This window comes from Giraffa tippelskirchi, chromosome 11 (genome assembly GCF_054371585.1).
Source record: "Giraffa tippelskirchi isolate mGirTip1 chromosome 11, T2T-mGirTip1v1.2.pri, whole genome shotgun sequence".
Taxonomy (NCBI): Eukaryota; Metazoa; Chordata; class Mammalia; order Artiodactyla; family Giraffidae; genus Giraffa; species Giraffa tippelskirchi.
Genome location: NC_137285.1, coordinates 26,888,393 through 27,152,104, shown reverse-complemented (window position 1 = coordinate 27,152,104; position 263,712 = coordinate 26,888,393). Strand labels below are relative to the sequence as shown.

Genomic DNA, 263,712 nt, shown 5'->3' with positions numbered 1-263,712 from the left:
AGGCGTGCCTGCACGTGGGAGGTGTAGGGAGCTGAAGTGCTGCCTTGGCTTTCTGTTTGCATGTTTTGGGAAGGGCGGGGGGTGCGTCACTGCGCCTCCCCAGCTGCGGCCTCATTCCGATAGAATCTATCAATGGGAGCTCATAAGCAGAAAAGTGGGGGCCTCTCCAGCCAAGCGAGACATATGCGCCGAGGGGGCATGCTCACCGTCCCCGCCCTCCCCTGTCCCCGCAGCTGGGGGAGGGTGAACAGAGTTGGGGAGTCCAGGTTCCCATCCGCGACGGGAGGCCCAAGGGTGGGTAGTCCTCGCCGCCCTTTCAGATACAAGGGCGGGTAAGGGTTTTACTCGATTCGCAGAGGGGAACAGCCCACCTCAGCCCAGAGTAGGGACGTGTGAAAGATGAGGGATTTTCATCCCCTCACTATCCTGCACCCAGTCTAGGACTTCTTCACGTGTCTCCTGCCTCTCGTTAAGGGGTCTTCCTGCACGCTGGTCTTGTCCTTCCGTGGTTCCTCGTGCTCTCCACCGGCCCCTGCCCAGGCACCCGACCTCTGGGTTCTATTATGGGGAGGGGAAGTTCTGCACGAAGTGCATTCCCTCTATCTTTTCCTGGGTCAAGTTCCCCACCTCACCTCTCTGGGTGGGAGGCCCCCGGGGATGCCTCGTTTGCATAGAGACAGCAATTTGGGCTGCGGGGACTGCTCCCCTTCCAGGGCAGCATGGTGGCAGGAACTGATGAGAGGGGGCAGCTGGAGAGTTGAAAGATATAAGGAGGAACTTCCTCTTTCACTCATGGGAGATTGCAGTTAAGGACCCACTGCAGGTGGGGAGGGACCGCTGTCTTCCTCAAATCTTAATGTCATTAATTCATTTAACACCTATTTACCAAATGCCCTACAACCAGCACTGTTTGTGTTGCAGTTGTGGATGAGACAGATGGCCCTTTTAGAAGTGAGAGAGAACCTGAACACAGAGCCAAGTAACATAATGTCGAAGGGTAACCTGAAGATTACTGAAGAGGGAGTTGCCATAGGAAGTGGGCATGGGGTGGTCCCGGAAGCCTCTCTGAGGAGTGGTAATTTGAGCTGAGACCTGTGAGAAGCCAGCCAGCCCCAGGGCCCCAGTGTGTGCAGGGCAGGAAGGTGTGTGGTCTGGGTTGTCACAGGCTGTTGACAGAGTTGTCCCTGGGGACAGCAGGGAAGGCAGTACTCCAAACATCCTGATACAGGGGGTGGGGAGCCCAAGCCCCCAAAGCTGCCAGCCTCCAGTTCACCCAGGCCCATCCTGTCCAGCTCTCTCTGCTCTGGGCCCTCCTTCCACCCTCTCCTAGTCTCCTTGGGGGTGGGAGCAGAGTCCCCCTCTCCCTTTCCCATTCCAGATTTTGTTATCACTCTGACTTCCCCAGCAGCATCCCCTTTGATTTTTTTTTCTTTTTATTTCATTTATTTCTTTTATTTTTATTTTTTAATAAATTTATTTATTTTAATTGGATTAATAGCCTTGTTAGAAAGATGGAAAGCTTCCTCGGCATTCCTCCTACCTTAATTCTCCTCTGAGGACGGAAGGCCTGAAAATTTGTGTTTGCAGGGGCAGGAGGTGGGGGTGGTCCCAGGGGTAATACTTAAGGATTTCGTTTGGGAAACAGGCCCTTGGTCCTGCCTGCCCATCCCCAGTGGGGCTTCCAGGCCCCACACTTGCTCCGGAGGCCCGGAGTCCTCAGAGACCTGCAGCCTGGGCTGCTGAGCTGATCTTGGGGACTGCAGGGGGCTTCCTTTCTTGTCACCCCTTCCCTACCCTCTAGCACAATGCTTGGGAAGGCCCAGGTTCTGGTGTTGAGGTTTTCAAGTGTAGGAATGGCTGTCTGTTCATCTCCCCTTGAAGACACTTGGATGTGTTCAGGGTGAAGGATGGGATCACTGTAGACCCTCTGTGGGGACTCCTCTCTGGGTTTCTTAGCTCTCCCAGGGAGAAGCCCCCCAAGGATTTTCCCTCCTTCAATTCATTTCCAGGTGGCTGGCCAGTGCCTGAGGGACCAGCTACCATCTCCTCAGGATCCTGGGCACAGGAAACCTCCCTTCAGGGGAGAGGCAGAGTGGGGTGGGAGGAGGCCGAAGCCTGCTTGCCTGCCTTGTGCTCATCCCCCTCGCCCCCACCTATGCACATCATAGGGGCTCAAGAACCTGCCTGCAATGTGAAACACCTGGGTTCAATCCCTGAGTTGGGAAGATCCCCTGGAAAAGGGCATGGCGACCCACGCCAGTATTCTTGCCAGGAGAATTCCATGGACAGAGGAGCCTGGTGGACTAGTAGAGTCCATGGGGTACCTTTCCCAGGGCTCCAAACCTGCTTCTCAGGGTTTGCAGGAGCCCGCAGAGCTAAGCACTGATGCCTCCACTCCCTGTTGGTATAAGGGGTGGCAAGGCTGCTGTTCTGCTCACTTTCCATGTGTGCTTGAACACACATTTGCTCTCTTCTTCTTGGAGGGGGGTGGGGGGGCTTTGGAGTGCAGACACCAACAGTGGCTAAGGGATAGCTTCAAGACCACACTAATGGTATTTTCTAGATCTATGCCATCCAGCCCAGAAACCACCAGCTTGAGATGTGGCTCATGCAACTAGAAAACGCAACTGTGCATTTTATTTATTAACTTCAATCTGAAATGAAATAGCCAGAGCAGTTAAAGAACCAAGGCTCTAACATCAGTTCCTCTCTTTGAACTGTGAGCAGATGGTCTAACTTTTCTGCCTCAGCTGTCCCTTCCATAACCCCGGAGTGGGGTGGGGTGGGGTGGTGATGACATGCTTCCTGTGGTGGGTGGTCTGAACATTCACCTAGAATCACACAGGGGCCGGAGGCTTGTTAACATACCAGAGACTCTTCCCATCCTGGTCCTACTTGGGGCTTGAGATTTGCATTTCCAACAAGCTGGGGCTGCGAGTCTGGAGACCACAGGTTGTGAGCCCCTCTAGTCCGTGTGTGGACACCAGTGTCCCTGAGAACGGGCTCCTTCCCCTCTTGCTCCACCTCTCTGAAGAGGTACTTGCCTTCTGTACCTGGATCTTGATGAACTAGGTTTCCTCCCGCCTCTCTGCCTTCCCACTAGCCCCCTCGGGGTCCTTGGGGCTCAGCTGCCACCAGCCCAGGTCTTTCCTTTCATCTCATCCCATCCCTGAGGACTCATCCTTCCTCCAGTACAAAAGGGAAAATGGGTCCTTCCCACAGGCTAGACACTGCCAAAGAGAAGCCTTGCCCCACCCCCAGCCTGCTGGCCCATTGCTGTGTGATTTCAGTCCCAGCCTTTACCAGGTCCCAACCCCCAGAGCCAAGTCCTCACCTGGTCACCACAGGCAGCAGAGCACCCTCCCCAAGCAGAATTCTGAGAGGCATTGATGAAAATTATCTGCTTCCAGGGTGGCCTGGAGCTCAACCCCATCAGTCTTTGCTGTTTGGCTTTGCTTTAGAGTCACTGCTTTTCTGTTGGGCTCTGGGCAATGTTAATTGACATGGAATTGTATTCAAAATTCAATTTGCCCTCACCGATCCATTCAGGCCCTATAAATCATCCGAGTCAGCTTCTCCTTTGGGGTTCAAACAAACTTTCTTCTTGTCATGTGACAGCCAGAAAATGAGTTCTGGCTCACAGGCCAGCCCCTGGTATCATGTCTGTGAACAGCTGTTTGCTCTACCATGGTGAGAAATATTGTTGGTTTCAACCTTTCCAGTACCCATGCCACCTCCTTCTGGCAACAGCGCTTCAATGTACTTTGGCCTATTTCCGTGGATGTGGTCTGGGAGGGACAGACAGCTCACTGCAAGCTTCTCCCTCTCCTAACCAAAGAAGAGGCAGGTGTCCTAGTTTCCACAACAATGCCGTGTGACAAACAGCCCCTAGAATGTCTGTGACTTAGAACATGAACTATTTCTTTTTTGCTTATGAGGCTGCAGGTTCCTGGAGGGACTCTGCTTCAGACTGTGGGTCAGGTTCACATCTGTTCCAGATCTGTTCCAAGGGTCTCTCTCTGGGACCCAGGCTGCAAGAGGTGAGCTACTTAAGGCATTCTCTTTGCAAAACTCACAGGGGCCAAGCCATACTTAAAGGCACATTGGAAGCCTATGCTTTAAGCCTATCTTGTCTGCTTGCATCCTGTCCAAAGTAAGTCATTCGGCCAAGACTGTCACCCATGGGGAAGGAATTTGATGCCTTCCAGGCCATTATGGGGAAGGGGGGAAGGTGGCATTGTAGTCACATGACAAGGGATGGATGTGGAGCCTTGCTACAGAGAGGAGGTAAAGATTTGGGGACTGTATTCACATTTGTCACAGTAGGGGGCCCACATACCAATTCAATGGCCTGTGCTGAAATTAGAATCTATTTTTTTTGGCCACGCTGCTCAGCTTGTGTGATCTTGGTTTCCCCCACCAGGTATTGAACCTGTGCCCCCTGCAGTGGAAGTGTGGAGTCCTAACCATTGGACTGCCAGGAGATTCCCTAGAATCTGTCTTAAGCTGGGTATCCAAGGAATTGAAATTTGGGGTATCCTCATCCCAAGGGTGCCCCCCCTAATTCTTGCACCTCAGGATCTCCTCTGTGCTGGAGCTTTGAGCCCCCTGCTGCTCCAGGGGCTGACCCCCTCCTGCCCTGCTCTGTCCACCTCCTCCCTCTTCATCAGCCCTAACTCAGATGTCTCTTCTCCCCAAAGTCCAGTTGGCGGCTCCATGTTGGGTTGACTCAGCTGAGTGGGAACATTTCTCAGAATTCCCCTCGTTGTGTGGCCAGTCAGGATGGCCCACGTGAGAATTCGTGCACTCTGGCAGGCAGAAGTGACAGCGAGAGTGCTCAGTTCTCCTCTGGGGCCCCTAAAGGTGCCCGGCCTGCCACTGTCGTGTCCCTCATGCATGGATCGGAATCCACCATTCCCCATCTCCAGAGGCTCAGACATCTCCTCCTGCAGCCCCTGGGGCTTCCTGCTTCTCCTGCCACCCCCTAGAGTCCTGAGGAAGGGCTTGGCTCTGTGAGAGGTCCCTCTGGAGCTCAGATTTTTCCAGGCTTTGCATCTTTACAGCTGCCTCCTGACCACCCTAGAGACACACAGAACACACCCCCTCCAGGTAGGGCTGTCTCTGCCAACCCATCTGCCCATCGTGGAAGGCCCGGCTTTGGTGCCCAACACCAGTTGGGGACAGTGCATCTCCCTGGGCCAGAGGCCTTTCCAGGCACAGGTACCCTCCTGCCATCTTGGTCTTCTCTCCTTCATGGGCACATCAGCTTCAGAAGAGCAGCTGTGGGCCTGACTCTGTGATGGCATGCAGTGGATCCCTGAGTGTCCTTTGTCTGAGGCGCCCAGGAGTCCTGGCTTCCTGACTCTCCTTAGAGGTCTTCCAACAGGTCCAGCCTTCGAGGAGGAGTGGGAGGCTTGTGCAAGAAAGGGATGTTTGCAAGGCAGTGAGGTACTGTCTGCATGGTCCCTGTGTCCCCAACCTGGCCCTGAGCGGTGTGCACAGCAGGTGAGGGGACAGCCTGTGGGAGAGAGGACAGGGCCACAGGGGCCACTGGACTTTTCCACTTGAAGGGAACAGAAACCCAAACCCAGACTGGTTTCCTCTGCTGTGGAGATTCAGATGTGCTCCTGGGCCTCAGATCAGACTGGACTCAGGCTGGCTTCACTTAGGGAAGAGAGGGGTGTAGCAGCCTCCTGCTGCTAAGTTCAGGTCAACAGCAAAGAGGCAATATTTTCAGAGCCTTCAGAGGGAGCTGTTCAGCCAACTTCCAAATACATGAACAACAAATACTTATTGTCCAAAGAAGCTGGGATCTTGGGACCGTGTGTTACTCAGCACTAGCTGACTGATTCAGATAAGGATGAGGAGAGTGGAATCTGCAGCCAGGCTCAGAAAAGACCTCACATAGCTCCTCAGCCACAGCTGGGTGCTGCAGACATTAATTGTGATGAACCCAGTCAGGGAAGTCAGGGAAATGTTTCTGCTCTGCCAGCCTGTGGGGACCAGCTGTTGGTTCTGCAGTGACTGTCAGGACAACTACAGTTGTGCAGCAGAGGTGTGGTGACTTTGAAAGACACAGCCCTTGTCTGCTGGAGCCTGCAGTCAGCAGTGGAGGTGGGAGTTAGCAAGTCATTACACCTCAAGTTACCAGATTCTGCCATAGCTAGTTGGCTGTGGGTGTGGGGTTAGGAAGCATAGGCACCTCTTTCAATAAGTGTGGCAGTGAAGGAGGACATGGAGTAGGACTGTATCTAGAGAGGAAGGTGGGGCCAAGAGAAGTTCCCCATGGAGGAAGCAACATGCAGTGGTACAGCAGTAGTGATGGTGATGAGGACACTAACAGCCATCGCTTTTAGAAAACTTATCTATCAGATGTAGTTCCAAATACTTTTCCTGTGTTAACTTATTTAATCTCTTAGCTGAGCTAACACAAGACTCTTAGTTGGTAGGTGTTCTTATTACAGGTTTCCAGTTCTTAATTGCAATTCTTAATTGTCCCCAGCCAGAAAAACACAGGGAATTCTTACAAAATGTTTTGTGTTCCACGTTACTTGTGTAACAGTCAAGAAATAGAATATTATTCATAGCATTAGCTTTTATTTCTCTTACTTGATGTTTTATTGATACAATATGGTTGCTGCAGCTCCAGCCATCATGCCCTCACTCCAGTACTCCATGAGGAGAGGGAAACAACCGTGGTATCAATCCCTGGAGTTCTCATTATCAGAATAGTGTTTCATAGTCATTAATTGTTATAAAGGAGGATGGGAAAGTGAAAATCTGGAAAAGGGGGTGGATTTACTAATAACTTAATGTGAACAAATATGATTCATTATAAGGTTGGGTTAGGGGGTTGACTTTCCTGTGGTCCCAGGGTTTCTGCTTCTTATGGAACAAAGTGGGCTCTGTGAGTTGGAAAAAGGAACATGGATGGCTATTTGGTGGACAGTGAGCACAGTCCATCATACATTGTCCATCATGTCTTTGGTAATAGCACCCTGATTTTCCTCTGGGAAATCCTTTCTCTTCTGTATTCAGTCCATGAAACTAAGGAGGTGTTAACTCCATCTCTGACTCCAGATGTGAGTGTATCACTCAAGTTTGGCAGTTGGAACAACCCATTTCTGTCCTTAGTGATTGGTCCAGGAGTGGGCATATGACCCAGTGCCTTGGTGGTAACCATGGAAGGGAGGTTCCCTCGTTCCCTCAGGTCTCGGGGCAGGCAGGTGTCAGCTGGAGTCTCTCCATCCAAGGGGAGTGGCTGCCAGAGAATGGATCCCACATGGAGGACAGATAAGCAAGGAGACTGAGGGGAGTATGACTTAATGATATTTTTAACTTCACATCCAGCTGTACCTGAAGCAGGTTCTATGCATGGACTTCACATACACGATTCAATATATTCCCTTTTTCCTTAATCCAGTTGTGGTTCTGCCACAACCACATCTTACTGAAAGCGCCCATCTGAAATCACCTCGTTACCTGTCAAAAGCCCATGGATGGACTTGCCTAGTGGTCCAGCATTTAAGAATATGCCTGCCAATGTAGGGGACACAGGTTCGATCCTTGGTCCAGGAAGATTCCACACACTTTGGGGCAACTAAAGGCCACGCGCCACCACTACTGAGCCCACACACCCCTCAGTCAGGGCTGATGCCACCCCCCACCTCCTCAGGCAGGAAGTGGCCCCTGAGGTGTCTCTTCTCAGCAGCTCTCAGACACCATGCTGCCCTTGGCTTCTTTGTTTATCCAGCAAACATTTCCCGAGCCCCTTGGAACTCCAGAGTTTATCTTTAGTTATGGAGAAACTGCTTCACAGGTGGTACTAGTGGTAAAGAACCCACGTACTAGTGCAGGAGACGTAAGAGACGTGGGTACAATCATTGGGTTGGGGAGATCTCTTGGAGGAGGAAATAGCAAAACCCTCTCTAGTATTCCTGCCTGGAGAATCCCACGGACAGAGGAGACTGGTGGGCTACAGTCCATGAGGTTGCAAAGAGTTGGACACGACTGAAGCAACTTAGCACACATGCCTGGAGAACCCAGAGATGAGCAGGACAGCGTTGGATTTGTCAGATTTTCATTGGCTGTTGTTGCAAGTGGCAGACACTCAAGTTCAGCTTCCACTAACTTGGGCAGGAGGAGTGTATGGAGGACATGGGGGGTGGGGTGGGGTATTCAGGAACCTCTGGAATGAGGAATCAGGTGCACGTCCATGCTCCAAGGGGTGGTGGCTGCTCTCAGAGCTGCTTCCCTCTCTACTACCTCATGCTCTTTGTAAACACTAGACCTTAGTCATGACAGGCTAGGTTACACTGTAAGATGAACTCTGAAAGTGCAGTGCTTACCACCATACCTTTTTTTAAAAAATTATTTATTTATTTATTTTTGGCTGCGATGGGTCTTTGTTGCTGTGTGTGGGCTTTCTCTAGTTGCAGCGAGTGGAGGCTACTCTTTGTTGCAATGCACGGGTGAAGTACGGGCTCTAGGCACGCAGGCTCAGTAGTTGTGGCACACTGGCTCAGTTGCCCTGCAGCATGTGGGATCTTCCCGGACCAGGGGTTGAACCCGTGTCGCCTGCATTTGCTGGTGGGTTCTTAACCACTGGACCAGCAGGGATGTCCACACTGTATTGTTGTATTCCTGTTCCACATGATCATTCAGGGACCAAGGCCGGTGGAGGGTCTGCTGCCCAGAACACTGTTGGTTGCCCCAGTCATGTAAGAGAGCTGAGAGGGAATGCCAATTCGTCATGTGGTGGCCCTGAAGTCACACAGGGCAGACAGACACTTGGGCCCCCAAAACACAAGAGGTGAGAGGGTCTCACAGGTATTTATAAGCAGTAGATATTTCTCCAACAGTGTTTACAAGCACTGGAGTATAGACAGGAGTCACTACACACCAGCTGTTATAACTCTCTGGACTCACATGCAGAAGCCCTATTTTCTGGTCCTTCATAGATCACATGAGGTCTGGAGTCTCAGGTTAACCCAGGTCAGCATTATTACTGAGCACCCACTCCGCGCCAGGCTCTCTGTGGGAGACATAAGACACCATGCCTGCTTGAGGCAACAGCGTTTCCATTTCAAAGATTCCGAACTTGATCTGAACTCTGTTGTGGGCTCACTTTTTTGGCAGGTGGAAGGTCGAGGCATTTGAACACCTTTAGGCAGAGTCCAAGCTTCCCCTGCTACAATCCCCACCATTCCCTATTCCCTTCTACCCACATGCTTCACCCATCTGGTTCCTGCCTGTCACCACAGATATTTGTTGCCCTGGATTTCCTTATCTGCTTGTTCAGGTTACTCTTTAAGTCTAGTGTCAGACAGTTCCAGAGAATTGATGACTTGGCCTGATTTTGGCTGACCTTCAGAAATTCAGGTTGAAAAATTTCACTCCAAATACAGACCGGAAAGCCTGAGTGCTGAAGGTTGGCATCTCTGGGAGTTATGCAGTGTACAATCTGTGTGGATGTACACGAGGACCCTGGTCTGTGGGATGGGGAACAGAGTGAGATAGGCCAGTTCTGGAACTTGGCCACCATGCTGTGAGGAAGCTCAAGCCACTGCCCATGGCCAGGTCTTCTTTTCCCTCCTTCTCTCACTCTTCGGACCTTGCAGGGCTCATCCTTCACTTGCCACTGCCTTTGGGGCTCTGCAGAGCCTCACAGAATCCCTTAGAGCTCTTTCTGTTGTGAAGGACCTAAACCCAACCCAACTGGCATACATAGAAAGAAAGGACTTTATTCCTCTAGCTGAAAAGGACAGATACAGCTTGACCTAGGGTTTCAGATAATCTGCCAGGACTCCACCTCCCACCATCACCTCTGCTGTCCCCTGTGTTGGTCCTGTTCTTGGCCAGGCTCACATCCTAGGGGGCAGGATGGGGAACAAAATGGCTTGAAATGGAAGCTCCCTGATCACACTCTACCAGGGCAGTGACCCCAGTGAGACGGTCCTAGTAAAATCCTAGGGTTCACTTTGATCGGACTCACTTGGGTTATTTGCCCATCCTTGATCAAACACTGTGACTAGGGGGATGGTGACAATGACAATAATAGTTAGCAGTTACTGAGTGCTCATCAACAGCCAGAGTGAAAGTGAAAGTTGCTCAGTCATGTCCAACTCTTTGCAACCCCATGGACTATACAGCCCATGGAATTCTCCAGGCCAGATTACTAGAATGGGTAGCCTTTCCCTTCTCCAGGGGATCTTCCCAAATCAAGGATTGAAACCAGATCTTCCACATTGCAGGCGGATTCTTTACCAGCTGAGCCACAGGGAAGCCCAAGAATACTGGAGTGGGTAGCCTACCCCTTCTCCAGCAAATCTTCCCAACCAAGGAATTGAACCAGGGTCTCCTGCATTGCAGGCAGATTCTTTACCAACTCAGCTATGAAGGAAGCCCCAAACCAGGTATTATCGACCCCAGATCACCACCATCACCTTCATCATCACCATCGTCATCACCTTCACCTTTTTTATCACCTATTTCACCATCTTCCTCCTCCTCTTCCTCATCATCACTGTCACCATCACCATCATCAACACCCTAATACTGAAAGTGGAGATGAAGGTGGTGACAGTGGTGAGGGATGCAGGGAAGAGTTCTCCAGCCACTAGGGTCTCCAGCCCGGATGTCAGGCAAGAGTGGGGAGTGCCTGCCTGGGGAGAGTCAGGAGAGCACGTTGGAAACATCAGAACCAGGACCAGCCTTTACTAAAGGATCAATATGTTGGCTTCAGACTCACCTTCTCTGCAGGGTCACTTCTCACAGATGCAGTGTGCTGGGGGAACATAAGGACTTGCCTATGGTTGGGGTAAGTTGAAATTTTCCTACAAGAAGGCAGAGTTGTATGTGGGGGTGACCCCTTCCCAGTTCCTCAAGCCCCTCTTGGAACACCCACACCAGGCCTTGCAGGAACTTCTGAAGGCCATGAATTTCTCTCCAGGACAACGGATACGCAGTCTGCCACCCAAGGCTCACTCTGGCTGAGCCCAGGCAGAAGCCAGCCTAGGAGGCTCCCCCTGCAGGGTCAGAATTGGGCAAAGAAAGAGTCCCGGGGCAAACACCTGGGCACAAGTTGGAACGCAAGAGTGTACATAAGAAAAAGCTTCTTGGCTGGCTATACACAGATAAGGCTCTTCTTGCCCAGCAATGCAGGAGGCTTCAGTTCAGTTCAGTTCAATCATTCAGTCGTGTCTGACTCTTTGCGACCCCATGAACCGCAGCACGCCAGGCCTCCCTGTCCATCACCAACTCCCGGAGTCCACCCAAACCCATGTCCGTTGAGTCAGTGATGCCATCCAACGATCTCATCCTACTTCCATTAAAAAGATGACACTCAGCCCTTCCTGGTTCTCTGTGTGCCCTGACACTTTTCTGAAAATGGAGAAATGCTGACATCACACATAAATTCTTTTGGGGTTCCCCCTTATGGCACAGAAATGGGGGATGCTCAGAGCGAGGGGCCATTGTGAGCACCAGTTCCCAAGACACAGAGACCAAAGCTCCTGGGTGGTGATTTGTTCAAAGTCACACAGTGGGGGTTAAGGTGGAGCCCAGACACAGCCCACTTGCAGGAATCTTTTTAGGAGCCAAAGAGTGTTAGGGAGGGCTCTCGTCAAAAGTGACAAAAACCCAACCCAATGAGGCATGAATAAAAATGAAACTGTGCTACCACAGGTGATTGGATATGACAGGGACACTGGTTTCAGGTATGGCTTGATCAAGAGGTCAACCCAGGCCAACACATCTGGGTATCCCTGACTCTATGCTCAGCCATTCGCCTTTGCTGAGTGTTGGCACAGATCCAGGAGTATCAATGGTTTGACTAAGATTACCTGCCCAGACCTGGATCAATCTTTGACATGGGCAGAGGGAGGGGGAGTGACACCTGCTGACAGATCAGATCTGGGTTTGACCAAGGTGAGGGTGGGTCCCCTGAGGCTGCTCCTCAAAGTAGGCTGAGGTGCCTTTAGCGAAAAGTGGGGGAAAGTATGTGGGCAGGCAGAAAGAGCCCTGCCCCCACAGTGGGGTTCCCCTAGCTCTCACAGATGCAGTTGGGCCTGGCATCGTCAGCCCCTCCCAGGGAAGGCCCCGGTTGTTCTCACTGAGGCCCACTGGGAGCAGGTCCCCTTCACGTGTGTGCTCTGAGTGCTGGGCCAGCAGCCTGGCTGCAGGGTCCCAGGGGAGTGGGTGTCAGGCTGCCAGGAGGCCCACGCACTCTGGGCTTTTCCATGGCAACAGCTGGGCCAGCTGGCGGCTCGGCAGGCACTTCACGAGCCTCTCAGAGGCTGTGAGGCCGTGTCCTGCATGCTGATGAGGGAGGGAGCCAGGCTTGAGGGCACGTTCCATGGCGTGCATTAGTGACACAGCTGCCAGCAGGCAGGAGGAGGCCTGGGACTCCAAGGAGGGCCAGGCAGGGCTGGAACCAGCTCGCCTTCTCTGACCCTGCAGGGTCTCCTGGACTCAGGTGCAGTGGCTCAGAGCCTGGCTTTGAAGTCAGCATGACATCGTGTGGGTAAATGACTGCAAACATTGTGCACTCAGCAGTCTGGGCCTCAGTTTCCTCATCTATAGGACATGATGAAGGTGAGAGGGGAGAGTGAAAAAGCTGGCTTAAAACTCAACATTCAAAAAACTAAGATCATGGCATCCAATCCCATCACTTCATGCCAAATAGATGGGGAAACAGTGGAAACAGTGACATACTTTATTTTCTTGGGCTTCAAAATCACTGCGGACAGTGACTGCAGCCATGAAATTCAAAGATGCTTGCTCCTTGGAAGAAAATCTATAACAAACCTAGACAGTGTATTAACAATCAGAAACATCACTTTACCAACAAAGGACTGCATAGTCAAAGCTATGGTTTTTCCAGTAGTCATGTATGGATATGAGAGTTGGCCCATACAGAAGGCTGAGCACTGAAGAATTAATGCTTTTGAATTGTGGTGCGGGAGAAGACTCTTGAGAGTTCCTTGGATAGGAAGGAGATCAAACCAGTCAATCCTAAAGGAAATCAGTCCTGAATATTCATTGGAAGGACTGATACTGAAGCTCCAATACGTTGGCCACCTGATGCGAAAAACTGACTCATTGGAAAAGACCCTGATGCTGGGCAAGATCGAAGGCAGGAAAAGGGGGTGACAGGATGAGATGGTTGGATGGTATCATCGACTCAATGGACATGAGTTTGTGCAAACTCCAGGAGATAGTGAAGGACAGGGATGCCTGGTGTGCTTCAGTCCATGGGGTCGCAGAGTCAGACATGGCTGAGAGACTGAACAACAATGTCATCGAGTTGTTGAAAATTGTAGGTATAAATGAAATAAAATCAGTCAGGCACTCTCTACTTGGGCCCTTTGAGGAAGGTGTAGAAAGAGACAGGTGCCAGGAACTGGCCTCAAAAGAAATGCTGGACGATGGCCTTCAGGCAGACAAAGAATAATTTAGGTCAGAACTCAGGTCTGCAGAAGGAGGAGGGTTGGAGAAGGAACAAATGAAGGCAGAATAAAATTTTTGCTTTTTCTTATTCTAATTGTCCTACAGTTAACAGTTTCTTCAAAATTATACCAGCACAATGTGTTGGGTGATTATAGCTCATGGGGACATGAACAAGGTCATGGGGACATGAACAAGGTCATGGGGACATGAATGAGGCAGTGTTCCCTGGAGAGGAGGCAGAAACCAGCCAGTGTTATTGAAAAGATGCTGCTTGCTGTGTCATTGAAAACGGATTTGGACTGGTTGTGAATGTACATTGCAAACTCTAGGGCAACTGCTAAACTTTTTTATTTTTTTTTTACAAGAAGTGTAGTTGCTGTGTTGCAAAGGGACACAGGTGTGTTTGGGGCACGGGTGTCCCCGGGGAGGGGGCAGGAAGGAGGGTCCCATCTGAGACTGAAGGGCAGAGGGGAGGGGACAGATGCAGGAGCAGAGACAGCGGGACAGACACACGAGAGGGAGAAAGGAGGGGACCCCACTGGGCAGGGCACCTGCTGGAGCTGTGGTCCAGGTAGGTGGAGGGCCACAGTCAGGGGCCCTCTTTCTCTGGCCCCTGGCCCTGCTCTCCTCCGACGCTCCCTTGGCTGGACTCAGTGGTGGTCAGAGGGCAGGGAGCCCCTGACTTGTCCTTTCCAGGCCCAGAGCAGGATGGTGAAGGCTGGGGCAGGGAAATTCCAGGAAAAGCACAGATGGATGACCTGCTGCCCCCTACTTCCTCCCCCCTCCCCCCCACCCCAGCTGCTAGGATGCTTGTTTCTATTCCTGGGCTTTAATTCCCCGCCTGCCCCCCCCTTGGGGGTCTGGAACCTAAGTGATGGGCGGGGACTTTGTCCTTGGAGGCTGCGCTCCCGCATTGCTGAATCTAGTCTTCAGGATGTTTCAATTACCGTCTTTTTAACGACCTCAAACAGATTCTCGGCCCACCAGGGAGAGACGGCGGCAGTGTGCCAACAGCCAGCCCAGCAAATTTAATCAGCGACGATACTCATCTGACAAATCCAATCCTTCTCCACCCCACAGCCTCCAGCGACCACAGGCGGGGAGCAGCCGGGAGGCACTGGGGCCAGCAGGGTGGGGACAGCCCCGGGCCTTTCAGGGGCTGTGGGGTGGGGGGAAGCAGGGAGGCTCCTGGCACCCACCAGCTGTTGGTGACAGCCGCTTCCGTCTGCTTCACCCCCCAGCCCCTTCACAGCCCCTCTAGGGCTCTGTCGGAGGGTGAATTCGAGTTGTTGTTCAAACAAGACTGATTTTGGCAAAGCCCGTGGGGTGGATGTACTCTCACAACTGTCGCCCAGTGTGTGGTTTCCTGGCTGCTGTAACCGAGGGCCACCCCACAGGCACTCCTCAGTCTGGAGGCCAGGAACCCGGGGTCTCATGGGGGTCGGTGGCTGGCAGGGTGCCCCAGGAGGGCGTCTGCCCCACGGACTCAGTCAGGCACCCAGCTGGACCCCGCTATTGAGGGCCGCCTGCAGTCAGGCCACAGCCCCCACCCCAATGAGACACAGTAAGTGAGTCGATGGCTGACAGTCGATGGTGAGGGCTGGCAAAGACAGAGTCCAGAAGCTTAGGAGGCCGGGGGCGGGGAGGCTTCAAGCAGAAACTTGGGTAAAGCCGAGGAGTGGCCCCGCTGTGCCAGTGGAAACAGCACGTGCACATGCAGTCACCACTAGGCTGGGGGCAGAGGCTGAGAGTACAAGTGGACGGTCCAGCACCCTGTGGGCCTGGCATACGTCCCCTATCTCCCTTGGGTGTGATCTGTGGCCTGGGTCAAGGTCAGACCCGTGCACTGAGGGACCCTTGGCTCATCAAAGGCACACCCAGGCCTGGGACGGAGCTCTCAGAGCAGGAGCGGGAAGCCACAGCAGCCTAGGAAAGACCCGCCGCCCACACGGAAGCGATAGAAGGTCACCTTCAGCTCCCACAGGGCCAGGACTTTCCCAGGGAGGCAGCAAGGGGCCAGGTGCCAGCAGAGGGGGTCAGCCCACCTCATGGCCCAGTATCCAGCTCCTTAGGCCCAGACAGCACCCCTGGAATCTGGAAGGTGCCCCCGTTTCTCCTCTAAACTCACATCCTACCAGGCAATTCACTGATTCCAAGTGATATTGATGAAGCACCTGCTCTGTGCTGGGTGCTGTTCTCATCATCGGAGTGCAGTGAGGCCAAGCAGAGAAGGTTCCCCCACAGGAGTTTGGATAGCAGTTGTGATGCTTATTCTATGAGAGTTGTTGTTGTTTAGTTGCTAAGTCATGTCCGATTCTTTTGCGACCCCATGGACTGTAGCCCACCAGGCTCCTCTATCTATGGGATTTCCCAGGCAAGAATACTGGACTATTGGCATTTCCTTCTCCAGAGGGTCTTCCTCACCCAGAGATCGAACCTGCGTCTCCTGCATTGGCAGGCAGGTTCTTTACCACTGAGCCACCAGGGAAGCCCTCTGTGAGAGTTAGCCAATCTCAAAGTTAGGGGGAGCCCAGTGCACACAAGTCCTCCAGTTCTGACACCACCTGTAAGTCCAAGGTCCCCGAGATCCCCTTGAGTTGGACAACCCCCTGGGAGGCCTCCACAACCCCTCAGGGCTCTGTTCTCACTGTCCCGGTTAGCTGTAGGCAAGGGGCATGAATTAGCATCAGCCAAGGGACTGGCTCGGGACAGATCCAGGAGACCCCCAAACATGAGCCCCTGTTGTCCTCCCCATGGGGCTGTGGACAGAGCTGACTCCTTGGCCCCCAACGTGTGACAGCACACAGGGGGTGCTGCCAGCCAGGGGCTCCTCACCTTGGCGTCCAGTCTATACCGGGGCTGCAGGGCTCATGTGGTTGCCCTCAGTGTCCAACCTCTCTGGAGAGGGAGCAGAACCCCGCTGTGAACCCCATCAGAGGCTCTGATGGGCCCTGGCCCCATAAACAGTCCTCCCAGTAGAAAGGACACTGGAGCCTGGGGTCCCTCCTGGAGCCTGACACAGGCTAGCCCTCAGTTTGAGGTGGAGGGGTTAATTCCGCACCCTTTGCGGAGCTGGCTTGCTTTTTTGGGCATCTCTCAGGGTCTGAGGCTGGAGCAGACTGAGGAGCCCCACGGCAGGGGTCAGAAAGCAGTCCCTGCCTCACAACGTCCTTCCACAAGGCAGAGACTCACAGTTATAACTGCCAACAGTGCCATCTGGGGCCCATCACCATGCTCTGGGCCAGGTGGGGGCAGGGAACACACCCAGTGACCACATGGTGTGGGGCTGCTACAGGCTCCGGCTCTCAGTCACTCAGGTGACACGCCTCGGGGACATGCCATGTGCTGGTGTTCTGGGCCTGGGGTGCAGCTACATGCAGCTGCCTGCTATGTGTCTTGTCTGGCACAGACAGAGAAATAAGGCAGGAAGAGGGTAGGGAACAAAGGTGCTGAAAGGGCAGGGCGGGGCTGGCTGAAAAGGTGCCTTACCTGCCGGGGGTGAGAGAGTGACCCACGCGATGCCCGGGGAAGGTCACTGAGGGCGAGCGGGCTGCCTAGGGCCAGCGGTGGGGGGAGAGGCTGCAGGGGAAGCGCTGGGGCATGTGTGCGGGGACTGTCACCTGTCACTGCTGTGACTCCACCTTCCAGGGAGGACGTGAGACCCGGGAGGCAGGAGAGGCGGGGACAGAACCAGTCGTGGCTACCACTCCTGTCAGCTTGCCTGGCCATCAGCTCCCACAAGCAACACTGCTCCAGGTCAGTGAGGGCATTTCCGGGCAAGATTGGCATCTGAGTGGCCGCCTCTGCTGCACACGCCTCTCTGGTGTGGGGGCCTCTCTAACCCAGTGGGGCCTGAATAGAGCCCAAAGTGCAGGGAGGAGAATGCACCTCTTTTTTCTGCTTCGCTAGTGACTGGGGACATCAAGTCGCCACTCCTTCTGCCCTTGGACTGGGGTTCACACCATCAGCTGCTCTGGTTTTCAGGGCTTAGAACTCAGACCGATTTACCCTATCTGCTGACCTGGGCTGCTGGGTGGCAGATGGCAGGTTGTGGGTTCCCAGCCTTCAGAAGTACATGAGTCAATTTCTGTAATGAATGAATGAATGCGTGAGTACAAGCAGGAGGCCAGCTGAGGCCACTGCAAACCTGGGCAGCAGAGGTAGGGGCTGCAGAGTTGCGTCTGGCTGAGTCCTCTTCCTGGTCAAATGCACTTGTCCTGAGATGCCAGCGCATGCTGATGAACTGGATGTGGATGGGGGGACAAGAACATGGGAAGGTGAGAAGATTCTCCTATTGGCCTAAGCAACCAGGAAAGAGCAGTCATTTCTCAAGTGGGGGATGCTGTGGGAGGGGCATGTTTGGGGTGTTGTACTTGTTTCCTGGGCCTGCTGTGACAAAGCACTACAGACTGGAAACAGCAGGAATGCATTCTTTTACCATTCCGGAAGCTGGAAGTCTGAAGTCAAAGTGTGGGCTGGGCCACACTCCTTCATTCTGGAGGCTCCAGGGAAGAAACCTTCTTGCCTCTTCCAGCTGCTGGTGGCCCCAGGTGTCCCCGGCTTGTGGTCACATCGCTCCTGTGTCTGAGCTGTACTCCCCTGGACTTCCTCCTCTGCCCAGCCCTCCTCCCACCCTCTTTCTCTCCTGGATGCAGGCCCTTCCCAGCATCTTGCTCACTTACTCAGGGCCTGGAAGTAGGACCTGGGTCTGTCTCTGTGGGCGTGGCCTGAGGCTTTCAAACTGTGGTGTTAGTAAATGAAAGTTAGTAAATCTCCTTGGACTGCAAGGAGATTAAACCAGTCTGTCCTAAAGGAAATCAGTCCTGAATATTCATTGGAAGGACTGATGTTGAGGCTGAAGCTCCAATACTTTGGCCACCTGATGCGAAGAGCCAACTCATTGGAAAAGACTCTGATGCTGGGAAAGTTGAAGGCAGGAGGAGAAGGGGATGATAGGGGGTGAGATGGTTGGATGGTATCACTGATTCAATGGACATGAATTTGAGCAAATTCCAGGAGATGGTGAAGACAAGGAAGCCTGGCGAGCTGTAGTCCATGGGGTTGCAAGGAGTTGGACTCGACATAGAGACTGATCAACAACCCCCCACGTGGACTTTGTTCCAGGAGAAAACATCTAATGCCAGGTGGCCATCTCAATAACAATAGCAGCAACATCGCTTGACTAACTGCAGGTGCTCTATGGCACTTCATCCACACGACACCCCGGCTCTTTCAATGCCCCCATGGCTGGTGGCACTGCACCCACCTCACGCTGAAGATGGAAGCCAGATAGGCAAAGCGGCTGGCTCGAGATAGCTCAGCAGGAGGTTGTGGTGCTGAAGTCCAAACAGAGGCCTGTGTCCTCTTTCCAGGCCGTATCGCAAAGGGGAGGGGACAGGAGCCAGGGCCACCCTTGGCAGAGGCCCAGTGGTTCCACGGAGCAGCGGGCAGGAGGCCAGCCTCCAGCTGGTGTTCGGTCATATTTATTCTGGTTGAATAACACCAGTACTGACATGAAAAAAGTGAAGAGATATTGTGTCTGCCTGAGACAGGGACTCACCTAAATGGCTGTGAGAGGCCACGTGTCCACCACGTGGACACCCGGGACAGAGGAAACTGTGGGGGTGGTGGCTGATGCTGTTGTTCACTTGTCCACTTGAATGGGCAGGTGCTGACTGTAGTGTGTGTGTCAGGCCCTGTTCTGGGCACCGACAGCAGGCGGAGTCCAGACATGGGGAGGTTCTGCTCCCTTGGAGTTGTCCTGCTCCAGGGCTCTCGGGGTGGCTGCTGCGGGTTGTCCGGCTCTCCATCTCTACGAATGTCCAGCCTCACTTTTGGAGGGCAATAAGATGCTCCTGCTGAGGCCTCACAAGGACGGGTGACCCAGTGGGGGTCAGGCAGGGCTGGGGGCAGGAGAGGGAGGCAGAGGTGAGGTGGAGCCGGGGACAGGGAGGGGGGACACCTGGTTGGCAGGATTCCCCGCACAGAGTTTTGCTGTTCTTTGACTTGCTAACCTTTAAATATTTGTTCAAATTTAAGTGGGAAGAGGCAGATTTTTATTTTTCTCACATTTCATTTTTTTCCCTAACATTTTGTGATGAAAACTTTTTGAACCCACGGAGAAGCTGTAAGAATGTTCCAGGGCAGACCCCGCAGCCCATCACCCAGACCTGGCTGCACCTGCTTTCCGCCCAGCTCCCCCCACCTCTATCCAGCTAGGCTGGTCACCTAGGGCGGCTGAAACACATGACCACAAACTAGGGGCTGAACACAGCAGAGTTTATCCTCTCACGGCCTGGAGGCTGGAATTCCAGGCTCAGAGGTCGCAGGGCAGGTTCCTCCTGGGGACTCAGGCAAATCTGGTCCAGGCTTCCTCCCACTCGTGGAGTTGCCGGCATCTTTGATGCCCTGCACTTGTGGCTGCATCAGCCACAAGTCACATCACCTCACCTCTCTGTGTGTCTCCTCCCCTTCTTGTCTGATCGACACATCTTTGGGGACCACCAAATGGAAAGTGAGAAAGCTGGGATTCAGGAGAACACAAGTCCCTCAGCCCAGGAATAAATGAATTCATAAAAGAAGAGTGATATATGTAGCGCTAGATGGATGCTGTTTTCACTGTACATCAGGAGTCTGCTCTGTCAGGACCTCTCAGGGGTGCGATGGGCTAGGGTTGCTGGAGGCTGGGCTTGTTGTGTTGTGTTAGTTGCTCAGTCATGTCCGACTCTTTGCGACCCTGTGGACTGTAGCCTGCCAGGCTCTTCTGTCCATGGAATTTTCCAGGCAAGAATACTGGAGTGGGTAGCCCCTTCCTTCTCCAGAGGATCTTTCTGACCCATGGATTGAACCTGGTTCTCCCGCACTGCAGGCGGATTCTTTACTGTCTGAGCCATCAAGGAAGACCCTGGAGGTCGGGGGGATGACCTCAATTTTCATCTCCTTCCATCTTAGACTTCATTTCTGAGCATATAATACCTTGACAATGATGGTAATTAAATGCAGATTAGAATTTAAATTCCAAGTGTGACCTACAAATAGGAGAGAAAGTTGCAAACACTAGCACCTCAATGTCCCTGCAAAAGCCAGGCTTGTTTGGGAGGCCGGTGGGGGACAGCTGTCAGCTGGCCTGGCTGTAGGCACAGGAGGCAATTGACCTGGGAGAGCTGGGTCATGGGTGAAAGGAACAGACCTGATGGTCCTCTCTCCTAAAGAGAGGAAGTCCTCACAGGGGTCCCCAGGATTTGCTGTTTTGGGCCCTGGCCCTGAGGAGGACTGGCTCCCTGCTCTGCCTCCCAGCTTACGCCCACCCACCCAGCCTATGAGCATCAGACCATGGAATGCGAGCCCGGCCCCCCACCTCCCAGCAAACATTGGACTGATGTGGTTTGATGGCCAGAGCCACCCACTGCTCCATGAAGCCCTCCTGGAGTCACCTCCAGTCTGGTGGTGTTCACCGTGTCCCACCCAGAAGCTAAAGAAGAGTGCTCACAGCCAGGAGACGAAGTTGGGGACCAAACAAAGTGAGATTTCAGTTTCCAAAAGGCTGCAAGTGATGGGGCCGAGCCCTCGGACCTCTGAGATGGACATGACTTTGGCCTCAGAGAAGAGGGGCAGTCACTGGGCGGCAGGCTCCCTGTGGGCACAACAAATCACACAAACTCGTGGCTCAAAACCACACACCTTCCCCTCCCCCCTCAATTCCCATTTCTAGGGGTCAGGTCTGGGCAAGTTGTTCCTTCCGGAGGCTCCAGGGAGAACCCTCTTCTTGCCTTTTTCAGTTTCTAGCAGTGCCTCTCTCCACTCCTCCCACTTCAAAGCCAGTCCCCCCAGCTTCTGCTTCCACCGTCACGTCTGACTGACCCTGCCCCCTACAAGGACCCTTGTGATGACACTAGGCCCACTGTCAGCACCCAGGACAATCTCCCCATTCGAGAACCTTTATCTACGGTATTTTCAAAGGCCCTTTTGCCTTGTAAGGTAACATATGCTCAGGTCCCAGGGATTAGAACCTGGTATCTCAGGGGACTGTGGGGGGTGGCTGCCAGCCCTGTGTCAGGCCAGTGAGGTGTAATGTGTCAGGTGAAACGTGTGAGTTTTAGCAGGACGTTTGGTCAGACTTTCAACCTCTTCTGTGGCAAACGGCAAGCATGGCTGGATGCTGAGGGAGGCAGTAACCGCTGGACCACAGATCACTGTCCATCTGCTGATGGACAGTGAGAGCTGACCTAGGCCCACCCCTTTGCTGATCCAGGAGGTGTATGGGGATCTCGAGGGGATGCCCATCCACCTCATGGCTGTCATAGTGCTGGATGATGAGGTCATCGTCCAGACGATTCCAATCAGCTGTAGCATGGGAATGTCCACTCCCTGGGGATGGATGGTCCAGGGGTCATCCCAGCGCCATTGTCACTGTGCGTGGTTTTGGGCAAGTTACTGACCACTCTGCATCCCCGTTTCTTTACCAGGAACACATATCTGCCTCAGATGGGCTGGGGGTGGGGAGGATTACAGGGAGACGATGCACGTGTGGCTGGGGAGTCTCTAAAGATGCTGGTGTAACATCACCCCCTGCATGCTCTCCTCCAGTCCCGTTCCCTGCCCTGGAGCCAGGTGGGCCTTCGTGGGTGCCTTGGCCCACACAGCATGGTGCATGTGGCACTGTGTGCTGTGCGATGCTGGATGTTGGCACTTGGAACCAGCCACCATGCTGTGAGGAAGCCCCAGCAGCTCACGTGGGGAGAGGCCACGTGGGGAGGAACCAAGGCCCTCGGCCCCCAGTCATGTGAAGGCGCTTTCTTAGAAGTGCGTCTTTCTGCCCAGCTGAGGTGCCCATGCGTGGAGCTGAGGTGAGTGTGGTCACTGAGCCCTGCCCACCTGGCGGGTGCATGAGCAAAAGAAATGAGTGCCATTTGTCTAGGCTGGGCCACCCAGTTTGGATGACTTGTCAGACAGTGACAGAGAACCGAGGCCCCACGTGGAGCACTTAGCACAGTGAGAACACATGGTTAGTGCTCAGTAAGTGCACAGGCTGCAGTGGTGGCCCCAGGGTGCCTCGCCTGCACCTGCTCTGTGTTCTGGCCCTCCCCAACCGCCAGCAGAAAGCACCACGTGGTGTGGGGCATGTGGACAGCGAGGAACCCCAGCTGACATATCAGGCCAGGCCAGGAGCTTCACTGGGGTGACTTTGCCCCCCAAAGAATGTCTGGAGACATTTTTGACTTTCACACCGGGGCAGGCGACACCCGCTCTGCAGCCTCCACCCTGCCTCCCTCTCCCATGTATGGAGGGCACTGTGATGGCGCTGGGCCCGCCCAGGTCACCCAGGATCATTTTATTTTGAGGTCAGATGATTACAACCTTCCTCCCCCAGCCTCGTAACGCAGTACATTCACTGGTCCTGGGGATTAGTGCGGCCCTGAGACCTCATTTTAACTTGATCACATCAGAAAGATTTTTTCCAGATGAGGTCGCATTCGTAGGTGCTGGAGGTTAGGGCTTGGGCACGTCGTTTGGGGAGGCATTTCAACTCGTGACAAGTCTTTAAATGAGTGTTGACGCCCTCCAGTGTTGAGCTGTGTTGGCTGCAAGGTCACACTGAGTCCATCATCCTCACCGGGTTGCCCCCCTTCCCCCTCTCCCCCAGAACCTTCTCTGTCGCTCAGCAGTGCTGGGAAGGAAGCCCTGCCCACGTGGTGCTCCAGGTCTGTTCAGGGCTCTGGATGTGTGTGTGGGGGTTGGGGGCGGGGGGTGTGGTGTGGCCTCTGGTCCTCGGCTGGCCAGCCCAGATCTTCTGTCTTCCTGCGAAGCCTCCCTAGGGGCCCCTCGGGAGCTGGAGCCTCCAGAGATCTGGGTCCAGGGCTGGAGCAATGACACTCCCTGATCCTGACAGTCTGGGAGGGGACATGGGCCAGCCCTGATCCCAGGGGACGGGAAGAATACCTCCCATCCCCCACCACCTTGATGAGAAGACAGTCCCATGTTGTGGGGTGTGGCTGCTGGGGTCTTTGTCGCTGTCTCCGGGTACACAGGCAGCCTCGCCCCGCAGCCAAGTGGGGCGTTTGACTTCGCTCAGAACTTCACGGAGGGTGGTCACCTTAACTAGTCCCAGTCAGGCTGCACACTGACACCCTACACCCACCATTCACATGTTCACACACTCATTCACACATCCACGCACGTATACTCACACCTTCGTACTCAGTCACACATGCACGTGTGCACATACATTCATACAGGCTCATACCCAGACCCCAGAATTTTCCTTATAAACACTATAACCCATAAAACCCCAAACACCTGTATTTATTCCAGATTAATGGCTCCTTTCTCCTGTTTCGCTTCTCAGAGTGCCAGAGCAATGCCCAGTGAGGCAAGCCCCCCTGGTGCCTCCTGGTGCCCCCGCTGTTCCTGGGCTGAACCCCCAGGCACATCCTTGCCCCCTGCCCTGGGCCTCTGAGCAGAGAAAAGGCCAGACCCTGTACTGGTTAGCACCTCTCCTTCTTCTCCGAGCAGTTACCACCTGCTTCAATGAGGAGAAAGCAGAGACCTGAAGGAGTGTGGATCACTGGGCCTGGAAAAGTTGGGGGGCTCAGACAAGTAGGCCTGCAGGAGACCCCGGTTCTATTTCTGGGTCGGGAAGGTCCACTGGAGAAGGGATAGGCTGCCCACTCCAGTATTCTTGGGCTTCCCTTGTGGCTCAGCTGGTAAAGAATCTGCCTGCAATGCGAGAGACCTGGGTTTGATCCCTGGGTTGGGAAGATCCCCTGGAGAAGGGAAAGGCTACCTACTCCAGTATTCTGGCCTGGAGAATTCCATTAACTACAGTCCATGGGGTCGCAAAGAGTCGAACATGACTGAGCGACTTTCGCTTCCACTTTCATACAGCTCAGGGACCCTATTGACCCAGCATGCCCTTTGCCAGAGTAAAAGCCAGTCTTCACAGATGACCTAGGAGGCCCTGCTCTCTCTCGGCCTCCTTGTCCCCGCCTCCCTGTGCTCCGGCCACGTGGCCTCCTTTTCGTTTTGCGCAGGTGGTTCCCTCTGCCAGGCACTCTTCCCTGGGTGGTGGGAGACTGCGTCTGGTCCTTCTGGGCCCAGGAGCTGGGAGAGAAACTTCTGAAGGCGGGATGCGGCCTCACAGCTGCCTGGACCCTGACTTGGGGCTCTGACACGTCTGCCTGGGGACGCCGGTTACTCTGCAGACTGAGCCCTGTGCCAGCTCTGCCCTGCCAACTGGCAAGCGTGTCCCTCGCTCAGTCCCTTGGATGAACTTGGGACAACCGAGTAGCAGAACAGATGTTTCTGTAACCCCTTCTCATACAGGACAAGGAGTAGGCCTGAGAGAACGGCCCACACTGGCTGGGTACTTGCCCTCACCCCCACCCCCACCCGAGGCCTGCTGGGCGGGGGCAGGGCAGGGCAGACTAGGCGCCCCTGGACCTGCAGTCTGGCCACCCAGGGCGAACTGGTTGGCTGGAGCTGAGCCGGGCTGCAGTGCCTTTGGGCCCAATAAATCCTCCCATTGGATGTGTAACAAGGCCTGAGGCGTCTGCCTGCTCAGCTCAGCCGCACAAATTGCAGGTATAAATTTCCTGGCTTATTGCAGGGATTCTGGAATTCAATTAAGTCAGCCATCATCCTGCTGTGGGGCGTGTGGAGTGACTCGCTCTGGGCTGGGTGATCAGGAGCCAAGCCGCTGCGGCTGCCCTCGGGGACCTGCCAGCTGCTGGCTTTGCCTGGGGCCCTCCCCGCCTCCCCCCAGGCATGTGCCAGCTGCTACTCAGAGGCTTGGGGTGAGTAGAGATGGAGCCCTTCCCTGGGGGTGCCGTCCAGTCAGAGGGCAGTCGGTCAGAAGGACTCCTGCCTTCCTGAAGCCACGTTGTGTGTCATGTGGAGGTTGGTGCCTGAAGATGGGCGGAGAAGCCCTAGGACAGCTGGTGTCCTTGTTTCCTGGATGACTGGGAAGGTGATGTTAGAATCTGGTGAGGAGCAAGCTCCGGGAACTTGGGGGTAGAGGGCAAAGGGAACGGACTGTGCAAAGGTCCATGGACACAAAGTCAGAGTGTTGGCCACAGCCCAAGGGGACACGTGGCCGGAGCACATGGTGGGGAGTCGGGGAGCTGAGGGAGCAGGCTTCCAAGGCCATTTATAGGGATTTTGTTTTTCATAATGTGCTGGGTCCGAGAGTATCCCCCCAAATTCACGTCTCCCAGGACCTCAGAAGGTGGCCTCATTCGGAAATGGGGTCTTTGCAGATGTAACTAAGTCAAGATGTGGTCGTAAGGGATTAGGGTGGGCCCTGAACTCCATAACTGGGGTCTTTATAAGAGGAGAGAGAGAGATGGAGACACAGAGAGGAGAAGCCTCATGAAGACAAAGGCAGAGACTGCAGGAGCCGCCAGAAGCTGGAGGAGGGGGAGGAAGTTCTTCCCTGGAGCCTCTAGAGGATGAATAAACACACTCATAAACATACAAATAAGTAGCGAGTGCCGGCCCTAGAGGGACATGAGGGCGGTGACTGGAGAAATAGGGCTGCTCTGATGGGCGGTAGGTTTGGGTTTCCGACTCTTAGCTCAGGAACTCAGTACAGAAGTCAGCAGACAAATTACACACCCCTGGCTCTTCCTGGGAGCAAGCTCTTAGTGGCTCAGACCCTTCTGACCTGGTGGTTTCACTTTTAGAAGTTATCTTTGTGAAATAGCCATAGCTATTTCCTGGTGGATAGGTGTCCATATTCTAGAATTTTCTGGAAATGGGAGAGCTTGTGAAGGTTCTGTGGCTGAGAAGGGTGAGCCAGCAGCCCAGATAGAGAGGGTGCAGGAGCTAGGCTGCCCTGACAGCAAGAGCTGCCTGGAGGTCTGGGGTCAGCCTGGTCGGGGTGGGGGAGTGGTCCAGGATGGGGGCTGTCACACACTCATGCATACCCTCACACACCTGCATGGGCCCCAGGCACCCTGACGGTCCCCAGCACACACCTGTCCTAACCCGAGAAGTCACAGCAGCTTGCGGTGGGGGCAGCTTGGGGTGACACCGGGCCTGGCCCTTCTCCCTCCCTCCACACTCCACACCTGCCCCAGGACATCTCATTTAGCTGAGGATCTATCTGCAGCCCTGGACACCTTCCCCAGTAACCCGAAGGCTGTGAGGAGGGGGCCCGAGGGGCCAGCAGGGGAGCGCAGCCTCTCTGCGGGTTCTGGAATGGCTCCTTCCAGACCTGGCAGCTCCTCGCCAGCTGTGGTCGCCCTGCCGTGTGACCCGCGGGCCTGACCTTCAGGGCCATCGTCCATCTGGTCTCCATGCACTTCAGGCTGCAGGGGTCCTGACCTGGCCTCTGAGCCTGCCCTTGGGGTCCTCAGGGGGCCCAGAGTCACCTACGAGACCCTGATCCAGCTGGTCCCTTCAGGTTGCTGCTCATCCACCAGAAGGAAGGGTGCGTGTGCTGTGCCCCCACTGCCCCCACCCCAGGACAGCATCCTCTCTGATCCCTCCTCCTGCCGCTGGTCAGAAGTGTCTGAATAAAGACTTCCCGGTGCTCGGTCTCTGGGGGTTTCACTGAGGGTTTCGTTGTCTTTCTGCAGCATTAGGAGGAAGCTGAACACTCTCTTAAACAGGAGAGGTTGGGAAGGCAACAGGACCTGGAGGTTTCGGGGGAGGGATGCTGTTTCAGGTGGTCCTGACCTGGCGGCCCTCAAGGCCTCCTGCCATCCTGAGCCAGTCAGTCTCACCCTCCTCCCGTTGGTCTCTTGCGTGAGGACACCTCAGCCCTGCCTGGCCTCCTGGGGTCCCTCCGTTCCATCCGGGGAGGACTGCTCAGCAGGCCTGTGCTCCTCTCTAACTGGGCTTTGTGTGACCTCTTCTCGCAGGCCCAGAGGCATCTCTGAGGGGCAATCAGGCCTGGCCCTTGGCTCCCAGTGGGGCTCCCCACGGGAGCACTTGGGATGTCCATGGTATCTGCAGGGCCTGCCTTGAATATACTCCCTTCCAGGATGTGTCCAGACAGTGGGGGTGGGGAAGTCTGACCCCCAAGACCCATACATCCCGCACCCCTTACATCAACCCAGGGATCCCTGGGACAAGCCTCCCATTCAAGCAGCCCTGCTGGTAGATCCAGCTTCCTGGGCGGTGAGCTTCGAGGCGGTCACTTATCACTTCCTGGAGATCTCCAAGCTGAGTAGAAGCAAGATGCCCTTGAACTTGAACTTTGGAGGATTTGCCAGGAGTTTGACTCTGGGCCATACCCCCTCCCCACCCAGCCCCATTCAACTTGGCCGTGCTCAGCACTTGTGGCTCCTGCTGGAATAGCATCACTCCCCCAGGAGCCTCCAGGTCCCACCCCCACCAGAAGACCGCATCCTCTTTGGTCCCTCCTCCTTCTGCCACTGGTCAGAAGTGTTTGAATAAAGAACCGGAGGCTCTGCTGCCTTCTCAGTCATGTGCAGCAGGTATTAGGAAGCAGCTGGAAACTTGCCTGGGCAGATGGAGCACCTGCTTCCGCCTCCAGCAGGCGCTCCTGCAGGTGACCAGCAGGTTAACCCCGTGTGCTCACTGAGGAGCTGGTGGAGTAGCCTTTCCCCTGGGGGCTTAGGACTGAGCCATCCTCTGAAGAGCTCTCAAGGGTTGTGTTCCCAGGACCTGAGGGGTTGGCCCTCATGCTGGGTGGAAGGGGGCTGGCTGCACAGAGATGGAGGTGTGGTGACCTTGAGCTCAAGGGCAGGCCTTGGAACTCCTCGTGGGGGCTGCGTCTGGAATCTGTCAGTCAGGGACCTCTGTAGGGGGAAGGCCACACAGTGGAGCGGGATGCAGGGGGCTGCCATCAGAGTGCTGGGAGGGCTGAGGGCTGCAGAGGGGAGGGGGAGGAGCCCTGGTAATTGACAGTGGCATGAGGGAGGGACAGGAGGCATTGGCCCTGACAGCTTGGAGCATGCTTCTAGAAGAGGAAGCCCTCATGCCAGCCGTCTCCCAAGTCCTGCGGTTCACTCATCACACCAGCTCCGATAGTGCCTATTCCAGGACAGTCACGCAGCCAAGGAGAGCCATGCACTAACACCTTAGGGTTGGTCTAGTGCCTGAAATGCCCCACCCACGCAACCTGGCTGACGGGGAAATCTGGGGGGTCCTTCTCCCAGGGTGTGGTGATGCTGGGTAGCACCGTTTACCAAGTTGGCTATGTAGGCCCAGCCCCACCCCACGCCTGCAGGTCAGAAGGGCCTTCAATGAGCCCCTGGTGCTGGTGTGCACCTTCCAGGCTGTTTCTCTGGCCGGGCCCTGGGACTGTCACCCCTGGTGAGTCCTTCCTATGAGGAAGGACTGATGCTTCCTAGCAAGAAGCATCCTGCTTCCACTCAGCTTGGAGCTGGAGTAGGGAGCTTCTCAGCCATGGGAACTTGGCCTCCCCGCCCCACCTTCTCCAAGTCCTCGTCAGGCACTCAGGACCCAGCAGTGTGTAACTCAGAGGGATCCCAACCTGTAGTGGCTGCTCCTGCGCAGAAAACAGACAATAAGTAAACGAGGGCACATTATATATAATTGTTGGAAAAAATCAGGGTCAGGATGAGGGGATCCTGGGGAACCCCAAGTTGCAGATGACAGGGAAGGAATCAGATAAAATAGGTGAACTGACCTTGAATGAAGCCTCAGTGCTGAGCCCTCATCCAAGTGCTTCCCTCTGTCATGGGCTGGAAGGCACCCAGTGTCTCAGTGAGAAGTCCATTCTGTTGCTGGTTTTTTGTTTTGTTTTGTTTTTTTTCACTTTTTGACCATACCACATGGCATGTGGGATCCTAGATCCCCAATCAGAGATCAAGCACACGTCCCTGTCCCTGGAAGCAGGGAGCCTTAACCACTGGACCACCAGGCAAGTCCTGAGAAAGCCCATCCTGGACGTCACATCTGTTCTTCCTTCCCCCTCAGAGAACAAGACCAGCTGTCTCACCTGCGGCTGATCACCCAGGTGGCACACCTGTCCCACTCATGGCTGTACACCTGCTCCTTCCTGGTCTCCAGGTGGAGTCACCATTGGCACAATGACCTTCCTCAGCCGTCCCTTCTGGGGTCACAGCCAGTCAGCATTCTGGGTTTGGAGCAGTAGAAATAGACTCTGGATGATCTACACAGAGGATGAGTTTAGTCCAGAGGATGTTGGTTAGTTCACAGGTGCGGAACACACACTGGGAAGTCAGAGACCAGAGCGTGACCAGTTCCCTGAGCTAGAGGACAGGCTGGTGAGGAGTGACCTTTGAAGGCAGAGCCCTCGACTGCCTGCCTGCTGACTCGGGGTGCTACACACCTGGAAACCCTTGCACATATCCCACTTGTGTGGAGTCCCTAAGACAAGCTCATGTCTGATATCCACTGAAAGTTTGGAGTTCCCCAAGGCCACCCTTAGGTTTGATGATTTGCTGGGACTCCCAGGACTCAGAAAAGCTGCTATGCTCGAGGTTACAATTTATTACAGCAAATGGTACAGGATGGAATCCACAAAGGGAAGAAATGCCTAAGACCAAGTCCCAGCGAAGCCACGTGTGGGCTCCCAGTCCTGCCCTCCCTGGGGCAGCGCTGGATTCTCACAGCTGTGGCGAGTGACAGCTCATCAGAGTTACAGTGTTGCCAACCAGGGAGGGTCACTGAGACTTGGGGCCCAGGGTTCTCACTGGGTTTGGTCATGTAGACATAGCTGGCTGCCCACATGGTTGACCTTAACATCCTGCCCCTCTAGAGGTCAGGCTGATGCTGTGTGGCCAAAGTCCAGACCGTAAATCACATAGAAGTAGAGACTGATCCCAGGTAAACAAAGACACTCTTATCAGACAGGACCTCCCCAGGGCTCAGAGGTCACCTCCCTGAAGCTGGCAAGGGCCAGTCCTTAGGACCTTGGGAGCTTTTGGAGTGGGGACAAGTGGGACTTTCTGAGTTAACACTTTCTGGCCCATGACTGCTCTAAACACGGCTTCTGCTCTGCATCAAAACCCGGCACAAGTGCGTCTGGGTGGCCAGAGCTGGGTCTTGTGCTGCAGGGACTGAGAGGCAACATCTGGACTTAGCGTAGACAGTGAGACGGGGGCTGCCCCTCACCCTACTCAAGTTTCTGCTCCCCCACATCGAACGTTCCTTCCACTGTTAAATGATGGATCCAGAATCTCACACGTGAAGGTTCGAGGTCCTGGTCTTTCGTGCGTGAGATCCGCCTCCATCTTGTTCTCATTCCAGAGTACCAGGCTTGGGGGACGTGCCTATTTCCCGCTGCTTCTCTGCAGTCCACATGGGTAGCAGCGATCTCAGATTCTTCCGGGCCTGGAGACCTGAGCCCATTGGAGCCTGGAGTCTTTGCCATGTGGGCTCTGGCGCTCTTCAGGTGCCCACCTGCTGCTCTTGGCATCGTGGGGCTTCCTGGTAGGAGCAGGATGGCATCTTGTGTCCCAGGCAACACGACATAATCAGATCGACTGGGGTCTGGGCTGCCCACTGCCTGGGTGTCCCCTCACTCCCTGAGGTGTTCAGCTTGTGGCTCCCCCACACCCGTTCACCCATCCACTGTGCTTGAGTCACCCCTTTTGGTCCACAGAGGTGACCCTTCCAGCACGTGCGTGCCCGGGTCCCCTGACCTCACCCCATGCTCCACCTCGTCCTGCAGCAGGGTATTCTTCTGCATCTCAGTTTCAAGCCCCACCTCCAGAACCTCGTCCAGTCATCCACCCTCCTTCTTCTGCTGCACCAGTTACAACCTCCAGCCCCACGACCACTGCCTTCTCACTTTCCGCTTCTCTCCCGCCCACTTCTCCTCGGCAGGTAAACCTCAGGGTCACTTCTGCTCAGATACACTGACTCCCTCATGCTCTCCCTTCATCGCGCTTTGCTGAGAATCTATCACTCTGGTTAAATGCAACCCTCTGCCTGCTCTCTGCACCGTTCAGCTGAAGTTGGCTGCAGGGAAGTTGAGAACGAAGTGCCGATGGTTCTCACTTTAAATTCATGACTGCTGATCCCCTGGGAGGGATGTCCAGAAACTGTCAGTCTTGGGTTGCCTGGGCGCATTCTCTCTGACTCTGTCCTGGCCACCGCAGCACCAGTTTCCTCTCTTCTCCAACATCAGGCACCTCCTCCCTAAGACTCACTCTTGCCCCACCACCCCCTCTCCTATTTCAGCAGTTGAAAGAGGGTTTTCCCAGTCCCACACATGGTATCCGCCTGCTTCTTGATCTGCCGTGAGCCCGCCTGCTCACAAGGGGCCAGCTGTCAGACTCCTCTGGCTTCCTGGTCTGAAGCTGAGTATCCCTCACACCTGTCCCTCGATGTCCCAGCAACCATCTTTCTCCTGCATCATCCACGATCTCTCTCTAGGGGATCTTCTTTTTTATTTTATTTTATTATTTTTTTATGAGGCCCCGCTCTCAGGGTCTGTATTTGTACTGAAAATCAAGATCAAGCGAGCTTTTGCCCTTTTGCTCCACGGGAGGTTTCTGTCCTCCCTGAGCTCGCCTTAGTCTAGGGGAGCTTCTATCTACACACATGACTCTCTGTCAGCCCCACCCCTCATCCGCCCAGCTTCTGTTTTTCTTTCTCTAACCTCCTGGCTGACTCTACTCCTCCCCTGCATTCTCTCTGGGTTCATCCTCTATCCTGTTCATCTCTTGGGACCACACCAGCCTCCCCATCTCCCAGGATGCCCACCACGCTCCCTCCCTGGGCCTCAGCAGGAAACCACCTTCCTCCTAGGACTGAACAGCACAGCTCTCTCCCTGGACTTCTTTGATCAGAACTCTCTCCAAGCCTAGGGCTGACCTCACAGAGGTCAGTGCCTGGGCCCCCAGCCCAAGGGACCACACTTAAGTTTAATGCTCTGTGGTCTCTGTCTTGAAACTTCTCATGATTTCATCTTTGAACTTGCTTTGTGAGTGGAGTTGGATGGGATGGAGATTCCTTCCCTCACCCCAGGGTCCCAGGTCCTGGCTCCCCGCCCTCCACGGGGCCTGGTGTGAGCAGAGGGGCAGGTTGGCCTGGGAGCCCACCCTGCAGTGACTCAGTGGGGGGTGGGGGTGGCTATCCTGTCCAGATGGCAGCTTGGCAGCAGGTCAGTGCAAGCCTCCTGGGACCATGATGGGGAACCACATGGTCCCAGTGAAGAAATGTAAATTCCCCGGGGGTGACTCATCTGCTGTGGTCTGTGGGGTGCTGGCCTGAGGGAAGAGGAGACACCTGGTCCACCTCCCCGAGACCATCCCAGCTGGAGGAGAATCGTCAGGTGTTAGGTCCCAGTGCACATCCGTGTGGCAGGAACAGGCCCCACCATCATCCCCGTGCCCAGGACTCCTCCGAGTACCAACCACACCCTCCATCTTCTGTAATTATGAGCACTTGGGGCCTCATCGACCTGGAGGGACTGCCTCTCCCAGGTTCCCAATTCCAGGAGGCTGTAAACTGCTCACCTGAGCGCCTGTCACGTGCAAACCAACTAGCCCGAGCCCCACCCCAACCCTTTCTGTGGGCTCTCACACTGAGGGCAGAGCCAGTCCCACGTCCCAGAGCCCTGGAGTGACTCAACCAGCCACCGCTGGGCTCCCTGGCCTCCCCCATCCTTCCCTGGGAACCCCATTAAAGGCCCTGACTCCGGCCCACCCCACCCTCTGCCTCCTGATCTCCCGGTGGCCCCTCCTCCTGGGAGTAACCCCCTCCTGTCAGCAGCTGTCATCTCCTGATCCGCAGGACTGATGGTGCCTCACATTTCCCATCACAACTGTGCTTTACAACATTGCTCAGACAGGCTCTAAGATTTGAGGGTCCCCTCGTCCTCCTCTGACTTCCTTTGGTCTGGGTTGTATTTTCTCTTGGGTCCACTGAGGGACGAGCCACATACGTCATGTGTGTACGGTGATGCTGTACATGGAGTATATGCTCTGGCATGTGCATTACATGATGTAAAAATGAAAATTTTTACAAAATTCATGCTAATAGTTCAATTTTTTATTTAGTTAGAATGATGTTAAATAGCAAGTGAAAAATGACATAGAGAAACAGAGAGAAAGAAAAACTCTTGTTCAGTGCCTACAACAACACTTTTTCTGTGTGTGTTTTTTTTTAAAGAGTTTCTTTTTCTTTTTTTAAACTTGTATTTATTTATTTAGTTTTGGCTGTGCTAGGTCTCCATCGCTGCGTGTGGGCTTTCTCTAGTTGTGGTGAGCAGAGGCGGAGTGTGGGGTTCTCATTGTGGTGGCTTCTCTTGTTGCGGGCTTCCGTGGTGGCTCAGATGGTAAAGAATCTGCCTGCAAACCAGGAGACCTGGGTTTGATCCCTGGGTCGGGAAGATCCCCGGATGGGTGTGGCAACCCACTCCAGCCTGGAGAATCCCAAGAACAGAGGAGCCTGGCGGGCTACACCCCATGGGGTTGCAAAGAGTTGGACACAACTAAGCATGCACGCATGCTCTTGTTGCAGAGCCCTTGGCGGGCTCTAGGCACGCAGGCTCAGTAGTTGCGGCGCTCTGGCTTAGTTACTCCGCAGCATGTGGGATCTTCCCAGACCAGGGATCGAACCTGTGTCCCCTGCAATGGCAGGCAGATTCTCAATTGCTGGACCACCAGGGAAGTCCTCCCCCCATGTTTTGAACCAGGGGCTTTGCTGTTTCATTTTTACCCTGCGCCCCACAGATTTGGTAGCCAGCCTACGAGGGCCGTGTATCTGCATGGACAGTTGTTCACCATCTGCTCCACATTGCTGGAATGGAAGCTACCCAAGGGTGGGAACTTTCTGAAGCCCCAGACAGCAGATGGGTGCTTCATTTGTGGGGGCTGTTTTTGTGGGGTACCAGTGTTTTGGGTGTTGGCAATAGTGGCGCTGCCGTATTTGGGGTGGGGTGGATAATAGTGTGGGTGTTGGTGACAGTCATAGTGGCGAGGGTGTGGGGATGTCTGCTTGGTTTTGAGGAAAAGGACACACAGGAACATCCCTCATCTCTGGCTCTTGTGCGTCTAGGCTCAGGGCTCTTTCCAGGCAGTGGTGGAGCCCTGCTGGGTCTCTGCCTGTATCATTCAGGCTACCAGCTGGAAACAGAATTTAAACAAAGAAAACTTGTAAATAGACGATTTACAGATGTGCAGGCAAGGCAGAGCGATGCTGAGGAGCCGGGAACTGGCAGGAATGGGAGTCTTCACCTCCAAAGTAACAGGGCAGTGAGCACCGGGGACCGGGAGGGGACGCCCTCCTGGCTGGCTGGCCGGCCGGCCAGTGCAGAAGCCAGTGGACGGGAAGCCTGGCAGGTGCAGCTGTCAAGGCGTCTCCCACTTGGCAAGGCGGCCGAGGACGGAGGATGGGCTGGGGTAGGGTGGGTCCCTCGCTGACTGGTCACACAGCAACCCAGCCCAGGAAGGACCATTCCCACATCCCTGCACCTTTGTGGGGAAAACCTGGAGCGAATTTGGGGACGGTGCTCTCAGCAAGTGCTCTTGAGCCCCAATCACAGCGTTGGGTTCCCAGCCACCTTTGAGGGCACTGGGGTCATGCTGTGGAAAGAAAGCAGGTAGAGGTGTCCCCATGGTCTCAAACTTGTCTTCTGGAAGCCCCCCAGCTGATGCCCTACTGTTCTGGAGCTGGGGCCCCACCTCAGACCTCAGGGAAGGTCTGTCCGGCCCACCTGGTTTGTTTCACAGCAGCCTCCTGACTCAGCCCACCAGGCCTGCAGGCACTGCTCTGTCCCACCTCCTTAGCTCTAGGCTAGCCCCATTTCAATTGTGACAAATTCCTCTTACTGGTGACCTAACCCCATCCTGAAGTGGCAGCATTAAGACCTCAGGTTCCTCCAAGGGAAGCTTGTAATGCGGAATGCTCGGGCAGTGAATGGGGCTGCTGTTCCCTGCATCCCGGGGGCTAGGGCGGGACTCCGGCTCGGAGGAGGAAACAGGCTGGACCAGCAGGGATTCAGCTGCTGGCAGAGCAGGAAGCCCTTCCAAAGTTGCTCTCAGGTGCACGTGCTCCATTTCTCCAGAGGATTTTCGGTTTCCTCTTTCTCTGTACCTCGCTTCTCCTCTAGCCTGGGCCTGGGCTAGAGAGACAGATGCCGGGAGCTTGGGGGACCTCTGCAGGGAGACCAGTGAGCTCTGGCCTGGTGCTGGCCTCTGGGGCCACCTCCCCACCCCTATCTATGCACCCACTGGAGAAACACCCGTCCTGGGAGGGCAGCACAGGAGAGGAGAGGCTGTGTCCAGGTCACTCCCAACACCAGCCTTCCAATGGCAACACAGGACAGACTCCCCACCTCGGAAGACCCGCACCTGGCAGCTGCAGCTTCTTCTGCCCACCCCCACCTCCAGTAATGCTGTTCCATCCTGCACACGCCACGAGCACACACATGGATATGGCGAGGAGGACACACGCGGATCCACATGTGTACTTCAAATGTAGAAACTCTGCCAAGGTAAACATGTGCACACCTCACACACATACTCGCAAGACTCTCACATATACACACACACTCAAACACACATTCTCACACAAGCACACATGGATATACACACTTTCACACACACACTGAAGCACATGCAAATACCCCCTCAAACACACATACCCCCACACACTCACGCCTATCCGGGCTCAGCTGCAACTCAGACATAGAAGTCCACACATATTTCCAGATGCTCACAAATACATGGGTGCCCAGACTCAGACTCACATGCCTGACTCCAGCCCCGCATGCGCAAATAGTATCAAATGCACGTGCCTCATGGGCCTCTGTGTCCGGCAGAGGCAGACATGTATGAACCTGCAGACACACCTGTGTCTCCCTGTGCACGTGTTCTTGTGTGGTCCCATGTGCTGTGTCCACATGTGCGTCCACGCGACATGCACACGTGCTCACAGACAGACAGGCCAGAGTACACAGTCTGGGCACATAGCAGGGCCTAGCTCCAAGGTTCTGGGGGGCCTTTGTCTCCCCTTGGATTGAACAACCCTGCTTCTGTTCTGGAAGGTGGGGGTGGGGCGAGGGGCTGGCTCCTCGCTTAAACGCCTTTGGCAAAACTCCCCAAGGCAGGGAGGAAGCAAAGTCTTGAAGGCCACGCTTTGGGGGAGACGCCCCGGAACAGCTGCAGCCCAGCCCTGCCCCGGGCCCCACTTGGCAACGTCTCCCTGCAGTGGCGAGCAGCCTCAGAGCTGCCGGCTCTGGAAAGGCAGGTGGTGGCTGCTGGGCTGCAAATGCTAAGTCCCCTCCCTCCACCAGGCAACACAGGAAGCAGAGCCTGGGGGCTGATATGGGGTCTCAGGGCCGTGTCCACGCCTTGATTGAGCTTTCCAGCTGGGGACCTGGGCTCAGCACAGGGCGGCTAGGGAGGGTAGCCGGCAGCACTGTGTGCCTGGGCCAGGCAGGGGCTGGTCTTCTCCCCCATCTGCCCCTATGCCCGTGGTGCCCACACTCGATGCCAGCTGTTGCAAGAACAGCCCTATGCGCCAAGGAGCAGGTGCTCGCTAGAAGATTCCATCCCGGGAATCCCGTTAGGAGCCAGTAGGCCCGCAGGAAGTGGGATTTCATTTTATTATTACTTTAAAGTGAACATTTTCACTCCAGCTTGAATCCAGAGGCAGATCCGGGTGCTTGGTGAGTACCAGCAAAGACTTTCAGCCTTTGTCCAAGGAGAGGGGGACTGTCTGCTGTGATGTCACCACAAACCAGGCCACTGGAAACAAGGGCAGTTTACCCTCTCGCACTCTGCCCGCCAATGCAAGAGATGTAAGAGAGGTGGGTTTGATCCCTGGGTCAGGAAGATCGCCTGGAGGTGGGCATGGCAACTGACCCCAGTATTCTTGCCTGGAGAATCACATGGACAGAGGAGCCTGGCTGGCTCAGGTCCATAGGGTTGCAGAGTTGGACACAACTGAAGTGACTTAGCATGCACACATGCACAGATGTGGAAACGTACACAGAGGCACTAAGCAACTTGTCCAAGGTCCCTGAGGGAGCAGACACTTTCCAGCTCCCTGCTGTTGAGTATCAAACCACTCTAAACTTAGCGGCATACAACTACAACAGCACTGATTTGTGTGTGTGTGTGTGTGTGTGTATGTGAATCTGCAGTTTGGGCAGGGCTTGGGGGGCATGGCTGGTTGCTGCTCGCTTGGCAGGAACTGGGGCTGAGGTCATCTCCCAGGTCTGGCCTTGCCATGTCTCCTGGGCTTCCTCATAGTGTGGTGCCCAGTTCCAGGTAGAAGCATCCAGAGCACAGAGAATCAGGTGGAGACACTGGCTATTGATGACCAAGTCTCAGAAGGCTGCAGCATCCTTTCTGAACGCTCTCCTCACCAAGGCAGCCACAGGGGCCCATCCAGTTTCAAAGGGAGGGGACGAGGCTCCATCCATGGTGGTGTGTTGGGTTGCAAGTTTCTGGAAGTATATGGGGGATAGAAAATATTGGGTTGGCCATTTTAAAAATAATTTTACTTATTTATTTATTTTTGGCTGTGCTGAGTCTTCATTGCTATTGGGCTTTTCTCTAGCTGCAACGAGCGGGGCTACTCTCTAGTTGCGGTGCACGGGCTTCTCGCTGCAGTGGCTTCTCTTGTTGCGGAGCACAGACTCTAGGACTCTGGTGCTCAGTAGTTGTGACTCCTGGGATTTAGAGCACAGGCTCAGTAGTTGTGGCACATGACTTAGTTGTTCCGCGGTGTGTGGGCTCTTCCTGGATCAGGGAGCAAACCTGTGTCTCCTGCACTGGCAGGCAGATCTCTACCACAGAGCCACCAGAGGCTTCTCAGTCGGCCATTTTTGATACAATCTACCTATAATCTGGGTATAAACCCAGGCTTTCTAGATCCAGAGCCTATGCTCTCAAACATGAAATGGTTTATTGAGCACTGACTGTGTGCCAGGCCCTAGGACAGGCGCAGGCCTTTATCTGCACCATTATTGTCTTCCAGTAAGCTGCCTGGTCAGGGGATGACGTTGCCTGGCCCTCCGCTCAGGATGTGGTCAGTGCAAACATGGAACCTGCACGCCACCTGAAACAGACGTCACACTTCAGGGCTCATCAGGCCACATCCAGCTCACAGATACATTTTGCCTGGCTGGCAGGATGTTTCTAAAATTGGTATCTTCACCCCCAGGGCCAGGCTTGCAGCTTCTCTTGGAGGATCAGATGTGTCATGCTGGTCATTTCTGCAGGGTGACAGTCAGCTGGTGCTGTGTGGAATGGTCGCCCCCTACATGTGGGCTCCTGGTCTGACTTGGCGCAGTCCCTACCACCCCCCACTGGGGTCACACCAGGCTCTTCCCTTGCCTTGCAACTCCTTTCGAAACCTGCCTCTTCGCTTTCTCCTGTGACCTCAGCTTTGGTGGCCTGTCTAGAAAGATGCCACAGCCAAATGAGAAGAGCATGGGGGTGCGCAGGTGTGCACAGATGTGCTCAGATATGTGTGCAGGTGTGAGCTCAGGTGAGTGCAGATGTGGGGGTGCCAGGCTCAGGAATCCAGGCACTTCAGCATGTCTTACCTTAGACTCCTGCAGCCTGAGGTCTAGGGTGGGAGGTCTGCTAGCGTCCTGTGAACACTTGCCCAGGAAGCGGACAGGGGTTTTCCCCAACTCTCTGCCACACCACAGTCTCTTCTGGCACAGCGGGGCCCAGGCGGGATGTCCTCACACTGCCACCTGGTGGTCTCTTCCGGGAGTGCAGGGGCATGCTGGCCCACCCAGGATGGCCCCAGCACACCTGTGACTGTAACAGGCCGGGCTGGAATGCAGACTCAGTGGGGGTCCCTGTCCAGAGCCCTGCCCTCAGGTGCATGTCTCAGTGTCTCACAGGGCACAAGAACTGGCCTGGCCCAGATGCCTCATCTCCCAGCCTCCCTTACCTTCTGCTTCATCCTCTTCTGGGCACTATTATCCAGGAGATGTTGGGAAGAAGTTGGAGACTGAAGGATAGCAGGCACCTCTGGGCTAGAAGCACCCACTATGTGTGTGCTCAGTCACTCAGTTGTGTCTGACTGCGTCCCCATGGACAGTAGCCTGGCAGGCTCCTCTGCCCATGGAATTTTCCAGGCACGAGTAATGGAGCAGTTGCCATTTCCTTCTCCAGGTGATCTTCTTGACCCAGGATCGAACCTGTATTTCTTGTGCCTCCTGCACTGGCAGGTGTATTCTTTACCCAGACCTTGTCCTTAAAACACAGAAAAAGTTCCGCTGATGGGAGGATGCTTCCAGGAAGCCAATGTCTTGGAAGCTGCCCCATTAAAGCTGTCATAGCCCAGGAGGACCCCCTGACTCTCCAAGCAGCCCTCTCCCTCCCTGGTGGGCACCTGGGCCAACTACTCATCCTGGGTGCAGGGGTCACCTAGCCAGTGTGGGGTAGGGGCCCGGCAAGACAAACTGAGATGGCGACTCGTCTTGTGTCCTTGAAGAGGTGTGAGAGGCTTCAACTGCCCCTGAAGTCAGTGCTGTTTGCCTGGGCTGCCTTTCTTGGTCTGCTAAGGCGATGCCCAGCGTGCTGGCCTCTGATCCGTGCTGGCACCACACCACTTCTGCCTCTCCACCTGCTCCAGTCCTGACCCCACATGTCCTCCCAATTCTTTCACTCATTCACCCACTCATTCATCCAGTACCCACCCTACCTCCCTGGATCAGAAAAAACGCACACCCAAGGCCAGTAACCTGGGACTTCCACCCTGGGGAAGGAGTTGGTCACTGGGTAAGGAGATTCATTACAAGTTAATTTCAGGAAGTGATGAGTGCCCTGAGATGGGCTATAGAGTGATGGGGGTGTGATGCTTCAGATGGGGTTCCAGGAGGAGGTGCTGAGTGAGCTGAGACCTGCGGAGGGGCACCCAGACATGCGAAAGGGGGAGACAAGGAGGGCCTGGCAAATGCAAAGGCCCCGAGGCAGAGGCAAGCATGGTTAATGCAGAGGACAAAAGGCCACCTGGTCAGGGAAGTGGGGAGATGGCCTTGCAAGCTGTCCTGAGAGCTGCGGAAGCCCATGGGGGTGTGTGCAGTCTCCTTCCCTGGGAAAGCCTTCAGAGAATGAGCACTGGTGGAGGGTGATTTTCTCTGGTCTCTGGAGGCCTGCCTTAAACTGCTTCCCCAGAGAACAGAGACTGATGTCTTGGATCCGTTTCCTGTGGAATCTAGTCTCCCCTGGGGAGGTGCTGAGCATCTCCTCTGCTAGTTGGATCCTCGTCAGGGACAATCGGTTCAGGGAATATTTTAAACCAAAAGGTAAACAAGGAAGCTGAGACTAGCTGAGATGAATTCCTGACGTCGGTCTGCGTTTTTTCCCACATAAATCCTTCTTTGCGTTCATGACACAGCCACAAATCCCTTCTCGGCTTCAGGCAGAGCAGGATAAAGTGTATGGATGAATCCACAGCGTGAGTAATCCAATCCCAGGCCTGGTGCTCAGCCTTGCACTGTTGCCCCGGGCAACCGCTGGAGTGGGGATGTTGTCTGTAACCTTAAAAACTGATTACTGGCTCTCCCCCTGCGCCTTCAGTCTTAAAGCGGATTAAGTAGGAGGGCTAGCTGGCTTAGGGACTCAGTCAAGGCATCTGCGCTCCCCTTTTACGCAGCGATTAACTCACTTAGTACCTGGAAAATGTGACAGATGGGGCAGAGGCTGCTTGTGTAAAGGGTGTGGGTGATTGGAGCTGGTGTGTGGGTGCGTATCTGCTCTCAGGGGGCTTTGGGACTTGGGATTTCCCATGCAATCTCCTCCCTTCCTCTGCTGGTACAAGGGTCCCAGAGTGTGGGAGGGACCCTTGTCCAGCGGGGGTCTGGGATAGTCCCATCTTAGGTCAGGACAACATCATCTTCAAGCTGAAAGGCAATCAGACCAAGATACCTCGCAGTCTCACAGCCCAAAGATCACTTTCAGCATCTTCAAAAAGTGGCCTAATCTGGCCACTTCTTACCACCTCCGCTCTGCTCCATGCCGCTGCCATCCTGACCTGGACTGAGCAGTAGGCAGCAGTTGCTCTCCCATCTCTACTCCTACCCTCTGTGTGGGCTTCCAGCTGATTCATGAGCTTTCTCTGCTGGTGGTCACACCCCATGTGATCCCTGTCCCTGGAGTGTGGGTGGACCTGTGACTTGCCTCCAGCCAATAGAAAACGGCAAAGGTGATGAGAGGTCCCCTTCTAAGTAGGGTTGTAGAAAGACTCGGGCTTCCATCTCCTCCCCTTCTCTTGGTCTTGCTGATGAAGCCAGCAATTGCCACATTGAGAGCAGCCTCGTGGAGAGGCTCATGTCACAAGGGACCAAGGATGGCCCCTCCCTGCTGAAAGCCAGCCAGGAGCTGAGCCCTCAGAGGGAGGGTCCTGCCAGGAAGCCGTGAGTGAACCAGAAAGTAGACCCTTCCCCAGTGAAGCCTTCAGATGAGACCTCAGCCCACGGACTCCCACTGCAGCCTACAAGGGACCCTGAGCGGGTGAGCCCTCTAAGCCACACCATGTTTGTGACCTGAGGAAATATGAGGTAGTGAACTCAAGTTTTAAGCTGCTGATTTTGGGGTCATGTGTTATGCAGCCACAAATAACTAGTACATGCCCCACATGCTGTTCTCTGCCGGCAGTCAGACTGCTCACATCACTTGTTTGCACACAGTCCCCAGGGTCACCATCACACTCTGAGCAAAGACTCGAGCCCTCGCAGCAGCCCAATGGCCCTTCCTCACTCGTCGCCCCTTGATCTGGACTCTCGAGTGCCACCCGTTAGCCCCCTCTCCTCTGGTCTCATGAGTGTTGTACGGTTCTTTGAACATTCCAAACTGCATCTGCCTCAGGGCCTTTGCACTGGCTGTTTCCTCTGCCTGGGATGCTTTTCCCTGAGCTGCATGACTAGGTCACCCTCTCACTTTTCACGTGGCCCCTGCTTAACCTTACCCCCTCCCATTGTCCTGTCCTTTCTTGTCAGCATTCAGCACTGTTTCCTGTCTCCCCTCTCTTGCTGCTAGGATGTGTGGGCCAAGAGAACAGCGATTTCTCTGTGTGCGCCTGTTTTTTTCTCCCTGCTGAGTCCCCATGGCCTGAATCAGTGTATGACATACAGCAGATCCTCAATAAGCATTTGTTGAATGAATTGATGAATGAATAAGGGAGCAGAGGATGAATCCAGTCAGCCCAGCAGCAATTGCCCTCTCAAGCTTGAAAATATAGGTGCTCCGCACGTCCTTACTGAGTGGATCTGTCTCATGGAATACAAGTGAGGATGTGAAACTCTGACCCTCTCAGAAGAAACATAGCTCTGTTCCGATGAAGAAAGTTGGGTAGAAGGGTGCCAGCATGCAGTGTCGGGTGGGCCAGGCGTCTGGTACCCCCAGAGCCAACTGGCCACGGTGCCGGCCGTGGATGACTGAGCTGTGTTGGCGCTTCCTTTGCCATGTTGGACAAATGTCTGTTTTGCAGCAACACTCCAATTCCAATTCTTTTCTCCTGATTTTATTCTTTAAAAAAAATCACAAGAAACATTTTTTAACTGCACAAGTTTAAGGCTGAATCCATTCTCAAAAACAATTCTGTAACAGCAAGTAACTCCCCTCCCCCGCCCCAGTGATGTGTGTCAGGAAACCGCAGGCGTCAGGAGACAGAGCTGTGGGCGGGGGCGGCAGGGACCTCCAGCGGTGCACATGCTGCCCTGTCATCATGTCCCCCTTTCCTGCCCACAGCCATGACCGGATGGGTGGACAGAGTGCCCATTGGCCTGAGCCCTGAGTGAGTTCAAGGCACAGGTGCCTGAGGACCCGGGAAGGCAGTGTCTCGAAAGAGAAGAAGGCCTTCAGCACTTTTGTTCCATGAAGACCGAGGATGGTTGGTCAGGTGCAGCGGAACCTAACCAGCCCTGACTACTACTGAAACAGACACCCAGAAGCCATGCTGCCATAACAAGAAATAAACAATGGAAAGCACGTGTCGCTGGCTTAGGAACAGGATGGAGAGAAAGCTCTGAGCTCCACAGAGGGAAGTGTCTGGTCAGATGTGACTGCAGGGCTCCGACCTCAGATGGTGAACTTAGTGAAGCCGTAGCTCCAGGGAAGAGGCTGTTAGCAGGAGCTGGTGGCAGCTGTCCACTGCCAAACTCAGACAAGAATTGGCCAGCTTGAAGCAGGAGTGAAAGTGAGGAAAGGGCTCCCACCAAGTTGAAAACTGACTAAATTTAAGACCCCTTCCCCAAGTGAAGGAAGGGAAGTCGCTCAGTCGTGTCCAACTCTTTGCGACCCCGTGGACTGTAGCCTACCAGGCTCCTCCGTCCATGGGATTCTCCAGGCAAGAATACTGGAGTGGTTTGCCATTTCCTTCTCCAGAGGATCTTCCCGACCCAGGGATCGAACCCAGGTCTCTCGCATTGGAGGCAGACGCTTTAACCTCTGAGCCACCAGGAAGCTGATTTGATAAGAGTCGAGTTAAGGGATTGGCATCATGGCTAAAGGCGTGTCCGAGTGCAGAGGTGAGGAGGCTGTGGGGCTTGGACGTGGCAGTGGAAACGGAGAACATGGGCACTCACTGACAAAGGAGAACAGGGAACCTGGCCTTACAAACCTGAAGGCATTGGCACCAGGACTAAGGGTGCTGTTGGCATGAAACTGACCAGGATCAGAAATAAGACACTCGATAAGGTTCTGAGGGAGCTTCCTATGTAGTGCAGTGGTAAATAATCCTCCTTCCAGTGAAGGAGACACAAGAGATGTGGGTTTGATCCCTGGGTTGGGAAGATCCCCTGGAGTAGGAAATTGCAACCCACTCCAGTATTCTTTCTTGAATAATCCCATGGACAGAGGAGACTGGAGGACTACAATCCAAGGGTCACAAAGAATTGTACATGACTCAGCAACTGAGCATGTGCTCCAACACACACACACACACACACAAGGTTCCAAGACAGTTTTGATGACAAAACAAGACCTGTTTAGAAGAAGAGAGGAATGGGCACATTTGGGAAAGCTTGCACTAACTGCCTGTGACCGGAGGACAGGCTGAGAAACTGCCATCCCTGGGGGGTGTCTGCCCCAACCCCACGTCACACGGGCAGAGAAGATGTAGGAGAGCCCCAAGTTCCCAGGGGGCTGAGCCAGGGCCTCGGAGGATGAGCGCATGGGGACTGTCTCCAAGCTGGACCCAAACCGTGCGGCCGGGAGAAACACACACTGCAGGGGCTCCGAGTGTCCAGCTGGAGGGCTCCCTTTTCTGTGCCAGCTGGGCCTGTTTATGGTCATTTTCCTGTCTCTGTTCCATGCAGCATTGAGTGTGTGCAAGGAAATGATTTATCTTTCTAGTTTCAGGGTCATCAGATGCAGAGATGCCCCTTGTGGACAGGGTACAATGGTATGAACCCCCCAGGCTTTGCCCAGAAGCCCTGGCTGTATGTGGCTGGAATTTTGGGGTCATCTTGCTTGGCAAGATGAGAGACAGAGAGTAGAATTAGCTGTCCTGGAGTCATCCAGACTGTTCACAAATTATTTGGTCTCCTTTTTCAGACATCCGAGAGGATTCCCCTTCCCTGCTCCCTTGAAGTTTGGCCTGGCCGTGTGACCTGCTTTGGACAATGAAACACGAGCCTTTAAAGGTCAGTTTATGGTGTTTCCTACTTCCTGCTTTGGTGATTGTGGAAGTGTGGGTCACCCTGGGTTCCTGGCCCCATGTGATTACCCAGAGCTGAGGGGCCTGCGGCCCATGCTGGACACACAGTGTGAGCAAGAGATGTACCTTTGATGTGTTTGGCTGTTGGTGTGGTGGGGGGGGGGTGTTTGTTACACAGCAGACCCTGTTCTAGCCTGACTGATACACTCTGTTGAACACAAATACAGGGCTGTCACTCTGCTCTTGGTTCGGGGGGAGTGGGCACAGGACTGTTTCCCAGTGAGGTTTAAAATACCTTACTTCAAGGTTGTCAGAGACAATGGAAAGAAAGTCTCCAGGCGTGCTCTGTGGTGAGGCACAGCCCTGGCTGTGAGAGCAAGGAGTCTGGAAAAATGGGATAATGAGGTTCCCAGGGCTCTGTCATGAGGGAACAGCAGGCCTGAGTTCTCTCCTGAGCATGTTCTGGATTGGGGCTGATGAATGAGCCGTGAATCCTGTCCTTCCCACCATCATCTGGGGGACCCCCAATCCACCCACTTCCCGGGGCGATGGACCTTCCTCAGCAGCCCCCAGAGTTCCCGAGGGATCACACTCTTACAGAAGTCACCAGGAGCCTCAGCTTTGCGCATGCTTTGAGATGCTTTGATTAAATCCCACCCATAGCGCATCGTGTTTACCAGGTTGTTAATAATCATGATGCCGGGTATGTACCTCCCCATGGAAGAAGGCCGCTCCCCGGATGGATTATGGATCTGTTCACACACGATTTCCATACATCTTTAAAGATCACCACTTTAACAGCTCTTGGTATAGACACCAGGAGGCAGTTACATTTAACAGCGCATAAATCTAATTCCCTCTGCACTCAATTTTTTCAGGCTGCAGAATCAATTTGAGTCTGTCAGGATTTTATTCCAAAGTCTATTAACACCCGGCTTGTTCCCTCCATTTCCCAGCTCTCTCTCTCAGCAGTCTCCCCCCCTTTTCAGGGACTCAATCCTAAAGAAAAAGATGCTTGCTGATACACAGTAACAGCCTTTATCTCTTTACAACAGGATCTAATTAAGCATGAAGGAGACGCAAAGCTTCAACAATTAGGCCTGGGCCTTGGAGGTCACGTCTTGGGATGCAGCCTGCCTGAGTCCATCTCACCTCTCAGGGTCAGCCTTGGATGCTTTCTCCCTGCACTGCAGTGGCGGGGGCAGGAGGGGTGGGGTTGGTTAGCAGGAGCTCTTTCCAGAGTCTTTTCTGGGGGGTCAGGGGCGTCTGAGGGTGTTCAAGTTAGCCCCATCTACTTCCAGGTGAATTTTTATCCAGGGTGGGATGAAGCATCTGCTGTCTTAACGATAACCTAGAGGCACACAGCCATGTCTGAGCATCTACACGCAGTCATCATTCAATGCACTCACATCCGTCCCTGAGATGTAGGTATATTGTTATTCCCATTTTATGGATGGGAAACAGACACAGAGAGAGTAACTCATCCAGGGTCACACAGCTAGCAAGAACCAGAGCAATTCAGACTCTTTCCCGCTAGTCTTGGTCCAAGTCCCCTCCCGTCCTGGGGGCACCACACCATCTTGTGTGTGCATCTGTCCCCTCTTCTGCTAACAGTCTCACTGTCTCCATTCAGAACTGTCACATCCTCTATCCAGCTCTGCTGACTGGCTCCCGCCCCAGGCCTGGCGGCAGGACTCCTCTCCCTGAGGCTGAGATAGGTAGGTGCAGGATAAGCTGGCGATCTGAGCTGGAGCAACCAAAGTTGGGCCTGGAGTTCTGGGTGGCACTGATGGAGGAGAGGCCTGGGGGCAGCAAGCAGGTGGCATTGCATCAGGAGACCTGCTGGAAGTCACCTGGAGGAGGTCCTGGCTGAGAAGGGAGCCATGGGACAAACAGGGCTGCAAGGGAGAGAAGAGGGGAAGGGGTATGGGGAGGAAGTGGGGAAAGGAGAAAGGGAGGAGAGAGGCAGAAAGAGAGAGGATTTGCTTAGATAATATTATTTGAACACTTCTCATTTACCCCATCCATTGGCCAAATGAGGCTCAGTCAGCCTGGGGTCACTGCTGCTTCTTCCGGCCCAGGAAGACCCAGGAAAAAAATGATATTGTGATCTTGATTGTTGTTGTTCGGTCACTCAGCTGTGTTTGACTCTTTGTAATCCTATGTACTGCAGCACACTAGGCTACCCTGTCCCTCACCATCTCTTGGAATTTGCTCAAACTCACGTCCATTGAGTCAGTGATGCCATCCAACCATCTCATCCTCTGTCATCCCCTTGTGATCTTTAGATTAATGTAATCTCTTTATCCTGTGGGGATCACTTGGTTCCCTGTGACTTGGCTTCCTTGGCTGTGAAATAGGGATGATGTTGGTGGTAGTGCTACTGCTGATTGTGATGGTGATAATGACAGTGATGTTGATGATGTTGATGATGATGGTAGTGATGGTGAAGATGGTGATGATGATGGTGATGTTATTGATGATGATGGTGAAGATGGTGGTGATGGTGATGATGATGGTGATGGTGATGGTTTGGTGAGGATGTGGATGGTGGTGATGACAGTGATGATGATGTTGATGATAATGACGGTGATGATGATGGTGGTCATGGTGAAGATGCTGATGATGATAAGACTGCATGATCTTAAGCTAGTGTAACAGGATGCTGAGGTGAATTTTTTCCTGTTGTCCTAGAGAAGTAACTAAGACCCAAGGATTAGAACAAAGGAGTCAAATTCCCCCTATTTGAAAGCACCAATGAGCTATCAAGAGTTGAGACTGGCCCAAGAGGGGTGCATCCTGTCCTACCATCACCATTCCCCTGCCCACTGAGTCCATGTAAAAGGGTCAGGGTCAGGGACCTCTGGGACTGTGCAGATCCCTTCCTCCAAGTAACGTCAGGGCCTCTGAGAGAGCATCTTGTGAGCAGCTGTTACCAGAAGAGAAGGCTGCCACACATTCTGTGGCTGAATGCTTTCAGAGTAAAGATGCCTACAAGCCACTCAGAGTGTGACTACAGCACAATGTGGTAAAAACGTTCTCGCCATGTACCGTGTAAAGTTTGGGGACGTGAATGAATAGACTGGATTAAAGATGGCTGCAAAGCCCCTGTACTCCAGTGAAGAGGTGGGGTCTGCTTCTCCTCCCCTTGAATTTGGGCTGGCCCTATGGAGTCTAACCAACAAAATGTGGTGTATAATTCACTGTCCAAGGCTAGGTCTTAAGAGATCCAAGCTTCCACCTTCTCTACTTGGAATGCTCTCTCTTGGATGTTGGCTGCCATGTAAAAAATCCGACCTACTGAAGAGAAAGACCCTATAGAGAGGACTCTGAGCCCCCATGGACTTTCCAGCCCCATTCGAGCTCCCAGCTGATTGCAGCACCATTGAGTGACTCCAATCAATGTCCATGGAGCAAACGAACTGTCTAGTCGAGACTTGACCAGTTCTCAATTCGTAGGATTGTGAAATAAAATGATTCTTTTAAGTCATCAAGTTTTAGGGTGTTTCTTTGTTTAATATAATTTTGTTTATGGGCTGTGCTGGCTCTTTGATGATGCATGTGGGCCTTCTCTAGTTGCCGCGAGCAGGGTCTACGCTCTGATTGTGGTGTGTAGCCTTCTCATTGCAATGCCTTCTTTTGTTTTTGAGCACAGGCTCTAGGCACTCAGGCTTCAATTGTGGTGGCTCCTGAGCTCTAGAGCACAGGCTCAACAGTTGCACACAGGCTCAGTTGCTTTGCTGTACGTGGGATCTTTCCAGACAGGGATCGAACAGGGATCGAACCCATGTCCTTGCATTGGCAGGCAGATTCTTTACCATTGAGCCACCAGGGGGAAACCCCTAGGCTGTTTATTATAGAGCAAGAATCATTGCAGCGGTAGACAGAGACCAGAGCTCTTTTCTGATCTGGAGATGCCTGAAGGAGAGCCTGGTGCCATCAGAGCTTGGAGGAGCCGTGACACACGTGTCCAGGAGGAGATGGGGTAATGCCTACCCTGTCCCAGGCCTTGGGAGCTGGAGGTGGTGAGTCCCTTTGACACCTAAGAAGGAGTCTCCTCAGGTGAGAGAGGGTGCAGGGGCCAAGAGGCTGCTGTCCTGTGGTAGACTGGGCTGTTCCAGAACATTCTCTGCCCCTTCCCGCGAAAGGATGCCCCTCCCCATCACGGACACCGGGCCTGGCTGTTGGACTTGCTTTGGCTAATGAAAACTGAGGAGGAAGTGATGGACCACCTACAAGTAGAGGTTTGAGAGCCTGGCTCCACTTCTGCTCTTTGCCATGACAGTGAACCTCCCGCCTGGCTGTTTTCCCTGCCTGAGTTCTGGAATGAAGAACAAATGGGAGTGAAACTGCAGCCAACCTTCAACCAACATAGAACAAAAGTGAGAGATAAAGCTATGCACGTGAGTTACCGCAGTACAACCTAGTGTGAGCTGATCAACACACATCCAAAGAGATGGACAAAGCTGCCCTGTAAGGAACTGGGAGGATGCGCCACTGGGGTCCAGTGGTGCTCTGGGTGCTCAGTGGTGGAGGGGTCAGGCATGGAGTTGATCGCCACTTCTGGCAAACGCACCCTCCCCCTCGGCAGGGCCACCCTAGCAAGGCTCCTTCTATCCAGTCTCACTGAAACATTCATCCTTGTGGAGTTCTTGCTTCTCTCACTTTCCAGGAAACATTGTCCCTTCCTTGGTAATTAAGACCCAAGGCCCTTCTCTGATGGGATTTCTGAGGCTCTGGTGTCTGCTGAATCAGTGGAGGTCCCTGCCCCCATTTCTTTGGCCGAAGAGAGGAGAGGACTGAGATGGGGGCTGTGGTGAGGAAGGTCAGGAGAGACAGGGGCGGGGGAGACTGGAGGAGGCCTGACTCTGCCCCTCCAGGCCGTGGGTTTTTACATCCTCAGCACTTGTTCATGAAGTGAGCACGTTCCAGGCTATAGGAATCAGTTTCCTTAGAAAACCTTCGTTTTGTCAGAGCAGAACTTCCTGTTACTGCAGTCACCAGGGTCTGATGCCACTGTGCCAGGGGAGCGTTAGCCCCTTCTCCCTTTCAGGTTCTCTCCCACCACCCTGACACAGAGGGCAGGTGACGTTTTTAATGTCTGTGGAATTGCCCACCTGTTCTGGGAACAGGGTCGCCCCTCCATCTCTTTCTTATGTGGATTCATCCCATCGTTTTCAGGTGGGTTCACCTCCAGGGTGGTGAATGAGAGCTCCCCTTCTTCTTGACTGACTGAAGAAGGACCAATGAGGGGATAACCTGATATTAGATCAAAGATACCCAGGTCTCTTTACCTGGAATTAAAGGCTATAAGAAAGAGGTCAGTTGCCCTTTATAGCCATCTCTTAACAGCACATAGGGCTTCCCTGGTGGCTCAGATGGTAAAGAATCTGCCTGCAATGAGGGAGACATGGGTTTGATTCCTGGGTCAGGACAATCCCCTGGAGGAGGGCATGGTTACCCACTCCAGTATCTTGCCTGGAGAGTTCCATGGGCAGAAGAGCCTGGCAGGCTACAGTAGATGTTGATTTTTTTAAAGATTTTTTTGATGTGGACCATTTGTAAAGTCTTTATTGAATTTGTTACAACATTACTTCTGTTTTATGCTTTGATTTTTTGTCCACAAGGCTTGTGGGATCTCAGCTGCCCTGTACTTGTGGGTGCTCAGATGCCAAGTTGTGTCTGACTCTTTGCAACCCCATGGACTGTAGCCGACCAGGCTCCTCTGTCCATGGGATTCTCCAGGCAAGATTACTGGAGTGGGTTGCCATTTCCTCCTGAAGAGGATCTACCCAAACCAGGGATCGAGTCATATCTCCTGCTTGGACAAGTGGATTCTTTACCACTGAGCCACAAGGAAAGTCCCTCAGCTCCCCAACTAGGGATCTAAACCCACACCCCTTGCATTGAAAGGTGAAGTCTTAACCACTGGACCACCAGGGAAGTCCCTAGATGTTGGTTTCCAAAGAGAAAAATGATATAAAGAGAAGCAGAGACAGAGGCCCAGCTGTTTTTGCCCCTCATACATGATGTGAATGATCTCTTCCTTGGCTTTCATTTATTTGTTTGTTGAAGCAATTTGAGTTGAGTTTCTGTCACTTATAACCAATCCTATTCAATGGCCAAATTCCTATTATTGACCGCCAAGTGACAGTGGTGTGGGTGGGGCTGTAACTAACAGTCTGGGCCCTCTGTTAGTTACAACATTAGTTACAATGTTAAAGGCAGACATGCAGGTGGCCAGGCATGGGCTGAGTGCATCTCACACATGCCCCCATCCAGCCCTTTCAGTGGCCCCAGGCAGTGGGCACCGTGGCTCATCCTCTGTATTTAGATGAACAAACAAGTACAGGGCTAGAGAGGGAGTGAATCCAAGCCTTCTGTCCCAGCCTGCTTCCCTCCCCTTCCCACCCTCCCCAGCAGCTGGGTTTATGGGGAGGGAGGCGACCAGTTCATCTGACAGCAAGAGCGATGAAGGGACTAAACCAGACATGCTCAGGTTAAGGATGGGTTTCAGAGCTCTGGATGGAAACCAGATAGAGTTTGGTTTCCAGATCCCAGCCCCCTTGGTAGCAGGGAAGGTTTTCCACCTCTTTCCAAGAGAAGTTCCAGTTCATCTCCCCTGTTCTGGAGAACAGAACATTGGAGAAGGAAATGGCAACCCACTCCAGTGTTCTTGCCTGGAGAATCCCAGGGACGGCAGAGCCTGGTGGGCTGCCGTCTGTGGGGTCGCACAGAGTCGGACACGACTGAAGCGACTTAGCAGCAGTAGCAGTTCTGGGGAAACTCTTGTTTTCAGAATGTTAACAATGTGGTTTCTGCTTGCAGTGCCCCTCCCGTGGCTCACTGGGTGCTGAAGCTACAGGTGGAGGAAAGATTTGCAGCAGATGAGCACTGACTCTGTTAGCAACCACCAAGTTTCTTTTTAAGTGTCGATTCTATCTCGCAGCAAATTAGTTTTCCTCCAAGATGCCAGCCTCTCATTTTCCTCTTGTCTTTTGGATACACTTAGGTTCCTCTGTTCCTTTTCATAAGCTGATACAAGGGTTTTGTTGCCTGCTGTCAGTGCACTTCACTTGGTAGGTATCTGTTTGACATACCACGTAGATTCTACTTAATGTAACTTCTTGTTTGCCTAAGCATTTGCATGGCTGTTAGTGCTTTGAGGTCAACATCTGCTCCTCTGTGTGTGTGAGTGCACACATGTGTGCACGTGTGCATGCACACATACGTCACATGTGTACACATGTGCGTGCACACATATGTGCACGTGTGTGCATGTGTGTGCGGGTGTGCGAGTGGGGCTAGGTAGGAGACTCCTGGGGGGACTTGCACACACAGTCACCAAGTCTGTTCACAGAGCCTGGAGAACAAGGTGGGCTTGTCAAGCATTCCACCTTCTCTCTCTTTATTTATTTATTTTTGGCTGTGCTGGGTCCTTGTTGCTGAGTGAGGGCTTTCTCTAGTTGTGGTGAGCAGGAGCCACTCTCTAGTTGCTGATCTTGGGTTTCTCATTGCAGTTGGTTCTCTTGTTTTGGAGCACAGGCTCTAAGGCCCATGGGCTTCAGCAGTTGCGGTTCCCGGCTCTAAAGAACAGGCTCAGTAGTTGTGGTGAACGGGCTTAGTTGCTCTGTGACCTGGGGTATCTTCCTGGACCAGGGATTGAACTGCATTGGCTGGTGGATTCTTTACCACTGAATCACCAGGGAAGCCCCCGCCTTCTCTTAATTAGCACCTGCCAGAGAGGCTCGGGTAGGCAGACCAGCACAACCATTTAGTTGCAACACCCTGATTACCCGGCCTGAGCTCCTGGGTAATGAGTCTAATGAATCTCACCACTTAGGATTTGACCAGAGCCAAGCAGATGGGTGGTTGCTTAGGAGATCTGGTTTCGCTCGCCTCACTGGGCCTGTTCATTTCCTCTTCCATGTGTGTTTAGAGAAAAGCTGAGCCCTGGAGGACCTCCCTGGTGAAGGCAAGTGTCTGGGTGTGCTCCACCCAGAACAAAGTCCAGCCCATGCTGCAGCCATGTCCTGGGTGTGTTTGGAAAATCTATGAATCTGGGAGAGAGGGGGACCGGGAGCCATTGAGGTGGGTCTAGGGGCCCCGAGTCCTGGAACATTCAGCCTCTCATGACAAAGGCTGTTCATCAGTGGGCCTGTTACAGAATCGAACTTGGGTCTGCTCACCCACGAGCAGTAAAGCCAGTCTATAGATACTGCATCGTGGTGAAGGAAAGAGCTGTGTTTATTGCAGGTGCCAAGCAAGGAAAAGTGGCAGCTAGTGCTCAAAAGACGGGAACTCTCTGACGGGTTTCCAGAAGTCTTTTTATTTTTTTTTGCCGTGTGACATGTGGGATCTTAGTTTTGCAACTAGGGATGGAACCGGCACCCCTTGCAGTGAAGCTGTAGAGTCTTAACCACTGGATTACCAAGGATGTCCTCACGGGGGGCATTTAAAAATTATTTATTTATTTATTTTTGGCTGCACTGGGTGGGTCTCCATTGCTGTGCATGGGCTTTCTCTAACTGCAGTGGGCAAGGGTTATTCTCTAGTTGTGGTGTGCGGGCTTCTCATTGCAGTGTCTTCTCTTGTTGTAGAGCACAGGCTCTAGGGCATGCAGGCATCAGGAGTTGCAGCACAAGGCTTAGTTGTCCTGTGGCATGTAGAATCTTCCCAAACCAGGGATCAAACCCATGTCTCCCGCATTGGCAGGCAGATTCTTAACCCCTGTAGCACCAAGGAAGTCACTGGGAGGCATTTTAAAAGGCCAGATCAGGGGGTGTCACAGGATTTGTGATCAGCTCATGCACAGTTCTCTGGCTGGTTGATGGTGATGTCATGGGGGTTCACACTACTAATCCTCAGGTATCAGTAGGTTTGGGGGATATGTGCTCATGGTCATCGAGTAGTTAACTTCTTCCACTGGGTGGTGGTTTTAGCATCTGTAAAACAACTCAGGAAGTGTGCATCAGATATTGGCCCCATTAAGTCCTGCTCAGAGACAGGCCCTCCTTTAAGCAAAAGAAGGCAGAGAGTTACGAAGCTTTGGCAGCTTCCACACATGCACTTTTGGGAGCCCTGAATTGCCATGTAAGAAACTTAGCTACCCAGACCACGTGGAAAGACCATACAATGAGACCACATGGAGAAGCTGAAGCCAAGTCCTCCTAAAACCCACAGTTCCTCTGTTGAGCGTACAGTTAACCTCTCCAATCAAAACTATCCCCATTTTTGTCCTGCACTTGTTCCCCACTCAAGACTGAAAGTGTGAAAGTGTTGTCACTCAGTCATGTCTGACTCTTTGCGATCCTATAGACTGTAGCCTGCCAGTCTCCTCTGTTGGTGGAATTCTCTAGGCAAGCATACTGGAGTGGATTGCCATTCCCTTCTCCACGGGATCTTCCCAACCCAGAAAGGGGGTGTTGTAACTGGGTCATGCTGGTGGTGGGGAGGTGGATACCTGGACCACCTGCGTATTCTCACTTGGGACAGTCAGAAATGGCCTGAGCATTTGCAGTCAGGAACATGAAAGCCTGCCCACGGGGGGCTGGGAATAGCATCTCCCCAAATTTGTTGGGAACATTTCATCATGGCTCTATCCTGGCAGGACAGGAACCCAGGCTGGATGGAGGGCCTTACCCCTGCTTTCCTGCCAGCCAAGTCCCGATCCCACATGGGGCCTTACCCTGCAGGCTTTGGGGGCACCCCTCCACCCCAGGAACTGGTGGGCCTGCCAGGTTTTACCCCAGCCACGACTCTAAAGCCCCAGCAAAATGTCAATAGCTCCTCCTCCAGGATGTGGTGACCCAGTCTGTGGAGCCATCTTCTCCCTCCTGATTTGTTTGGGACCCTACTTTATTTTCCTGCCAACTGAGAGCAGAAGATCAGCCAGAGAGTGGGGAGCTTGGTAGAACAGAGAAAGTGTATCGAGAACTGGAGTCCAAGACACTCTTGTCTTGGGCAGAGCTCGGAGCTCGATCTACCTGGTGGTGGGGGGAGATACGGAGGGTTTGCAGATGAGGTATGTATGGGTGCCACAGACTCTGGGAGGGAAGCTGGAGTGAGAGTCCTGCTTAGGTGGGCTGCAGGGGGTTCACTCCACCTGTGCCCCTGGGGAGATGCTATTCCCAGCCCCCCAGCCCCCTCTCATTTCACATGTGGGAGGCTGAGGCTGGGGCAGGCAGTGCACTGGGGCTGGACACTGGGTGGGACTATGCCTCACTCTGACCCTGGCCTGCCGGGGTCCATGCATGCATCATGACAGTCAGAAAACAAGCTTCAGGCTTCCAGTCCTTGCTCTGCACTTACTAACCACACAGATTTAAAAGTGTTATTGACCTTTTGGGCCTCAGTTTCCTCATCTGTAAAATGGAGAGACTAATTGTACCCACCTCCTAAGGTTACTATGAAGGATTCAATGAAATAATCCAGAGGTCCCCGACCTCTGGAATCTAACACCTGGTGATCTGAGGTGGAGCTGATGCAATAATAGAAATACAGTGCACAATAATTGCAGTACACTTGAATCATCCCCAAACTATCCCCTCCACCCACCAGGTCTGTAGAAAATTGTCTTCCACAAAACTGGTCCCTGGTGCCACTGAGATAACCCACCAAAAGGACTTTAAATAATGGCAGGCACGGAGGAAAAATCCAGCGAGTGTTAGCTATTACTATTAATCTGAAACAGCTATAGTTGAAGTCAAGGATGGTGATAATTTGACTTAGAAGCAGGGCAGGGGAAGCCTTCTTGTAATTAGCGGTCATTAGTTTTGTAGAATACGTGTTGTTTTCATTCATTCCTGGGTTCACACACAGGGTATGAGCTCCTGGGAGATGGGTGGCCTTCCTGAGGACGGCTCCACCTGAGAGCCCACAGTGTCCTGGGGTAGGGAGTGGCCTTCCCTGTGTGAGGATGTACCCCCAGGTGCTAAGGGCATGGCTGGGGGTCCGACCAAGCCGGGCTCCCACATCCTTTCCCTGGAGGGGCCTGGGTGGGTCTCTGCTTCTTTCACCCTCTGAATGAGCTTGTTAGGATATCGGCAAGGGCCCATGGGTCACGCTGCTTCATTAGTTTTCCATCTGGACTCAGCTGCTAGTGGGAGCCCTCCCCATGATGCAGAGAGGATTTTTGGTGCAGGCTTCATGCGCAGCCTCACAAAAGCCCCCCCTTGAGATGCTGTCCTCATCACTTCCCATCACAGCAGCCTTGCCAGCCTAATCAGGGCTCTCCAAACCCTTCAGACCACAGTGTTGCCACGGTGACAAAATGGCCCATAATAGTCCCTGCCTACTTCAATAAAGGAAGGATGGGATGGAGGTTTCCAAGGATAATGAGCACTTTAGAGGAAGTGGGAGAAGGGGTGTTGGTGAGATGATGGGGGTGCTGAGAGCCCCCCACTCTCAGTGGGCACCTCCCCACTGACCATCTTGGGGCTGGGACTGTGCTGCTGGTACCCGTTCAAAAGCCAGCTCTCCGGAGAATGCCGACATAAACGTGCACTTGTGTTGCGGTCCTGATGGGGGTGTGGTAGCACGCAGCTCACGAATCAGATCCACATACCTTGTCCTCCTGACTGCACAGCCAGCAGGTCCCCACACAAAGCTCTTTTGGGTCTTCCCGACTCACCGCGGTCCACCCGTGTTCTTGTCTGCCCCAAGTGTGGCTGGAAGGTGCACATTGACACCTGCTCAAGTTCAGGAGCGAGAGGGAAGCACAGCCACGAATGCTGAAGGCAGCACGTCCCCAAGTCCCCTGTCAGGACACATGTGGCTTCTTTGCTGAACTGAGTACGAATTGTAGACTTTGGACAAATATTGCGAGGCTTCTGGGTGCTACTCACAATGTAATGGCTACAAACCTTTCCCGGTTTGATCTGCATGGTTCACCTTTTAAAGTCTAGACAATCGACAGGGTCCTCTGGCCTGGCTGGTGGTAGATGCTAACGGCCCTGGTGTGAACATCCCCCAGATGGCCCGTTTCCAGCTTCCCTGTGAGGGGGGAAAGTGAAAGTATTAGTTGCTTCAGTCATGTCTGATTTTTTGTGACCCCATGGACTGTAGCCCTCCAGGCTCCATGCACCATGCAAATCTCCTGGACGGAGCAGCTTTGTGGAGGCAGAGTCCCTAATGGATCAGCAGGCCTTGGACTTTAAGCTGCTGCTCAGCTTTGCTGAATGCCTTTTGGTTAAGTGAATAATTCACCGTGACATGGTCCCAGCCGACTGTTGGAGCAGTGCACTCAGGCTTCCAGGGGCCCCGGGTGGGCCAGGCTCCATGGCCCATTAAGGTTCTGCCCTCTCCCTATATCATCCCTCCGGTCCTCCCTGGAGTGAGCGCCAGGCCCCAGGGGACAGGAGCCTGCTGCCTGGTCTCCTGAGGCTAGGAGGCTGTGCTCTGTAGGTTCATCCTCAGAAACCCGGAGCCAAGACTTCCCTGGTGGTTAGGGATCTGCCTGCCAATCCAGGGGACATGGGTTTGATCTTTGGTCTGGAAAGATTCCACCTGCCTCGAGGCAACAAAGCCGGTGCGCCACCACTACTGAGCGTGTGCTCTGCAACAAGAGAAGCCGCCACAGTGAGAAGCCTGTGCCCCACAACTAGAGAGTAGACCCCACTCACCACACCTAGAGAAAGCTCTTGTGTGGCAATGAAGATCCAGTGCAGCCAAAATAAATAAATAAAAACCTAAGACTTAAAGAAATGTGGAGCCAATGAATTCTTGACCCAAGCATTTGTTAAGCCTCTCCTGTGTGTTGGGCACTGTCGTAGGAGCTGGAAAGTGGCTGGAAACCAGAGGACAAGTCTCTGCTTCGTGGATGCCAGGCAGGAGGCAGAGGAGCACCAGGAACAAACGCGTGACTAGGATGGAGGTGGGTTGTGTGCATCGCCCAGGACCGGCCAGACATCCGGAGGCAGCTCCTTTGCTGTTGGCTGGGAGCTCCACTGGGCCTGCTGCTGGGAGGTATCTTTGATCATAAGGGGCGTCCCAGCTACCCTGCGTTGCCCTGAGATGACAGCACTGGTTTGATGCCTTGTTAGAAGACAGCTCTGCCAAAACTGCCAAGCCGTTGGCAGGTTCTAGAATGTAGAGGGCACTGGCTGGTGCCATTTCCTCCCCTGCAAACCCTAGGCCAACTCTGTCACTAATTTGAACAAGTAATATAGACTTGGTTAAAAAATGTAAGCAGTACAAACAGAAAACTGAAATGTAGCATGTTTTCTCCCACTGATGCACCTGACCCCCTGCCTGGAGATGACCACTGTTTCCAGAGTCTTAAGGTCACATGGACAGGGCACAGCCAACACCCCATATGGGTCCACAGGAACATCCATCCCTTCCTCCACCAGCCCTGCTCTGGGAGCCCTCATGGGCAGATGGGACACGGCTGATGCTTCCAGATGCTCCTTTCCTTCCACTCACTCCTCCCAGCAGACACTCATGTATCCCCCTCGGCCAGCCAGGCAAGCTTCTGGGTCCTGAGAGTGTTCCCCGGCCTGTCCCCTCAGGGGCCCTGTGGTCTAGGAACCGCAGCTCCCCACCTACTGGTGAGGACATCCAGCACAGAGAGGCTGAGCCAGCGCTGTGGCCGCCCAGCCCCCAGGAGGCAGGGCTGGGATTCTGAGCAGCTGTCCACACTCACCCCCTGGGAACACAGCACCAGCACCCTGGGGACTTTCTCTTGGTGGAGACGGGCGAGGGTGCTAAGGGGTCCTTGACTCTCAAGGTGGACACAGGCAAGGCATCCTACCCATGGCCCCCTGCAGCGTTGCCCCCTAGGTCCCCTCCCCTCAAAGAAGAGTGATTTTAGGCAACTTTGTGAACTGACCGGGTGAGCCAGGTTCAGGACATCAGAGCTCTGGAGTCTTCACAGGGGTGGGCTGCCTCCTCTTTTCTGAGAGCAAGTATTCCCTGGAGCAGGGGCTGAGTTCTCACACCTGGTCCCAGATGGATTAACGGGGGCACAGGGAATTGCAGGGTTCCAGCTCCTAATTCCTACCTGAATTAGGAATTCAGGAGAATTCCTGCCCCCCACCCCAGACCAGGAGAATCAAGGTCCTTCTCAGGTCACTGCGTCCACACGAGGAGGGGTCAGGACTGTGGCTCTGCATAGCAGTCCCCTCCACCAGCAGTCAGGGCTGCTCCAGGGTTCCCGGGGCAACAGCAGCAGCAGAATCACCTGGAAGCCTGTTAGGACTGTAGCCCGTCCCCTCTCCCCACCCTGAGTAGTTGAGATCTGAAGAGGGGATGGGGAGACACTTGCCTACGTATGCATGAAGGAGTTGGGGGTGTCCATGGGCTCCAGTCTGAACTGCTCTCTATGATCAGCAGGCAGACCCCCAGCGATAAGGGCTTGCTGGTGGGGTGAAGCTCTGGCCACTAGGGTCCTTTCTGCTCCAGGTGGCTTGGTACATGGCATGGCCAAGCACAATGCCTAGTGGACAGAGGGGACATTGCTCCTAGGGCTCCCTCACCCTGGGTAGACCCCTCAGCCTGCCCAGCCCCAGTGGCTCTGGCCTTTCCCAGGGCCTTCCTTCTCTGTGTGTGTGTGGGGGCGGGGGTGGGGTGCGGGTGAGGAAAGGGCGGGAGCAGGCACTAGAAGGCGACCACCGCAGGACTCAGGACTCTCCTCTTTCCCCAGAGAGACAGCACAGAAGCCTGGCCATCTGGAGACCAAGTCCTGGCTCCGGGCACAAGGGGCTTGGCTGGGCTTTTGCCCAAAGTTGTGCATGCCTGGCCCCAGGAGATGGAGAGTTGGGACCCTCGACCATGCTTGGTATGGGGGGTGTCCCGTGGCCTCAGCTGGGTGGGGGCGGGTCTCACGGCGGTGAGGCGGGGGGAGGGAGTCCCCAGGCTGGGATGCTTCACCTCCTTCCTGGCTCCTGGCAGCTGTCCGGGACCTCGCCCAGGTGGGTCTTGCCCAGGCCCTCCCCAGACACCAGCCACCAGCTCTTCCCGCTCCCACCTGGTCTGTTCCTGTGCCCAGCTGGGTCTTCAGCCCCGCCTGTGCTTTCCCCAGGTGGTGAACCTGCTGGTGAGGACAGCCACATTCTCACCACCTCTCTGAGACCCAGCAAACCAGGCAACTTCTCCGAGGCCCAGCAGGAGTGATGAGACAGGCCTGTGAAGGCCCTGGGGTCACAGCCCATAGCCCCCCTCCCTTGAGGGTGGGCTGACTGAGTGACCTGCTTCTGGACAGAGGAGAAGCCTGGCTGACACCTTAGCCCAGGGGTCAAGGTCAGTGGCAGCGAGTCACACTGACAGTGAGCACTCCAATGCTACATGCTGGGAAGGCACCTCTCCTCTGTGCAGTTAAACCCACCACCCCAGAGAGTCATGAGAAAGCATCAGAGCATGTGGATGGAGGGATGGTCTGGGAAGTGCCTGGCCCCTGTTCCCCAGAGCTGTCAAGGTTGGACAAACCATGGGAAGACAGCTAGATGGCAGTGTGCCATGGTCCCCCTTCCTTTTGACTGTGAACCATGGGAGAGGATGTGAACCGTGGGAGTGGGTGTGAACCTACCCATAGGCATGGGCCCACCTTGGACAGAGAGGTAGGACATTCAGGTGAGCTGGGCTGCTGCTAAGTCGCTTCAGTCATGTCCAACTCTGTGCGACCCCATAGATGGCAGCCCACCAGGCTCCCCTGTCCCTGGGATTCTCCAGGCAAGAACACTGGAGTGGGTTGCCATTTCCTTCTCCAATTCATGAAAGTGAAAAGTGAAGGTGAAGTCGCTCAGTCGTGTCTGACTCTTCGCAACCCCATAGACTGCAGCCTACCAGGCTCCTCCGTCCACGGGATTTTCCAGGCAAGAGTACTGGAGTGGGTTGCCAGAGCTGGGCTGAGACACCTGCTGAGGACTAGGGGCAGAAGGCTCCCAGGGCACACAGGACCCCATGTGACCACTAGATGGCAGCAGCGCCCTGCAGCCTGGCTACCCTCCCCAGACCCTGGAGAAGGGTGGGGTGGTCAGGCGAGTGGGTGGGTGGCCTTCTTTCCCTTTCAGGCAGGACTTGTGGGGTTGAGCAGCTAAGAAGGACAGAGTCTTGATTTGGAGAGCAGTGGGGTAGGGAGAGGATTGGGCGTGGGGGGTGGGGAGGACGGACAGCTTCCTCTCCGAGACCTGCATTTTCCAGGAGGTTTGGCACTGAGTGACTGTTGTCTGTCTTTCTGATTCTAAGTTTCTCTGTCTGTTGTTCTCATTCTCTGTCTCTGTGTCTCCGTCTGTCTCTCTCCTGACATCCCGGCCCCTGTACCAGACCTTGAATAGACCATCGGGGCAGAATCCCAGGTTCCCACTTTCTGTGCCTGGTCTCCTCATCTCCCCGGGGCTGAGAGCCGTCCTACTGGGCAGAGCTGTTGTAGGGACTGCGGGAGGTGCTGGGTGACAGTGCTCGGACCCTGGGCTGAGGACAGGAGCTGACCACATGTGTGTCCAGTAGTTAAGGGACACTCAAGCCCTCCTTCCCTCCCCTGGGCACTGGGTCCCGTGTCCAAGCCCAGCCATGGGACTTGTCCAGCCACAGCCCCCTGCACTTCTGGAATCACACTCTCCTCAGACGGATGAGAAACCAAGGCCAAGCAGGTGGGGCCCTGCCCCAGGCAGAGTCTGGTTGCAGACCCGGCAGCCGGCCCGGGTCCTCATTTTACCACCTTGACCTCCAGTGTCTATTGCTTCATGGAGTTCAGCTGAAAGCTCCACAGGCTGAAGGCCCTGCTGTGTTCCAGCTCCGGCCCTGGCCCAGGCCATGGTCTCTGGGTTGGACCCCAGGCCCTGGTACTTGTGCCTTTGCGACACTTCTGACTTGTCCCTGAGACATGCTGAGTAGGCTTGCCCAGAAGCCCACGTGTGATTGGTTCACCATCTCCAGACCCACGACTGTTGTCCCTGACCCCTGTCTGATGCCCCTGGACTCCTGACCCCTAATCTGGCTGACGAAGCCTCAGGACAAAGTCTGGTTCCTGGGTGGATGGTGTTCCAGCCCGGCTGAGTGATTCATCCACACTGCCTTCCATAAGCCAGGACACCTGCCTGGGGCAGAGCTGGGCAGTCTGGCAACACTCTAGTTTTGTTTGTAATTAAAGGAAGCTGCCGTCTGAAAATTGCTGGCTGCTTTGCCACATAGGCAGCAAATTATCTTCGAGTGGATTTTCTTTGTTCTGGGAAGTCACTTGATCTGCTGCACTGTGTGGGGTGTGTGTGTGTGTGTGTGTGTGTGTTTAGGGTGATCAGAGGTTAGGGAGAGCCTGAGGTGTCCTCCACCCCTTCTAGCCCCATACCCTTCCCCACTACTGGTCTTGCTTGTATCAGGGGTGCCCCAGTGCTCTGCAGAGTGCCCTCAGCCTTGGCCCCCAGGGCATGGGGGGACGAGGCTGGTTCACCACATGTCCCCGCTCCTCCTCAGCACCTTCCCTAAGCCCTCTCGGTCCTGAGGTCTGGGGCCAGTGGACAGAATGACTGGGGGCAGGGAGGACTGGTGGACTAGCTGGGGGGAGATGAGTATGGAGGTGTCAGGCAAAACCGGAGATGCCGATGACATGCCCGCATTCCCATTCAGCAGAGCTGATATGAGCAGTGGGCCCGAGGAGAAAGAGGGTCCATGGAGTCTTGAGGAGTGGGTGAGATCTGTCCAGCTCTCCCACTCAGGCCAGTGTTTGGAGGGCACCTCTGGTGATTGCCAGCCTCCAGCCCTGACCTCCTGAGTCAGTTCCATTGTCCAGGACATGAGTGTCAAAGGGCAGCAAACAATGATCAGTAAGCACCAATAGCAGGACCCTGGCTGGACCCTGGAGCTGGAGAACAGAATCGTCTGGGCAGGGAGAGCTTTGAAGTCGGAGCCAACAAAGTGGGAAGCATGGAGGTGAGTGCAGCCCCCTCTCATTGCGGTGAACGAGGCCCTGCCTCCACACCACCTGTGGACATCCCACCCGCACAAGCCAATGACTTCCCTTGTTTCACTTAAACCAGCTTAAGAGAAGGTTCCTGTTGCTAGCAGTGAGGACAGACCTATTTGATAAGTCACCTGGCCTTTGTGCTGTGGTTTGGGGCCCAAACAAGCAGGTTCCTCCCATGGGAGCTTCCATCACCATCTTGAACTTCTCATAACACGAGCATCTTAAATGGACCCTTTCCTCCTGCACGCACTGCCCGTATGTGCAGAGTGACTCCCCTCGCTCAGCTCTAGCCGAAGGCTCCAGGTCCCATCGGAGCCTATGCTCTGGGTGCCCGCCTGCTGTCTTCATGTTTTAGACCCTGGAGCATCTTTTGTGATGCTGGCCCCACTTTCCAGGTGCAGGATGCCTTCCATAAACGGCAGGATTTCTCTTTCATCGCACACATATTAAGTTCTTGAGGTCACAGAGCCATTAGAATCCACCAGATGTCTTTTAATTACAAGGGACAGAAATATAGCTCAGAGTGGTTGAAATAAAAAAGAAATAAGGGTTAATTTATTTGAGTAGGTAATCAAAGTCCAGGCTTCCCAGGTAGTTCAGTGGTAAAGAATCCGCCTACCAGTGCAGGAGACACAGGAGATGTAGGTTGAATCCTGGGTCAGGAAGATCTTCTGGAGAAGGAAATGGCAACCTGCTCCAGTATTCTGCTGGGGGAACTCCATGGACAGAGGAGCCTGGCAGGCTACAGTCCGTGGGATCTCAAAAGTTGGACACAACTGGGTGAGTGAGCAATCAAAGTCCACAGGATTTTGGAGGACTGGTTCAGGCCGTCATGGAGTGTGCAGGTCTGCTGTTTTCCATCTTGAAGCAGGAAGTCCGTGCTCCCCACAGTTTCAGCAACAGTCCCGGGATGACTCCAGTGGCTGCAGACCATGATCCTGTCCATCCTCAAGTCAACACTGTGACTTTGATTAGCCTGGCCTGGATTCAGTGGCCATCCCAGAGCCGCAGGACGAGAGTGGCCTGGAAGCCAGGGAGCTGCTGCCAGGAGGAGGGATGCTGGGTAGGCAGGCAGCAGGTAACTCTCACCTGGATGCACCTGAGTTTAGGTTTGTGCTATCACATTAGGAGAACTTGGACAAAGGGCAGGAAATGAAACACTGTGTTCAAAACTCTGTTTTCCATTCGTAAATCACAATTAGCTAACTTACTCTGAACAACTGTTTTTGGGGCAGGGAGAGTCTCTCAACTATGGAAGCAGATGCAAGAGAGGACACAGGAGTGTTGTCGCTAAAGTGGTATCTAGGGATGTCTGAGGCTGCAGGACCTGGACCGTAGCCTGCTTGGTCCAGGGGGTTACAGAGGAGATGGCTTAACCTTTCTGGATTTTCTCTCTAGGGTCTCAAGTACCATTCCACCCTCAGGCTCAGGCCCCCTCCAGCGCAGTGATCTCCTTCAGAGTCTGGTCTGCTGTGCACCAGATGATGTTGTAACTTACCCCTTAATGTGATGGTGATAGGAGAAGGGGCCCTTGGGAGGTGACTAGGTGAGGAGGGTGCAGCCCTCATGAACAGAGTTAGTGCCCTTATTAAAGAGGCCCCAGGGAACTGCCTAGTTGCCCCTTTCACCAGGTGAGGACAACAACAAGCAAATGGCCAACTATGAGCAGGTTCTCATCAGAAGCTGAATCTGCCGGTGTGTTGATCTTTCAGCCTCCAGGACAGTGAAAAATAACTGTCTTGTGTTGTATAAGCCACTCTGTGGTGTTTTCTTATAGCAGCTGGAACAGGCTAAGACATGATCCCAGCTCACTTTCCGCTTGGTGTGTAATGAATCACCCCCATCTTCTGAGACAGCTGTGGTGGAGAGTCCCGTCTCGATCCTCTTTTCCTCCACAGTCACAAAGCCTCTGACTCCCACCTTCTAGCCCCTCCCAAACCCAGGTGCATCAAGGCAATTCATTCAAACCAGTGGTTCAAGTGGGGGTGGACCCCTCCTCAATCCCTCCCATCCTTCAGCCGGATGGTGGCCTTGGTGAATAGGATGGCCGATCCACTGCAGGAGTGATGGGTGGGTCAGCAAAGCCTTCGTGGTGACATTTCATCACATACACTGTGCCGGAAATGCCATGCTCACGGTTCCGGGTGATGATCTGCATTTACCTGCTGTCAGCTCAGAGAGACACTGTCAATGGAGGTTGCAGTTATTTGCACTCGCTGAAATTTTCATCTTTTGTAGCATTGGGCATTTTTCCCATTCTGAATTTACATTCCTAACATTGCATTGATACCATTTTCTTTTTTCTTTCATTGAAAAGGGGACTTTTATTAAGAGAAGCATTTCACTCTGAAATACGAAACAGGAAAATCAGGAATAAAGAAGCAATTCCAGCTTTCTGAGCAAACGTTAAGAAGGAGAATTTCTCAAAAGCAGAATCCTGAGGCCCCAGTGTCTGACGATGTCCTCTGACTGTGCCCAAATGCTCTCAGACACAGGTTTTGGGGAGAGCAGTTTGCCATGCGTTTCCCCAGGTTCTCCTTTGTTCTCAGAGGATGTGAGTTTGCGACCAGCAGAAATCTGAGTGCTGATGCTGCTGTGTGTGACTCCATATACCAAGAGGGGAGGTTATGGACATGGGAGGGGGTGGGGCTGAAAAGGGACCTTTGACTTCCCCTTTTCTTATTTTCTTTTTTAAAAAATATTTATTTATTTGTTTGGCTGTGCTGGGTCTTAGTTGGGGCATGCGGGATCTAGTTCCCTGACTGGGGACTGAACCCAGGCCCCCTGCATTGTGCGAGTGGAATGTTAGCCACTGAGCCACAAGGGAAGTCCTCCTCCTCTTTTCTCAGTTCAGTTCAGCCTCTCAGTCGTGTCCGACTCTTTGCGACCCCATGGACTGCAGCACACCAGGTTTCCCTGTCCATCACCAACTCCTGGAGCCTGCTCAAACTCATGTCCATCGAGTCAGTGATGCCATCCAACCATCTCATCCTCTGTCGTCCCCTTCTCCTCCTGCCTTCAATCTTGCCCAGCATCAGGGTCTTTTCCAATGAGTCAGTTCTTCACATCAGGTGGCCAAAGTATTGGAGTTGCAGCTTCAGCATCTGTCCTTCCAATGAATATTCAGGACTGATTTCCTTTAGGACTGACTGGTTTGATCTCCTTGCAGTCCAAGGGACTCTCAAGAGTCTTCTCCAACACCACAGTTCAAAAGCATCAGCTCTCACATCCATACATGACTACTGCAAAAAATATAGCTTTGACTAGACAGACCTTTGTTGGCAAAGTAATGTCTCTGCTTTTTAATATGCTCTCTAGGTTGATCATAGCTTTTCTTCCAAGGAACAAGGGTCTTTTAATTTCATGGCTGCAGTCACCATCTGCAGTGATTTTGGAGACCCAAAAAATAAAGTCTCTCACTGTTTCCACTGTTTTCCCATCTATTTGCCATGAAGTGATGGGACCAGATTCCATGATCTTAGTTTTCTGAATGTTGAATTTTAAGCCAACTTTTTCACTCTCCTCTTTCACTTTTATCAAGAGGCTCTTTAGTTCTTCTTGGCTTCCTGCCATAAGGGTGGTGTCATCTGCATATCTGAGGTTGTTGATATTTCTCCTGACCATCTTGATTCCAGCTTGTGCTTCATCCAGCCTGGCATTTTGCATGATGTACTTTGTATATAAGTTAAATAAGCAGGGTAACAATATACAGCCTTGACATACTCCTTTCCCAATTTGGAACCAGACTGCTGTTCCATGTCCAGTTCTAACTGTTGCTTCTTGACCTGCATACAGATTTCTCAGGAGGCAGGTCAGGTGGTCTGGTATTCCCATCTCTTGAAGAATCTTCCACAGTTTGTTGTGATCCATACAGTGAAAGGCTTTGGCTTAGGCAATAAAGCAGAAGTAGATGTTTTTCTGGAACTCTCTTGCTTTATCAATGAGCGAACGGATGTTGGCAATTTGATCTCTGGTTCCTTTGCCTTTTCTAAATCCAGCTGGAAGTTCATGGTTCATGTACTGTTGAAGCCTGGCTTGGAGAATTTTGAGCATTACTTTGCTAGCGAGTGAGATGAGTACAATTGTGCGGTAGCTTGAGCATTCTTTGGCATTGCCTTTCTTGGGATTGGAATGAAAACTGACCTTTTCCATTCCCGTAGCCACTGCTGAGTTTTCCAAGTTTGCTGGTATATTGAGTACAGCACTTTCACAGCATCATCTTTTAGGTTTTGAAATAGCTCAACTGAAATTCCATCACTTCCACTAGCTTTGTTTGTAGTGATGCTTCCTAAGGCCCACTTGACTTCAAATTCCAGGATGTCTGGCTCTAGGTGAGTGATCACACCATTGTGGTTATTTGAGTCATGAAGATCTTTTTTGTATAGTTCTTCTGCGTACTCTTGCCACCTCTTCTTAATATCTTCTGCTTCTGTTAGGTCCATATCATTTCCTCTTTTTTTCAGTTTGCTATTATTTTGAATTACTTTCACCTCAGCTCGGTGAAATGACTTCTCCAGAAAAAGAAGCCAGCATCCTTCATCCCTGCCCCTTCTTCTTGCCCTTCCCTGGACCATGGGGGCAGGACTCGTCAGGACAGAAAGGCTGGGCAGGCAGGTGTTTCCTGGGGGATGCCCCTCCTGCTCCCTCCCCATTTCCTGCCGGCTCAGCAGGCCCTGGCAAAGTCAGACAGGTCTGTGAGCAGTGATCACAAAGGGCACACAGCGGGTGGGTAGCAGCTGGAAAATGCCCAACTCTGACTCAGAGGGTCGGTGCCAGGCCCTGCCACTTTCAGAGTGACTGCACAAGCCTGGTGCTGTGCAGAGGGCCTAGAGCCACAGACCCCTCAGGGGCTATCAGAAGTCTGACAGCACCCTCTCTGCCCTTCCAGTCTGCAGGACGTGGCCACAGGCCCAGCTCCCTGGATCTTGCCTCTTGCGAGGAGGGTGCCCTGGAACTTTTTGACGTATCTTAAAACCACCTCTCAGCTCTGTATCCTTGAGGCCGCTCCAGGCTGTCCCAGGCTGCCACCCACCGCCGCAGGAGCAGCCAGATTTCCTTCTCAGTTGGAAGGTGCTGTCCTCCCATTTGCTGGAAATCCCACTGGACCAAGTGAGGGCACCAGCCACTGTGAACCAGTCCACAGTGCTCTAGTAGTCATGTGACCAGCCTCTAGGGTAAGGGTCAAGCTGGGACCACATGGCCCAATGAGGGAGAGGTGAACCCCAGAGGAAAATGGGGGCTGTTGCTGGGAGAAAGGGTGATGACTGGGCAAAGTGTGCCCCCCTCGGCAGGGCAGCACAGGGTAGAAGATGCTATCACCACGCTGTTCCCTACAACGGTGAGTCCCGCTGTCCTGCTGGTCCCAGGAAGGTGGCTCCTGTGTGGGGCTGTGAGGGCCCCCTCTTCCTCATCTTCCCCACCTGCACTTACTTGTTCCAGATCACGTGCATCCAGAGTGATGGATTCGTGGGGAATGGAGAGAGGGAGGCTCAAGAGAGAGGGCATGTCTGGTTTGTGTTGTACGGCAGAAACCAACACAACATTGTAAAGCAATGATCCTCCAATTAAAAAATTAAAAAAAGAAAGAAGTTTGAGGGGAGGGGAAGTAAGGATGAAGTAAAAGAGGAAATTTTATCAAGAAGAGGAGCTGGGGGAGGAAAAGCACCTCTAAACTTCCATCTGAATTGTCGATTCAAATGTCCTGTTTCAGTCCGTGTGTGCATGCCTGATCACTTCAGTCGTGTCTGGCTCTCTGTGACCCTGTGGACTGTAACCCACTAGGCTCCTCTGCCTATGGGACTCTCCATGCAAGAATACTGGAGTGGGTTGCCATGCCCCCCTCCAGGGGATCTTCCCGACCCAGGGATCGAACTCTTATGTCTCCCGCATTGGCAAGCAGGTTCTTTACCACTAGTGCCACTTGGGAAGCCCGTCAGAGAGCTCCCCAAATATTGTCCTCTCTTCCATTTTTCATCGATCTCAAATTCTCTTTGGAAATAGATACTGTATAAATAATAAATGAAGAAAGAAAAGAGTGATGGATTCAGACCTGTTTTACCTGGACCCCTCGGGCTGTTTGAACATTCACACCGAGGTCCCACCTCTCGGGCACCCTTGGTCCTGTGTCTTGGCTCTTGCTGGGCAGGTGCTGTGCCCTGGCCTGGGAAGGACAGCAACTGGGATTCAACGGCAAACCTAAACCCCTCTGGTGACTTCATCCAAACAGGTTGGGCGCTCCGCAGGGTCCCTGACCCGTGAGAACAGGGTAGCGTGGGGCCAGATGTGGCAGGTGATGGGTGGAGAGCAGCCTGTGGGCAAATGCATTCTGGGAATGCATCCTCCAGATGTCCTGCCCCACAGCTCCCAGCGCCAAGGGGCCTGAGCACAGACTGGGGTCCCTGGGGACACAGGGGTCATGTGGTGGGAGGAGATCTCAGGAGATTGTTCAGCTCAACAGGAAAGAAATCTGTATGGAGACAACAGCAGAACCCCCTCTGATATTTACAGACACACTTGAGACATTTGGGGCCGGAGGCTTGACTCCACCCAGGAATGCCGTGAGAGTGAGTCAGTCTGACTTCCGCGGTGATCCTTGGGAGCCCCCTGACTCACAGGGCAGGGGGCTGTGGGGCAGATGAAGGGACACTGCATTAGGGATGGCTGGTATGGGATCAAGGTGGTGGTCGGAGCTGGCAACTGGTCACGAGTGGCCTTGACATTCCCCGCCCCCCCCACCCTCTATGAAGTCCTGGGCTGTGATGGGAGGTGGAGGTGGGCAGAGTTCCCCACGAGGCCAGGCCCCTCTGCAGATCCATCATGCTGCAAAGGCATCCTCGGGGCCTCCCCCTATACACACGGGCCATTTCAGAGGAAGAGGCCTTTGATCCGAGCTCCTCCTCTCTGCCAGGGGAGTAAGCTGGTCCTTGTGGGCCCCTCTGTCCATTGATGAGATGCAAAGGACACCGGGTGTGGTTCCAAACTTCTAACTGCCTCAAATTTGCAAATTGGTCATGGTCACTGCTGCTGGGGCGCAGAGCTTCTGGGTGTGGGGTGAGGTTGAGCGGGTCTAGGAACTAGTTTTCCTGAAAAGAAAGCCTGAGAAAACTGTCTCGATAGAGGGAAGGCCCAGGAGTCCATGAAAGTGAAGAGTAAGAACTTAATGAGCCTTATAAAAATCCCACATTTTTCAGGCTAATACCTCGAGAACTCCACAAGAGGGAGAAGTATTTCTCACAATCAATACTTCGTGCACAATAAATCCAAGCTGCGTCTGGAGAAAAGTGCTTTGTTATCGCCCAGAGCCTGCATGCAGGCTGCCCACGTATCTGGGAGGATGGCTTTGGGTCAGGGGGCGAGCACTCAGCTGGGTGGGGGCTCACTGTGCAAGAGGACTAGCTCTGCCCCTGACCTCCCCCAGCCATGGGCCATCTCTGACCCAACCAGCCCCTGTAATGGGCCAGCTCTGCCCCTGACCTCACCACCCAGGCTGCAGGGAGGCTATGTCTCTTTCTCATCTGTTGTTCCTCATAAGACATCCTCCATGAGTCCCTTAGCTCTTCACTCCTGGTGACCTCTGGGTTGTAATCTTAGTCTGCACTCTAAGGCTGAGCCCACCACCCTCAAGGCTGTGAGATGCCCCTAGTAAATCTGGCAACAGTACCCCACATCTCAGCCTTCATGAACCAACAGACCAGGACTGTTGCACTTCTGCTAATCATCTTCTCTGTCCCAGGGACCCAGGAGGGCAGGAAAAAGTCATATGGAATGTAGACTTGACCTGCCCTAAACTCGTAATTGCCAACCGTAAGGGCTCTGGGCACCTCAGTCCAGCTCACAGATGATTTCACAACTCTTCTCCCCTCAAGACCCTCAACACATGTCCCTATTCCTGCTCACTCTCAGCAGGTGACCCCTCCCACTTTACTGAAAGGATTAAACCTCTAAGATGGAAAAGGCATCAGTGAGAGTGGGTTCAGCTGCACAGAACAGAAACCTAGCTAACAGTGATGTAACCATTAAAATTAGCGGTGTACCAGGGCATGAGGTTGGGAGGGGTCTGTCCTGGAAGGGAGGGTGTGCTGTACATCATTGGCAGTGTATACAACTGTGCATAATTATAACAATAAGTAGGCTGACTTTTACTCAGTCTTATGATTAATATTGCATAGGAACCTGGAATGTTAGGTCCATGAATCGAGGTACATTGGAAGTGGTCAAACAGGAGATGGCAAGAGGGAACATTGACATCTTAGGAGTCAATGAACTAAAATGGACTGGAATGGGTGAATTTAACTCAGATGACCATTATATCTACTACTGTGGGCAAGAATCCCTTAGGAGAAATGGAGTAGCCACCATAGTCCACAAAGGAGTCCAAAATGCAGTTCTTGGATGCAATCTCAAAAACAACCGAATGATCTCCATTCATTTCCAAGGCAAACCATTCAATATCACAATAATCAAAGTCTATCCCCCAACCAGGAATGCTGAAGAAGCTGAAGTCGAATGGTTCCATGAACACCTACAAGACCTTCTAGAAATAACACCCAAAAAGGATGTCTTTTTCATCACAGGGGACTGGAATGTAAAAGTAGGAAGTCAAGAGATACCTGGAGTAATAGGCAAATTAGGCCTTGGAGTACAAAATGAAGCAGGGCAAAAGCTAACAGAGTTTTGCCAAGAGAACAAACTGGTCATAGCAAACACCCTTTTCCAACAACACAAGAGACGACTCTACACATGGAGACCACCTGGTGGTCAATACCGAAATCAGATTGATTATATTCTTCACAGCCAAAGATGGAGAAACTCTATATACTCAGCAAAAACAAGACCAGGAACTGACTGTGACTCAGATCGTGAACTCTTTATTGCAAAATTCAGACTTAAATTGAAGAAAGTAGGAAAAAACACTAGACCATTCAGGTATGACCTAATCAAATCCCTAATGATTATAGAGGGGAAGTGACAAATGGATTCAAGGAATTAGATCTGATAGACAGAGTGCCTGAAGAACTATGGACAGAGGTTCGTGACATTGTATAGGAGGCAGTGGTCATGACCATCCACAAGAAAAAGAAATGCAAAAAGGCAAAATGGTTGTCTGATGAGGACTTACAAATAGCTGAGAAAAGAAGAGAAGTTAAAGGCAAAGGAGAAAAGGAAAGGTATACCCATTTGAATGCAGAGTTCCAAAGAATAGCAAGGAGAGATAAGAAGCCCTTCGTCAGTGATCAATGCAAAGAAATAGAGGAAAACAATAGAATGGGAAAGACTAGAGATCTCATCGAGAAAATTAGAGATACCAAGGGGACATTTTATGCAAAGATGGGCACAATAAAGGACAGAAATGGTATGGACCTAACAGAAGCAGAAGATATCAAGAAGAGGTGGATGAAGCACAAGCTGGAATCAAGATTGCTGAGAGAAATATCAATAACCTCAGATATGCAGATGACACCACCCTTATGGCAGGAAGCAAAGAAGAACTAAAGGGCTTCTTGATGAAAGTGAAAGAGGAGAGTGAAAAAGTTGGCTTAAAACTCAACATTCAGAAAACTAAGATCATGGCATCTGGTCCCATCACTTCATGGCAAATAGATGGGGAAACAATGGAAACAGTGACAGACTTTATTTTGGGGGGGCTCCAAAATCACTGCAGATGGTGACTGCAGCCATGAAATTAAAAGACACTAGCTCCTTGGAAGAAAAGCTATAACTGACCTAGACTACATATTGAAAAGCAGAGACATTACTTTGCCAACAAAGTCCATCTAGTCAAATCTGTGGTTTTTCCAGTAGTCATGTATGGATGTGAGAGTTGGACTAGAAAGGAAGCTGAGCGCTGAAGAATTGATGCTTTTGAACTGTGGTGTTGGAGAAGACTCTTGAGAGTCCCTTGGACTGCAAGGAGATCAAACCAGTCCATCCTAAAGGAGATCCTGGGTGTTCATTGGAAGGACTGATGTTGAAGCTGAAACTCCAGTACTTTGGCCATCTGATGTGAAGAGCTGACTCATTGCAAAGACAATCTTGCTGGGCAAGATTGAAGGCAGGAGGAGAAACGGATGACAGAGGATGAGATGGTTGGATGGCATCACCGATTCAATGGGCATGAGTCTGAGCAAGCTCCGGGAGATGGTGAAGGACAGGGAAGTCTGGTGTGCTGCAGTCCATGGGGTTGCAAAGAATTGGATATGACTGAGTGACTGAATGAACTGATGATTAGTATTCAGTTCCCTCCAGGAAATGAACACCTCATCACCCTCACATAGGGCATGTTTCTCCTCACCCCTGAAATGTCACTGAATGAAGACTTTGATATCATCACACATTATAATGTCTAAATTATAAGTCTAAAGGGAAGCAATTCTAAGTTTGGTAAGGCAGCCCAGTTACTGTCACATGTATGTTTTCATTTCCTCATTCTCAGTGTGCTTGCCTCATGAACACAAAATAGTTGCCATGGCTCCTAAGGTCACATTCTCATTCAATGATATTTAAGGCAGGAGAAGGGGGCCAAATGGAAAAGGAGGTTTCCCCTCAGGGAAAATATTCTTCTAGAATCCTCCAACAGACTTCTTTGTAGGTTCAATTGAACATAACTAGTAATGCTTGGGCTTCTCTGGTAGCTCAGCTGGTAAAGAATCCACCTGCAATTCAGGAGACCCCAGCTCAATTCCTGGGTCAGAAAGATCCCCTGGAGAAGGGATAGGCTATCCACTCCAGTATTCTTGGGCTTCCCTGGTGGCTCAGAAGGTAAAGAATCTGCCTGCAATTCGGGATACCTCGGTTTTATCCCTGGGTTGGGTAGATCCCCTAAAGGAGGGCATGGCTACCCACTTCAGTATTCTTGCCTGAAGAATCCCCATGGACAGAGGAGCCTGTCATGCTGCAGTCCATGGGGTTGCAAGGAGTCAGAAATGACTGAACGACTAAGCACGGTACAGCAATGCTTAGCTGCAAACAAAATTTGAAATAGTTCATATTTATCAATGGGAAATGGATTCTTATTTTAATGATGGCTTAATGCTTAAATAAACTATAATTTACTCCACAGGTCCTGACATTTGTTGTCCTGGACAAAACTGGGGTTATTTGCAAGGAAGAAGGAGAGTGATGGGTGCAGGGAATTCTGCCTTCTCTTCTGCTACGATGGAAAGGGTAACTCTTCTGTCAGCAGCCACCCTTCCTGGTCCTGGATCACAGTCTTGCTGTCTTTTCAGGGCCTTTCTCCCTGTTTCCCTCCTTTCTGTTGCTCTATCGTGTCTAGCTGTGCCATCCTTAGCCATCCTCACTCAGTGTCCCCATGGAGAAGGGTTGTTTCTCTAGCCCTTCACAGCCCAGCTTTTGAACAGGTTGACTCTTACTCCTGGCCTCCCTCCAACCCCCGGATCCCTGCTCACTCCCACCACACACAGCCTTGAACATGCCTCCCCTCTCCTGAATGTCCCATTTGTCCCCACATCGCAGAGCCAACCCCGCTCAGCCCTTCAATCTCATCTCAAACATCAGCTCCTCCATGAGCTGATCCCAGACCTACACTCCCACAGAGGACATCTTTCAACTAGGCATGAAGTCACTGATGAGGATGACTAAACCCATTTCTCTCCTCCTGTACACCTCCCCTAGTTTTGGGACTGCTGTCACCTGAGCTCAAGGCTGGTGGTGGTTGGGAGAGCAAGGGCCTGACCTTCCAGAAAGACCTGTGTCCAGCACGCAGGGCTTCCCTGTCTGCACACAGGTTGTGTTCCTGGGGGACCAGAGCTCCTCAAGTTGTCATTTTTGTTTGCCGGCACTGAGGGTTTTCTAGTTCTCACGTAAGAATCAGTTGGGTTTTTTTGTGACCTACTTTGTTGGAAAAAGAGGCTAAAATAAATCTACAGAGTAAAAACACCAGAGAGAAGTGAAGGAAAAAATATATATTTGTCAAAGTAGCTCTCATCTCAGCCTGCAGAAAAGCACGCTCTGTCTCTTTGCCTTCCTGGTTGAAGCTGCTGTGCTCAGGGCTCCAGAAGGACATGCACCAGAAGCGCCAAGTGAGTCCTGATTAACCCCACCCTGGGTGGCACCATGATGATGATAACGTCACAAACTGGAAACACCCAGATTCCCCAAGGCCCCTGCTAGTGCCCTGGGCCTGCACAGCACACACACAGACAGGGTGGCCTCAACAGTAGACACTTGGAGTCTCATGTCCTGGAGGCTGGGAGTCCAAGATCAAGGTGTCGTAAGGCTGGTTCCCTCTGAGGCCTCTCTGGTTGGATTGTAGATGGCCGTCTCCTTGCTGTGACCTCATTTGCTGTCCTTATGTGTGTCTGCATCCTGATCTTCTCCTCCTCTTCTTTTTTTTTAAAAAAGATTTATTTATTTGGCTGTGTTGTGTCTTAGTTGCTATACTCTGAACCTTCACTGCTGCATGGGGGATCTTTCATCGCAGCACATGGGTTCTTCGTTTCAGTTTAGTTGCCCCGTGGCATGTGGGATCCTAGTTCCCCGACCAGGGATCAAACCCATATCCCCTGCATTGGAAGGTGGGTTCTTAACCACTAGACCACCAGGGAAGTCCCATGATCTCCTCTTCTTATAAGGACACCAGTCACATTAGATTAGGGTCCACCCATATGACCTCATTTACCTTGATTATCTCTGTAAATACCCCATTTCCAGGTACCATCACATACTGAGGTGCTGGGGGTTAGGACCTCAACCTGTGAATTTTGAGGGACACAGTTCAGTCCACAACATTTGCCCTGCCAACACTTGGATCTCAGACTTCTGACCTCCAGACTGTGAGAGAATACCTTCCTGCTGTTTCAGGTCCCTCAGGATGTGGTACTTTATGGTCACCCTAGAAAACCAGTGTACTACCTGAGAACATCCATAAAGAGCTTTGCATGAGCAAGATATAAGCTTTTATTGTTAAACCCTGAGACTTGGGGTTTGATGTTTCAGCAAATAGCCACCTCTGAGTAACAAAACAACTTACAATTAGTCTTTGTCTCAAGACTGCCTGTTTCCTACTCACAGTCATAGCAACAGGGGCCCCAGAGACACAAACCACACCCCACTGCTCCTGGACCCAGTTGCACTGTGCAAAGTTCAGCCTCTTTGCTCTGTTCTGACATACAGTGTGCAAGCATCCAGCCAAGGCAGAGGAACTCTTGTGGGAGAGGAAACCTTGGAAACTCATCTCAGAAAGAAATTGACCCTCATTTATTTTTAGACAGGCACAGAAGTCATTTTCCATTAGTGTAGCTAAATTTTCAGTGACTGGGGTCCTGAGGTCAGAGTTGCTGCTGAGGGAAAACGACTACTGGTGCTGAAACTCAAAGTTACTTGGTGGACGGGAATCCCACATCCAGGCATTATTCATGTCAGCGTGACTGTGTGACTTTCTGGGTTCTGCTGACCCCACGCAGACCCCAAATGGGGCCCCAACATGCAGCTGCCCATCCCCAGGGCCCATGGGCACCTGCTGCACCACTGCTTCCTGGGGACAAGTTTCTAGTCACTGATTTTTCTTCAGGTCCAGCGGTATGTACTCCTGCTTCTTTGCACGTCTACTAATTTGTGATTAGATGCTGGACATCGTGGTGGTGTGCTGTCAGTGACTGGATTTGTCAGCTTCAGCTCCCTGGTTGCTCTCTTCCTGGCCCATCCCTGTAAAGTGCCCCTCTCATATACAGGAGTTAGTTTTCAGCCAGACTCAAGGGGAGCCCTGTGCAGGTTTCAGGAGCTCTTTCTCTCCACTCACCTTACGAATCCTGCCTCCTTCTCCAATCCATGTCTCTCCAGCACAGCCAGTCAGCTGTGCTCTGTGTGGCTCCCTGGAGAGCACGCTCAGTGCCTGTAGCCTGAGGTCTGAAGACGTTGGGTTGTCTCATATATATATTGTCTGGTTGTCGATGGCCATGGACACATTCGTTCTAGGGATTCCAACATGGCTGGAAGTGGAAATTACATTGTGGGTTTGAATCCTCCCAGGAAAATTGCTTTCTTGTCTTTTGAAACTGGCAGTGGTTTGGAGTTCAGGTGGTCATCTCTTGCGGCACCTCCAGGAGGCAAACAGTCCCAGCCACACCTTTATGGTTGGAGCTCCGCACAGACTCAGCCAGCAAGCAGCTCAGAACGTCCCTCTGTGTGTGACTGCCCATTGCTTGATTTCACCAACACCCTTAATGAGCAGCTAGATGTGTCCTCGTAGTTGGATGGGGCCGTGCGGCCAGAATGGCTAGGGAGCCACTAGGCGATGCGGGTCACCTCCAGTGCGTGTGATTCCTGATGCTGATGCCGGCCCATCTCTCCCCTGCCAGGACTGCAGCGTTATGGGTTGGCACCACCCACGTCCCGTCCCTGGAGTGAGGTCGAGGCCTCAGCCGCAATGGACGTGCAGTGTGAAGAGGAAAGAAACTGTACAGTTTGGAGCAGCCGAGATTTGGGATTTACTGCCGCTGCAGAGCAGCTCAGCCCACTCAGCTGATAGTCTTCCTGAAACTGCTGACGCTTTGAAGAGGCCAGTGAACACACAGGAGGCATGCAATCCTTGTCATGGAGATGAAGGCACACACGTTTATGGGCTCCTTCATGCACGTCAGCCCAGGGCAGGCTCGGCTTCCGGGATGCAGTGTAGAAGTTCTGAGCTCAGAGACAAGGAGGGGCGCTGAGAAACAGGCTCAGTTCCCATCACTGCCCGGCCTGTCACTTGTCAGGGGAAACACTTCAAATCTCCAGATGGGATTCTGTTTCATTGCCAACACCTGCAGCGAGCTCCCAAGACCCCCACCCCAGCCACCCTCGTAGGGGGATTCCTAAGCTCCTGTGCAGCCAGATGGTCCTCGTGAGGTCTCATCAGAGGTGCCCCTGACTGTGGAGCAAGGAAGTGGACTCTGCCCAGCTGAGCTGGCCTGGGGGCAGCTGTCAGGAAGCCGTATGCACGGCTGTGGAGTCAGGCGGGAGGGTGGTTTAGAACCCCCAGCCATTCCTGTGGGGCCAACTGTTCTTTTTCGACCCCAGAGAGTCCCAAGGCCCAGGCTTGTCAGCTGGCTGTAGCTATTCCGAGAGGCAAGAACTGTCCGGGTATGAGGAGCTCCGAGCCCCTGCACCGTCTGTCTCCTAGGGGCCCCCAGCATCTCCCTCCTCCATCCTCCCCAGCCTACCCCCTCCCTCCCCGCCTACTGGCTCCAGGGCCCCCACAGGGTTATCAGCGCCCGAAGCTGCAGGGAGAAGCTGTAGTCTATTAAGATTTAGAGAGATTTAATGTAACGAGACAAGCAAGAGAAGGAATTTAATTTAGTGATAAAAAAGTAATCAAATCTCAACTTGTGGACAGAGAACAGTTGTCCGAATTGCCATTGTTCTCACACATCCATTATAAAGCAATTAACTTGGGTGGCAGCTGGTTTTCCAGAAACACAGGGCAAGGTCCCTTCTGGGGGCCTCCAGGCCACGGGGCCGTGGCCACCCGGGGAACCCGCGCAACGTGAGAATGAAACGCTGCCAAGAGCCTGAGATTTATCACGGGGCTTCGAGAGGTTCCTTTGCTGTCCTGTCCAGCCCAGCCACCAGGTTTCTGGCCTCATTTAGAGGCTGTGTAGGATCAAGGTCGGGGCCTCCTGCATCCCTCCAGTTTTAGGAGTCACGTCCGTGGGTTTGCTTCCATGGTGGCAGCGCCCACCGCTTCCTCCTGCTGGCCCGTCCATCTGCAGTGGGCAGCTGGGGAGGAAGGGGGAACAGAGAGAAAGGAGGCGAAGGTGCAGCCTTGGCTCTGGGAAGAAACAGGCTTTCCCAGGCTCCACATCAGGGGCGGCAGAGCCTTGCTTGTTACCCCAACATCCTCTCTCCTTTTCTCCACCCACCCCCTCCCCATACTGGTCCGTCCGGGCTGGGGCCTGGTGCCCAGGGGTGGCTGAACCTTGGGTCCACCTGCCAGACAGAATGCCTCCCGCTTCCCAGCCATGGTGATGGAGACCCCCAGGCCCAGAACTCCCTGCAGGACCCTCATGGCCTCGCTGATTTGCCTCCATGCTACCCAGGCCACCCAGGTGTGCGGAGGTCAGTGGAGCACCTGGAAGGGCAGCTTCAGATGGTCCCTCTTTCTGGGGTGGGGTGATTCCCACACTGCTACCGCAGACTCCTGGATTGAGGTGAAATCCATCAAAATGAGAAACAAGGAAAACAGTCTGAAGGACCGAGATGCAATCTCCCTTGGCTTTTGAAAATTTGAAAGGATAGAATAACACACAGAGATTCAGGAGGTTGTAACCCAGCATTAACAACTTGGCTAGTGCTCCTCAGGCCTTCAGCATTTGTCCTCTGCAGAAAGGTTGTTGTTGTTGTTCAGTCACTAAGTTGTGTCCGACTGTTTGCGACCCCCTCGGACTGCAGCATACCAGGCTGCCCTGTCCTTCACCATCTCCTGGAGTTTGCTCAAATTCAGCTCTGATGAGTTTGTGATGCCATCCAACCATCTCATCTTCTGTCGTCCCCTTCTCCTCCTGCCCTCAATCTTTCCCAGCATCAGGGTCTTTTCCGAGGAGTCGGCTCTTCCCATCAGATGGCCAAAGTATTGGAGTGTCAGCTTCAGTCCTTCCAATGAATATTCAGGGTTGATTTCCTTTAGGATTGACTGGTTTGCAAAAAGGTATTCTATGTAAAAAGAAGGTTTGTGCATTACAAAGAATTTAATCAATGCAGAAAGTACAAAGATAAAAATGCAAAAACTCACTCCAAGCGCCTTTGCCGAGGAAAATCTGCCGTTAATATCGTTAATATTCAGTGATGGTTACGCCAGGTAGGTCCTGTGTGGAGAGAGAGACAAATAGAACTGGTGCAAGTGTGACTCGACTGCAGATATTATTCTCAGTGAGAGCTGCGTTTCATGCACTTGAATTTAAGGAGAGAAATGGGAATTAAGGAGTTTTTGAAATGCAAATAAATATTTCTTTCTTTGTCAACTGTTACTTCTTGAAAGATCTCTCTTTTCAGTTTTAAAGAGTTTATGAGGGGGACTTCCCCAATGGTGCAGTGGCTAAGACTCTGCACTCCCGATTCAGGGGACCTGGGTTTGACCCCCGATTGGGGAACTAGATCCCATCTGCCATAACTAACAGTTTCACATGCTGCAACTAAAGAGCCCTCATGTCACAAGGTAGATCAAAGACCCTGCATGCCGCAGCTAAGACCTGGAGCCGCCAGATAAATAAATACTAAAAAAAATTTAAAAATTAAAAAGTTTATGAATAACAGTCAAAGCTTTGCATCCTCTTTTAGAAATACATGGCTTAGTTTTAGATGATACGGCTGTAACATATGAAAAATTAGTGTGACATAACAAGAAATATATATGTATTGAGTCCTTGCTAAAACATCCCTGGAGACCTCTGCAATGATGAGTGTCTTTTGTATGTTAACAGGAAGACCAGCGGCTGGGGACTCCTGAGAGCCTCTGGATAGAGCAGGTGGCTAGGGAGCAACCACGTGACTACAGGACTGGACTGTTCAGCCCCACCCCCCAAGCCCTGGGCTGGGGAGAGGGCTAGAGATTGATTGAGTTCAGTCACCAATGGCTGATAATGTAACCAATCATGTTTACATAATGAAAAGTGAAAAGACAGAAAATGTTAGTCTGTCAGTTGTGTCTGACTATGTAACCCTATAGACTGTAGCATGCCAGCCTCCTCTGTCCATGGAATTCTCCAGGCAAGAATACTGGAATGTGAAGCCATTCCCTTCTCCAGGGGTTCTTCTACACCCAGGGATTGAACCCAGGTCTACCACATTGCAGGCAGATTCTTTACCATCTGAGCCACCAGGGAAGCCCAAAGCCTCCAAAAAAAAAAAAAAAATCGCCAAAGGAGAGGACTGGAGAGCTCCCAGGTGGGTGCATAGTCCAGGTGCTCGGAGGTGGTGCCTGGAGAGGCCAAGGAAAAGGAGGAACAGCTTTTCTTTCATTAGAGAACAGTCTTCTTCCTGTCTTGTGCCCTTCTACCTTCTACTTTTGTTGGTTATGTTCTCATTTTTATGTGGTCTCACTTTTCGTACACACACAGTCTATCAGTCGTGTCCAACTCTTTGCAACCCCCTGGACCATAGCCCGCAGGCTCCTCTGTCCTTGGGATTTTCCAGGCAAGAATACTGGAGTGGGTTGCCATTTCCTCCTCCAGGACATCTTTCCTATCCAGAGATCAAACCTGCATCTCCTGTATTGGCAGGGAGGTTCTTTACCACTGAGCTACCTGGGAATGCTCTACTTTATATCATTGATATTCCGTTCTGTAATGATAATTCCAAGATAACTTTTGATTGGAATGTTGCAGGAAGCGGGGGCGGGGGGGTGGCTTCCAGGGCACGAGAGTGGGCCTTTGCCTAACACTTGTAAGTCAATTGTGCAAGGAGACACAGGAGCTGACAAAGCAAGAGACTATTGTGAACAGGCACCCAGGTGAAAAAACAGCAGGATAAGGGAACCCAGGAAGACTGCTCTGCCACGTGGCTCCCATCTTGGGTTTTATAGTAATGGGGTTGGTTTCTGGGTGGTTTCTGGCGAATCATTCAGAGTCCTTCCTGGTGTTGTGTGCATTACTCAGCCAAGAGGGACTCCAGCGAAAAGAGTTCTGGGAGGTTGGTAAGACATACGTGAAACAGGAGGGAGGGAGGCAGGGCACAAACAGAAAGACATAGCCTGAGGACACAGTTTAAATTGAGTAGAACCAAATAGGTTCAAGGTGGCAGATGAGCCAGCTTCCCCTAGATCTGGAACCTCAGTATATGCTCATCGTAACACATCAGCAAGCTAAATGACACACCCACCAGCGCAGTAACAGTTCCAAGGTTGGCCATCAAAGATCAAAAAATGGGCGGTGGCCCAATTCCTAGAAACCCTTGCCCCTTCCCTGAAATAGCTGGACTAATCCTCCCACTCATTAGCTTATGAGATGACCCAGCTCCTAAAAACTATCCACGTCATATTTTGAAGCCACTTTCAACTTCTGAGATGGCCCACGCTCTGTCTGTGGAGTGGGTTCCTCTGTAAATAGATCCACTTCTTACCTATTTTGTCTCACTAAATTCTTTCTGCAATGAGACATCAAGAATCTGAGCGTCACTCTCAGCCTTAGCACAATCTTTTGAGAAACCTCCGTGCATGAGAGCAAAGAGGAGGAAGAAGCAAGTGCGCAGGCTCAAGTGCAAAAGAAGAAAGATGAGGCAGAGGTCCAAGTAAACTTGTACTCCCACGGAAGCCACAGAAGCAGAAACAAGGGAAGCCAGAGGCCAGGGACGCTGGTACAAATTGTTGGACTGCATGCCTACAATCTAGAACTTGTCTCAGAGGATCTGGAACACCTATGGCCATTCTGATCTCCTTGACCACCTTGGAGAGACCCACCTTGCTCGTATCAAACCGGTCCCTTTTGGTTCTTTGCCCTGGACCTGTGATGTTATGGACTAGTTCTCTTCTCAGTTGTGACTGAATGTAACATGTACAATAAAGCACCTCTTTTGCATTCTTAGCTGAAAAAAAAAAAAGAATCAGAGCTTCATTAAGTCCTGAAACCAGGTATGTGATCTCAGTTAAAAGACTGTGGCTTCAAGTCCCAATCTGAGTTACACAGTATCATATGGACTGATGTCTCCTCTCTAATTTTACCTTTCTTGAATTCTTCCATTTGGTGGTAGCTAGTTAGGTCTGCATTCCTTACCAGGACCTCCTGTTGTAAGAGAATTCATACAAGTGGTTACTATCTGGCTGGCCAGTGTGGGCAGTTTCAGCCAGTGTTTCCCCTAACAGGTATGTCTTTCAGTGGCTCCAATGCTCACCACCAACATTGTTGCTGCAGCTATTTTATTGCTGAAATTTGGCTCCATTCTGGATTGCATTGGTGGGAAGGATCTGTGTTTTCAGGAAGGGTTTGTGGGTGCCTCAGTTCTTCGTGTTGGGCAATGGATGCTTCTGCCTGTGTACTTGGCTGTATGTCACGAGTGTGACTTCTGTGGGTCCTTCAGCCATGGTTTTCCTGCTGTCTTTTGGCTAAAGGTTGATGGGAACCTCTGAGGCCATTTTGACTTTTCTTTTTTCTGTAAATGATTTATTTTTTACTGCCTAAAAGATTCTTCTTTACCCTTGGTGTTCTTTAGCTTAACTATTAATAAGATATGCTGCAGTTTGGGCTACTTCTTATCAGAATTTCCTGGGAAACAATGTCCTCTTTAGATCTGCCAGTCCAGGGTGGTTCACCATTATTATCTCAGGGCAATTTCTTTGGTTCTGTCTTGGAAGACATTATGTCTTCCACCTGTTGGGCTCTTGTCTTCAGGGAAATAAATTTTCCTTATATTGAATTTTCTTTGTACATCTTCCTCATTGATTAGCTTCTCTCTTAATTGTCTTTAAAAAAAATTATTTTTGGCTGCACTATGTCTTCATTGGTAAGTATGGGCTTTTTTCTCTCTCTCTAGTGTGGTGAGTGGGGGCTACTCTATTGTAGTGTGTGGTCTTCTCATTGCAGTGGCTTCTCTTGTTGTGGAGCTCGGGCTCTAGAGTGTAGCAGGCTTCTGTAGTTGTAGCATGTGTGGGCTTAGTTGCCCCACTGTATGTGGGATCTTAGTTCCCAGGTCAGGGATGGAACCCAAGTCCCCTGCATTGGCAGGAAAATTCTTAACCACAGGACCACCAAGGAAGTCCCTCTTAATAGTCTTTTCCATCTATATTTACTTGGCTTATCTCAAGCCTTTAATCTATGGCAATAATTTGATTTTCAGTGGCAGGTAATACATATAGAAATGATAACTGAGTTAAAAAAATTTGTTATGTTACCGAACTTAGGTTCAGCTGCTCACTGCTTGAAAGCCAATACTCAAGAGACAAGCATTGGTTGGAAAGGAAAGATTGCTTTATTCAAGAGGCCAGCAACCTGAGGAGAAGGTGGACTCATGTCCACAAACCAAATGTGAAGATTCTGCTTCGCCATGAAAGTTTTTAAAAGGAGAATCATTTGGGAAATAGGGTCAGAGTTTCTGTTTTCTTCTGCTGTGTGCAGGCTTTCTTCTGATTGGTTGTTGGTGAGGTAACAGGGTGGGGCTCCAGGAATCTTGTGCTCAGTCTGAGTTACCATTGTCTACCTGGGTGGGGGCCTTGATTCCTACAGAAGAACTAGGCAGGGCAAAGGCTAAAAGAGTTCTGTTAAGAGAACGCACTGGTCATAGAAAACACCCTTTTCCAACAACACAAGAGATGACTCTACACATTGACATCACCAAATGGTCAACACTGAAATCAGTTTGATTATATTTTTTGCAGCTGAAGATGGAGAAGAAAAAACAGCAAAAGCAAGACCTGGAGCTGACTGTGGCTCAGATCATGGGCTCCTTATTTGAAAAATTCAGGCTTAATTCAAGAAAGTAGAGAAAACTGCTAGGCCATTTAGGTATGACCTAAATAAAATCCTTTATGATTATACAGCGGAGGTGACACATAGATTCAAGGGATTAGATCCGGTATACAGAGTGCCTGAAGAACTAGGGGGTTCTTCTATATTGTACAGCTGTCAGTGGCCAAAACCATCCCCAAGGAAAAAAAATGCAAAACTACAGAGTGGTTGTCTGAGGAGGCTATACAGATAGCGAGGAAAGAAGAGAAGTAAAATGCAAAGAAGAAAGGGGAAGATATACCCAACTGAATGCAGAGTTCTAGAGAATAGCAAGGAGAGATAAGAAAGCCTTCTTAAGTGAACAGTGCAAAAAAAAAAAAAAAAAACAGAGGAAAACAATAGAATGAGAAAAACTAGAGATCTCCTCGAAAATATTGGAGATATCAAGGGAATATTTCATGCAAAGATGGGCACGATAAAGGACAGAAACAGTAAGGACCTAACAGAAACAAAAGAGATTAAGAAGAAGTGGCAAGAATACACAGAAGAACCATACAAAACAGATCTTAATGAGCCGGATAACCACAATGGTGTGGTCACTCACCTAGAGCCAGACATCCTGGAATGTGAAGTCAAGTGGGCCTTAAGAACCATTACTATGAACAAAGCTAGTAGAGGTGATGGAATTCCAGGCTGAGCTATTATGGTTATTCAGGTCATTAAAAGATGATGCTGTTAAAGTGCTGCACTCAGTATGCCAGCAAATTTGGAAAACTCAGCAGTGGCCAAAGGACTGGAAAAGGTCAGGTGTCATTCCAACCCCAAAGAAGGGCAATGCCAAAGAACATTCACATTGCTGTACAACTGTGCTCATTTTACATGCTAATAAGGTTATGTTCAAAATCATTAAGCTAGGCTTCAGCAGTATATGAACTGAGAACTTCCATATGTACAAGTTTGGTTTAGAAAAGGCAGAAGAACTAGAGATCAAAATGCCAATGTTTGTTGGATCATAGAAAAATCAAGGGAATTCCAGAAAAACATCTACTTCTTCTTCATTGACTATGCTAAAGCCTTTGACTATGGAGCACAACAAACTGTGGAAAATTCTCAAAGAGATGGAAATACCAGACCACCTTACCTATCTGCTGAGAAACCTGTATACAGGTCAAGAAGCAACAGTTGGAACCAGACATGAAACAACAGACTGGTTCCAAATTGGGAAAGAAGTATGTTAAGGCTGTATATTGTCACTCTGCTTATTTAACTTATGTGCAGGATATATCATGTGAAATGCCAGGTGGATGTATCACAAGCTGGACTCAAGATTGCCAGGAGAAATATCGACAACCTCAGATATGTAGATGCTACCACTCTTATGGCAGAAGGTGAAGAGGAACTAAAGATACTCTTGATGATGGTGAAAGACAAGACTGAAAAAGCTTACTTGAAACATGAAACAAACTAAGATCATGGCAAATGGAAGGGGAAAAAGTGGAAGCAGTGACAGATTTTTTTTTCTTGTGCTCCAAAATCACTTTGGATAGTGACTGCATCCATGAAATTAAAAGATGCTTGCTCCTTGGAAGGAAAGCTATGACAAACCTAGACAGTGTATTAAAAAGCAGAGACATCACTTTACTGACAAAGGTCCATACGGTCAAAGCTATGGTTTTTCCAGTAGTGTCATGTATGGATGTGACAGTTGGATTATAAAAAAGGCTGAGTGCCGAATAATTGATGCTTTTGAATTGTGGTGCTGTAGAAGACTCTTGAGAATCCTTTGGCAGCAAGGAGATCAAACCAGTCAATCCTAAAGGAAATCAGTCCTGAATATTCATTGGAAGGACTGATGATGAAGCTGAAGCTCCAATCCTTTGGCCACCTGAGGCGAAGAACTGATTCATTAGAAAAGACCCTGATGCTGGGAAAGATTGAAGGCAGGAGGAGAAGGGATGACAGAGGATGAGATGGTTGGATGGCATCACTGACTCGATGGACATGAGTTAGAGCAAGCTCCGGGAGTTTGTGATAGACAGGGAAGCCTGGCATGGTGCAGTCCATGGGGTCACAAAGAGTTGGACATGACTGAGTGACTGAACTGAACTAAACTGAGAAGACTCTTGAGAGTCCCTTGGACAGAGAGGAGATCAAACCAGTCCGTCCTAAAGGAAATCAATCCTGAAAACTCATTAGAAGGACTGATGCTGAAGCTGAAACTGAAGCTTCAATACTTTGGCCACATGATGCGGAGAGCTGACTCATTGGAAAATGTCCAGATGTTGGGAAAGACTGAAGGCCAAAGAAGAAAGGGGCAGCAGAGGATGAGATGGTCAGATAGCATCTCTGTCTTAATGGACACGAATTTGAGCAAACTGGGAGATAACGGAAGACAGAGGAGCCAGATATGCTGCAGTCCATGGGGTAGCAAAGAGTTGGGCACAACTTAGCGATTGAACAACAACCTTTGTTTCTGCAACCCCTCCCTTTCCTGATTAGCTAGTGTTTGAATCTACCCTTTGGAACTCAGGGAAGGTCAAGGAGGCTGGATGAAGCCTATTTACTACAAACAAAAAGCAGAAGACATGGAAAGGATTTGTACCCAGAAGCCTAGCAGGATCCTGCTCTGTTTCATTAGCAGACTCTAATAAAATTATGACTACAGGCAAGGATTATAAAATGGCATTAAAATGACTCGGTGAATGATTAGTGAGGAACTGTGTAGTCATAAAGTGGCAAAGTAACACCATAAAGACTACTTTCTGAATGGGAGCTTGAAGAGATAAGTGAAAAGGGAAGACTCAGACTGTAGCCTGAAATCAGGGGTTAATCTCCACCTCCCTAACTGTAGGACATTACCCCGTGATTCAACAAGAAATACACAAAATAGTCTATGGAGTAGGAACACTCCAGACTTTTCATTTGCATGCATCATCAACTGAAAAAAAAAAAGCACAACCCAAAGGTTGAGAATTAAGTTTCATTTGGTGGGCATGCTGGGAAAGATTGAAGGCAGGAGGAGAAGGGGACGACAGAGGATGAGATGGTTGGATGGCGTCACCGACTCAATGGACATGAGTTTGAGCAAGCTCTGGGAGATGATGAAGGACAGGGAAGCCTGACGTGCTGCAGTCCATGGGGTTGCAAAGAGTCGGATACGACTTAGCGACTGAACAACAACAACAACTAAGGACTTAAGCCTGCAGACAACCTCTCAGAGAACTCTGAGGGACTGTTCTGAAGAGGTAAGGGAGAAGCCAGGATATTTAGGAGTTTTGCAAAAAAACAAAAAACAGGTAGTTGGAATATCAAAAAATCACTGTTAATTAAAAAAGGTCAGAGGTCTCAAGTTAAAGAAATTTAGTGTGTATGGGGAGTTTCAAAAGTCTGGGCTTATTGAAACCATTCTTTTCATATGCACCTTAGCTGGTAAAGAATCCGCCTGCAGTGCGGGAGACCTGGGTTCAATCCCTGGGTTGAGAAGATCCCCTGGAGAAGGGAATGGCTATCCACTCCAGTATTCGGCCTGGAGAATTCCATGGACTGTATAGTCCTTGGGGTTGCAAAGAGTCGGACACGACTGAGCGACTTTCACTTTCCCTTATCCATCTAGGGCCAGTGTGCTGGTTTCTCCATTCTGAATCCCCTAAGGGTGCTGCTGCAGTGGCTGCTGGCTTGAAGGCTGCAGCATCTTTTTTTTTTTTTAACTGATATGGCAGGTGATATTCTTCATCCACAGCATGAGGCTTTAGATGCAACTTCCAGCTTACAGATAACACCAGAGATAGAGGAAAGAACTAAGTTTCAGAAAGCAACCAGAAATATGGAAGTCAAGGCATTCTGCAGAACAAATGTCCCGAGTCTCTTCAAGAAGGTACTCTGCTAGATTAAAAAAAAATAGTGTGATGTGTAGCTCTTGATACTGGTTTCAACCAGCTGAATGGGATAATTGTAGGTCAACTCAGAAAGTTTAAAAATGGTCTGGATAGTCAATGAGATTAAAATACAAATAGTGAAATGGAAAGATGGAAACCATTGACCAATAAAAGCAGGTGACAGAGTACAGCATGGCCTCAATTTGGTATTTCATAAAAGGAAAGAGATGCTATAGGTGTAAACAATAGAGATAGCTGGATGATGGAAATGTGAAGTTCAGTTTTTTAAATTTTTGCTTGTGTTTCCTAATGTTCTACTGTACATATCTACTACTACAGTAATAGAAAGGTTATTTTACAAATAAAAATAGGGTACGAAATTCTGAAAGAAAATCAATTTTCAGTATTATTATTATATCTCTTACTACTTTTAGCTTACTTATTAGACGCATATAGTGTTATTTTGGTCCTCAGTTTGTCTCGGTAGATCTGCAGTCTCTCTTTTCAAATCACTTTATTATTTTATTATCTCATCTTAAACCCTTATTTCTGCTTGTTGAATTCATGTTACCATTGTTTTACCATGAAAAAAATTGTGAGGAACTTCCTCCAATTCTAGAATTAGGTTCGTTTTTCCTTTGTGCTCTCCTCTGCCTGTCTTTTGCATATGTCCTCTCTGTCTCCCCTGTAGCGTGTTGGGCTTAACTTGACCCAGGTATCCAGGCCATAAGTTCCCAGGCCCTCAGTTTTCTCTGATGTGATGCCCCCGGTCTCCAGCTTCAATTTGGAGATTTGCTCTTCTGGGGAGCTGGAGTTGTGGTTAGGAAGGACAGTGCACCCTTTTATAGCATATTTGATGTAGCAGTTGCCACTACATGACTATCATGTTTACTCTCATCTTTCTCTTTTCTTACAAAACCTTGATTTGCTCAGGGAAGCAACATGCTCAGCTAAAAATAGACTCTGTTATCCACAACTTCCCCTGTAGGCAAGGGTTGCCATGTGACATGGTTCTGGTCTGTGCAAATTTATGGGTAGTTTTCTTTACAGATCCAAGTGCTATCCTTCTCTCTACTCCTTTTTCTTTCTCCTTTCTTCTTGAAATGCAGTTTGATGGTTGGAGCTACAGCATCCATCTTGCAACCATGAGGAGATCAAAGACATTCTCTTGCAGAAATCTCAATTGTGACATCCTAAGACCATCAAAGCAAGGCCAAGCAACTGCCCACTTCTAGATCTCTTACTGTCTGTATGAACTCTCTGGAGATAAGGTTGAAATGTGGATTCTAGTTCAGCAGGTCCAGGTAGGGGCCTGGGCATCTGTATCACCAAGCTCACGGGTACTACTGGTGCTGCCAGCGTGGGCCACACTCTGAGTAGCCAGTGTTTAGGCACTGTCCCATCACGTTTCTGGTACTCACAGCTGAAGGCACACTCCTGCATAGAGTGTGGGCTCTGCTGTCACCTCCTGCTGTAGGGTGAGCTCCCTTCAGGGTTCATTTCACTTGGGCTCTGGGCTCTGTGTGGGGTCCTAGAGCTTTAGTTCCATCTCACTGCCACAATCCCCATGTCTCACCTGTGTCACTGGCCATCATTTCTTCAGATCTCAGCTAGAAGAAGGAAGAAACAGAAAAAATCCTAGTATTTGCTGCTTTCCAGATTGGGAATGTTTATGAGAAGTCTTGGGGTTTTGCTAACTCACTAGTCTTCCTCTTTAAAATAATTTGTTTTAGTATCAAAATGACAATGGAAATTTGGAGGGTGGTGTTCTGAAGCTGCTACAGTGAGTTATCACCACCCATTTATCTTTTTGAGCACATATAATTTGTTCCCATCATTCAGTTTCCCTCTGGCACATTGGGCTTGGTAGTGAGCCCATGCTGTCTGGAAGGATCAGCTGCTACTCTCAGACTGGACAAAGATGCCTGTCTTTGCTTTGCAGAGATTCTCAGCATTAGCTGGAGGGAGAGAAGAACGGGGCCACAAATCAAGTCTCTGTGACTGGGTTGGGGCTTCCCTGGTGGCTCAGACATTAAAGAACCCACCTGCAATGCAGGAGGCCTGGGTTCAATCCCTGGGTTGGGAAGATCCCCTGGAGGAGGGCATGGCAACCCACTCTAGTGTTCTTGCCTGGAGAATCCCCATGGACAGAGGAGCCTGGCGGGCTACTGTCCATGGGGGCTCACAAAGAGTCAAACATGACTGAGTAACTAAGCACAAGCACAAGACTGGGTTATGAGTTGAATCCATCAGACATGGACTGAGATGGATCAGGGAAGACAGCTGTGCAGTCAGAGAGGTCCACTGTTAATTCTCTCGACAGTCTCCTCCCCTGGGAAGAAGGAAAGGGACAAGGATATAACCACACCCATTGTTGAGGCTTAAACCAAATACAGCAAACCACCCAAATATGCAATTCGTCACTTTGACCCTTTCAAGTTGTCAGGTTGGTTTATTTGTTTTCCTTGGTTTTGTCTCATCATAACAAAAATTTGGAGCAAGGGACCAAAGCATGTAGAACAGACAAGTTACAGCTCAGTTCAGCTCAAGCAGACAGATCTTTTATTAGTACAACACTGCCAAAGGAATCCTCCTCATCTTTTTTATTGATTCTGCTTGGCTTTCCCACTTTATACTTCCAGTCTCCTCCTTTTGGTTACGCCTGGTGCAAAGTAGGGCTTATACCCACCACCAACCAATGAAAGAGAATGCAAATGGGCATATGCTCAAGGCCAGTTGACAATTATAAGTTATATAACAGCAAGTTGCATCGTTTATGTCTTCCCATAATTCCATCTGTTATAATTAGATGTCAAATATTCATGAGCCTTTAATGAGTTCCTAACTGCCTAAGGTTACTTGGGGAAGCCCCTGTGGTCATTTTGTATCCACTGCGTGCCTAGGAGGTATGTGCAGGAGTTGAAAAAGTCTCTGTGGCTATTTTGCAGCATATCTGTGAGCTCATCTGGGTGTGTCTGGGGTGGAGTTTAGAGATGGGCCTGCATCCCTTTCAGCCAGGCCTCCCCTGGTTGCTCATGTCTCACTTCCTAGCTAACAAAGTCACAGAATTCTTAACTCTGCTTGCTTATTCATCTGGTCACCCACTGGCCACTAAGCACTGGCCACATTGCCCTCTGTGCTGGGAGTAAACATGATAAAAGTCTTGTGGACTCTTTGTTTTAAATTTTTTAATTTAATTCCTTTTTGGCTGTGCTGGGTCTTCATTGCTGTGCTCAGGCTTTTCTCTAGTTGTGGCAAGCAGGGGTTACTCTTTGTTGAGGTGTGCGGGCTTCTCACTGTGGTGGCTTCTCTTGTTGCAGAACATGGGTTCTAGGGTGCATGGACTTCAGTAGTTGTGGCACATGAGGTTAGTTGCCCTGTGGCATGTGGAATCTTCCTGGACCAGGGATCAAACCCATGTCCCCTGCACTGGCAGGCAGATTCTTAACCACTGGACAGCCAGGGAAGTCCCCTCATGGACATGGTCTTCATCCTCATGGGGCTTCTGGCCAAGGGTGGCTCATCAAAACATTGTCTGCTGTCCTACACTGCAGAAGAGCTAGAGGGAAGGGGTCCAAGTGAGTGGGAGGGTGCAGACCAGGGGCCCCTCTAGGTCTGGAGTGTGTATAGAGGCTTCTTCAAGGAAGTAGGCCTGACCTGAGTGTCACATGTGATTGGAGGAGGTGATAAGAGTGTCCTGGGCCAAGGGCTCGGCCTGGGCCATGTCATGAGGAGGGACAGACTCAGCCAGGTCCCAGAGCACAGTGGTCAGTGTGGGGGACCAGCTGTGTTGTAGGCCCGGGATCCTACCCTCCTTTGCCATTGACTGGGCTGCCCATTCTGTACAGAAGCGATCCCGTAGAGAGATGGGGCTTGCTCTGGCCAGTAGGATGACAGTAGATGGGACACTGCAGAGTCTGGGAGAAGTGCCTGCACCTCTGCTTTCTTCCCTCCCCCCACCGTCACCATGACAACATCCAGGGCTGCGGTTGCGGCATGAGAGACATGAAGCAGGGCCCAGTTATCCCAGCCTAGACCAGCCTAGACCAATCAGCGGCCATCTCACCCCCAAAGAGTGAAGGGGCCCAGGCTGGACCAGGAGAACCAACCCCCTTACACACAGAGCCCAGTTTACTCATGGATCTGCCGACTGGTGAGCTAAATGAATACTTGCTGAAAACCACCATGTCTTAGGGTGACTTGTTAAGAAGCATGGCTGTGCCAGAAGCTAACTGACTGCCCAAGGCAGTCAGAGGGGGCTGATGATGGGGGGTTGACCTCAGCGGGCCTGTGGGGGGTGCGCAGTGATGCTTGGGAGGCACTGAGGAGTCCAATGGGGTCATGTGGTCACTTTCGCTCTGCAGGCACTTGTAAAACATCTCTTGCCGTGAGGACGGACTCAGAAGACTCTGCTGCATAGGTGGTGGGTGGTCCAGCTTTGAGTGACTGGGGGAGGCAGCAGGCGTAGGATCCTCCAGGAGGAATGCAGGTACCACTTCTTGCTCACCAGGCAGGATGTGTTCCCAGGAGCAGCTTCCTCCATGGCCACCCGGGTGGCCACCTGGCTCATAGAGCCTGCATCTGCTTTTTCCTTCAGAGAACAGTCTGGGGTTCCTTGTTGGGAGATAGTGCGAGCCCCCTACTGCCATCTCCCTGAAGGAGGAGAAATTACTATGTGGTTCTCTCCTTCTCAGGGCTGAGGAATGATTGTAGGTTTTATTGGAGGGAAAACTCATTTGATTTTAATGATTTTCATCCTGGAAGTTAGTAGAGTTTAGGAGGCTCTTAAATAAATTGCCTAGAAATAAAGATGAGCCTCTTGGTTTACAGTGAAACTTAAATTGTCCTGACTGAAACATTTGCTGAGATGTGGTCCCAGCAAGGGGTGAGCTGCCCAGCTCAGGAGGAGAGCTGCTGGAGGGCTGGCAGAAAGGCTAGAGGGTCTGCTGTTTAAATATGTGGTGTGTAAAGAGGTACATTACTGGTGACATTTTGGCCATTCTTTGTGTTTCAACATGTGCAGAAGTAAAGCGTTCTTTTCCCTGCTCAGGTTACAATAAACTTAGCTTTATTGTGGATAATTTGTAAAATGGATAGAAGTGTGAATAAGAGAATGTGTGTTGCCTGTAAGGCTATAACTCAGCAGAGATTCCATTTGCATTTCAGTGCAGTCAAACAGTGCTCCTTGCATTAACAAACTCCAGCCCAAATTCCACATGCCATTTTTTCTTAAAAAATACAATCTAGGACTTCCCTGGTCGTCCAGTGGTTGAGAATCCACCTCCCAACACCGGGGCATGGGTTCAGTCCCCAATCTGGGAAGATCCCACATGCCGTGAAGCAACTAAGCCCCTGTGCCACAAGTACTGAGCTTGTGAGTGGCAACTACTGAAGCCCTCGTGCTCTAGAGCCCGTGCTCCACAACTAGAGAGTGGACCCTGCTCACTGCAACTGAAGAAAGCCTGTGCAGAGCAACGAAGACCCAGTGCAGCCAAAAATAAATGTAAATAAATAATTTTAAAATGCAATATATCCTGAACATTGTATTTCTTACAACATGATTTTAATGGTCAAAACGTATTCCTTTGTGAAATGGGTCCCTCAGGTTTGGGCAGCCTCTTATTCCTGTACTCTCCTCTCTCCGATGGTGTTAGTGCTGAGTGAGTCTCAGTGATGTGTTCCTGTGGGCAGCTGTCCTAGAGATCAATGGTTACAACAAAAAAAGGGCCATTTCACACTTGTCTCTGGGCCCAGTGTGCTGAGCAGCAAGGCCTGACTGGGCCATTGCTGGTGGCACGGCAAAGAGGAGTGGGTTCTACCACTCAAGGGCTCTGGAAGCTTCCGTTCACACCTCATTGCCCCAGGTGAGACCATACCAGAGCCTGCCATCAGGAGACAGAGACACGTAACTCTTCATAGAGGGCCAGGAAATATCTGGGGACAGTCATGCAATCTATCCCATTATAAAGAACGCGGTGATACACACCCTTGCGTAGATTCATTGTGCCACCTTTGCCAGTGTCCCGAGGCTGCCATCACACAGCAGCACAGAGTGGGCTCAACATAGCAGACGTTTATTTTTCCATGGTTCTGGAACCTGGGAATCTGAAGTCAAGGTGTCTGCAGGGCTGTGCCCTAATGGAGGGCCTTTCTTGCCCCTCCTAGCTTCTGGCTGGGTCCAGCAACTCTTGGCATCCCTGGCCTTATGGCCACATGCCTCCAGCCTCAGCCTCTGCAGCCACACAGCTTCTCCCTTTGTGTGTCTCTATGTCCAAATTTATCTTTCATTTATTTTTTCAATTAAAAAATATTTATTTGGCTATCGGGTCTTCATTTTGGCACACTAGATCTTTGTTCATCATGATGGATATTTTGTAACACACATGGGCTCCTGAGCGCTCGGGCTCAGTAGTTATGGTTCAGGGACTTAGTGGCTTGGTGGCACGTGGAATCTTCCTGGACCAGGGATTGAACTTGCATCCCTTGCATTACAAGGTGGATTCTCAACCACTGGACCACCAAGAAAGTCCCCAAATCTCTCTTTTAATAAGAACAGAGCTGTATTAGATTAGGATGACCAGAACAACCTCATCTTAACCAATTATATCTGCCATGACCCTATTTCCAAACAAGATCACCTTCCGAGTTTCTATGGGTTAGGACTCCAGCATACAACTTTTGACAGGACACAATCCAACCCAAAAAAGACTGTAAATAGAAAATTTTCCTGCTCCTCATCCAGACTGGGAAACATTGGGGCGCATGCCATTCTGTTTTGGGGCCCCTCTGATAAAGGGTAACTCAGAAGCATATAAAAGAAAATATTTTCTCTTGCGGTAGTGAACGCTAGGGAACTATATCAACAGAATTTAACAAATTACACCACCCGCCCCAAGCCAAAGGGTTTCCCAGGTGGTGTTAGTCGTAAAGAATCCGCCTGCCACAGGTTTGATGCCTGGGTCGGGAAGATCCCCTGGAGAAGGGCATGGCAACCCACTCCAGTATTCTTGTCTGGAGAATCCCATGGACAGAGGAGCCTGCTGGGCTACAGTCCATGGGGTTGTAAAGAGTCAGACACGGCCAAACTAGTAGCCTAAATCGTAATTACTATCCTGCACTTTTTTTTTTTTTTTTTGCATCAGAAATTCAGGGGAGGCCTGGTAGGGTGGCTCCAAGCTCAGAGTCTTTCCTGAGGTTACACTCTAGTTGCTAGCAGGGACTGCATCCTTTGAAGAATGGCTGAGGCTGATCCACTTCCAAGATGGCGCTCTCACGGGGCTCCATGGGATCGCTTTCTTCCACCCAGAGTGAGCAATCCCACAGGATATGGAATATCCTTCCCCCATGGAAGCTGCCACATCTTTTATCATCTGCTTTTGAAAGTCATGCTCCACTGTTTCTCCCAGATGCTATTGGTGTCACACATCAACCTGTTTTAACACGGGAGGTGCTTCCCAGGACACGACCAGCAGGATGAGAGGGCAACAGGCAGGAAGGCTAGGGGTCTCCAAACGGAGGAAATAGGCTGCAAGTGTCAGACATTTTATCTCTCTCTTAAGCGGCAGGAGGAAACAAACTAGCGATATTTTTTCCCTTCTCTATACAAATTTAAAAGAGGTTTCTCTTAAAATACTGTGTTGCCATGACACCTGGTTTCACCTGAAGTTAACTATTCTCAAACTTTGAGTTAACCAATGCATTTTTCTTACGGAAATGTTTGTCTTAAGCTATGTTAATGTACTGTGCTTTTACCCCAAACTCTGTCTTTGAGTCGGTTCCGCCTAATGGCTCAGAACCTACTTGACAAACCAGTATGTTATACTCAGACATTGTTCCCCTAATCTATGTAAATGAAACTATTTGCATGATCTGCCTTTCTGCAAAATTCAAGTCAATCGTTTTATGACCCGGGATGGCCGGTGCCCAGATTATTCCAAAATACATCTTATGGATGAGGGGCCTAGTGCCATTCTGAGTTTAAGACATTCATTTCTTTCATTAACAAACTGCTAGTGACTATATAACATCCAGCTGAAGACTAGCAGGGGGGTACTCTTTCTGCCCCCTTCTGGTGCCTATGTCAGAAGCTTTCTCTATCTCCTTTATACTTGAATAAAACTTTACCACACAAAAGCTCTGAGCAATCCAGCCTCGTCTCTGGCCCCGGATTGAATTCTTCTCCTCCGGAGGCCAAGAATCCTGGCCATCTTTCTGTGGTTCAGCAACAAACTTTCAAGGAGTGGGGCTTTCTGGGGCCACACAGGAGGCTGGACACCATGGTTGAGTTTCATGCCAATTGGTTCAGTCATTGAAGCTGAGGATTGATGGTGAATGCAGAGTGACCCAGGATGCCAGACCCTGAGAAGACTGACCAGTGAGCAGGAGCTCGTCTTGTCCAATCACATAAAAGCTTCCCCCCTCCATCCATCTGTAGTGTTGGCCATCAGTCCCTCATATGAACCCCTCTTTCAAACGCCCCCAATCCAGGAATTTTCCCTTCAAATGACTACTCAGGATTTTCTCACTGGTTACTTCTTTCTTGCCAGGCAAGGTAGTAAACTCAGCTGGTGTCCATCCTTCCTCCTCCCTCTCCATATCCTCTCCCCATTCACCTGCCTCCGCCTTGCATCCCTCCCCTCTTCCCTCTCCTTCCTCCCTTTCAACTCATGAGCAATGGTGAGAGATGAGCCTATCTTGCCATAGGTGAACTGACTTTATGGAGGGTAATCTGCTTTACTCCCAAGTCTCCAGCTTTGGTTTTCTTTTTCAAGATGTTTTACTTTGGCTAGTCAGTGTCCGTTGAAATTCCATATGATTGTAGGATAGAGAAGTAGGACTTTATAAAAGTTAAAAAAAAAAAACCTTTTGTACATTTTGAGAGTGATAGGATACTATCGAGAGGGTGAAAAGACAACTCACAGAATGGGAGAAATATTTGTAAGTGATATAGATTAGTGTCCAGAATATAGCAAGAACTTCTAAAACTTAACTGAAAACCACAGACAAGCTGATTGAAAAATGGACAAAGAACTTGAAAAGATGTTTCTCCAAAGAAGATATTCAAATGGGCGGTAAGCACTAAAAAAGATATCAACATCACTAATCATTAGGGAAAGGTAAATCAAAACTACAACGAGATACCGCCTCATACCCATTAAGACTGCTACTCTCAGAAAGAAAATAAATGGTGGGGAGAAAGTGGAGACACTGAACTCCTTGGGCAGTGTTGGTGGGATGTAAAATGGCGCAACCTCTGTGGGAAACAATATGGTGGTTCTTTAAAAAATGGGAAATAGAGCTACCATGTGATCCAGTAGTTCCACTTGTGTGTATACATCGGAAAGAATTGAAAGGAGGGTTGAAGAGATATTTGCACACCCATGTTCACTATTATTCACAACAGCATTGTTCACAATAGCTAAAACATAGGAGCTTTCCTTGGAAGGAAAGCTATGACAAACCTAGACAGCATATTAAAAAGCAAAGACGTCACTTTGCCAACAAAGGTCTGTGTAGTCAAAGCTATGGTCTTTCCAGTAGTCATGTTTGTGAGAGCTGGACCGTAAAGAAGGCTGAGAGCCAAAGAATTGATGCTTTTGAACTGTGGTGTTGGAGAAGACTCTTGAGAGTCCCTTGGACTACAAGGAGATCAAGCCAGTCAATCTGGAAGGAAATCAACCCTGAATATTCATTGGAAGGATGGGTGCAGAAGCTGAAGCTCCAACACTTTGGCCACCTGATGCAAACAACAGACTCATTGGAAAAGACCCTGATGCTGGGAAAGACTGAAGGCAAAAGGAGAAGGGGGTGGCTGAGGATGAGATGGTTAGATAGCATCACTGACTCAATGGACATGAATCTGAGCAAACTCCAGGAGATGGTGAAGGACAGGGAAGCCTGGTGTGCTGCAGTCCATGGGGTTGCAAAGAGTTGGACATGCCTGGCGACTGAATAACAACAACAGGAGCAACCCAAATGTCCATAGTCAGATGAATGGATAAGCCAAATGTGGTATACACACACAAGAGAATATTATTCACCCTCAAAAAGGAAGGAAATTCTGACACTTGCTGCAACACAGATGAACCTTGAGGACAGGCTCAGTGAAATAATTCAGCTGTGAAAGGACAAATCCTGCATGACTCCACTTATCTGAGGTCCCTACAGCACACAAATCCAGGGAGACAGAAAGTAGAATGGTGGGCGCCAAGGGCTAGAGGAGGGCAATGGGGAGTTGGTGTTTAGTGGGGATGGCGTTTCAGTTTGGAAGATGAAAACTTTCTGGAGATGACAGTGGTAACAGCTGCACATTATGAATGTAATTAATACTTCTGAACTGCACACATAAAAATGGTTAAAATCGTAAATTTTACATTATGTGCTTTTTACTACAATTAAAAAATGCTAATCACATCTAAAGAAATATCTTTCTAGCAACAACTAGCCTGGTTTTGACCAAAAATTGAGTATGCAGAGATGGAGAAGGGTCAGATTCCTAGAAGGGAAGTTGGGTTCAGCTACAGCTTCTCTCATAGATCAGTCAGTAAAGAATCTGCCTGCAATGTAGAAGACCCAGTCTTGAATCCTGGGTTGGGAAGATTCCCTGGAGAAGGAAATGGCAATCCACTTCAGTATTCTTGCATGGATAATCCCATAGATGAAGGAGCCTGGCAGGCTGCTGTCCATGGGGTCGAAAGAGTTGGACACGACTTAGCGACTAAACCATACCACCAAAACTGGAGAGGTCAGTGCTGAGCAGCCAAACCCAAGGGTAGAGCAGGCACAGAAAGACCCCGTGAAGCACCGGCCAGCCCCACGTGGGAGATGGGCATGACTTTGTGCTGACATTGGTGAAATTCCACACCCCTGCACAGTTCTGTCTACTCTCCCTGGGAAGGGTTTAGGTACGACTCACCTTGACAAGTCTGGTCCTGTCATCCCCACAAGGCTAGAGGGGACCGGAGGTGACCCAGTGATAGGGGAGAGGAGAGCATGGTGGGAGGGCAGGTCCCAGTGGGCTGCGAGCCTGCCACCCTCCCCCCCAGCTCTCCCCCACCACCTACGGAAGGTGAGCCCTAGGGACCAGTGACCATGACTCCGGGAGCTGACTCTCAGGGAGCCACGGCCCAGCCCGTGGTCTTGGCTTCCTCCTGGGGACAGCCTCCCTGAGGCCTGCCTTTTGTTTCTTGGGCCAGTGGGAGGCATTGAAAAGCCAGGTGCTGGTGGACATGGTTGCCCCCAGAAACCTGTCCCAACCAGCACTCAACCACGGCCACACGCCTGTGCTCCACTCCTGATGCCCACCCTCTCCCATCCTCAAAGATTTCTTCCTGATGGGCGAACCTGGGCCCCTTCCCTCACCATCTCTCCACTTTGCAACCTCTGCGCCTACTGCCTCAGGGGTTCCGCTAAGAAGCATTGCTTCTCTTCTAATTGAATGTGGAAATGTGTTCCATCCAAGTGGCGCTGTTATTATTTGGTGTTGAATTTCAAGTAAAATAAAAATTGAGATTCCCAGCACTGACTCAACTGCAATCATGAATTTCATCTGTTTGCCACATGGTGAGTCATGCGTTTGTGGAATAGTCACGCTAATGCATTCAGAAATGTAATTATAGTTGGAAACATAAATTAGCTGCTTCTTTTGTGGGGCTGGATCCAAAGGTGAGGGCGGGGTATGTGTACTGTGTATGTGCATCTGCACATGTGAGTGTGTGGGTATGTGCACAGGTTTATGTGTGTGTGTATGCACATGTGTGTCTGATGCTGAAAGCTCAGCAGCTTCTCTGTACACCGGGGCCGAATCAAATCTCTGAGACAGAGTTTTGGGTGAAGTAGAAAAGAATAGCTTTACTGCTTTGCCAGGCACAGGGGGCCACAGCAGGCTAATGCCCTCAAAACCCGTGTCCCCACTTGGAGATGATAGTGACAAGTTTCATAGTAAAAGAGGGTGTGATCAGCTCGTGGACAATTTTCCGATGGGTTGGTGGTGAGGTGAGTAAGGTAGGAGTCAACAATATCAACCTTCAGGTTTATCTGGTGTGGAGTCTATAATATGCTTGTGGGCAGTATACCATTAACTCCCTCAACCTGGAGGGGGTTTCAATATCTGCAAAACAGCTCAGAGATACTGTTGTGTGCATCTGTTGATGGAGAAATAGGACCTTGCCCCAAGGCTGCACTTGAGAGTTTGTTTCCCCTGGGTCTTGCATCCCCTCCCTTCCCCAATTAACAACTGCTTGAATCTGCACATTGGAACTCAGGGAAGGTCATGGAGGGTGAATGAAGGCTGTTTCCTATAATCAAAGAAATGAGGGAGGGCTTCCCTGTTGGCTCAGAGGTAAAGAATATGCCTGCTAATGAAGGAGACAAAGGTTCGATCCCTAGTCCAGGAAGATTCCCACATGCCGCGAGGCAACTAAGCCCATGTGCCACAACTATTGAGCCTGTGCTCTAGAGCCCAGGAGCTGCAACTACTGAAGCCTGCTTGCCATAGAGCCTGAGCTCTGCAACAAGAGAAGCCACCTCAGTGAGAAGCCTGCTCACCGCAACTAGAGAGCAGCCCCTCCTTACTGCAACTAGAGAAGGCCGGCATGCAGTAACGAAGACCCAGCACAGCCAAAAACAAATAAATAAATTAAATTAAATTTAAAAAAATGGGGGACACAGAAAGGCCTTGTGCCCAGGAGCCCCACAGGGCCCTGCACGGTATCATGTGTGCATGTGTTTATGTGTTGTGTGTGTGTGTGTGTGTTTGTGTGTGTGTGCGCACCCATTCAGCAGGTATTACTGAATGCAACTCTCTTCTTGCTCCATTTCGACCTCTTCCTGGGCAGACCAGGGTAAACCAGCAGGACAGCCCTGTGTTTGGATGGGGCCCTGGGCCTGGCCTCGCTCTTCTTGGCTGTAGAGGCTGGTATGCTGACATTCAGGGAAGATGGAAGCCATCCCCAGGGGTCCATCTCAGGATCTTGTGGAGTTTCTGCTCTTTGGGACAGAAAGAGTGAGTGGTAATGGCACCAAGCTGGATGGGCTTGGGCCCTGGGTGCCCAGGAAGGCTTCATTGGGAGTAGCCTCCCACCCGCCTGGTGGGGCCACCATGCTGCCCCAGGCCTGGCCTTGCCCCTTGAAGGCAGTGTTCAACCAAACCAACAGCAGTTGGCGAAAAAGTGGCTGACACTGTTGGTTGCCAGGCAACCTTCCCCCTGGCTAAGCAAGCCCTAGTTTTGCTCAGGCTTGGGGCAGCAGCAATGCGCTTGGGGGAGGTGGTGCCACACCAGCCTGGTCTTCAGCGGATGCAGCCAGTCCTACAATTCAGTTGGCCGCGCTGGGATTGGAGAGCCCGGAAGTGACCCAACAGGCCAACTGTGCCAATGGGACTCAGGGAGAATCTGCCAGGAGCTGGTGGGAAATTGACTACACCGTTAAAAAGGACACAAGGAAAAGACTAGCTCCTGGAGGCTTCCCTGGTGGCTCAGAGGTTAAAGAATCTGCCTGTAATGCGGGAGACCTGGGTTTGATCCCTGGTTTGGAAAGATCCCCTGGAGAAGGGAATGGCAACCCACTCCAGTATTCTTGCCTGGAGAATTCCATGGACAGAGGAGCCTGGGGGGCTACAGTCCATGGGGTCACAAAGAGTTGGACACATTTGAGCAACTCACACTTGGAGGATTTTAGATGCTGACACGTGAGGATGGGCTGCCTGGAACTTGGAGGAGGCTGTTCAGTCCCGAGAAATCTTCATTAAGCCACACAGATGGACCCGCCCACAACCAGCCGGCTTTTACAGTGCTTGGATAAGAGATAATTAATCCCTCATTCTTTAGGGGCTTTTCAGTTGGTTTTCTGTTCCAGCTGAGAGCATTCAGATGGGTCCAGGGAGAGAGAACATCTTGTGTGGAATTTTACACACAGTCCAGAGTTAAGGATTCCTAACCTGAAGGCATATTACCTTGTCCACTTTCCTACCAAGCAGATGCTGGCCTCATCAAAGGAGTCCACGAGAGTTTCATTCTTCTCCATTTTCAGGGATGGTGTGAATAAAATGAAAATTTTCTTCTTTACAGGCAAGGCTTTGGTTGCCCACAGCTGGACAAGGCATAGCTACTGGGGGATTTCAGGCCTTGCCAGACACTTTCCCTGGACCCCTGGAGACTCATTTGCAAATTCCTTCTTCAGCCATAACTGCTTTGGGAGTCAAGGTTTTGGAATGGACCCCCTGGCTGGGGCTGGAGACGCTCTGGTCTCCCCGCAGAGTTTGGCATGGTCCCGCAGAGCCTGCCTGTCTGGCTTGAGTTAGAAGAAGGTAGCTCAGCTCTCATTTTATTTGTCTGGAACACAGGTTGGACCACATCAGAGGTTACAAAATGACTAGCATGAGTCCCATCTGGGTCACAGGACATGTTTTGCTTTTTCCTATCCCTATAGTGTGTTAGAAAAGTATTTAAAAATCTCCGATTTTTCATAAAAACCAGGGTTTCTGGTTTTCTTTAAAAGCCAGCATTCTAGCAACGTTGAAGTATGGTTAGGGCTGGCTGCGGCTAAGTGGGGGCTATTGCGTTTTGTGGGGCAGTCGTCCCCCACTTTGCCACAGTTCCCACTCCTGCTCCATATGCCCTGCCACCAGTCTGGGCAGAGCTGACATTCATAATATCTGTGCTGGCTTTCCTCCCTGCCTCAGCCTTTTCTACTCACTCACTCATTCACCCAACAACTATTTATTGAGCACCTATCAGGTGCAGGCATGGCACACTCTGGGTGCCTGGTAAACCCACTGAGCATAGATGCCTGCTCCCTGGAGCTGCCCTTACCTGCCCAGCACATCTGGGCTTATGACCATCAAGCCCAACTTTTTCAAGAGCTCCTGAGCTCTAATGGCCTGTGAGCCTGCCCCTTCCTCCCCTGTGTTCACTGCACAGGCTTCTGAGACTGGCAACCTAGGGGGCTGCTGGGGCCAGCTTCATTCACCTGGGCAGGCATTTGTGCCCATGTTGCCTTGGAGTGCTGCCAGCTGTGGTCTTCAGGACTGAGGGCATCATGTCCATCAAGTCACAAAGGGTCAGCGATGAGGAGGCCAGTGCCCAGCATTGCCCCTTCTGCTAACAGCACATTGGATCTCCTGTGAGGGCCCCTTCTCTCCCTCTTCCAGCCTGGTGTTTCAGGTGACATCATCCCTGAACCCACAGGTGAGCATGTGATCCAGCCTGGCCAATCAAAGCTTCAGCTTCCTCTGACCAATTGGTTCAGGGAAAGCCATGTGACCCAGTCTGAACCAATCAGAGCTCTCCATCAGAGACTTCTTCTGTTCCAAGTGCTTGGACACTGCTGGAGGCACCTGGTCACCAGGAGGGGAGAGGTGGGAGGGACATAGAGCCAATGCAGTGGAATCAGAGTCAGGAGAGACTTGGTCTCCATGGCATTGGTGGGGCACCTGGATCAAGATGTGCCTGAAGTTCATGATACCCCATTTGGCCACATGTACCAATATATTCTCTCTTCTGATTTAAGCCATGTTCAGTTGGGTGTGACTGCCATTTATGGTGACTGAACAAGCCCTGCTGATGATACATCATTTTATTTTTAAAACCTATACTGTTTTATTTATTTTAAAAATATTTTTCTTATTTTTTAAAACTTTTTAATTGATGTGGAGCATTTTTAAAGTTTTTTATTGAATTTGTTACAATATCATTTCTGTTTTATGTTTTGTTTTTTTGGCCACGAAGCATTTGAGGTCTTAGCTCCTTGGCCAGGGATCGAAACCATATCCTCTGCATTGGAAGGCATAGTCTTAACCACTAGGCCGATAGGGAAGTCCCACTTACACCATTTTAATATGAGAACCTGAACTTCAGGGAAGAGAAGCCTGTTGTCCAGGGCCTCATGGTGAGCCATTGGTGGAACTGGAGGCAGAATTTTGCCTTCTTGAGCCCCTGCTCTGTGCCCTACTGGCCCACAGAGGCTGGTGCTTCCACCCACATCTGCACCCCCCCGGAAGCACGCACACTGCCATGGACAGCCTCTCCTCCTAGCTGGTGTGAGGCTGGGCCCTCCCACGGGGAGGAAGGAGCATCCTGCTGTCACTGACGAATAACCATGGACGGCCCCTCCTCCATCCCCTGGTGGCTTCAGGAAGAATATGGGAGTCCTCACCTCATGACTGGTTCAAAGGCAGGCACAGTTTCTTGAAGTCATCTTTGCAGAATTGGCCTCAAAACCTCAAGGTCAAGGCCCCCCTCTGCCCTCCCCCTCCCTGACCTGTGAGTTGCTCTGAAATAAGAGGTTTCATCTGAGAAGGAAAGTGAGAAGTCTGTGCTGAGAACCTGTGATGTTGTTGGGCTTCTGGGCCCAGCAGCTGGGGAGGGAGGGCTGAGATGTACAAATGTTCAGAGAAAATGCAAAAGTTCCTTTTGTTTGAATTATGCAAATTAAGAGGAAGTTTGGGCTGATGCCTGTCTGCTGGCACCATGAGCACATCCTTGGCACCCACGGGAGCATCTCCCTCTTCACTGCGCTGCCTGAGACAGGGACCTGTCCTGTGGTGCCCAGGCTGCCGGCATCTGTGCTGCTCTCAGAGGAAGACCCTCCCCAGCTCGGCCTGCCACCTTCTCGGATGACCTGGAAGTGGTAGCCTGGCTCCTCAGGTCTATTTGTCCCCCAGGCTGAGCAGGAGAGTTTCTGGGTCAAGCTGGAATGAGCAGCTTCCCCCCTTCTTATGCTGGCTGAGGCCCATTGAGGGCCACCTCAATGCTTGCTTGTGCCCCACTCTAGAGAGATCTCCCACAAGAGAAAGCCTGTCTTTCTCTTGTGTTGAGTCCTGATTACTTGGCACTTCTCATTATTTGGTTGGAACACTGTGTCATCAGGTTTCCTTGGCACTAACCTGGTCACTGGTAAAGGCCTGGGATGTTGAGGCCAAGGCATGAGTGTAGGGTCACCTGCCTGTGTGCCATGGTGTGTAGACCTGAGGGGGCTAGCCTTGCAGGCAGCACATAGCAATTGGGATTATGTTTGGCTGCACATAACAGAAACTCGATTAAGCAAATAGGGACATAAAAGTAGTGTAGGGCTCGAACAACTGCTTGAGGATGTCATTGAGAACTCAGCTTCACTTCCTTCTCCACCATAATTATTGTGTGTGTTTTTTCACCTCATGGCTATAAAATGGCTGCTGTACCTCCAAGCATTACATCTACATTCAAAACAGGAAGAAGGAAAAGGGTATGGACACATCAAGTCAGAAAGAAAAGCTTTCCCAGAAATACCCAGGAGCTCTCTACTCATTGGCGCAAACTCTGCTGCATGGCCTTGCCTCACTGCAAGGGCACCTGGGAAATGTAGTTTTATAAAGCTGTTCCACTGCCCCCAAGACCAAATTGGGGTTCTATTAGGAGGAGGAGAGTGGATCTAGGTAGACACCTGGCTGCTGTTGCCACACTTACTTTGGGGAGAAACTGTATCAGGCTGGATCAGACCATGAAACCAAGTTCTCCATTGAAAGGGGCCAGGTGGAGAGAGAGCATTAGGCATGAAGTCGGGAGGCCAGCATGAGAGGAACAATAGTAAAAAGTGAAAATGGATATTTTTTGGTTCATTAAAAAAAGTTAATAGACTTTATTTCTTAGAGCAGGTTTAGGTTTACAAAAAGATGAGGGGAAAGTACAGAGTTCCCACATAGCCCCTCCTCACAATTTCTCTTCTTATTAACATCTTACTTTAGTGGGTACACCTGTTACAACTGATGAACAAATACACGATTAACTAAAGTCTGTAGTCCATACTAGGGTTCACCTTGTGCTGTATGTTCTATGAAAGTGAAGTGAAAGTGTTAGTTGCTCGGTTGTGTCTGACTCTTTGAGATCCCATGGGCTGTAGCCTGCCAGACTCCTCCGTCCACGGAATTTTCCAGGCAAGAATACTGGAGTGGGTTGCCATTTCCTTCTTCAGGGGATCTTTCCAACCCAGGGATTGAACCTGTGTCTCTTGCACTGGCAGGTGAATTCTTTACTATTGAGCCACCAGGGAAGCCCTGTACCTTCTATAGGTTTTAACAAAAGCATGGTGTCATGTCTGCCATCATAGCGTCATACAGAAGAGTTCCACTGCCCTGCCTGGACCAGTGCTAACTCTGTTTATTTAATCCTCATAAAACTCCACGAGGGGACTTCCCTGGTGGTACAATGGATAAGAATCTGCCTGCCAGTGCAGGGGGCATGGGTTCCATCCCTTGTCTGGGAAGATTCCACTTGCTTCTAGAGCCCTTGAGCCACAACTACTGGACCCCGCATGCCACAACTACTCAGCCTGCATGCTGCAAATACTGAAGCCTGAGCACTTAGAGCCTATGCTTGACAACAAGAGAAGCTACCACAATGAGAAGCCTGTGCACTGCAACAAAGAGTAGCTCCCGCTCACCGCAACTAGAGAAAGCTCCCTTGCAGTATCGCAGACCCAGAGCAAACAAAAATAAACAATAATAATAAACCCACAAGGAAGGTTGTGCTCAGTTCACAAGAGAGGAAATTGAGGCACTGAAATGTGGACTATGTGAGCCCAGGCCCATCTGGCTACCCAGGATTAGATTTCAGTCTGGCTGACCCAGACTTGAACCTAGAGTCATTGCTCTGTGCAGAACTGAAGGAGTGAGACCCCTGTAGGGTGGAGGTGGGGTTAGCAGGGACTCTGTCCTGGATGTGCCCTGAGCCTGAGATGGCCCTGGAAGCAAGATCTGAGGAGCTGAAAGTGTTGCCAGCTTGGGACCCAGTCAGCCCTCTCCTGGTGGTTCTGCGGCTTCCAGTTCTGCTGGGGTAGCGGGAAGCCGGTGTGGAAGGGGAGCCCATCTCATGGCCTACCTGGCTGCTCACTCATCAGGAAACAGTCGCCAGGCAGAGCAAGCCAGCCCTGCCGAGCAGAGCGATGTCACAGCCTGTCCTCTCTTGGGCAGAGGTGGAGAACAGAAATATTTGAGATGAAATTTTATTCTTCTCTTCTGCTGCTCCAATATGCCTGTTCATTCTCCAAGGCAGGGCCGGGTTTGCTGAGTAAACATCGTATCTGACAGTTGCATCAACAGCGCTTTGTCTGTAATTATTACACTTAGTCCAGGTGTAATTACCCATAATTTGAAGAGGGAAGTAATCATGTACTCGCCTTGCAATTTGCAGTAGCGACTTAGACAGATGCACCGTCTCTTATTGCAGGGAGTCCCGGACTCCTGAAGAACCTGGGAGGCGCTGGGGAGTGCATGTGGGTACTGTGCTGGGTTGAGGTGAGGGTGGAGCAGCGCTTCTCAGCACCATCCTGTGGGACCTTCTGGGGGTGATTCCCAGGTCTGGACTTTGTGGCATTGCCAGACCTGCCCGCCCCCACCACCCATCCCCAGATCTGGCCAATCATTCTGTTCTCCTGGTCCCACGGGCTGCCTTCACGTGCACATCGCCTGGGCACCTGGCTGAGTGCCACATCCCATTTGCAGTAGGAGCTCTTCCCTTTTCAGGAGGCCAGAATGACCACCTTGGGCAAACGATCACTTGGAGGAAGCCCTTGTGGTGGGGGGAGGACTCACTGAGGTGGCCTCTGGTTGTGATGGGGCTGTGAGTGTGCGGGCTCCCGAGGCTCGAGGGTGGGCAGGACAGCACCGCCTCCTGGGAAGCAGCGACAGATGCACAGAGCCTGGAATCTTGAGGAGGGGGTGCGTGGGAGTGACGAGGGCGGTTCTGGGAGAACATGGACTGCTGGGCCCATTTTTCGAACTTGGAATCTCTTTAGCAATTTGCCGAGATAACCTGTGTTGGGAAACTTGAATGAGAAGGTGTAGAGGAAGCACATGACAGCAAATGCATCCTGCTGGACAAATGTGCAAGGTGAACCGATCAGGGGTCGGACCTGGTGACGTCACTGTTCTTGTCACTGCTTCCCCACCAGCCAAAGTGCATCCCCTTCCCCACCCTGCCCCCAGACCCTGAGCTCCCTGGGCAGAGCCATGCCTTGTATATCTTGTATATGTTGGTTTTTCCTGCTTCTGCCCCCTTTTCCTTTTAAGACTCAAGGCTATCACACCCCCTCTGGTGGGAGGCATTTTCCATAGAAGGCTGCAATGTATCTCCTTGGATCAACCTCTGTGGCTGCGATAACAAAGCGCTACAGACTGAGTGGCTTAAACAACCTACATTGAGAGTCTCTCTCAATTCTGGAGGCTGGAAGTCTGACATCGAAGTGTCTGCAGGGCTTCTGTCTCCTGAGGTCTCTCTCCTTGGTGTGTAGACAGCCGTCTTCTCCCTGTGTGCACACATGGTTGTCCCCATGACCTAGTCTCTTCTAATAAGGACACTGTTGTGTTGGATTAGGGCCCACTCTCATCTTAACTGGATCAATGACAAACCCTACCTCCAAATAAGGTCACATCTGACCTACTAGGGTAAGTTGTTGTTGTTCAGTCGCTCAGTTGTGTCGGACTCTTTGCGACCCCATGGACTGCAGCACGCCAGGCTTCCCTGTCCTGCACCATTTCCTGGAGCTTGCTCAAACTCATGTCCTTGCAGTTGGTGATGCCATCCAACCAGCTCATCCTATGTCATCCCCTTCTCCTCCTGCCCTTAATCTTTCCCAGCATCAGGGTCTTTTCTAATGAGTTAGCTCTTCGCATCAGGTGGCCAAAGTATTGTAGCTTCAGCTTCAGGATCAGTCCTTCCATTGAATATTCAGGACTGATTTCCTTTAGGGTTGACAGGTTTGATCTCCTTGGAGTCCAGGGGACTTTCAAGAGTCTTCTCCAACACCACATTGCAAAAGCATCAATTCTTCGGTGCTCAGCCTTCTTTATGATCCAACTCTCATATCCATACATGACGATTGGAAAAACCATAGCTTTGACAATACGGACCTTTATTAACAAAGTGATGTCTTTGCTTTTTAATATGCTGTCTAGGTTTGTCACAGCTTTTCTTCTAAGGAGAAAGCATCTTTTAATTTCATGGCTTCAGTCACTATCTGCAGTGATTTTGGAGCTCAAGAAAATAAAGTCTGTCACTGTTTCCATTCTTTCCCTATCTATTTGCCATGAAGTGATGGGACCTGATGCTATGATCTTTGTTTTTTGAATGTTGAGTTTTAAGTCGGGCTTTTCACTCTCCTCTTTCACTTTCATCAAGAGGCCCTTTAGTTCCTCTTTGCTTTCTGCCATAAGGGTGGTGTCATCTGCATATCTGAGGTTATTGATATTTCTCCTGGCAATCTTGATTCCAGCTTGTGCTTCACCCAGCCTGGCATTTCTCATGATGTACTCTGCATAGAAGTTAAATAAGCAGGGTGACAATATACAGCCTTGACTGGGGTAGGACTCCATCCTATTTTTCTGAAGGACACAAACAGCACTCCCATTGTCCATTGCTGCTATTGAGACGTGGGGTTCCAGCCCCCTCTCTAGGTAGAAGTGATGTCACATGGCTCCTGAGGCTAGGTCATAAAGGTGAGGCTTGTCTCTGAGGTACATGGTCTCAGAACATTTACCTTCACACTGTGAGGAAGCCCAAGCTGTGTACAGAGAAGCCACATGGGTTCAAACTGAGGCCCCAGCCAACAGCCAGCTCCAGCTTCACCAATCTCCCAGTTCGTGCCAAGCCATCCAGCTGATGCCCTCTGGGACAGAGATGAGCCCTCCCTACCAATCCAAGCCCAAATGCATGTTTGTGAACAAAATAGATAGTTGCTACCACTGTATGCCATTAAGTGGTTTGTTAGTTATGCAGCAACCCCGAAGGAGGCCTCAGGTGGGGGAGTTAGGGGGGACTGGGAGCTTGGATAACAAGGGACAGGGCTCCTTCCAGCATACTTGATGGCAGGAGTCAGAATCTCCTTAGCTGCCTTCCAAACTAGCATGGCATCATGGCTTGGGGCCAACTGTCTGGACCACAATACAGAGCCCAGTGCCTCTGCGGGCCTGGAAGAGCATCCTGCAGCATCCACAGGACTGCGCAAGACTAGTGTTCAACAGCGCCATCTCGTGGCACTAGGCCCTATCCCACCTGAGCTCTCTGTCCAGCATTTGGAAACAGGGCTTACTCCTTTGAACTGACCCCCCACCCTCAACCACCACTGTGGTTTGTGGCAGCTGGGAAAGCCTCCAGAGAGATACAACAGACTTACTGTGACCACAGTTAATCATATGTCAATCTGAACTGGCAGAAACTCAGTTCAGCTGGGATCCAGCTGAACTGGGATCCAGTCCCAGATGGCTCATGTAACTGAAGATTCACGTAACTGAAGGACAGATGGAGCTTCAGGAATAGCTTTATCCAGGCACTGAATTCACGCTGTCAGGAGTCTTCTCTCCCAAGCTCTGTCCTCTCTGGGTTTGGCTTCATCCTTAGTCAGGCTCTCTCCATGAAGTGGCCTCTGGAGGTCTTTCTCTCTCAATAGCTGTGGCAAAGATCCTATAGATGCATCTGACCTTGCCTGACTGGGTTGTGTCCTCTTTCTTGAACCAATCCCTGGGCCAAGGGGTGGAATGTGTGGATTGGCCAGGAGCCAATCCTGGAAACAGACAGTGAGGCTGACCTCGCTCACAGCCTGGGTACTGAGAGCTGGGGGTGACTCCCCCCAGGAAGCTGTGCTGCTGGCACCCTCAGGAGGGGCACTGAGTTCTGAGAGGGTGAAACACAGGTGTCTGTCACACAAGGAATGAGGTCAGGTGCCTGATGGATGGTTAGCTGGAAACAAAGGGAAGATGTGTCATTTTCTGTTTTCTGCACCGGTAGATGGTCATCACGCCACTTCTCTCTGTTGGAAACAGGGCTTCCTGCTCCAACTGCCAGACATCAGAGGTGGGAAGAGTCTATGTCCACCTCTACCCCTGTTTCTCCTCCTTCCTGATGCTTTGGTCCCAACAGGGTGGGACCAGGCCCTTCTGTGTGTCGGCTGAGGGCTCCTGCTCATACTACTAACGACAATGTCCCCGGGAAAGTCCTTGGGGCCCCCTTACCTTTGCCCTTCATGTAGTCAAGGAACAGAAGAGGTCAAGAGATGGGAGGAGAAGGTGATTTTCCTTCATGGCTATGGGGGCTCCTTGGCAGAGCCGAGCCTGACAGCATACTCATTAAGACCAAGCATAGCCTCCTAGTTGCTTAATTATGGGCTTCATTAAAAGGGAAGATCAATAACCAGGGTAATAAAAGCTTGAAGATAATGGAAACAATTAAACTGCTTTGTCCTAGGTGACATAAAAGCATACATCTGTCTGATGAATCCTTCCTTGAAGCCAAGCTTCCTGGCTCTTCCATATGGGCAATTTGGGTTGAATTAAAAATGATTGTATATCCAGCACAGTGTCAAGATCACAGACGGAAGCTTCAGGAAGGGTGACATGCCCACTCTGACAATTTCTCTGATTTGGCCTGAGTGAGTCCCTTGTTTGGAGATCAGTCCCCACGGAGGAAATCACAGAGAACCTGTCTGTGTCATCTGTGTCCACGTGGCCTGTGTGTGACCTTCCATCTTTCATTTATTCAACAAACATTTGTATTCTGAAGATGCAGTGGTGGGTGGGGATGTTCAAGTGGCCTTCCTCTGTAGCAGGAGAGACAGATGCTAATCGAATAAGCACATGATTACATTTCTATACTCTTTGTTACATGCTCTGAAGGAAAGGACATGGGACTACAGACAGAAAAACAGGAAATCCTGACATGCTGGGAGGGAGGCTAAGATCTGAAAGATGAGCAGCAGTTAAACTGATGGAAGGGAAGCAGATGGAGCAGAGGGAACAGTAAGTGCAAAGGCCCTGAGGCAGGAGAGGGCCTGGCACGTCCAAGGAACCACACGAGGACCAGGCAGTTAGAGCACAGTGAGAAGGGGGAAGAGGTGCAAGATTGTTGCACTGAAAAGGAAAAAAGAGGAATGAGTTTTTCTCTCTCCCTTTCCTAAGAACAAAGAAGATAAAGAGAACAATGAGTAGGCCTGAATATTCCTAGTTTGTTTTTTTTTTAACTTTAACTGCTCCTAACTTTGCATTCTGTAACTAAGTTTGCTTTTCGGCCCCCTAACTTTGCAGGAGATATAATTCACATTTTTCCCTTTGCTGCTGCTGCTGCGTCGCTTCAGTCATGTCCGACTCTGTGCGACCCCATAGACGGCAGGCCACCAGGCTCCTCTGTCCCTGGGATTCTCCAGGCAAGAACACTGGAGTGGGTCTCTATGCTAAACACATCCCCTATCTGGTGTTTACCCTTACAACACCCTTCTCCTTGTAGTTACATATCAGAAAGAAGGCTGCAGAGCCACCGAACTGCCAGACTCAATGACTGGGTTACTGAAGCCAGTTTATGACTGTCTTTGAAACAATGCAAGAGGAAGAAATCAAGATACTATCACCTTTGTTCCTCATCACTGACTCCTGACTGTGAGCCCTTGCTTTATATAAACCCCTAGACTCCTCACGGAGAGGGGACACTGTTCTTGAGGCATGAGCCTACCGTGTTCCCCTCTCCACCAGCTAAGAATAAAAGCCACCTTTCTATTTTCCCCAAACTCTGTCTCCGTATTTTTCATTCAGCTTCGGCAGGCAGAGAAGGCCAAGATTTTGGGTGGCAACACGATGAGGTGAGGGGCAGCATGCCTGGACCCCCGGCCTCTTGGGGACAATAGCAAGGATATGAATATTATTCTCAAAGCGGTGGGGGCTACTGGGACAGTTTGAGCCAGAATCAAACATGTGGCCAAGAAGTCCCATGAGGACAGAGGGGTAGGGGAGCCTAGAGAGTGTGAGATATACTCAGCTGAACCTCAAGGTACATTCTAGAGAACACTGGGCTCATAGGAGCACTGCTGCTTCTCCATCCACAGGGATGTCTCTCCAGAAGATGTGATGGCAGAGACAGCAGGACTGGAGTGATTTTGCAGATGAGGGGGGAAGTGGAGGCATGAGCTTGGGAAGGCTCTTCATCCAGTGGCCACACCTGCAGGGACCACCTGCCTGGATTACCTAGCAACCCATCACTCCCTTGGCACCCACTAAACAAACACAGGTGCTTTCTCATGAAGCAAGTCACTGGGTTACCTGAGAGGAGGGAGACAAAATTTGACAGGTTCCCATGGACCCAAAGCATTACCCAGTGGGAAGCAGGGCCCCAGAGAGGTCAGCTCAGGGAGTACGGGTTTGGTCTGGAGAGAAGAGGACACCAGTAGCTGGACAGGGCTCAGGCAGAGGGGATAGCTGGGTGGGACCTGTGTTCCATGCCAAGCCTTCAGGGTCCTTGAACTCTGGGCTATCACAACCTGGGGGACAACTGATGCTAAGATGACTGTTCTCTGGTTTACCTGTGATCCATGGGCCATTCTCAGGTCAGCCATGATTTGTCCAAGACCTACGAATGCCAAACATGTCTCCCAGCACATTCTTCTTCCTTTGTTAGATGTGTCTTCTCTGTCTCCACCTGTGTTGTTCTAAGGATGGCTTTCCACCAAGTGCGCCTCCCATCTGGGAAGAGGAGACTTCCTGCTGGACATCTGCCTGGGAGAGCCGGCATAACTCTGTCACAGCTGACTGGCCAGGATGTGTCATGTGACCACACTTTGCTGCAAGAGAGGCTGGGAAATGTAGTTTTATCTGGGTTCTGTCACTAGGTAGAAGACCCAGAGGAGAGATTTGGAGAATGAACTGCTCTCGGACTTTGCTATAGAGACCCAGTCTTGCGGAGTGTGGGTTTGGGGGTTTGACATGAAGGAAGCAGGGAGAGGAGAAAGTTGGCAGAGGAAGTCAGAGAACCCAGGGTATGAGATGGAGAGGGGCTTGGCAGGACCCACAACTCTAGTTTCCATCACCCAAGGTTCGCTCCATTCTTCTCCAAGTTAGAGTTCATGAGGTAATACATTCTGCGTCCAACTAAGTGAGTTCAAGTGGGGTTTCTTCCACTTACCAGCAACAGCCTGAACAGCATGTGGGGCCAAAGGGTCAGCCCGGAGCTGAGGCCCTGCACACTCCTCTGTGACTCTGCAGCTTCCCCACCTCCTCCACCCCAGTCTGATGTCCCAGGCTGCTTTGTGGAATTCCCAGGGTGGGTCCTGCCAGTCTGGATCCTGCTCATCCCATTCAAAAAGCCCTTTACCTGACCCTCACCTGTTACCTTCCTCTGCACCAATCTGGTACCTCAGAGTCACACCTGTCTCCACCTCTCAGAGCCTTTTCTGTTCTAGAAACCGCAGGGTTCCTCCTCTGTGGGGAGAGTGTTTGATGAAGGCTTTTCTTTGTTTCTTTTCTTCTTTTTTTGGTTTGTGTTTTTAAAGGACTGAAAGCAAGCTGTTATGTGTCACGGGAACATATGAAAGGAAGCGCATATTTTCCACACACAGTTGCTCCCAATCTCAGACCCCAGGAATGCAAAGTTTTAGAAAGTAAACACCAATGGATCTGAGATGGAACGTTCCAGATGGCGGGGCTGAATTGGTGGGACTGGCTCCCTCAGAAGTTGGAACATTCCCCGCTGAACAGAAGGCTCCTGAGTCACTCTCCGTGGTGCCTGGGGAGCTCCCACCTCTCTTCTCCTTCCTCTTCTCTGAATGTTTCCCCAAGAGTCCAACAGAAGCAGAGAAGGTCCAACCTCCAGCATTCCTGCCTCCTCGGGGACATGAAATATGGGTGCCTGGGGCCGGGCGGTTCTTCCTATGAAGGAAGTGAGGTTGAGTGAGAGCCTGTGGGCCACGGAGTGCTCCTGGCTGGATTCCCACACGCAGCTTCATGCAGGATCACCAAGTTTCCAAAATTCCACCCGTTCAGGGGCTGCTTGGTGAGTGGGGACTGTGGACCCACTAACTTCTTCCAGCTCATCGAGTTTTCCTGTGATCAAAGTTGAGATGGTTCTGGAGTCCTCGGAGATCTGGTAGCTCCAGGGCACCCAAAGGGTAGGGTAAATGAAAGATATTTCCTGCATATCAATAAACAAATGATGTTGCAGTCATCAAGCCATCACATTACAGGCTTCCCAACAGCAAACCCTGAGGGAACTCTGGATGGAGGCAGGATGACTCCTATCTAGCAGCCAACAGCTGTTGCCACCCTGATGGTGCACCCTGAGGGTACTCAGGATGAGAAAACACAGGATACTGGCCTCAGATAGCTGAGATGCTTATCAGAGGAATGATTTCAGTGAGCCCAGACTTTGCATCTTCCCGTACAAAGAAAAGTGCTAAATCCCTTAACTTGAGATATCCGGTTTCTGTAATTAACAGTACTCTTTTGATGTTCCCACTACCAGATCTTTGTTGCAAAAACTCTTACATATCCTGGCCCCTCCCTTGCCTCTTCAGAATTTTCTGAGAGACTTGTGTCCTGGACTTGCGTCCTCAGTTTTATCTGCTGAATAAAACATAGTCCCGACTTTCAGGCTGTGAATTTTTTCAGTTGACAGTAGGGTGCAGGGGCTCTGTCTGCTTTTAAATATGTGAGGAGATCACAAGGGCATTGCATGTTAGAGACCAATGGAACCAAACACGTTTTCTAAAACTACTTTTATATAAGACTGAGAATATTTAACACCAATGAAATGTCAATGGTTCGCGTCAAGAATCGATCCCATTTATTTTTACTGGGAGCAGGTTTAGGGTGTTCATGTGGGGTGGTGAGAGGGATCTAAGGACACTTGGCAGCATTGCGAGGCCAGACTTTGGGAATTCTTGAGGATGGCTTGGCCCCAAACGGCATGCTGGGGTCCATCCCCAGGCATGTGTAGGTCTCACTTCAGGTCACAGACTAACTGAGAGGACTTCGGGTAGATTGAAAGTTTCATCACACACAATAGAGAAGGAAGAAGTATGTCTGTAAAAGTCTTTGTTTTCATGTTCCTTTGACTTTGAGTGGTGAAAAATAGGCCTGAACTACCTTTGGCAAAGAAAGGATGTGTTGAAGGCTGCCTTGGGGACCCGGGCAGGGACAGATGGCAGAGCTCTGGCTCTCCCAGTGCAGCTTTCAGCTCTGATCCTTCACTACAAGGGGCTCCCTCCCAGGGAGGATGGGCTAACAATCCCAGTCTCAGTGACCTCAGGGTCTAGCGGCTCGCTCTGGTCTCTGTGCCCCTGCTCCCCCAGTGCTGCCGCCGTGGAATAAAAACCTCAGGAGAGCACTTGTTCTGGGCTGGGTCAGTCTGCATGAGTTATGTGTGGAAGCGGAGGCTGCTCCGGGGCCATTTCGTGGGATGGAGGGAGTCCCCAAGGGAAGCAGGTGGGTGGGCTATCTTGCATCCAACATCTGCTGTGTCCCACAACCCTCCCCAGTACCTGAATCTGCTGGCTCGGGCACCATGATCTTTCCTGAAACCAGTCAGAGTTGTCCCAGGATTCTCCAGTGACTGTGCCCCATCTCCACTCCTGATTCTGAGCTGAAGGGTCAGTGTGCCTCAGCCTAGACAATTAGAGGCTGTGTTCCCATGCATATGTGACCCCTCTAGAGAAGAGGACTCTGGGATGACAGTCTCTGGTGGGCTTGGCAGGCACTTCCAGCCCCACAGAAGTGAGCTTGGCCAAACTGGAGCCAGTGTAGAGGGGCTGTGCTGGGAGAGATGTGTGCTCCTAGTGCTATTTTTCGATCCCTGATCAAGCCATGCCCGAACCCCACTTTCTTCTCACTTCCCAGTTGCAGGAGCTCATAAATTCCGATTACTCTTCTCAAGACCCTCCAACTTGGGTTTTCTGTTATTTGTCACAGATAAAGTCCTGACCAGGGACTTCCCTGGTTGTCCAGTGGCTAGGACTCTGTGCTCCCAATGCAGGGAGCCTAGGTTCAATCCCTGGTAGGGGAACTAAACTTCACATGCTGCAATTAAGAGTTCACATGCCACAACTAAAGATCCCGCATGCTGCAATGAGAATCAACGATCTCATGTGCCGCAACTGAGACCTGGCACAGACAAATAGATAAATAGTCCTGAGTCAGTTCAGTTCAGTCACTCAGTTGTGTCCGACTCTTTGCGACCCCATGAATCACAGCGCGCCAGGCCTCCCTGTCCATCACCAACTCCCGGAGTTTACCCAAACCCATGTCCATCGAGTCGGTGATGCCATCCAATCATCTCATCCTCTGTCGTCCCCTTCTCCTCCTGCGCCCAATCCTTCCCAGCATCAAGGTCTTTTCCAATGAGTCAACTCTTCGCATGAGGTGGCCAAAGTATTGGAGTTTCAACTTCAACATCAGTCCTTCCAATGAACAACCAGAACTGATCTCCTTTAGGATGGACTGGTTGGATCTTCTTGCAGTCCAAGGGACTCTCAAGAGTCTTCTCCAACACCACAGTTCAAAAGCATCAATTCTTTGGTGCTCAGCTTTCTTCACCGTCCAACTCTCACATCCATACATGACCACTGGAAAAACCATAGCCTTGACTAGACAGACCTTTGTTGGCAAAGTAATGTCTCTGCTTTTAAATATGCTATCTAGGTTGGTCATAACTTTCCTTCCAAGGAGTAAGTGTCTTTTAATTTCATGGCTGCAATCACCATCTGCAGTGATTTTGGAGCCCCCCAAAATCAAGTCTGACACTGTTTCTATTGTTTCCCCACCTACTTCCCATGAAGTGATGGGACCAGATGTCATGATCTTAGTTTTCTGAACGTTGAGCTTTAAGCCAACTTTTTCACTCTCCTCTTTCACTTTCATCAAGAGGCTCTTTAGTTCTTCTTCACTTTCTGCCATAAGGGTGGTGTCATCTGCATATCTGAGGTTATTGATATTTCTCCCGGCGATCTGATTCCAGCTTGTGTTTCTTCCAGCCCAGCATTTCTCATGATGTACTCTGCATATAAGTTAAATAAGCAGGGTGACAATATGCAGCCTTGACGTACTCCTTTTCCTATTTGGAACCAGTCTGTTGTTCCATGTCCAGTTCTAACTGTTGCTTCCTGACCTACATACAGGTTTCTCAAGAGACATATCAGATGGTCTGGTATTCCAATCTCTTTCAGAATTGTCCACAGTTTATTGTGATCCACACAGTCAAAGGCTTTGGGATAGTCAATAAAGCAGAAATAGATGTTTTTCTGGAACTCTCTTGCTTTTTCAATGATCCACCGGATGTTGGCAATTTGATCTCTGGTTCCTCTGCCTTTCTAAAACCAGCTTGAACATATGGAAGTTCACGGTTCACGTATTGCTAAAGCCTGGCTTGGAGAATTTTGAGCATTACTTTACTAGCGTGTGAGATGAGTGCAATTGTGCGGTAGTTTGAGCATTCTTTGGCATTGCCTTTCTTTGGGATTGGAATGAAAACTGACCTTTTCCAGTCCTGTGGCTACTGCTGAGTTTTCCAGATTTGCTGGCATATTGAGTGCAGCACTTTCACAGCATCATCTTTCAGGATTTGAAATAGCTCAACTGGAATTCCATCACCTCCACTAGCTTTGTTTCTAGTGATGCTTTCTAAGGCCCACTTGACTTCACATTCCAGGATGTCTGGCTCTAGGTGAGTGATCACACCATCGTGATTATCTGGGTCATGAAAATCTTTTTTGTATAGTTCTTCTGTGTATTCTTGCCACCTCTTCTTAATATCTTCTGCTTCTATTAGGTCCATACCATTTCTGTCCTTTATCGAGCCCATCTTTGCATGAAATGTTCCCTTGGTATCTCTAATTTTCTTGAAGAGATCTCTAGTCATTCCCATTCTGTTGTTTTCCTCTATTTCTTTGACCAACCCACGAAATATTGCCTCAGAGCATCACATCAGCAAATGTAAAACATGCTAGCTGCTGGGAGAGTTACACTATGAATTCTCAGAAGCTTAATACAAAAATATTTACTGCATTAAAACCTCATGTCTCTCTCTATACAATGGAATATTACTCAGCCATAAAAAGTGAAATAATGCCATTTGCAGCAACATGCGTTGACCTAGTGATTATTACACTAAGTGAGGTAAGTCAAACAGAGAAAGGCAAATTACTGTATGATATCACTTATATGTGGAATCTAAAACATGACACAAATGAGCTTATCTAAGAAACAGAACAGATTCTAGACATAGAAAGCAAATTTATAGTTACCAAAGCAGAAAGGAACTAGAGCAGGGGTAAGTTTGGGATTAGCAGTACACACTACTGTATATAAAATAGATAAACAACAAGGTTGTACTGAATAGCACCGGGAAATACAGTCAATATCCTGTAATAAAGCATAATGGAAAAGAATATGAAAAAGAATATATACATGTGTGTATATATATTAATACATATATGTGTGCATGCATGCATGCAAAGTTGCTTCATTTGTGTCTGATTCTGCAACCTGCGCCCATCAGGCTCCTCTGTCCATGGGATTCTCCAGGCAAGAATACTGGAGTGGGTTGCTGTGGCCTCCCCCAGGGGATCTTCCTGACCCAGGGATCAAACCTGCATCTCTTATGTCTTCTGCACTGGAAGACAGATTCTTTACCACTAGCACCACCTGTGAAGCCCCTACATGTCTATGTATATATATAACTGAATCACTTAGCTGTATGCCAGAAACTACACATTATAAATCAACTATACTTCAATTAAAAACAATGGTAAAAAAAAAAAAAGTTCCTGTCATTATCCAGTGTATGTCACCAGGGGCTGGTTGGCAAGTGTGGCTTGACCCTAAGTGGTCATGGAGTGACACAGGACCCTCCCGCATCCTACAGCTCTGTCCTCTGACCTCTGAATCTTCTCCATTCAGTCAGAGGTGGGACAGAGCCAGGATCAGGTCCAGGCCTGGAAGGGAAGTGTATCGTCTCTGCTCACATACCGTTGGTCAGAACTCAGTCACGTAGCTACATCTGGCAACAGGGGAGTCTGGGAAACATAGTCCAGCTATGTGTCCAGGTAGAAGAGGAGAGAAGGCAGTCTCCTCCCCCTTCTGCTGCTGATCTGCCCATTTGTGGGTTTGTTCCTTGCCACAAGCTGAACTGATGCTCAGAGCTGGACACACCTCCTGCCCCTTCTCAACCCCGGATGTCAAGCTGACCTGCCCCAAATTTCTCACCATTCAACCCTTACTACGTAGCATTCCACACCCGGGACCTTTTTAGACTAACAGAGGCATGTGGAAGGTTCTGAAAAATCTGGTCATGTTTCTGTGGAAAACATTCGAGGCACACATCAAAGGGAAGCTGTTCCCATTGATAAGCCAATAGATGAAATATTTCCAAGTGGAGTGGTGGAGGCAGACCTGTTTGCGTTATTGAGGACGTTCATGGCTGCCTGGAGAGAGAGGGAAGCTTAGCAAAGTCATTTCAGAGCCTGAGCTGCTTGATGATGACCCTTTGGGAGTCCTGTTTTCATTGCGGCTAGCGAGCTTTAGAAGCCAGTTTGCAGAAATTCCATCTCTTTCTCTCTCTCTGGTCCGGAAAACGTGAAAGGATAATAATCAGAATAACACAGAGTCTAAGTGAGGCCCAAGCCCACTCATAGACCCACTTCTCACATATGTCTGTTCCTGTATTTCTATTTCTGCCTCACTTCCTTCTTCCCTCCTGTGCTCGCTCAGGACCTGCAGCAGCTCTGGAACTGTTAGGCGTGGGGATACTGGCAGGAGGAGCGGAGATTTAAATTCATCTGCCTGAGAAAGAGTTTCTTTGGGAAGGAACATACGGTACTGGTTCAGTCACCGTCCCTGATCCTCTTTCCTGCAGGGACACAGAGTCTAGTCCTGGGGGCCGTGGGGAGGTACATGGAGGAGGAAGAAAGGAAGGAGAGGGGGCATTCCTGGGCATTTGACTGGGTCAGGGGAGGGATGGGGACCCTCGGTTCTTGGCTTGGAGACGTGGGGCAAGGCAGCTAGGAGTCTGAGGGAGTCTGACTCATGATGCAGCAAGAGAGTTGGTACACCTACACTGTTTTGACATCTGCTTCTCATTATTTCCAGTGTCTGTAAGTCAGTCAGCCTCTTGGTGCCAGTTTCACCTATGAAATTACTGGAATCTCCACCTTATCTGGACTTCCCAGGTGGCTCAGTGGTAAAGAATCCATCTGCCAATGCAGGAGACATAAGAGACATGGGTTCGATCCCTGAGTCAGGAAGATCCCCTGGAGGAGAGCATGGCAACCCACTTAAGCATTCTTACCTGGAAAATCCCATGGAGAGAGGAGCCTGGTGGACTATAGTCCATAGGGTCGCAAAAAGTCAGATACGACTGAAGCCACTTAGCACGCACACACCACCCTTTTTATCTATTATGGCAACTGAGAGCCTCAAAGGAAGTGAGCTCTGCAGTGAAATCCCCCTGCTTCTTGTCTCGTACTTGTACATCTCGAGCGATTTCTGTTGTGGCCAGTGTGTGTGAACTGTGTGTGGGAAGCAGGTCCAAGTTCTCTCTCTCTCATCTTTTCACCTTCAGGTTTTTAACATCCATTTTACAGATGAGAAAATCTGACGTTTGTTTCTGGGACCAGTACTTCTGAAACAACAACAGAAAAAACACAATACCTGGGAGGCCAACCGTCTTAACGATGACAGCTTGCTCAGGGAGGGCTCCTTGGCGTGTGAGGCAGGGGTCTTGGGTTTTTATATGACTCCCTGGGACAGAGGGACTGAAATGGTCCTGCAATCTCACTCCCATGGCTGCCTCTAGGGCTGTGTCAGCGTGTCTGGGGGGCCACCAAGCCTTCCCAGCCTTAACTCCCAAGGAACCAGTGCTCACCCCCAGAGGGGCAGAGCTGGCTTAGCCGAGAATCCTGGAGGACAGACCCCCCGCCCATGGTGAGGCAGGGCCCAGGGTCAGGAGAACATGCTGGTTTGTCCCTTTTGCCCAGGAACCCCAACCAGAGCTCAGTGGGGTGGGGGCAAGGCAGTGTCCAGACCCCAGAGTGTCCACCTCTTACAGATGCTGAAGAGACAACTTGGGTGACAGCTTGTGCTGTTCATCAAGGTAAGAACACGTGCCCCATTTCTTGGGGCAGGAACTTGAAGCTGAGAGGATAAGGTGACCTTTGAACCCTGCAGAAGCCAGGCTGGGCTGGAACATTTCCAGAAACATCTTGCAGGAATGGAACAGAATATTTCAAGGCTATTTTGATTTTTAAACAAATATTGATTGATTGATTGATTTGGCTGCCTCAGGTCTTAGTTGTGGCTTGTGGAATCTTTGTGCATGATGCGTGACCTTTGGTTGCAGTGCTTGTTCTCTCTAGTTGTGGTGCTTGGGCTCAGTAGTTGTGGATCATGGGCTTAGTTTTACCATGGCATGTAGAATCTTAGTTCCCTGACCAGAGATCGAACCTGCATCTCCTGCCCTGCAAGGCGGATTCTTAACCACTGGACCACCAGGGAAGCCCTCCTAAAGCTATTTACATTTTAAGTGACAGAAACCCAACTCAAAATGGCAGAAGAGCAGATTTATTGGTCATGAGAGTGGATTCAGGCATGACTCAGTGCAGGGGCCTGGGGCCTTCCCCCCCTGCCTGTCCCCTGCCTTCCCCTGCTGAGCTCTTCACTCTCAGCCAGGCTCCCCAGTTGCTGTGAAGATGATCCCCAGCTGCTCCTCACCCTTAGCCCATCAGATGTGCAAACCCCCTGGGCTAAAAGCACCATTCACCAGTCTCCCACAATCAAGTCTAAGAATTGAGTTGTGCTGACCTGTCGTGGGCTCAGTATCCACCTTCAAACAAGCCCCTGGACCAAGGGCATGGAATATACTGACTGACTGGAGGAGCCCTGGACTGTTTTGGAGCTGGAAGTGGGCTCTACCTCACCTGTCAGTGGACTGAGAATAGATGGTTCCTTGAAGAAGTCTTGGATGCCCAGTCAGTACCAGACAGCTATTACAGAAAACAATGGCAATGAATATCCTTCCATAGCCAGACATGGAGCCTAAGTGAGATGCATCATGTGAGCACATTTCACCAACATATCTTTCCCAGGTTTGTGCAAGATGGGCGTTCTTAACACAGGATACCAACCCCACCTTCACCCACCGCTGCTCTCACCCCCACCAGCTCTGACCCAGTTGCGCTAACTAGTACTTGCATGAGCCAGCAACACTTGGATACATTGAAAGAGCTCCGAAGAGGTCAGAGGTAAAGAAATGAATCTGGTGAAAGAAAAAGAGAGTCTCTCTCTATGTGTGTACACACGCATATGTGTATGTAGATTGGTGGAGGAGGTGGAGATGATGATGGTGATGGTAATGATGATAATGATGTTGATGGAGATAGTGATGCTAATGGTGATAATGGGATAATGATGATGATGGTGATGGTGATAATGATAGTGGTGATGACAATGTTGGTGATGGTGGTAGTGGTGGTGTTGGTAGTGGTGGTGATGATGATGATGGTGAAGGTGATGGTGATGGTGGTGGGTGATGGTGGTGGTAACGATGGTGATGATGGTGATGGTGATGGTGATGGTGGTGATGATGATGATGATGGTGATGGTGGTGGTGATGATGGTGGTGACGATGATGGTGATGGTGGTGGTGGTGATAGTGGTGGTGATGGTGGTGGTAACAATTTTGCTCTTGGTATAGCAGATTTGAAGAGGGATAAGGGTTCCATAAAGGTGATCCAAAACTTAAAAGATAAAGTAACAGACTTCCCTGGTGGCACAGTGGAGAAGAATCCTCCTGCCAATACAGGGGACATGGAGGTTCAAATCCTTCTCTGGGAAGATTCCACATCCCTCAGAGCAACTAAGCCCGTGCACCACAACTACTGAAGCCCATGAACCTAGAGCTTGTGCTCCACAGCAGAAGAAGCCATCACAATGAGAAACCCGTGCACCGCAGTGAAGATTAGCCCCTGCTCTCTGAAACTAGAAAAAGTCCGCACAAAGCAATGAAGAACCAGTGCAACCAAAAAAAAAAGCAGGTAAAGTAACAGACTGAAGTGGGCCAGATGGGAATTGTAGCAAACTGGACCTTGCACATCCTTCTAAAAGGAGCAGTACTTTCTCAGGCCCATCTACTTTTTCCATGAGGAAATAGGAGCCCCATGTGGTGATGTCTCTCAGTACTTCTAGAGACACCAAAAATCCTGTTTAATGTGAAATATTCTGATTTGCAAATATTGGCAAAATAACTTAGATTTTTGAAGAAATGTTAGTGGACAAGAGAAAATAGATCCACTGAGAACACTTGTAAGCACTCTTTGAAATGAAGCTGTAGTGACGGAGGCAGAGTAAAATCAGCAGGGCTTGGAGGGCAAGAAGACCCTTAACCTCTGCCGCCCCAGTCTGGGGAGGCAGGGCAAGGTGTCTCCCAGGGCTCCAGCCTCCAGGGACTCCATGATCCCCCAAGTCCATCTCTCCTTCATTTCCAAGGCCTGGGGGTCCAGACCCGAGGGTCCCCAGGGCACCCTCTTCTTCTTGGCTCCATAGGAATCATGGCAGTATGCTGTGTGAAGAATCTGGTGTTCACACTGAAACAGAGAGTGTTTGGGAAAACTTAGTTCCACAGAAGCCTGTATTTGGAGCCTGTGGGAACACTCACACTTACGGAGCAATAACGGAAAGCTCTCTGGCTGTTTTCAGGAGAAATTTTGGGAGTTTCACTACAAAGCTCTCTGAGAGCACCCTGCCCCCACTTCAGCCCCTTGAGAGAATAAGAAGGACATAGAGCCCTAAAAGGGGCTTCCCAGGTGGCCCAGTGGTAAAGAATCCACCTGCCGATGTAGGAGATGCAGGAGATGCGGTGGGTTCAATCCCTGGATCGGGAAGATCCCCTGCAGAAGGAAGTGGCAACCCACTCCAATATTCTTGTCTGGTGAATCTCATGGACAGTGGAGCCTGGCAGGCTACAGTCCATGGGGCTGCAAAGAGTTGGACACGACTGAGTGACGGAGCACATACTGATGGAGCCCCAAAAGGTGATCTTCGCTGGGCTGGGCTGAGAGGAATGTCCCTTCCCTGGGCCATGGCCAATAAAGGAAGGAATTCTGGGTTAGGGAGATGGCAACAGATGAGCTGGAGTTTATCTGGAGGTGGCAGATAAAACAGGCCGGGAGCTGGGGGCTCCATTTTCATCCTGATGAGTAACTAATGATGGCTGATGTATTAATATTAACACACTGGGTTCCTCCAAAGGGCCCGGCCCTGTTATTTACCTTTTACACTCATTCATTCTTTTTTTTTTTTTTTTTGCAGCCCCAGACTTTAATTAGGGGAGGAAGGATCTACTAGAATAAGAAAAGGTACAGCGAGAGTGGGAGCAGAGGAGCCTTAGCAGGCGGGAGGCCTTGGCTGGGACATCCTGGAGGATTCACCTGTCCACCTCTAGCGTGGGCACTGCACTGACATACAAGGAGAAACAGCGGCCACTCTGCTAACGTCGTCATGAAGCACATGAACTTGTGGTATCTTCTCCACCTCATCAGCCTGTTCCATGGCAATGCTGACCCAGATGGAGCTGATGGAGCCCTCAGTCAGAAAGTTTTCTTCTTCCAATGGTCATGGGTGATGGCAGGAGCTCTCGGCTACTCCTGACTTCTGCTTCCGGCTTGCTGTGTCCTTCCATGACCTGGGAGGAGTGATTCTCCAGGCAGAGGGCAGCCTGCAGTGTGGCCCGCACTGCCCTCAACTGTGCATGGAGAATGTCAGTCACTGCAGGTGCTGGCTAGGCCGGAAAGCCTACATGTGTGTATTCTTCAAATCTCACAACCTGGACTTCCCTGGTGGTCCAGTGGATAAGAATCCGCCTGCCAGGTTAGATCCCTGGTCCAGGAAGATTCTAAATGCCCCAGAGCAACTAAGCCCGTGGGCAACAACTACTGAAACCCTAGAGCCTGTGCTCTGCAACAAGAGAAGCCACTGCAAAAAGAAGCTCATGCACCACAACCAATAGTAGCCCCTGCTCACCACAACTAGAGAAAGCCCATGCGCGGCAACAAAGACCCAGCTTGACCAAAAACAAGTAAATAAATAAAAAGGTATAGTTTCTTTTCTATTAAAAAAAAACTCACAATGTTAGGTAGAAAGCAAGCTCTGTGTCTCAGTCCCAGAAAGGGAGTCTAGAGAACTGAAGTGCTCTGCTCAAGGCCATGAGCTCTTCACTGGCTATCATGGGTCACCCTGTGTGTGTACCCACGTGTGCTGAGTCCCTTAAGTTGTGTCCAACTCTGTGCGACCCTATGGACTATAGACTGTCAGGCTCCTCTGTCCACAGGATTCTCCAGGCAAGAATACTGGAGTGGGTTGCCATGCCCTCCTCCAGGGGATCTTCCCAACCCAGGGATCAAATCCATATCTCTCATTCTCCTGTACGGGCAGGCAGGTTCTTTATCACTAGCTCTACCTGGGAAGCCCAGATCACACTGTATTCCCCCCGCAAAACACACATATTGACAGCCCAAACCCCAGTGGCTCAGAATGTGACCTCACTAGGAAATAGGGTCCTTGCGGTGTAATTAGTCAAGTTAAGATGAGATCGTACTGGAGTGGGGTGGGCCCTAGTCCACGGGACGCGTGTCTACAGAAAAAGGGGAGGTTTGGACACAGACTTGCACCGGGGAGAAGGCCACAGGAAGACAGGTGCAGAGGAGGTGAGGCGCCAAAACAAGGACACCAAAGACTGCCATCAGCCCCTGGGGGAGCCTCAGAGAACCAGCCCTGAGACTCTGGATCCAGGAAGCTACCTCCTCCAGTGAGGGGGCCGTGGGCCATTCCGTCAGCAAGCTCTGAGCACTGGCTGTTCCCCAAAGCTGCGTGGGTCTCCGAGTTGTTGGGATGACGGTTTCCACACGCAGAGCAAGTCCCAGTGAGCAATTTCCTTTGATAAAGTCGTTAAGAAAATTATATGTAGTACTGAAATTATATAACTGTTATTACAGCTTGTTTAAAAATTATTTGGATTTAATTGATCAATTAGATTAAATTATATAGTAGTGAAAGCTGGCAAAGCCCCAGGCCGGAGCTTGCAGAATCAAGAAGCCCACGTTCCTGGCTCTGGAAGCCTTGAAGCAGCACAGATTTTTTTTTTCCTAATGAGATTGTTACAGGTTATTTTAGATGGCTTGTGTAGAATGACATGCAGGGGGCATTCCTGTTTCTGAATGGCCTCAGGACGTCCGGGTTGTGGGGGGTGGTGTCACATGACAAGGCTCACGGTGGTGTGTGCACTCTGTAACCACAGCGTTGGCAGTCACTTATGATGCACACCCAGCAGAAGGTGCCCAGGTGCAACCCCCCACTGTTTTTCTCTCTTCCTATTTTCCCACCTTCTCAGGACACCCTTGCAGATGGCTGAGCCCCTAGAGATCCAGAGACCACTGTGGGGAACAACGGATGGCCAGTTTTCTGACGACAGGTAACTTTGTATACAGGTGGCCCCAGTCGCCCCCACTGCTGTGACCTCCTTCAGCAAAGTCTCAGACCTGGGGCCCACATTGCCAGTTCCAGTGACCATTGCCTGGAGCACCCTGGGTGATCCCACGGGGGACACACGTGTGCAGGTGTGTGGGGCCATGTCTGCAGCTGCTGCTGTGGGCAGAGGACAAGTGAGGTCTAGGAGTGCCCTCTTGTCCATCTGCTGCCCTCCTAGATACCCCTTTGGCCAAATACGATCCCACTGGGTGGGTGATGGGAAGAACTGCACAACTGTTTTCTTTTCCAGCACAAGAAAGCATTGGTTGACCCTAAAAATTAACTCATAGAGCTATGACAGGGTGGGAAGCCTGGTGTCCTTCAAGGCTTGGAACAATTCAGCCACCCACACTCTCTCTCTGCTGTCTGCTCCAGCGCCCCCTTCTCTGTTAACTCAGTGAGTAATTGAGGGTTTGATTAGAGCTCACTGCCAGCTAGCCTTCAGCAGCATCCCAAGCTGGCTCCTTCCCCTCCTTTCTGGATCTGTATTTGCAGACACCCCGAAACTCCAGCTGGGCAACTTCTCAGAGATAAGCCCCTCGCCTCAGGACTAGGTCCCTACCCTGACAAGAGCTTGTTAGGGTCCCCTAGAGTCCCTCAGATCTTCAGCAGGGGTGCTGGTCCGGGGTCAGGTCTACGCTGGCCACCCCGTGTGTGTGTGTGTCCGCTGGCTTCTCTGAGGAACTGTGCAGCTCACCTCCCCTCTGTCCCAGCAAACAAGTTCCAGGCACTGTCCCCATCCTCAGGAAGCCCAGAGTCTGAGCTGGAGGCAAAGCCCAGACACACACACCCAGGACCCCTGAGATCCTTCTCTGTGACGAGAACAGTGAAGGACAGTGAGAGAGACAGACTGTGGGGGCTCAGGGCACTCTTGGGGGTGATGACACTGGAGTTGGGGCCTGACAGGAGAGTCAGATGAGCACTGTGCACAGTGGTCAGCAGATCAAGGGCGCCTGGAGCTAGGACTCTGAGACAAACAAGACGAATAGCTTGTGGGGATGTGGACGCCCACTCGAGTGTTCTTCCTCCCTTTATGCACCACAGAGGGTGCATTGACACCCACCTCTGCACTTTGGAAGTGTTCTCCCCATCCACCGGTTCTTGGGACTGTTCCTGTTGGCGAGAAGAAAGCCAGAAGCAGGGCAGTGACAAAGACAGCCCCCGCCCAGAGCTGGCTGTCCCGGAAAGCGCTCAGCGATGTCTGATTTATGAGCAATGCATACATGCATTTGGGACCAGGTCACTCCTTCACACTAAAAGAAATGAAAGGCAGTGGCTGGGGCACTGTGTCTGAGAGCACATGCATGTATAGATGACTGTCGTAAATCCTCCAGCAGATGACTCTGTTCTATGGCCTATCTTGGGGAAAACAGAGTTGGGGAGACTGCCCAGAGGGGAGAGGAATGGCAGAGCTCACAGGGGAGCCCACATCCTACCCTGACTCCCCCTGCATGGCTCCTCAATGTCACCAACAGTACTGAGCCTTCCTGCTACCAGCTTGGACAAAGTGCTTGGGAAGTAAAGGTCCTTTTGTGATTCCTAGGGAGACTCTCTCTTAGAACTAAGAAATCACCTCTTGGAACCACAATACAGCTGGGTTTGTATAAGAAAAATTTTGTTAACAAGCACCAGTCCAAGTCCAACAAGTTTAATCAAAACAAGAAAGGTACTGATTTATATAACCAGGGGTTGTATGATGGAACCAGGGCTTCAGGAATAGCTGGATCCAAGGGCTTAAATGATGTTGCTACAATTTACACGTGTGTGTGTGTGTGTGTGTGTATGTAGTCTATTATCATTATTCTCAGTAGTTATATTCTATAAAGTCACTGCAAATACTGAATTAGTGGATACTGAACTATTGTTCTTAGGGGTAAAACAGAGTTAGGTTTCTGTGAACTTCTGGCCATAGCATTTTCATCAACTAATCAACACATAACCTTACTTATGTATGTTTCTGTTTATGTACTAAGTCCCTTCATTTGTGTCCGACTCTTTGTGACACTATGGTCTGTAGCCCAGCAGGCTCCTCTGTCCATGGGATTCTCCAAGCAAGAACACTGGAGTGGGTTGCCCTGCCCTCTTCCAGAGATCCCCAACCCAGGGATCTCCTGTATCTGCACCTCTTACATCTCCTGCATTGCAGGCAGCTTCTTTACCACTGGAGTTAAAGATACTTTAATCTGTGTTGTTTATTCGGGAGCATGGGCCTGGCACCCATAGGCTGTAATCACTCCAGAACAAAATCCATCTAATATGCATTTTCTCAGTGGCACGTCACAGCCTTCTTATCCTTAAGACACCGGATGGCACTTCAACCCTGTGCTTGCAGCTGTTTTAAACAGTGAACTCACCCACAAAAAGCACAAACATGGAAAAAACATGGCCATAAACAGACACGAAGGGCACTTGCTTACAGTCCCAGAGCTGACACAAAATAGCAGTGTCACCTGGCTTCACCCCTGCCAGGAACATGCATGTCGGGGCCCGTCACATCTCTCCTGCTCTGTCACGTTCTGAGTGACCAGCAAGTACCATGAGTATTGATTGTGGACTGATATATGGCATTGATAGATGGATTCTACTGGGCAGGCGTATTTGCAAGTACAGAATCCTTCAACTGCGGGGAGTGAATGCACGCATGTGGATGAATGCATGATGCGTGGATTACCTACAATCTGTGTGGTTTGTTTGTGTTTATTTTCCTCTTCCTCACCCTCCCTCTAGCCCTCTGTTTTGCTGCCCTGGGTGCTGACTATATTCTCAGGCAGGTTCCCTTCTGGAATTGCTGGCAGGACCTCCAGATGGACATCTCATCTTCTTAGTGACCCCAGCAGAGACAGAAAGTGCAGGCAGCCCTCCAGCCACAGCCAGGCGGGCGTCCCACCACACCCCAGACAGAGAGTGAGTCAGCCCATGTGACCTGGGTTCTGGGTTCAGCCCACGGATTAGAGGCTGGGAGAGTCTGACATTAGACCACCTTCGTGTGGTCATTACATGGAAAAGGGCCCTGTTGTGGGGAAGAAAGGGCCATGCTGGCCGTAGTGGGGAGGGCATCTGGGGCCTGAATGCTGGTGTGATGTGGAGCAAGAGGTTAACAAGGGGCCAGGGTTGTGGGGCTGAGGTAGCAGCGTGGCTGGATCCGTAGCCTCTGCCGGTGTCTGTGGTGTGAACACTCCCGCCATGACCAGTTTCAAGCCCCCCAGCGTGGTGTCAGCCAGCTCCCAGAGTCCTGAGAACTGAGCAATTGGCTCCTGGCCTGACTGTGTTCCCACTTACTGGGCAGCTGCTCCGGATGAAGAGCAAGCGTGAGCCCCGTGGGATCTCCAGAGAAGCTGCCCTGGGTGTCTTGGACACAGTGTCAACCCCCAGCATTTAAACACATGCTGCTTCTTGCTGACACTTAAATATTGAGAAATTCCACGTGGAATTTGAAACTTCTAGTTTTCTTGAAAATTTTGGAAGCTCTGACAACATTGGGGCCACAATTGGCCAGCCATGAGATTTGTGAAGCCCTGGCACCAGCAAGGACCATATAAACATCAAGTGAGGGACTTCCCTGGTGGTATGATGGATGAGAATCCACCTGCCAATGCAGGGGATATGAGTTTGATCCCTGCTCTGGGAGGATTCCATATGCTCTGGAGCAATTAAGCCCCTGTGCCACAACTGCTAAAGCCCGAGTGCCTAGAGCCTGTGCTCTGCAAAGAAGTCACTGCAATAAGAAGCTCGCACAGCATAACTAGAGAGCAGCTCCTGCTTGCTGCAAATAGAGAAAGCCCTCACGCAGCAAGGAAGACACAGCACAACCAAAAAAAAAAAAAAAAAGAAATCAAATGAAATAGTCACTTCTCTCCTCCCACCCCTGCAGACATTCCCTGTCTAACCTCATGATGGCAGGGACCATAGCAGACTATATAGGAAAATAAGACTTCCTTCATTTATTCTGATGTCAGTTGTTACTGTTTATATTTGAAGCTTGTTTTAAAGTCTGCATATATGTTTCCTGAGGGCTGAAAACCACTGAAGTTTATCCTCTCATCTTTGAGGCCAGAAGCCCGAGACCAGGGTGTCACAGGGCTGGTTCCTCCTGGGGCCCTGAGTGTTTCTGGAGTGGAGGTGGTCCCGGGCCTGTGCACCATGCACTCTGGTCTCTGCTCTGGACTCTCCTGGCCTCCCTCCTGGGGGCCCCCGCCCCCTTTCTCTCCTCTCTTAGGGATCTGCCGCAGCTGCAAGGCCCACCCTAACCCAGGATGATTCATTTCAAGATCCTCACCCCAATTCCATCTGCAAAGACCCCGTCTCCAAAAGCTGTCACCACAGGCCCCCGGGGTTGGCACGTGGACGTGTCTTTGGGGGGCTGCCATTCAGCCCACGGCAGTCAGAGGCCACAGGCCCCTGGAAGGCAATGCAGAGGCTTCAGAGGAGAAGCCAGATCTGCCCTCCACCCCTGCTCCCAATCTAGGCTCGGGGTCACCGGCATCCCCAGGAGAACGACAAGGCCCCCTCCGCCCCTTCTTCCTGGACACCAGTGTGCACCTCTTCCAGGGAGAAACCTGAAACACAAGTCCCTGCAGTTCCTGCCACCAAACCCCAGCCTTGCCTGTGCCTGCGCTTGCCTCCTTTCTCTACTGGGGAGTCCCCCAGCATCCCCGCTGGGAAGCCTCCTCCTGGCTGCGGGAGCCCCACTCTCTGGCAGCATCTCCACCCTCTCTTAGCTCTTCTGCAAGTCCAACCTCTCCACAGGGACGATCTCCAGCTACACCATAAATGCCCAGGTTTCTCCTCCTTTTGATGAGCTCTCACTCTGCTCCCCGCCCCTTGGACCACCTGCCGCACCGCAGGATGCTTGACCTTTTCTAATACAGCGTGACGATGCCCTCTATGATTAGAACATGCCCCTCCCATCCGGGACACATTCAAGCCCTGCCATGGGCCGCACACATCTGGCTTCCCTGCCTTGTCCTGAACGCCCCTTCCCCCTTTCTTGCGGGTACCAGAAGGTTCCCTGACCCCATGTAGAACCCACCCTCACTGAGCCCTGCTGGGATGACCCTCACCTTCTTCACCTGTCAGGGCCCCCTGTTCTGCCTCTTCCACCAGGGAGCTGGATCCCCTCTGCTGTGCACAGTCGCGGGCTCTTCCCTCCACGCGGGATCCGATGGTCTGTGTGAGTGAGGCTGGGTCTCCAGCTTCCGAGGGTCGAGTAGGGGTGGGGGTGGGGTGCGAGGGTGGGGAGGTCTGTGTCTGGTTCAGTGAAGGGGCTGGGCCCCCTCTGCTGGTGTTGGGGCTCCGATGGCTCCTCAGGCAAGGCTAGGGCTTCTGCACTCAGATGGCCTGTGCAGGGGGCAGTCACAGCCACCATGGGATAGACGTAGACTGCGGGATGGCAGCACAGGGAGGGTGGGGTGGGCTGATGCTCATTTCAGGGGGCCCTTGAGAGGCGCTGGGCAGCCTGAGCCTAGGATTATGGAGATGTGAGCGATGGACTTGAACACAGGCCGCCTGAGAGGTGAGTCTACTTTCAGACCAGGCTTCATGTCTCCACGGCCTGACGACCCTTCCAGGCTGTCAAGGTCAGACCCCGGCTCCCGGTCTCCAGCTGTACCTATTCAGGGCATGGGAGGCTTTGGATGCGGTCACTTCCACACAGCCCAGGCATGGCGCCCATCCTTTGTGCTCAGAAGAACCCAGGTCCACCCAAACATCAGGCTTTCATCCCGAGATGGTGCGCTGGGGCTTCATGGCCTCTGACTCTGGCCTTCCTTTCTGCAAAGCAGACTTGTTGATCTGTGCAAACCAGCATTTCCCCTGCCCACCTGGCAGTGCTGCCCACTCCTGCTGAATCAGTCAGGTCCTCACCTTGAGAGGGAGGCACACAGGAATGCACACACACAATCACACACACCACATGTGTGTGCAAGCACATACAACACATCTCCACCTGCAATATGCCCCCCACATACACACACCGCCCACTCAAACACATATACACGTATCTGATTAAAAAAGAGGTCCCTTGGGAATACACACCGAGGAAATCAGAATTGAAAGAGACATGTGTACCCCAATGTTCATCGCAGCACTGTTTATAACAGCCAGGACATGGAAGCAACCTAGATGTCCATCAGCAGACAAATGGATAAGAAAGCTGTGGTACATATACACAATGGAATATTACTCAGCCATTAAAAAGAATACATTTGAATCAGTTCTAATGAGGTGGATGAATCTGGAGCCCATTATACAGAGTGAAGTAAGCCAGAAAGAAAAATACCAATACAGTATACTAACATATATATGGAATTTAGAAAGATGGTAACGATAACCCTATATGCGAGACAAAAAGAGACACAGATGCATAGAACAGTCTTTTGGACTCTGTGGGAGAAGGTGAGGGTGGGATGATCTGAGAGAATAGCACTGAAACATGTATATTATCATATGTGAAACAGATCACCAGCCCATGTTCGATGCATGAGACAAGTGCTCAAGGCTGGTGCAATGGGATGACCCAGAGGGATGGGATGGGGAGGGAGGTGGGAGGGGGTTCAGGATGGGAAACACATGTAAACCCATGGCTGATTCATATCAATGTATGGCAAAAAACACTACAATATTGTAAAGCAATTAGCCTCCAACTAAAATGAATTAATAAAAAAATTTTAAAAATAAAAAAATAAAAAAGGGGTCCCCACCCCATCCTGAAACAACACTACAATCTCCTTGCATACCTGTCTCTGTTCATGTTTTGGAAGGACAAATTGCTAGGCATGGTTTTACTGTCAAAGGTGAGATGTAATTGCAGGGACTTGGGTCAGTGTTGCTAAGTCACCCCCAGAAAGTGCCCACTTACTCTCCCTGCAGGGGAGATGCAGTCCCCACCCTGCACCCTCCCCACAACCTAATGCTATTCTTTTAGCCCCAGTCAGGTTAGTGGTTGCAGAGATATTTTATTTTGGATTTCTTTGCCAGCGAGGCTGTTTCCCCATAAAAGTGTTGCCCATTTGTCTTTCTTCCTTTGTGAACTTTGTTTCTAGGATGGGTGCAGACCTTCCTGTAGGATATAGGGCAACGCTGGCTCAAGGACACAGTCAGCTTGGCTGAGACATTCCAGCTGCACCACAGACAGGGCTCCTCTGCCCTGGGGCTCCTTCCCCCTGTTGTCCTGCAGGTGCCAGCCTGGTCTGAAGGCATCCCTGCCCACTTTGGCTTTCTCCCTCCCTCCCTCTGCAGGCACTTCTTCCAGTAGATTTGTTGTACCTGTCATCTTGGCACTGAACTGTTCCTAGTCTTATACTGGCTTCAGGTATAGATTGATCCAGGAGCTCAATCACTGCCTCAGGGTCTTAGCTCTTCCCAACCCAAGGTTCTAGTTTCTCTGGGGCTTGGCTGCCTTGTCCTTTAGGTTATTTCCCTGCAATGGCATGGTTTGCTCCAGGGTCACAGCACACAGCTCCCCAAATCTGTCTTTCTTGGTCACTCAAGCAGAAGTCTCAGGTCAGCTCTGACCAGATCCGACAGCTCAGCCAGTGTCTGTCTGTGAGTTGACCATAGTCGCCAGCACAACACACCATCTGATCCACGCACCTGATGCCTGCCTGGTGCCAGGGTTGACCCAAGACTTCTGGTCATGCAAGTCCCTGGATGAGGCTGAATGAGGGGAGGTCCTCCCAAACAGACACCATTTCCAGAAGAAGGGGTGATAGGTGAGTAGTGAAATCAAAGAGTCTCCAGAAATCACTCTCCAATCAATCTCCAGTTGCCCCCACCAAAGCTGCCTTGCTGAGCAGCCAGGGGGCCTTTTAAGATAGTTTCTGTTTTCACGTGTAGTTTAAAAAGAAGACTGTATTAAGAAAATGTGTGGTGTAGGTGTGTGTGCATGCAAGTGGAAAGGAATATGATTCAGCCTTAAAAAAGGAAATCCTACCATTTACAACAGCATCAGCTCAGTTCAGTTCAGTCATGTCCGACACTTTGCAACCCCATGGACTGCAGCATGCTAGGATTCCCTGTCCATCCCCAACTCCTGGATCTTGCTCAAACTCATGTCCATCGAGCCGGTGATGCCATCCAACCATCTCATCCTCTGTCAACAACATGGACACACTTAAGTAGCTAAGACAGATCCCAAAAGACAAACACTATAAGATCTCACTTACAGGTGGAATCTGTAAAAAGCTGAAAACATACAAGCCAAGAGCTGGACGGTTGCTGTCAGGGGCTTAGACGGGGGAAATGGGGAGATGCTGGTCACAGGGTACACAGTTTCAGCTGCAAGATGGGATCTGATGTACAGCATGGAGACTACGGTCAACAGTATTGTATTGTGTACTTGAAATTTGCTGAGAGTAAATATTAATTATTCTCATGGCACGTGCAGAATGGTACTGACGTGGGGTGATGGATGTGCTAATTAGCTTAATTGTGGGGATTGGTTCACAGTGCATATGCACATCAAATCATCATACTGCATACCTTAAGTATCTACAATTTTTATTTGTCAATTATACCCCAATAAGCTGGGAAAGGAGCTTACCCAGTGGTTCAGTGGTGAAGAATCTGCCTGCCAATGCGGGAGGTACAAGTGACATGGGTTCAGTTCCTGGGTTGGGAAGATCCCCTGGAGGAGCGCATGGCAACCCTCCTCCACTCCAGTATTCTTGCCTGGGAAATACTGTGGACAGAGGAGCCTGGCGGGCTATAGTCCACGAGGGTTGCAAAGAGTCAGACACGACTGAAGTGACTGAGCCTGCACAGCGTGCAAGCTGGGAAATCACCTTAGCTTACTGTGCCCTGATGTTGGAGCTGCAGGGCACGCCCCCAGGAGAGGGGCCCTTTCCCACAGGCCTGCTCCTCACTCCTGTGTCACTGTGTGTTCTTGAGCTTTCAGGCCACGAATGTCCAGGCTGAACAATCCCAGCCTCTCAGGGTTGTGGGTGGTGTGAGGTCACTGTCACTCACTCACCTGAGCCCCATACTGCTCTGAGAGCCTCGGCGCATGACAGCCAGCCTTGGCAACTGCATGGGTAACACACTGAGGCCATCGGTCACTGGTTTGCGCTGGGGCGGCCTCCACAAAGGCTTTGTGCCTCCCTCTGCTCAGACAGGACCTCATGAAGGCTGGGCAGTGAGTCCACTGGGAGCCACAGGTCCATGCAAACTGTGAACGGTGTATTTTCAAGTCAGCCTGGGTTATTAGAACCTTTCAAAGAACCCAATAAGGATGGGCTGGCCAGCTTACAGGTCTACTCCAGGCCTGAAAGTCGATGAGAATGAAAACCGTTTGATGAATATTTCTTCCTCTGACAGAAAGAACAGCATCCAGTAACAGCCTTTTCCAGCTGAAATGTTCTCTGTAAGCTTTGAGCTAATTCTACCTATGGCAGGAGGGAAATCAAAGATCTCCCTCTGTGGACGACGGTAATTTCATGTTCCTAATGCAAAGATGTCTGGTTCTTTTTGATGATGCGCAGACCCAGGTCAGCACTTCCCAGCATGACAGCAGCAGGAACCCAGGACAAAGGCCCTTTGTCGTGGTCCTCCCTGGGCCTCAGGTACTGGCTGGAGCCCCCACCTCCCTTTATCCTGTCCTGGCAGCAGTGCAGCACCTCGAAATGTGCCCTCCAGGTAAGGGGGAGGTGGCAACCTTGGGCCTGCATAACCAAGACCCCTCACTCAGGATGTCTTTGAGATTCAAGTTTGCTTCCAATGAGGCAGAGCCTGCTGGTGGGGGTGCAGACGTGGGTATGCATATAACTGGGGTATAACTGCCTTCATACCAATCTGGGCTGTGTGGCTCCCTCATCGTGTGGCCTGGCTGATCACTTCTTGTCTCTGAGTTTCAGTTTCCTTGTTTGAAAATTGAGAGTGACAACACCCTTGCCAGCCTGGTTCCCAGGAGTTCCTGGGAAAGGACAGGTGAGCGGGAGCATGGGGGCACAGGGTAGGGTATTGAGGAAACTGTGCCAGTTTCCATTTTATTGAAGGTGATGATGGGGTGATGGGGAGAAGCAAGAGGATGCTGGGAAAGTAGAGGAGAGGAAGTGTGCAGAAGGCCTGGGGCTGGGAGCAGACTGTATCCTGGAGGCACTAGGGAGCCATAGAGGCGTGTGAGGAAGAGAGGCACCCTGGATGGAGCTGTGCTTTAGAGAGAATTCTCATGCCACTGCTGGTGATGGATGGCAGGAGGGACTGGGGTCAAGGGAACCGACTTGAAAAGGTGATGGAGACCTGTGCCATGTGGTCTGGTTGGGAAGGAAAGCAGGGTGTGTTGGGAATAAGGAATGACAAAGTGGGGACCCCCGAACCACAGGAAGGATGGAGACTGGGATGGACCACTCGCCTGGATAGACACAGGAAGCTGGGCATCTCCATCTCGTGGAGGTCTCTCCTCTTCTGGTCTTGTATCTGCAGGTCTCTCTCCTAAGCTCCACAATATGGGAAGAAGATGCTAACTTGGGACGTTCGGACAGAAATGGAAGCGAGTGTGGATATAGTTGGTGGAGTGTGTTGCAGAAAGATCTGAAAACAAGGCCAGAGGGGGTGCCATACTGCAGAGCAGAACAGGCAGACCAGTCCCCAGGGGAGATGGGGAAGGTGGGGCCACGGGAGCCAGGAGGGAATGCAAGGAAGGTTGGTTCTCCAGCCGGAGAAGAGAGCTGCTGAGAAAGGCGAGCGCCCTGGTGTCGGTGCTGCCGAGATGGGCTGGGCCAGAGTGGCTCCAACCAGCGCGCAGAGCCAGACTGGACATTTCCCCAGCTGTATGTTCAGTGGTGTCACATTGCCAGCTTGAAACCAGCCATGATGGGAGAATTGACAGCATGGAAATTGGCAAACCTTGCACTTGGTCCTCCCCGCTGTGTTCCAGAGCCAATTGCTAAACCCTTAGCAGCACAGTTCAAGAGAGCAGTGAAGGAGGAGCTGAGAGGAGACCGCTGAGTCTGGAGAGGGTCTTCAAGAGAGGCCTTCTGGTGGAAACGTGCGGGCACCACCAAAGGGAGAACCAAGGGTGTGCATCCAAGCAGGAAGTGAAGGCAGCTGTACCAAGAAGCTCAGCTGCAGAGGGCAGAAGAGGAGCACAGGGATGCAAGAGGCCCTGGGGTCTCTCTACTTCACAGGGGCCAGACTCCAGGTCAGCATGGACCACAGAGGGGCCCTGGCAGACAGAAGCAGGTGTGGGCAGAGCCAGGCCCAGGCAAGGTGGGCATAGGTAGGAGGGGGTGGTGCCTTGTGGGCCCTGGCAGAGCCTGAAGCAGTGTTCCCACCTAAGTGAAGTTCCCCTTCCTCGACTAGCAGGACACTCAACTGGTTCTGAGGGCAAGGCCAACCAAGCTCAAGGGGAGCTCCCTTGTTGCCTCTCTCACAGCAAGGGCACCAAGCTGCCTGCAGCTTCCAGCCTTGGAATGCCCTGGGTATCCTGGGTGAAGTGAAGATGCTGGCTGCACACAGCTCTGAGCAGAGGTCACGAGTGCTCAGGGCAGATCCAGGTCAGAAGTGTTGGGTTTGCAAGTGACAGTCACTAAAAGATCCTTTCTCACAACACAGAAATGGGAAGATGTATCACCCTTGTTCTCTAGTGAGGATGATAGATGCTCATGGGGGTTAATGAGTCAGGCAACCACGGAAGCTGTGCTTGTGGTGGATGATTGAGTGGTTCAGCCGGCCCCAAACTGTGGAGAGCTTGTTAGGTGTGTCAACTAGGAATGCAGGGTGGAAAGCCTGGCTAATAGTGGCTCAAGTCACAGCAGTTCATTTGTCTCACATAATAAGATTCCACAGGCAAGCAGCCAGGCCTGGGGAGCTGCTTGGTGATGCTGTCAGGGACTGTCCTCCTTCATTTTTTCTGTTCTGCCTTCTTTAATGGGTGTTGACCTTCATCCATATGCTTGTAGCTTCATGGTCACCAAATGGCTGCTGTTCCTCCAGGCATCACATTTGAGCTCCAGAAAGGACAGCAGAAGGGGCATGGGGAATATTGGTCAGATCAGGAGAATCAGTGCCTTTTAACTGAGAAGGAAATCCTTTCTACAAGCTGCAGCCCGTGGACTTCTGTCTACACTCTAGGCCACAAGTGGCTAATATGACCACCTGTCTTAGTGCATTCTTTCTATAACAAGATATCATAGACTGAGTAGCTTATAAACAGCAGACCCTTATTTCTCATAGTTCTGGGGACTGGAGATCTAAGATTGAGGCGCTGGCATGGCTGGGTGAGGGCCCTCTCATGGGCCACAGACTGCTGACTTCTGGCTGTGCCCTCACCTGGTGGAAAGGGCAAGAGAACTCTCTGGGACCTCTTTAATAAGGGCACTAACCTCAACCATGAGGGCTCCACCCTCATGACCTAAGCATCTCCCAAAGGCCACATCTTCTAATAATTCCACCACCTTTAGGGGTTAGAATTTCAACACATGAACTTTTGGGGAGGCACAAGCATTCAGACCACAGCACCATTATAGACCTATCAAGGGTTGGTTTCAACTACAAGATTTGCTTCTTGGTCTGAAACAGGCGCTTGTGGCCAAGAGGCATTTGCTGAGGCTCTTACATCAGGGGAGGAAAGGAGGTTGGGTAGCAGCTGACAGCATCTGCCCCACTGAGACTCCAGCCCAGGGTTTATGATATTAGACTCACCTACTCAGGTGGTATAGTTGCTAAAACCTAAATCAAGAATCGTTCCCATTCAAATGAGACTCTTGGCCCCAGCAGAGGTCAGTGCTCCAAGCAGCTGACCTTGAGCCACTTCCTCCCAACAGCTGGGAGGTGTGCAGCAAGAGACATTTCATCAGACTGGTTATGGAGAGGCCCCCTCCAGGTGTCCACAAGGAAATGTTGTCTGTGTCCCTCCCTTGAACCTGGGTGGCGGAGGCAACACTATGTGACTTATGAGGCTAGTTCATGAAAGATGGTGTGGCTGGCCCTCTCAGAGGGACTGGTCTCAGGACCAGCCTCCATGTTGTGGGGAAGCCCAGGCTACACAGAGGGGTCAGTGTGAGAGGAGGGGCCAGCATGGGTGCTCAGGTAGTCCAGCCCAGATCCAGCCAACCACTGGCCACAACTGCAGACACCTAAGCAAATGAACCTTCAGTTGATCCCATTCCATCGCAATAGGGGCCTCAAAGATGAGCCTGTCCCGTGAGTCCTGCCTTGGTTGTAGACACACCTGCTGAGACACTGAATGCTGTTGATTTCAGCTGATGTTTGGTGGTGCTTTGAATACCCCGAAGAAGTAATGATTCAACAGCCCAAGCCTCTGTGATGAAGGGACATCATGAAGTTAGCATCATGGGCCAGTAAGAAACAGGAGAGATTAACCTTCAATATGGCAAAAGAAAGAATATATTTTAGGGTATTTTATGGGCAGAAGAGGCAGCTGAGCGTAGAGTTTAAAAGCTGAAGCCAGATGGCCTGGGTTGAATCCCACCTCCATCTCTAATATCTGTGTGACTTTAGACAGTTATGAAACCTCTCTGTGCCTCTATTTCCACATCTACAAAATGGGCATAATGGTACCTCCCTTTGAGGGTTGCAATGAGAGTTAAGTGAGTGCATTTTGTACAGTACTTGGACCAGCATCTGCATGACATCAAACACTCTTTATGTGTTTGGTAAATAAATAAAGAGTCAGATACTGAAGGTCTCCCAGATGATTTTTTTTTTCTGTGTGATACCAGTGAGAAATAGACATTTGAACCTGCTGACAATTACTGTTGGGAAACAGACGATGCTATTGTGCTGGAGCAGTTGTGAAGCTGGGTCAGCTTCAGGACCCAAGAGATAGAGATGATTCAGCTGTGAGGACACTCACAAATTCTATCACCCTTTTAGAATGTTTTGGGGAGAAAAGGTAGCAGAAAACAATACCCAACATCTTTCATTTGGATTAACGCTTCCTTGTCCCCCACCTCCCAACAAAATCTTTCTCCTTCCCCTTCTTTCTCTCGCTCACCATCTCTCTGACACAACCCTCTGACCTCCCTCCCTTCCGCTTACATGCACCTTCCTGTCGTCCTGTGCTTCTTTCCTCTCTTGACCCAGTGAAACGTGGCCATTCTGCCTGGAGAAGGCAGGTGGTGGCCTGGCCTGTAGATCTCAAATCTCCCTGCCTCTCCTGCCCACTGGGAGCCTGTATCACCTGCCTGAGGACTGATGTGTCCATCTGTGTAGCTGATGGGCTGTGGGCCGACCAGCTGTCATGGGGAGGGCATCCAAGAGGGGATCTGTGCTAACGAATAGACTGCCAACATCTCTGTTGATTCTTTTTTTTTTTTTTAACATTTTTTGATGCAGACCATTTTTAAAAATAATTCTATTTATTTATAGTTGTGCTGGGTCTTTGTTGCTGCACAGGCTACTCTCTAATGGCAGTGCACTGGCTTCTTGTTGTGGTGGCTTCTCTTTTTGCAGAGCATGGGCTCTGGGGCACACAGGCTTCAGTAGTTGTGGTGCATGAGCTCAGTAGTGGTTCCCAGGCTCTAGAGCATGGGCTCAGCAGTTGTGGCACACGGGCTTAGTTGCCCATAGCATGTGGGGTCTTCTTGGATCAGGGATCGAATCCATGTCTCTTGCATTAGCAGGTGGATTCTTTACCAGTGAGCCACCTGGGAAGCCTTCTGCTGACTCTTTCAAGCTTCCTAGAGTCAAATCTAGTGGCCTAAGTCTCAGCCAGGAAGGCAGGACTGGAGTTGAAATCCTGGGGTGTCATTAGCTCCCCACTTCATCTCTGGCATGAACTGCAACTGTCGGGGTGTTTCTGCAGCTCAGTGTTTGGAGGTCAATCACTCAGGGAGAACTTGGCCCGCACAACCCTGCCCTCACCTCTGGCCACTGCCAGCTGAGAATCTCTACTGGGAGAAGCCATGATGATTCAGAAGCTCAAATTTCAACTCTCAGAGGATCTTGGCTCAGGAGCAGACGCCTGAGATCCAACTTCATCAATGAATCTGGTCTTAACCAAAATTCACCACATATTTTTTTTTTCACCTTCATCTTCTCTTCTGTAAAATGGTTGCTTTAAATTTTAATTTGACAACAATCATGCATTGCTACCCTGTGAAGCCTGGTGATTGGGAGTGTGGGTGGGTGGGGGGGTTTGAAATAAAATCCTGGTTTTCTGGAAGGTTGCTGTGTGGATCGTGAGAGCCCTTCACCCAAGTATCTCCAGACTGCCCTCTTCCAAGTGCACAGTAGAATTTCAGTTCTATCCCAGCTATTGGTGCTGGGTGGTCCACATGATGCTTTCTGGATGATACATTTTGAATGGAAATAGCAGGTGCCGCTTTTAGACTGGGTGTTTAATGACCTCATGAGGCCCTCCTGAGCCATCTTCTCCCCTACATATAGCTGCGGGCAACACTCAAGGTGGCTACTCTCTGAAGACTGGGTCCTGAAGTGAGTGGTTAGCAGAATTCCCCTGTTGATCCCCATAGATGTGGAGCATGTTTGAGAAATAGCCCTCCATTGTTTGAGCTGTTGAGATTTGGGCATTTGTTTCTACATCACACAGCCTCTCCTGACTGATACCTTTAGATAATACAACACAGCATGCCATATACTCAGGCTGAATCCTGAATGGGACCTGTCCGCTCCATGAGCCATGAGAGAATCACCAGTGAGTCTCGACTTTCAGTTTGTGGTCCACACAGGGGCAAGACCCAACTCATAGTGAATTCTGTTCAAACCCGAGTGTCATCTCAAGGTGGACCTCGCAACGGAGGCTGGACATTAGAGGACCCAGCACACCCCTTTCTGGGGGCCACTTCGTGTTTCCATGTTTTCACCCTCTCGTGGTCTGCACCAGCATGACATCCACGCTCCTCAAGGTTGCGACCACAAGACTCCCTTAGTCCCATGCGTACCTTCCAGCGTGGTATCTGCATACCAGTGAGGGTTTTCCCAGGCCAGCAAACCAGCACTCTGGCTTTGCAGCTTCTGAAGGGCTGGCATCTGAGGGAGCCCTGGGAGGCCAGAGCATTGTCAGAGGGAAGACAGTGGTGGTGGAAAGGGGTCGGGGTGCTTCTCCTTCTATGGTCCTGCCTCAGATCCACATTTTGGTAGCACAGCTCATAGTTAAAATATATTCAGTATATTTTACAAAATCAAGTGAATACCAGGTAGTTAGCCTACTAGATGCATTCCCCTCCTTGCAAAGCAGCCCCCTCCAACTTTCCCAAGTCAGTGTGGTTATATTTCAAATGAAATGTCACCAAATATTAATGCATATTGGATGCATCATATCCTACTAAACCTTAGAATGCAGCAGAACGTATTTATATGGACAAAATTATGTTTCCTCTAGCAAAACCACTTTAACATCGCATTCAATAGACATACAATGAAAAGTTCTTGATTTTTTTTTCTTGAGTGACAGTGGCTAATAAATTTGATTCTGCAGTCAAAATGTCTGGCCTTGAAGCCTGGATCCATGTTTTGTCCTTGATGTGACCTTGAGCCAGGCATTTTCCCTCTCAATGCCTCAGTTTCCTCATAGTTTAATTAGATCATGCCAGCTTGTACTGTATTGCTATTGGTCTTAATCAGTTAATGGCCATAAAGGACCTAGAACAGGGCCTGGCAAAATCTTACCACTGCATAAATGTTAACTGTTTGTATTATTATTCCAAAAGCCATCCTTGTAAAATGGGGAGACATCCTAGAACTTGGCATTTTATAAACAGGAAAAATGCAATACTTCTTAAGGAGAGACAGGGGAATGGCTATTTATCAAAAACAGACCAGTGTTTATCTAACTTACTGCATTGTGAGACTCTCCTGGAATGATGATGAAAACAGAATCCAGCTTCCTCTCAAAGGAAGTAATTTATGTGGTGAGCACTCTGTGGACAGCTGGCCTCAAGTCCTAGTGGCTACGTCCTTCCTGGTGATGGTCCTCTGAATTTCTTGGACTAATGTCCTGAGAAAGAAAAGAGAGTTTTGATGAGGGAGAGGAGCAAGGAGTCTTTCAGCTCTCAAGAGAATCTACCCAGAGGCGCAAAATCTCCAAGCTGGATAGACTGGTATGGCTGAAGTCTAGAAATGCATGTTTGCCAAAAGAACACTGAACTAAGAGCCAGAAGACCCCCGAAGTCCCCCTATACACTCGTACATGGATACACACACGCACGGACACACACATAGACACATGCCCATGGACATACATACAAATGCATACACGGGCACACATAAATGCACACACAGACAAATACACACATGTACACATATGGATGCACACAAATGAACTGTGCTATGCTATGCTATGCTATGCTATGCTAAGTTGCTTCAGTCGTGTCCGACTCTGTGCGACCCCATAGACGGCAGCTCACCAGGCTCTGCCATCCCTAGGATTCTCCAGGCAAGAATACTGGAGTGGGTTGCCATTTCTTTCTCCAGTGCATGATGCACTAATGAACACATAAATGCACATACATGGACACACACAGGAGCACACACTCAAGTGCACACACAGAGACACACATGCATACATGTATACACACGTGCACATGCACACACACGCACGCACACCAAGAGCTCCCTGAAGCCCAAGGGTCCTCATTCATCTCTGTGTAGTGAGCGACCAACACAAACCAGCTCTTAACGAATGTTCCTGCATTTATTCACTGAACAAATATTTACTGAGCACCAAGCATCAAGCACTGGGGAGAAAGTGTGAAGTAGATAGAGCCTCCTGCCTTCTCGGCGCTCGGGGTCCAAAGCTGAGTCTTTACTCTCTTGAACCCCGGCAGCGTCGCCTATAAAACGAGGGTTTGAGGCTGTATTAGAGATTAACGTGGAGGCGGGGTCAGCCAGGTTTGCTCTTCCCTAAGATCTGAGGACGCCCAAGAGCCTGCGCCTCCCCCGTCCCCCGGGTGGGTTTTGCGGTTCTGCCTGGGTGTCCCTGGGTACCACGGACTCTCAAGCCGGGTGCACCAGTCCTTGGACTCAGATCTTCCCAGCCCTCTGCCCTGCAGAGAGGGAAGTGGAGGGAGGCAGGGGGTTGATTCAATTTGAGTGAGGGAAGGGTGAGACAAACCACCAAGGAGGCTTTGACCCTACTGTCTCCCCTCCTTCTCACAAAGACCCTCCCCCTCCCACCTACCCCTGCTCATCCACGCAGACTACACCGCTTTGACTAGACACTCACTCCCCAAGATCCTGCTTCCGCAGGTCAAGTTTGGGGAGGGGGCGTGTGGAGAGATTGTTCGCGCCCTCCGCCCCGCCGCACCCGCCGGGACGCCCTTGGTCTGGGTCCCCTGAACCCGAGGCCCCGCCCCGCTCCACCCGGTTGGGGCGCCGGGAGCGCGCGCCAGACCTTGCGCCCCACCGCGTGAGGTGGGGTGGGGCTGGTCCCTGAGGGGGCGGTCCCGGAGGGGCGGGCCTGCGGGGGCGGGCTCGGGGCCCCGCGTGCATGCTGATGAGCTGGGCGGCCGCGTCACTCCGCACCGGCGCCGTGGCTGCGGGGCGGGCAGGAGCCGCACGCCAGCCGAGCGCCTGCTGGCCCGCGCCTCCCTCGCTTCTCCCGGCCCCGAGCCCCTCCCCGCCGCCCCTGAGAGAGGGCCGCGCCCCTCTGAGGAGGATGCCGAATGCCCCCTGCGCCCACGGCCCCGGGCAGCCCCTGCGCGTGGGGAACCCGGGAGGCAGAGGGGCGCTCTGAGAGGGCGCGGGTGGTGCTGAAGGGACAGCTCCCGAGCGCGGGCGGCAGAGCGCCCAGCCCTCCCGCAGCATCCGCCTGCAGACCCTGCCTGCAGCTCCCTGCCCGCAGCCCCCCTCTTTCAGCACCCCCAGCTCGCAGCCCGCGGTGAATTGGGCTGGCTCATGGTCCCCGAAGCAGCGGGCCAGGCGGAGGCTCCTCTGGCCACCGGGCCCACGGGGATGCCCCGCGAGTGAGGCAGCCCCCAGCTTCCAACCGCGTTCATGGCGGTGGCCAGGAAGATCAAAACTTTGCTGACGGTCAACATCCTGGTGTTCGTGGGCATCATCCTCTTCTCCGTGTACTGCCGCCTGCAGGACCGCTCAGAGGGGTTGGTGCAGATCGTTCGCAGCGCTGACCGCCGGGTGCGCAGCCGGCACGCTAAGGTGGGCGCGCTGGCGGAGCGCGAAGCCATCCTGCAGCGCCTCGACCACCTGGAGGAGGTAGTCTACAACCAGCTGAATGGTGAGCTGAGCCAGCGCCCCACTCGGGACAAAGAGGCTGGGCAGAGTGGGTTGCAGAAGAATTGTTACTGGGCTTGGGACGCTGAACTGTGACCCTGGCGCTACAACCTGCGAGGACCCCAGGGACCTGGTGGCCAACCAGGGCTAGGATCGATTTCCTGTTACTTGGGGGTAGAAGGCAGATGGGAATACAGGCTCTGTGTAGCTGAGGGTGCTGGCCTGAATGACTACGCATACATTTATGTGCCCAGAGGACACTTGAGTACCCCAACCCACCAGTACACATGAAGGGACTCCACCTTGTTCCCTGAGGAAATGAGAGAATTTCTAGAGGTTGTAGGACCTGTGTTAAGAGCAGGCAGTGCCCGGATCCAAGAGCAAGGGAGTTTGCGTGGTGCTTTAGGAGCTGTGGGGCATCAGGGCTGAGCCCAAACTCACTCCCCTCTCTTGGGGAAGAAGTGGAGAGAGGCAGGATGGCTATGCTGCCCTTCAGAGGTGTTGTTTAGATGTTAGTGGAGAAAAGTGGGCTTCCCTGGTGGCTCAGACAGTAAAGAATCTGCCTGCAATGTAGGAGACCTGGGTTCGATCCCTGGGTCAGGAAGATCCTCTGGAGAAGGGAATGGCAACCCACTCCAGTTTTCTTGCCAGGAGAATTCCATGGACAGAGGAGCCTGGTGGGCTACAATCCACAGGGTTGCAAAGAGTTACGCCCCAACCACTGGAGCTGTTCAGTTCCCTATCCTGGGGATGCTCAGGGCTCAATCAACCAAGTGCCGTGGGCCGAGTATGAGGCTGTGAACCTGTGACTCATGGACAAATAGAGTCCAGGTCCTGGCAGGGGCTTGGCAGATATTAATTACCTAAATGGACCCTGGGCTGTGGTGCCTGGGAACCTGGAGTCCTTGGAAGCTTCTACAGGAAATGGCTCTTGGAGGTGGGCTCCTTGTTTCATCCCAAGCGGATGTGAGTCACCCTGAGGGTCAGCGTGGGAGTCAAGGAGGGTCAGGGCCAATGTGGAGCCAGGTGGTGGGGAAGGAGGAGTACTTTTCCACATTGGGTTGCAGCAGAGCAAAATAAAGCAATTGCTGCTCCCTGGGCTTACTCTGTGCCAGTGTGCAAGGAGGAAAGAGGAAAGTTTATGTTTACCCCATTAGTAGGCTTTCCCCTTCTGTCCTGTGCTATTCTGGTTTCTGCACCAGCAGCCTCTGGCAATGCTCTTTAGGAAGCGTCAGTAACAGGCTCCAGCAGCAGCTGTCTGGGAGCCAGCTTGCATAGACGGGGCCTGTTCCGCACATCACTCAGTCCAATGTGGAGGTCCTCTTGGGATTTCCTTCTGGATGCCCAGCCAGCCTTGGAGCAGTGGCTCTGAACCCGAGGCTTGGTGATGCCCGGGATATGGGAGCTGTCTGCAGCCATGCCTGCCCTCTCTGGGAAAGTAGTGCATCCTCTGACTTCCCAAGTGCCTTCTCACCACCCCTGAACTCCTGGGTTTTTGTCTGGAGGTAGTTCTGGTGGGCTGCTCAGCTTTTCTGATCTTCCCTATTCAGCTGAAACCACGAGGGGAGAAAAGTTTAGTTCAGCTGTCACTTGACCATTCCGGTGGTGATTCATCTTCAGAAAGGCGGTGTGCCCCGGTAATAGCACACAGCTTTATTGAAGTGTGTTTGCCAGGGTGTTATGGTCTGTTTTATGGGGAGAAGTGGAGGATTATATAAAAACATTGGCAGCACGTTGGGTTGTGTAACATCCTGACGGCCAGCTCAGCGCTGAGAGCCGTTCTCCCTCCTCCCCCATGTCAAGGTGAGAAGGAGCCGGAATTTTTGGAGGCAGAAAAAGCCAGGACCTTCAACCGACTTTCTGGACACTGATGGGAGATGACGAAGTGTTTTGGGAAAGGGGAGTGTCATTCCCAGGTCCACCCCAGACTCTCCCACTCCCTTATCCTAGCTTCTTCCTCCCCCCTCCTCCCTTCTCTCTTCCTACTCCTCTTCCCACCCCTTTCTCCTTTTAAAAATCTTTTCTCCCTCTTCCCTTCATCAAATCTCTTCCTCCTATCAATTTTGCTCCCTTCTCCTTTCTTTACTCACCCCTTACCCCACTGTTCTGTCTCTCTCCAATTTCTGTTCTTTCTCTCCCGCCAATCCCACTCTTTATCTTGCATCCCCATCTCAGACCACGTGCCTAGGATAGCGTCTTACCCAGGGGTCATTCAGTATTTGTTTCTGCGCATGAGTCCCAATCTAGCATTCAGCCCGTGTCAGTCCCTAAGGGGAGGACAGTGCAGGAATGGGGTTGACCTTTGTGCACAAGAAGCCCTTTGAGAACAGTGCTCACCCTTCTAACTGGCACAGATTCCTCTGTTAAAGGATTTTGAAGAACATCAAGGAGAGTGCTTCCCAGAGGAGGCAAGCCACAGCCCTTTACACTAGTGTCTGTTGTGTTTTAGATCCAAAAAATAGGATATGGATTCCTGGGAGCTTCTACTTGATACTAATTTAGCTGAGTTTAAAAAGGAGAGGGAGAAACTCCAATGAAATTGATTTATTGCTTATATTTCCTTTGCCTTGACTGCTTCCTAGAAACACTTCTGGCTTGAAGGAACTGATGGGGAGGAAAGATTGTCCCTGAGGAGCAGGGCCCAGAAGCAGAACATCCTCCCCAGCACCCCCCGCCCCCCACAACCTTTCTTTAGCTGGTCCAGTGCCCTTTACTTGAAATGTCTTGTTGACTCAGCAAAGACTTATTAATGGTGTGTGTAGATTCAAATTCACAGGACCTGGGGGAGGGGTGGATTTTCTTTAAGGAAATGCAGTGTAGTCAAATGCTGTATGTACATGAGAGTTTGCTTCTAAGTTTAGTGCTCAAGGCAAGAAAAAATGTTTATAGGCAAAAATCATCCTTCCAAATATCTTAAACTGCACATCAAGTACAGCATCCCTGGTTTCATGCCTACAACTGGCACCGTGAGTCTTATGAAGGTGGAATTGGAGAACCTCTAAGCTCAATGGGCTTCCCTGGTGGCTCAGGCAGTAAAGAGTCTGCTTGCAATACAGAAGGCCTGGATTCGATCCCTGGGTTGAGAAGATCCCTGGAAAAGGGAATGGTTACCCACTCCAGTATTCTTGCCTGGAGAATTCTATGGACAGTGGAGCCTGGTGGTCTATAGTCCGTGGGGTTGCAAAGAGTTGGACAGGACTGAACAACCAACTTTCAATTTCACTTTAAGCTCAGTGAGAAGGGAGAGGAAATCCCATTCAGTTGGTCATATGTTCAAGCCCTTCTGCCTTCTATGACCCCTTAGGAGCAGAGGCTGAATTGGAGTCGGGGATGGGAGGGGGAGATTTCCATTTGGGTTGATTGGCTGCTTTTTAAAATTCAGACACATGTGTGTTAATTCCCTCTAACTTGACCCTCTAACCAGCCCAAGTCCCTCACAATCAGAGGTCAAAGCCATGTGTCCATTGTACAGATGGAAAAGCTGAGGGCCAGTGAGATAGCAGGGCTTGCTCAAGGTTGTTTAGGAAGTTAGTTGTGGCAGCTGCTAGAAGCATCCTTGCTACAGAATGATCTACATTTCTGCACTTATCAAAAGTTCAAGTTAAAATAACAAAAGGTCCAGTTGTTGTCTATCGGGTGATGGCCTTGTACATCTCAGGTGCAGTCCACCTCCCACCAGCTCTGCCAACACCTTTTCCCCTCCATTGGGAAGAGATACTTGCTGGCCCTGCTCTCTCAAACTAAAGAAATTCACGTAAGACTGGTACCGGCTTTTGCCATAATTGTGCACCACACCTGTTCCATTGTTCATCTGAGGGTGGGAATTTTTGTGTTTTATTCACAGTTCTAATGCCAAGGGTCTTGGGTGGTACCTTGCACACAGTTCATGCTTCAGAAATATTTGTTGGATGAGAGAGTGAGTGGATCTTTCTCTAAACGATTGATTGTTTTTGTTTAGAATAAATTTATTTTAAAAGACATTTGCAAATCACCTCCGTACCCGTAAGCAGGAGGGGACTAAGCGAATGAATGTAACGAAAACAAAATCATGCTCTTTAATTCCAGAGTGACAGGGCTGTCAGCAGAGGCTCTGAGCCAGAAACCTGCCCTCTCTTTGTTAGAAGGGAGATTCTCAAGTGTGGGGGATATATTGGCATGAAACCAAGACTTTCTCCTTGAAGAAATCAGGGGATTGAGACAGCCTTTAAGAGGGGATAAGTCTCATGGCATAAGTCAATGTTATTTAACACTGTGTTCATTTTCTGCCAACAATCCTGTCCCACGTGCTGGTCCTCCCAGGATTCTGACTGCACACTTTGGGAAGCCCGGGTCTGTAGCAGAGTATTGCTTAAGGGGATGTGATGGGGGGTGAATTGGGTGGGAAGAGTGGGGAAGTGGCTGTCAGGTTGCTAAGGGGCACTTGTCCCTGAGGCTGCATCCACTGCAGGGGGCCCAGATCAGGAAGCTGAAATCCTAACAATAGTCTGAGCACCATGAGGGGCGTTTTTTTTTTTTTTTAAGTCTTTATTGAATTTGTTACAATATTGCTTCTGTTTTACCTTCTGCTTTTTTGGCCATGAGGCGTGGAGGAGGTTGTTTGACTCGAATCGCTTTTTCTGTTCTCCTCCATTGGATCTCAGTTCCCTGACCGGGGATCAAACCCACACCCCCTGCATTGGAAGGCAAAGTCTTCACTACTGAACTGACAGGGAAGTCCCCACCCTGAGTTTTAGTAATCAAAGAATTTTGGAGTTGAGACCAGAGGTGCCTGGGGAGAGGCGAGAAGGAGGAGGATGGAGAGAAGGCTAGGTGGTCACCCTGTGTTTGCCTTGGCCCCTCGGGCTGCAGGGGGAACAAACCCCTCTGTGTGGAACCATCTTTCCTGCACTGTGGTGCTTGCTTTGGCAGTGGGCAGGTGTCACAGCTGAGAAGCTGAATTTGGGGAGGTGTCCAAACAGTCCCCACCTGGAGTGGGAATTCAAATATCACATGAGAGCACAAGCCACTTGAGGACAGCAAGTGCCTCAAACCCTGGCATGAGGTGGATGCCCGATCAGTGCCCTTTAAGTGACCAAAGGATGAATGCCGCAGATAGGTGGAGCCTGCAGGAGAGCGGGGTGAGGAGGGGCAGGGTGGGTGTCTGAGAGGGGCCTGGAAGGTTCCTGGGGAGGGCAAGCGGCTGGCTGCCCCTCTGGACCACTCTTTACCTCTGTGGTATGCCTGTCCCAATCGGCCCACTCCCGAGAGCCCATGTACATAGAAGGTGCTACTTCTCAAGAGGGGTTTTCAAGCCCTTTTCTAGGCATGAGCAGCTCCATTTTGAAGACGCCTAAGATATTCCACTTGCAGGGCATGTGTGTTTCATCAGAAAGATTTCCCTAGTCATTGTGAATTTTAATTCCAGAAGTAGCTCCCTTCTGGTTCCTGGGCCCTTCCAGCTCAAGTTCATCAATCTCCTCCATCTTCCTCAAATCTGCTTTATGAGTTAAAACGTCCTGCATTGCTGATCCCAGCAGTCAAAGCCACCGTGGCTGGAGCAATAGTTGCCATTCGTTCAGGATTTAATCACGGGTCCTGGCAGGTCTTGCTTCAGAATGGCAGCAATTAATTGGTTGGCCATTTCCTCCCCCACCCCCTCCCCCGCTCCAGGTCATTAACTGGCTGGCCTCTCCCCCTGCATCTGTCTCACATCCTCCACTGTTGTTGATTTACTACAGAAAGTGAAAAAATAGTTGGTGCTCCCAACCAGAGCCCAGGCTTTTCCACAACCACGGCCAGTGGGGGGCTTTTGACACGAATGGCTTTTTCTGTTCTCCTCCATTGAAGCCGCCTGCAATTACATTTCACTCACCCTGAGAAGATTAACAGCATGTTGGTTTTGCTTTTTTCCCTTCTTTGCCTGTGCTCCTCTGCCTGCTGGTCTGGCTGTGACCCCATCCAACCACCAACCACCCAAGTCAGAACAGCCGAGGCCACTTCCGGTCACAGAGGTTAGTGCTGTGCAGTCCTGGGCCTTGGCATCTGGGGTAATGAGAGTCAGGGGTGCTTCACCCTGACATAAACACCCCTCACACAATTCCCTTGGAAGGAGCAGACCTCACTCTGGAGGGGCTGGCTCTATCCAGAGATTCTGCAGATCCAGCGGGGACCCCGCTTCTAGGAATAACTCAGGCCAACCGTGACCCCCCCACCTTGGGAGCCTGCTGGGGCTGAGTGATTGCATTTACAATTCAGCTCAGCAATTTGCATATTTCAAAGATTCGGCACTATTTTCTGAAAGGACAGTTTATCCTTCGTTGGCTGGTAACTCGACAAAAATAAGTCTCTATTCACTTCCATATCCCATGTCCCACTGAGGACATTCCGGCCTGGAATCCAGCTCTTGGAACAGTTCGGTCAGCTTTTCTGTTCTGCTCTCAAAAAGCACAGGTACCCTCGAAGGGAAGATAGCCAGGTGTCAAGGGAGGGATGGGGAGAGGCCGATTCATGGTGAGATGGGTCCTTGGAAACTGCTCTGCAGGCTGAAGCGCTCTCGTTCTCTGGAATGAAGGCAGTATCTCCTTTATCCTTATCATTGACTCCTCATGTGTTCCTGATGCTGAGTCAGGGTGCAGGAGTGAAGGAGATGCAGGTCCCTGCCTCTCAGGGCTGACGTCCTAGGAGGGAGGCAAGTGAGCAATGAGAAGTGTGAACAGGGCGACTCCAGACAGAAAGAAAGGCCACCAAGAGGAAGAGTGATGGAGAGTGGGGGGTGGGATGGGGTACCACTTTAGATGAGGTGTGGCTTGAATAGCATTTCCCCAGATTCATGTCCTCTGGGAACCTCAGAATGTAGCCCTGTTTGCAGGTGTACGTAGATGAGGTTGTACTGGAGTAGGGTGGGCTCTGATCCAGTGATTTATAAGGACAATGATGTCCTTCTGAGATGAAGAGGGACACAGACACAGAACATAGAAGGCAGACGCAGAGACTGGGGTGATGCGTCTACAAGCCAAGGACTCCTAGGATGCCAGCAACTCCGGAGGCTGGAATAGGCAGGAAGGACCCTTTCCTGGAGCCTCCAGAGGGAATATAACCATGATGCCCTGAGTTCTGATCACCAGAGGACCGCAGTGGCCATGTGTGCTGGGATACTGACACCAAGGGTGGGTGGGGAGCTCCTCTATGATGATTGAACTCAGATGTGAGTGAGCTGCGAGGGGATTGGGGAAGGGCATCTGGGCAGGGGCCATCCCCACGTGAGTGGTGCTGTGCTTAATCGCTCAGTCTGACTCTTTGCGACCTCATGGACTGTAGCCCACCAGGCTCCTCTGTCCATGGGGATTCTCCAGGCAAGGGTACTGGAGTGGGTTGCCATGCCCTCCTCCAGGGGATCTTCCCAACCTATGTGAGTGGAGGGCACTATGAAGGAGGAGAGTGGTGTGTGGCTCTCAGGGAGGACATGGGACTGTGCTCTTAGGAAGGTGTGCTCATACACCATAAATGTCCTGCGTGCCAGGAACGCTTGGACTTCATCTGCGACCATGGAAGTCGGTGCCTCTGTCTAGCTGGTTGGATTTTTAAAGCACATTTGTGGGGGACCAAAATGAGACCCACAGCAGTGACAACACACAATCTCTCCAGCCACCCAAGGGACGAGACGGTCTTGATTCTGTGCCTGCTCAGCCTGTGGCCTGCCTTGGGGTCCCTAGTCAGGGCTTCTCAACATATTGCTGTTGACATCTGGGCCAGGTAATCTTTGCACATGGTGGTAGGGTGCTGGTAAGCTGTTGAGCAGCATCTCTGGCCTCCACCTACTAGATACCAGTAGTCCTCTCCGCTCCCACCTCCAGCTGCGGCACAAGAGATGTCCACACATTGTCAAGTGTCCCCTGGGGGCAAGAAAACACCTGTGGAGATCCCTGCCTTCTGTCTAGAGCATAGGGGTTGACTGACTGGGTTCACACCCTGCTCTACCTCTCAGGCAAGTCAGTCACCCTCCTCCAGTCTCAGTTTCCTCATCTGTAAAGTGGGGATGATGGAAACACCAACCTCAGCAGAACCTTGTAGAGGCAAAAAGAATTGGCGTGAGTGAAGGGGGTCATCCCTGTGTCTAGTGCGATGGCTAAGCCCACATTGCTGAAAGCTCAGGATCCTGCTGGCACAGGGAGGTTGCCATCCTGAGGACTGTCCCCGTCCATCCTCTGTTGACCTTGCTGACTGTACCAAGACAGTCTCAATTCAATGGCAACATGCCTCTTGCATGCTCTGAACTTGCCTATCTACATTTAGAGCCACCCCCAGGCTCAGCATCCTTGGCTGGCTGTGTATCCAGCTAGACTTTAATAGCCAAATGCTGCTTCATTTTCTATTGATTAACATCTTGGGCAAAGGATACAGGTATCCTATCTTGCGTATCAATACATCACTTATTTAAGAAGCAAATTCACTTAATTCAAAAGTGCATCAGCTTAAAGGAAGCTATTAAGTAACATGAATTGAGTGGTCTACAGAGATTTGGATACTGCAGGAAGGCTGGAGGAAAGACCAATATGGGGCTGCTGTCATGGATGACCCTCAAGGCTCTGGGCTATAGCACCTGGTCTTGGAAAGTGGCCTCCCCTGGGGTCATGGATTGATGGCCTCAGAACTGATGAAGGGAGATGGTAGACTCTGAGTCCATGCTCTTTCCAAGGTTTTCCAAAGCTCCGAGTCTGATAAAACATAAATAAAAATAAAATAACCCACTTGTGCAGATGTGGCCCTGACTCCTGTGTCCTGAGAAGGAGGCAACAGCATTGACCACACCCCTATGCCACTCCCCAGCACCCCCCACCCTGCCTCACTTCATGGGGGTGGTCCACCTTGGCGGGAAGTCCTGCAATACATGTCTGGCCTGGCTCGAGGCAGGGACCTTCAACCTTCTGGTCCTGCAGAGAGGGGCTCTGCTCAGAAGCCTCAGCTCTTGGGTTTTATTTTTAAGTAAATGAGCCCAAGTACAATGGCTCTTTAAAATGCCACCCCAGGCCTGGCAGTGTGCCAGAGAAATAAGATCTACAGATGCCCAGCCTGTGATGCATCCTGGCCCCGAGAGCCGCTCCAGTAGCCTCCTGGCTGGCCCAGAGTAAACCGCTTCCTCCTCCCTGAGTTTTCCGCCCTGTACCAGCCCTGGTTGACTTCAAGGCTAGAGGGGCAGAGTGTGCCCAGAGCCAGACACAAGGCTGGTACAGGGGGGACAATGGCTGGGACAAGGGGAGGTCCTGATTGTCCCAATTTTGTGTGGGCTGACTTGCCAGACGGGACCTCCTGGAGGTTGAGAGGCTCAGACCACAGCTGGTTCACGAACTTCTAAGTATATTTCTTAAAAAATGGAAGAAATTTCAGTAGGAAGTTACCAAAATAGTCATATATTTTAGACATTTGTATGTAACGAGTTAATGCTTTTGACACTGGAGCGCAATGTAGTTGTGCTGTTCACAGGAAGATCATGGAATTTGTAGAAACACTGGTTCTTGCAGACGTCATGATCCGAGAATGCAGCATGTTTGAAGGTGTGTGATGAAAGCCTTCTTCTCAGACTCCTGCAGGTCAAAGGCTGACATGGGTCTCCTGGGGAGGGTGCCCTGTGAAGGCTCCAAGAGAAGCCTTTTCCTGCCTGTTTGCTTGTCTTTCCTGGGAGTTCAGCACCCATATCCTGCACCCACATCCGGCCTCCATCTCCGAATCCAGCAGCGTTTTGCCTCTTTGTGCCATTCTCCCAAAGTCACATCCCAGCCCCCACTCTCCTCTTCACCTCCCTCTTCCACCTTTAAGGGTCCTTATGATCATAGGGGCCCACCGGATAATCCAGCTCAAACTCAGCTGATGAACACCTTCAATTCTCTCTGCCATGTAACCTAACATATTCCCAGGTTCTGGGGGCTGGGATGTTAACACCTTTAGGGTCCGTGATTCTGCCAATCACAGTGAGCAAACTGAACAGACTACTGAACATGTATACATGGTAGGGGGCAAAATAAGGCAGGAGGATAAAGTGTCAGGGGAGAGGCACTGGCATGTCCATGAGGTGTCTGGAGAAGGCCTCAGGAAGGGAATGACTTTTAAGTGAAGTCTGAAAGTAAGGGAGGGGATGTGACCTGCAGAGATCTGAAGGAGGGAGCTCCAGGCCCAGCAAGTGCAAGAGTCCTGAGGCACAGTGTGTGCTGGAGGGTTGGCTAGAATGCTGGTCGGGGAGTCCGTGCTGGAGACTCACACTGGGAGCTGTATGAGTCTGCTCCAGCTGCTGTAACAAACACGGAGGGCTTAAACCACAGAAATCTGTTGTCTCACAATTCTGAAGGCTGGAAAACCAAGATCAAGGTGCTGGCATGGCTGGTTTCTGATGAGGCCTCCCTCCTGGCTTGCGGACGGCTTCTTCTGTGTGCATGGCTTCTTCTGGTGTCTCTCCCTCTGTAAGGCCACAGTCCTATTGGATCAGGGGCCCCTAGTGACCTTATTTAATCTTTGTTACCCCCTAAGGCCCCTCTCCTTCCAAGGAGTAAGCGTCTTTTAATTTCATGGCTGCAGTCACCATCAGCAGTGATTCTGGAGCCCAAAAAAGTAAACTCTGACACTGTTTCCACTGTTTCCCCATCTATTTCCCATGGAGTGATGGGACCAGATGCCATGATCTTAGTTTTCTGAACGTTAAGCTTTAAGCCAACTTTTTCACTCTCCTCCTTCACCTTCATCAAGAGGCTCTTTAGTTCTTCTTCACTTTCTGCCATAAGGGTGGTGTCATCTGCATATCTGAGGTTATTGATATTTCTCCTGGCAATCTTGATTCCAGCTTGTGTTTCTTCTAGCCCAGCGTTTCTCATGATGTACTCTGCATATAAGTTAAATAAGCAGGGTGACAATATACAGCCTTGACGTACTCCTTTTCCTATTTGGAACCAGTCTGTTGTTCCATGTCCAGTTCTAACTGTTGCTTCCTGACCTGCGTACAGTGGTCATGTATGGATGTGAGAGTTGGACGGTGGAGAAAGCTGAGCGCCACAGAATTGATGCTTTTGAACTGTGGTGCTGGAGAAGACTCTTGAGAGTCCCTTGGACTGCAAGGAGATCCAATCAATCCATCCTAAAAGAGATCAATCCTGGGTGTTCATTGGAAGGTCTGATGTTGAAGCTGAAGCTCCAATACTTTGGCCACCTCATGCGAAGGGTTGACTCATTGGAAAAGACCCTAATGCTGGGTAGGGTTGGGGGCGGGAGGAGAAGGGGACGACAGAGGATGAGATGGTTGGATGGCATCACCGACTCGATGAACATGGGTTTGGGTAGACTCCGGGAGTTGGTGATGGACAGAGAGGCCTGGCGTGCTGCAGTTCATGGGGTCGCAGAGAGTCGGACACGACTGAGCGACTGAACTGAACTGAACTGAAGGCCCCTCTCCAGATACAGTCACATTGAAGTTAGGTCTTTAACATACAACTTTTAAAAAAAAGCATTTATGTATTTGGCTGCATGGGGTCTTAGTTGTGGCACGCAGGATCTTTTGTTGCAGCTCACAGATTCTCTCTAGTTGTGGCACATGGGCTCCAGAGCGCACAGGCTCAGTAGTTGTGCAATGCAGGCTTAGTTGATCCTTGATGTGTGGGATCTTAGTTTCCTGACCAAGGATCAAACTCATGTCCCCTGCATTGCAAGGTGGTTTCTTAACCACTGGACCACCAGGGAAGTCCCCTCAACACACAGCTTTTAAGGGGACATAGTTGAGCCCATAGCAGGAGTTACCCACATGCAGATGCTATCGAAACCCACACAGCCTTATGATCTCACACAGACCAGGGAGTGAGTACAGGGGAAGAGATAGGTTGGCTGAGCTGGGATACTCTGCCAAGAGATGAGGAGTAGCCAGAAGGGAGGTGAGGCAGACCAGTGTCTGATCCCTGGAGTCAAGGGGACCAGCACTGCTGAGTGCTTTGATGGGTCACACTCCACGAACACTGAGGGCTGGGTCGGGGTGACCTGGACAGTCAGCTTAGATGTGGGTTGAGGGTGAAGTTGGAAGCGGCAGACATGGGGCCTTTCTGTAAAGCACTGTGCTGTGGATGTTGGGGCTGGATGACTGTTGGAGGTGGGACCCCCCCACAATGTGGGACATGAAGCAGTAGCAGTGCCTCCACCTCCACTCACTAAAGGCTAGTAGCACCTCCTCCCAGTTGTGACAATCTCAAACATCTCCTAGTACTATCAAATGTCCCCTGGGGGCATCCCTTACCCCAACTGAGAACCAGTCCTGTGAAGGAGGATGAGATGAGGGTTGGTCCTGGAGAGGGAAGTGGGGCTGACAGAGGGCATTATTTCTAAGACAGGAATTAGGTGAGAGGGAAGGATGGGGTGCTGGAGCCCATCCTGGAGCCCGTGAGAGGGTGGCACCCCAGCTCAGGAGCTGCGGCCTGGCCAGCACCTTGGACAGCTCCTTCTGCTCCAGAAGGCAGGCTTCTGGGGTAGGGGGACAGTTGGTGAGCTGGGGGTGAGGGGGGGTGGTGGTGGAAGCTGGGGTGTTCTCTTTTTTTCTATTTTCTCAGAGAGGCAGCAAATAAAGTTATCAGCTGAGGGTTCGGTTCTTGGGTCTGGAAGATCCCCTGGAGAAAGTCATGGCAACCCACTCCAGTATTCTTGCCTGGAGAATCCCAAGGACAGGGGAGCCTGGAGGACTACAGTACATAGGGTCGCAAAGAGTCGGACAGGACTGAAGTGACTTAGCACACACATACTATAAATGGGTTTTTAAAAAGAAAGTATATGTCTGGTTATGTATTATCTACATCCTATTTCAGAATAAGGGCCACTACAGATGTGTGTTGTGAATAGGGACACTGAGTTGGTGGGGCTGAGAACCCCTGGTCTGTAAGGTGGAACTCCCTCACAGGGCAGGTAAGAGCCTGGGAGAGGCTGCTAAAGGCCTGGGGACCTGCAAGGGCCTGGGCAGAGAGGGGCCTTGTCACCTCCCAGCCGCGAGGGGAGCTGATTTCCTCCCCCCGTTCCCCTCAAGGGTGGTTCATCCCCAGGCCTTTTCTGGGGAGTATGGGGAAAATTTAGGAAAGATCCATCTGGCTCCAAGGGTGAGTGGGCACTAGCTGTACCTCCTCTGGGATTCTCATCTTGGACACCCCTTCCTCTCTGGCACTGTCACCCCCACCATCCTTTGCCTCCACCCTGAAGATGTTGCCACCTCTTGGAGAGCATTCTTGGGTGAAGGGCTGGTCTCCTTCCCAAGCCCTGAAACCCTCTTCCCAGGCTTCACATTTCTGGGGGAGACCACAGGACAGAGGTTGCTCACAGTTCCAGTGTCGAGTCCTAGCCATAGGTTGGCATCGTTCTGAGATGCTTCACGCTCACCTGATGGTAACAGTAACCAAGGTGGACGCACCATACTATGGGTTCAAGGTCTGTGACCATGTTTGGTATTCATAGCAGCCTGTGCAGGAGATAATATCTCTCTGTCTTCAATTTGCTGATGAGACCATGGCCAACAAGGTCAGCCCCCACTGGCAGCAGTGGGACTGGGACCCAGACACACTGGTGCCAGGGTCCCTGCCTTGTACCGCCTCCCTGACGATGAGCTGGGAAGACATCAACTTAGCGAGCTCGGTGGTGAGGACTGATACTTCCTGCTCAAGCAAAAAGGACTATTTTTACTTTTAACAGAATAGTTCAGTCAAATTGGTTCTATGTGCAGGCTCCATCTGAAACCCAGCAAGCTTCAATTTTATTCCAGAGAAAGACAATAACAGAAAGTGCCTGGGACTATTTTCACACTATTTGAACATATTGTGGAAAATGTGTTAATATTCTGTGTGCTTGAGCACTTTGCAGTGGACACAGGGAAGCAAATAAGCTTATATCTTCCTTGATGGGGGCAGAGCCTTGCAGCTGCAATGTGACTGTGGAGTCAAAACACCCAGGTGAGCAGCCCTGCTCCCTGCAGCCTCATGCAGGTTCCTTTGCAGGCTTGCTCCTCAGTTTCTTCACCTGTAAAATGGGATGAAATAGTAATTATCTCTGGCTTTATTGTGAGAAGTAAGTGGAGGAAGCATGTAAGCTCGTGGAGGTAATGCCTGGCATGTGTTTCTGGCTCAGATGCCATGGCTCAGCACCAGCTCTGGTTTCTGCTTGTCCACAGTTTCTCTATCCTCCCCTCACCCAACTCCACCAGCCCTGTGGTTCTCTTTCTGATGCAGCCCCACCCCTGCAGAAAAACACAAGGCCCCAAGATGTCTACGGGAAGTTGAAGAGGGGGGATCAGGGGGTTGGCTTAATCCAATTAACACTTTATTCACAGAACATGGTCTGTTGTGCAGAGCACAGGAGGGTGTGCCCAAAGCTCGGAGGTTGGGTGCCTTCCTCTGAGAATTTACAGTGAGGTAGGAAAGAGGCAGCCAACTGGCATTCTCTGTCCTCTAAGGCCTTGAGTATCAGCGACAAAAGGGAGCACTGTGTTGATGGGTTGTGTTGAAGGTCAGGAGGGCTTCATGGAAGAAGAGGAGTTTGGAGCTGCACACTGGACTTGGATGGACCTGGGTCCAAACCCCAACTGGATGACCATGTCAGGCCAGTTCTCCTTACTGAGCTGTGCTTTTCCCATCTGTGGAATGGGAAACATGATCACCCTTCCATTATAGGATTTTGAGGAAATTAGACAAGATGATGCATGTGAAAGTGCCTGACACATAGGAATTCCTCAGAAATGTCAGCAAAGACGGAAGGAAAAGAATTGAAATGGTGCAGAGTTTGAACAGATGGGGTAGCATGATGCCTGATACATAACATTTTCCCAATAAATATTTGTTCCTGGGATGGGTGGGTGAATTTATGGATGGGTGGAGGGAAGGAGGAAGGAAGGATGCTTGAATGGATGAGTGGGGAGGTGGATGGATGATGGATGATGGACAGGTGGATCTTCACGAACCCACTTGACAGCGGGCCTATGACTCTTACATCTTGTTGGGAGTGTCTAGGATGCTAAATGTGGATGGGAGAGACCCAAACAATAGAGAAATGCAAACACTGTCTCCAGGACAGAGTTCGTGGGCAATGGAGAGCACACCTTAGCTGTGCAGTCGGCTCAGATCTGAGGGGACAAGTGTGGCTGATACACATTCAGGGAAGACTTTGACTTGAGACTTCCTAGTTGATGCTGGAGCAGATAAAGGCTCTGTGGGTTGTTGGGATGGAGTGAGTGTATTTTCCATGAGAGAAGGATGTGAATTTGGGGAGCTGGGGTGAAATGCAATGGACTGAATGTCTGTGTCCCCCAAATTCTTATGTTGGAGCCCTAACCCCGTGGGGCCTCTGGGATGTGATTAGGGTTAGGTGAGGTCATGAGGGCAGCCCCCGTGATGGGATCACTGGCCTCCTGGGAAGAGGAGGATGGGAATCTCATGCTCTGTGCATGCACACACCAAGGAAGGACCCTGAGGACGCAGCAGGAAGGCCTCCCTCTGCAAGCCAAGGAGAGGGTTCTCATCAGGAACCAAACTGCTGCCTTGGTCTAGACTTCTTGCCTCCAGAGCCATGAGAAAGAAATGTCTGCTATTTGGCCCCCTGTCAGTGGTACTTGTTATGTAGCCTAAGGTGACTGAGCTGGGGGGCCATGCTGGGAGGGGGGCACTCTGCCTTTTCGAGGTCAACATAAGCTCTCATGCTTATTCATCATTCTGTGTCTGGAAGGTCACTGTCTCTAGGACAGAGCTCGGGGGCAGTAATCTCGGTTCCCATTTTGTTTCCTTCCCTCAGGGGCCTGCGGTGGCCCATTCATTCATGCATTCATTCCTTCCTTCATTCATAAGCACCTACCATGCACAAGGTTCTGGGGCTCGGGCCTGAGCATGGCAGGCAGCCCCTGCCCTGGAGGGCAGCAAGCAGGCCAGGGCGAGGCAGGGCACTGTCCCCAGTGGGGCTGGGGGCACTGAGTCAGCCTCCCTCTCTGGGCCACCCAGGCTCTCGGCTCCCTAAGGACACAAGTGTGGCCTCCGAGGTCTCCTCCTGCCTGTGATCCCCAGAGCTGGGCTGGCCCAGGGGACAAGCGTTTCCTGGGAGACTCTGCCATCAGGACTGGAGTCTGATGCCATGGTCATGGGGGTGGTCAGGCCCTGGCCACCCTGACGGTCTCGGGAGGCTTTACTCAGAGCCAGGTCACCTTGAAGTGACAGGACACCCAAACATCCCCCATTCCTGCTCCCCAGTAGCAACCAGACCCAAATTCGGGGACATATTCCTGCACAGAGCTGACAGAGGGACGTTCTATGGCCCCACGTGCTTAACAAAGTAAAAGAGCCAGGAAATCCATTTTGCCAGATATTTCCAGTCATTCCTTATCTCCCTTGCTTTGGTCCCATAAATATTCATATTAGTTGAACACAAGTACTATGTGTGAAGATTTATCAAATACTATATTAGTCTCAGTGAGAATATATTTTACAGGTACTGCCGTGTCCTGCGAAATCTTCATGACTTCATAGTTTCAGAAGGGCAGTCAGTCTTCCCGCTATTGACAATATGTTATTGGTTTGTGTCCTCAGGGAATCTTAAAAGACCTGTCTGTAATGAAATTACCCGTTGTGTTTGGAGAGAGTGGATAAAACGGAAGCTGGGAGGGACGTTATCTTCAAAGGCAAACCAGGGGCTCTTGCTTTTATCTCCACTTTGTAATCATTAAAATTAATAGCCAAGCACGTAAAATCGGCCTAAATTCTCACTGGGGAAGAGAGAGGGAAGCTGGGGCGGTGGGATGTTTGGCTTACCATCGTTGCCACCCCTCAACCCCCAAACCCATGCTCCATGAAGTCGCTGGTCAAGGTCACGGGCATGTGGAGGACTGTCAGGAGACTGGTGGGTGATGAGTGGGTCATGGGGGGTAGGGTGTGTTTCTCCACTGCAGGCCGTGGAGTCCCACTTTCTGGGTGATGCTAGTAGAGGAGACTGATGGCGTCTTTGTTTTGTTCTGGCTGCACTGGGTCTTTGCAACGCGTGGGCTTCTCTAGCTGTTGTGTGTAGGTTTAGTCACCCCACGGCATGGGGGATCTTAGTTCCCCAACCAGGGATTTAATCTGCATCCCCTGCAGAGGAAAGTTGATTCTTAACCGCTGGACCACCAGGGAAATCCCCTGAGCGTCCCAGTATGTTTGCTGTGTGCTGATCACCTTCAGAAAACATGGATTTATGGTCTCATTGGAGGCCTGGAATGGCAAGTTTTGCATCTCCTCCTCCAGGTTCATTGGGGGTGGGGGGCTGGGAGGAGGAAGCTCTACTGAAGTAGGGCCCCTCCCTCCCACATCTGTTCAAGGCCTGTGGGTCCCCAGGCCTCCCAGAGGCTATGTGCCCCTCACAGGGGTCCATCTGGCCCTCTGACTTCCTCACCTCTGCGTCCCTAAGTTCCCAGTGTTCAGAGCATCCTCAGGGAAAAAAGCAAGTCCTGGACTCAGTCATCTCTCAGATCCCTTCTGTTCTTCAGGTTTGTCCTAGTAATTTCTTCCCATTTTGTCAGATACTTACTGCTTTTTCACAATTGATGTTGCTACTTTGTTTTAAATATAACATTCTTAGGTGGTTTTAGGGGGCAAGTTGGCCTGACTGGCCTGGCCTGTCCCTATGGGTCCCCTACGGATGGAGTCCCCTTTATCTGGGCTGCTGGCCACCGTGTGTCCCCAGGGGTGTCCTGCCTGACCTTCTGGTGAGGACAGCCTCTGACTTCCTGAAGGTGTCTCCATCCTACCTCTTCCTCTCAGATTATCTTGTGACCGGCAGCCTCTCCATTTGGGCGGCTTCCTCTCTCGGAATATTGGCTTAGGTCGCCGTGACAGATGGAAATCAGTGACTCAAAGGCAAGCTGGAAGCTTGAAAGCCACGCTTCCTTCCAAGTTGAAAAATCACAGCCGCCCACATAGCCCAGGTTTCTGTGCTGGAAGGAGTGGGTTGGCCAAGTGTGAAATGACTTTGCTGGGGGAGAGGAAGTTTGGAGGGGCTCCTCTGGAGCTGGTGGCTTCGTCTGCATACCTGGAAGGCTCTTGGCCCGGGATGGGCAGCCAAGTCTTTCTTGGGTGGGAGTCCACTGGGGAAGGTGGCCTGGTCTTCCTTGTTGTGGTGTCCTCTCACTCCTAACACGGACCCCCTTACTTCTCTGGGTGGAGAATTCAGAGTCCTGACAAAACCCTGATTGATGTGAGATAACTGCACTATGCTTTGTTTTCCTTAGGGAACGTGAAATCCAGAGGATGGTGGACATTCTCAAGAGCCCAATCTCATTTAAGTTCCAGCCCCCACCTTCCTCTTGTGTGACAGTCCACCTCATGGTCACACAATGGTTGCTTGGACCCCAGGCATTGAGTCCTCATTCCAAGTAGGAGAAAGGGGGAAAGAATGTAGATAAAAGGCAAAAAACAAAAACAACCCCACATATACTAACTGAGTCTGTGCCTTTTAGATGCGTTTCCCAGAAATTCCACCCAGAAAATTCCATTTAAATCTTATTGACCAGATCTTGGGCACATGCCACTTCTAGCTGCAAGGTCAGCCCAGGGAGGCGAACACTTTAGCATTTTTTTTTCTATCCAAAACAAATTGTAGTTCTACTAATAAAAAAGGATGGAGAGAATAGATGCTAGCCGAGCAGCCATGGGGGTCTGCTGCTGGCCTTTTTCTTACAATTCCCCCGGCCCTCCCCTTCCCCTTTTCTCTTGTATGAGTTTCCTGGGGCTGCTACATAACAAATGACCACAAACAGGGTAGCTGTAAACATCAAGAATTTATCCTTTCCCTGTCCTAGAGGCCAGAAGTCTGAAATCAAAGTGTTGGCAGGTTGAATTCTCCTGGAGGTGCTGAGGCAGTATCTGTTCCAGGCCTCTCTCCAGCTTCTCTTGGTTCCTGGCAGTCCTGTTTCCCTGGCCATCCTTGGCTTGTAGGCACTTCACTCAGATCTCTGTCTCCCTCCTCATGTGGCTTCTCCTTCAGTAAGTGTCTCTCTGAACTATAAGGATGCTCATCGTTGGATTTGGGACCCACCTCATCCAGATGACCAGAGTCCTTACCTTAGTTAACGTCTGTGAAGACCCTGTTTCTGAATAAGGCCATGGTCACAGGTTCCCTCTGGACAGGGCTTTGGGGCCACCGTTCAACCCACCATCCCTGTCCATCCACCTAAACGGAGGGCACAAGCTCTTGACCCCTCAGGGCGCTGTGCAGAACCCACAGCAAGGGTGGGGCCGCGGCCCTCCCTATGTAGGGGTGGGGCCTAGGCTGCAGCCTGTGAAGAAGCAGACCTATGCAGCCATCCTGCCGGATCCTTCCAAAGGAGCGGGAGTCAGTCTTCCCACGGGACCTGCTTGCGCTGATTTCTACGAACACCACGTGGGGACTTGGCGTGCCCAAGTCCTCCTTGGTGTGCTTCTGGGACTTGATCCCCATGCTGGGCCCCGTGGTTCTTCCTGTTGGCTGCTCCCCTGCAGGGTCTGGGCTGTCTGCTGAAGGTTAGTGCCCGAGTTTCCTGAGGTGCATCCAGCCTCTGGGCACCCAAGAACCCAGGCTCCTGCACTCTAGCTGGCTACTCTGAGGTTCTGAGTTGCCCAGTGGCTGGAGTATCCCTCTGGACCCCAGGGTCAGGGTACCCGGGACAGGTGGACTCCAGGCCTGGCCCTGCCTCCACCTGGCTCCTGTGGCTTCTCAGCAGATGCCTTCCGCTCCCTCTCCCTGAACTTCTACATCTGACAGTCTGTGCCCCCACCATCCCTAGGGCACTGTGGTTCATGTGCGCTGACTGTAGACAAAAGTTGTTGGACTGCCCAGCCCAGGGCTCCTGGGGAGGACTTGTGAGAGCAGACCATCCCAAGATCCCAGTTCTGGGGGCCTCCCCACCCCCATGAGACTGCACTCCGGCAGGCAGGTCTCCACCCAGCTCTCTGCTTGGTCTCTTGCCCCATCCTGAGGATGTCAGGATGTCAGGCCTGGGGCAGAGGAGTGAGGAAGGGACCACCCAGGATGTGAACTTCTGTAGCTGTTACAGCGGCTTCTGTCATGTGCATTTCTCCACCGCTGCTGCGACAATTCATGGGCTAGGGGTTGCTTAAAACCACACAGATTTTTTTCTCTCACTGTTACAGAGATTGGGAGCCTAAGATGGGTTTCCCTGGGCTGAAATCGGGGTGTAGGTAGGGCCACACTCTCTGAAGGCTCCAGGGGGCTCCTTCCTGCCTCTCCCAGCTTCTTGGGGGCCTCGGTGTCCCTTCCTTTGTACCTTCGCTGCCAGCTAAGGCTCCATGCCACAGGCCTCCTCTCTGTGTCAGATTTCCCCCCACCCTCTCTGTTCAAGGACACTTGTGATGGCATTTGGGGCCCTCCTGGGCAACCCATCTATCTCTCATCTCAAGGGTCATACTTTAATCCCACCTGCAAAGTCCCATATAAGGCAATGTGTTCACATGTTCTGGGGATTAGAACCTGATACCTTTGGGAGACATTACTCAGCTCACCACACCCATCCCAGCTAACTAACAGACATAGACCCTATTTGTTAACTTAATGTGATTTTTTTCAAAATATGAATGAGTTACTGATATTTAGAGATATGAATGTGTACTGCTGCCTTCTCTCAGAAGTCTAGAAGGTCTAGTGTTTTTGGACCCATTAGAGCTGGAACAGTGGTTGCCGCACGTGGGGCGTGTGCACCCATTCACCCCATCCCCACCACTCCCTTTCGCCCTCTGACACATGCCAAGTGACCGTCCTATTTATCATTAACAGCCATTGTCACTTTTCTCAGGGCACAGGAGAAAGCGTCTGGGAAATGGGATCCAAACTCCTCTTAGCCACTCCCCCATCCCCACCCCTCACCCCCACTATCCTGCCTCCAAGTCAGTCCCCCCTCCCCTCACACTGCATGAATAGCATCTCACACCCATGCTCTGATAGAGCCGTCTCCTCCTCCCCGTGGCTCTTCCAAATTATCTCGTCTAATTAGAAAAGTGCATTCCCTCAGGTCACGGGAAAGGAACTTCCAATGATTACTCCATAAAAGTAGAATTGCTGTGGGCCTTCAGCAGTCTTTCACATCCGTGCATGATCTCTGTCAATTACAGCCGTGATGATGAATTTGAGAGGGGAGGGCCCTCTGGTTACCCCAATCCTGAAGTGGAAGCCACTTTTCCTCTGAAAAGTTCAATCTCTGCCTCGGAAACCAAATGCGTTTCACCAGAAGTGTCACCTTGGGCTCTGGACAAGAGCACCAGAGCAGAGAGAGTTCTGGATGCACACTCCATCTGCAGGGGCGTAGTGGGACTTTGGATTTGAAAAGGATCCACGAATTGTGCCTGCCCCCTCGGAGCTCAACCTTGATGACTTGCTTCCTTTAGTCCAGGACCCACCTCTGGTCCCTGCACCCGGGCTCCCAGTCATCTGGGCTTCTAGGAGAGCCACCCACCTACCAGGCCTCTGTATTGGGGCCTCAGGCACCTGTTCTGCCTTGGTGAGTCCAGCTCCTGTCTACCTGGGCTGAGCTGGAGCCCACCTGAACAGGTTACCCACCTGGGCTAGAGCCCAACCGAGTGGGCCACCTCCTTTTGTGTAGACAAAGACGGCCAGCACCTGGCACAGCTCTTGACATTTGAGACACATCATATATTTCTGATGAACGGATGAAGAAATAAATGGTACAACCACAAGATGAGATTTTAAGTTTGCAGCCATATAAAGTTACACTTTTGCAGAATTTTTAGTGACATAAGAAAATGCTTAAGATGTAGTGATAAGAACAGAACTGGACTTATATATACATCACTTGTATTTATTAAACTTGTTTGAAGCTATTATATGTAAACTTATAAAAATAATATAGGGCACTAAAATACTGATACTGGTTTTCCCAGTGGAGTGACATCCTGGGTGATTCTGTGTGTATATGTTTTCAGAATTTTCCACAATAAGTATTTATGACCTTTTCCATAAGAAGAAATGCACTTTCTAATTAGAAAAGTCAAAACAGATATTGCTGGCCACAATATAAAGCAAATCTAACCCTTCTGGAAAGTAATTCAGCACCAAGATCCACAAACATGTTTTATCCTTGACCCAGTAGTTCGATTTCTGAAACAAGAACATGATCCTAAATATGTAAAATAAGTAAATGTATAAGCATATAGGAACTGTTAAGTAAATGTTTAAATATCATGGTGGTTTAAAAGATGGTTATTAATTATAATTATTGTTGACTCACATATAACAGTGGGGGAGACACTGACAGTAACTTTATTCTTTTTCATATTTATTTATTCATGGGGTCTTAGTTGCATTAATACGAGACCTTTTGTGGTGGTACACAGACTCCTCAGTTGTAGCACAAGTGCTCCAGAGCTCTCAGACTTCAGTAACTGTAGCATGTGGGCTTTGTTGCTCCAAGGCAACTAAGCTGCCTTGTGGGATCTTAGTTCCTGGACCAGGGATCAAACCTACGTCCCTTGCATTAGCAGACCGATTCTTAACCAGTGGACCAACAAGGAAGTCCTGACAGTAACTTGAAGTGGCAGCAAAAGCAGGATGCAGCTTTGCCCCTGTGGTCCCCTGGCCCCTCTGCAAGGGCGGCGCAGAAGCTGGGAGCCAGCGGGTGCCCGGGAAGCCTTGTTCATCCTGGCGTTCCTGCTGAGCTGGAGAAGTTTCCTGAACGCCAGCTGGCAGCTCATTTTCTGAGTGAGATGTGATGCCCTACTGGGCGTGCAGAGGACTTCTGCGGATCCCCTGACCAGGCTTGTATTCAATCTAGATGCTGTGACATGGCCACACTGGTTATCCACCATCACTTTGTCGGTCCTCAAGCTATGCTAACTGTGAGTGTTCCCACCACCATCCTTACCTCCAACCCCAGCTGAGAGGGGAAAGGGCTGGCATCACCCCCATGGAGGGAGCCCTTTACCTGCCTGGAGGGGAATTATGCAGCCAGGAGTACCATGGACCAGCAGGTGCCCTTGAAGCCTTCTGTCACTCATCTGTAGTGAGGGCCCAGTGTTCACCAGCATGCTGTCCACCACCCTGGGCCAAGGGACAACCAGAGGCCCTCCACTAGCATATTGTCATGAGGGTGAATCCTTCCTGCCCAGGGTGTAGTGTAGCCCCTTCTTTCTTGAGACGGTAGTGATAGTTGTTGTTCAGTGGCTCAGTTGGGTCCAACCCTTTGAGACCGCGTGGCCTGCAGCACACCAGGCTTCCCTGTCCTTCACCATCTCCCTGAGTTTGCTCAATTTCGTGTCCATTGAGTCGGTGATGCTATCCACCCCTCTCGTCCTCTGTCGCCCCCTTCTCCTCCTGCCCTCAATATTTCCCAGGATCAGGGTCTTTTTAATGAGTTGGCTCTTCGCATCAGATGGCCAAAGTACTGGAGCTTCAGCTTCAACATCAGTCCTTCTGATGAACATTCAGGGTTGATTTCCTTTAGGGTTGACCGGTTTGATCTCCTTGCAGACCAAGGGACTCTCAAGAGTCTTCTCTAACACTACAGTTCAAAAGCATCAATTCTTTGGTGCTCAGCCTTCTTTATGGTCCAACTCTCACATCTATACATGACTACTGGAAAAACCATAGCCTTGACTATACGGACCTTTGTCGGCAAAGTAATGTCTCTACTTTTTAATGCGCTGTCTAGGTTTGTCATAGCTTTTCGTCCAAGGAGCAGGTGTCTTTTATTCTCATGGCTTCAGTCACCATCTGCAGTGATTTTGGAATAGTAATAATTGTAATTAAAATGTCCCTGGTGTCAAAATGAAAAGCAGGTGGTCTTTATGAGTCCTCTCTAAGATGCTTCTTTGAGATACTCAGAAGTTTAGAGCATGTGGCTAAGAGGCTGGGTGGCCAGGGAGAGCCTCGGGGCTCTCTGTGAAGTGGGCAGAATGAAAACACTCGGCACAGAAGGGCCCATGGGGGCTAAAGGAGACACATGTGGGCCACACATGTCATGGTCCGGCCACCACAGCGCTGGGCCCAGAAATGCAGAGAGGATGGTGGCTTTTGTTTGTCTCATTTGTCCAGATTGTCTGAAAAGTTGTCTGACAGAAGTTTCAAAGGCTGAGCTAATGAATGCAAATTTCCCATTGTTCTCAAAATCACATCTATTCAAGGATGAAATGAGAAGCTTGGGTCACCCTCCCCTGGAGGAGGAAGGTGAGGATTTCAAACAGGAAAAACCACCCCTCCGCTCTTGTTAAGGAAGCCCAGCGCCTCTGAATCTGCACCTGCATCGGCACAGATCAGCCGGACAACAGGCTGAGCGGCTGTGGGATGTGACTGTTGCTCCACCCCAGCACGGCCGGTTCTCGGGATCCATGTCCCAGCCGGTGGGGTGAGGTTGCATCTGTGTGTAGGTTTCCTGGTGCCACTCTGACAAAGTGCCACAAACCCAATGGCTGAAGCAACAGACGTTGTCCTCTCACAGTCCAGGAGGTCAGATATCTGAAACCAAGGTGTCAACAGGGCTGAGATCCCTCTGAGCCTCCAGGGGTAGATCTGTTGCAGAAAGGGGGACCCCTTCCATGGCCTGAGAGTGGGCTCTTGTCTAGCCCCCAGATATGAATTGTCCAAGGAGACACAAGTGCTGGCAAAGCAAGAGACTTTATTGGGAAGGGGTGTTTGGGCAGAGAGCAGGAGGGTCAGGGAACCCAGGAGGACTGTTCTGCCACATGGCTCCCAGTCTCGGGTTTTGTGGTGATGGGATTAGTTTCCATGTTGTCTTTTGCAAATTATTCTGACTTAGGGTCCTTCCTGGTGGCGCACGTGTCACTCAGCCAAGATAGATGCCAGTGAGAAGGGTCCTGGGAGGTGGTAGGAGACATGGTGTCACCTTTTGACCTTTCCTGAACTCTTCTGGTTCCGTACAGTTCAGTTCAGTTCAGTTCAGTCACTCAGTTGTGTCTGACTCTTTGCGACCTCATGGACTGCAGCATGCCAGGCTTCCCTGTCCTTCACCATCTCCCAGAGCTTGCTCGAACTCGTGTCCATAGAGTTAGTGATGCCATCCAACCATCTCATCCTCTGTTGTCCCCTTCTCCCCCTGCCTTCAATCTTTCCCTGCATCAGGGTCTTTTCCAACGAGTCAGTTCTGGTTGGAGGTGGCTTATCAGTTCTGTGTTCCTTACCAGGAAGGACCTCCTATCGTAAAATAACTCATGCAAATGGTTACTGCGATGCCTGGCCAGCATGGGCAGTTTCAGTCAGTGTTTCCCCTAACAGATCCTTCCTGCCTCTTCCAGCTCCTGGCGGCCCCAGGTGTCCTGGGCTTGTGGCCACATCACTGCTGTCGCCACTTCTGCTGTCACGTGGCCATTGTCTCCGTGTGTGTCCAAAATTCCATTTTATATAAGAGTCCTAGTCATTGGGGCCTCATTCAGGATGACCTCATCATAACTACATCTGTAAAGATCCTCTATCCAAATAAGGTCGCACCTACGGGTCTGCAGGGTCAGGACCTTAGTGTATCTTTGAGGAGGGGGCCACGGTTCAACCCACAACCACCTCAGAATCTGGTCTTTTGCTTTTTCAGGGGCCCTCGAACCAAGGACAACTAATTGGAACAGGAGCCCCCCGAGGCAGGGCAGGAAGGAGGGCGCCTGGCTGTCCCCCCACCACCACTCCTACCCCTTGTGTTGTTTACTTGGTGGGACTGGGAGTTGGCAGATGTGAGGAGGAAAACCCAGGGCAGATGTGACTCTAGGAGGCCTTGGCAGGCCCTACCTGACCATGGGTTCAGGGAAATGTGGGCCTCAGATCCCGCAGTAACGGCTGAGCCATCTTTAATCTTTACAATTTTCCTCTCTCTCCGTTTGCCCTCATTTCCTGGGGGTATCAATCAATCCTGCCTCTTTAGAAGGAATTCTTTGTGAGAAAAGATGTGAGTCAATGCTGGGATGTGAGAAAAGAGGGGAGATGAGAGCTCCGGGAACCCTGCAGGGAAGCACCGATGTGCGTGACTTTCCTTTAAAGCAAAATCGGATCCATGGGTTTTCAATCAGGGGAGCTGTGACAGATGTCTCCTGATCCAGAGAACTGTGATGAGGACTATCAGAGACCCGAGGCTGGCGGGGTTGCCTCCCTGAGGGGGTGGAGGGGTGCTCTGGAGGGACAGCCTCTCAGAGCCCCTGCAGCCTCCCCTGAGTCTGCCATCAGCAGGCCCAAGAGGGCCCAGGGCGAGGCCCAGAAGTTATCCACCCAGGACCCTACCCTGACTCTTAGCCCCTCCAGAGCCCAGAAGCAGTGTCTGTACATTGTTCCTGTCTGCAGTGCATCATGTACCCTTGAAAAGGTGAAAGGTCATGAGCCCCTGTTCCACACATGGCAGAGGTCCTCCACGTGGGATCCTCAGCCAGCAGCATCAGCACCCCCTGGGGGCTTCTCAGAGATGCCAGCTCTTTGGCCCACCTGGACCTGCAGAATCAGACACTTTGGGTGGGTCCCTGCAGCCTGTGTCCTCCAGGGGGCGCTGCTCTAGATTGATAACCGCTATTCTAGGGCAGCTGCTCCTCCCTCCTCCAGGGCCCAGTCTCAGGGGTGTGCACCCATGGAGCTGGCTTGCTGGTTCGCTGCACACCCTATATGCTGGGCTCAGTCACTCCTTCTCCATTCACTCTACCAGCTTATGTTCCCTCCAAGCTCCATAGCTCTTGGGAGATGAGCAAAGAAGAACGCAAGCAAGGCTCCTGGAGCTCTGGTTCCAACTGTGACCATGTCCAGCTGGTCCCATCAGCATGTCCACAGTGGAGGCTAAAATATTGTCAACTAAAAAAAAATGCACAACATGAGAGTTGCGAATTAAGTTTTATTTGGGGGACAAAATGAGGACTTCAGCCTGGGAGACAGCACCTCTGATAGCTGTGAGAAAACTGTTCAAAAGATAGGGGAGAAAGACAGTATATATATATATATGTATAGATAAGATTAGAAAAGGCAGAGGAACCAGAGATCAAATTGCCAACATCCACCAGATCATCGAAAAAGGAAGAGAGTTCCAGAAAAACATCTACCTCTGCTTTATTGACTATGCCAAAGCGTTTGACTGTGTGGATCACAATAAACTGTGGAAAATTCTGAAAGAGATGGGAATACCAGACCACCTGACCTGCCTCTTGAGAAACCTATATGCAGGTCAGGAAGCAACAGTTAGAACTGGACATGGAACAACAGACTGGTTCCAAATAGGAAAAGGAGTACGTCAAGGCTGTATATTGTCACACTGCTTATTTAACTTATATGCAGAGTACATCATGAGAAACGCTGGGCTGGAAAAAGCACAAGCTGGAATCAAGATTGCCGGGAGAAATATCAATAACCTCAGATATGCAGATGACACCACCCTTATGGCAGAAAGTGAAGAAGAACTAAAGAGCCTCTTGATGAAAGTGAAAGAGGAGAGTGAAAATGTTGGCTTAAAGCTCAGCATTCAGAAAACTAAGATTCATGGCACCCGGTCCCATCACTTCATGGCAGATAGATGCAGAAACAATGAATACAGTGAGAGACTATTTTGGGGGGCTCCAAAATCACTGCTGATGGTGATTGCAGCCATGAAATTAAAAGATCCTTACTCCTTGGAAGGAAAGTTATGACCAACCTAGACAGCATATTAAAAAGCAGAGACATTACTTTGTCAACAAAGGTCCATCTAGTCAAGGCTATGGTTTTTCCAGTAGTCATGTATGGATGTGAGAGTTGGACTATAAAGAAAGCTGAGCGCCAAAGAATTGATGCTTTTGAACTGTGGTGTTGGAGAAGACTCTTGAGAGTCCCTTGGACTGCAAGAAGATCCAACCAGTACATCCTAAGGGAGTTCATTGGAAGGACTGATGTTAAAGGTGAAACTCCAGTACTTTGGCCACCTGATGCGAAGAACCGGCTCATGTGGAAAGACCCTGATGCCGGGAAAGATTGAGGGCAGGAGGAGAAGGGGACAACAGAGGATGAGATGATTGGATGGCATCACCAACTCAATGGACAAGAGTTTGGGTGGACTCTGGGAGTTGGTGATGGACAGGGAGGCCTGGCGTGCTGTGGTTCATGGGGTCGCAAAGAGTTGGATACAACTGAGCGACTGAACTGAAACTGAAATATATATATGATTTTGGTGAAGGGGAAATACATGCTGTCAAGCACATATTTTTCCAGAAAGTTTCTGCTGGTCTCATGAAGTTTCTACTGGTCATGAGAAACCATGAAGGATCTTAATGCATTTTTAGATATGGGGAGATAGAAGAATTTGGCTCATAAAATCAGCTCATGAGAATATCTAAGTATCTGAAGACCTGTCCTGCCAGTTCTCCCCTCACTCAAGCACAGAGTGCCTCATCTCTGCTCTCCACCCTGAAGTCCTTTCAGGGTTGTTGAAGGTCAGCAGCTGCAGCAGCACATGACTTAATCCTTGTAGAGGTAGCTGGCAAGTGCCCATGGCAAGTGCCAACTTGAAGCTGACAATATCGAAGGGCAGCCCCGCCCTGATATTCACAGATTCTGCATTTGTGAGCCCACTTGCTCAGTAAATTTTATTTATAACCCCCAAATCAACACGCATGGTGCTTTTGCGATCATTTGTGGATGTGGGCACCTGGCAGATGGCTGATTCAGGGAGTAAAGACATGGAGAGTTTTCTGAGAGGGGGGATCCTCACAGCAGGGATTCCTTGAATCCTGCACCCCAGGCACCTTGGTCTAGTCCCAGCCCTGCTGTGAGGAGAATCTATGAGAGGAACCTGGACCCCATCCCATAGGCAGGGGTTTGGAAGCTCTTGAGAGGCAGCAACACATAGCAGGAAAGCACCTTCCTATGGTGCCACATTGCCTGCCTGCAGATGCTGGTTCTGGTGCTTGCAAACTGTGTGACCTTGAGCAGGACACTTGACCTCTCTGTGCCTCAGTTAACTCATCTGCAAAATAGGGTGAATTATAGCCCTACCTCACAGGGGTGTTCTGGGAAATGAATGTGCTCATATCTAAAAGATACATGCTACCTGACTGTTACTGTTATCATCCTTATGTTTGTTGTTGTTTAGTCACTAAGCCATGTCCAACTCTTTTGCAACCCCATGAACTGTAGCCCACCAGCCCCTTCTGTCTATGGGATTTCCCAAGCAAGAATATTGGACAAGTGTGTGTTAGTCACTCAGTCGTGTCCGACTCTTTGCGACCCCATGAACTGTAGCTCACTAGGGTCCTCTGTCCATGGGGTTCTCCAGGCAAGTTACTGGAGTGGGTTGCTAGTCCCTTCTCCACGGGATCTTCCAAACCCAGAGATCAAACTTGGGTGTTCTGCATTGCAGGCAGATTCTCTACCAACTGAGCCACCAGGGAAGCCCACGAATATTGGAACAGGTTGCCATTTCCTTCTACTTTCACCCTATAATACTGTACAGAAAGCCAAGATGCAGGGACTTCCTTGGAGGTCCAGTGGCTAAGAATCTGCCTTCCAATGCAGGGGACGTGGGTTCAATCTCTGTTCGGGGAACTAACGTCCCACGTGCCTTGTGGCAACCAAGCCCCTGCACCATGACTAGAGAGAAGCCCTCTAGATGAAATGAAAGATCCCACGTGCCACAACAAAGACCTGACACAACCAAATAAATAAATGTTTTTTAAAAAAGAAAGTCAAGATGCAAACCAAAAAAAAAAATGCAAACAAAAATATGCATACTTGGGGGAAATCAACAGAATGTCAGAAAAAGCCATCAATACTGTCTTGACATTTGAAAATTCTTCACTAGGTGCAAGAGTGCAGTTAGTGATAGAATTCCACTTTGGTCCTCATGGTCCCTCATTGCCTGGCTCCACAGAGAATAATATCTACATCATCACCATGTGGCAAATGTGGCCTCCTCTCTCGTTTTAGAATCAACACATGGACCAATCTGTGGAAAGCTTGTTCGCTGTTACAGAGCAAAATGTAGATGTTACAAATGGTCTTTTTTAAAAAAATATTTATTTATTTGGCTTCACTGGGTCTTCGTTGCTGCATGGGGGATCAAGTTCCCTGATCAGGGACCAAACCTAGGCCCCCTGCATTGAAAATGTGGAGTCTCAGCCACTGGACTACTAGGGAAGCCCTCAGATGATTTTTGACACCATAAAAGTGATGGCAGAGCCAAATGGAAGATGTAGAGAGAGGTATGTTAAGGTCTTTTCTGTTTTTTGCAATTCAACATTTTATGTATTTATTTTTATTGTGGTCAGAACATTGAACATGAGATCTGCTTTTTTAACACATTGATTGTTTTTTTTTACATGGGAGTGTGGCTGAATACAAAGCTGTGTTGGTTTCAAGTGTACAGCCAAGTGAATCATTAACATGTTTTTAAGTGCACAATGCGGTATTGCTAACTAGGCACAGTGTTCTGTGTTCTGCAGTAGACCTCCAAGTTTGTTCAGATGTATATGTATATATATCCCTCTCTCCCTGAAACAAATATATATAACTGAAACTTTATACCCATTGGACAGCAACCCTGGGAGTATGCTAATTTCTCATCTAACCTGGTAGGGAGTCCATAGACAGCAGCTAAAGTTGATATTTCCTGAAATAGATTCTTAAGTGTTCCTTTTAAGGTCACAAAAGTAACCATGAGAATAACTAAAAATAATAACATAACTAAGAAAAATCAAGGGGGGGAGGAAGGGGGACAGGGATGTAGGCGGTAGGACTAAACCCTCATCTTTCATGCCAGGAAGTCAAGGGAAATTGTCTCAGGCTGACAAAGCAAGAACTAGACCCATAAAATTATTATGCGTGTCTGCAGTGGACAAAATGAGAAAGCCTAAAACCAGAAGAAAATTATTTCCTTTGAAGAGAGGGAGACAGCACAGGAAACGTTAAGTCCTCGTTTTATAACTTTCTGGATGGTTTGAATTTTTCAGTGTGTGCTTTCTGCTTTTGTAAGCGGAAGCTGGTGTGAAGGAGCCTGGCTGCACTGTCAGGGCCAGACTGCAGCGGGTGGCCCCACCCTGGCCCCCTTACACGCAGTCTCTGGCCCCCATGAGCTGTGAGACTTTCTCTTTAGGTCTGGAAGTACATGTGCCAGTGGGAGACATCTATTTACAGACCTTTCAAAGAAAACTGCAAGTACAGTACAGACATTTAAAAACAGCATGATTATATATATTTTGCAGTATTAAAATAACTGGAAGGGATTTGCATCATGTGATTTTTCAATTTCACATCCAACAAGTATCCTTCAATTCAACATAGATACCAATGCTACATTTGTCATTTAAAATGGACTATTCCGGATCATGGGAGGTCCTTGGAGCCTATGGCCATGGCTCTGGTGAGCACAGGAGCCCCTTAGGTGTATGGAGGAGCGAGGTCAGCCCCCCACATTCCTGCCCTCGTTGGGAAGTGTTAAAAGATAAACTGAGGCAGATTACAAATCTTAAGATTATATTTGGCCTGAGGAATTCCCTGTTGGTCCAGTGGTTAGGGCTCCATGCTTCCACTGCAAAGGGTGCTGGTTTGGTCCCTGGTTGGGGAACTAAGATCCTGAATGCCACTGGATCAAAAAAAGAAAAAAGATCATGTGTGGACAAAAATTGACTGGAATTCCAGGGACAACCTCCAACAGGAAGTGGTAGAGCGCCCCACCCCCAGGAGCTGGAGAAAGTATAGAGAAAAAGTGTAGAAGCAAAGGAGGTTGTTGACTGGTAGGGCTTAAAGCCCAGCTTTGTGTAGTTAGCTGTGATTGGCTGTGTGTGATTGGGATTTCCATTTCCTAACCTTGAGGCATTCACAGGCTTAGGTTTGGGTTTACTTGTATAGGCACCATGCATTAGACCCGCTCAGCCAAGTGGACTTCTTGTGTAATTAATTTAAAACCTTAAGGAGGGAGTGGGCATCACAAGGGAAGAACCTGATATCCAGTGTGGAGCAGCGTGTGACATCAGTGTTAGATATTTCTCCGAGTTTGTACTTCTAGTGGCCTGAACTAAGACCAGAAACTTCCCTGTGAAAGCAAATAAATGCATTTCCGGGATGGGAGTTCACTTCAACTCTTTCTGTCTTAAGCTTCTGCTCCCTGGACCTCATTCTCAAAGCCAAGATGCCCCACAGTCGTCCATCCCAGGCAGAGCAAGGTGTGTGGTCCTTGCCTGGTGGTCACTGCTCTGGTCCCTGATTCCCCCTGGGATGATGTCTCCTCTGCTGGCACAAGTGGCCAAATAGAACATTCCAGAAGACCACTCCCCTGGCTTGTCCTTCTCAGGCACTCACAGGTCCTTGGCTCAGGTAAGCAGAGGAGACTCTTTGGCATGTGGAAGATGGAGGTCAGCCCTCTCCCAATCCCTGCCCTGGTCACCCCAGGAGGGTTCCTTTTCAGCAAGTGCTACCCTCATCCTGGAGGTCTCCTGGTGTCACCATAGAGTAGCTTCATCTGTTCTTGAACTTTAGTAATGTCAACTTTAAAAAAATGCACAGCATGAGAGTTGCAAGTTAGGTTTTTATTTGAGGCAGAATGAGGACTGCGACCCAGATAGAGCACCTCATATACCTCTGAGAAACTGCTCCAAGGAGGTCGTGGGGAAAGACAGTATATATGTGATTTTTGGTGAAGGGCGAGTACAGGCAATCAAGCACTTATTTTTTTTGTAGGAAGTTTCTGCTTATCTCATGAAGCTTCTGCTAGTCCCAAGGAACAGTCGCCACCATGAAGGATTTTAGTGCTTTTGAGGAGATACAAGAGTTGGGCTCATAAGATCAGCTCCTGAGAATATCTAACTGTCTGAAGAACTGTCCTGCTGGTTTTCCCAGAGCCCAGAGTGTTGAGGCAGTCTAAACACAGATTGGAAAAGAAATTCCAGACACAGAGCATTTCAGAAGGGAGTGAGTTTATTAAGAATAAAGAACAGAGATAATGTGGGTACTGTGAGTGTAGTGGGCCAACCTCCTGACAGACCTGGGAGAGTCGACAGTTTTCATGAGTTAATAGCCAATTTTTATAGCCTCAAGACAAAGAAAATGCCTGCTGGAAGGTTGGCATCAGGTAATTGGTTAGGGGGCTATAGGGTGGGTACCAGGATGGGCACTTTTGCCTAATTTGGGGTCAGGAAGCCTGCTGGTGGTGATCAGGGGGCTTTCGGTAAATTGCAAAGGGGGTTCAGTCAGTTCCAGAGAGGACCTTGTTTCTGGGCTTTGCTTATGTGGTCTTGGGGCAGGACTCAACCCAGAGTGCCTTGTTTCTGTCCTCCACCCTTAACTCCTTCAGGGGGAAGGAAGGTCAGCAGCTACAGCAGCACATGACTTAATCCTTGTAGAGGTAGATGGCAAGTGCCCATGGCAAGTGCCAATCTGTAGTTGACAGTAAATAGAATTGTACTTACGTTTTCCTCTGTGTCTTGGGAGGCTTCTTGCTCAACAATACTTTTGAGACTCATCCAGGTTGTTGCATATTTGGTAGTTCCTTCCTTTCCATCCCAAAGTAGCATTGCATTGTGTGGATGTACAGTTAGTTGGAATTACGAAGATCAACAATATTAAGGATTGGGAGCAGCTGCTTTACATTTTTAAAAAAACCAATAGAGTTCACTTCTTCGAACAGTTTTGGGTTTGCAGAAACACTGAGTCGAGAGTACAGAGAGTTCCTGTATAGCCCCTCCCCCGACTCAGTTTACCCTGTTATTCAAACCTTGCATTAATGTGGTATGTTTGTTACAATTAATGAACCTACATTGACGCATCCTAATTACTCAAAGTCCATAATTTACATGAGAGTTCACTCTTGGTGCCCTACTTGCTCTGGGTTTGAACAAATGTATGTTAACACGTATCCATCATCATAGAAAGTTTCGCTGCCCTAAAAATTCTCTGTGCTTTGTCTGTTCATTCCTACCCTGAAACCTTGGCACTGGTCCTTATACTGTTCCCATAGCTTTGCCTTCCTGCAATGTCCTATAGTTGGAATCCTGCAATACATGAGGAATTGGCTGTGTTTGCATCTGAAAGAAAGGGGCTGTCAGGGCGAGGCCGGGAAGAGGGTGGGGGAGGGACATGGTAGGGCTTGGGACTTGCCTGAAGCCCCCTTTTCTCCCACCAGGTCTTGCCAAGCCCATTGGTCTGGTGGAGGGGCCAGGAGGCCTGGGCCAGGGCGGCATGGCGGCCACCCTGCGGGACGACAGCCAGGAGACAGAAGGCAAGTTTGAGGAATATGGGTACAACGCACAGCTCAGCGACCGCATCTCCCTGGACCGCACCATCCCGGACTACAGGCCCAAAAAGTGAGTGTGCGCCCCCTCCCACAGGCACTTCCAGGCAGCACCCCTGCAGGCCTGGGCTCCTGGCACCCAGACATTTACAGGGCAGAGCAGAGGGAAGGGCGCCCTGGCCGGCAGGGCCCTCTCCATCTGCCTTCTCCAGGTTCTCTGCCCTCGGCGTCCTGCCTCCTGTGCCCTGGGTGTCCTCTGCAGGTGCCCACCACAGGACTGAGTCTGGACCTTCCCAGAAAGCTGGGCCTCACCAGTTGATGCTCCAGGGGCCACCACTTTAGATGACACAAGTAACCAGTGACACAAGCTTGAAGCATCAGACTCTGCCAAGTACATTTGTCCTCCCTGCTTTTGGTCCAGGAACTGCGATGGTGGGTAGAGATTCTGCCTGAAATGAGCCTTGCCTGTGTCTAAAAGATATTCCCATGTCTGTCAGTTGCCTGTAAACCCCAGGCCCACTGATCCCCAAAGCCACAGCAGTTGAGTCAGAAAAGTCAGACCCACGGATGGCTATGGCCTTGCCTTCCGGTCCCTTGACCAATTCCTGGTCTCAGACCACTGCATCCTGTACTAAAGCTCACTAGGTCCTTTGGCAGAGGCGAGATTGGAACAAAATGCCATACTGAGTGGACCTCATTGCTTTAATAAATCAGCCAAGCAGGGTGGCACTGGGCACGGATGAAGAGTTTGGCCAGGCTCCTTGCTGTGGCTCCAGCCACAGCTGGGAACCTAGAACAAGCAGAACACTTTCAGCCACACCTTTCCGGCAGAGACTGGAGTTTAGGCCTGGGCTGGGCTGAACATCCGTGTAGTCAGAGTTGACACTCTGGGTCCTGAGTTGGTGACAGGCCGCGCCTTGGCCTCTGAAGCAGTGTCTCAGGAAAGGCAGATGGGGGATGGAGGTGTGTCTACTTTTAGTTCCTGTCTTGGTGTACCCCTCTTCCTTCTGTGGCCTCTGAGACAGGACTCTGGTTTGGAATGTGGTCCCAGAAACTCTTCTCAGATGGCTCAATGGTAAAGAATCTGTCTGCCAATGCAGGAAATGCAGGAGACATGAGTTTTATCTCTGGGTCAGGAAGATCCCCTGGAGAGGGAAATGACAATCCATTCCAGTATTCTTGCCTGGGAAATCCCATGGACAGAGGAGCCTAGCAGGCAATAGTCCACTGGGTTGCAGAGTCTGATGACTTAGCAACTGAGCACACACACACACCCAGAAGCCCTGGGAGGGAATGGGAAGGCTGACAGGGAAGGGCTGGACCCTGAGAGGGTGCTTCATTGTTGTGGGTTCAGGTGGACGGTGGCAGATCAGTTCCACTGGGGATGGGGGCAGCTATGGAGTTAGCCTTGGGGTTACCCCAGCCCAGGGAGGACCAGGAAGCGGTTCTCATAGACTCCTCATTCATCCAAACTTGAGGGCTTGCTACAGGAGCAGTGAGGTGAGATGCCCAGAGACCAGTTTTCCGGGTGCGTGGGGCAGGCTGGTGTGAGCACGCGGCCACAGCAGGGAGTGCTGGGGCCTGGGAAGTGGTAAACAGCCTGTCTGCCCCATTCTGATTCCATGTACTAGCCCCACCCTGTCCCTTAGATGTGCAAGCGTGTTCCGTGGACAGCCTGGAGCCACACGGTGGGAGATTAGGCTCCCTTGTGACTCCATCCCTAAGAAAGCCCCCTTCTGTCCCGGTTACAGTCAGAGAGCCTAGAGCGGGCGGCTCCCACCTGCTCCACCACGCGCTGCAGGTGATGGTGCTTATTTTATTTTCATCACATTTATTTTCATGGTTACCACTGAAATAGCACGAGTAGTGCCTCTTTCCATTTGCAGGGATGACATAAAGGTCCCCTTTTGAATAGAAAGTGCATTTAGGTGTAAAAAGCCCAATTTGGAGAAACATCCTAAGTAAATAATAAGGCAGGGGGTGCTGAGATTGACAGCAGACAGGCACGACCTGAATGAGTCAGGTTTGGGAAGCGCCAGTCTGTGTTCTCAGAGAAGGCAATGGCACCCCACTCCAGTACTCTTGCCTGGAAAATCCCATGGACGGAGGAGCCTGGTAGGCTACAGTCCATGGGGTCGCTAAGAGTCGGACACGACTGAGCGACTTCACTTTCAGTTTTCCCTTTCATGCACTGGAGAAGGAAACGGCAACCCACTCCAGTATTCTTACCTGGAGAATCCCAGGGACGGCGGAGCCTGGTGGGCTGCCGTCTATGGGGTCGCACAGAGTCGGACACGACTGAAGCGACTTAGCAGCAGCTGCAGCAGCAGTCTGTGTTCTGAGGGTGCGTGAGCGCGCGCATGTGCATGCGCAAGAACGTGTGTGAGTGCTCATGTGTTCCAGTGTGCGTCGATTTCTGAAAGCCACCCCCTCCACTCCTCAATTGTGTCCTGACTTTCGGAGAATGACCCCAGTTATCCAGTCAGCAGAATCAGCACAGCTGCTGGAATTTAGCACCATTCTTGGCTCTGAGCCCCTGGGCAGCCATGATGCCATTTGGAGGACCCCCAAGGCCAGCTTCAATAACTCACTAAAGGACCCGCAGGGCTCAGAAGAGCTGTTACACGTGTGGTGCAGCTTGTTGTCACTGAAGGACAGCAGGAAGGAGTCCCAGATGCCCCTCAGAGCCGCGGGGCTCCTGGGGACCGTGCCAGATTCTCCCCACAGTGAGGTGTGAGCGCACTGTGATGTATTGCCACCAGGGGCGTCCTTGGTGTCTGGGTTTTTACTGGCTGACCTCAGTCTCCAAACTCCTGCAGAGGTCAAGCTGAGGCCCCACATGAACTTGCTTGCAGCAAAGATTACCCTGCGAGGCTCCAGGCCTCCAGGTGAAGGATAGCGAGGCTCCAGGCCTCTCATGAGGCAGGATGTTACAAGGGCTCAGAGGTCACCTCCCAGGAAGTACAGGGCGTGGACAAGCCAGACTGCCTCCTGTGACCTCTCCCCGTGCACGTGGTCCTAGTGGGGACACCTCAGCTGACTTGGCTCAGCAGTGGCGCCATGCTCCACCTCCCTGTGTCACATGGCATATCGGGTCACAGCACCCGGTTCCTGTGACTCCGGGGAACTTGCAGCCACTGGACGTGGGTCAGAGAGGTAGGAGGGTGTTCGTTCCCCTGCTGCATCTCTTCCTTCACCTCATAGCATTCGTTGTCATGACTGAAGAAAGCCCTTTCCTACCCTGTTTCCCAGTTACCATATCCTTTCTGTGGTTCTGTGGAACCTTCTACAACCCTTCCACGCTGCTTCTGCATGGCTGTACCCCTTGCCCAATAGGTATCGGCTTGTGTCCAGTCACAAAGAAGTTACGGCGGTGCTGAAGCTTCTGTGATCCCCTGAATTCTCCCAGGGCCTGTTTTCCGAGTAGTCCCAGCCCTCAGGGCTCAGGGTGACTGGACCTCTGGCATTCCAGCCCCCAACCCCGGCCCTGTGCCAAGGGCAGGGGTCTCCCAATGGTCTTGCTACGTCTCCAAGCTTCACAGAGCAGTGGCAGTTATAGAACAGATGCGAGTCTGCCTGTAACAGACTCGTCCTTTGCCTCCTCCAAATCTACTTCTCTTTCTTTGGGTAGTAGCTCCCAGTTCAATGTGGGGACCAATGGAAACGTCCCACTCCTGCTGGAGGGTGGGTCACATGACCCAGGGCTAAGCCAATCAGAGCTTATGGTCAACCAGCCACAGTGATTGGATCAGGAAGATCACATGGTCTAGGCCGGTTGAGAGTGCGTCTTGGAATTACTTGAGGCCGTGAGGGAAAAGTCGAGCTTTCCCCCCTAAAGTAAAACTGCAAGTTTAGGAGCCTGGGGAGCTACACCATATTATCATCAGGAAGGAACAGCTTGAGCTCCCAGGGCTCACCTGCGAAACCCAAGAGAAAAATCCATTGCAGGGCATGGCAGAGCTGGGAGGTGGAGAGGAACTGGGTTCTAGTGTCATGCTATGAGCACCTGGATCCAGCTGTCCCTGAATCCACTTGCAATAAATTACAAATAAATTAAAAAATAAATCCTCTAGACTCTGCAGTAAATTAGAATATGCACACGAATTCATTGTTGTTTTAGTTACTAAGTCACGTGAAAGTCTTTTCAACTGCAGGCTCCTCTGTCTATGGGATTTCCCAGGCAAAAATACTGGAGTGGGTTGCTATTTCCCTCTCTAGGCTGGTCTTCCTGGCTCAGAGATCAAATTCACGTCTCCTGCTTGGCAGGTGGATTCTTTACACCTACACGTGTATATATAAATTTTTTGCTTAAGCAAATTTGCATTGGCCTTTCTGCTTTTTAAGCGGAAAGTGCTCCATCTGATGTGTGTGGTGTGTCACTGCACATCCTCCTGTCCTCAGAAGCATCTCCCGGGTCTTGCTGGGCCTGGGATTTGCTCCAGCAGCAGCAGCAATTCTGACTTTCCCTTTGAGGATTCAGACCCGCCCTCCCCTCACAGAGCAGACGGGCCACCTGTGAGGAACCTCAGTCTGCCAAAATAAAAACTGACAGAGCGATCAATCCCAGTTGTCATTCTCATGTTACAAAAGAAGACATCAGGGCGAACTTTGAAAGAGCTGACATTTACAATCCACCTTAATTGATAGAAACCTGATTTACAGAAACTCTGATCTGAAGGGGCAGAGCTCTCTGCCTCCCTGAATTAGAGAATGTGGATTTGATTTAGTTACCTGTTTGTTTATGTACCAATTCTTCCCCCCAAAGAGAAATGAGAAGGCTTTGGCACCAGGCGCCCCTATCCCCATGGGCAATGTGGCTGGGGAACTAGAAATGAAAAGAGGCCTTCCCATGCCCCTCCCCACACCCCTCCCTCATGTCCCTCCCCTATACCCTTCCCCCTAGCCCCTCCTGCCCCATATGCTCTACCCTGGGCCTCTCTGGAGCTTATTGCCTGCAGTCACTCAGCCCAGAGCTTCCCTCTATGTTCAGTGGACTGCATCTAGGGGATTATTCAACGCATTGTGAGAGCATTGCATAAAACATGGGCTCCAGTCTGCTGGGGCCACTTTCTGATGAGGAACTGGTGTCTTCTCATGGTCATGACCAGGCATCAAGTTTTCTTTGTTTTTTTCTTTTAGTAATTGCATTTCTTTATTCTTTTTTTGGGGGGGGGCGCTGTTCTGGGTCTCCCTTGCTGCTCAGGCTTTTCTCTAGTTACAGTAAGCAGCAGCTACTCTCTAGTTGCAGTGCACTGGCTTATTGTAGTGGCTCCTCTTGTTGGGAGCACAGACTCTAGGGTGCGAGGCTTTCCGTAGTTGCGGCTCCTGGCCTCTAGAGCACAGGCTCAGTAGTTGTGGCACACAGGTTTAGTTACTCCGAGGCATGTAGGATGTTCCTGGATCAGAGATTGAACCCATGTCTCCCACATTGGCAGGCAGATTCTTTCCCACTGAGCCCCAGTCTTCTATCCTTGGAAATGAGATCATCCTTGAACATTCAGTCCTCCAACAGAAATCCCCCTTATTGCCTATCATCCTATAAGGGTTGAGTTGGTAAGACTTAAAACCCAATCTAAAATGACTTAAGCAAAAAAAAAAGAAAAGAAAAGGAATTTATTGGGTCAGGCACTGAATGGTAGGCTTTCAGGTGTGGCTTGATCTAGGGAATGCTGCTGATAGCCATCAGGTCTGCCTTCCTTCACGTCAGCCCCAGAATCAGTCAGGATCCTGGAAGGAAACTGATACCATCCTCAGATGGGATGTAGGCAGAATCTAGGAAACCCACGAGAGATGTTGAGGCATCAGAAAGTACAGCAGTAAGTGCTCAATAAAGTATAGTACCTTGTGCCTTATGTTCTGCAGTGGGGTGGAGGAGTGTCAGAAAATCTTTTCTGAAAAAGGCCATGTGTTAAAAACAAAAAACAAAACCCTCACTGTTTACTCTCACAATGATACCACACTCACAATAATTCTGGTATCAGATGTGTAAGTTTTCCCCGCACTGACTAATTCTCTGACACCAGCTGCGTGTCCTACAGTTTGAGTCTGTTCTGACACCATCTGCTTGGAATCAGTGTTAGACCCCACAGATGAAGCTCAGATGTCAATCTCAAATCCAGGCTGCCCCTGGCACTTCTGACCCCTCCTTGGCCTCAGACGCTTGCTAGAACTGCTCACAGAACTCAGGGAAACACCTGTGTCTACTGGCCTCTTATGTAATAAAGATATGATAAAGGTTGCAGAGGGACAGCCAGATGGGGAGTGCCCAGGGACATCTGGGAGGGTCCCGAGCACAGGAGATTCTCCTGGAGGTGTTGGAGTACACCCCCATACCGGCTTCCCAGGCACGCGTCGTAAAGAACTGTCTGCATTGGTAGATGGAGGAGACGCATATTTGATCCCTGGGTCAGGAAGATTCCCTGAAGGAGGGCATGGCCACTCCAGTATTTTTACCTGGAGAATCCCATGGACAGAGAAGCCTGGTGGGTACAGTCCATGGGGTTGTAAAGAGTCAGATGCGACTGAAGCAACTTAGCATGCAACCAACCTCTTGGCATGGGATATTTGGGAATCCAGAAACTCTCTGAATCACCTACTTTAGAGACTTTTATAAAGGCTTCATCACATAGGCATGGTCCATTTTTAGCTTCACTTTCAGCCCCTTCCTCCTTGGAGGGTGGGGATGGGGGTGAAAGTTCTAACTTCTAATCATGGTTTGGTCCTTCTGGTGACCAATCCCCAAGCAGGACCCACCCAGAGTTGCTTCATTAGAACAAAACTTCTTCCCCAAACCCAGGAGCTTTCAAGGCACTTGGGTGCTCAATGTAGACACCCTGACTTCGCTCATCACCCTAGAGGTTCCAAGGGTATCGCCCTGTGTCAGGAAATGGGGGCAGAGACCAGTACGTATTTCTCATGATTTCATGAGGCAGAGAGTAAACATTTCAGGCTTTTGGGCAGGGTTGATAGCAGCCACAGTTGATATGTAAGTGAAGGGCTTGGCTGTGGCCTCACGAAACTATTTACACCACCAGAAAGCAGCCTGGATTTGGCTGAACCTGTTGCCTGGCGAGCTTTCCCTGTCTTACTTTCCTCACATCACCCGGTTGACAGATCGCATTTTTCAAAGGTAGATTCAAAACCCTCCTCTGGAGCCCCGCCTGCCCCCATCAAGAGGTGAAGAGAGTGTCCCTCCGCTTGCAAGCAGGTGGGCTTGTACGGCTGGTCATCCCACTGAGGAGGACGGAGGGGAGGCAGTAGTGCTTCGGGGGTCCCCACCCAGCCAGGCACGTCCCATGGCCCACGAGCTGCCATGTCGTAAGGAAACTCCAGCATGTTCTGTCAGAGTGTCCACCTGGCCAGGCTCTCAGAGCCAGACTCAGAGAGCCAGGCTCAGAGACACGCCAGCCAGCACGGCTGCCCCAGACACCACCCAACAGCCCAGCCCGCAGTACCTGACCTGATATTGCCAGTTGAGGCTTCTAGGGGCCACAACAGGGAGTCAGAGGACGATGTGATGCGCTAAGGATGCCTGGTGCCTGAGGGAGGAGGTCCGAGCCTGGCCCTGCGGCGAGGCTGACACGGGGCTTGCGAGGCTGACACGGGGCTTGCGAGGCTGACAGTGGCAGCTGACATGTTGTGGCCATGCCTGGTGCTTTCGAGGCCCTCAGCAAACATCCACGGGGGATTAAATGAGCAAATGCACAAATGCAAGCTCAGTCTATGCCCGTTGGAAACTTTCAGAGTTTGGTTTCCTGAGCAACCTTTAGCCCCCGGAGCCCATCCATCTAATCAGAAACTGCCCTACTGACCGGCTCTGGCAGGTGTAGTCCTCAGAATTACACATGAAGGTAGGAGCATGTATGCGCTGGGCCCACACACATGTGTGGGCGTGTGCTAATCCCATCTGGCAACCCCTTCCACCCTCAAACCAAAGTTCTCTCTACCTTTCTCCATTAGGTACACTATCGATTTCCCTTTGTCTGGAGGTAGATGGGTTTTCTAATTAAGCAGCAGCTTTAATTATGCCACAAAGCACATAGCATAGATCTTGATTATTAAGACTGGGCCTCGGATAATAGAAGGAAGACTGGCAAACCCAAATTAAACAGCATCATAAAAATGAATGGGCTCATCTGAGACCCCATCCTGCCCCCCGTTAGGTGCTGGCAAAGACTTAGTGCCTGTTAATCGTCTCCGCTGCGCACGGCTTGGCTGTCAAGTGTAATAAGTGCAGATTTAGTGGACGGTGACTGCGAGGCACTGGAGGCAGGCCCCGCATGCCGATCCGACTCCACGCGGTGGCTCCAACACTGCTGCTGGCGGGCTGAGGGTCTGCGAGTAGAGGCGTGTCCAAGATGGATGGGATGGGATGGAAAGCGTGGGGTTGTCATGGAAACATGCTAGTTTCTTGCCTCCTCGGGTGGAACTGGTGCAGCCAGTTGACCCTCTTCCCCTCCCACCAGCTCCCAGAGCCCCCAGAGCCTCGTCTGTGCTCAGGGAAAGAGGTGTCTAGGGAGGGCAGGGATCCGTCAGATGAGCCTGCTTCTCAGTGTGGGATGGTCACTGCTGGGAACAGACCCCCACCCTCTTGCTCTCCTGCAGACTGGGCTCTTCCTTGGAGCCATCTTGTCCCCTGGCAGCAAGTCCAAGGCTTTATTAGCTTCAGGAGACAGGAGAAGCAGGGGCCACCTGCCCCATGGCTCCATCTTAGCTGAGGATGTGCTGGATGGGGGAGCAGGGCCCACTCAATGTGGGGCTGGATGAACAAACACCTGGGGTCCCGTGTCTCCCTTTCCTTCCACTCTCCTCCCCATGGGCTCACCGAGCATCCTCAGAGGCCCTGCTGGGGCTGCTGGAGCAACAGAATGAAGACATCGGTGCTGAGCTGGACTCCTGCATGTGAAGGGTCATTGGCCTCTGGCCCAGCAACCTCAAAGACTGTCTCAGAGAGGGCCTGGAGGGACCGGGGGTCATGGGCCCTGAAGATTGCGTACTTGGGCCCTGATGGACCTTGCTATCCAGGCAGAGGCACTCCAGGAGGCCCAGGGCTCCTCTGTAGCATTGCACCCAGGGATTTGCAGCCTGGCCACTGGTGCAGTCCACTCGCTTTCCTGGGTGTGGGCAGGCCTCAGGGTACATGGATAGCGACCGTGCCCTTCAGCCCACAGTCCCAGGTGTGACTATCCCACCAGGCCCCTTATGAGGGGGATGTGGGAGGGGCCTTTCTGTGCACAGCCCAACATTCTGACTAGTTTTTTCCCTGAGCTCTGAGGGTGGTGTGTGTGCTCAGATCTCCTCAAATATGTGGTGTCAAAATTCTCATGCATCGCAGCCTATGTGTCTCTCCGAGGGTGCGTGCAAGTCAGCCTGCAGCTGCTTACTGCATGCAAGTGGGGGGCCTGAGTGTGGAAGAGTGAGTACTCAATCTGTGCTTCCCCTTAGCTCCACGCACAGGTGCCTCCAATAAATGTGAGCCATTTGGCTTCCCTCAAATTTGCCTGCTAATACGGGGGACACAGGTTCGATCCCTAGTCCAGGAAGATCCCAGATGCCTCAGAGCAACCAAGTCCTTGTGCCACAGCTACTGAGCTGGTGCTTTAAAGCCCGAGGGCCAAAACAAGAGAAGCCACCACCATGAGAAGCCTGGGCACTGCAACTAGACATTAACCCCCGCTTGCCACAACTAGAGAAAGCCCTCCATCAACAACCAAGAGCCAGTACAGCCAAAAATCATTAAAAATAAATAAATAAATAAAATGTGAGCCATTAACATCTCCACAGTGTGTGGCCGTGTGCAAGGTGCCCTATGCGTGCACGCATGAGACTGCATGCCCGGGCATGTGTAATACATGTATGTACATCTATGTTGTATGTATGTGCATTTGCGTAGTCTTTTACTTGTGTGAAAATCAAAGTCGCTCAGTTGTGTCTGACCCTGTGTGTGGACTTCCTTGGTAGCTCAGCTGGTAAAGAATCCACCTGCCATGCCGGATACCCCGGTTCGATTCCTGGGTCGGGAAGATCCCCTGGAGAAGGGATAGCCTACCCATTCCAGTATTCTTGGGCTTCCCTGGTGGCTCAGCTGATAAAGAATCTGCCTGCGATGTCGGAGACCTGGGTTCGGTCCCTGGGTTGGGAAGATTCCCTGGAGAAGAGAACAGTTACCCACTCCAGTATTCTGGCCTGGAGAATTCCATGGACATGGGGTCAAAAAGAGTCGGACACGACTGAGCGACTTTCACTTCACTATTGCTTGTGTGCACGTACTCTTATACATCTGTGCAGTGTATGCACACAAGTGCATGTGTATGCACGTACATATTGTTTCTGGGCGGTCTTGCAGCCAACTCCCTGGACAGAAGGGTGGACTCGATCTTGGAAAGACAGAACCTCCAAGCAGGAGGCTCTGGTGTTTCTTGTCCCGCTGGTCTCCAGTTCCTACCTTCCCAAGCAGCCTCGTCTGTGCTGGTTTTCTGTGGGGGCTGCTCTGCCTCTGTGCCCATCAGAATCCTGCCTTGGGCGTTGCTGTGGCCCGAGCTAGTTGGGGATTCCAGGCTCACCTCGATGTCCCTGAGAGGGCAGGAGCATGTTGACCCAGCAGGCAGATGCTGCTGCCTTGGTGACAGGCTTCCTAGAACCTTCCTGGCAGCTGTTCCCTGAAACATCAGTCTCAGCTTCCCCGGCCTGTGCTCAGCCCAGACCTGTCTCCTCCGCCCGGAGATGGATGTGTGTCCTGTTATCACCAGGCGAAGCTTGCTGTCCCCCTGGGAGGCTGCCGCCACTTCATCCCCTCTCCATCCTGCGTTTATCTCTCCGCGGCACAAAGGGCGTCCCCATAAATTTCCATTAGTGTCGCTGCCATGGCCCCACTTCCCGTGAGGCCAGCCGGGACACCGCCTGCTGCGCATTCCAGCCACGACCTCGGAAGTGGCTTCGAGAGCTCGTAACCGCCTGCTGCTCTCCAGGTCTATAAATCCTCTGCCAAATGGCTTAGTGGTTGAGGATGTCTGACTTCTCTGGCTCCAGGTGGGGCACGCAAAGGCCTAGTCAGAGCCTCTCGGGGTCGGGGGGGGGGCACTCACTACCCAGCCCCTCCTGCAGCTGTGATCTGGCAGGGGTTGGGGCAGATGTGAAGCCCGCCAGCCTGCGGGAAGCCCCCACTGTGTGTCCAGCACCGTGCAGGACACCGCGTGTCCAAGAGAAGGATGAAACTGCCGGGCTTTGGGGAATGTACCTGTAGCGGTTACAGCTGCTGCTCAGTCAGCTGTGTTAAACCACGTTTTAATGGACTCAGAGGCAAGGGGTCAGACGGGTGCAGGGGAAATAGACTCTCTGAGCTGTGCCTTCTGGGACTGCCCTGGGAAGGAGTGATGTTGGCGGGGGGGCTCAATGATGGGGGCTGGAATCACTGGGCGGGGCCATCATGTACATGCCTGGCAGCAGATGAACACTCCACCGAGCGCCCACACATGGCCCCTTTGCATGGCCTGCACCTTCTCACAGCCTGGCAGCCAGGGCAGAATCTGGTTCCCTCTGTGTTACCACTTGGCCCCAGAACAGAGTTCCAGCACACAGAACCTTCTCGCACTTCACGGCTCAGCTCAGAAGCCACATAGCATCCCTTCCCTGTGTTCTCTTGGTGAGAGGCTGCTGAGCCCCTGAGGTTCGAGGGGAGGGAGTTAAAGTCCCAGGAGGGTTGGGAGCTATCATTGCAGCATCTTTGGAAAGAATACTCTGCAAGAACACCCATCTCAGACTGTCGTGGGGTGACATTTGGTGGTACAGGGACTAGATGACACTCCAAGGGAGAAGTGGGATTACCCTTAAAAGGAATGGACATTCCATGTCAGAAAGAATACTTTCAGATCTCAGAAGTGGCTGCAACTATAATGGAATTCTTGATCTCAGATAACAAGAAGTCCACAGGCTTGAGGGGGGACAGAGCTGCACATTGGTGGCTCAGTGACATCACCAGAGACCTGTACTCTTTCCAACTTTCTGCTTTGCCACACTCAGTGCATTGGGCTTATGCGCCTCATGGTCACAATATGGCTGCTGCAGCTCTCAGCAACACATCTTCATAGGTCAAATTTCCAAAGGGCTAGAATAAATATGTTCCTACATCTTGTTGCTCTTTAAGAACAGAGGAAGCTTTCCCAGGACCCCCACCAGGCTTCCCCTCATGTATCCTGGGTTGTCTGTTTGTCTCACCTGTGAACCATGAAAGGCAAAGATGCTTTCCTGCTCCTTCTCAGAGCGCCTGCAGAATTTGGTTTGTTCGTTCTCTGCCTCACAGGATGATGGGGACACCCAAGTCTTGGAGATGGGAGTTTGCTGAGAATTTAACTGAGGGGGTTGGCAGTTGGCTCTCCCCTCCTCTTGAGGCTACTGAGGTCCCAAGCTGGGACTGTCTGTGTCCCAGACGAGGACAAGGTTAGGATGAACCAGCTGGTGTCATCTCCACTAACAATATGAGAAAACCCCTAGCTCATCTGGACAGGGACATCTTGAGACAGGGTGTGCTGTGGCCAAGGCAATGGCCAGGCTAACCCTTGTGAGCACTGAACCCACCAACTCTCCTGTCTTCGCCTCTCTGCATGGTCAGGGACTCCAGGATGCAGTGGCCAGGAAGACCTCTCCTGAAGGGCATCCTTGATTTCAGACAAGTGTGTCCCACATTTTAGGACCTGTGCTGGATCAGGACTCCTTCCATCACAAGTGACAGAAAATCCAGCTCAAACTGGCTTAGTCTGGAAAAAGAGAGAAAAAGGGAGAGACAGGGAGAGGATGTATGATTCCTGCAACTACAAAGTCTGGAGGAAGCACTGGCTTCATGTCAAGTTGGGTTTGAGGATCAGCTGATGTCATCTGGACCTGGCATCTCACCATCTCTCTGCTCTGCTCTTGCCTCGTGGCTTCATCCTGACCACTGGAAGCAAAATGAATGCAGCTGCTCCAGCCTCACATCTTATCTCCCTAAGGCCTCAGACAACCTTTCTGTGGCTCTGTGTGTCTATTCCTGAACCTATTGGTGAACTGCCTGGTTCAGACCTAGTCACATCTCTCACTGCATCCAGGGGCTGGGACTTAGAATGTGATGATGGGAAGTGGACTTCATGTGTTACTGGAGAAGAGGAAGGGGCTGAGCTGGACCAGCAAATGTCCTCAGCCTGAGACAGGATGGACAGGACTCTGGCTGGTGTTCAATTTTCAGGGGGAGGAAGGGACCTTGAGAGGGTTGCACTCCAACAAGTGTTAGTCACCAGACACACTGGGATGGGTGCTGAGAGCCTGATGATGCTAGAATGGTTGCTGAATTCAAGCCCTCCAGGGTCAGACCTCAGATCCTGGACCAGGGCTCCTCACTGGGCAATGTCACCTCAGGGCACATTTAGAGGTGTCTGGAGGCACTCTGGTTTGTCTCAACCTGGGTGGGGGCTAGGGATGCTGCTAAACACTATCGTGCACAGGACAACCCCCACAACAGAGAATTAACTGAATTATCCCACCCCAAAAGTCCAGAGGGCTGAGACTGGGAAAACCTGGTCTGGATGGATTACACATGGCTCAGCAGGGACTGAAGAGTCCCCCAAATAAGGCAAATGCCCACAAGGGGGGTACACAACCCCTCTGCCAAGGGCTCATGGGTGTGTGTGGCATGTGTGAGTATGGGCATGCGTGTGCCCATGTGGGGTGTACGTGCACACGTAACCTCAAATTCAGCTTGAGCCTCACTCACATTTAGGCTTCTGATGTTTCCTCCATGTAGAATTATCCAGAGGTTTGTCCAGAGGTGTGTCATAGCTTTAAACGTGCATCTCACACCCCACCTTTGAGTCCGCCAGGAGCTATGATGCTATGTGTTGAAGCCTTTGGAGCATCTACAGTCCTAGGTGCTGGCAAGCCAGTGACCAGACAAATAAGAAGCCCTGCCTGGGGCTCCCAGCCCGGGAGGCAGAGCAGAGGAGCAGTCAGTGATGTGCCCACATAGGGGAGACGTGTGCCAGGAAGGGAGGGTGTGCAAAGGCTCTGAGGCAGGAGCAGACTCTCATGTTCCTGGAAGCACTTGGGGCCACGAGGGGCCATCAGGTGAGCAAGAGGAAAAATAAAGAGGTCAGGTCAGAGGGGACACAGCTCACATCCTAGAGATCGTGCCTTTCTTAGTGGGTGTTGAGCACATGCAGGAAGAGGGCCAAGGGGGAGGTAGGGGAGACCAAAGTCAAGGCCAAGGCTTTGCCAAAGCAGGTGGGGCTGGAAAGGGATGAGTTCGTCGCGAAGGGAAACAGGGAGGGTAGTAGCAGGAGGGAAGAGGTCAGGGAGACAGGGTCTCATTCTCTCCTGACCTGTGACTGTCTAGGGAAGGGTGGGGACACCCCACTGCAGGTTTAAACATAAAAACATTATGTTGATGTAACATTCAATGTCAAGTTGAAATCCTTATAGTGTATCACCCAGTCTTCCCTCAGTTTTACAGTAAACCAAGAGCGTGTGGGTGTGCCCTGGGCCTCCCTCCCCCTCCGGAGGCCCTGGGCAGGGGTGATGGGGGTCCTTCTCCCTCTTTGCCCATGTCCCCCCCTCTGTCCCTGCATCTGCCCCACTCCTAGGCCCATTCTGGGTCGCTGTGATTACAAGCTCTCAGAGCCGCCCTCTTGCTGAACTCTGATTCTTTCCAAACTCTGTCAACTTGGTTTATTTTCTGTCTGACAGAAATAGGGCTTTTAATTACAGAGAAGAGCCCTCTGGTTCTACTTAGACTTATTCCAGGACTGCCGTGTGGTGGTCAGTTTTGTTTCCAACGTAACATCTAGCCCCTCCCTGGCTCCGGTGCAGGGCGGGGAGACCGCTGAGCCCTGAAACTGAGGCTGCTTCAGGCACAGAAAGAGACATGGAGACACAGTGCCACTGCTGGGAGGAGAAGCAGGCACATCACGGGACAGGCTGGCCTACCGGCCAGTGGAGCTTGTGCTGGTTCAAAGGCAGGACTAGAGAAGTTCGGCCTAAGGTCAAATTCATGTGCACTACGGGCTGGGATCAGAGACTGTAAAGAAAAGCATAGAGGAGGAGGCTACACTTTGGACAGTAACATTGCTGATCTGCAGTGGGGTATTAGCAAGGGTTTCTTACTGCCTCATTGATATCTTACCTACATGTGTGTGATAAACAAAACCTTCTATCTGCTCAATATTTATTTTTTTAATTTTTATTTTTTGTGGCTGCTGCAAAGCTTGTGAAATCTTGGTTCTCCAATCAGGCATTGAACTTGGGCCCTCAGCAGTGAAAGGGAAGAGTCCTAACCACTGAACCACCAGGGAATACCCTCTGCTCAATATTTAACACAAACAATTTTATTTTCCCACTGAGAAGGGGATTATATGCTAAGGAAAACAGATTATTTTTATGCAAATTTGTGCTGGAGAAAAATGAGCCACCTATGTTGCATGATTTCTAACTTAAACAATAATTTGTAAGCTGCCAATGTTTGCAATGGGTGTGATTTGTTAAGTGTAGACAAACAATAAACTGAGACAGCTCATCGCCCAATGGGAAACATGCCCTACACACTCCCATCCCATGAACGGCCTGGTCCTCGCCTGGCTGGGTCCTACTTATCTTTTGGGTCTTGCTGTGGGCTGAATTGTATGTCCCCCCTAAATCCATATATTAAAGTCCTAACCCTAGGACCTCCGGACGTGACTGTATGTGGAGACGGGGCCTATAAATGGGTGACTGAGGTAAAGTGAGGCTGTAGGGTGGGGCTAATCCCACAGGTGTTCTTATGAGAGGAGATCCGGACGCAGATACACAGGGACGACTGTGTGGGGACACAGGGAGGAGACGGCTGTATACATGTCAAGGAGTGAGGCCTCAGAGAGGACCAACCCTGGGACACCTCGGTCTTGGAATTTCAGCCTCTGGACCTGAGACTATAAATATCTGGGTGTATGTTCCCGGGGCTCCTATGGACTGACTGTTCTGGGACCCCCACACCTCCTTGTCCAAAGACACCTCCCTGTGACCACTCTTTACCCCGTCACCCCACTCTATTCTCTGCAATCAAACCTTTGTCTCTGTGCTCGCCCCACTCACCCGCCCCCAGAGCCCTCACAAGCGGAAGCCGTGGGGACGGGCACCTCGTCCCTTCTGGCCGGTACGGCCTCCAGCCCCTGGAAGGAGTCTCATGTGTGGTGTGTCCCCAGGAGGCGGCTGCAGACGCTGGTGGCTTCTCCACAGGCAGCACCAGGTGGCTTTTGCTGGTTGAAATCTCTTTTAGAACAGAAGTTTGTGGTCCAGTGGCCAAGCTGGAGAGGTTCCTGGCCTCCTAACCTGGTCAAAGAGGGAAAGGAAGGGGGACGAGAGACTCCATCAGCTTCCTCCACACCCTGAACACAGTGAAGGTTCCTGCTGTGCTGAGGTCGTTGTGCATTGAGATGGGGGCGGGAGAGCACACACATGTCAGGACTCAGCCGTCCATGACCCATTTACTTGTTCCTTCTTCCGCTTGTCAACAAATGCTCGTAAGCCCTACTGTGTGACCAGCTCTGGGGTCTTGGGGTACAGCTGTAAAGGAGCCTGCTCTTGGGGGGCCTGCAATGGGGGTGAGAGACCCTAAAGAAGCCATATGAGGACACCTGAGGCCAGTGGGCTGGGAAGAAGGTGCAGGACTGACAGTGCCCAGGCCTTTGGGATGGGGAGGCAGTGGGGGGCGCTGCAGCCCCTCCCCAACAGGCCCCCAAGAACCCCTCCTCCAAACCCGTCCTTCCTCTCTGCAACTGCAGCCGCAGTCACTCTCAAGATAGATTTCCTTCCTCAAGGTGCCTTTTTTTTTTTTTCCTGTTTTACACATTTTGCAAGTTCATGAAAATCGTACATTCCAACTTTCTTCCTCTACAGAAAAATGGAGTGAAGTCTTCTTGTCAGAAAGCATTTTCCTGAGTGATGAACTCTCCCTGCAGCACTGCAGCCCATACCAATGCGACAGTGATGCAGGGCTCGCCTTAGTCTTAGAGTCAGGCTGGCGCTCTAACCCCAGGTGGGAGCAGGCAGGGAGGGAGGGCCGCCCTCAAGGCTCGCTCCCCGCTGGCTGGGGGCAGCCAGTACCACCTCTGAGGGCAGCACTCACTACAGGAGGGAAGTTAACCTCCAGGATCCTCACATTTCTGATAGGGCTGCTGAGGGAGCTGGAGGGCTGAGATACACAGAGCAAGTGAAGTGCACTGGGACCCCTCAGCTGTTGCTATCATCCTGATTGGTTGTCACCATTATTGATTATCCTTTAGTATTAGTTATTATCACAATTGGTTATCATCAGTATCAGTTATCCTCATTATTATTTGTCATCATGATCAGTTATCCTCATGATTGATTATTATAGTTATTGGTTATTATCATGGTTGGTTATGCCCAGTATTGGTCATCTTTCTCAAACAGCTCTACCTCGTTCTCACCCTTAGCCCCCAACAACTACAATGACTCCCCATCTTTATTAATATTTATTTTTGTTTATTTGTTGACTGCACAGGGTCTTAGCTGCAGCAGGTAGGATCTAGTTCTCTGACCAGGGATCGAACCCAGGAGCCCTGCATTGGGAGTGTAAGAGTCTTAGCCACTGGACCACCAGGGAAGTCCCCCCACACTACCATCTTTAAATAAAGCTCTTTCTCCAGTTGTGGGATAATCATGACTGATTATGGGCTAAGTATGTCCTCCAAAAGATGTTCAAATTTACCTGCCAGGACCTCAGAATGTTTCTGATTAGAAAATGGGGTTGTTGAAGGTGTAATTAGTTAAGATGAGGTCACACTGGAGCAGTGTGGCCCCTAACCTAATGACCGGTTAGCTGGTGAGACTAGGAAGCCCATGGATGGATGGGGAGGAGGCTATGATGGGAGTGGGTCACTCCTAGTGTGGGCCCCGTGGGACTGCTCAGGTCACAGGCCCACAGACCCAGCCCAGCCTGTGAAATTCCTGCTTCATAAAAGTGTAAAGTTCTCTGTTTTGCAAATACATGACCACTTTCTGTAAATGTCCTATGAGCCTAAGGAAAAAAATAAATTCCCTGAAGGAATTAGAGGCTTCCTTATGTAAATTCCTTTATGGTCTTACTTTTTCAGTCTGCCCAGTCTGAAGGTGATGCACACTTATGGTTTTATCAAACCCTCTTTACTTTTCTAGTAATTTTTCCTTTTATACCCAGCTGCCAGTTCATTTTGGGATAACAGTTTATAATTATTCTGTCTCCTTCATTAAGAGCCTTCTCCATCCTATGTGATACTTGTGCCAAATGTCTGGCTTAGGGAGGCAGTATTTGTTTGGCATCTCTTTCTCACTTGTTTATATTTCCAATCATTTAAAAAAAAAATCACTCTATTTTAATTGTGTTTATTATAAACCATAAACAGCAGAGCTGTGTGTGAATGAATATGTGAGTGAATGTGTGCATGTGTGTGTGTGCATTAGTGTGTATGTATCTAACTTCATTGAACAGCCTCTGCTATTTTAAAGAGAGAATTAGTTTACTTACATTTATTGTAGCAGCCAACATACTTGAGTTCCTTCTGTCTTTCTTTATTACCTACTTTAAGTTTTGTTCCTTTTCCCCCCACTTCGGGAGAAGGCAATGGCACCCCACTCCAGTGCTCTTGCCTGGAAAATCCCATGGACGGAGGAGCCTGGTAGGCTGCAGTCCATGGGGTCGCTAAGAGTCAGATACGACTGAGCGACTTCATTTTTGCTTTTCACTTTCCTGCATTGGAGAAGGAAATGGCAACCTACTCCAGTGTTCTTGCCAGGAGAATCCCAAGGATGGGGGAGCCTGGTGGGCTGCCGTCTATGGGGTTGCACAGTCGGACATGACTGAAGCAACTTAGCAGCAGCAGTAGCCCCCCACTTCTCTATTTTTGATAATTCCCCATGTCCCCTTGTGAATTTATTCCCCTGTATTATTACATTAACAGGCACTCACCGGCCTCATCTCACTCCCAATTATGGAATATTTTGCTTTCCCTGCTCCCTTCATTTCCCCTCCCACATCCCTACTTCCAAGATAAGACCTTTGGAGAAGATACTTCATCATTCTATTTTATCTTGACGCTGAGGTTAGGCGGAGGCCATGACTAGGCTGTCCCAAACAGGCACCTCTCCTAGTTCAACAGCCCTCATCTTACACTTGTCTACTTGTCATCACTGTTTACTCAGATCCCACTTCAGAGGACAGTGTCTTTTGAGCATAGGACCTTCCCAGTAGATGCCCTCCATCTAGCAGCTGCCAACACCATGACCACCTGGGGCACAGATAGAGCCGGGCATGGGGGAGGGGCTGATGTGGGCTCCAGGCTGGGGCTGTCCTGGACCCTCCACTGGACTGCACCATGAGACGATCACCTCCCCTTCACTTCTCTTTCATGCCTCCCAAGGGCGTCAAAAAAAGTTCCATGTGATCTCAGTGGAACGTTAATCCCTTACAGGTGCAATTTCCCTGTCTTTCCGCAAAGCAGGGTCCAGGGTCAGAGTGTGGAAGTCAGGGTTTCTGAGATGAACATCATCACCCTGTTTCTCTCACTGTGCTCATTCCTTTTCTAACCGTGGCATCCCTATTGCTTTTCCATCGGTAGCAGGATTTAGAAGTGGTCCCAGTGGGCCTCCTATGGGGGCTCCAAGCTCCCACCTCCCCGTCCTGTCCCGACATTGACCTCTGACCCCCATGCCACTCTCCTGCAGGTGCAGACAGATGACCTACTCGGATGACCTGCCCCAGATCTCTGTGGTGTTCATCTTTGTCAATGAAGCCCTCTCAGTCATTCTGCGCTCTGTCCACAGCGTGGTCAACCACACGCCCTCCAAGCTCCTCAAGGAGGTGATCTTGGTGGATGACAACAGCGATAATGGTGAGTGGGGCCAGCTCAGCACCCCAGCGAGGGAAGCATGTTGGAGCCCTGGAGCCCAGAATTCTGAATTCAGGGTATGGGCAGGGCCATGTTTCCTCCAGAGGCTCCAGGAGAGAGTCCCTCCTGCCTCTCCCAGCTTCTGCCAGCTGCTGGCATCCTTGGTGTCCTGGGCTTGTGGCCACACTCCTCCTGTCTCTGCCTCCATCTTCACAAGGCTTCTTCTGGTGTGTTTGCGTTTCTCCTCTTCTTATAAGGACCTTCGTCCTTGAATTTAGGGCCCATCCTAATCCAGAAGGTTTTCATCTCAAGAGCCTTAACTGTTCACATCCACAAAACCCCTATTTCCAATTGAGGTCACATTCTGAGGTTCTGGGTGGACCTGAGTTTGTGGGGGGTGGCTATTCAACCCCTACAGCCATCATCCAGAAAGGCCCCCCGTGTTGAGTTTCCCTATGCTAATCACATCTTCACTTCTTGTTCGTGAACAAAACTCCAGTGGGAGGCTTGCTGATGGGGAAGGGGCTGGTGCTCACAGCTGGAGCGTGGGCCCTGGGGATCTCTTATCATGGCCCCACATCAGCCTCCATCCAGCCCAGGCATTTATCCACACCCACCAGGCACATGGGGCTCCAAGCCCGCAACAAGGGTCTGGAGGTTCCTGGCCTGTCCTCATCTGTTCCTCTGCAAAAGCAGAGAGGAGCACGGACCCCACTATGGGCGGCTCCCACACCGAGGTCCCGGTGCGCTGAGCTGTGACTGTTGGGTCTCTCCGTCATTGCAGTCTCTCCTTCTCATGTCGGGAGTCAGGGGCAAGGGTGGAGGAAAGCGGGGAGAGACCTCCCAGATCCCTCCTGGCCTGAAGGAGCTCCAGCCTCACTTTGCTCTGTGTCTGCGCCAGGAGAGCCCCGCCCGACGCTGTCAAGGGAGCGAGAATGAGGCCTGAAGAGGGCAGAACAGAGCACAGGGACACTGCCCCGGGACCCATGGCTATGCAGCTGGAGCCCCCCGTGGGGCCAGTCTGCTCTCCCGGGAGTATCCACTACAGCCTGGTGATGGGCATGTGGGGGCAGGCCTCCGGGTGGTGGAGGTCTCCTGCAAGAAGTCCCCACAGCCAAGGCGTGGGAGTATCGACAAAGGCCCAGGAGCAAGGATCCGGTTCAAACCCTCTCGGCTCCTCCTGCTCAGCCCCGAGCCCACTCCCAAGCTCCTCCCTGCACCTCTTCCCCACCCCCTCCCCACCCCTGAGAGCAGCCAAGGGTGTCCCCAACCTACTCCTTTCCCACGCCTGTAACGTCCTCCTCTCTTCCCCGCCGGCTCCCTGTCCAGTCACAGCCCACATGTCACCTTCACAGGCCACCCCTCTCCCTGCCCCACCAACCTGGAGAAGCCCCTGCCCCACTCAGACGCCCACCCCCTTTCCCCTTTTTCTTTTTCATTTTGGCTAATGTTTGCTATTATTGTGACTTATTCTGTTGCTTGTACTTTTAGCCCTTGGGAGATTCCTCACAAAGACTCCTGGGCCCTCATCCATTTTTTCAAAGATTTATTGAGTTGAAATTCTCACAATGTAAAATTAACCATTTACAAAATAATTGTAGAGTTCAGGGGTATCAAGGACGTTCACATCATTATACAGCCATCACCACCATCACCACCAGAACTTTTTCATCTTCCCCAAATGAAACTCTGTCCCCATTAAACACTAACTCCCCACCGTCCTCCCGTTCTGCTTTCTGTCCCTGTGGACATATCTGCTCCAGGGACATCATGTAAGTGGAATCACACAGCACTTGCCCTTTGGGGACTGGATTATTTCACTGAGCATCATGTTCTCAAGTTTATCTACCTTGTAACATGTGTCAGAATTTCCTTTCTAAGGCCAGACCGTATTCCATCGTATGGATGAGCCACACTTTGTGTATCCATCCATCTGCCCGTGGGCTGCATTCCTATGATTGAGTAATTCAGCCCCGTTTTCTCCTATCCTCATAACATGTGCTTCTGTCTGGATCAGTCTGGGTTGATTGCTCATGGTCTCTCCCTCTGGAACACAGCTCCACGAGATGGGGATCTTATCTCTCCGAAGTCCCCCCAGTACCTTGAGCCATGTCCAGCTGTGGTGTGTCCTCTTAAAGTTTATTAAGTACGTGGATCCAGGGCACACAATGACCATGGGTCTCCGTGGCCTCAGGCTCTCCCACAGTGTCATGCCTGAAACTTTTCTGTGTCCCCTCAGTGGAACTCAAGCTCAACCTGGACCAATATGTCAGCAAGAGATACCCAGGCCTGGTGAAGATCGTCCGCAACAGCAGGAGGGAAGGCCTGATCCGGGCGCGGTTGCAGGGTTGGAAGGTCGCCACGGCCCCTGTCGTTGGCTTCTTTGATGCCCATGTGGAGTTCAGCACAGGCTGGTAAGGCTGGGGCCCGGGGCCAAGTGGAGCTGTGCCCTGGGTGGGGTCTGCTAGGGCCTGCAGGAGCCGGGCAAAGAGGATGAGCCTGGTGGGGGTGAGGGGGGCGCAGCTGAGTCCAGCCACGTGACCACTCCATGTGCAGTTCCTAGAACCCAGAACCCTGTTTGTGATGCCTGTGTATGAGGACTGATCTGTCTCCCCACCTTGTTCCCAAAGGAATTTGAATTGGCCAGTCATTCCAGCAGGTGACAGTTCAAATGAAGATGTTTGTGTGACCTTAGGTCAGGGAGGTACACACAAGGTTGGGTCTCGCGTATATGAAATGTGGTCTATTGGGTCTCGGTTAATAGAAACCCAAGTCTAGTTGGAAGCAATTTCTCATCCTTATGAGAAAGTCCTAGGACACAGCATCTGCCCATTTTCTCCCACCCATCCATGCAGGGGCGAGGTGGGCTTCTAATGAGAAACCTTCCACACTCCTACACTCCTGGTGGTACATCTTAGCCAGCCCAGGACCACCAGTGTGTTCTCAGGGCTGGCTCTGACCCAGCGCGTGCCTAACCGAGATGCGACTTCTGTCTCCTCTAACTTCCCCTGCTGGCCCCCATTTCCCTCTCCTCTGCCACCCTCATGAAGCGACTCTTCTTTTCCCATGACGTCTGTCACCTTCTATCAGTAATGACATGTTATGGTCTGCCCTCCACCAGGGCATACTGTTGTGTAGGTTGTGCACTGCACAGCTGTACTCAAAGGGCTTTCTGTCCCTCTCACGTATGTTAAAATCCCTGGAGCATTTGGAGGATGTTTGGGAGAGTCGTAAGTCTATCACATCAAAATGCCATTTGAAACTACTGTAACTTTAATTTTTAGCACTGAAAACCCAGTTATCCATCTGCAAATAGCCCTCCCCTCCCAGAACTGCCTCCATAAAGATTCTGCCTTATTAGCACATGTGGCATTTGCAGAGAGCTTTTCATCTCTGAAGCACTTTGCTAACAGTAATTAATTAATCCTCCTCGTGAAGCTGAAAGGCAGGTAAATACCAAGCTCTCGCTTGGAAGGATGGGAAAGAAGGCTGGCTACAGGGTGAATCTGGCCAGGCAGGGTCAGAGAGCTCCCACCCTGACCCCAGCCCCCACTGTCCCTCCCTGAGCTCGGCCCCTGTCCCCCTGTTCATCTCTCTAGTCCCCCAATCAGCAGGCTGCTCATGACTATGTTGAACTCCAGCCCCTTGGGCAGCATCTCATCCTTGCAGGAGACAAGGTCATCTCCAGAGTGAAACTGTACCTGCTTGCCCCCGGGGACTCCTGCATTGAAAATTCACAACCCACAGCCTTTGTCCTCTGGTCTCTCTCCTCTCCGCCTTCATCGCCTGCACGGCCACCATCTCTCCACTCCAGCCGCCTGGCCTGCTTCCCAATCACACCAGCACATCCCAGGGGCTCAGCGCTGGCTTCTCCTTCTGTGTGCAGCACCCCACCTGCCTCCCCTGACAACCAGCTGCTACATCCTACACCATCTCTACTCATCACCCAGTGCAACCTATCCTGAACACCCTATTTAAAACTGCAATTCCAATTTATTTTGCTCTCTTTTTCTGTCACAATGCATATCACCTCCTAATATATCATTTACTTATGCACTTTTGTCTGTCCCCCCATACCCACTCAGTCAGGACCACCACATACTGTTGTGTAGGTAGTGCACTGCACCATAGCACTTGTTAGCCTTTCTGTCCCTTCAGTATATCCTAAGCTCCCTGAGGCATGGATTTTTTTTTTTTTTTTTTTTTTGCCTTTCTAGTTCATGAATATGCTCCAATGTGTTACAAGAGGGGGTGGCACATTCATGCCTCCATTCCTGCTTGTAAATCAATGCACCTTCCAACCCTGGAGGGAAGGCTGGCCGGGAAGCAGGATTCACCGGGGAGAAAAGCCATGCAGTGAGGCAGGCCCGCTGAAGCCTGAGCTGACTCACAAGGCGCTCTGGAGCCAGGACAGCCCATCAGAGATGTCAGAGATTGGGCCTGGATGGTTTTTATATCCCTGGTGTCAATCGATGGTTAGCTGCCGGCTGCCCCGGCAGAGCAAGACCTTGGGCAGGCGGATGTGCAGCCCAGAGGGCTCCCGGGGCTTCCAGAGGTGAAGCCCTTGGATCTGCCCTCCACAGGGGCGGTCTAACCCAACATTAGATGTGGGTGTGGCCGTCTGGGTCCCGGCCCCCTACCTAGGGGGACGGGACGGGGGTCCCTGGCATCCGTGCCCTTCCTCACGGGCCTGCGCCTCCTTGCAGGGCCGAGCCCGCCCTTACGCGGATCCGGGAGGACCGCCGGCGGATCGTCCTGCCAGCCATAGACAACATTAAGTACGACACGTTCGAGGTGCAGCAGTACGCCAGCGCGGCCCACGGCTACAACTGGGGCCTCTGGTGCATGTACATCGTCCCGCCCCAGGACTGGCTGGACCGTGGCGACGAGGCGGCGCCCATCAGGTGAGCTGGCCACCGGGGCCACTGGGGTGGGGCCTGCACTGGAAGGAGCCAGGTGGGCGGGGCCACTGGGGCGGGGCCACTGGGGCGGGGCCTGCACTGGAAAAAGCCAGGACAGTGAGGTGGGGCAGGGCTGCGGCAGGGGCCTTGGGGACTGGAGGGGCAGGTGGCATTCCTCTGCAGAAGGCCAAGGCCTGGCACCAGGTGGGAGAGTAGAAATGGCGGGATGCAGGAGGTACAGGGTTTCCCTGGGTGTGCAGAGGGACATAGCGATGTGATGGGGAAACAGGAGGTGGTTCCAGATTGTGACCTGAGTGATAACCAGCCGATCAAGATGGTAGAGTAGAAGGACATGTGCTCATCTTCTCCTGCGAAAACTCCAAAATTACAACTTGCTGCTGATGGCAACCCACTCCAGTACTCTTGCCTGGAAAATCCTATGGACAGAGGAGCCTGGTGGGCTGCAGTCCATGGGGTCGCTAAGGGTCGGACATGACTGAGCGACTTCACTTTCACTTTTCACTTTCATGCATTGGAGAAGGAAATGGCAACCCACTCCAGTGTTCTTCCCTGGAGAATCCCAGGGACAGGGGAGCCTGGTGGGCTGCCAACTATGGGGTTGCACAGAGTTGGACATGACTGAAGCGACTTAGCAGCAGCAGCTGAACAACCATCAACAGGAGAATGTTGGATCCCACCAAAAAAAGCTACCCCACATCCAAGGGCAAAGGAGAAGTCCCAGAAAGATGGTAGGAAGGGCGAAATCACGCTTAGAATCAAACCCCATACCCACCAGAGATGCTTGAAGAGCTCAAACAAAACCTTGTGTGTACCAGGAGGCCCCACAGAGACTGAGCCAGACCTAACTTTGAGTGTTTGAGTGTCTCCTGAAGAGGTACTGGTCAGCAGTGGCCTGCGGCAGGGGTAGGGGCTCTGGGTGCAGCAGATCTGGGTGTGGCATAAGCCCTCTTGGAGGAGGTCGCCATTAACCCCACCATAGAATAGAATCATCAGAACTTACACAGGACTAGGGAAACAGACTCTTGGAGAGCACAAACAAAACCTTGTGTGCACCAAGACCCAGGAGACGGGAGCAATGTCCCCACAAAAGACTGACCCAGACTTGCTTGTGAGTGTCCAGGAGTCTCTGGCAGAGGCGTGGGTCAGAGGTGGCCTGCTGCAGGGGGCACTGAATCCGGCCGTGCATACATGGGACCTTTTGAAGGAGGTCGCCATTACCTCCACCATAGTTTGGTCTCAGGTCAAACAACAGGAAGGGAACAGAACCCTGCCCATCAACAGAAAATTGGATTAAAGATTTACTGAGCATGGCCCTGCCCATCAGAACAAGACCTAGTTTCTCCCACAATCAGTCTCTCCCATCAGGAAGCTTCCATAAGCCTCTTATCCTTATCCCTCAGAGGACAGACAGAATGAAAACCAAAATCGCAGAAAACTAATCAAACTGATCACATGGACCACAGCCTTATCTAAATCAATGAAACTAAGAGCCATATCGTGTAGGGCCACCCAAGATTGACAGATCATGGTGGAGAGTTCTGACAAAATGTGGTCCGCTGGAGAAGGGAATGGCAAACCACTTCAGCATTCTCACCTTGAGAACCCCATGAACGGTATGAAAAGGCAAAAAGATAGGACACTGAAAGATGAACTCCCCAGGTCGGTAGGTGCCCAATATGCTACTGGAGAAGAGTGAAGAAATGACTCCAGAAAGAATGAAGCGACAGAGCCAAAGCGAAAACAACGCCCAGTTGTGGATGTGACTGGTGATGGAAGTAAAGTCCAATGCTGTAAAGAGCAATATTGCATAGGAACCCGAAATGTTAGATTCATGAATCAAGGTAAATTGGAAGTGGTCAAACAGGAGATGGCAAGAGTGAACATCAACATTTTAGGAATCAGTGAGCTAAAATGGACTGGAATGGGCATATTTAAGTCAGATGACCGTTATATCTACTACCGTGGGCAAGAATGCCTTAGAAGAAATGGAGTAGCTCTCATAGTCAACAAAAGATTCCAAAATGTAGTTCAGTTCAGTTCAGTTCAGTTCAGTCGCTCAGTCGTGTCCGACTCTCTGCGACCCCATGAATTGCAGCACGCCAGGCCTCTCTGTCCATCACCAACTCCCGGAGTTTACCCAAACCCATGTTCATCGAGTCGGTGATGCCATCCAACCATCTCATCCTCTGTCGTCCCCTTCTCCTCCTGCCCCCAATCCTACCCAGCATTAGGGTCTTTTCCAATGAGTCAACCCTTCGCATGAGGTGGCCAAAGTATTGGAGCTTCAGCTTCAACATCAGACCTTCCAATGAACACCCAGGATTGATCTCTTTTAGGATGGATTGATTGGATCTCCTTGCAGTCCAAGAAACTCTCAAGAGTCTTCTCCAACACCACAGTTCAAAATGCAGTACCTGGGTGCAATCTCAAAAATGACAGAAAGATCTCTGTTCATTTCCAAGGCAAACCATTCAATATCACAGTAATCTAAGTCTATGCCCCAACCACTAATTCTGAAGAAGCTGAAGTTGAACAGTTCTATGAAGACCTACAGGACCTTCTAGAACTAACATCCAAAAAAGATGTCCTTTTCATTATAGAGGTCTGGAATGCAAAAGTAAAAAGTCAAGAGACATCTGGAGTAACAGGCAACTTTGACCTTGGAGTACAAAATGAAGCAGGGCAAAGGCTGATAGAGTTTTGTCAAGAGAATGCACTGGTCATAGAAAACACCCTCTTCCAACAACACAAGAGACAACTCTACACATGTACATCACCAGATGGTCAATACTGAAATCAGATTGATTATATTCTTTGCAGCCAAAGATAGAGAAGCTCTATACAATCAGCAAAAACAAGACCGGGAGCGGACTGTGGATCAGATTGTGAACTCCTTATTGCCAAATTCAGACTTAATTGAAGAAAGTAGGGAAACCCACTAGACCATTCAGGTATGATCTAAATTAAATCCCTTACTATTATATAGTGGAAGTGACAAATAGATTCAAATGATTAGATATGATAGACAGAGTGCCTGAAAAACTATGGTCAAAGGTTCATGTCATTGTACAGGAGGCAGTGATCAAGACCATCCCCAAGAAAAAGAAATGCAAAAGGGCAAAATGGTTGTCTGACGAGGGCTTACAAATAGCTGAGAAAAGAAGAGATGCTAAAGGCAAAGGAGAAAAAGAAAGATATACCCATCTGAATGCAGAGTTCCAAAGAATAGCAAGGAGAGATAAGAAAGCCTTCCTCAGTGATCAGTGCAAAGAAATAGAGAAAAACAATAGAATGGGAAAGACTAGAGATCTCTTCAAGAAAATTAGAGATACCAAGGGAAGATTTCATGCAAAGATGGGCACAATAAAGGACAGAAATGGTATGGACCTAACAGAAGCAGGAGATATTAAGAAGAGGTGGCAAGAATACACAGAAGAACTGTACAAAAAAGATCTTCATGACCCAGGTAACCATGATGGTGTGATCACTCACCTAGAGCCAGACATCCTGGAATGCAAAGTCATGTGGGCCTTAGGAAGCATCACTACGAACAAGGCTGGTGGAGGTGATGGAATTCCAGTTGAGCCATTTCAAATCCTAAAAGATGATGCTGTGAAAGTGCTTCACTCACTATGCCAGCAACTTTGGAAAACTCAGCAGTGGCCACAGGACTGGAAAAGGTCAGTTTTCATTCCAGTCCCAAAGAAAGGCAATGCCAAAGAAACCTCAAACTACCGCACAATTGCACTCATCTCACACGCTAGCAAAGTAATGCTCAAAATTCTCCAAGCCAGGCTTCAACAGTACATGAATCTTGAACTTCCAGATGTTCCAGCTGGATTTAGAAAAGGCAGAGGAACCAGAGATCAAATTGCCAGCATTCACTGGATCATCGAGAAAGCAAGAGAACTCCAGAAAAACATCTATTTCTGCTTTATTGATTATGCCAAAGCCTTTGACTGTGTGGATCACAACAAACTGTGGAAAATTCCTCAAGAGATGGGAATACCAGACCACTTGACCTGCCTCCTGAGAAATCTGTATGCAGATCAGGAAGCAACAGTTAGAACTGGACATGGAACAACAGACTGGTTCCAAATCGGGAAAGGAGTACATCAAGGCTGTGTATTGTCACCTACTTATTTAACTTATATGCAGAGTAAATCATGCAAAATGCTGGGTTGGATGAAGCACAAGCTGAAATCAAGATTGCCAGGAGAAATATCAATAACCTCAGATATGCAGATGACACCACCCTTATGGCAGAAAGCAAAGAAGAACTAAAGAGCCTCTTGATGAAAGTGAAAGAGGAGAGTGAAAAAGTTGGCTTAAAGCTCAACATTCAGAAAACTAAGATTATGGCATCTGGCCCCATCACTTCATGGCAAATAGATGGGGAAACAATGGAAACAGTGAGAGACTTATTTTGGGGGGCTCCAAAATCACTGCAGATGGTGACTGCAACCATGAAATTAAAACACGCTTTCTCCTTGGAAGAAAAGCCATGACCAACCTAGACAGCATATTAAAAAGCAGACATTACTTTGCCAGCAAAGGTCCATCTAGTCAAAGCTATGGTTTTTCCAGTGGTCATGTATGGATGTGAGAGTTGGACTATAAAGAAAGCTGAGCACTGAAGAATTGATGCTTTTAAACTGTGGTGTTGAAGAAGACTCTTGAGAGTTCCTTGGACTGCAAGGAGATCCAACCAGTCCATCCTAAAGGAAATCAGCCCTGAATATTCACTGAAACGACTGATGCTGAAGCTGAAACTCTAATACTTTGGCCACCTGGTGCAAAGAACTGATTCATTAGAAAAGACCCTGATCCTGGGAAAGATTGAAGGGAGGAGAAGGGGATGACAGAGGATGAGATGGTTGGATGGCATCACTGACTTGATGGACATGAGTTTGTGTAAGCTCTGGGAGTTAGTGATGGACAGGCAAGACTGGTGTGCTGCAGTCCATGGGGTCACAAAGAGTTGGACACAACTGAGCGACTGAACTGACTGATAACCAGGTCAGGTGGAGGAGAGAGAAGGAGGGAGAAGGAGGGAGACAGACAGACAGAGTGAACATCCAAAGAGAAAGAGCCAGTAAAAGAGACAGAGAAAAACAACACAGACTTGGAGAGAGCAGAAAAAGGGAGACACCGAGGAAAGAGAGGGGAACAAGACAGCTGAATCTCAGGGAAGCAGCAGTAAGCAGTGGTGTGAAGTAAGATCTTCATTCCCTGCCCAGGAATTGAACCTGGGAAGCCTGGATGAGAACCAAGAATTCTAGCCACCAGACCAGCAAGGGCTAGAGGCTAGAAGCTATTTTTCTCTGGATCTTTGCCCCCAGTGAAAAATCCTTTTATCATGGAGGCAGAAACTGTAAATGCAGGTACAAAGTTTATTATTACAGACATCGCAGAACAACAAGTGGGAGAGCACACAGAGAAAATGTTAGTTTAGTTAAGACAGAAGCAAGGCAGAGACAAACACCCGGAGAGAAAGGGTGGGCGCCTCCTAGTGGTGAGCAGCACAGTAACGAGGTGGTTAAGTCATTTATATAGGTCAGTTCTTCTGGGTCTTTGTCTTCCTTCAGGCTAATTATCTGGTTCCTTTTTCCACACCTGACCTACCCTGGGACCCTCCCCTGGGTGCGCACACACCTCTCAGCCAAGACGGATCTCAAAGTAAAGGCTTCTGGGAAGAGCAAGACTCATCATGGCCTGGCGTTATCCCTTGACTTTGATTCCCATAAAGGAGCCTTTTGGGGGCGTATGTAGTGTCTCCTTTGTCCCAAAAAGGGGGAAGCAGAGATCCCTTAATCCTTTTCTCAAACAGGGTTTGCCCCTCTTTGTCCTTGCCATGACTATTACTTTAGGTGTTTACAAGAGACATCCAATGGCTGTTTACCCTGTTCCTGCTGTTACTTCCATCTCAGAGGGCAAACAGGAGGCTGATTGTAAATGCCTGATCTGGAGCCCACCTATCTCTTGTCTCAGGAATCCAGCCTGAAGCCCCCCTTCTTCCTGCCCCCTGAAATGCAAATAGGAAGCCCGTTGTAAATTTCTAACCTGGAGCCCATCTGTTGCCTCAGGATGAGCAGAGGAAGACAGAGAGTCGGGGGAGGGTGCACCTAAGAAACAAAACGAGGAAGGTGTCAGGGAGCAGAAAGGAATAGGGATGCAGAGAGGGAGTGAGAAGGAGACAGAGACCCAGACAGAATGAGGGAGAGACAGACAGACAAACAGGCAACACCACGAGAGTCATGAAGGAGCAGAGGACGAAGAAACCAGGAGACCCAGGTTGGTAGGTGTGCTATAGAGAACGTCCTCCAAAGTACTTATTTGATTTTGAATTGGTTCCCATACCTGAAAATGGAGAGTTTTCTCCTTGTTAAGAATGCATCTTTATTAAAATGAGAAGGTGCACATTCTCACAGGGCAGCCAGTCCCTGGAGCTGAGAAGTGATCCCCTGTCTAAACAGGGCTGAGGTCTCCAGTTTGCTACAGTCCCCACCACTCCCTAATGTCTCTCTGTTGCTCTGCCTTCAGATTTGCACGGTCACTCTTCTTGCACCTGGCTTGCTTCGTTCGTTTCCATCACTGACTGACCTTCTGCAATTTTCAGCCCCTCCCTTCTTTTCCCTGGTCTGTTGAGCCCCTGGGAAATCTATGCTTCAAAGTCAACTGGGGCCGCCACTTTCTCCCGAGGGCCCAACAGGCTGGAGGTATTTTTCTTGGAGTGAATGTTCATTTCCAGGGTCTGTTGATCCCCTGGAGCCTTGGGCAGTTCTCCCAACAAAGGTTTGGGATTTCAAGGCCTCAGGCAGGGACCCCTCCTGCCTCATCTCTACAATCTGGTGTGTCCCTGCTGGAACAGACCACTCTGCCCATGAGTGACCAGCACTGTCCATCATGGCTCCTTTACAAGTTGTTTCTCCCCCTAGGAGTGTCTTAGAGGGGCTTCTGGGCACCTACCCTCCATTAGCAAAGAGCTGTCCAGCAATTAAATTAAGTCTCAGAGCAGCCTGGATTCTCAAGCTGAAGAAAGAATGCTCTGGCCAGACTGCAAGTTGTCTGAAACTTTGCTCCTTATTAATACCACCTGGAAAGAATTAGAAAACCCCGATGCCAAAACCCCAAATAAAAAAACGGGCAAAGACCTTGAACAAATACTACACACAAGGAAGTAGACAAGACACTAACACTCCCATGGAAAGCCACCCACTGCAGAGTCACTAGGGAAATAAGACACAATGTTGGTCAGATAGACCGATGGCAACACGGAGCAGTTGCAACTCTCAGCGTGGCCAGTGGGAGCGGATGTTGGCAAGACTGCTTTGGAAACCTGGCAGTTTCTCCTAGAAGTAAAAACACTTCCTACATGACCAGCCGTTCCACCCCAGGTATTTGCCCAAAAGAAATGAGAACATACGTCTACACAAAGATGCAAATGTTCGTAGCAGCAGCTTTATTCACAATAGTCCTGAATCGAACCCAAATGTCTATCGACGTGTGACTAGATAAATGAAGTGTGATCTATCCACGTAACGGGATGCTTCTCAGAACTACAAAGGGACATATGGCGATGCTCATAACGATGAGGATGAAACTCAAAGTGTGGCAAAAACATCAGACGCGGAAGAGCACATCCTGTGTGATTGATGTACAGAGAAGTCCAGAGAACGCAGACACCTGGTGGAGGAGGCAGGGGCGGGGAGAGCGCCTGGAGGAGCTCAGGAGCCCTGGGATGGGCACATTCTCTGCCTGAACTGGGTCGGGGTTACCCCAGTGTATCCATCAGTCAGGCCACTCAAACCACACACTTCCAATGGATGAGTCCTGTTTCCGTGTGACTTTATCTCTGTTCAGTTGACTTTTTAAATGAATTTTAAAAGATACAAAAAGTTAATCATTCTAATGCTCAAGCTGCTTATCATTCCATTGAATTAGCATCTCTGAGCTGAGGTCTGGGGGATTCCAGTAACAAGAGAAGAACGCCAGCCAACATGAATCAAAGCAGCTTTGGGGAGACATGAGCACCCAGTTAGAGGAGGAGCCAGCAGGAGTGCCAGACGTCTCCCCGCACACTGGGGAGGGGGTGTCCCCTCCACCCCAGTCAGCCCCCAGGACAGTCTTCAGGGTCACAAATCCCTGCCCCTATCTTTCCTGGAAGCGGATGGGCAAAGGGCGCTCCAAGCACCTGGTGACCTTCACAGAGGGGAAGTCCTGGAGAAACACCATCTCACAGGGAGTATGTGCAAGGAGGTGGTCTCCCCAGAAGATACTAAGTGTTTATAAGAAGGCTGAGATGGAAGGCTGGGCGCAGCAGACAGCCATGTCTATGTCCTGACCTCTCAGAACTCGTGAATTCGACCTCATTGGGAAAAGGGTCTTTGCAGATGTAGTTAGAATGTTGTGATGGGGAGATTACCGTGGATGACCCAGCTGGGTCCTGAATGCTGCTGAAAGTGTCCTTGTAAGAGACACACAGAAGAGGAAAGACCATGCCACTTCGGAGGCAGCAATGGGAGGGATGCAGCCACAAGCCAAGGACACCTGGGGCCACCAGGAGTTGGAAGAGGCAGGGAGGGTCCTCCTCTGGAGCTTCAGAGGGAGCATGGCCCTGCCCACACCTTGACCTCAGACTTCTGGCCTTCAGAGCTAGCAGAGGACAAATATCTCTTGTCTGAAGCCCCAGTTCATGTGGTACTTGTTTCACAGCTGCAAGAAATGAACATGCTGGGTAACCAAAAATGGCCAATGTCCAGAAGAGGGCCCTCTGCAGAGCCCTGCTCCAAGGTTGGGAGATCCCAAGCCTTGCCGGGCATCTCCCAGCAGGGTGACCCCACAGAGATGGAGCTGACACACAGCCACGTTGAGATGAGACCCTGAGGGCCGTTCACATCCAATAATGTATGTGACAATCACAAACATTCCTCAGGTCCACATGGTGCCATCGTCACAGCCAGTCCCTGAGTTGTATCCTCCGTGTGCATGAGTGCAGCCCATGGGGAAGCAGAGCCCTGACAGGGGCCTCTCAAGGCCGCCTTCGGGGCTGATGTTCAACTGGCCCATGTGATCGCTTTAACCACACCCAGCCAAGACTTCCTGCAAGTTGGAGAGGAAGCCAACCAGCCTCTCCCCAGAGCCCATTGGGCCCTCGGCAGGCTCCACGCTGGGACTCACTTCCTTCCTAGTGATGCCTCAGACAGCTCCCAGATGCACAGCCATTCTTCTTGAGGGGAGAACAAGGCATTTTGAATCTCCTACTCTTTGTGTGCACAGTGCCCGGGGACCTAGAGTGGTGTGACCTTGTCCTTCAAGTTCTAGGGAAGCCACTTGAGTCGCAGTATGTCACCTGATTTGTCATATATGTCTCAAACTTGGAACCAATATTTATACTTAAGAGATTTCACACGAAATTGATATCTACTCTTTGAAAAGTAGAAGATTCTGGAAAAACCCAGGTCCCCATTCCTAGCTGGTGATGATCCACTGGAGCTGAGTTCTTACTGAGCTCTGGCGGGAGGGGGGAGACAGTGCCGCAGTCCCCACGGCTCCCAACAGCCTGCTTCACACGCCCTTCAGGCTGGAGGGTCTGGAGTGACAAGACCCCAAGGGCAGCCTTGAGGTCTTTGCTTCCAAGGTCATTATCCAGAGGATGGCCCTCCTCTCCACCTTCTCAGGGAAGGGTCTTCCCACAACCTCCCCTCAGTGGCAGACCCATGAGAAGAAGCCCTGGTACCCCAGCGCCTGCAGCAAAGGCTTCTGGCAAACCTTGTGATGTTGCCCCTCACCGCATCACGAGACCTGACCCCAGGCTGGGAACCTGCATCCCTGGGGCCAGTCTGTGGGCCTGAAAGGGTCTTTCCTGAGAATTGCTCTGGGGTTTCTGGTCTCCCTCGGACCTGGGGGAGGAGCAGATGCCCTTCTTCTGAAGGACACAGCTCCCACACCTGCTCCGGGGAAGTTGGCCTGGGAGAGGCTGGTGTGTGAAGATTTACTTAAGGAAATTTCCCTGCCAGTCATTATCCTGGAAGCTCAAGAAAGAAAAGGGTCAAAAGAAGGCTTGGATTTCCGCAGGGAAGTATCTCAGCCTTGACAGATGGAGAAAGAGAGGGGAGTGAGGGGCTGGGAGGCCCTCATGGCCCCAGAGGTCCTGTGTGCTAGAGGTGGCTGCCCATGTGAACCATATCATTGAAATGGAGGTATTTCCCGAATTCTGAACGAGGTCAAAACGGGACCCATGACCAGTGGCGTGTTCATCTCTGTGTGGCTCTGAGCTCTAGCAGAGCACAGGTATGGGGCACTGGCTGCGTTGTGTGACCCCCCGCCTCCAGGAGCTCAGCTCACCTGGCTTGCATCTTCCTGGGGCCACAGAGCCCCCGTGTGGGTTTGCACCCCTGTCCCTGGGGCAGTCCAGATTTATTCCAGTGTGTCTGGTGGACACAGAGGGACCATGGGTGTAAGCCATCTTCCAGCAGGGCCAGATGAACCCAGAGGAAAAGAGGGGATGTTGTGGGGTCGGCGGAGGGGCCCACACCCAGCACCCGCTCCCCTCCACAGCAGGGGAACATGGAATGAGGGTCTGAGGCACACCCGTACTCACACACAGATTCACACTCATGCATAGAGATGCATGCAGACACAAATGCAAGCACACAGACATGTGTACATGCTCACACACATAAAACCACACATAGATCTGCATACACAGACATGCACACACACAAGACCACACATAGATCTGCACACACAGACACATGCACACATAAGACCACACGTAGATCTGCATACACAGACACACAGACACACACAAGACCACACATAGATATACACACACAGACCACACACAGATGCACACACACAAGACCACACACAGACACACAGACACACACAAGACCACACACAGACACACACAAAAAACCACACATAGATCTGCACACTCAGACGCGCACACACACAAGACCACACATAGATCTGCACACACAGACACACGCACACACAAGACCACAGATAGATCTGCACACACAGAGGCACACACACACACAAGATCACACATAGATCCGCACACACAGAGGCACACACACACACAAGACCACACATAGATCCACACACACAGACACATACACACACACAAGTCCACACATAGATCCGTGCGCACATTATAGGCGTGCATGCGTGCATGCTCAGTCGCTTCAGGCATGTCCGACTCTTTGTGACCCCACAGACTGTAGCCCACTAGGCTCCTCTGTCCATGGGAGTCTCCAGGCAAGAATACTGGAGTGGATCGCCATTTCCTACTCCAGGGGATCTTCCCAACCCAGGGATTGAAACTGCATCTCCTGTGTCTCCTGCATGGTAGACGGATTCTTTACTACTGAGCCACGGGGGAAGCCTGTGCATACAGGCACACTCACACATAATTGCTTCTCTGGTCACAGTGGTAGGTTGGTGACATTTTCCTTGCTGACTTGTCACTTACCCTCTCCCAAGCATCACTTCTTATGGCACTGGGTGGTCTTGATAAGCACCTTGCCTGCTGGGTAGGTAACAATCCGTCAAAAGAACAGCTCGAAACTCATTCGACCATCTACACTGATGGACTCTAAGTTGATTTCCCTTTTGCCACTATAACTCACGCTGCAGTGCACAGCTTTGTGCAAATAGCTTTTGGATCAGTCTCCTAGGATAAATGCCAGCCATGGAATTAGGGGATAACATAGTAACAGTAAATGGTCCCCAGGTTCCAGACCCTCCTCCATGTAGTTTTCATCTGCATAGCCGCCTTAGGAGGAGGCACCATTCTGCCTCTCGTGTTACTAGCGGGGAAGCTGAGCACAGAGAAGCTGAGCAGCTTGCCCAAGGTCACACGGCTGGTGTGCATGGAGCTGGGTCAGCATTGCGTCACTGCACAAGTATTGTTGGCTCTCTATTCATAGCTTCAGACTTTTCCAGGAGGGTTGAGCCAATCCACACCAGTTTCTCCACCACCTTGTCACCAGTACATGTGGCCCCCACACCCGGTTAGGAGTCTCCCCTGGGTTTATGCTGATCACCTGGCAGTGCCCTGCCTGTGAGCATGTGTTCTTCTTCAGGACATCGAGAGCAGGTGCCTCTCTTGTCCCTTGTCACTCTCCCAAAAGCTGAAGAGCCCATTTGTGATCTTCGTTTTATCAGCTCGACGGCAGAGGATGAGATGGTTGGATGGCATCACCAACTCGATGGACATGGGTTTGGGTAGACTCCGGGAGTTGGTGATGGACAGAGAGGCCTGGTGTGCTGCAATTCACGGGGTCGCAAAGAGTCAGACATGACTGAGCGACTGAACTGAACTGAATTCATATAGAAGTCCGAGGCTTCATGGACCTGGGGATGTGTGTCTATGTGTGAATGCCTAGATGTGTGTCTATGTGTATCTCTGTGTGTGCATGTGTTGTATGTATCTCTGTGTGTTTGCTGCAGGTGTATATCTGTGTTTATGTGTGTGCACATGTGTGTTTCTCTGTGTATTGTGTGTGTGCATGCTATGTATGTATTCATGTGTCTGTGTGCATTTGGGTGTGTATGTGTTTGTGAGTACGTTTGTGGGTGTGTTATGTGAGCCTGTATATCTGCATGTCTGTTTATTGTGTGTGTCTGTCTGTCCTTATGGGGTATGTGTGTTGTGTGTGTGTCTCCACGTGTCCATGTATCCATGTGTGCCTGTGTGTCTGTTGTGTGTGTATGCTTGTCCATGCATGTGTGTGTGGTATGTGTGTCTGTGCACCTGTGTGTGTCTGCATGTCTGTGGCCTCTACAAGGCAGGAGCCCAAGTGAACATCCTTGTGGAGAGGCTGTATCTGGGCGTGCAGCACATCTGCCCAGATGTAAGGATGCCCCCCAGGGCGACAAGGTTCCTCCTCTGCCTAACCTAAGAACCCTCGGCCTTTACTGTTTTCTGTAATCACAGCAAGAATTTCTCATGCAAATAAATTCAGAGCCAGCTGACTCTGCTACCATCGCCTTGTGAGGTTAAGTTTATTTTGGAACTCGGAGCAATAATAAAAAAATCATTACAGCTGTAATAGACTTGGCAGGGACTTGGCAGTTCAATTCATCAGAGATCACCCTGAGATTTTTGTGTCATTGTTAAGAAAATGAGAGAAATATCTGTCGTCGTCAGTGAACTATAACTTAACCAGTTGAACGCTTGCTACACGTCACAGCTGACATTAAAATTTCGTTACTATTAGATTTGTGGCCCAAATGTCATGACAGAACAAATTGGATCTTTACACAAATAAAAGGATAATTGACTTTTAATGCCTCTGTTATTCTCTGACAACTCATGGGCACTTGCTTCTGATGTCCCAGTCACTGGGAGCAGAAATGTTTCTTTAAACTGTGATTGAAAACAACTTTTTGTGTTGTTTTCACTGAAGAGAGATTTCGTACCTGTGAAAGCAGTGGGTGGGCACAAGTGGAAGCAGAGGAGGGGGCAGCCTCAGCCCTGTCTTTCGGGGGCCTTGGGGGCCCTTCGGGGACAATGGGGAGCCTTTGCCAGTTCTCTAAGGGCTTGGAAGAAACTGAGCCCTTCGCCTACAAGGTGGTTGTCTTTGTTTTGAAGCAAATTCTTCCATCCAAAGCTTGGAAGGGGACTTCCCTTGTGACTCAGTGGTGATGAATCTGTGTGCAAATGTAGGACACATGGGTTCAACCCCTGATCCGGGAAGATCCCATATTCCTTGGAGCAACTAAGCCCGCACAGCTACTGAGCCTGGGCTCTAGAGCCGGGAGCCACAACTGCCGAAGCCTACAGCTTCGGTACAGCTACCTACAACTACCGAACACCCTACAGCCTGAGTTCTGCAACAAGAGAAGCCATTCCAATGAGAAGCCCATGCACTGCAAATAGAGAGTGGCCCCTGCTCTCTGCAACTAGAGAAAAAGCTCATGCAGCGATGAAGACCCAGCACAGACAAAAATAAAAGTAAATAAATGTAAAAAAAAGCTTGGAAGGCTCTGCTTTCTTACAAAACAGAGGTTGTGTCTATTGCTGGAGAGATATTTTTTATGTTTTTTTTTCTCCTCCAACTAATAGGTTCTCAGTATACCCTGCATTCATGATATGAATGCATCAGGATGAATGAATGAGTCAGCGAGTGTGCAGGTCCATTCACAGTAATACTGCCCACTTTTTTCAGCCACTCTGTCTCATCGTGACCTGCTTTGATCACCACTGCTCCATGAGACCAGTGGAAGTCTCAACAGTGATAAATTGCTAATACATCTTGGAAGAAAATATAACTAGCACATTAACACATGATTTTACAGATACAATTCCTTGGGACAAGGCAAGATTTACTGACATCTTAAAAATGTGTAGATGTAAATAGAATTATTACAGGAATATAGTACAGCTGGCAGTCTGTCGCATATAGCTGCAGAGGTTGTACACTGTGCAACTTCAAGGTGTGTCATTCAGAGAGAGCCTGATATTGAGGGGGTTCCATAGAGTTGAGCAGTGCACAACCTGTGCGACTGCCAATTGCAGTCCTGACTCCTGATACACAGATAAAATAATGAAGGAGGTAGGCTAGTGACTGAAGCTTGGGAAATTATGATCAGGGCAACTAAATAACTCACTGGGTAATCAGATTTTTAAATTTTTTAAACCTACACTAAGTTGCCTGAATTGAATGCTGGTTTTTTGGTCATCTCTGACGGGTGCAAAGACAAGCCTGAGGCAACTCTGCCTGCGTCCTAAGCCCTGGGCACAGTGACCAGGCGAAGACAAGGAGCTCAGGGATGATGCGTGAGGACTTGAAAAGAGGGTGGCAGGCCCCCCCCCAGGCTACTGGGGTCTGGGCTGCACACTGGTGACCCACTCATGTGCTGTCTGCTTCTCCCCAGGACCCCGGCCATGATCGGCTGCTCCTTCGTGGTAGACCGGGAGTACTTCGGGGACATTGGTCTGCTGGACCCAGGCATGGAGGTGTATGGTGGGGAGAACATAGAACTGGGCATGAGGGTAAGTGTCGCTGCACAGCCACCGGGGCCACTCACGGGGATGGTTTGCCGAGCAGACCTGTCGGAAGTTGTGCCTGGCTGGCCTGTGAGCTGCTTGTTACGGGTCAGGAGGAGGCAAGCCCCCAAACTGAGGTCAGTGTAAGAAACCTCCGTGGCAAGGGGACTGGGAAGCATTATGAATGTGGTCATAAGAGAGTGTATTTCGGATGTTACTTTATTTCTCAAGCCACTCATTCTGTTGCTTTACACTGAAGTCGGGGCTGGTGGAGAGCTTGGAAACTAAAAGCCGGTCCTGTGCACAGGGAGTTCGTGCATCGGTGGCGAGGAGACCCCGGAAGATAGTGGGCTTGTCTTGGCGGAGGTGAAAGGCAGGGTGCACGTGGGCACTGTGGGCCTTGGAAGCCCCCACAGCTTCTCCTGGGAGCCAGTGTGTAGAGAAGGCTCCAGGCAGGATGTTCTCTCCAGTTATTTTCTTTTTGAGTTCACTTTATTTTTGTTTTGTTTTAACTGGAGGATAATTACTTTACAATGTTGTGTTAGCTTCTGCCATACAACAGTGCAAATCAGCCATAAGTGTGTGTGTGTGTGTATATATATATCTCCTCCCTCTTGGAACTCCCTCCCCTCCATTTCATTCCCTAGGTCATCACAGAGCACCAAGCTGAACTCCCTATACTGTACAGTAACTTCCCACTGGCTGTCTATTTTACACATGGTAGTATGTATCAAGGCCACTCTCTCCATTTGTCCTACCCCCTCCCTCCCCTGCTGTGCCCACGAGAATGTCCCCTACATCTGTGTCTTCTAGGAATTTTATGGTTCCAGGTCTTATGCTCAAATCTTTAGTCCACTTTGAGTTAACTTTTGTGCATGGTGTAAGACAGTGGTCCAGTTTATTGCTTCCCATGTAGCTGTCCAGTTTTCCCAGCACCATTTATTGAGGAGATTAACTTTTCCCCATCATATATTCTTGGCTCCTTGGTCATAAATTCTTTGGCAATGTGCGCCTGGGTTTATTTCTGGGCTCTCTATTCTGTCCCATTGATCCATGTGTCTGTTTTTATGCCAATGCCATATGTTTTGATTATTGTAGCCTTGTAATATAGTTTGAAATCAAGGCATGTGATGCCTCCAGCTTTGTTCTTCTTTCTCAAGATTGCTTTGGAGTCTTTTGCGATTCCACAGAAATTATAGGAATCATTTGTTTGTTCTATTTCTGAGGGAAAATATCATTGGCATTTTGATAGGGATGCACTGAATCTATAGATAGCTGTGGGTAGTATGGTCATTTTAACATTTTTCCAATCCATGAGCAAGGATACTTTTCCATTTATTAGTGTCTTCTTCAGTTTCTTTCATTGCTGTCTTGTAGTTTTCAGTGTGTAGGTCTTTCACTTCCTTGCTTCAGTGTACTGCTAGGATAAAATGGGATTGGGTTCTGAGCCAGTGCCCAGTCGAAGGCTGGTACTCTGGGCTCCATTCTCAGCTCAGTGGGACGGTCACAGCATGATTGACACGACATGACACAGCCCATCCAGACAGGGAAGGGCAGGGCTTTCAAGGACTGTGGACCTGGGGTGCCATGGGACCCTACTTCCAGGAAAGTGTGGGTTTGAGCCCTCAGAACCTGGTCGTGGGTCACCAAGTCCTTGCCTCACTCCTACTAATACTCCTTCCTTTCCTGTTGCAACTGCAGTCTAGTGACCCTGCTCTACCCAGAGCGCACAGAGGCCCAGGATGGGGAAGCAGCTTAGCCAGGTATACCCAGGGCTGGAAAGGAGACTCACACTAGCTCAAGGCTAACTAACCAGTGGTTAGCTGTCTCTACCCAGTGGCAACACTGGAGCTCCCAAATCAAAACATTTTTGACACAGCATCTATTAGCCTTGACAGAGCACCGTCACTGGGAGGCTTAAACCCACAGACCAGTTGGAAGAGCCAGCATGGCTGGGGGTTGCTGGGGAGGATCCCTCCTGCCTCTCCTAGCTCCTGGTATCTGCTGTCAACCCTGATCTGATGCAGTGACTGGTCAAAAAGGACAGAACAGCAGGAAAGATGCCAATGACTTCTTTTTAAATTTTTAAATTTATTTTCCGCTGTGCTGGGTCTTGGTTGCTGTGAGAGGGCTATCTCTAGTTGCAGTGAGTGGGGGCTACCCTCTAGTTGCAGTAAGCAGGCTTCTCATTGTAGTGGCTTCTCTTGGTGCGGAGCACTGGCTCTAGGGCGCACGGGTTTCAGTAGTTGTAGCACGTGGGCTCAGTCGTTGCGGCATACGGGCCCTCTAGTTGTGGCACACGGGCTTAGTTGCTCCAAGGCATGTGGGATTTTAGTTCCCTAGCCAGGGATTAAACCCATGCCCCCTTCAGTGGAAGCATGGAGTCTTAACCACTGGACCACTAGGGAAGTCCCCTCTGGTCACACTTGCCCGAGAATCCTCCAACTATTCTTAATTATCAGGGTTGCCCCATCCAAGGGCAGAGTAACTCAGAGAGCTATGGATGACCCCGGTTGGTGATGCGCTCTCTTAGGGGAAGCTGACTGAGCTTGGTCCTGGATCCAAACTGTGAAGCAGGGCAGCTCCCACCACCTGTGAGTCAGCCCACAGGCTCTGGCTGTGTGGGAGCAAGGCTGCCAGCGGCAGGATAGCCAGAGCCTGACAGAGATGTGAGCCCACACTGCCACCTCTGACTTCACTCCCGTGCCCTCCTGCCCCTCTTCAAAGAGGCCAAGACTCGGGGTCTGGGGACAGCCAGTGAACTGACCAAGTCCTGCAGCAGTGGATGGGCCGGCCATGAGTCGCTCACCCACCAGCAGCCAAGCCTGAGGTTCAGAGTCGTTTCTGATTTAAATAAGAGGAAGCCAGCATGGGCACTGACTTCCAATTTTTAGGACATTATTTGGGATAAGATTCATCATTAGCTGTGATGCTGTGTCCTGATGATCCGACCAGGGATCTCTGCCTCCCTAATCAATAGAAACTAATCAGAGGCCAGACAAAAAATTTAGGCAAAGCTTTACTGAGGCTTCTGTGGCTACAGGAGGCAGTGAAAACAAGCAAGTTTCCCTAGCCTGCTCACCGAGCTGGGGGTGGGCTGAGCTGGTTCCCTATATGCGGTGAGGGTAGGGGTGTGTCCAAGGGTTTAGGCTGGAGGAGTGGCTTGGGTGGTCTGTCCACCCCGTAGGTGGTGCTGTGTGCAGGGGGGGGCATGCACAGTATCCTGCTTTTGCTCCTGGCTCTCCAGAAGTAGCAGTTGGGTTTAGTCTTTTTGTATCTTTTGCCCAGAATTTGCCCCAACTGCGCATGCTCACAGTTATTTTTAGTCCCTTAGAGTTTCTTTGTGTTCTGTTGCCCAAGGGGACCTTTGTCCAGGTACAAGCGCTGCAGCAAAGCGTCCCAGGTCTCGGCTGGTCTCACCAAGGCCCCAGGATGCTGTGACAGCCTCTCCACCACTCAGTGCTGAGCAGAGCAGGTGTGCAGGCAGATTGGGAGGGGCTGGGAGACCCACCACGAGGATGGGGCAGGTCCCTCAGCCTGGTTCTCAGACTCCAGCAGCATCAGAATCACCTAGAGGCTCCTTACAAATAGATCACTGCACCCCACCCCAGAGATGTGGATACACTATGGCAGGGAGGAGCCCAGGAATCTTCACTTCCAACAAATTCCTAAGGGCCACTGACTCCATTGGAACCCACTTAGAGAACCAGCTGCTTCCCCTGGCTGCCACTCTGGGGGCCATGAACCAGCCAGGTTCCCACGCTGCTTGCTTTGCACAGGGCCTTGTGCATTACTGAGCTCACTCCGTAAACGGACAGAGGGAAAGGGGCCAGGGGCCAGGCCTTGGGGTCTCCTATGGCCAGGCTGTGTGAGATGGTGCTGAGTTCTGATTGATTTGGGGTCCTTGGGCTTTTGTGTTTTGTTTCTGGGGTTTCATTTAGGTTTTTATTTGTCTGTGGAGATTTTACTCACAGAAAAGTTTAAGACTTATTTTTAAAAATGTATATACAGTTTATTGAAGTTACACTTTTCCAAACCTGTCTGTTTTAAGGTTTTAAAGCAAAACCTAGAGATCATATTATTATGGTTATAAATATAATAAGAACACTCAACTTCCCCTTTTCTTTGATTAATGTTTGATTAACTCAGATTGAATAGATTAAACACTATTAAACAATGATCAGTTCCATTTCTGTCTAGTTAAACTCCCTTGAACCTTTTAAAATGACAGTTATAAATGTGGCATATTTTCTTTTCTATTTAAGCATTTTGAAGGCCTGATATCACTGCAGAAGCTCCCCTAAGTGCCTACAAAATTCTCCTGTGTCTAGTATATCAAACTTATACCACATCTCAAATTCTCTGAAGCATTTCAGAATTGTTTGCAAATGTTTTAAATTCTCTGACATGGTCCAATTTTAAACCATGAATTTAGAATCAGCCCTCAATTATACATGTTAAAACGGAATCAGAGGATTAATCTGGTAGTCTTCAATATGCTGACTTTTCCCAACTGGTTTCATCATTAAAGACCAAACCTTTTAAAATGATTCTTGAACCTGGCAGGAAGTGCCAGTTCTCCGTATTTGGTCTATTCCTCCTTCTCTGCATTGGAGTCTAATCCTTCCCGGAGTTAGATGATGTCAGCTCAGGGAGCAGAGTCCCGAAGAAGCTGCAGTGGTCCTGGGGGATGGGGGAGCCAGGCTGCTGCCCCCTGACACTCTAACTGGGTGGGAGGAACACGGTTCCCAGGTATGTCAGTGGACAGGAACCTGGGCAGAGGGATCCCCCCTGGGAAGAATGAACCACGATTGGAGATGCAAGGCATGCATGCAGGGCTGGGCAGAGGAGAAGCACCCCCAGGACCTTTCACTTCCTGTCTCCTTCCAAACCAAACTCAGCTGGCAGCTAAAGGCAGGAAGGGACCCACTTGGAAGGGCAGTTGGGGTCAGCTTGACAACCAAGTCAGGTGGGACCATCCAGGGGTTGTGGGCCATGAGAGGCAGGAGGAGGAATTTGAGGGCAGGGACCCTGGGTGGGCTTTGCAGCGGCTCAGGTCAGGGGCGGTGCAGGGTCAGGCAGAAGCCAGCCTGGGGGAGCCGACAAGGGAGGGAGAAACAGGGTGGACCTGGTCCAGGTGGGCAGGCACCAGGTGTCTGGGAGCCGGATGAGGGCGACAACTGTATCCTGCAACCCCAGAGGAGAGGGAAGTCAGGCTGGACGCCACCACCTGAATCTAGGAAGCAGGCCAGGTAGGGGGTAAGGTAGGGTCGGGGTCTATCTAAGACCCCTGAACTGTCCAAATGAGAACTGGATATGGGGGGTGAGGGAGGTACTGCCCTGGGTGTCGCCATGTAGGCACCTGGGAGAGGGCGATGGAGAGACGAGTACGTCTCCATGTCTGGTGGTGCCTGGAGCACCAGGAAGACTGGTGGGAATATCCTCCTAGAGAATGGGAAAGGAGGTGAGCCTCCACAGGGGGGTGGGGGTGGGGGTGGGGGTGTCTTCTGAGGAGAGGCAGGAGCTGGAGGCCGGGGTACCTAACCGTGGGCACCAGACACCCTGCTGGGAAGAGAGGGCACCCTGCACAGGGCTGGGGAGACAGAGGGGACAGGCAGGGGAATGACCCAAAATAACACGAGCAGCGCCCACACACGCCGTGTACACTGTGGTTCCCACAGTAAGGGGGCTCCCGGAAGTGGGGTAGCTGCCCAGTTCTCCTGGGGGACAGCTGAGGCTGTATGGGGGACACGGGATACTGACAGGCTCAGGGGGAGGGCAGAGCTGGAGAGTCCCCTGGTCCTGGCTGGTGAGGCAGGAGGGGGTCCAGGTGTGAACCTTCCCCTGCACCCACTGTGCCCCATGAACACACAGTGACCACTGCAGGTTTGGCCTTTCGACAGCAGGGGGAGGGCCAGGACGATGCTTCTAGCAGGTGGTTACAGTGACAAGGGATGGGGAGGCCAGGGGTTATATTTGCAGGAAGGTAGGAACCTTCTGAGATATTGAAGAAAGGGCGTCCAGCCAAAGGGGACCAGCACCAGGCTCTGTCTGTCCCTGGTTCTTTGACCACAGGTAGGTCCCCAGCGGCCCCGACCTGGGTCTCCTCTTTGTAAAGTGGGCTTTTGGCTCTGCACTGGGCAGGTCCTCCTTGTTGTGGGGGAGGGTGCTGGGGTTGGCACTGCCTGTGGGACACCAGGGGCCAGTTCACTAACTGAGGTGTGGCAGGTGTAGGTGTAGGTATGGATTCAGTGTGGAGATGAGTATGGACTGGCATATAAATAAGGATGTAGCTATAGATATGGGTGTAGGTATTCCATCCCATTCAGATATAGATCTGAATATAGATACAGATAGACAGGCATGCAGATATGAACATAGATGACAGAGCTAGACATACATATACAATATTTGTTTTTGTTGTCGTTTAGTTGCTAAGTTGTGACCGACTCTTTTGTGACCCCATGGACTGTAGCCCTCCAGGCTCCTCTGTCCATGGGATTTCCCAGGCAAGACTACTGGAGTAGATAGGCATTTTCTTCTCCAGGGGATCTTCCCCATCCAGAGATCAAACCTGCATCTCCTGCATTAGCAGGCAGATTCTTTCACCATTGGCAGATGGATTCTTCTATCGTTTATGTAAAGTGATATTGTATGCTATGCTTGTGCTGTGTTTAGTCACCCAGTCGTGTCCAACTCTTTGTGACCCCATGGACTGTAGCCCGCCAGGCTCCTCTATCCATGGGGATTCTCCAGGCAAGAATACTGGAGTGGGTTGCCAAGCCCTCCTCCAGGGGATCTTCCCAACCCAGGGATCAAACCCAGGTCTCCTGCATTGCAGGCAGATTTCTTTACCATCTGAGCCACCAGGAAAACCCACAAGAAATTTAAGACCCGCTGATTAAAATCTGTCTGTACCCTCCATCTGGGCTTCCTTGGTGACTCGTCAGTGCGTGCTAAGTCGCTTCAGTCGTGTCTGAGTCTTCACAACCCCATGGACTGTAGCCCGCCAAGCTCCTCTGTCCTTGGGATTCTCCAGGCAAGAATATGGAGTGGGTTGCCATTCCTTTCTCCAGGGGATCTTCCCTGAGATCGAACCCAGGTCTCCCACATTGCAGGCAGATTCTTTACTGTCTGAGCCACTAGGGAAACCCATGAATACTGGAGTGGGTAGCCTATCCCTTCTTCAGGACATCTTCCTGACCCAGGAATCAAACCGGGGTATTGCAGGTGGATTCTTTCCCAACTGAGCTACCATACAATATTACTTTACATAAAGCACACATACTTGTATATATTAAGTGTCCAGATGTGTGCATGTATGCATATATGTATATATTTTAACATTTTTAGTTACAGATAAATATATTCTTTTTTATATTTTTTCCATTATGCTTTATCCCAGGACATTGAATATAGTTCCTTGTGCTCTACAGTAGGACATTGCTATTTACCCAGTCTTTATTTAATAGTTTGCCTCTGCTAATCCCAAACTCCCAACCCATCCTTCTCCCCCCACCCCTCTTGGCAATCACAAGTCTGTTCCCTATGTCTATGAGTCTGTTTCTGCTTTGTAGATACATTTATTTGTATTGTATTTTAGATTCCACATATGTGTTTGTGCTCAGTCATGTCTGACTCTTTGCAACCTCATGGACTGTAGTCCACCATGCTTCTCTGTACACGGGATTCTCCAGGCAAGAATACAGGAGTGGGTTGCCATTTCATTCTCCAGGGGATCTTCCTGACCCAAGGATCAAACCGTAGTCTCTTGAATCTCCTGCATCGGCAGGCAAATTCTTTACCACTGAGCCACCTGGGAAGCCAGATTCCACATATAAGTGATGTTATATGGTATTTATCTTCTTTTGTTTTACTTCACTTAGTATAATAATCTCCAGTTCCATCCATGTTGTTGCAAATGGCATTACTTCATTTTTTTTATGACTGAGTAATATTCCACTGTGTATATATACCACATCGTCTTTATCCATTCATCTGTCAATGGATATTTAGGTTGTTTCCATGTCTTGGCTATTATGAATAGTGCTGCTATGAACAAGGGATGCAGGTATCTTTTTGAATTATAGTTTTGTCCGGATATATGCTCAGGAGTGGGACTGCTGGATCATATGGTAGTTCTATTTTTATAAAGTTTTATTATTGACCAGATTTAAGGTAGCTTGTCAGGAAACAGAAAAATCTCAGCAAGATAAAGTAAATTATAAATAGCAAGAAGAAGAAAGAAAAAATCAGGCAGAGACATGAAAGGGAGGCAGGACCTCCAGGGGCAAGCCTGGTGGCCAGGATCAAGGACCCCAGGACAGTGACTCTCCCCGGTCCAGGAGGAGCAGGCTGTGCTCACAGCAGACGGGGCCTGGGGTTGGGGAGGGCCAGCAAGAGGCCTGAGGGATGCCCACCCTGCGGTTTACAGGCTGCCCTGTGCTGTTAACAGCCAGCAGCAGGATACCCGTAGGCCCGAGGGCAGCAGCTCCACTGTCTGTCACCTGCCCTGGGGGCCCCTGCTCAGTCCTGAGTTTTAGGGCAGGGTGTCCCTACAAGCCCAGCAGCCCACGGACCACAGCAGGCTGCAGAGGAGCAAAGGGCAAGCCCAGGCCTTGGGGGGATCAGAATGAACAGGCGTGCCCCCCGCGCCCCCCCTGTTTAGGGCAGAGATCAGACTCATTTCAAGCGACCTTCCCTGAGTGCCATTCTCAGTGGAGCAGCTGTTGAACATCATATAGCAATGTGTCCTGGTGGCCATCGCTGACCCGAGGCACTTGAGCAGTTCCACAAACCGCCACTAGGGGGCGATGTGCCCCCCCTCCGGTCCTCTTAGTCCCCAGTCTGTGGGCTGTGCCCGCCAGGTCCCCTGTAGGCTGCACACCCAGCTCCTGGAGAGGCTCTGGCAGGGCCGGGCTGAGCATGCCTCCCCCTTCCTTGGGGCTCCAGTTCCTGCCCCGATAGGCCCTCGGTGCTTCCAGAGGCTTCTGGGGAGAGGTCTGTGCCCTGTGCGCGCCGTCCCCCACACAGCTCAACTCTTGCTGGTGGCTGGCTGCCTCCTGAGCACTGTCTTCCTCACAGCCCGGCCCATCGGTGACCCCTCCGGTGTTGCACCCTGTGTTTGAAATGACTAGAGCAGTTTCTGTTCTGGTGGGGGGTGCCTCCCTGCCCTGGGCATCGACCTCCCAGAAAAGCCGGGTCCCTGGAAGACGGGGACCTCGGTAGACGGCACGAAGAGGGGCAGGAAGTGAATGGAAGGTGGGCCCGAAGCTCAGGAAGGAGGCTAGACAGAGAATCCACCCTGAGGGATGCCAGCATGGGAGTCAGGTCAGGGAAAGCGGCTGGTTCCTGTATTTTCTCTCCCCTCTGGCACCCCTGCCAGCTCAGGTCGGCAGCTCAGGGACTTTGTCAAAAGTAAGCACTGGACCACCCTCTCCCACATCGATATGTAAATTATCTGCCACCCTAAAGTGCCCCCTCTCTCTTTTAACTTGATTATTTCAAGTGGAAAAGTCTCAGATTGAATTCTAGATTCCATCTCCCATTTGAGTGGATCCAGGGTCCCTCCCACTGGACACTAGCTCCTCCCCTCACCCAGGGCCCACCTTGATGCCTCCACCCTGGTCTTGGCTAATTCATCTGTGAGATCCCACTGACGTCAGTGCATCAGAGCCCAGGGAGGCTGAACTTGACCTCCAAATGAGGGAACCCAGCTGGCCCCACATGTAACACATTGAGCTGATATTTAGAGGCTGTGGGTCAAAAAGGCATTTGCTTGCAACCTACCGGCCTGTGATGTGTCCCATCCAGCACCGTGAGTGTTCAGCTGTGTGGCAAGGCCCTGGAGTGAAAGGTGTCGGCAGTTGGATGAGTTAGCAGGGCTCCCCCAGGAGAACACAAGGATGGGCAGGCACACGCTAACGAAGCTCTTTCTATGCCTGTCAACCTTTTGAAATGAACACAGGACACACAGACATGGGCCCCCAGCTACAGCTAGTTTGTGTGTCAGTTACTCTTGCTGTGTAACAAACATTCCACAATTTCAGTTCAGTTCAGTTGCTCAATCGTGTCCGACTCTTTGCAACCCCATGAACTGCAGCAAGCCAGGCCTCCCTATCCATCACCAACTCCCGGAGTTTACCCAAACTCATGTCCATTGAGTCGGTGATGCCATCCAACCATCTCATTCTCTGTCATCCCCTTCTCCTCCTGCCCTCAACCTTTCCCAGCATCAGGGTCTTTTCAAATGAGTCAGTTCTTCGCATCAGGTGGCCAAAGTATTGGAGCTTCACCTTCAACATCAGTCCTTCCAATGAACACCCAGGACTGTTCTCCTTTAGGATGGACTGGTTGGATCTCCTTGCAGTCCAAGGGACTCTCAAGAGTCTTCTCCAACACCACAGTTCAAAAGCATCAATTCTTCGGTGCTCAGCTTTCAGAGGCTTAAAATTACCCTCTTATTTTGCTCACAGTTTGGTGGGTCAGGAGTTTGGGAAGGGCTCAGCTTGTGATTTCTCACCTGGGTACTGTCAGAAGGTGGCTAGGCTGCACTCATCCAAAAGCCCAGCGGGACATGACATCCGAGGTGGACGCAGCATCCGAGGTGGGTGCTGCCCGTCTTAGAGTTCAGCTGGGGCCATAGGTAACAGTGCCTCCCTGTGGCCTTGCCGTGGCTGGGACTCCTCACACCTGGTGGCCCCAGGCCCCAGCATCCATGTACCAGCAGACAAGGCAGACAGGAGTGGTGGAAGCACACACAAGCCAGACCAGATCTGAGGCTCAGAAGAGGGACTCAGGACAGCAGGAGAATCCAAGGCTTTTGCACTCCTCTCTAACTCCCAATGTTATTGTCTCCTATTTGGTTGTTCAACAGAGTGAGGCTCGTCACACATACCCCCACCACCACCTTCCCTAGGTGTGACCTTGGGCACTTTCTTCCCTCTGCTTCAATTCACTCATCCAAAAGTGTGGTTTTGAGATAGGCCAGGGCCTGGGGTGCTGCAGCTGGACAATAGAATACAAAGAAATGATAAGGAACTAAAAATAACTGCACCCATACTTAGTTGGGGTCAAATTATGAACAGTAAGATACAAAAAGGCCACAAACCAACTGCCATTTCCGAGGCGGGGGCAGCAAAATCAGTGTCCCGCCCATGATCCCTGCACACAGCATCACCTAGGGGGTGGGCAGACCACCTAAGCCATCCCTCCAGCCCCACCCACCAGTCCGCCCCAGCCATCGCCCTATCTAGGGGAGCAGCAAGGGCCCCTGCCATTGGTTCTCACTCCCTGGTGCCACAGCGCGAGTCCTAACAAAGCCTTGCCTGAATTTCTCATCTGGCCTCTTATCAATGTCTGATGATTAAAGAGTCCGAGGACCTAGGTCTGTATCAAACCCACCTGGATTTGGGCTCCTCCCCAGTCTGCACCCTTCTTGTTCACGCTACACAGAAGCCAAGAGAGGGGGCTCTTTCATCATCAACCCGAGAATCCCAAACTTCCTCCCATGGTGTGTGACGCTCCCCATCCCTCCCCCTGTGTGTCCCAGTGCCCGCCCTCTTACCACCCGCACCACCCTGGCCTCCATCCTCCCTGGTTCAAGCCGAGCCTTCTCTTACTCAGCGCAGAGAGCCCCACCCAGCCTGGTTGCCCCGCCCCGCCCACCAAAGCTCGTCCTTGTCTTCTAGCTCTTCCGGCTCTACGTGGCTCTATCCATCACTGTCTCGTCTAGCTTATCAGCGTACATTTTACTGCGGGTCTCCTCCCCTCCCTCACTGGTTGGGACATAAGTCATAAGTCGGTGTGCCCTGGGCTGGATCCCATTCACTGCTGCATGCGACAGGCCTTCAACATTTGATTTACTTACAAAATAAATAGATGAACCATCCGTGCTAAGTGCTGGGTTCCGGGGCATCAAAGGGAAGCGAGATGCTCATTGGCTGAACAATCGCCTGTTGAGGAATAGAGTGTTGACCGCCGTCCTAGGTGCTGGGGATTCAGCAGGGCGCACGCGTCCCGTCCCTTCATCCCCTGTGTAGTGATGCCTGGGATCATGGAGTTGTCATTTGAAATGGGAGAATCGGGGAAGGGGGTACTGAGATGGTGACATCTTAGCAGATGTGAAGGAGGAGGGGAAGAAGTTATGCAACGATAGGAACGTGTTCCAGAGGAGGAGAGAATCGCAAGTGCAAAGGCCCTGCGGCAGGAGTGTGCCCCCCACCCCTCCCCGGCAGACACCCTGAGTGGCCCCGGGCCGTGTACCCCTCCTCCGGCCTTCCCAGGACCCCTGCTCCCACTCAGCTGTGGCAGCCACCACACTTTCTGATCCTCCATTAACACAGGTGGCCACACAGCCCTTCTGATCGATTCAGTCCAATTAGAGGAGTAATTCTGTGGTCTCAGGGACAATTTACATTTCTGTGATTGTAAAAATGCCAACTGCTCAGCCCCTAATGAGGAAAGTCCTAGAGCCAATTAGGTGGAAATGAATCCGTCGCGTCCATTAGGTTTAATAAAGGTCAGGACAGAATCAAACGGGGAACGCCCGCTCAGGAAAGCTCCGCAGCACAGAAATTGGAAATCGTTTGTGTCTCTATTTTAAAATGTTCCCAGTCACTGCCTCTCCCACGATGTTACAGGCAAACCTCCAGGCATTGAGGGTAATTGCTGCGCCTTCAACTCCAACCCTTTGAGGGGTGTGTTAGCGCTACACCATCTGGGGCCGGGTGGCGGTTTACCTGTTCTCCAGGAGTGGCCCCAGAGCAGGGAAGTGGCCTGGTTACTGGTGGAGGGAGACACGCTGCTCCACGGGCCACACTGAGGAGGAGTTGGGCATGGGCAGCCCTAAGGCTGGTCCCTGATCTTTCTCAGTGAGGGCGGTGAACAGACTGTGAAGGCCCATCGCGGTTCTGCTTGAGGAAGGGCTTGTTCTACTCCAGAGTGGGTCTATCTGCCTGCTAGGTGAGGATGAATGCGCGCAGGGGAGGGAAAGTCTCCACCCACTCAATGTCCTGGGAGAAAACCCTGGACGACATGGGTCTTCAAAAGGGCCCTTGAGACTTGCATTTGGAGGCGATCTCTGCCTGTTAGGCACCTGGGCCACCTCTGAACCTCGGTTCCCACTTTCGTTCCCCAGGGGCGCACAGGACGTGACTCCTGGGGCCGTCTGGGGATTAAATGACATGTATCCGGCATGGGATAGTGCTCATTGTTTGCGCAAGGATTTCTGCAATACTATTTCCTTCCCTTTATAAGAGCGACTTTCATTAGAAAAACACAAGGTCAGCTAATGGGAACAAAATTAAGTCACCCAGGATTCTGTCTCTGCCTTTGCTGGTGTGGACATCTTCCCAGATGTCCCTTGTGTGTATCTAAACAGTCTCCCCGTGTGCACAGGTATACATACACGTCATGTGCACTGCATGCTTGCTTATGTTTTCTATGTGTACATTTCTTGAAAGCCCAACGCCGTGCATGTCCTTTGTTCACCTGCTGTAGCAGTTACTTGATAGTGGGGATCTGTAATGGGGCAGCCCCTACACCCCACGCAGCCCTGAAATCTTGTTCTCTTGTCTGGATCTTTCTTCTGGTTTCAGTATCTCCTTGGGATAAAATTTCTAGAAGTAGAATTGCTAGGTCACCTGAAACACATGTTTTTATGGTCTTTGATACAATTTGCCAAATCCTCCTCTATGCGTGTGTGTCTACACGTCTATGTGTGGTGTATGGGGGTCTATGTCTGTGTATGTGGTGTGTGTGTGTGATGTGTGGTATGTGGCATGTGTCTGTATATCTACATGTCTGTGACGTGTAGGTCTGAGTGGTGTGTGTCTAGGTGTGTGGGTTGTGGGGGTGGTATGTATGTGTGTGATTTGTGATGTGTAGGTGGTGTGAGCATGTATGTGAGCACTCAGTCCCGACTGACTCTTTGCCACCCCATGAACTGCAGCACATCAGGCTCCTCTGTCCATGGAATTTTCCAGGCAAGAACACTGGAGTGGGCTACTATTTCCTCCTCCAGAGGTGGTGTGTGTGTGTTCTCAAATGGTACATGATGAGATAGTTTCCTGCGCATATAACACACGTGTGTATGTGCTAAGTCGCTTCAGTCGTGTCCGACTCTTTGTGACTCTATGGACCATAGCCCGTGAGGCTCCTCTGTCCACTTGATTCTGCAGGCAAGGATACTGGAACCTTGATTAAATATTTGTTGTTGTTCAGTCACTAAGTCGTGTCAGGGTCTTTGTGACCCCATAGACTGCAGCATGCCAGGCTTCCCTGTCCTTCACTATCTCCAGGAGTTTGCTCAAGTTCATGCCCACTGAGGTGGTAATGCTGTCTAACTGTCTCATCCTCTGCTGCCCTCTTCTCTGATTAAATATAATCATCCTTTTTTCACATATGAAAGACACACAGGGAATGTTTTGTTGGTTAACTTGCATTTCTTCAGTTACTAATGAGCTTGAACATTTTTGGACATTTGTTGACCACATGTTTTTCTTTCTTTGCTAATATTTTCTTGTGGCATCTCGTGGTAGATTTTAAGAGAACTTTATACAGCAGGGATATTGATGCTTTATTGTGTGAGACAAATGCTTTCCTTGTTCTTAATTTTATGATGTTGAATTTTTATATAGATAATTTTTTAATGTAAATATCTACTTTTTTTAATGATATGACTTTGCTCTCCTTCTTCGAAAGGCCTATTTGATAGACTATTTGACCACATCTCCTTTTGACACTTTATAGTTCCTCTTTTACATTAAAAGCTTTAATCCATTTGGAATATGTTCATTATATAAGTAAGGTTATGAGCTGTCTTTATATCATTTTTAAATGGTAGACTGACTATTTTCATAATTTTCCATTAAATAGTCCACCCCTTCCCACTGATGGGAAAGGTGCTCTTTATCATATTCTAAGTGCCTCTAGAAGTGTTTGTATCTATTTTAAACTTTCTACTCTTAGCCTGCTGCTTTATAAAATATACTAATGTCTAGCAATTGAATGCATCCTCATTATTTTTACTTATCTATTTTATTATTATTTTTGGTTGTGCTGGGTCTTTGTAGCTGCACGTGGGCTCTCTCTAGTTGCAGAGAGCAGGGGCTACTCTCTTGTTGTGGAGCACAGGCTTTAGGGTGCGTGGGCTTCAGTAGTTGCAGCACGTGGGCTCAGCAGTTGTGACTCGCAGGCTGTAGAGTGCAGGCACAGTAGTTGTGGCATATGAGCTAAGTTGTTCTGAGGCATGTGGGATCTTTCCAGACCAGGGATCGAACCCATGTTCCCTGCATTGTCGGGCGGATTCTTATCCACTGTGTGTGCGTTCAGTTGCCAAGTCATGTCTGACTCTGAGACCCCCATGGACTGTAGCACACCAGGCCTCCCTATCCCTCACCATCTCCTGGAGTTTGTCCAAGTTCATGTCCATTGAATCCATTGATGCCACCCAACCATCTCATCCTCTGTCGCCCTCTTCTCCTTCTCCCTTCAATCTTTCCCAACATCAGGGTCTTTTCCAGTGGGTCAGCTTATCCACTGTACCACCAAGGAAGTCCATGTATCATTTTTATTTTAGAATCTTTCTGGCTGCTCTCTTGTTTTTCCTCTTTTGTATGAACTTTAGAAACATTTTATCAAACTCTGGTCCACCTATGCATCAGTTGAGTTTAGTGTCACACAGGAATATATGGGAAGATAGTCCTGGGCCCTGAATCCCTTGTGTTCTGTGACCCTTTGCCTTGTATTCTTCTTGAGTCCTGGTTTAGGTGATCAACCTGAGGCTGAGCTTACAGATCTAGAAAGTGCTCGGGTTCTTGTATGTGGCCTCACCTGATCTGGAAATCCTGTTGGATACCTGGTGGGGCTGCTCATCAACCCTCCAGATCACCTCAGATCTCAACCACTTTATTATATCTTCCTCATCCTGCCTTGTGTTCTGGGTAATTTCCTCAGCTCCACATTCCAATGAATAAATTCTACCTTTAGCCATGTCCAGGTGACTATTTAAGCCACCTCTTTAGCTTTGGATTTTAATTTCAAATAATACACTTTCTGAGATCTTCCATTAGTGCTTTCCATATCTGGTTGTTTTTTTTTTATAACTGCCTGTTTTGATTCCTAACCTCTTGTTCTTTATTGATGAATGCTTTCCCCTCATTCCTTCATCTCTGAACATCTTAATAGTCTACTTAAGACCTTTTTAGTCACTCTTTTCTCTCCCTTTGCTTTGGTTTAAATTTACCCATCTTTGGATTTGTTGATGACTCTCCTAGAGTTGGATTTCCTTGTGTGCCTTGCAATTTTTTGACAGCTCATCTTTCATGGGAGTTGTATTTTCACACCACACTCACTCGTTCTTGGAAGTTTCAGGTTATCTTGTCTGAGCACTCCCCAGATCAGAATTTAGTGGCTTAGGTTTTCTTTTTTTTCTTTTTTATTGAACTCTAGTTTTCACCCTGAGATCTCCTGTTTCATTTCTCATTCAGAGAACCAACCTGATTCCAGGTGTTGTGTACACCTCTGCTTCCTCTCTCGGTTGATTGTTTATGGCTGATTTGAGCTTCTACTCATAACCAGGGAGTCTAGTCGCAGCTCTGGTTTCCTGCAAGGATCCTGGCTACTTATTCAGCCCCGGTCTCCTCATAAGGCTTAGATGACTGTGCCTTAGCGCTTCAGCCTCACTATACCATCACGTTTTTGCTTTTTCTGAGCTAAGGTGAATTACATCTTGTTTTCTAATATGTACTTTAAACTTTTAGAATCATTTTGTCTATCATTCGTATATGTTTGGGGGAGGGGCAGGTAGGGAAGATTTCCATATCCGTGATACTAACTTGCTGTTGTTTAGTAGCTAAGTCATATTTGACTCTTTTGCAACCCTGTGGACTAGGACCCGTGCCAGGCTCCTCTGTCCATGGGATTTCCCAGGGAGGAATACTGGAGTGGGTTGCCATTTCTTTCTCCAGGGGATCTTCCCAACCCAGGTATCAAACCTGTGTCTCCTGCATTACAGGCAGATTCTTTACTACCGAGGCACCTGGGAAGCCCCATATTAACTAAATATCTCCTTTGTCATTTCTTCCAACTACAGTGGGCTTGGGAATCATGACCTAAAAAGTACAGCCTCACTTATGTTTGAGGACAGAAAACTCAAGAAGATGTGGTTCCACCTTCAATTAGTGTTCAAGAGACAGAGCTACTGAAATAGACGATTATGCCAAGCACTCAAAGTACTAATGAGAGGGGGTAGGGGAGGAGTGAGAAGACTCAGCATTTAGCACATCTGTTCTCAAACTCCAGCAAACCTCTGAACTCCCCAAAGGGCTTGTTAAAACACTTGCAGAGTTTCTTCTCTTTTTAATAATTGTATTTATTTATTGGTTGTGTTGATCTTCGTTGTTGCACTGGCTTTTCTCTAGTTTTGGCAAGTGGGGACTACTCTCTAGGTGTGGTGTGCAGGCTTCTCATTGTGGTGGCTTCTCTTGTTGCGGAGCACAGGCTTTAGGGCCTGTGAGTTTTCAGTAGTTGCAGTGCATGGGCTCAGTAGTTGTGGCTCCCAGGCTCTGGAGCACAGGCTCAATAGGTGTAGTGCATGGGCTTAGTTGCTCCAAGACTTATGGGATCTTCCCAGATCAGGGATCAAACCCGTGTCCCTACATTGGCAGGTGGATTCTTTACCATTGTGCCACCAGGGAAGCCCCACTTGCTGAGCTTCTGATTCAGCAGGTCTGAAGTCCAACCTGAGAATCTGCATTTCTAAGGAGTGCTGGGTGATGCTGATGCTTGTGGTTCAAGGACCACACTTTTTTTTTTTGGCTGCTTTCCCCAACCAGGGGTTGAACCCGGGACCCTGGCAGTGAGAAGGCTAAGTCCTAACCACTGGACCACCAGGGAATTCCTCCAGGATCACACTCTGAGAACTACTTGTTTAGAAGGAAGGAAACTAGTTTTTTCTTTTCTTTTGTTTGAGATGTTCAAAGTGTTCAGTGAAACAAGTGGGAGGAATTTGGAATGAAAACTCAACTCGAAAGTTTCTGTGCATCTGGCGTAAGAACAGAACACTGAAACAGCTGTTTTTTATAGCATATTTCTGTGTATACATATATGGCCTGAGATAGTCCAGGAAGAGATGTTTTCTTGTCAAAAATTTACGAATTGAGCCCAACTGAGTCCAGGGAGCTGTGACTTGCTTTTCCAAGCTAAATCCAGTCAAATTCTGCCACTGGAGATGAATCAGTCCTGCAGAGTGAGGAGTTTGTGGAACGAGAGAGAGGCACTGCCTTGGCTGCGCTCTAGGAATTATTTCCTGAAATAATTGGGCCCAGGCAGAGTATGTGTGGGGGCGGGGTGGCGGGCAGTTGAACAGATTGTAAATTATTTTTAAAAATTAGGTTCAGGTGTGAAATTTCTAAAAAAAATCATACACACAGTTTTCTCTAGAGTGGATACGAAGCCCAGTCATTTTGGTTAAAGGGGGAATTCTGTACTGCCAAAAGGAAGATGATGGCTGATACCTTTTGGGTATGTGCCAGGTGAGACAGTGTGAGGCAGGATATCTAGCCTTTCAGCCTCAGCCTATGTTATAGCTAACCTTTTTCCTAGTGGTCTGTGCTAGGAACATTGAGCTTGCTTCTCAATTTGCTCTTAATACAGCTTTGCACAGTGCCTAGAGTCATATTGATTTAAGGACTAATACAGATGAATGGGTGGGTGGGTGGATGGATGAATGGGATGGATGGATGGATGGATGGATGGATGGATGGATGGGTGGGTGGGAGAGTGGATGGGTAGATGGCTAGATGGATGGATGGTTGGATCGATGGATGGCTAGATGGATGCATAGATGAGTGGATGGTGGATAGGTGTTCAATAAGTGGTGGATGGACGGATGGACAAGTAGATGGGTGGATGAATGGGTTTATTAATGAGGAAATAGGTAGATGGATGGACAGTTTGATTGGTTTTGGATCCATGGATTATTACATAGGCAAAAAAAAAAAAAAAGGAGAGAGAAGCCAATGTGAGTATATGTTGGCCATAGCTTGACAGGCCAAGTCCCATCCTCAGTATTTTCAAGGTGAAAATCATTATGCTTAGTGGATTCCAACACCCAGAAGGAAACATACACAGTTCATCATACGTGAACCTAGCGGTCAAGAATAAACTAAATTTATGCCCAAGTTTTCCTCACCATGTATAAGTGCAGGCTGCTCTGAGGAAGACAAGCTGAGAAACCCAGGAAGATGCTCCTCATAGCTGCCCTGGACAAAGCCGGGTTTAACCTCAGAATAACACTCAGTAAAGCCTCAGCTTCCACCCCTCGGGCTCTCTCCGGCCCTGCAGTGAGTTCCCTGCTCTTAGGTCCAAAAAGAAAGCATTTCCCCCCCCACAGACTGTGGAGCCGCTTCCCAGAGTGGTGATGAGGGCTCATGGATCGCAGGAGGAAGATGGCCAGGGAAGGCCTGGGACCTGGGACACATCGGAGGGAAGCCAGGAACCCGTGCTACAGGCCTGGGGACCCACCGACATCTGCCAGGAGCCTCCCTCTGCCGGAGAAAATGCCGTTCAGGGCCGCAGCGTGGGACAGTGACAAGACACCAGGCCGGGCTTCCCACCCTGCCTGTTACCCTGCTGCGGTGCCCCTTGTGTGGATCCAAGTAATAAACAAGCCCACTCGGACAAGCCCTCCCGGGAGAAGCCTGGAAACGCCAGCCCCTCGCCCCGCTCCGGCACACCTGCCACCTTCATAGAGACGCACGGAGGTGGGCCACCAGGGGCTTCTCATTTGCTCCTCCAGCCTTCACTCAGAGGCTGCCCCTTGTTTTCCACTGGGCCGAGCACTCAGGCCGGAGGGTCCCGCTCCCTTTTGTTTCTCTCCCGTCTCTTTCCTCCCCTCCCCCTCCCTTCCCCCCTCCCCCTCCCTCTCCCTCCCCCTACTCTACCCCTCCCCCCTCCTTGACCCCCTCCCCTTCCTCTCCTCCCTCCCCCCCTCCTCCGCGGGCTGCAGGGCCGCATAGCCCCGCCTCCCTTCCCCGGAGCCTGGCACCGCCCAGCCTTGTTGGGTGTGATCTCCCCCACCACCATCCCTTGACTCCCCGATGGGGCAATGCGGGGAGGCGACGCGTGCTCCCCCGCTTCAGTCTGAGCCGTGAGTCCTCCAACGCCACCCTCCACACCCGCGCTCCTTCTCCATCCACAGCCGCTGGGAGGGCGCGGAGCCGCAGGGAGGTGCCCGTCGGTCCGAGTGGCTGCTTGGAGCAGCGCGCCCTACCCAGCCCCGCCTAAACCCCCAACCTTCTGTGCACACAGACAGCAGCCCGACGTGCACTCTTGCCCGGATCCAGTGAAATCCTGTTGCTGATTAAAGTGATCAGTCAATCCTGGTACAGAAAAGGGTCGTTCTCGTCATCCTCAGGTCTCGGGCCTCAGAGACTAAACGGCCAGCGGCGGCCAGCGGGGTGGACTGGGCCGCGCCACCCTCTGCGTGGTCCCGCAGAGAACCCAGAGGACCTGAGCTCCCTGGGAAACGAGGGAGAATGTCTCTGGTGGATGAACTTGTGAAACAGCATCACCAGGAGGGTAGAGCGGCACTCAGAAAACCCCTCCCACCTGGACGCAGAGCAGGGTCCTGGGGTGGGCGGTGGCTCAGATGCCAGCCAGAAGTCATCTCCAGGCACATAATTTCATAATTGATGCGGCCTGCAGGAGGGTGATACAGCTGCAGCTTGGGCTGCGAGGCACTGTGTCCCACCGAAAGCCTCCCAGTGGCACCTGCAGATGATTTGAGAAAGACGAGGATCCCGAGCAGGTCACCGGTGAAACGGATGACTTCTGTCACAGTGGCTGGGGAGGCGCCACTGTGTCTGGGGTCTGCACCTCCAAGAGCCAGCATTTCTGTTTGGTTTCCTCCTGAGTGGGCTTCAAACAGGCTGGACCAGAGAGAGGTCATGAGGACACTGAGACCGGCAGAAAGCTCTCCGAGGCCCTCATGTGAAAGTCGGCAGCTTCTGAACTCTCAAAGTAGGACACTCTGAGTTTGCCCAGCAGCTAAAATCCTCCTCCAGTGCAGTCATAGGATAATAATAGGAACGGGGCCTGCGTGGAGTGAAGTATACCCTGCTCTGCAAGATGAAATCTGAGAAGGAATTGGGGTCTAAGACCCCTTGTCACCTGCTGTCCCAGGTCCCAGGTGGCTGCCAGCCCTGGCCAGCTGTTTCATTATTCATTTATGGAGAGGACAGCGGGTCTTGAGATGACGGCCACTGACAAGAGGGGTCTACTGCCAGCTCCCAGGAGGAGGGGCCACGGGGAGGTCGGGAGGCAGAGGGTGGGGTACACCGGGGTCAGAGCTTTTACTGGAGTTCCCAAGGAAGGCTAGGGGTGGCGGGGGAGCCCAGCAGTGGCTGGTGGAATCACTCCAGGGCTCTGGGGTGTGGGACTGGCATCACCCTGGGCATGAGAGCCCACAGAGAGGGTTGGAGTGGAGCTTGGGCTGGTTGGTTTGCACATGATGGGGTGTTCAGGTGAATGGTTTACAGCCCCCTGGAATCAGGAACCTGGGAGAAGCAGTCCCTCTGAGTTGGCGAGGCCCCAGATGTCAAAGCATCAGAATAAAGAGAAAAGACAAAGAAGCAATACATGTGCATGTATAAATGGATCCCTGTGCTGTACCCTGGAAACTAACACAGCACTGTAAATAAACTATACTCCAATAAAAATAAAAATTTAAAGTAAAAAGACAGTTAGTATACATGCCAGCCCTCCTCTCCCCTCTTCAGCCCTGACCTTCTGCAGAGCTCCCCTCTGGCCTATTTTGAGTCCATGCAGCCACGCCAGCCATGTCCGAGTGAGCCAGCTGTTACAGGTCGTGGACGTGCATTTGGGCATAGGCGTCAATGCCCTCTTTTCCAATGCCCTTTGGGGTAATTTTTTTGAATAATACTGAAGGAGGTGGTGTCCCCAGGTCCTCTGAAAGTGCAAGAAGCATGGACAGACATTTGGGGAGGCACTCACGGCTCAGACTGCGCCTGTGTTCCCAGGCTGGTGTTTTATGGCCAGCATGTGTTTGGACAGTCATTGACCTCCTGTGGGGAGATTAGATGCATAAAAAGAGCTCAACCATTACAGTGGCACCTCCCTTCAGGTCTCCCAAAGGCACTTCAGTTCTGATCAGGGAGGGCCAGCTGGGCCTGACTGCCCACACTGCTGACCGGCTCCCAGACCACTCCCAGGAGTAAGGAGTTGCAGTACCCTTGGCCTCTCTCCAGCTTCCACCCTGGGACCCCTGAGGCCCTCGGGATCAACCCTGAGTCAGCTGGGAGCAGGCCTCTGGACCTTGCTTCCTCCTCCATCCTGGGAGGTGACCGGGGCTGCGTCTGTGAAAATCAGCCGAGCCTGTTGGCTGGGCCACCAGCTCTGAAGGACCTGAGACTCGCTGGGTCTCTGCTCTGGGCCTGATGCGTCAGCACACACCTGCCTTCTTTCCCAGTGGCTGGGACGCTGGACCCTCGGACTCCACTGCTGCCGGGAGAGAGCAGAGGCCCCAGTGGGCTCCCAGACGACCCTCCTGAGCGTCCCTGCCACGGGGCAGGGGTAGCTCCACAGAACACTGCCTGTCTACAGGGCAAGCTATCCCTGTGGTAACTGTGAGTTGGGCGTGTGAGCAGGTCTCGCTGCAGGGCTGAACCTTCAGGCCTCGTCACTTCATTGCCTCTCTGGAGGGTCCCAATTGGAAACCCTGGTTGCAACAGCAGGGACCCCGTGTTCAGCTTTATCCAAACAGAACCATGGGACTTGCTCCCTCTGCCTCCCAGGAGGCCCCAGGGACAGCACGGCCTTCCGCCTGAGTGCAGATTCCAGTCTCCAGCGACTCCACCATCTGATCATCAGTTCTGATGTGGTCGACGGTGGTGAGGCCCAGACCACAGGACTTTTAGCTCCACCAGGAGATTCTACTATGGAGCAGATTGGAGAGCCCCTGTTTCGGCAGTGCTTGCAGAACCCCCACCCCATCCGTGTTCCCCAGCCCAGGCTCAGCGCCCTGAAGACAGACTGGCTCACAGAGAAGTGGGGCCACGCCACGCTCTTGGCTGCAGGGAGGCTGTGCGGTTAAGGAAATGAACTCAGAGTCCAGAGAAGCATCTCCATAAAAATGATGTATAGACCCAGCGCCTCCCACCGCCACATGGATGAACGCCAAGGCCAAGCGGCCGGCACTGTTTTCCTTTTCCGCTCAGGCTGCAGGAAGCACTGGCTTTTTGATAGCAGGGCTCTCCAGGAATGTTGTTTTGATCATTGTGGTGCAGGAAGAAGATAGAGAAGAAACCACAAGAAATGGCAACTTGATTCACGATGAGCATCCTTAGAGGGAAGGCACCAGGCGCTGTTTCCCGCCCTGCCGTCCCCAGGCCACACTCAGCCCAGTCACCAGGTCACTGTCCCAGCCCCTTGGCTTCTACTGGGGCACAGATCAGGCTTGCGCTGGGGCTGGAGGATGAGTAAGCTTTCATTGGCATCCCTGCTGGCAGACCATTATTTCCAGACTTTTTAAGGAGAAGGGCTTATGTGTGAAAGCTGCAGCTCTGGAATTCCAGCCCTGAGGCTCCAGGAGCTGAGGAGACCTGCTAGCTGAGGGACAGGGGTCCCTGCAGGCAGAGGGGTCCCTCAGGTGGGCTGGGCAGGTGCCCTGAGCCTCCCTCCAAGCAGCTGCTTGCAGGCATGACCCCTGGCCCTCTGCCTCATGTCTGCTATTCTGTTTGGGTGGCAGTTAACCACCTTGGTTAAGATATTAATAATTAGCGGCTGTGACACAGAGTGGGTATGACCAGAACACTCAGATCATGTGGATCAGCCCCGTGACACCTTCCACAGCCCTGGGTGAAGAGCGACTTCAGGGGCTTCATGCAACGGTTCTGAGTTCCTGCCCCACTACGGACTAGCTGTGTGACGCTGGATGTGCTTCTTAACATATCTGAGCCTCAGTTCTCATTTTCATCTGCACTGAAGATGAGGTTAATACCCCGCCCATCCCACGTGGCATTGTTGGGGTTTGTCTTCACCTCACTGCTATCTCCTGGTCCAGTTTTATCAGTTGGGAATGTAGCAATGGAAAACCCCACTGACAAGGCTTATGTTTTAGTGGGACAGACAGACAAAATGAAATCAGCAGGCCAATGATGTCCCATGTGAGAAGGAGACAGAAGTCACAGAGGTAAATAAAGCTGGCCAGGGGAATGAGGCAGGAGAGGCTGCAGCTTTAAGCAGGGTGCTCAGGAGGGAATCACAGAGGAGGTGACATCTGAGCAGTTGAAACTGGAGAGGCAGGCAGACAGGCAGAGATCTGGGGAGGGAGTTCCTGGTGGAGGCATCAGCCAGTGCAGAGGCCGTGGCAGATTGTGGGGTGCACTCTGAGACGAGCAGAGGGAGAGCAGGGGTGAGGGGTGGCGAGTCCTGGGAGGATCAGAGGACTGGACGGCTGGACATGGGTTTGGATGAACCTCTGGCCTGAGGTGGAGACTGGGCAGGGATGATCGACCGCAGGGAGGCCCCTCAGGAAACATCCAGTGACGGTGGCCACAGAAGATGGACAGGTGCTTGCCCTGCAGATCTGCAGAGCTTCTTCTGTTTGTTTCCATGTTTGGCCTCCTGGAAGGTTCCTGGCTCACCAAGTGTCCACCGGCATTCCCAGGCTCGTGGGCAGCTGGGCCTCATGCTGGAATTTGATAGAGATGTGTGAGCCAAAGTCACAGCCGGGCTTCCCGGGTACCTCAGCTGGTAAAGAATCCAGCTGCAATGCAGGAGACCCCGGTTCAATTCCTAGGTCCTGAAGTTTTCCTGGAGAAGGGATAGGCTACCCACTCCAATATTCTTGGGCTTCCCTGATGGCTCAGACAATAAAGAATCTGCCTGCAATGCAGGAGACCTGGGTTCAATCCCTGGGTTGGGAAGATCCCCTGGAGGAGGGCATGGCAACCCACTCAAGTATTCTTGCCTGGAGAATCCCCATGGACAGAGGAGTCTGGCGGGCTACAGTCCATAGGTCCCTAAAGAGTCAGACACGATTGATTGACTAAGCATAGCACAGTGAGCCGAAGGGATGGGAGTCATACACGGGCTTGGCCTTTCAAAGCTTCCACAGTGCCCTCCACCCTCCTCCTGCAACTCCCCAGGGTCAGGCCAGGATGGGTAGCAGTCCGTCCTCCAGTGATGTGGAAGCAAAGCGATGCAGGCATAAACCTCAGCCAGTCTCTGACACAGAGCATGCAGGGTTCTCACCATCCAGCAAGGGAAGCAGATGCTGCCCTCTGCCCTCTGCAGGGTGCAGAGCGGTGGTCCCAAGCAGCCGTGAGCTGGGCCAGGGGAGCTGGTGCTGGGCGCATGCTCAGTGAGCCATGAGGAGCAGGCAGCCTCCCCGACCCAGGATGTCTGACTTGCTCAGACATGATTTGTTATCCTGGCTGTGGGTGATGTGAGGAGGGGCCATCGACTATCCACTGAGAGATTTTCCTGCCTCCTTCTCTGGAGGCAGAGTGGGGACACAGGAGGAACAGGGCTAGGCTGTCCTTTTTCCTGAAATGAGAGCTTGGTGGCTATGGTGGGTGAGTGGCAACACCAGAGATACATCCTCCCAGAATCTGTGACGGGTCTCAAGATGGGGTCCTCCTGGATTTAGGGTGTAGAAGGCTTCCTGGAGCCTGTTGGGCTACAGTCCATAGGATTGCAGAGTTGGACATGACTGAAGTGACTTAGCACAGCACAGCACAACAGGGCTTTCCTGGTGGGTCAGTTGGTAAAGAATCTGTCTGCAATGCAGGTGACCCAGGTTTGATCCCTGGGTTGGGAAGATCCCCTGGAAAAGGAAATGACAACCCACTCCAGTATTCTTGCCTGGGAAATCCCATGGACAGAGCAGCTTGGTGAGCTACAGTTCATGGGGTCGCAAGAGTTGGACACGACTTAGCAACTAAACCAAACTACTGTAAATTTGACAGCTGGTGTCCTTACCAGAGAGAGGAGAGGGGAAGGCAATACACAGACCCACAGGGAAGGAGGCCACGTGGTGGGAGGGACAGGGCCACCAGAAGCTGGGAGAGGCAGGTGGAGACTCTGCTGGAGCCCCCGAGGGAGCAGGGCCTCTGGAGCTGTGGGAAAGTAAGTGTCTGTTGTTTAAACCTGGTCTGTGGTCCTTGTTTATGGGGGTCCCAGGAAATGTGGGTGGCCTCTAACTGGTGTGAGGCTCAACTTTCCACGCCTCTCCACAGGGGCCCCTGAGGTGGGCTCTGGATGCTCAAGCTGGAGCCCGGAGGCATCACGGGCACAGGCCTTCAACTGATTGGTTGGGACCCACCCACACTGAGGAGGGCAATCTGCTTTACTCAGCCCACCTACCTAAGTGTTCATCTCACCTGGAGACATGCTCCTGGACACACTCAGAGTAATGTTGAACCAAATATCCGGGCACCCCACAGCACATAAAGTTAAGCATCACACAGGAGCAGGGTTTGGGGGAGAACGGATCCCTGTATCGGAAATGGATCCCTGGGCTGGGGTCTAACCCATGTCCCTTTACCTCTCCTGCATTGGCAGGTGGGTTCTTTACCATTAGGGCCACCTGGGAAGCCCCAGTACTGTATATGTATGGCTGAGTCCCTTTGCTGTTCACCTGAAACTATCACAACACTGTTAATCAGCTGTACCCTAATACAAAATTAAAAATTCCAAAAAAAAAAAAATTTAACTATCACAGGCAGAATGGGATAGAATAGAATAGACTAACACAGCCCATGTCTAGTAAGGCTGAGTTTTGTTGAGGTGAAGCAGTGCAAGAAGTAAGCAGGCATAAAAGGAGATCATGATGTGGGTTGCATCAGTGAGGGATTTGGGGTAACCTTATTTGCAGAGGAAGCAGTTGTTTCTTTAGACTTTTCTTTAGACTGAGATTGTGTCTGGAGTGCTTGAAGTCATGTTTGCGTAGCAAGTGCACCCTTGGATTGAAGTTATCTGGAGTGGTTTGGGTGGCGTTTGCACAGGAGGCTGCTCTTTTAAAATTAGACTGTAAGTTGGTTGTTCCAGCTCAGAGGTGGTGGAGGCAGCTGCTGGTGGGAAGTAAGCCCTCTCGGGCCAGGCTCCGGGCCTGGCGCAAATGCTGAGTGGGGGCGGGGGCCACAGGAAAGGGGTAATAATGAAGTGTCAGGGTGTCAGGAAAAACCCCTCCATTGTTTAGATCGTGGAATGTGCAAAAGAAATGAGATTTGGTAGGAAATCCAGAAGGGGAGGCAAGCCTGTACCCAGGCTTTGGTGAACTTAGCCCAAGGCCTCAGCTTCTCGTTGGCCTCTTCCCCTGGAACAACCCAGGTGGCCAGGCCTCCTCGCGCTCGTGCCCTCGGGAGGGAGGACCTGTCCTGGGGACCGTGGGCAGGGGATGCAGGGAGGGAGGGATGGTGCCCTCGGCCCCTGGCCCCGCCCCCTCCCGGTGGCTGTCGGAAGGGGGACGGGGCCACTACCCAGGGCCCTCTGGTGCCCCGCAGGTGTGGCAGTGCGGCGGCAGCATGGAGGTGCTGCCCTGCTCCCGCGTGGCCCACATCGAACGCACCAAGAAGCCCTACAACAACGACATCGACTACTACGCCAAGCGCAACGCCCTGCGAGCGGCCGAGGTGTGGATGGACGGCTTCAAGTCCCACGTGTACATGGCCTGGAACATCCCCATGACCGTAAGCTGGCCAAGCTGGGCAGAGAGGGGCCGGGGATGGGGGTAACACCTGGGGACGGCCTCAGGGTCATCCAAGGGCACAGCCCATCCACGCAGTGTGGGGCCTCCTGGACAGCTCCATCTCAGAAACATCATTTCCTTCACCAAGGAGAGCCTGTTTCCAACAGCTGTGATGCTCATCGGCAGCCCCCTCCACCACCACAAGAGCTCCTTCACTAGATATTACGAGCCTCTGAGAGGCTGCAGAGGTGGCACTGAGGAGAGAGCTCCCCCAGGGCGACCACAGCCCCTCCTGGGACGCACAAGCATCCCCCTCGCCCTGCAGAAGCCTCTCATGTCAGTTCTGCAGGAGTCCACAGTGATATGATGACCCCAAGCCTTGCACACACGAGTGTGCACAGCTGATGAGCGGCAGAGTAGGCATGTAACTCGATCCTCCACAGGACCCTGTCATGAGGGTCTCGGGGCCTGGGGGTGGCGGCTTCTCTCACGTGTGGTGTCTGCAGCCGGATCTACCCATCCTGCAGGGAGTGGAGGCAGGAGGCCCACGCCAGGGGTCTGCCTGCTGCTGCTGGCCAGAAGCAGGAGCTGGGTGTGAGCCAGAGGGTCCTAACCAGTGCCTGGGGGGCCGGGCAGCCTGAGAAGGGCTTGGGCATACGTGTGTGTGTGCACCATATGCATGCATGTACATACATGGGCATGTGTGTGCTGAGGACAGGCTCTCCTTGTCCCCCAACCCCAACCAGCTGCAGAACCAGGCTTCACACACAGGCTACTTCCTTGGACACGGGAGAATTTGAGTCTCTGGGGGTAGACTTGTCCTGGGAACAGTTTTTTTTTTTTTTTACATCCACCCACAGAAAGAGCTGGATCTTCTATTAGGATCCACACACACATATAGGCTCACATGCATGTGTGGATTTTTAACTGTCAAAAGATAGAGCTTCGTGTGTATAACAAAAAAGTTAAGAAGCAACAGTTATCTTCATTATGTGCAAAATGTCCTGGTATTTTAAACAACTTCACTGGAACCTTCTGAATTGAGTCAGACCATAGCCCAGCATCTGGTGACATCTCCCAGGACCGCTCGCACCCGAGTCCAACCAGAGTCTGCCCTTCTCTCCAGGCCCACGGGCAGTCCTTAGCTGGCATCAATGCCTCGGGGACCTGGGCTTAGGGAGTGGGCTTCCTCCAACCCACTCACATCCCCCACCTGTCACTGAGTGCCAGGGCCTCTGGGACCACCCCAAGCTTCAGTGTTTGGCTACAAGGACTCAGAACTCAGGAGAGCTGTCACATGGGGGATTGGGGTTTGTTATGATGAAAGAACAGACAGTGCTGAATTCGCCCAGCAGCAGTGCATGTAGGGTGTCACCAACCAGGGAAGGTCACCAGAGTCTCAGCGTCTGGAGTTTATGGGGCTCGTGTGCACGTGGCTGATCTCCATGTGCCCAGACTTGGTCTCAGGTCCCTGCAGAGGTCAAGCTAATGCCCACAGCAACCCCCATAAATCATCCTGTAGCACAGACCCCCTGGCCCAGCCCAGGTAAACAGCAGTACTCAGGATGTTCTAAGTTACCTCCCAGGTGAGTGTGCAGGGCATGACAAGCAAGCCAGGCCCACATACGCCACCAGTGGCCAACTGAAGGCCAGGCCGGTCTCGAGTGGGACCTGCTGCAAACAGGCCAGAGACGCCAGGCCTTTCCCCTCAGCCCCGCTGCCCTGGACCTTGCAGGGTCCTGGGAGGGCAGGAGGTTCCCAGACAAGGAAGCCTGAGGTCGGGGACGCTCTTGAAGGGGTGCCTGTGGGTTCCGTAGCTCCCCCACCCTGGGTCGTGGCCTGGGTTGTCGGGGCTCCGCACACCCCAGTGCCTGCCCTGCCTCACTTTCGGCCTCGCAGAACCCGGGCGTGGACTTCGGGGATGTGTCCGAGCGGCTGGCCCTGCGCCAGAGGCTGAAGTGCCGCAGCTTCAAGTGGTACCTGGACAACGTGTACCCAGAGATGAGGACGTACAACGACACCCTCACGTACGGAGAGGTACCGCCTCCGCGGATGGCTGGCACCCCGCACCCCGCCTCCCAGCTCCCTGGCCTGTCCCTGTGAGAACGTCCGTGGACAGCAGCCGGCAGAGCACACGGGCACACTCACACGCCAGTGTAAGAGCTGCATGGACACACACGCATGCCTGCCACCGCGGATCACAAAGTAGATTCGGAGACACATGTGTGTGTATGTGTACATGTGCCTCATACATGTGTTTATACGTGCCCACATGCACATGCGTGGATCCATGCAAATGCATATACATATGTAAATCTGTGGGCTTCCCTGGTAGCTCAGCTGGTAAAGAATTTTCCTGCAATGCAGGAGACCCCAGTTTGATTCCTGGGTTGGGAAGATACCCTGGAGAAGAGATTGGCTACCTATACCAATATTCTTGGGCTTCCCTGGTGACTCAGACGGTAAAGAATCTGCCCGCAATGTGGGAGATCTGGGTTCAATCCCTGGGTTGGGAAGATCCCCTGGAGGAGGGCATGGCAACCCACTCCAGTATTCTTGTCTGGAGAATCCCCATGGACAGAGGAGCCTGGTGGGCTACAGTCCATGTGGTCACAAAGAGTCAGACACGACTGAGTGACTAAGCAAGCACTCACATGTAAGTGTACACAGACACAAAAGTATACATTTGCACACAGTTTTGCTCACATACATACCCACAAAAACTACCCCATACATCTTCCCCTCCGTACACAGACCCCATCCATCGAGCCTGCCCTGCACGTTACAAATACTTGTTGCCAAGACAAAATGACATGTGAACACGAGCAGACACGTGCAAAGGCCTGCACACGGAAGTGGTCACACGCATCGCCCTGTTCGTGTGCCGCCAATGCCTGCATGTTGAGAGCAGGACGGATGGACCCAGAGACACACCAGGAGAGGCACCAGCTGTGGGAAGACCCTCCTGTCTGCCCCGCCCCCACATGCCTGGCCACATCCGCCTCTCCTTAAAGCCGGGAAGAGCACTGTGTTCCTGCTCTGGTCTGTGCTGGGGGACAGGCCTCCCCTCCCCTGTCTGTCACCCCCAGCAGGGCGGCCTGGCTTGCTCTCAGGGTGGAGTCAGGGTTGGGTGGAGTGGGAGCTGCAGGAGTCCTGAGGCTCAGAGCTGCACACCAGCATCTCTTGCATCTATCAGCCATGCAAGCCTCTAGGCCAGACAGGGACTGTGGGAGTAGCAACACCCCCCCGCGACCCTACCGCTGTTAACGGGAGGAGCTGCAGTCATACAACCAAAGGCCTGAACTCAGGGAGGCCATTCACAGGAGCCAGCCAGTCCTCCTCAGCCAGCCCACTGGCCAGAGCGCCATCCTCCCCTCCCCCTCCCCTTTTTCCCTTCCCCTCTCATCCTGGGAGGACTACCCCTTCCTGAGACCACTGGCCCTTGGCAGGGGACGGGTGAATAAAGCCCTTCTAGCCTGCTTTGGCCTTAGGGGTCCTTGTGATGGGGCTTCTCCTTTGGCTTCTGGTCATAGGTGAGAAACAGCAAAGCCAGCGGCTACTGCTTAGACCAAGGAGCGGAGGACGATGATCGCGCCATCCTGTACCCCTGCCACGGGATGTCCTCCCAGGTAGGGAGGATGGTGATGTCTCTCAGGGACCACAGCCCAGACTACAGCCAGAGGTGGCACCCAGGGAGCAGGGTCAGGCTAGCTGGGGTATCCTGATGCCACAGTGGCTGAGTTCAGGCCCCAGATAAATTGAGAGCAAGAGCTTTGGTGCCAAATGGGCCTTGGGCAAATCACCTAGCATCTGTGCCTCAGTTTCCCCATCCATCAGATGAGATGATCATGGTACCTACTTCTCAGGCTGCTGTGTGGACTGAAGTGGAAGATGAGGGTAAACGGTCACCACAGGGTAGACAAAACCCAGTCAGTATCACATTAACCACCAGTTCTTACAGCTGAACACCTGCCAAACCATGCTGCAGCTCAGAGTCACCTGGAGGGCTTTAAAAACATCCAGGCCAGTGTCCAGAACCTAGGCCAGTGGAGTTGGCAGGTGCAGGTGTACAGACTCCAGGCTGGTGGAATCAGTGGGTTCAGGGGTATGGGACAGCTTGTAAGAGAAATGCTTTTTCTCAATGGGTGTTGAGTGTTCTTTAAAATTAACCCCCGAAATGACACTTGGCCACCTCTAAGCTTTCTGAATCTGTGCTCTAGGACATCCATGGATGCTGACGTGTCCACGCAGCTGCCCAGGGGTGCATTGTGGATGGGAGGGACCCCTGAGCCTATAATGATGACGGAGCCTCTCTCCCTCCCACCCTGCCACCTCCTCACAGAACCCCTGATGACATATGGCCCATCAAGATGCTAATGTGGCCTCCAGGAAGAAATCCACTTTGCTGGGCCCATCAGACACGGGAGGGGAGTCCTTTGGCCGGCATAGATCCTAAGTGAGGGGCCATGTCTTGTGGGGTGTCTTTGGACAGCCTCTGTTCCCTCGAGGGGAAGCAACACAAGGCGACAGGTGGACGCGGTCATTTCCCACCGAGCCCTGCTGTGGAGAGAAGCAGTGCAGGGCCGGCCTCGAGGTGTCTGGGGCAGGGACTCGTGTGGCTGGGTGAGGTGTGGGCGTTCCAGTGACCCTGCTCAATTCCCTGGGGAAGCCCCTTCCACATGGGGACCCTGGGGCAGCCAGCAGAAGGGGCCTCGCTGCTGCTGGAAACGGAGTGGAGGTGGAGGCAGGTGGATGGGGGAGGCCAGCCCACGTGGCTGAGCCCCACGGAGACATCTGATGGACCTGTGCCCACAGCCAAGCCAGACACACCCGCAGTGATTTCTTCTTTGCAAACAACTTCAGTCTGTTTGGTCTCCATGGAGGCTGTTGAAATATTAAGGGGAACAAGCTACGCCCCCAAACCCCAATCACCAGCTGTGTTAGTGTCCTGGGGCCACTGCAATAAAGTATAGCCAACTGGGCACTGGCTTAAATGACAAATGTTCATTCTCTCAGCTCTGAAGACCAGAAATCTGAAATTCAGTTATGAGCAGTGTTGTGCTCCCTCCTGAGGCTCTAGGGACATTCCCTTCTGCCTCTGGTGGCCCTTGGAGTTCTTTTCTTGTGGCCACTTCCCTCCAGTCTCTGCCTTCATCGGCACATGGGTTGTATGGCCTGTATCTTCATCTTCCCCCTCCTTTCTCCCGTGTCTGTCTTCTCTCCTTATCAGGACACTAGTCATGTTGGATTAGAGCCACCCTAACCCAGTATGGGGCTTCCCAGGTGGCTCAGTGGTAAAGAATCCACCTGCCAATGAAGCAGACCCAGGTTCGATCCCTGGGTCAGGAAGATCCCCTGGAGAAGGAAATGGCAACCCATTCCAGTATTCTTGCCTGGGAAATCCCATGGACAGAGGAGCATGACGGGCTATATAGTACATGGGGTTGAAAAGAGTCGGACATCACCTAGCAACTAACCCACAACAACAAGCCCAGTGTGACCTCATCTTCCCTAGAGCGCTTCAGCAATGACCATGTTTCTAAATGAGGTCATATCCACAGGTATTGGGGGGTTAGGACTTCAGCATGACTTTGAGGGGGGCCACAGTTCAGCCTATGACAGTCACTCAGTTGTGTCCAACTCTTTTCGACCCCATGGATTGCAGCATACCAGGCATCCCTGTCCTTCACCATCTCCCACAGCTTGCTCAAACTCATGTCCAGTGAGTTGGTGATACCATCCAACCATCTTGTCCTTTGTTGTCCCCTTCTCCTCCTGCCTTCAGTGTTTCCCAGCATCAGGGTCTTTTCTAATGAGTCGGCTCTTTGCATCAGGTGGCCAAAGTATTGGAGCTTCAGCTTCAGTATCAGTCCTTCTAATGAATATTTAGGATTGATTTCATTTAGGATTGATGGTTTGATCTCCTTGTAGTCCAAGGAACTCTCAAGAGTCTTCTCCAACACCACACTTCAAAAGCATCAATCCTTCAGCACTCAGCCTTCCTTATGGTCCAACTCTCACATCCATACATGACCACTGGAAAAACCATAGCTTTGACTAGATGGACCTTTGTCGACAAAGTAGTGTCTCTGCTTTTCTTTCTTTCTTTTTTTAATATTTATTTATTTGGCTGCATCAGGTCTTAGATGAGACATGTGGGATCTAGTTCCCTGAACAGGGATCGAACCCAGGCCCCCTGCATTGGGAGCTCGGAGTCTTAGGCACTGGACCATCAAGGAAGTCCCTGTCTCTGCTTTTCAATATGCTATCTGGGTTTGTCATAGCTTTTCTTCCACGGAGCAAGTGTCTTTTAATTTCATGGCTGCAGTCACCGTCTGCAGTGATTTTGGAACCCAAGAAAAAAACAGCATGTCACTGTTTCCATTCTTTCCCCATCTATTTGCCGTGAAGTGATGGGCCTGAATGCCATGATCTTTGTTTTTTGAATGTTGAGTTTAAGCCAGCTTTTTCATTCTCCTCTTTCACTTTCATCAAGAGGCTCTTTAGTTCCTCTTTGCTTTCTGCCATAAAGGTGGTGTCATCTGCATATCTGAGGTTATTGGTATTTCTCCTGGAAACCTTGATTCCAGCTTGTGCTTCATCCAGCCTGGCATTTTGCATGATGTACTCTGCATATAAGTTAAATAAGCAGGATGACAATATACAGCCTATAACAATGGCCATAGAGAAATCCAGTCTTGGACCAAAATCTTCACACCTGTAGATGGTTAGTCAACAGTCTTCAGCTAGTGGACACAGACGAATCCATGGACCCTTCATGGGAGGGCCCAGCCCTCTGTCCTCTGTCCACCGTGCTGGTTTGACCAGTGTGCCTGAGAAGGACACAGGACAGGTACGTCCACCTCCATGTAGGCAAGGGACCCCTCCCGGGCTGGACTCGATAGCCTGGGGGTCGTTTAGAGGCCCTTCCTTTAACTCGTCAGGTTTTATTCTGATAATTTTCAAACATCCAGAAAAGTAGAAAAGTCTTAAGATGACCAACCACACACTCATGGGATTAGCAAACAGCAGCCTACCAGTCAAAGAATGGTTTTTAGCTTTTTAAACGTTTAAGGAGGGAAAAGAAGAAAAAGAACATGCGACAGTGTCCACAGAGCATGCTTGCTTGTTCCCTGCCCTTCACAGACACGGTTTTCCACCCCTGATCCAGATGCGATGGTGTTCAGATTGGGCTGTGTTTGCATCATCTACATTTTTCTGAGTCATTTTAAAGCACATTGCAGACGTTGAATCCTTTCACCTCTGCATACGTCAGGTACATGCTCAGTCACTCAGCTGTGTCTGATTCTTTGCAGTCCTATGGACTGTAGCCCACCAGGCTCCTCTCTGTCCATGGGATTTTCCAGGCAAGAATACAGGAGTGGGTTGCTATTTCCTCCTCCAGGGGATCTTCCTGACCCAGGGATCGAATCCACGTCTCCTGTGTCTCATGCACTGAGCCACCTGGGAAGCCCCTCTTCTCTTCTGAATCTCCTCGTTAGCAGCTAATTATCCTGCCCATTTTCATACAGTTTGTTTACTACTCTCCTTCCTGAAAGAACATATTTTTCCGCTCCCTATTTTCCCTTTGACTTTATTTCTTCAGTACTTTGTTTTATTATATTGCAGGGTTTGTTTTTGTTGTTGTTTGTTTTTGTAAGTTGCCTTCATCCCTCTGTGGACCAAGACAAGTGCCTGTGAAACTTTTGTTGTCCTGGGCTGGATTCTGAGCTTTTGGACTTCTGTCTGGCAACTTCAGTCACATTAGACCCAGCACCGTACTGAGCACACAGTAGGTGCCTAATTCTTGCCTGACTGGCAGTTTGGTGAACATCACTTAGCCCACTCCCAGCCAGTGCTCAATGACTGGCCCATTCACACACAAGCCTGGATTATTGAAATCCTCTCCCTCATCCCTTCCATGGGGACATTGTGACCCACCAGCTCTCAGGAGAGCCCAAGTAATCTGAGGGTGAGATCCCAGAGTCGATGCTTCCTGAGAATGCACCTCTAAAAAGTATGTGGCTTCCCCACAAGCCAGCAGTGATGCCCTACAGTCACCCGTGCCCTTCTCGGCCCGGTTCGCCCCCCTAGCTGGGTGTCTGAGGCAGGGCCAGGGGAGCCACTGGCCAGAGGCACAGGAGCAGAGGCTCCTCCTTAGTGCAGAGCAGCCTCCTGACCAGACCCTCCGGCTGTCCAGTCCTCCACGAGCACAGGGATGGGCCATCAGCTTCACTCATCCTGCTGGCCCTCCTGAGCACCAACCATGCTCGGCTCCACTGAGTCCTTACCTGCAAGGCCAAAGCTACAGGAAGCCCACCTGGAGCTCATGCTGGACATTTCATGGGCTGCAGGTCCTAGATGCAAACCTCCTTGGCATCAGAAAGTTAACAGAGAAGGGGCATGAGCATATCTGTGATCACCTGTCCCCAGATAAAATGACCTGAAAGGACCACTTTGGTCATAAATCTGCAGCAGGGCCCGTCATCTGCACAGCATCTCCCAGGCCACCCGGCAGGCTGGCGGGGCTCCCTCTGAGCTGCCATCAGCTGGCTGCTCTGGGGTCTCTGGCCCTCCCCACATAGCCTCCACCCCCACCCCGCCAGGCTGCCCCAGCCTCTTCACTGCAGAGCATCCATCCCATCAGCAGGGTACAAGGAGATGCGGGAGGTGTCTTGAGTGTTGACACCTTGCCCCAGAGTCGGTGGCACCATTTCTGCGATGTTCACACGCCCCCCTCCACCCCCTGCAGGAGGACTCGGGAGAAAATGTGGGCCCCATGCTTGATGGGGGTGTCAGAGTCGCAGGGTCATGTAAAGGTGCAGGGGAAGTGGTGTTCTATCAGATTGTACTGGAAAATACAGCAGTGTGTTTGTGTGTGTATGTGTGCGCGCGCGCACGCTCTTATGTGAAAGTAAACAAGAGAAAGGCAAAGAGAGAAGCACAGTGACCTCTCTGTGCTCAGCGCGCTCTTCTTGCGGTGCCCCAGGGTCCTCACAGTAGCCCTGCCAGGCAGGCACTGTCATTATCTGCTCATAAATGAGGAAACCGAGGCACAGAGAGGTGACCTGACTTGCCCAAAGCCACATGGGCCAGGGGCGGAGGAATTTGGAGCCCTGGTTTCCTCATTAGCGCACAGATGTTGCTTACCTGGTGTTTGGCAGATAACGTGACCTGGGATCGTAAACTTGGGGCTGTTTCTGGTTCAAGAGGAGACGGGTGGCCTGCGCAAGCGTGGAACCCTCTTCCTCCGAGGCTGAGGCGCCCGCTCCACGGGATGGGGTCTGCGCGGAGCTCAGGGGAAGGGGTCCAAGGCAGTGCTCCTGGGGGGATTTGCAGAAGGAATGGGGCTGGGGGCTTGGGGCCACCAGATACGGCCTCCTCTGCATGCCGGGGCTAAGCGATCTCCTTGGAGGGCCAGCCCTTCCCCAGGAAGGTTGGCCCTGGTGACTGGGCTGACCCCGCCCACGACACCCCGCCCACCCCCTTCAGGGCCTCGGGCCCCCAGCTGCGCACGACCACCCTGTGCCCACGCACCCCGCTCTAATGGCCTCTCCCCAGCTGGTGCGGTACAGCGCCGAGGGCCTGCTGCAGCTGGGCCCCCTGGGCTCCACCGCCTTCCTGCCTGACTCCAAGTGCCTGGTGGATGACGGCAGGGGCCGCACGCCCGCCCTGAAGAAGTGCGAGGATGTGGCCCGGCCCGCGCAGCGGCTGTGGGACTTCACCCAGGTCAGAGGGCTGCTGGGACCCCGGGGTCTCTGGGCCAGCCCGTGGGGGGAGCAGAGGGCAGCGGGGGCCGAACTTCAAGGCCCAGGGGGGCTGGATCAGCTGTTCCCACATGAACCCCCTCCACAGACGCTAGGGGATCTGCTCGCAGACACTGTCAGGGAAGGGCTGGGCTGGTCTCAGTGCCCTGGCTGCCTCCTCAGGGCCTCGCTGCCCCACACTGCCCACTCCTCCAGCCTCCTGGGGGCGGGGGGAGGGTTTAGACAGAAGGAGTGGGGTCTGACTGCCCCTGCTGCTGATTGAGTGGGACTGCACTGGACTTGCCCAGAGATATGTTGGGGGCATGCGTGCTAAGTTGCTTCAGTCCTATCGACTCTTTGCGACCCCATGGACTGTGTAGCCTGCCAGGCTCCCCTGTCCATGGGATTCTTCAGGCAAGAATACTGGAGTGGGTTGCCTTGCCCTCCAGGGGATCTTCCCAACCCAGGGATCCAACCTGCTTCTGCTTCTCTTACATCTCCTGCATTGGCAGGCGGGTTCATTACCACTACTGCTACCTGGGAAGCCCCAGGGATTTATTGAGATTGACCCAACTCCTCCCAAGCAGGAGACCCTGGGACAGACGTGTGCACAGTGCTGTCTTGGGGCTCCCAGGTACAGCAGGAACGAGCTGTCACTTTGTCACATAGACTCAACGAGATCAGAGTCCCCAGGAGGCTGGGTTTGGGGCCAGGACAGTGAGGTCCAGAGTGCATGGGAAGGATCTGTCTGGAGGAAAGAGAACAGGATATGAGCCTGGGATCCTCAGGTTTGGGCCAGAGCCCTTGATGTTCAAAGGACCAGAGGGCCTGCAGAGGTGACCAATGGGCAAATTGGACCTGCCAGGGGTCAGGGAGGCATATTGGGGGGAATGCCCATCTCAAGGGCCCTGGAGTCCATTGTTTTGATCATTCCTGGGACCCCAGGAGAAGGGAGGTGGCTGTTGGGAGGTGGTGTTGGAGGGCAGGCGGTCAGTGGGGACAGAGGGATGGGAGACAGAGGGCTAGGGAGAGGCAGGACCCCAGCCTTCAGGTGGCCTTGGCATCGCCCCACTCCCCAGAAGCTCTTGGGATGGGACCCGTGGGCTCACTGGGTCTCCCTCCCTCGCAGGGCGGCCCCATTGTGAGCAGAGACACGGGCCGGTGCCTGGAGGTGGAGATGTCCAAGGATGCCAACTTCGGGCTCCGCCTGGTGGTGCAGAGGTGCTCAGGACAGAAATGGACCATCAGAAACTGGATCAAGCCAGGGCGGCACTGACCCAGCCTCACCCTGCACCCCACCCCAATGAGGACTCTGAAGATCTGCGGCAGGTGTGGGGCACTCCAACTCAATCCACCACTCGAACCCAGAGGGCCTTGGTGGTGCCTGCGCCACCTTGGGTGCTGACTTCTCCATGACTGCTGGCAGGCCTTGTCACCTGGGACCCAGGGACCTCCCCGTGCTCTGGAGGCCAATGCTGGGACCAGCCCCCCTCCAGGAGCGCGGACCCCCTTCAGCTGGTGGCTCTGCCTGAGCGTGTCAGCTGACAGCCAACTCCAGCTCCAAATCACGTGCCTTTTCTATGGTATTCCTGTCCAGCTGCCTGCGGCCACTTCTTCTGCATGTGCTGAGCCCCTGTCCTTCCCCCAGGCAGAAATAGCGCCCTGTGAACTCTGAGCTCCCGATGTCTCTAGCCCTGGGTGGGGCTGCCCCTGTGACTATCTCCACCTAAACCCTGGCTGGTGAGGGGAGCGGGGCAGCAGCAGCTGCGGTGACATCAAAAACAACCCCAAGGGCAGCGCCGGGTGAGGAGGTGGCTGTGACTGCTTTGGTCCAGGAAAGAGTGATTAAACATACAGACCTGATGTCTCGTCCACAGGAGCTGGTCAGCAGTCCAGGGAGGGACCCCTATTCTAGCGGCTAACCCGGGGCCATGCGCCTTCTCGTGTTACTCTAAGGCAGGGGTCAGCAAACGATAACCCACGGCCCCTTGCCTATTTTTATAAATAAAGTTTTATTGGCACACGGCCACACCCCTCTGTTCATGTATTGTCCATGGCAGCTTTCACGCTCCAGGGCTGGAGCTGAGAAGCAGCACGCCCCCCACCAGGGCTGTCCTAGGGCCTCCAAGATGCCCTCTTGGGCAAGAGGATGCTTCATGATTGCACTTAGAATTGCAGGACACTGGGAGGCAAACAGGACAAAAAGTTCTGGCTGTCTCTTTCCCCCATCAGGCCCAGTGCTAAGCAACAGTCCAATCCTAGCTGCTCCCTCCTTCCCAATGATGGAAGTCTTCAGCTATGCATCAGTGAGGGGCCCCAGGGCAGGCTTGGCTCATCCAGCAGTGGAAATGAACAGCAGATGAGATGCCAAGCTGCTGAAAGCCAACCAACTGTCTCCTCCCACACAGAGGGTCTCCCGGGGATGGAAGTTGTGGGCACCATCAGTAACTTCTGAGTTTCTTGCCATTTTTTTCTTTTGTTTTTATTTATTCATTTATTTTTGGCCATGCTGGGTCTTCACAGCTACATGGGCTTTTCTATAGTTGCAGCGAGCAGGGGTTACTCTCTAGTTGGGGTGTGCTGGCTTCTTATTGCAGTGGCTTCTCTTGTTGCAGAGCATGGGCTCTAGAGGGCTTAGTTGCTCCATGGCGTGTGGGATCTTTCTGGACCAGGGATTGAACCCGTGTCTCCTGCATTAGGCTGCAGATTCTTTACCACTGAGCCACCATGGAAACCCTCCTCCCCATTCTTATAGAAGGCAGGGGGACAGGGTTCCAAAAACAGGGCTTTAAGCTGGGGGGAACTTGAAGATCTCTGATCTCACCTTGCTGTAGCCAGGTAGTCTGTCCTCCCAGAAGTGGGAGAGTGGCCCTTCCCTCTGCCTCCTGGGTTCCCCCATCTTGCTCCCTGCCTCCCAGCACTGCCTCTTCCTAGGAGAGGAAAAGTCACTTCTGCTAATGCCAGGGATCTCATATCCTGTGGGGGAGAGGGAGTTTTTCCCAAAGATGAGCTTCCGAAAGAGATGAAAGTAGCAGAAGCGTTACTGAAGCAAACTTGGGTCCACTCGCCCGCACACACAGTGAAGCCAATATACTCACCCGGGTTTGTGGTGAAGGAAAGTGCAGGCGCCAAGCAAAGAGTCTGGGAAGTTCATGCTCAAAAGACGCAAACTCCCAATGGCTTTCAGGGAAAGATTCTTAAAGATGGGGTGAGGGAGGGGGGTTGTGGGGTACGAGATCAGCTGGTGGACACTCTTCTGGTTGGTTGGTGGTGAGGTAATTCAGTTAACTTCTCCCACCTAGTGGGGGTTTCAGTATCTGCAAAATAGGTCAAAGGGAACTTCCCTGGTGGTCCAGTGATTGAGTCCACCGTCTAATGCAGAGAAAGAGGGTTTGATGCCTGTCTAGGGAACTAAGCCTGTGCACCACAACTACTGAGCCCATGTGCCATAACTAGAGAAAAGATCCTACCCGGTTGAGAAAACAAAACATTAAAAACAAGAAAACTAAACAAGAAACAATATTGTAACAAATTGAATAAAAACTTCAAAACAGTCACTAGCCAAGGAATGGTCTGCAAGAATTCAGAAGATTCACAAGTGAAGTTACAACAGGTAGGAGCCATTAGCATGCCAAATGTATTGCCTATGCTTTAAAATAGAAAACATCACAGGCTCGAACTTATAAACCTCGCTCATGTTACAATTCATTAGGCAAATTGACAGTCCCGTCAAAGCTGGGTGGTTTGCAGCCCACACAGGATCCCACGGAAGCCTGACACCTGGAAAATTGCCTCTCAGCATTTTGACAAACCTCTCATCCTCTTGGGAGGTGGGGAGTTCCCGTGTTTTGAAAGCCTGCTCTTTCTGTCAGGGTCCTGCCTGCCACCAGGACACGTGAGGATGAAGGCATTGACTGGGCGGGGCAGTAGCTGGGTCCATGGGCAGCGGGACTAAGTCAGGTCAGCCGACAACTGCCTAGCGCCATCTATGCTCTCCTACTGAGAGGCTGCTGTCTATCAGAACCAAGATGGAATCTAGCATCCTTCCTCCTAATACACGGTCAGGCAGCACTCTTATTTCTGTTGCCTCCAGTCCTTACTTGCCTCCTGAGCACATGAATCCCTCATGAGGTTGCCCCTTTTCCAGAAAAACTGCCATAGAATCCAGGGGGTAACTCCATGCTAAGAGCCCCTGCCCAAAGTTGGGAAGAGAGTTGAAGACAGACCATGATTCCCATGCTGCCATGTGGGGCCAGCCACATGGTGGAGCTGCTGGGAATGGTCTCTGCAGTTTCGTGGTCGACACTTGGTCACGGTTGGTGGGACGTCCCTGCCAGTCAAGACCCTGCCTGCACTCCAGGCATACGTTTGTCTGGGGCCAAGTTCACAGAGCTTTCTAATTCATGACGACATACGCTTTCATCGTACCCCTCTGTAATCCTAGGTTCAGAGTAGCCACTAATGTCACCCATGGATTGTACTGAAGCCAACCCAGCCCCCCTAAACCCTCTACCCCTTTTAACCACCGGTCCATAGTTGAGATCACCCCAGTGGTTACCAGCATGCATCACGTCTGTCAAACAAAGGAAATTCAACACAAGGAGTTGATCACACAAGTTACAGAGGGGCTGAGGCAACCCAGGGACTCATCTTCCATGGGATGAAGGGACCCAAGAGAGGGCAGTGTTACTGGAGCCAGGAGCCAGGGCCCCTTGTGAGGACTGGGACTCTAGAAAGAGGGATGGAAGAGACACGGCACTTCCAGAAATGCTCCTAAAACTGGAGATGGGGACGGAAGCACCCTGATTTCTCTCCACCCTCCAATTTTCCAACGTTTCCTTTTGGCTGAAACTATCTGGAGCTGAAGGACAAGAAATCATGGGATATAGAACTCTCTGTGCAGCAGAGCAGGGACATAAGGGCAGGAGAGGGGTCCGAGCACAGACCCAAAGGTGGTGGCCACAGGTCATCTCAACGGGACAGGATTCCTGACTCTGACAAGTGCAAGCTGGGCCAGAGGGTCACCCTTCTTTCAAGAGGGCCAAGGACATCCCCCTCCCCGTCACAGGGCCAGGACTGGGCACCAGAGCCTCACGGAACCGCACCCTTGATGACATCAGGCTTACTTTATCCCCTCCAGCTTCACCTGAAACTGGACCGCTGCAGCTGGCAAGAGTCAATTTTGAAATTCTCAGAAATTTTGTGCACCAGTTGGGAAACATTGTTGTTCAGTCGCTAAGTCATGTCCCACTCTTTGCGAGACCATGGACTGCAGCACATCAGGTTTCCCCTGTCCTTCACTATCTCCTAGAGTTTGCTCAAATTCACGTCCATTAAGTCGGTGATACTATCTAACCATCTCATCCTCTGCCAATCCCTTCTCCTCCTGCCTGCAAACTTTCCCGGCATCAGGGGCTTTTCCAATGAGTGGGCTCTTCGCATCAGGTAGCCAAAGTATTAGAGCTTTAGCATCAGTCCTTCCAATGAATATTCAGGGTTGATTTCCTTTAGGATTGACTGGTTTGATCTCCTTGGAGTCCAAACATGGCTATTACTAAAAATAAACTATTTACAACTCAATCAATTATAATAAAAGCAAAGGCAATAAATACTCAAAACTCAGCACTTCCTAGTGATTTACTCTATTTTATTATACTCTGTGCTTCTGAGATTATTGTGTCTACGAATCTGTGTGGTGGGGACGGTGGGAAGCTC

General features: G+C 51.2%; 1 protein-coding gene and 2 long non-coding RNA genes across 3 annotated transcripts; 1 reads left to right on the top strand and 2 right to left on the bottom strand.

Moving 5' to 3' along the window:
• Positions 1-46,007: 46,007 nt before the first annotated feature.
• Positions 46,008-47,379, bottom strand: LOC145526206 (uncharacterized). The gene is made up of 2 exons (XR_014068739.1): positions 47,211-47,379; positions 46,008-46,883 (listed from the first exon to the last, which is right to left on the bottom strand). It is a non-coding gene; the product is annotated as an uncharacterized LOC145526206 (long non-coding RNA).
• Positions 47,380-78,122: 30,743 nt separating this feature from the next.
• LOC145527936 (uncharacterized) lies at positions 78,123-82,200 on the bottom strand. The gene is made up of 3 exons (XR_014070011.1): positions 81,935-82,200; positions 79,611-79,683; positions 78,123-79,531 (listed from the first exon to the last, which is right to left on the bottom strand). It is a non-coding gene; the product is annotated as an uncharacterized LOC145527936 (long non-coding RNA).
• A 63,675-nt stretch (positions 82,201-145,875) lies between these two features.
• Positions 145,876-260,025, top strand: GALNT9 (polypeptide N-acetylgalactosaminyltransferase 9). The gene is made up of 11 exons (XM_081541769.1): positions 145,876-146,572; positions 180,623-180,803; positions 200,450-200,616; positions 202,853-203,027; positions 205,320-205,517; positions 220,425-220,542; positions 248,067-248,252; positions 250,151-250,288; positions 251,785-251,880; positions 257,813-257,980; positions 259,127-260,025. The coding sequence occupies exons 1-11, from the start codon at positions 146,332-146,334 to the stop codon at positions 259,271-259,273; spliced, it is 1,815 nt and encodes a 604-aa protein (XP_081397895.1). The 5' UTR covers positions 145,876-146,331; the 3' UTR covers positions 259,274-260,025.
• Positions 260,026-263,712: the final 3,687 nt, after the last annotated feature.

Bases quoted from the DNA above. Each gene is read 5' to 3' on its own strand.
- GALNT9 (XM_081541769.1), top strand. From the start codon at position 146,332: ATGGCGGTGGCCAGGAAGATCAAAACTTTGCTGACGGTCAACATCCTG. The intron at 205,518-220,424 runs GTGAGCTGGCCA...GCTTCTCCCCAG, and splicing joins GACGAGGCGGCGCCCATCAG to GACCCCGGCCATGATCGGCT. The intron at 251,881-257,812 runs GTAGGGAGGATG...GCCTCTCCCCAG, and splicing joins GCCACGGGATGTCCTCCCAG to CTGGTGCGGTACAGCGCCGA.